At 36.3% G+C, this 243,793-nt stretch overlaps 1 protein-coding gene across 13 annotated transcripts, besides 5 other annotated features; it reads left to right on the top strand.

Annotated features, from left to right (window-relative positions):
- On the top strand, nt 10,329-126,853 carry SCN3A (sodium voltage-gated channel alpha subunit 3). Of its 13 annotated transcripts, XM_011511610.4 has the most exons (29): nt 10,329-10,556; nt 27,632-27,828; nt 34,688-34,827; nt 37,935-38,248; nt 43,831-43,949; nt 45,554-45,643; nt 49,859-49,987; nt 50,670-50,761; nt 51,551-51,823; nt 52,008-52,071; nt 58,476-58,617; nt 59,721-59,927; nt 67,350-67,640; nt 73,381-73,728; nt 74,771-74,903; nt 76,262-76,500; nt 82,962-83,135; nt 84,083-84,439; nt 86,278-86,748; nt 98,804-98,924; nt 100,409-100,563; nt 101,321-101,494; nt 113,955-114,077; nt 116,855-117,127; nt 117,859-117,912; nt 118,731-118,868; nt 119,901-120,005; nt 121,855-122,125; nt 123,034-126,853. In XM_011511610.4, exons 4-29 carry the CDS (start codon nt 37,985-37,987, stop codon nt 124,227-124,229), a joined length of 6,003 nt encoding a protein of 2,000 aa, XP_011509912.1. In that variant the 5' UTR covers nt 10,329-10,556; nt 27,632-27,828; nt 34,688-34,827; nt 37,935-37,984; the 3' UTR covers nt 124,230-126,853. The 13 variants fall into 13 exon arrangements, with proteins under 13 accessions (XP_011509912.1, NP_001075145.1, XP_016860151.1 ...); NM_001081676.2 differs by lacking the exon at nt 34,688-34,827 and having other exon boundaries at nt 73,381-73,581; XM_017004662.3 differs by lacking the exon at nt 34,688-34,827 and having other exon boundaries at nt 73,381-73,590.
- Nucleotides 21,026-21,075: a silencer, noted in NCBI's record as "silent region_12066". NCBI's record gives its function as "represses an Ori minimal core promoter by ATAC-STARR-seq in GM12878 lymphoblastoid cells {active_cell/tissue: GM12878}" and the evidence as "EXISTENCE:reporter gene assay evidence [ECO:0000049][PMID:35858748]".
- Nucleotides 143,539-144,038: an enhancer, noted in NCBI's record as "H3K27ac hESC enhancer chr2:165926851-165927350 (GRCh37/hg19 assembly coordinates)". NCBI's record gives its function as "activates a minimal SCP1, AML or CMV promoter by ChIP-STARR-seq in primed H9 embryonic stem cells {active_cell/tissue: H9 hESC(primed)}" and the evidence as "EXISTENCE:reporter gene assay evidence [ECO:0000049][PMID:30033119]".
- Nucleotides 144,039-144,540: an enhancer, noted in NCBI's record as "H3K27ac hESC enhancer chr2:165926349-165926850 (GRCh37/hg19 assembly coordinates)". NCBI's record gives its function as "activates a minimal SCP1, AML or CMV promoter by ChIP-STARR-seq in primed H9 embryonic stem cells {active_cell/tissue: H9 hESC(primed)}" and the evidence as "EXISTENCE:reporter gene assay evidence [ECO:0000049][PMID:30033119]".
- Nucleotides 218,980-219,480: an enhancer, noted in NCBI's record as "H3K27ac hESC enhancer chr2:165851409-165851909 (GRCh37/hg19 assembly coordinates)". NCBI's record gives its function as "activates a minimal SCP1, AML or CMV promoter by ChIP-STARR-seq in naive H9 embryonic stem cells {active_cell/tissue: H9 hESC(naive)}" and the evidence as "EXISTENCE:reporter gene assay evidence [ECO:0000049][PMID:30033119]".
- Nucleotides 230,135-230,322: a silencer, noted in NCBI's record as "fragment chr2:165840567-165840754 (GRCh37/hg19 assembly coordinates)". NCBI's record gives its function as "represses an EF-1alpha promoter that drives an FKBP-Casp9 reporter gene in an ReSE screen in HepG2 liver carcinoma cells {active_cell/tissue: HepG2}" and the evidence as "EXISTENCE:reporter gene assay evidence [ECO:0000049][PMID:32094911]".

Genomic DNA, 243,793 nt, shown 5'->3' with positions numbered 1-243,793 from the left:
ATTAGAGACTTTGTATGATCACCAGTTGATCAGATAAGAAACATGAGAAAGCAGGAGGAAATGAAGACATCTCTAGGTTTTCCATTGTTGTATAATTAGAGTGCTGTAGTTAAATTAGAAACATATGACCATATGAATATTATGACTAAATATTTGTTGGACACTGTGACTGGCACTGCTAAATGCTTCACATGGATTTTTTTTTCATTTAATGCTCAGAAGTCTACAAGGTAAGAATTGGTGTTGTCTTTATTTTAAAGATGCAGAAATTAAGGTTTCAAGTGGTCAAGTAACTTGACCAAAATCACATAGCTGGTGAATTTGGAATAGGAATGTCAGTGGTTACCGAGTTTCATACTTAGAGAAAGGAATTTGATGGATTGGAGAAAAAACAGTGAGCTACTCCATTTCATAGCATCAAGCCTTCAGTGGAAGAAAAATTTCTTTCAGGCACTGTGAACGTAAAAAAGACATACAACAAGATCACACTAGATAGAAAAACTTCCAATGTCCTTCTTAAGGTAACACCCAAAGTATAAAAGGGTAGATAAATCAATAAAAGTAGTTTATGTTAAGTTCATGGTGAAAAAAATCCATTGGCTCTCAGACATGTTATTGATCAGAAGTGCTTAGTTCTAGGTAATGGAGGTAAGAGAGGATGTCAAACTTGATCTGCACCTTGCAAAAAGATAGATTTCAGGCTGGGCAAAGTCAATGGTGTAAAGGCACAGAGGCAGAAGTGAGCAATGGACCATGGATGATCCAAAGTGGCTGGTGGGAGTCATGAATAAAACCATGCCTGAGCAATGGAATGTATTTAATACTTATTATTAAGAATAAGACAAGGTTGTGTTTTTATTATTTGTCAAGCATGATGACCAGTTCAGCTTAAGATTATGTTGAGTTGGTGGTGGTGGCATGGCAGCCAGACAGATGCTTATTATTTGAAGACCCACTACTGACAATCAGAAGATTAAAATTAAGGCTGGAAAAATATTGAGGAATCATATATTAAAAGTCATCCCTGAAGGCACAAGACTAAACAGAGTGCTGCTGGCGCAAATTGTCAAACGTTAGTGAAGAGCTTCCTTTCCTCTCTCCTGCCGTTCCTCTCTTCCTGCCTCCTTCCTTTCTTCCTACTCTCCTTCCTTCCCTTATTTTGTTTTCTTTTTAATAACGGCTCATAGTCAGAGGCATTATGCCACAATTGAAGATTGAAATAATGATTGAAGGTTGGAAGGAGATACAATAATATAAAATAATAGAAAGGATAAGTTTTGAGCAGAAATTGAAGGAAACAGAATCTGGAGCAATGGTAGGGAGAACAGAAACGGAAAAATGATTTCTTCTCTGATGCAAGCTCTTCACCTGGGATCTCTTTTATAAACTACAAATTGGTCTAAATGTCACTGATCATTTCTATTTGGATGTCCCACAAGTAGTTTAAACACAGAAATCCCTGAACTAAATGACTCATCTTCAAAGACACAAACCTGGTCTAGCTAATGTTTACTTATCTTCATGAGTAGCATACAGAGATACTATTTTCTTCAAGTCAAAAGCCTGAGGGTCACCATTATTCCTCCTTCTCTCTCACTGTTCTATCCAGTTTCAAAATCAGGTTTAATGATACCTCCTCAATATTGTGATGGAATTTGAATTTTCACTCTTTTACTATGAAAATATACTTAGTATGAAAACAACTATTATGTTCTATTCTTTGGTATACTTGCAGAATAGAAGATAAATAATTTCCCCAAGCTCTTGTAAGGGTTTGAAGATACAGACACCCATGACAATGATGAAAGGGATATAGTTTTTTAGTTGCCATAGATTTAAATTAAGGATTTAATGAACTCTCAAAGTCTATTTTAAAAAATGGATTTTGGGGGTAGAAGCTGTGTGTCTTGAAGAAGTGGTTGGAGGCAGGAGGGGATGCTCCAGTTCAGAAAAATCTTCCAAATAATGAAAAAAGAAATAGGCCTGTAGGAATCTGAGTAGCAGAGAGCCTGTTTCCTGGAAGACCTCTAGAGAGATAATACTATCTCACCAAAGGACTGCTTCCTGATGTGCGTAAGTAGAAGGGATTTAGCCACCAGTTTCCAACTTCATGGGGAATCACGGCATATCTTACACGGATGTATGAGAGAGGTAAACATATCAATGAAAAACTGAAAAGTAAATTGTTTGGAGAGAAGACTAATGTCATTAGGTAAGACTTGGGAAACTTAATCACTGGTGATGGGAGAGGGGGTCATAAGTTCTAAAATAAATAATTTGGATTTCTTGCCACTTCGTTCGAATGGGGCACCAAAATCTAAATAAAATATATTTGTAGAATATAAGGAAATGTAGCATCTCCTATAAGCCTAGGTTGTGGACTCTGAACTAGGCTTACTACACTGGTCATAGGCTTAAAGTATTATCATATTAATAAGGCCTTCCGTATGATCAACTAACTTAAATCTCAATCCACCACTCCATCAAACATTCTGATCTCTTCAACCAGATTTTAATTTTTACTTGTTTACTTAGCACTAATCACGTTCTGACATTTAATATCACTTACTAATTCATTAATATTATTGTTTATTGTCCACATTTGTGCCACTCCCAAAGCATGTGCTTCATGAAGGCAGGGATCTTTGTTTTGTTCACTGATACATTACAAGCACCAAGAAGAGTTGCTGGCAAAGAGTAGATGCTCAATAATATTTGTTAAATAAATGAATCCTTGTAACCTATGCAAATATATGACAAAAGATTGAGCCCCTCACCTCTACCTTTATACCTGGGTCCTACACAAGACTCTGGAACTTTGATACATTGAGTGGAGGTGCCCTATAGTAATTACTGAAGTTGAAGTTACTGTTGATCTATTATTTTTCACACACATAGATATAGATTAAAATTCATATCTACAACATAAACCATAATATCTTCTAAATCCATATACTTGTGTCCATTTCCGCTTACATTAACTTTTGCATAAGATCATCTTCTCCCAGGTTTATGACAGTAACATTCCATCTCTCTCCATATTTTTCTTCTTAGCCACTTCCTAATAGATGAAGTTTTTAAATAATGTAGTTCTTTGATTCTTTTCTAGCTTTTTCTTCATTAGCACCTCCCAGTTCCCCTGATTCCCCCATGTTCATACTTATCTTAACAGCCCCTCTTTTTGTTCAGAGCTTATGGGAAAGTTGCATTTGTCAATTTACCTTTGTAAAATTAAAAAAAGAGTAGTTATTTTCTGAAATATGAACGTATAATAATTTCCATCATGATTACTCTGATGTTTTAAAACCCTTGATTTTCTCCACTAATAAAGTGCACTTATAAACTGTGAAGGATTTTTTTAGTTGAAATTATCTTTTAAAATTGATAAACTAAATGAAAATGTATTATACATGAAATAAAGCTTTTCAACATATTACGTCTTCGAAATTTAGAAGACGTGGTCTAAGCATGATTTCCTATTTTATTGTTTTAGTATTAAAGAATGCTAAACAACCAATAAAAATATAATATAAGCTGGAAATATGATGCAAGTAAATATTTTCCAAAATAAAAGAGAGCATATTAAATTAAAATTTTAATTCTTTTCATATTGGCCTAATCATATAAAGATTTGGACATAGTTGGCTACTCACATGTACCAAATTTTAGAAGATAAAATGAGAAATTATATAAGGGAAATGCCTGCGTGCTTGCTTATAATTAGCAAAAGGTGTTAGGAACTCATGAAAAAAAAATACATTTTTCCCTTTAGCTTAGATGATCTGACAGTGTCATACTAACAAAGAATGTATAGGGAAAAAAAAGCCTGTTGCTCAGTCACAAAGCCCTAGAGTAGACAGTGTGTGTGCATATGGGTAAACAGATTATCCAGCCATCATTCCTGAGAGAAGCAGAGAGACGTGTATCTCCCAGTACCTGCCCTTATCTGCTTCACACCTGTCTTTTCTGATGAAACTCCATGGTAAATAATGGGCGTTTACAAGCACCTAAGAATATTCAGTCATTTTAATGGATGAATCATTTTCACCTCCTCCATTAATGATGTGTATAGCAGTATGACAGGGAGTACAGTTAAGTTGATACCTTACACTTGGAAAGATCAGGACAAGCTATCAAGTATATTACCCTAATTGCATTTTCAAGAATAAATAGTAGTTTTCCAGATGTTGGAGGGAAATAGGGGTGAGAATGGCAATAAAGGAAAGTAATTTCTAACCAAAGGAATGGCAACTAAAAAGGCATAGTGACCCAACACCTTTGAAAAATTGCTATTACATAGCTGTGCAACTACAGCACAGAAGGTAATCTATACTGGAAGCCACTTGGAAAGTATGTTTTACTCTATTGTTCTTTTATAATACAGGTTAAAATTTTTTAATATTGCTGAATCAAGCACACCTTCTAAATAATATTTGACAGTTATTATATCTGAAATGAGCCCTTGATATAAAATCATATTGTCTAATGCATATATTTTAAACTGGCAATTATCCTGTTTTATTTGGCCAATTTTTAACCATCATGTAATTTTCACATTTCTGTACCAATTTTTCTCACCTGAAAAATCTGAAAATTATCTACCCTTCTCAACTTGTTTAGATGTTTTAAAGGAAGAAGATGTAACAAAGGTAAAAGTGTTTTATTATCTTTTGTCAGGTCATGTATTTCATTGTGTAATTTATGGCATAATATATTAGGCAGTGGGCAAAAGTGAGTTAGTCTCAGTATTTACAATCAGGAGATACAAATCTAAACTAGACTATAGAGGTGTGAAATTGTAGATGACATGTAAATTTTGTTTATTTAACATACATGCAAACACAGTGGTAGTTAACTTTGTTACTAAGATGACTGAAGACAGAAGCATAGAAGCTGAGTATCAGCTTGAATAGGCCTTCTGGCATAAGAGGAATTCCAGGACAGACTCAATTTAAAATAATGATGAATGCCATCCTAGACTCAACTTAAAAAGAGAATAACTTAGAGGTAAATAAGTACAAATAGTATGAAGGTACATCTTTACTGTACTTTTAATGCCTTAAATTTATTTTTTGAAAATTACACTAATAATGCACTTCTTATTACACTAATAAGCATACAAAGTTCAAACAGAACAGATATATACAGATCAAATCCTGGAAATTCCACTTATTTCACCTTTCATTACTTTTTTCTTCCTCAGAGGTGACAACTGTCAAAAAACTCGCCTGTTACTTTGAAATTTGAAGTACAATCCACATGCAAAAAAGTGCATAAATGTTTGGCTCAATGAATTACCAGGAAGTGAATTCCTATATAACTACTACCCAGATTAAGAAATAGGATCTTACTAGTACCCAGAATAGCCCTTATCTCAACCAATCTTGCCAAAAGCTCTATCTTATCTCAAGAGAAACCAATGCTCTTACTTCCAATATTAGAGTTTATTTAACCTGTTTTTATTTTTATCTTTCAAGAATCTGGCTTTGTTGTCCAGGCTGCAGTGAACTGGTATGATCATAGCTCACTGTGGCCTGGAACTCCCTGGCTCAAGTGATTCTCCCATCTCTGCCTCCTGAGTAGCTGGACAGGTGCACACCACCATACCAAACTAATTTTTATTTTTTTCATTTTTTTTGTAGAGACAGGGTCTTGCCATTTTTCCCAGGCTGGTCTTGAACTCCTGGAGGCTCAAGTGATCCTCCCACTTCAGCCTTCAAAAATGTTGAGATTATAGGTTTGAGCCACCACGCCCAGTCCTGTTTTTAAATTTAATAATGTTTTGCTTACATACCTTCTTCGTCCTCAGCCTCAGATTTGTGAAATCCAGCATATTTCTGTGGGTAGCTGCAGTTTTTCATTTTCATGTTAGTATGATACTATAGATTCAGAATACACCACAATTCTTATATCCATTCTCCTGTTCAAGATATTTCTGTTCTTTCTTGTTTGACCTGTTTTCAATAATGCTTCCACAGGCATTCTTGTACACACACACATTTCTGTCAGGTATATGCCTAAGAGTGGCACTTGCTGGCTCACAGAGTAGACTCACGTTCAGTTGGTAATGCCAAACCATTTTTCTAAGTGGTTATACTAGTTTACATTCCTACCTGAAGTCTCTGACAGCTTCTGTAGCTCTAGATTCTCACAAACAGTATGATAAGCCTTTTTAAGTTGTAGCCATTCTGGTGGATGTGGAGTGGCACTTCATTAGTCCAGCAGAACAGTAGTATTCCTCCAATCACTGTCTGGGAAATAATGGTCTAGGAAACAAGAAAATTGGGCCAGAGTCTGGGAATCTTTTGGTAGATCTATGGATGTTACAAAAAGTATTCTTTGGCTATGAAGCTTATAAAATCAAATAGAAACCAGCATTATAGCTCCTACCCACAAAGGCTCTGAAGACCTTGAGTAATCAGAAACAGTAGACATGCACAGAGCAACCTATGAGTCCCAGCTGGAGGCTATTAGCTCTCTTCTAGTGTGAATTTCTGTGATTTATGCATGATATGTTTACAACATATGGTCAGACACCACTAAGGCTCCAGAGACCTTATGTTGGTAATCAATGACTATTTCACCTTAACCCTCTCAGAATCCACTCACTGAAGATTTGCAAACTACCTGTCGTTCTGTCTACAGAAAAAAAGTACGAAAGTCACAATGAAGTTAGAATCATAGCAAATGATACCACACCTCTGGTCACTCTTCCTTTATATAATTTTCTACTTTTAATGACAAGATAAATTAGTTTCTTCAGCAACAAAGAGTAAAGCTCTCTTTGCTGGCATTTATTTATTTTTCTTTTTTTCTATGAGGAATATCGCCACAATAATTATCATTTACTTTTCTTATTTTGTTCAAACCAGTTCTCATTAAAATGTGGCCCAGTATAACCTAAGAAAAATCAGTTCCTCAGAAGACGTCATCAGAAAACTCTTTGGAGCATCTGGATACCCAAAACTGAGTGATAGAATTAATATTCTATTAAATATTACTAGTAATGGTAAAATGAGTGTGGAGCAGTAGGGACTGGCACTTAATGAACATTTAGTTGAGAGACAGTGAGCAGGGCTAGTTTGTTCATGAGTAGAGAAGAAAAAGTTAAAAGTGCCTAGAAAATAGGAATCTTTCATGACAGAAAGTGTACACAATGAAACAATGAAATGTTATAAATTTACACTAAACGTGTGAGTATCAATGATCTAAATTAGTGGAAGCTGATTTCCTTTGTGTTCTTTCAGCATCTGACAAATGCTTGTATTATGAGTGATCTTACCCGATTACAACTGCTTGTGTTGGGATGAGATGTGAGGTGCTGTATTAGTCCATTTTCACACTGCCATAAAGAAACACCTGAGACTGGGTAATGTATAAAGAAAAAGAGGTTTAATGGACTCACTGTTCCACATGGCTGGGGAGGCCTCACAATCATGGTGGAATGTGAAGGAAGAGCAAAGGCACATCTTACATGGTGGCAGGCAAGAGAACGTGTGCAGGGGACACGTTCCTCTTTATAAAACCATCAGCTCTCATGAGACTTATTCATTATCACTAGAACAGCATGGGCAAAACTCGCCCCCATTATTCAATTACCTCCCACCAGGTGCCCCCCATGACATGTAGGGATTATGGGAGCTACAATTCAAGATGATATCTGACAATTCAAGATGATATCTGGGTGGGGACACAGCCAAACCATATCAGGTACTAACTACGTTTTACTTCCCTCACATTTCATTGCTTCTTCACCTGTAAAGTGTGTATAATAATACCTCATATGGGTGAAGTTTAAATGAACATATGTAAAGTGCTTAGAACAATGTCTGGCACATAGTACCAATAAATGTTAGTTTTGTTATTGTTACTAATATTATTAAATGTCTTCATCATTACCTGAGGCTCTTCCCCTACCCTCCCCAATTCTGGCCAGATAGCCAAGGCTATTATTGCCTAAGTGGAATTGTCGTTGGAGATGGACAGAAGAATTGTCAAATTCTTGTGCTTTATATTTAAATTCTTGTGTTAGGGGTTGAATTGTGCCTCCTCTCAAAAAGTTCTAATTCTGAGTAATTCAGAATATGCCCTTATTTTGAAATAGGGTATTTACAGAGATAATCAGGTTAAAATTAGGTTATGAGGGCGGACCCTAAACCAAAGTGACTGGTGTCCTTATAAAGAGGAGAAAATTTGACACAGAGGCATGCACAGAGGGAGGAGTACGTAAAGACAGTGATGCAGGGAGTGCACCATGTAAAGACAGAGACAGAGACTGGAGTTATGCTGCCACAAACCAAGGAACATCTGGGGCTACTAAAAGCTAAGAGAAGCAAGAAAGTATCCTTCCCCTGCAGGTTTCAGAGGAAGCATGATCATGCTGACAACTTGATTCTGGCCTCTGAGTAGCCAGAATTGTGAAAAAAATGATTTCTGTGTCTAAGCCCCTCAGGATGGCAGTTTGTTACAGCAGCCCTAGTAAACTGATACATTAGACATAAGACAAAAAGATTTCAAGGGAAAACAAGTGGCTCCAGCTTACCTTTGGTACAGAAAGAAGAGACCCAAGCAAAAACTCTTTTGAGTCTGTGAAGGAAGTTATGAAGAAGGAAAGGAGTCTCTGATAAGGGCTCCTTACATAGTTTGCCAATCTAGGATTAGCTAAAAAGATGAAAAGATGAGAAGTTTCCATCTATTTACACTATTCTAGTGTGGCAGAGATTGTGCCTCGCTTGCCTGAAGCCTGCAGAGTGCATTACATCCCATGGTTTACAAACAGCAGAACAGAGATGGCTGTGTGAGGCGCCTGGGGCAGGGAGGAAGGCTTAAGTCAGCCAATTACAGCCAAGAGTGACCCTGGGAACATGCTGCTTTTTCTTCTCTCCTCCTAAAGGACAGGAACAAAAGTTTCCTTAGAGGAAGAAGTGACAAAGAGGGGATGCTGCCATGCAAAGCTGGAGGGATGCTATTCCCGGGGCCCAGTGGGCCTGTGGGTACGTTAGTAGATATGAGGGATAATGATGGTCATGGATCATGCAGGACTCCTGGCCTCAGTGGATGCCCATGTGGAGAAAGGGGGAACGGGATCATACTCTGCTTTCTCTATATATGTACACAATCCTGAACTTAGATCAGTCTCCATGAGAAGGAGAGATAGAAGAGGAAAATCATGTATTGGTTGAATGCAAACCCAAAATCATTGGGAAAAGCCTCAAGTAATTTAGTTTACCTGGAACTGACTAGATTTATTTTTCTGCCATTAGACAAAATGGGGGCCACAATTGAAAACGAAGTATGTAATTAACAGTTCTTGAACACATGGCTGGGAAATATGGTATCAGCTATATTTGTTTTTCTTCTTTGTATGAGCTCCTTTATGGCAGGCACTGTGTGTTTCTCTCTGTGTCTTTTCAAGTCTAATATAATACTTGACATCATTTTTGTCCATCCATACAGTTGGTTTGTCAATATGAATGTATTTATTTAATTGATGATAAACTGTAATAAAATCATAGTTGTTTGCTCTAAAGTAGATATGAAAGGTCAGATGAAACAATAACATACATCTGGATTGAGAAATATCTTAATAACTGATGGATTATTTTTATTTTCTTTATGTATTGTGTGCTTCAATATCCTAATAAATAATATTAGCTAGGTTCACTGATGTATAGAATCTTTTTCTACATTTAGATATTTCTTGCAAATGTTTTACCAGAAAGCAACACAAAAATACTATCAGTGAGTATGTGTTTACACTGTTCTCTAAGGAGTCAAATTCCTCACCTTGAAAATAATTCATCCCAGGAAGAGAAAAGGTTTTCAAAAGACTAGAGCAGGCCACAAGGGAGCTTTCGCAAAACTCTACACGTAAAGGGTAATGTAAACTTAAAACCTATTTTTCAAACAGTAATTTATATATCTTTTAATTTTAGTAGTTTATGTGTGAAACAATCATGCAAAACAACAAAGTGATAAAATTTTTTAAAAAAATTAGTGAGATGCAAATAACTGAATATGTAAAAGGTCTCATACATATTTATATGTAGTAGATAAGTTACATTTTTTTAGTGTGTTGGGAAATTTTAGCTCACATCACCTCTCTACTGTCATCTTGGGGCACTTTCATGACTACCCATGCTTCATGCAGGTTTACTTTCCTCCCTGTGACAGAGGATAATGGGAATGTTTTTTCTTTGGCTCAATTTTGTGTGTGTCCGCCAGTAGATGGCGGTACCACTTTGAGTGCGATCGGCCTTTTTTTCTTTCTTTTTTTTTTTCCTCAAAGCTGTTTTCTGATATATGTTGGGTACCATAGAGTGAATCTCAGAACAGGAAGCGGAGGCATAAGCAGAGAGGATTCTGGAAAGGTCTCTTTGTTTTCTTATCCACAGAGAAAGAAAGAAAAAAAATTGTAACTAATTTGTAAACCTCTGTGGTCAAAAAAAAAAAAAAAAAAAAAAGCTGAACAGCTGCAGAGGAAGACACGTTATACCCTAACCATCTTGGATGCTGGGCTTTGTTATGCTGTAATTCATAAGGCTCTGTTTTATCAGGTAAGCTGACAAAACATTTCATTATCTGCACCATAGAACCTAGCTACCAGGTCATTTTCCTTACTTTAAAATCATCTTCATGCTGCTATTTTTAACCCAGTGTTGTTTAAATGTAAATTACAGGAACCAAAGGCATCGTTTGATGTGTAAACTGCTTACTATTTCTTTATCTTTCAAAGAAAATAGAGCCTGTCTGGAAATGGTGATTTATGGTACATACTAGGCATCAATGGTCTTGTGTTTTTGTAGATGCTTATGATTAATTGTATTCAGAAAAAATATTTTTTATTATACTTAAAGCTAGTCTAATGAGTTTCCTGGCTGTATGTCATCTATTTAAATGCCCAGTGTGTCCAGTATTTTTTAAACATAAATGTATAGTGAAATTGGAACTATCATTCTTGTGCTTTAGTTTTTTATTTAACAGCTTTAGAGAGGCCATGCATATAGGGAGTGATAACAATATAGAGGTGTTTGGCTTTGTGAAATACACTATCATTTTTCTCTAAAATCTGTTTTCATAGAGAAAAGAACACCAATACTAACCATTTAAAAGAGGTTGAACCTTCAAAAAATAAAATAATCTCTATATGTTCCATAATATGCTACTTCTTTATCCTTTAATATATTCATTTTATATTAAATGTTTACCTTTTAATTTATTGATTTAAAGATTATTATATATTCTTAATTGTTCTATAAGCTTGATAGATTGCTGTTTTTCTGTATATATTTAATAACTGTTTATTTTTATTAATTACCAGGAAGAACCACTGGAGCCATAAAACAATAATTTACTTTATCTATGATCCATATTGTCTGTAGTTGTATTTAGAATATTCTATATCATAACCATAAATGTTTCATTCAGTTAGCCACCACATAATTAGAATAAGAAATTATTGACAGAAAATCTATACATATTAATTGAAAGATAAGTTTTAAAAATCATACAGGGTTTTAAAATACACAACAGGTAGTATAATGTGGCTTATGAGGACAAAGATAAAGGCATAAGTGCTTGTAGGAATTTGCATGGAAACATTTCATCACATTCACTCCAAATAGAGTGTGCCCTATATGAAATGAAGACTTCTGATTTCAACAGGGCTTCCAGTCAGTACTGGCTAAAAGGGCTTCAAAAATAGAACTTAAGGCCTCCAAACTGTAATTCCTAATGATATGTTGAAAAATATTGACATCTCACTTAATATTTTACATTGAGTAGCAATAATAGTCCCCCCAAAAACATTTCAAAATAGTGGTTGCCTGAGAGGAGAGCCCTGGGTCTTGTCTATTTCAGAAGAATTCCTACCATAGGAGATAAAGAAAACTATTTCTTTGGACAGGGTTCCCAGAAATGGCTGTTAATTAACTTGAGTGTATTGTACACACCATGCTTCTCTACAGGTGACTAAATGTGAGTAACTTTGTTCTGAGTAAGCATCAGAGCTGGTCTTGATTGAACTGGTTTACATTTATGAATGAATGCTTAATTTTGGCCCCAAATGTTAGCTTTTATTTTTCTTGGTATAGTTGCAACAGTCTCTTAGTTATTCATCTATACATGTGGTCGCCATGTGAAAAAGCAAATACACTCAGAGTTCTTCACTTCACAAAATGCGCTCTTTCAAAAATTTCGGAAATTAAACCTGCTTTGATTAAATGATATATCAAACACATTTGAATAACTTACTCTTTAAAAGAATGTAGTGGTGATTTCATTTGTAAAGTTGAGAAAAATGCTGTGATTTATTTGAGTACTGAAGATAAAAAGGTTGAACCCTGAGCTGAAAGTCTTGGGATCTGGTTCATGTTCTGCTACTAGTGAGTTTTGTTGTCTCAGAAAAGACCCCAAGTATCACTGAAGAGCATTTTCCTTGCCTACAAAGGAAGGAAATTAGAATCAAAGCTGTATAAGAATACTTTGTTTTTAAAATTTTCTGATCCTCATTTATTTGGATTTTTCTTCAGTTGGTTTCTCAGCTTAATTAAGATACAACTTTGACTCTCACTGAGTTGTAAATTATGATTGATGTGCTAAACATGAAAGTGGTAAAATAGAGAAATAGGGGCGTTTCTTGGCCAGTTCCTTCTGTAGTGGAAACAAGCAGGAAACAACATGGAGAAGTGGTTAAGAGCAAGAGCTTGGCAGGTTACATTTTATGGCCACTATTACCTGACAAGTTATTTAAACTCTCTGAGCCTTTATTACATCATCTTTAAAATAGGAATAATAATGCCTGTGTTACAGGATTGTGTAACTAAAATAATGTCTGTTCAGTGCTTGGTATAGATCCTGGAACATGATTACGAACCTCCTTCCTCTCTCTCCCTGCCATCCTAACTCACATCAAAAGGAACAGGACAAACATAAAGGCATAAATTTTCATCATTGTTATTATTGTTATCGTTAGTGCTGGTGATATAATATCTTCCACCACAACAGGAAGGATAGAATAAAACTGCCAAATAATTATGTACCTGAAAAGTGAATAATTCTCATCCTGGAAGGATGCCCTTGCTGAAACAACAACAATTGTGTACCTATAATAGTATCACTTAGTGTTAACATTCCAGGCAATTCCTGGAGAGTTTATAGAACTCATAATGCCTTCCAGAAGACAGTTATTTATGCCCAATATGTTATCACGGACTTCAAAACTTTCTTCTTCTTATGAAAATAGAGGCAAAGGGCCTTATTTCACGTTGCCTTAAGAGGATATACCTGTTAGACGAAGTTTCTGTAAAGATTCACAAAGGGAATCTAGGTTTCACCAAAACCACATTTAAACGCCAAGTAATTTCTACTAAGACCACCAGATAACTGAACCTAAATCTCAGGAAAGTCTTTGCTATGTGATCAACTCACAAACTCTCTAATGCTTCAATTCTATTAACGGTACAATAAGATGTGGAAAGGCAAATTGTGCTTGATGAATGGTTGATGGACTGCAAAATCCCTGCTTTCCTCCAAAGGTTGTTTCTAAGTGTAGCTTCGTGCTCCTGACAGCTGTGTGCTACTGGGGTCTTTGGGAGCTAGAACTTGGATGACCTTTCAGCACCCCAGGCCTCCTAATCCTTCCCTTCAACCACCCTAGGCCTCTTTAAACTGACTCAAGTAACTGCGCTGTCAGCTTCATCTTCATGGCAGCCAAGATGACTTAATGGACTCTTGATTAGGCAGATCTGAGAGGGCTAAGAGCTTGGGAGGCTTAAAAATATGAGGGTAGTGTTTCTCAACTAGACAAATGCGGTGCTTGGAATTTGTTGCTCATCTGTCTCTCAGTTCTAGGTCACTCCCAGCTCTTACGAGTTCTTATCTTTAGGGTTGATGATAACTAAAAGCATCCATAAGAATAAGCATTTAAAGATTTTTTTTCACCAAGAAATTAACACTTGATTATATAGTGATATTTCTTTACATAGGTAGCTGTGAAGATTACTTTTTTCTGATTTTCATTTATGTATAGAAACATGAACTCACTGAAGGTTGGGAATTCATGTTTCATTTGTCACCTAAAAATATATTATTCATTCGCACCTTAATATTAATGGTTGTTTTACCAGTTTTCCAAAACTGTGAGGATTAATTACCCACCTACCAGTGAAATATAATTACTTAACTCTATTTCTGTACTTTTAGGTTCGTTTTAAATTTTCGATTAATTTTAATTCTAACTGCTTTCATTTTCAAAATGTCATGCTTACGTTTTACCTTATAAACAACTTTCATGGCAAATCCATATAGAACCTGACATCTGAATTACTTCTTGAGGTAGACTGAACAATTGTAACTTGAGGTAGTTAGAAAATTTGGAAGAAAGAAAATCATATTCTTGCTTTATATTGTCGGTTCACACATTTATCTTTGATTGAGAAGCTACTGTTTTAGTTCAGCTTTACCTGAAAATATTTTTCCCTCTGGGATGAAATTAACACATTCTTTGTTTATATTTTAATGGGATGTAACAAGTGCAGACACCTATTTCGGAGCAGAATAGTGTTTCCTCTTAATAATACAGCAATAAATAAAATCTTGCTCTTTTACTAAGCACAGACATACTTTGTTTTATTAACTTCCTGATAGGCACCAGCTCTTTGGATACCTAAAATCTGAATCTACATCAGAAATATAATTTGTTAAAGTAGAATAATTCTTTAAAATTTATATGAATACCTACTTAACTGGATACCACAAGTTTCAATGTGCCAAGTATTTTTTTTTTTTATTACTTTTTTTAATATCCCACTTCTTTCCTGTAAGGATTTGAAATGATAAAGGACATTCTGGAAAGAACTTTAAAGAAGGTTTTACCCAAGATCTATGAATAAAGAACAACTGAAAAGTAACTTGCAAGCAAGTTTACAATATTAAAATACAGCACATGTAAACATATGCTGGGTGTGGTTGTATAAATGAATTTTCAGGGGTTTTAGTTCAGAGAAACCTTATGAAATCTGGAGTTATTTCTGTAAGAATTGAATTAGGTTTTCATTTTTTTGGAGACTGCATATAGGGAGCCCTTCATGTGATTAAACTCTGTGCTGGAGCAAAGTTAGAGAAATGATGGTCCCTTAATTATTAAATAGTGGTTTAATATTGTTTTATTCAATGGGTGAATTCAAAGTCACTCTTTAAATAACTTTGACCATTTTCTGCCAAGAAGCTCCCTTTTGGGAATTTTAATCTCCTGATTTTCAGAATATACTTTATTCTTACTTTGGTTGTACAGAACATTTTGTCCTTTTCCTTTCCCAAGAAAGAGCTTGAACTGGAATAATTCACTAAATTCCAATTCATATTTCTAACAAGTGACATTGCGCTTCTGGTCTAGAGTCCAACATATTCTTGCATAAGGTTTAATAGGACACGTTTTGTGGGCTTAAGCCTCTATTTGAGGACTAGTCACCTGTTTGTTAGTTTCTCTGTCTCCTTGGTGTTTCTGCTTGTGACATTTATTTTTCTCCATATAAGTTGTTTTTATTATGCCTAACTAAACATGTTCCCAAGTACTCTGAGCATTTTCTTTTCATGGAATTTATATAATGGTTGGTCATGACCTTAAATAATAAATTCTAGAAGAAACGAACATAAATTCCTGCATGGGCAAAGTAGGTAAGAGAAAGCAGTAAAGCCATTCATGTTGGGCCTGAGGAACTAGAAAGTGAATGCATGCCCTTTTTAAAATGGAAAACGCCTTCTCACTGCTAGGAGACTGTTACATCAAATGACTTCCCTGAAGAAGCTGAAAAATCCAAATTGTTAGTAAATATTTCCCTCTGTTGTTAAATGGAATCATCTATTTCAAATTATTTATAATACCAGATAGATTCAATAAAACACATGTGTAGGCAGGATCTGGCCAAGGAATTGCAAGGTTTCTTTTTCTCCTTTTGCCAATCTAACCAGTATTTTCGCCAGTTGGGGAAAATAAACCGCATGGAGAGGAAACCTCTTGACCATATTTAGAAGCACAGCTACATTGGCACTCAGATTCCTTTTCTCCTAGTCTAGGCTCAGTCTGTTTCATTTCAAATCCTTGAATCTATGCATTACCTTCTTGATTTCTAGTTTTCTTCCCAATATTAACATCATCACAATACTTAGCAGCATTGATTCTTTTTTTTTCTTTTTTTTCTATTGCTATTTTCTGTTGCTAGTGATATCTTGTTTCTGCTATGTTATTTGTTGCAATATGTAATATTCCCACTTCCACTCTGTTCTTTAAATACTATTGAAATTTGTTTTTAAAGTTTAAAATTTAGGGCAAACACATTGCCGTCCTTTACCTCTGAAAGGGAAAAATACTGTTGATATGATATATACATGTCCTTGAGACCTGTATGGTCTCAAAATTCTAAACTGTTTTATTGTCTTTTGTCATAGCCAATAATAACTACATTTAAAATAAATCCTTCCTTAATATCCGTTTTTGACAATGGCCTTAGTTTCTACTATTGATCTTTTTATATTTATACCAAAAATTAATGTAAACTATTAAATTAGCTTTGGAAGAACAGGCAAAAATATAATTCACCATCATATTGTGTTCTCTTACACTGACATAAAGCATGAATAGTATGGGATAAGAATATAAATCAAATATATATACCTGGAATGAGAACTTCTTGGCCAGTAAATAGGAGGTAAAAAAGAAAAAAGCAAAATGAGAAAAGAAAAAAATAGATTTATAGGACCTCACCAATAAAAATGTCAGGAGAAAAAAAAAAAACACAGCTAAAGAGAAAGAGATATGCAAACATACTGAAAGAAAACAAAAAGGGGTAGAACATTAACAGCTTATTCACAGAGTGGCCCACAGCTGTGGATGCACATTAGAATCATTTGGAAAACTTAAAAAAGAGCAATGCTTGGCTCCACCTTCAACCAATTCAATCAGATTCTCTGAGGCGGAATCTGGGTATCAATATTTGCTTAAAAGCTCTGCAATTGTAGTTCAAATGTGTAGCCAGGTTTGAAAACCAATTGACTAGAGAAAGACAAAGAAAAATAACAGAAGCCAATGAAAACTTGGCTAGGGAAGTGAAAGATAGTTGACAAACGCTTTTCAAAATAATTTCAAAGTGCTAACCAGCGGGCATGTGTTAAGTAAAGATATTATGCAAATACTTAAGGAAGCAACAAAAAATACACTTGTGTCCATTTCTCCCTTGGTTGAACACACTGGCATTTATTTATGTGTTTAAATAATTTTACATTTGAAATTGTTAATTTATTATCCCAATGATATTTGAAAGTTGATTCAGCTACTGGTTATGGTATATTTTGCAAGCTAACCATACAAACAATGTACACATTTGGAGCTGAGCATCCATAACTTTAAGTTTGTACAACTATACATTCACTCACTGATTTATTTCTTACTTACAAATTGCTATCTGGAGAACTAAATCTTGAATAATCGAATAAGAGTAGGTCTACTGAAAGATATTCTTTGAATCTCCAAATCACCAGTTGGAAGCAAAACACTTTGATTTTTAATTTTTTAAAAGTGCAATTTAGGCAGATCTGGAGGAAAGGCAGATTCTGTAAACGAACATATTTTTTAAAGCCAAAATGCATTTTAAAAGATATTTTCAGAAAATGGCATATCTGAGAAAGAAGTGAATTAATCTAATAGTGGAGCGAAATTAATAATTAATTGCATTTCTTAAAAAGAATCTCATTCCTAAGATGAGTCAGCTTTTAAGGAGACATTTCCTGGGTTAACACCCCAGTTGCTGTTCCGGATTGGTTTCCCACAGCTGGGTAGGAGACATAGAGGGCAATCCTCTACAGGTCCTTCAGAGAAGATTATATCCTAAAGTCTTTTCCCTAGAGGATCATCATTTAGTATTAGTATTTAACTATGCTTTCTTCACCCATCTCTAACATTCTGCCAACGTGGTCAGTAAAATGATTATCATAACAGAAAATATCTGTTAAATCTCAAGATGAGAATATCCACATTTTGAGGCAGGTCGCTGGTGCTTCTGTAATAAACAGAAGAAATACTGGCCAAGGAATTGCAAAGTTATCATGTTCGAGGCCAGGGTTATGATGAATGTGTGTGACACAGTGCTTGTGTCCTCCCATTGGGATTGGATCATTTATTTAAAAAAAAAAATCCAACCTTTATACACAAAGGATTTGGGAAGTCTGCAATGAAAATATAAATAAGAAACCAATGAGATATTGATAAGAATGAAAGCCTGAACCAGGGGAGGAATGCTTTTATGAAGAAGGGTCACCTTAAATAACACAATCAGTGCAGAGGGGGAATAATTTATGGTTGATATAACCATTCCCCTCTACCAACATGATGACAATTGTAAGAACTAGCTAGATTCTTTTGAGGAAACATTCCAACTCCTTATTCAAAAGCACTTTGAACATTTTGAAAAGGAAAGGGTAAAGCATGAAGGTAAATGAAAAGTGGCAGAGCACATCCAAATCAAGATGCAGATTTTCATGCAAATAAACACTAGAGTTAAGATACACCATGAAAACAATAGTCAGCTCCCTCTTATGCATTGGTAAGGAATGGTTTTCTACTCAGTATCTTAAAATTATCCTGTCATTGTAAGACACCTTTCTTTTAAATATCCCATTAAATCTATGATAGTGGTGCCAGTTCAGAAAACACTGTGAGATCAATTTAATCAGAAAATAATACACTTCCTCCTCTCCCCCAACAATACACATCCCTCAAGAAAGCTAAATTTGGGAAGTTTCACACTTAACAAAATAGTTTCTATTTATTCTCTCAATTTATTTCTCAATAAAAATTTTGAAGACAGATATTTAAGACATTCAATAGGGCACTCGATGTGGGAACTCAATACTTTCTGATAGACTTTTCTGTAAACCTAAAATTGTTCTAAAAAAAGTCTGTTAATTTTTAAAGAGGAGTGACACTTGAAGAATGAGTGAACTCAATGTCTGATTTTGCACTGGCAATTTTATCAGGATCCTGAATCCTCCATGTCCTTGAGGAGACAGCTCAGGTGGCACACCTGGCACACGGCAGGGCATCTCTCCCTCCTGGCATCTTCCCTCTCACCTCTTCTTAGGTTTCTCCTCAGGATTACTGCCCTCACTAGTCAGTTTCTTACTTACCAGGTCCTCTATCCTCTGGAGGGTGAAGACAGACAGACCACGCCAGTCTTCAGCAGTTTGGTTGCTACAATCCCTGTTTAAAACAAAATTTTTTATCATATATAATTTTCTCTTACCTGTGGAATTCTGGATCTCCTTTAGCCTCAAAAGAATTGAGCACTGAACAGCATCCCCTTCCTGTCCTTATGTGCAGAGACCTTTTACTCTGCATTCCCCGCTGCAGTAAGTGGCATCATCCACACCTAAATCAGGGCAGTGCACACAGTCCTTTGCTCTATTTTGGTGCCAATGATGTGCTCGGAGCCTGAAGGAAAAACACAGATTCTCTGGGTCCTGAATTCAGATCCCAGGAAAGACTTTTTTTTTTCATCTTTTCTTTATTTCAAAGGGCCCTTTTTGGGGGAGATATGGTCAAGTGACTGGTCATATTTCACTGAAAACCAGACTTAAAGTTTTCTAGGTTTTTCTTTTAACTGCAATTTGTATGGAATTTCTCAGTAGGAGATTTTTTATATTACCATTTCATGAAGATGTCATGTGTACAAAATTGAATATCTAGAGTTAGAAAGGATTCAAGGGATAGTTCTTTTCAGCAACTGATCTTCAAGTTATATTCTACTCAAGGCATTTATATTATTTATCAAGAAACAGTTTAAATTTGGGCTGCAGAGGACCTATGCAAGCATCTAGTTCACTAAAGTCTTCTAAAAATGAATATATCCTCTAATAGATGTGACACACCTACCTCAGGAACATGATTTATATAAGGTTTAGTGACCCACGTTCAGGGTATAAGGGTATTGCTATACCCTCAGAAGTTTCTCTCAGAAGGGACAAACATTTGGAGTAAGCCTAGTACAGAGTCCCAAAGTCTGGACACTGAACTAGAGTTTTAGTGATAAAAGAGGTACTACAAATTAACTGGTCAATTTCCCACCTCTCCCTTCTTTTTTACTCACATAAACACGAAACATCTGAGATCTCATGTGTTCAATATATCACACAAGTGACAGCAGAGACAAGTCTAGAATAGTTTGTCTGATTTGCAACTTGTATATCTCTCCTTCTGTTTTCCTCTCTCTTATCTTTTCATTAAATCTCATTTCTAATAAAGATAGGGCAGGGGCATGTTTTTCTAGTATATTGCATTATCTTCTGAGGCACCATCTTGGAGTGATCCACTGTGTAACATTATAACTGTGTATCTAAGGGGCCTGCTTAGTGGGGAAGGCCTCTTTATGTGATTGGTTTTTTGCTGATGAAGAATCAAATGGCAGCTGAACTTCAGACACACCTAAATCATCCTGTGCTCCAGTGTGGTTTACCATTTGCACCCATCTGAAAGCAGTGATTAAAACCTCTTTGCTCTGAGCTAGACAAATCCCAATCCTCTGTATTTTAAATCTCAAAGGAGCGCAGATAACATGTGGAGTAGTCAACACCGCCATCTTGAAGTAATGTAAGTCATACCTCAAGTTCCCAGTTCTCAATTTTCCTCAGGTTGCCAAGTGAAAAAGGCAATCGACTCTCAACACTCAGTTGTGAAAACAGTGGGCTGTCATTTTGATTACAGTCAGTAAACAGTCTGTGTTTGCCTGGAAAGAAACTGCCTAAAGCACATGGTACCAGCAAGCAGTAGGAGACATGTGGCTGAGGGCAACACATAGGGCTGTCTATTATGGCTGATGTTGGGGTAGGAAAGGGATCAAGGATTGTTCAGAGAATGCTGTTTGCTTTATATTTGTCATGTTGCCAATGTACTTCAAAATAGAAAGCTTCCTGTAATGCTGTTATATTCTGATTTGCATGTGGTTTCTGCTCCACTGCGCACACAGAGAGAGAATGTTCACTTATGGACCAAGTAGCTTTTTCACTATGGTGTTTCTTAGACCAAAAGACAAAAGCAGCAACCTGACTACATAAAATAGAAAAACTATTGATCCAGAGACAGCCCCCTCCCCCATGTAGAACATCTCAGAATAAGGGATTCGCCTCTTGCTTAATTCATGCATTTGTTCATGGGTTTGATCCCTTGGAGGAGAGTGATGGAGTAGGGAACAGGTATATCTGAAAAAAGCACAGTGCGTTAGAAATATAATGAGTCCCATGTATGTAATTTTAAATGTTCTAGATTTTAATATCAAAAAAAGAAAACAATAAGATTGATTTTATTAATGATATATTTTGTTTAAGATGATATGTCCTAAATATCATTTTGAAATTTGGCACCTACCCACATTTCAAATGCTCAGTTCCTCATGTGGTCAATGGCTACCACGTTGAACAGAATGTTTGCAAGATTTGTTTGGGCAATTGTATCCACCATATATCTGATAATGCCCTGCTTACTGTGGTAGGTAGTCAATACATCCTTCTCCTCAAGGAATTTAATAATAAATGTAGAAGCAATAAGGCACATCTTCAATAACAACAGAAGATAGAATATATATAATTACTGTAAAAATTTTAGTAGGATTTTAAGAGGTGACAGTTGGTGGTCAATGATATTTCAGACAGCGTGAACATTTTTGAACGCCAGATGTCAGAGGCTGAGGTCTTTTAAGGAATGGAAATATACAGAGTATGTAAGATGTAGCTGGAGAGGTTCATTGGTAAGATCATTGTAGAGAGGCTTTGATTAATTTTCCCAAAGAAAAAATTATAGAATTTGATGGCAACATTTACTAGTCATGTGACCTTGGGCAAGTTACTTGTCCCCTCTGAACATTATAGTTTTCTTATCTAAAAAATACAAACAACAATCATGTTTATCTTATATATTTGTTATGAATATTAAATGAAGTAATCAGTCCCTGATAAGTGACCAGTGCTTAATCACTGTTCTCTATTATCATTCTTACTTCCTAAGATATTTTAGAGTGGGAAATACTTTAGGTAAAGTATTCAGTCTTCAATTTGCTTTGTTTTCAAGAGAGTCTAGTAAACTTGGCATAGTTATATAATTATTTTTGAGGTAAAGAGGATTGTAATGTATGTATTTTGATTTAGATTAAATAAGGCTACATAATTAATAAATATAGTGCCTATAAAGTTTGACTTTGTTTTTCCTATATTGAGTCCTTTTATGTTTTATCATCTTAATATCTATATAATACAAAACAAAGTTATCTGATTTACTTAATCAATACCCCATTAGTGGATGGTTTCATTTTTTCTAGACATTGCTATTATAAAATATGTTGCCATAAATAGAATATGTGAGTTTCTAAAGATTGGGCTGAATTTCCAAATAATAAATCTAAAAAAAAAAACTACTAAATTTTTCAGAAACCAAAATTAAATAATTCATTGATTTAAAAAAGTATTCATTGAGCACTACTATGTGCGTGTACTGTTCTAGACACATGAGATTCATTGGTGAAAATAGACCCCAAAAAGGCAAATATTCCAGCCCCTGTGCTGTTTCTGTGCTATCCAGGAGAGACATAAAATGAATAATAAACATTATAAGTAAGTTATATAGTACCTAACAAAATGATAAGTGACTTGGAAACATCAGAGCAGGGTAAGAGATTAGAGGAGAAGTGTGAGCAGGTCTCTTTAAGACAGTAAACTTTTGGCCAAGACTTGAAGGAGATAGAAGAGTTAGTCATTCAGCTTCCTAGAGGAAGAGCATACTGGAATAAGGGAATAGTCTGTGTGTGCTTCCAGGTACAGAGGACAGCTGGAAGCCAGTTAGGCTACAGAGAACTGAGGGAGGAGGAGAATAGAAGGAGGTGCCTTCCACTAGATAACCAAAAGGTCAGACAGATTATAAGGCCTTTTAGGCAATTGTAAGGATTTGGGACTTTTTTTCTGGGTAGCTTCTGGGGGCTTCTGAGCAGAGGAATGATATGATTCGATTTCTATGTTCTCAAATCACTCTGACAGGCAAGGTAAAAACAGGCTATATGGGAGTCAGGCTGGCAGCAGGGAGACTGAAAGCAATTGCAGGCTTCTGTGTAATACTGCTGTAAATCATTTCAAGGTTCCAGGTGCAGCGAAATTACACCATAGGGCATCAAATGAATAAATAAATGAGACTGAAGAAGCTATGATTGTCATCTTTAAGAAACTGCAAAAATGAAAGTGATATGCCCAGTATACATGTTTCTAACCTGAAAAAAAAAAAAAAAAAACAACGTAAAATCCTGGATTCAATAAGCTAGGTATTGTCAAAGTGTGGTTCCTGGGCTGGCAACATCAGCATTATCTGTGCATTTGTTAGAAATGCAAAATTGGGTCCCAGCCATATATACCTGGGGTGGAGCCCAGAAAGCTGTGTTTTAACAAGAAGTTAGCCCGGTGATTCTGATGCTAAATTTTGAGAACCACTGCTTTAAACTAGGTTGATGAAACTAGATGGCCTGAAAGATTATTTTCAATGTTAGGATACAGTGCTTCCAAGTTCATTTCTTAATATTTATTTTTATTATAAAATTAAGTATAGTCCTTGAGAAAAAAATGGTTTATAAGAAGTATAGAATCATGCTAAAGAATGAAAAAGCCTTTTAAATCACATAGAGGAACTTGATTTTTATTTATTATATCTCACCTCTTCTAAAAAGTGATGCAAAGTTTTATATATATATATATAAAGTTATATATATATAAAGTTTTATATAAATATAGTTATATATAAAGTTATATATAAATATAAAATGTTATATATATAAAGTTATATATATAAAGTTATATATATATATCTTTGTGCAATAGGAATCTCAAGACAAGGAAAATGGAGAAAATGTATGTGATACATCTGTTAAGGACTGTAGGCTAATGAATTTACTCTTTCAAAATGTACACTTAGCTCTCAGCCTCCTGAGCTCAACATTTTTAAAGGAAGAAATGAATTTTATACAACACAAAGAAAGAAAGAAGTCTCAGACTTTAAGTTAACATGAACCACCACGAAGGTGATCGAAGTTACTACAAGGAGAATCTCTGGAGCTCCCCAAGAACTGAATGGACAACTTGGCTTCCTAGACAACATTTCAATATTTCACCCTCTAATATCTTGGTGATTTGCCCATTTGAAGTTACCTCTTTCATAGGGACCTGAAGTCTTAAAACCAAGTGAGCAGATGGTAATTGAGACTGTTACCTCATCACAGAGGTTGAAAAGCCAACCACATTCCCACCTAGATGGAAAGCTGTCCCTTCCTCATGGCAAAGCTTGTGAGTTCCTCCATGACCACCTTTGGATCTGCTTCTGTTCTTGTGCAAAATGCTGAACAGCCAGAATTTTACAGCCTACTGCATGACACAAATGGTTGTAACCTGAAAAATTCTTAAGCAGGTATATCATGTCATCAGTATAAAGGAAGATAAAAACAATTGAAAGAAAATAAAGTTGCTTCCATGGCCAGAGATAAAGAGTAAAGATGCAAAATGATGCTAAAAAATAATGGAGCCATAGTAAGACAAAAATTTTACAACACTGGGAACTAGAAGATCTTAAAGGATAAATAAATTTTCAGGATAAACTAAAATAACCACAAAAGAGGATACAAACTTGCCTCTAGAATATTCAATTGTTGATATTAGCATAAGCATTAATAACAATACTAAGTAGAAACGGGTTAAGAAAAATAAAATTAAAGATTTAATTTGTCTAAGATTCCTCAGCTGGTGACATCTAGCATTTTTAGGGTAAAATTTCTATCATGCTGTTTGAGCTATCACTTCCTTATTTGAAAACCAAAGAATTTCTCCTAAATTACTAAAATGCTGAAATTTTATTAAGATAATTTCAAATGCAGGCTAACCGTTTTTGGGGGATTTCCAGATCCAATAAATGTATTAGGTCATCTGAAAGCAAAGTTTCTGGACCATCTTATCTCATCACCTTCTAAATGAAATTCACTTAGTTTAACTAATTGCAACCATCAGAGAAAGACTTTTTTGCATCTTGTACACATCTGTGCAAAATAAAATTTAAGATGTCTGTTGAGCATGTTGCCTCATGTCCTTTATACTATATCCTAAACAAAATTTCCACCCTTCAGTTTAGTTCTTGAAAAATGTTTGCTTTTTATATACAACTTTTAGGAAATGTGTTTGTTTTGTTTTTTCCTAAAATAGAACAAAATTCATGTGATCCAATATGCTTCAATTTTTTCTTAGTTACTGGGGACATTACACCAAAATTCCAGGCTTGATTGCCAAAAGCACTCAGATCATATTCTTTACTCATTCCTTTAGTTCATCCTTTCTCAAATAGTCATCCATGCATCGCTTGCACAAAACTCACTTAGGGAGTGTATTAAAAATGCAGATCCCTCGACCCTACCTCAGACCTACTTTTTGCAGAATCTCCAGAAATTGAATCCAGAAATCTGCATCTTTTACAAGTAGCACAAGTGATTCTTTTTTTTTTTTTTTTTTTTTTTGAAGTGGGGCGGATGGAATCTTGCTCTGTCACACAGGCTGGAGTGCAGTGGCGTGATCTCAGCTCACTGCAACCTCTGCCTCCCAGGTTCAAGCACTTCTCCTGTGCGTCAGCCTCCTGAGTACCTGTACCTGGGATTACAGGTGCACACCACCACACCTGGCTAATTTTTGTATTTTTAGTAGAGACGGGGTTTCACCATGTTGGTCAGGCTGGTCTCAAACTCCTGACCTTGTGATCCACCCGCCTCGGCCTCCCAAAGTGCTGGGATTACAGGCGTGAGCCACCGCGCCCTGCTGCACAGGTGATTCTTATGCTCACTGAAGTTCAGAATTGCTTAGAGTCCAATTTTATATAATAGTTAATTTGTAAGCCAGGGCTGCTTTTAAAAATAAGTGAGATGCAACTCTTATTAAGATATAACGCAGTTTGAAGTATGTGGCCTAAAGTGAAGTATTAATCCACATGCAGGAATCACTGCGATTTCCCATGGATACTTGGGATTGAAAAAGAAAAAAAAATACTCTCTCCTCTTTGAAGCCAAGGCCATAAAATATATTTTCTCCAATCTGTAAATCAGTAATTTTCATAAGGGTAGGAAAAAGAAAGATAACTCAAGCAAATCAGAAACTTCTGGGATGCTTTTTCAAACTCCACCCTTCTGCTCCTCCTTATTCCCTCTTCGATATCCAGCCCTCCCTACCTCATCCCCCTCCACATCCCAGCAAAAAGCTCTCAAATATTTTAAAAATGTATTGAAATTGATGTTTTGGTTATTTAACATACTTAACATCATGTTCATTATAGCTCAGGATGAAGGTCAAAGTATTTAAAACTTAGTTACTTGTGTACTATGAAGACAAGGGAAATAACATTTATTAAGCTTGTGGCTGTGAAGTAGAGGGAACTAACATTTATTGAAGAATTATAAATTTATGTAACAATCTATTGCTCAATTTCTGATGCAAGGTGTGTCTTATGGGTATTATTATTAGCATTTGTGTTATTGTTACCACTTGGTGAGAGGTAAGAGAAGAGAGGCAGAGGCCAGATCATGAAGGCACTTCCATACTTTGCTAAAGTGATTCTGAGTCACTGAGAGCCACTGACAGATTTGAACAAGGGTAGGATATGTGTTTTGAAACCATCACTCCGGTAACAGAATAGAGAAAAAAAATGATGGCTTAGGAGAGAGTTCATCTGGAGACAAAGATTGTATAGACCATGTATAAAATTGTAAAAGTGAGATTTAATGTTTTTTTGTTATGGTAAGTGGCCAAGGGAAATTTACTGGTGAGAATTCATGACTAGTTTGGCTTATGAGCATTGTATAAATGAATTGCAGTAAATATTGTTTTAAATGTCAGTTACTGATTTTAGAATTATATATATTGCCCTTTGAAATTATTATTATTGGTTTAACTCTGCTAAGCCATTGCTGTTGGTTATAGCGGAAAGAAGTATGACATCTGGTTATTACATTTAGGTTAATATTTAGCATGCTGGCTTTTTACCTCAGCTTGTCTAAAATATACTCTTAGAAGCTACTAAATAGGTTTATTTATCTTATTTTAGTAAGCCAATCAAACTGGGTTTTAGGTGGAGAGGAGAAGGAACTAGAAAATGACCTACAACACCAATGTGAACCACATGTTCCACTAGTCTACCTCTTTGGTCTTTGAGATGTTTGAGGAAAAGAAGCAAAGGGGAAGATGTAAGGAGGGAAGAGGAGAGAAGGAAGCAAGAGGGAAGAACAGAAGGATGCTCAGGAGTGCCAGCATGCCTTCAGAAAGACTAAATGGATCAAGGCTGCCAAAGAAGGGGGAGCACCCCTGTCCCAACCCTAGGATCCTGGCAGTGGTTCCTGGTCCCATTCTTCCTAAATCATGCTAGGGCATGCTTTTAACAAGGGTCAAATATCTTGCTTTGCATCATCCTTGCTTTCTCGATCCAGGGCCATAAAAAAAAAAGGAATAAAACCCAGACACAGAGCCAGAGCACCCCTATGCCAAATGTCAAAGATTATAGGCTAATTTCACCTGTATTCTCTTTCTACAGAGATTATGGAGCAAGAAAACTGAAGCCAAGCCACATCAAGGTTTGACAGGGATGAGATACCTGTCAAGGATTCATAGTAGAGTGGCTTACTGGGAAAGGAGCAAAGAATCTCTTCTAGGGATATTGTAAGAATAAATGAGATAATTCACAGAAGGGACCTGGAGCTTTTCCGGAAAAAGGTGCTGTGACTATCTAAGGTAACTAAACAACTTCTGGGTATAAGTTTGTTTTTGTGGAAAATAAACTAAAATCTCTACTATTTAACAAGGACAGCTGTATCAGGACCAAAAGAAGGCAGAGGGGTGTTTTCTTCCTTCCTCTACCAGTTTGTTCTTCCAAAGAGGCAAATACATACAGGGAGACATAGCACAGATGACCTTAGGGAATGGAATGATGCCAAAGGCTGTTGATGTAAGAAAGAGAGATTAACTCAGTTTTTTTTTTGTTTTTGTTTTTTTGTTGTTGTTGTTGTTGTTTTGAGACAGAGTCTCTCTCTGTCGCCCAGGCTGGAGTGCAGTGGCATGAACTTCGCTCACCGCAAGCTCTGCCTCCCGGGTTCACGCCATTCTCCTGCCTCAGCCTCCTGAGTAGCTGAGACTACAGGCGCCTGCCACAAGCCCGGCTAGTTTTTTGTATTTTTAGTAGAGACGAGGTTTCATCGTGTTAGCCAGGATGGTCTCGATCTCCTGACCTCGTGATCTGCCTGCCTCGGCCTCCCAAAGTGCTGGGATTACAGGTGTGAGCCATCGCGCCCAGCAACTGAGTTTTTTATATATTTTTCTTTTAAGAGAGACATTCATCCTGTCTATTTAGTAAATTACCCTGGACTGTATTTACTTTAAATTTTATTATATTTATTTGGTAATTGGATCTATGGCTCACCTGACTGTATGGGGTAAAGATCATCCAAATATGTGGTGAGTACTTGGTTGTGAGCTGGCTTCTGAATTGGTCAAGTTTTTGAACTGACCAAAGACTATTTATTTATTTGGTGTATCATCTGCAACTAACTAGAAAAACTGTCTAAAACTGTCTTAGTCAAGAAAGATGTTTATTGAACAGAACAAGCAGTGCAGAGGTTGTTCGGGTCCACAAGCTGAGTGATCCATCAAAGGCCCAGGGGTAAATATGTCTCTGTGACCTGCCACCCTCAGTGTGTCAGCTTTGCTCTCAGATTGGCATCTCTTCTGGTTTTAATTTGGCTGAAGTAGTGCCATGTATTTTATCCCAATAGAAAAGGGTCCAGAGGACAGAGAATGCTATCTTCTCTTTGTTCTCTTTCTTGGGAGTGAAGAAACTTTTTACAGACAATGACTTGACTGAAGTCCCCTCACCTTTCCTTGGCCAGAATTAGATCATATACCTGGTCCTTAAACAAAGATGGGCAAGGGACTTGAAGGAAACATCTGGAATGGAATGAATACTGGGGGGTCAAACACACAGTTTACTTTGCAAGCATTTAATAGAAACATTAAAGAGATAATAAATCCAGTGATGCTGATTTGTCCTTTAAAATGTTGACTTAATTTTTGTTACTAGTTAGCAGTTGTCTCTTCAAGCTAATAACTATCTGATAAGGACGAAGTCACAGAAAATATCAACCCCTAAAAATTAATTAGTTCCAGGATAATTATCTTGAAGATAGAGATGAACCCATGCTTTTTTTACTAAGCTTTTTTTTTTTTTCAGAGCCATGACATTGAGTCCAGGTACAGAAAAACAGAAATAGATCATCTCGTTAAATAGTTAACACATGTTGGCAATCATGTGTTTAGCTAATAGAAACGGAACAATAACATAAAGAAGGTCTAGATTTCATCTGTGTTTGGCTATAACGTAGTGATACCCTTGCTGTAGAGTTACTTTCTCAATAGATTTATTCAGACTAATAGTAATGCTGATTTCCTTGACAACACACTGAGAGCAAGAGGTACCTGACATAGAAGAAGCTAGCCTAGGTTTTTAATTTATCATCAAATAACTCCAAAGTGTGTAGCATACATGTGAAAGTAGACGTGGGTTTTATGTTTGTTATTAATTCATTCCTGTTTGCTTTATCTCCTATGTGGAAATAAAGATAAGGACTATATTGCTACATTTCTTAGATTATACCACTCATTCCTGACACAGGGCTTTATACATAGTAACCTCCCAGTAAGGTAGCTGATTTATCCTAATTTTGTTTCAGCAAACATCAAGAATCTTCTCATTTTGCAGGCTTAGGTACCTAGGCTTTTTTTTTTTTTTCTTTTTTTTTTTTTTTTCTGAACTAGACAGGTTTAAATCTTGGCTCCTTGTCTTATCTAGTCTACCTGCACCTAAGCTTCTTGATCTCTAAAGTGGAAATATTAATGGTATCAACCTCATGAAATTGTAACAGTGATTAAATGGGCTAACATGCATATATGGCATGACAGTGTCTGAGATATAGTAATCATTCAATAGAATTTTGTTTATTGTTATTCAATCTTCACAGCCCCCTGATTAAGGTGTTATTTCAAAACTATTGAAATTATAGAAAATAGTATTTAATTCTGCCTTGGAATGTGTCCAGTGGTTATCATTATAATGTGCTGAGTGCTCTATGTATGCCTTTGATAAATCTTATGCTGTTGGGTGCATATGCTGCCTGAGAATATATGGTAAATAACAGACAATCATTAGCTCTCAGTGAAAATTTCACTGGGAAAAATAACTAATTTTCTTCAACAGGTAATTCATCGGTCAATCTTGTCTTTTACCTTATACCCTTACTATAATAGTCTCTTGTAGATACCAAGAAAATACAGCATCCCTCCTCAGTAATGGACCCAGTCCTTCACAGCAACTCACACTCTCCTTCTCAAAGACGTGAAAATACATTACAGATTTTTTTAATGCTATCTCAAGTTGTATGACATACAGCAACTTTCCATCCATAAAGATGAAAAATTTACAGCCTTCTGACACAATCTTGTTTCCATGGAAACAGACCAGAACTAATCGATTTTGACTGCAACACAATCATAAAAATCCCGACAGAGAGAGGGAAAGAGAGACACTACTAATACTACAGGTTATGGACCAATACAATTTGCCAAACTGTCTGCTGTTCTGGAAAATTAGGCAAGATGAGAACCCATAGGCCATGACTAATGGAAAAAAATAAATTTTTCCTTAGTAACACCACAGCATATCCGAAATGTTTACAATGCTATTTTTCTAGATTCTGATTCATTAACAAATATTAGTCTTGTACTCATTGTATTGGCTGGCTTCAAGTACTTTCATAAGATTATGTTAGCATCATAGTACACTGATAGGTGAGGCTAGAAAACTGAAATGAACTAGTCAAATCTATTTTTCTGTAGTTATTTATATACAGCTTAGATCTTTTAGAGCAAATCATATAATAGTAAGATTCAAGACAAATATGTCAACTATAATAGAAAAGGTCATAATTTGTGTTTGTCAGTAGACATTTTAGAGGAGATTACTTAGCTTCTTTGGGACTGTTCTTCATTTATTTTACAGGCAGAGAGTTGGACTAATTGTTAAATCCCAAGTATGTCTTTTAATTAGCATCTTGGAAATTCCTCTTTGGCATCTAGGTAATTGTTCTAACTTCATTGTCTATCATCCTCTCTGTTCCCTTTACTTAAAAATTGGTAGTTGTGTGAGTCTTGCCTCTTCACTCATCATCCTTTCACTTTTTTTCCTTAGGCAATGCCGTGAATATTCTTAGCTTCAGCTTCAACCAGTGACTGCTCTTTTCTTTCTTTTTTTTTTTTTTTGACAAGGTCTTGTTTTGCAGCTTAGGCTGGAGTGCACTGGCAAGATCATAGCTCACTGCAGCCTTGAATTCCTGGGCTCAAGCAATCCTCCTGCCTCAGCCTCCAAAGTGCTGGGATTACAGTCATGAGCCACCATGCCCAGACTCATCCAGTAACTTCTTAATCAACTTTACCCGAGCCCAGACAGCTTTCTGAGTCTCAGATCCATATTTTAATTCTATATCCAGATGTCTCACAGCTATCTCAAACTGAACAGGTTCCAAACAGAATTTATTATCATGCCTTACAAACCTCCATTTCTCTATTTGGGTTAATGTCGATTTGTGGCTTAAGCTGGAAACCTGGAAGTGAGCTTAACCCTATAACTTTAATTCACATCTCCTATCAAGTCAGTCACAAAATCTCATTGTTTTTCTCTCTCCTATACTTGTGCATTAAATACACTCCTCTGGCTGTGGTTTTTCTCCCTAACTTATTGATGGCCTACTATTAATGTATTCCAGGCACTGTGCTCACCCTTTAGGTTCATTTTCTCATTTAAATGTTATATTAGCTCTATAAAGTATGAACTATGATTATCTCCATTGTACAGCTAGGGAAATTATAAAGAATAAAAAAGCTTCAGGAACACAGCAGAGTCAGGCCTTGAATCCAGTTCTGATTTCTAAGTCCATGCCTTTTGGTACCAGAGCTATAGTCAGATCTTTTACTTCTCTTCTTTTGACTATTGAGTGGTGACTAACTGCTTTCTTCTAGGGCAGTTGTTCTCGAAGTATAGATTTTAGACAACTGGGGATTCCTGGGGCCCTTTGTGTGGGAGCTTTGAGCTCTAAACTACTTTCGTAATAATACCAAAATGGCATTTGTCTTTTTTCACTGTTTTGGCACTTGCACTGATAAAGCAATAGGCATGTGCTAAAACTGCTAATGCTTTAGCAGGAATCAATGCAGTAGCATCAAACTATAGGCATAGTCTGCATTTTCTTCATTGCTGCACACTCTCAGTAAGAAAAATAATGCCAGTTCACATAATACATCTCTGATGAAGCAGTACATATTAATTTCATTCAAGCACAATCCTAAAAATACATATTTTTAACATTCTGTATGATGAAATAGGAGGAATATATAAAGTATTTGACTGCATACTGAAGTGTCCTAGTTGTCTCTAGGAAAAGCACTTGTGTGATTGAGTCAGGAGCTGAATAAGCCACTTTTCTTTTTTTCATGGAACACCACTTTCACTTGAAAGAATAACTGACAAACTATGGTTATTCAGACTTGAGTATTCGGCACACATTTTCTCAAAAATGAACAAAGGGAAAGCCTGTCACTTCAGGAAAAGCAAATGACAGCATTTGTTGTCAATGTCAAAATTCGAGCTTTCAAGAGGAAATTGGAATTTGGGAAAACTTTTACCTGCCACTGGGAGCTTGACAGCCTACCCATACATTACAACTTTTCTCATGACATTAGTGGTGATAGTAACAAATGCGATTTTTGGATATTATATAATAAAATTTGTCAAAATCTGGAAGACCTTCATAACAATGTGCCATTTTCCAAATAATTAGTGCATGATTAGGTAAAAGACTTATTCAAAGGACAAGATAAATCAAAAGTTCATTGATATGGCTTTTGATTTCACACAACTAATTTAATAAACTACCATTTGTAGAGTTTTGACGTGATATTAAAGAAGGATATTCACAGTTACCTGGAAAGGCAATTAAAACACTCCCTTTTCCAGCCACACATATGCGTGAAAATTCTCTTCATATATTTCAATAAAACAACATATTCTATCAGACTGAACACAGAAGCATTTATGAAAATCTAAATGTATTCTCTTAAGTGACATGAAGATATTTGACTAAATGTGAAACAAATTCTTCTCATTAAATTTTTTTCTGTTTTGAATAATATAGTTGTTTTCATTAACCATCTATTGTCTGTATAAACATACAAGTGCTTATTATTAGTTAATAAGAATTTTTACATTTTTTCATTTTAATTTTTAATATGGTAAGTATGGATAGCTAAGTCCCCCGATAAACAAAAGTTCTTTGGGTTCATGAATGATTTTAAGAGTGTAAAGAAATCCTGAAACCACAACATTTGAAAACTACTGCTCTAGGATCACTCCCTGCCTGTCCACGCTTCATACTGCCACCATCTTTCCAATCTTCACATTGATCATAACACTCCCCATCCATGGCATACTTTCGTGTGTAGTACAGGGTCCTCAGTGATCTATCCTGCCTAACTTTAGAGTTTTATGTCATACCACTCCCTTCTGTGCAGGGTGATGTCCACCCATAATGAATTGCTTGTCATTGCTCCCAAACTCTCCATGCTCTTTCTTGTCTCTGCATCTGCACACATGCCACCCCCACCCCACCTGCTCAATGTGTCTCTACTGATGTGTCTTCCTACCAATCCTTTCCCAACCACTACCACCATAAGACCCCAATCAAATTCCAACTAGCCTACAAAACCTACTCCAATATCACTTCCTCAGGGAAATTTCTCCAAACCATACCTCTCTCTCCCTTCCCTGGGATGAACATATTGATACTTTTTATGAACTTCAGACAATAACCAGCCATATATAACTGTGTTATAATTATCTGTATAAAAATCTGCCTCCCACATTGGACTCTCAGCCCCAGGGAAGTGACCATGGGTTCCTGGTTCAAACAGAGTACTGATTCGTAGAATCCCTCCATAAATATTTTCCAAATAAATGATTTCGAGATCCTTTCCAGATTTGGAGTTCCGCAGTTTATTCCTCAAATATGATATACTGAACCATAATCTTTTTACTAGTTAACAAAGGGATGTATTTGCTTTACCTACACACATTCATCCACAGGCTTTTTGGTTTTTAGTTAAAGAGATCATCTCCTAAGATTTTTTTCGTATCTTTTTTGTCCTTGCAAAGATAGCTCTGTAGAAAATTTGATATATTAAATTTTATGTATTTTAATAAATTATAATGTGCATATAATCATTAATAATATATATATTCCACACCAAGGCATCAGTAAGAATTAATTTTTAAAGTCTGCTCTAATGTGAATATAAAATTATGTAAGAACTCTGTATAATAAGCTCACAGAGTACAAGAAAGGAGAGGAAAAAAGTAAAAGAGAACTGCGAAAGAACTATGAGGGATTTCCAAACAGCAAAATTGTCATTGAAGCCATGAGAAACTCTACTCACTAAATTCTTTAATTTCTCAGCCTACCCAAATATTGGGCAAACCCTAATTCTCTTGCAGGGGAAAAGCTGAGAGTCTGGAACTAGCCTATCTTCCGAGGACTTAGAGACAACAGTATGGGAATTTCAACGAGACGTTTTTACTTTCTTTTGACCAAGATTCAAATTCTTTATTCCAGCCCTTGATAAGTAAATAAGAAGGTAAAGGACTATTTATTTGTAAAAAGTTTTTCATGATTTTGTGATGGCACCTTGTTCCATATCATCTCAGATAAATCAGAATAATTTGTGAAAATTACTCGGTGATTTCCACATTAGATATTTTAAACCTAATGTTATTTCTAAAACAAAAACCAACCAGGAGAATCCAATTAAGTAAAATGTATGTATTAATATAAATTAGCTATTCCCATCTGGAAAAGGGCAGCCATTTCTGTGTTGAGGTGCCTCAATGATACTGAGGCTGAGACAGGTTAGATGATACAGGCATACCATTAGCAGCAGACTCAATACTAACCCAGATCTCCCATTTCAATTGCAGTGTGTTTTTCATTCATTGTCAATAAAGACATCAAAATTAGTTCAAAACCAAATCCTCAAATCAACCTTTTTTTTTTTCTCCTCTAAGAAAGCGACCGTGTTTCATAGAATTTCCTTAAGACATGTTTGTCATGCTGTTTCATTTTCATTCAGCACTGGAGAAGAGCCACAGCCATTCAGTTCATGGCAGGTGATATCAGACAGATGGATTACACATCTTTAGGTACTTACGGCTTGCAGAAAATGCTCAAACTCTTTCTGCACTCAAAAGCATAAAAGCTGTGATTATTCCACACAGCTTAGAGTTGGATTGATGATGTGATCATCAAAATTGACATAAGATGGCTAAAAACATTAGTTTTATTTTGTGCTGCCTCCCGTAAATTTAGAAAACACAAAATAAATGATCAACTGACTTTTGAGTAAAACAGAATTTTTCTCAAACCTTTCGATTCATGTACTATACAACCTGATGGAGAAAAAAAAATGTGCTGCCCAACTATAAAACAGAAGTTCTGTTCAAAATTAGTAGAGAAAAATAACATAACTTTTGACAGGCCTGCTATTTTATTTTATAACTTATATAGAATATACCTTCATAGTAGCAAAAGATATAATGACAATGTTATATCATAAATACTAACTCAAAGAAAAGACATATCTTACGTTAAAAACACTTTTTGGGCCCAGTGCATTGGCTCACCGCTGTAATCCTAGCACTTTGGGAGGCCGAGGCGGGCGGATGGCTTGAGCCCAAGCGTTTGAGATCAGCCTGGGCAAAATGGCGACTGAAACCTCATCTCTACAAAGATACAAAAATGATCCAGGCATGGTGGAGGGCACTTGTAGTCCTAGCTACTCAGGAGGCTGAGGTGGGAGGATCACCTGAGCCCGGGAGTTCAAGGCTGCAGTGAGCCGTGATTGTGCCACTGCACTCCAGCCTGGGTGACAGAGTGAGACCCTGTCTCAAAAAAATAATAATATTATAATATAATAAGTAATGTTATAGAAACACTTTTTTGTCATTGGAATAGATCAGGGAACTAGTAATTAAGATATAAGCAAAAAAACCCCCACACACATAATAAGCTATATTGTTTTTCTTATGTTATTAATAGATCCAGAGCTTCTGATTGTAAGCTCAAATATATGTAGTGAGCTGCCAAGAATCAGAGGGCCATTTAGGGATAAACTACTACGGAGCCTAGAATACATGTGGGGGCAAAGGGGAATGGTAGGAATGGGGAAAATGTCACAGATGACTTTGATCATGACTTTGGTGCCATAGTGGTAGGTTCTTTTATAAGATGACTGATGTACTTATTTTATTTGGTTTGTCATTGTTTCTATATTCTATCTATCTTGATTTTTTAAATGTGATTTTTGGCATAATGCAAAATAAAATAACTCATATTTCGAAATTTACATAGCTGATTTCTTGTGGTTTTGATAGTTCTATTATGTATCCTGCAAATAGATTTTTGTTCCCTTCCCTGAGAAATTGAGCAGGGCCACTCCATCAGTCTGCCTTCCCTTCTTTCTCATCCAGGTGATCGGCATGTGTGAGTGTGCCTCTATACACTGCACTTCTCAGTTCATTCCTTTAATTCCGTAGTCACAATTGTGGTTCCAGCACAGCAAGAACTTGTTTAAAGAGTGGTTTGAATTGTGAGGATGCCTGAAACCATAAAAGAGGGAAAATAGCTAGGGAAACTGAAGATAATTTAATTATGATAGTTTACAATAATATAGTGCTTACTAATTCCAAAAACTATTCTAGACACAACATAATCAACTCATTTATTCCTTATGATAACCCAGGAAGTCAGTTTCCCTACTACCCTCATTTTATAGATGAATTCAAGCAATAAGGGGTTACTTTGTCCACAATCACACAGCTCATAAGCGGCAGAGCCAGGGTTTAGAACGGACAGTGTAGCACCTGAGTCCATGCTTTTAACCACTATACTAAATGGAAGATTCAGGGAAAACGTCAAAATTGTCTTGGAATAATTGAAGGGCAGCATATTGAAATAAGGAGTAAACATATTCTCCATTGCCTCAGAAGGAAACAGAGTCTGGCTTAATAAAAGAAAGGAAATACTAAAGATAGGTAGATTTTTCTGGCAGCAGTGGCTTCCATGTCCCTGCTGGTTGGTGATCAGATCTTTTCTGGAGCAGCAGTTGTCAATGATGCTGACAACGAGAACAGTGGTTGGGTTTGGCAAAACTTCATTTTCTATCCTCATTTGTATGAGTCAGGGATGTATTACAATAATTGTATTGTTACCAGTACTTCTTTATTTGGGGAGTTACAAAGTTATGAAAAGGCGGGGGGCAGGATGCAGAATAATTAAGCAATTTTATTGACAAACTTTACTGGCATTACTCTTTTGCTGAAAGTATACTATATTTTGGCTTACAGTGTCAAAACAGAATTTTTTTAAATGCTTTTAAAAAATGGACAAAATTATAGATATTCTTGAGGTAAAATATAATGTTTATATATTATATATACTGTACATTGTAGAATGGCTAAATCAAACTAATTAACATTAAGTACAGACTTTTGATAGATTTATGAACTTGGCTTATTGAGAATGAGGTTGAATGATGATGTTTTCAAGTTCAAATGTGTAGTGCAGTACTAAAAGCATGACTTAATGTTTATAGCTTTAAAAAGTTACTAAAAAATGACATTTTGGTTGATGTTCTTATGCCCAATCGCTTGCTTTCCTAACTCTTGTGCAATTTTTCTTTTATTGCAGGTAATTCGTATGCAAGAAGCTACACGTAATTAAATGTGCAGGATGAAAAGATGGCACAGGCACTGTTGGTACCCCCAGGACCTGAAAGCTTCCGCCTTTTTACTAGAGAATCTCTTGCTGCTATCGAAAAACGTGCTGCAGAAGAGAAAGCCAAGAAGCCCAAAAAGGAACAAGATAATGATGATGAGAACAAACCAAAGCCAAATAGTGACTTGGAAGCTGGAAAGAACCTTCCATTTATTTATGGAGACATTCCTCCAGAGATGGTGTCAGAGCCCCTGGAGGACCTGGATCCCTACTATATCAATAAGAAAGTGAGTATTGATTTTAGACTTCTAATAAATCTTTAATGAAACTCTTAACTGTAATATACTTTTCTGGGCCTTATATACAGCATCACAATTTTTCTTCTGTTAAAGATTTTATAATACTCTTCACTGTCACTTATTTTTATCACAATATAATAAAACAAACATTTATAAGAAATGAAGTCAAGAGTTGGTTACAGTCAGGAAATATGAATAGATGAATGATTTCTACAATTTCACAGTGATAATTCAGATAGTCAAAATTAAAATTAATATCAACAAAGTGAAATATCTGTTATGGCTGACATATTCAAGCACAGGGTAGACTACAGAATAATACCTGTGCAGAAAAGAATTATGAGCATATGTTGTACTTAATTATTTTTTAGTTCATGACTGACTTGATGTACCTTCACAATAATTTATATTCTAGAGGACAATAAATAATCTGCTTAGCATCCTCCTGTAGCCAGACAATACATGAAGAAGCATGTTCACCCAGAGATTCCTTTCCCCCCCAGTAACCTAGAATATGATTAGGATCTTCTCTTAACCTTATATAGTTTGTGGCATGCTAGATTCTGGATCATGTATACCATTAAAACATCACCCTGAAGAAAAAAATGTCAAAATTGGAAGACCAAAAAGAAAGAACTTTCAAATTTTCTCCATCCATACATGATTTAAATTAGTGGTTATGACTGTGCTTTCCTAATGCTAAAATAAATGCATAATTGTATCAGAATTAGCTGGTTTCTATAGTTAAACTAGCTGGGTGATATTTTATAGAAAATATAAAAAATAGGTGGTATACTCTATGCTTTCTAATTGGATATTAAGGCATTTTATAACCACGATTTATATTTTACACTTAAAAGCGTAAAAATAGCTCAATGTAGAAACTAAAGATAAATTAGTATCACCATGAGTTGATGACTTATAGATTATGGAAGATATTAAACACCTTTATTAGTCAAAGCACATCCTTTTAAAAGTTTATAATTTATAAAATCAATGATGGCTAAAGGCAATGACAACCATTCAGACATGGAATTAGTCCTGTTGTTCTAAATAAGTACTTCTCAAACTTGCACATCCATACAGATTACCTCAAGATGTTTTAATTTGCAGATTCTGAATCCATAGGTCTGGGCTAGGGCCAGAGATCCTGAATTTCTTACAAATCATCAGGCTGTTACATGGCCACACTTTGAATAGCAAGCTTTAATGTTTTATTTAAAGTCATAAGACTACATGTAAATAGCTAAACAGAGTCTCCTTTTTCCCCTTTTATAGCTAGTTTCATAAAAGGTGACATTTAATACATTCATGTACTTCTAAAAATAACTTATTTCAACAATTTACTATAGAATTGATAAAGAAAAATTTGAAATGTAGTTATGATGATTACAATAAGTCACCCCCCAAGAAATTGGACAAAATATTATCCGGTGAAAACTGTTGCTCTGAAGGATATGTTTGTAAAGATATCTTTAAGAAAGGAGGCATGATTTACTCTGCTATGATTAAAAGTATTTGCTACTTAAAGAAAGGAAGTGTCCTTAAAAAAGAGAATCAATCAGGCTGGTAAGATTAAGGGGGAAACAAAAGGAGAACAACAGAGGCAAACGTTACTATTTTCCAAGGGAGACAGAACTTTAGTAGTAGCACTGAAAGCATTTTCTTCCCAATGGCCAGGCCACCTCATTGTGGAGGGGCTACACTGAACTACCTAACACATGCTATTAAACATTCCACATCATTTGATTAGGTCAGCTGGCTTGGGCTCCATATTCAGCAAGAAACCTTCTGACTACAATTTGTTTTCCCCTAAACCTGCTTGAAGAAAAGAACGTGCTCATTACATCACTACAATTATCTCAGTCCATATGAAAGTAATGTATCTCATTGTAAATAAATACACTGGAGGCCAGGCATGATGGCCCACACCTGTAATCCTAGGGCTTCGAGAGGCCAAGGCAGGAGGATTGCTTGAGGTCAGGAGTTTGAGGCTGCAGTGAGCTATGATTGTGCTACTGCACTCTAGCCTAGGTGACAGATCGAGGTCCTGTCTAAATAAATAAATAGGTTGGCATTCTTATTTTATATATCAGGTTTTCAAGTTTGGTTAATGTGAGTCTGCCACTAAAAAACAGAATTGTCCTCTGTTTTTGACAAAGTCAATTTTTATTGCCTCCATGGCTGAGAGCCAGACTTAGACCCTGATTTATTCATAGTGGCTGTGAACCATCTTGCGAGACATCTAGATAGTCTTTACGGTTGGCTGCACTGCTTTCGTTTATGAAGTATCCATAAAGATGAAGATTGAGGTGCTATTAAACAAGGAGGTAATTTGTCATTCTTAGCATAGAAGGAGTAAAGTAAGAAGCTAATGGAGGAAGTTTTAGAATTTAAAAATATGTTATGAAGCTGTGTTAATTATATGGAAAAATACAAGTAAAAGGCATTTAAAAGCTTTAAAGCATTATGTAACTCTTTACCATCATTAATTAGTGATACATTTTGAATACCTAATTTAATTAAATGAGTAATATCACAATGTATTTTAATGGCATTTAATTTGACCAGGGTGCTATTAATAATAGTGACAGTGATAATCATAACTAACTTTTCTTGTGCTCATACTGTGTCAAGCACTGCTAAGTTCTTGAACTCATTTACTATATAGTGAACCAGTGAGGCAGGTCCTATTGTTAGCTCAGTTTGTAAATGGGGAAGTGAAGCACAGAGAGATGAGGTAACTTGCTCAAGGCCACACTCCTTAAGTGGTGAATCCAGGATCTGAGTCCAGGCATTCGACTCCAGAGCCAGAGCTCTTAACCACTAAGTGAAATTATATACTATGCTTATTAACATAATAAAATAAAAGGGAAAGTTAAAAAATTGGCTGCATCATTTTTTGAGTTCTCTGATTGATGTGGTCCTAATCATTGAGATGTAAATCTTATTCTTGCCACAAAGTAGTAAAACTTTTAGTAAACTTATAAGATGTGCATCTAAGTAACATTCTAGGAAAAAGAAGCAAGTAACATTCCAGAGTACAAAATAGCTGGTTTAACATACTTCCAGCTGTAGCAATGACGATCTATCTCTCCCCTATTCATCTGTCATTTTCTCAAGTAATTTTCAGTTTAGGTATATCTCTTCATATCATCAGAGCCCCATAATTTCAAATTCTTGCAATTCTTTCACTATGCAGGACATTAGTATTTTATTCTGCATTTCTCAGAACTCAGGGTTCTCTTTGTGTCAGGTATTGTTCCTGAGACATAAACTGGGATTGTAGTCTTAAGGCCTGCTCTGTTTTAGAACCTATAAATTCAACGAAGATGCTCTTAGCATGTCAGCTGTAATTCCGCTAGTACTACGAAGGCTAATCTTGCAGGAGGAGCAAAGGGTTCCATGTTCAAAGGGATAATTTATTGCTGTTCACTCTGTTTTTGGAGATAGTTCAAAATGAAACTCTCTCCTAATGTCGCAAGCAGAAATTGCTTTTTCAGGGAAATTGTTTCAAAAGAGCATGAGTACCTGAACCTTAAATTACGGTGAGCTTTTTCAAGTTATGCTGTTGTGTTGCTGAATGCCTAAATGGATCTTGACTGTTCAACTGTAATATTAAATAATCTAATCTTGTGACTCCAAGGCAACCCTTTAATGCTTCTGTGCTTCAACAACAGTCTTTCCAAGGTCCACTGTCCTTTACACACAGTCCTACTGCTAGTAAAGAATAGTTTGCTTGCCCGCTTCATAAAACTATTCACATTTATAGTGTGCAGTTTCTGGAAAATTGTTAGTTAAGTAATGGTTGGCTCTATGGTCTTAAATACAAAAAGGCAATGAACAGAGAAACTGTGTAGTTTCTGAAAAATGGTTAGTTAAATAATGGTTGGCTTGATGGTCTTAAACACAAAGGGATAATGAACAGAAAAACTGTTCAGTTTCTGGAAAATGGTTAGTTAAGTAATGGTTGGCACCATGGTCTTAAATACAAAAGAGCAATGAACAGAGAAATTGTTTTCCCTGCCCTTTATACTGACAATATAAATATTTTTGTCTACCTACTCAAACAAAGCATGTTGTCAGTGAACATAAATGTATGGCATATAGCCCCTAGTTAAAGGAGAGAAACATATTATTAAGTAAATGGATATACAGAATAGATGTCTTAAAGGTAAATAGTATCTTTAAGGTAAACCCACATTTAATTAAAACAAGTGTTTATTTGCAAACCAGGCTATTAAATACTGTGAAAAAAATGGAGAAAAAGTAGATTACAAGCTCTTTATGCTCAATGGTTTATAACAATTTCTAACCTAGTTCTCACTGGAATGAACACTGTGTAAATTGCTACTTGACTATAATTACAAGCAACATGTAAAAGAGTACAAATTAATGTACTAAGACTTACTGGTAAAGAGAAACAATTAGGGAGTGATCAGGAGGTAGTGTGATTTATTTGGAAGGACATGATTAAGGAGGTGATTGATAGCTGAGAAAATTCCCAGACAGAAGGGATTTTCAACCTTGATTGCATATTGGAATCGCCTCAGGAAAGTTTTAAAAATACCCAAATCTGTGCCCATCCCTCAGAAATTTTCATTCAATTGGCAATTTTAAAATCTTTACAGGACAGCCTAATATTCAGGCAGGATTAAGAACCTCTGACATAATAGGGGGTCACTGTAGGTGGAACTATATTGTAATGTGTTGTGGAGACATTTCCCTGAAATGAAGGGAGTTTGCATTAAATGACCTTTCAGTTGCCACCTTCTTCTAGGAGTCTATGACATTCATATTCAGAGTCATAGGGAGAGTTTGACTAGTTGTGAGTGAGGCTGACAACTGAATTGAATTGGCCATAGCAAAGATGACTCTAGTGGGAAAAAAATAAAAGATGATTCTATAGGAACATGGTAAATAATCACTTGTAGCATAGCTAATACTAAGTGGATGATTGTAGCTTTCAGATCATAGAATTTTAATTGTGGAATGCCCTTTGAAATGGTGTATTTCAGACTAAATTTCAATGCATCCATCTCTCTTCAGTATTAGCTGAGAAGTTGAACCCTTCTCACACATCTATAGTCAGCAAAACCAGATTATTCAACCTGTTTGAACATTTTAAATCTACAGGGACAATCAGAAGCCATCATAAACTTTGAAGTTAAAAGATTTGATATGATTAAAATACTTATAAAAGATTATTTTAGTAGCAATGTGTACAGAGTAATCTGAAAAGTTACCAAAGCTGAAGACAGATGGTAAGCTTTAAATAGAGTTGGAATCTGTAACGCTACAATTCCATAAAAAAATTTGTGTAGAATTGTCAGTTTGTATCAGCAAGTTGGAACCTTAGAGATAGATTAGGTAATAGTAAATAGTATCTTTATTTGTAACTATATGTTAATTTAAACATCTAACATGTTTGTAGTTATGATATATCAACTGGTTTAAACAAACAAGTTTGAACAAACAAATTCTATTTTTTAAAAAGTTCTTCATGTATGTAAGCTCTTTAAATAAGCCCATGTCTAATTTAGTAATTTTACTCGTATTTTCTTTTTCAGACTTTTATAGTAATGAATAAAGGAAAGGCAATTTTCCGATTCAGTGCCACCTCTGCCTTGTATATTTTAACTCCACTAAACCCTGTTAGGAAAATTGCTATCAAGATTTTGGTACATTCATATCCTTTTAATGTGAATTGCCTAAATGCTATTTCTAACAGTTGATTTTAAAGAAAATGTCAGTTATATTTTCAAGTATCTGTAAAATTTCTTTGAGATTAATGGTAACATTGTTAGTTTAATTCATTTATTTGCATTGGTTTTCCACTATTTATAATGAGAGTATTATAGAATGACTACAGCATTATAGAAGAAAATATGTAACCAACCATGATAGTGAATGTGCAAAGGAAACACATAGTAGGAAAAAGAGCAAATCTCCTTACACCTTTATCAGCTTCAATGAGGTCATATATAACCATTGCTAAAGATTAGATTATGGTTAGTATTACTATTTGCATTACCAAGTGTTCAAACTTTTACGCCTTAATTGTTTCTGTATCTTCAGCGCCTGGATTTATCCTTCTTTGTGTCCTTCCTTCCTTCTTTCTGTCCTTCCTGTCTTCTTCCCTTCCTTCATTCTTCCCTTTTCCCTTCCGTCTTATTCCCTTCTTTTTTTCAGTAAATATTTATCAGACTCTTACTATGTGCTCATGTACCTGGTTGAGAATATGTATCAAAAAGTCGAACTTGAAATTATTTACAATGTTAGTCAAAAAGCATATGTAAAAGGGCAGAATATGTTTGGATTTCAAGAAAATTCTCAAGTAATGATAAAATAGAATGGTGATTTTCTGAGGCAGTGTTCAAGAATGGGAATTTTGTATAGGCAGATTCAAAGCAGGCTTCTATATAAACTTAAAGACTGATTCACCTAGAGACAGGGCAAATGAAACTGATAACCTTTTGAGGTATGAATTCTCTCATTCTATGGCTTGATGTTGGAAAGTATTTATATTCTAAAATAAAATATTTATCTCAAAATAATCATAAACTTTCTTACAGGGAAGTCTGGACTTAGATCCCAAGAGAACGTACTACAGCTAATTCTCAGAAGAGCATCAGAATAGTGCTATCTGTTTAGGTATAATGTGGACTAGATACAAGAGTATAGCCAGATGGTCTGTTGGGGTCCGCCACAATCTAAAGTGTAAATAAAAAGCTAGAAAATAACATTACCTTATCAGCACAAAATTGGATCTCCCTCTTTTATGCTATAAATTGTAAAGGAGTAAGTTACATCACTACAAACCTACTATTTATGATAGAATTCTCAATCAATGTAATCTTTGATTATACTGGGCTCTACATTCTCACACTTTTTACATTGCATTCGTTAACGTTTTATAAGTCAGTGAGGATGAATATATCTGAAGTACACCTTTTACACTTATGGCATACTATAAACTTACTAAGGGATGGTGAGTTCTTCTTCCAGGGCAATTTCACACAACTGATTGGAATGCAAAATAACTTGCATTTGCTTCAAATAGAGATCATTTTTCTATTAAATTCAGTTTTGTGAGTATATGGTATAAAATGAAAAAAAGAGTGCACCAAGGCCATATCACAGGCTTTGAAGTTTCTTATTATTTTATCATTGTTTTAAAACAAATAATATTAATTTCACAGTTTTTGCATCGATAAACTTTTTTGTGTGTTTTGGATCATTTATAAATGGCCATGGTAACCTACTAACATTTATTCCTTAACTATAATCTACTTTATTCAGCATGCTTATCATGTGCACTATTTTGACCAACTGTGTATTTATGACCTTGAGCAACCCTCCTGACTGGACAAAGAATGTAGAGTAAGTAGGAATAACTTCTGGGAATGAGAAATGCACACTCAAATTCTCTAGCAATCTCCTTGTGGGTATAGCCTGACTTATGGTTTCCACTTCTGTCTAAGAAAAAGTTATTTTCATAATATGAAAGAAGATAAGGGAAGTTCTTTGGGGGAGCTATTCTTCTACGAGGTAAGTATTTTTCCAACAAAATCATGACAATATCTGTTAAAGAGAGGTTATAAATTAGTATATGCTTTCTGGTAAACTAAACCAATCACCTAGCCTAAAATTAGGTCTCAATCATGGTTAATCATTTGAGATAAAATACAGTGATCAGTTCAGTAATTTGATGAATTAAATTATTTTATTCCAGTATATAGTGATTATTGTTATATTCGAATAGAATAGATTTAGGTTTTTAGCTCTAAATTAAGTAGATGTCTTAATTATACATCTAAGATGTCTAAGTTATATTTAGATATGTAAGTTTTTTATACACAACATGTGTGCTGAAACAGCTTAGATGTGTTCTGTAAAAGAAATAAAATGTCTTCCATAAAACTGTGTTCATAAAATAACAGGGCTTAGGGGAAACATGATTGGGGGAGAGTAAAACTTATGGAACTTTGTAACTAGAATACAACATAGAAACCATAATAATCCCAATAAAAAGACACTTGCCCAGTTGATTCTTTTCTAATGTTTGTACCTAAAATCATAGCCATTGAGTTCTTTGTGGCCTCATATCCCAGGCCTCATCCTTTCTCCCTTGAAATGGAGACTGGGGATATTTGTATGATTTCATCAAAATAAAATGCTTCATTCTGTATTTTAATACATGGAGAAAGGTCTAAGCACATTAGTTGTTCAGGATGTTAAACCAGGCCCTTGTTGCACTAAAAGAAAACACTTCTGTGGATGTTGTGTATTAGTATCAAGATCTTTTTATTATTATTATTGCAAGGGATTTTCCATTTAAGTGTGAGAAAAAATGCCCTTCATTGTTTCAAAACATCAATATGCTGGGGAAAACTGTGCATGAACTAACACAATTTCTTTATCGTAACAACATTATTTCATTTTCTTATTTTTCAGTCACATATGAGGTTATTTGCATCAAAGAAACATAGTTTTTAGTGAAACAAAGTGGTTATATAGGCTACTTATATATAGTATAATACAATAATCAGGTATCTGACTGGTTAAGTAAAAAATGCAGTATGCTCTTTTTATTGTTATATTTTTAAAAGTAATGTACAATCGGAGATAAGATAGTGTAACAAATACTGCCACTTTTAGTTCCGTTTTTATAGATTTCTCTGAGGATTTACTGTACCACTCTAAGCCATTATTTGTCAGTTATTTAACATGTTATTTAAAAAAAAATAGTAGCTTCAAAATGCTGCCTAGAAATTATTGTAATAGAGAATCCAGCTCCCATATTGAGGAAAGCCATTTAACTTAGAACTCTCATTTACTATACATGATTTTGGAGTTAACAAAATGGACACTCCTATGTAAGACTACTCTGTATGTGGTTTTCCCAGCAGAAATTATTGAAGCATTTAAACATGTATCAATTTCATTTATTTGTATAACATTATTAAAAGATAGTTAAAGAAGGCAGTTGGAGTTTGTGACCAGCCTGGCCAACATGGTGAAACCCCATCTCTACTAAAAATACAAACAATGAGCCAGGTGTGGTGGCAAGCACCTGTAGTCCCAGCTACTCAGGAGGCTGAGACAAGAGAATCGCTTGAACCCAGGAGGTGGAGGTTGCAGTGAGCCAAGATCCCACCACTGCATTCCAGCCTGGACGACAGAGCGAAACTCTGTTTCAAAACAAAAAAAAAAGGCAATTGAATATACAGGCCTCTCTTTCTAAAGAAGCAGTAATAACTTAGAGATGATTATACCCATTATGAAGGCAGTCTTAGCTTTAGAAAGTTTTTGATTTGCATCATTCAGCTGGAAAACTTTGCTCAGGTTTTCTGATCAATTGTCTTCAGTAGCTTGAAAGCAAGCCAGCAGGAAAAAAGCAAAGTAGTAGTGGTTACTACCCCAAACCCTGGGTTCAGTGAAACAGAAGATAACTTAGTTCTGAGATGAAAACTGAAGTCACCGATATTTGAAACAGTCCCTGTACAAAGATGTGGCATACACAAAACCATATTATATAGTGAGGGGAATGTTATATAAGGCAAGGCACTTCTATAGACTGCATTTTATTTAATTTTATTTATACTGCATTTTATTTAAACCAATATACTTAAAATATGAAAATTCAACAATTAAGATTAGCCAAATTTCAAGGTTTTAAAACACCAAAGTTACAGGAACATAGACAGAATTGACAGCTTGATTATGAGCCTAGTGTGGGCATAGCCACGAAAGATAAAGGTCCCCTGACTCCCACTTACCTGCCCAACCTAGTTACTAATAACCATTTTTGAATACCTATTCTGTGTAGAGCTCTGTCTCAGTAGGCTCTAGGACTCTCTTCCATGGACAGCCATGAACACTTCCCATACATTCCAAATGTACCCACATATTTTCTTAATTTCCCCAAATCAAGAACAAAAGTAGGGACTTTAATCTTATTCCTAGTAACTCTATAGATAAGACAGAATTGCCTCAGCATAAACCACAGGGCACTAACCACTAATACAAGAAACAGAACATACATGTGTGGTGTTTCTAGGCCTTTAAAAGGCCAGCTATCTCTACAGACAGAAATATCACGGTGATTATGTGTGTCACACAACGATCCAAACTACAACACAGTAAACATAAGCTTGATATTGTAAAATATATCTCTTCCTAATAGTCAGCTACTTCATATAAGTAAAGATAGGAATTATTGCTTATGAGATCAATTGAATTGTTGGGGGAGAAAAGGAAGGGAATGTACTTAAGAAAACTAGACTTGAAGATATCTGCATAAATTATTCTTGATGTCTTTGTTCCCTCATATGAAAGAAACTTGTGCAGAAAACATTTCAAAATAATGATCCTAACATTTTTCATATATAAATACTGGTAGGCTGAAAAATCTAATGAATTTAATATGAGTAAATCAAATCTTTGTGGCTTGGGTGAAGTGCTCTGAAAAATAAACTTAAATTGTGCTTTTAAAGAACACAATGTTGAAAAACAAGTACTCTCAACTATTTTGGGAAAAAAACGAAAACAGCAATAACTTATATTGTCAAGACTCAAAGAAAAGAGGGCTAGAAATACATGACATTAAACAGCAAATAGAAAAGTCTTCCACCATTTTGGAGGCTGAAAATTGAATTTAAGCAAGGTTTGAATGATTTAGCCCAATTGCATAGAGATAGTAGCTGATGCAAGGTTTGATTTAAGAATTTTGTGTATCCGTGTATTTTGGCATTTGTGCAAACACACACATATAAAATACTAGTGAACTGGAACATTTCATATGATAATATATACACACACACACACATCTCTATACAGCATGCTCATGCACACACACACACATACACTCAGGGTGGGAGGAAGGAGGGCAGAGAGAGAGAAAGAAGAGAGAGAAATGGGGGGCAGTTTATAACTCTACATGATTCTTAAAAATTGAAAAAAAAGAAATATATTTTCTATGGTAGACATGTAAACTAGCCCTCAAAATGAGTCTACTCATTAAGAAATTTGAATAAAATATTTTATTATTTAAGTAAATGAATCCAAGCTATGTTGCCTCTAAAGTTGTACTGTCTGATGAGGAAGCCACTAGCCACATATGGCTATGGAACCTTGAAATTTGGCTAATATTAATTGTTGAATTTTCATATTTTAGATATATTGGTTTAAATAAAATGCAGTATAAAAAATACGTTGACTTGCTTCTTCTCATCTTTTCGCTTGCTACTAGGAATTTGAAAATTACATTTGTGGCTTCCATTACATTTCTATCAGATACTGCTGCGCTAGAAGGTCAAACTAGATGATTATCCATAAGATACATGAAACTATTATTCTAAAACCCAAATAGTTAAACCAGATTAGATTCCTAAAGAATATATTTTCTCTTCAGTTTAACTCTTTGCTCAGGCTTGTAAAACTAACTAAATGAATAGATTATTTGGTAAATAGAAGTAAGGAACAATATTTTAATGAATTGAAAAACCACAAAAGGATAGGATTTGCTATGATTGAAAACATTTATTTTAACAGTTCAAGCAAAATTGTTAATTTTGGCTTGGATGTTTTTCCTAGGTACACATTCACTGGAATCTATACCTTTGAGTCACTTATAAAAATCTTGGCAAGAGGGTTTTGCTTAGAAGATTTTACGTTTCTTCGTGATCCATGGAACTGGCTGGATTTCAGTGTCATTGTGATGGCGTGAGTAACTTTGAAAATTTGATAAGCGCAAAGGAGTGAAAATAGTCATAGTACAAACAAGGTCTTTGTGTCATATATTAAATGTAGAGCTTTCTTGTTAGTCAAGTTAACTATATGGATTGTGTATTTTAAGAATACATATTAGAATACATATTGCAATGTAAATATATCCAGTAAATGATCAATAAATGGGGTTATCTTCATGTCATATAGTCTTTCTCTTCATCAAAATGAAGTTATTCATTGACTACAATTTAATAGCAACAACTGTACTTGGATTAGTTTTGCAAACAAATGTGTTCATATTAGTGAAAATTACATTGAAATAAAGCAACACGATTTTGTTTCTTAAAAGCAACCTTTAGCATATGGCAGCCTGAGGTCTATAGCAATTCCATTTGTTAAACTCACAGGGCTCTATGTGCCAAACCCAGCATTAAGTCCTTATTTAGTATAAACTTTGCCAAAACTATCAGTAACTCTGATTTAATTCTGCAGGTATGTAACAGAATTTGTAAGCCTAGGCAATGTTTCAGCCCTTCGAACTTTCAGAGTCTTGAGAGCTCTGAAAACTATTTCTGTAATTCCAGGTAAGAAGAAACTGGTGTAAGGTAGTAGGCCCCTTATATCTCCAACTTTTCTTGTGTGTTATTGTGTTTGTGTGTGAACTCCCCTATTACAGATATGTGACAGAGTTTGTGGACCTGGGCAATGTCTCAGCGTTGAGAACATTCAGAGTTCTCCGAGCACTGAAAACAATTTCAGTCATTCCAGGTGAGAGCTAGGTTAAACACCGAGGTTGACTTTAATTATTGAGTTTGAAATCAATTTATATGACTTACAGCATTAGCCTTGTTGCTTATTATTACAGTTCATCCCGTTAAATAATGCCAAATGATGTTTCAATGTCAGTTTAGCTCCTAAAATTTTATAAATTACATGCGTATTTATAAAGTCAGCCTTTGAGTTTAACAGAAAATTGCATGAGACATCTTCAAAAAATGCTAATTTGGGCCTCTTGCGCTCTCTCTCTCTCTTTTTCACTACCATGGCTTTACTAACAGATTTGGATTTTACCATTCGCTGCAGATGTAGTTCAAAAATGGATCTCCTTTTACAAAGGAGAAAATATTATTGTTGAAGAGCATGTATATGGCATGAGACATGAGACTTACATTATTTTAAAATTCTTTTCTCCTCTAAATTACTACTGCTTGGAGGCTAGAGTAAAGAATGGATTGGTGGAAAATGGCTGCATGAAACACAAAATCTGAAATGAAAAATAACTCCAAGTTTTTTTGTATGTTTGTTCAGCATGTAAAACCACACAAACAAAACTTCCTGACTAGATATTTAAACCTTCATATTGAATTTCCAGCAAGCACACTGTTCATGTGTAAAATCTGCTGTTCATCTATTTCCCAAATCATCAGGCTATCCATACAGCTTTGGTGTCTAAATAGTCAAGCAATCATTTATGGGGGAAAGAGAATGTGTGTGACTATTAAGAAATCATGATTTCTGGCACTCTTCCTCAGGTAACCTATAGTTCTCTCTCTGCAGGTTTAAAGACCATTGTGGGGGCCCTGATCCAGTCGGTAAAGAAGCTTTCTGATGTGATGATCCTGACTGTGTTCTGTCTGAGCGTGTTTGCTCTCATTGGGCTGCAGCTGTTCATGGGCAATCTGAGGAATAAATGTTTGCAGTGGCCCCCAAGCGATTCTGCTTTTGAAACCAACACCACTTCCTACTTTAATGGCACAATGGATTCAAATGGGACATTTGTTAATGTAACAATGAGCACATTTAACTGGAAGGATTACATTGGAGATGACAGTAAGAAGTATTACATTATGTTAACCTTAGTGTTGCTGAATGAATTTTCAACTATAAATAGTTGAGACTGTGGGTGTACAGCCACCTTTGTAAATAACTGAAATAGTCCAACTCTGATTTATTACTAATACTAATGTGAATAGGATTAATATGAAATAAAATGGGTTTTTTTTTGTATTAACAGGTCACTTTTATGTTTTGGATGGGCAAAAAGACCCTTTACTCTGTGGAAATGGCTCAGATGCAGGGTAAGAAACATAATATATTTTTTAAGATATAGAACTCTTTGCGAAAAAAAAAAGTAGGTAGGAAAACAACTACATGGTTATATGTGTAGCCTTACCATGTATGCAATAAAGAGCAGTGCTGCTCCCCTAGGAAGTGCCTTGTCTGCCTTACCGGATTGCCACTGGTCCTAAACTCACAGCAATTAAAAATTATCCCTTTGTGAAGACCTTTCCCCAAAATTTCACAGTTAAGATGTTCTTAAATTGATGCTCCAATGTGTGAAGGCCCAGAGTCTGTCTTTGCTGTACATCTATCAGAGCTGTTAGGAAACACAGGAACACAAGATGGGCCCCTTTTTATTGGTGTACATATGTATCAATGGGATGAGTTTTGTCGTGACTGGAAAAGACCCAGACTATAATGTGGTCTTCAGGGTGGAAGCACACTTGGGGAAGTGCTTTGAAATATTTAAGTATTCTTGAAGGAGCATGTATTTCTGTATACAAAGAAGCCAAGGGTGCATGTGTGCCAAAGGCATGTCCAAGTATCAGTTGACATAATGAATAGTTCTTTTAGGCCACACGTTACAACAAAAGATGCCATAATATCTTAGTCATGCTGTTATTCTCTAACCCTTAAATATTTTCCTAAGAGTATTGTAAGTTAATTTTAAATCAAAATAGGGAATTTTTTAAGAGCTGAGAGATAGCAATAGTAAGTGACTCTTAGGACACGGAACTTAAATATATTTTGAGTCATCCTTTAAAAAGGGAAACTGGTGTAGCCATAAAAATCTAAGAGAGTTAATGAAAATGTATACTAGTCATATAAATAGAGCTTTGGGGAATTTTTTTTCCTGACAGTTTTCCTAGCCTTATTATGAATGTAGGGGGTAAGAGCATAGGTTGTAGAGTTCATGTATACCAGGGTTCAAATCCTAACTTCACCACTTGTAAGCTCTTTGACCTTGGAAAAGTGTCCTAAGCTCTCTGTACCTTAGTTTACTCATCGTTAAAATGGAGAGAGTAATATTCTGTCCCTTTAATAGTTGTGATGATTAATGATTTAATACACATAAAGTATTTGAACTATCACATGGACAATTGTAAGAATTTATTGTATGTACCAGCCTAAGCAACAAAGCAAGACCCTACCTCTACAAAACAAAAAAAAAAAAAAAAAAAAAAAAAGAAAGAAAGAAAAAAAAGAAAAGAAAAGAAGAAGAAAAAAAGAAAAACTTAGCCAGGCATTGTGATGCACACGTGTAGTCCTAACTTCTCAGGGGGCTAAAGTAGAAGGATTGCTTGAGCCTAGGAATTCCAAGCCACAGTGAGCTATGATCATGCCACTGCACTCCAGCCTAGGTGATAGGCTGTCTCTGAAAAATGGCTGGGAGCGGTGGCTCACACCTGTAATCCCAGCACTTTGGGAAGCAGAGGCAGGGGGATTACTTGAGGCCAGGAGATCTAGACCAGCCTGGCCAACATGGCGAAACCTTGTCTCTACTACAAAATGCAAAAATTAGCTGGGTGTGGTGGGGCACACCTGTATCTCAGCTACTCTGGAGGCTGAGGCACAATAATCTCTTAAACGTGAAAGATGGAGGTAGCAGTGAGCTGAGATGGCACCACTACACTCCAGCCTGGATGACAAAGCGAGACCCTGTCCCCCCAAAAAATTTTTTTAATAAATTTAAAAAAAAAGCACACTCTAAAAAAAGAAAAGAATTTATTGCCTATTAACTATTATTTATTATGATGATGATTAACATAAAAGCCCAGATAAAATTTTGGATAAATTTGGTTAATACATACTTTATTCCTATTAAACCATAATAATCTATTCCCCTTAATGAATTCCTATTATGGCTTAAGTAATTTACATCAACAGTCCCCAGCCTTTTTGGCACCAGGGACTGTTTTGTGGAAGACAATTTTTCCACCGACCAAGGGTGGTGGTGGGAAATGATTTCAGGATGATTCAAGCACGTTACATTTATTGTGTACATTATTTATATTATTAGCATACTGTAATATATAATGAAATAATTGTACAAGTCACCATAATGTAGAATCAGTGGGAGCCTGATCTCAAATGATTCACCTGCCTCGGCCTCCCAAAGTGCTGGGGATTACAGGCATGAGCCACTGCGCCTGGCCATTGGTGATGAGATTTTTGTTTTTGTTTTTGTTTTTTTTTGAGACGGAGTTTAGCTCTGTCGCCCAGGCTGGAGTGCAGTGGCGCGATCTCGGCTCACTGCAAGTTCCGCCTCCCGGGTTCAAGCTATTCTCCTGCCTCAGCCTCCCGAGTAGCTGGGACCACAGGCGCCCGCCACCACGCCCGGCTAATTTTGTATTCTTAATAGATACCAGGTTTCACCATGTTAGCCAGGATGGTCTCAATCTCCTGACCTCGTGATCCGCCCGCCTCGGCCTCCCAAAGTGCTGGGATTACAGGAGTGAGCCAGGTGATGAGTTTTAAATACAAAACCATTTTGTATTTAAGCGGCACATTCCATTAAAGAAATAAATGATTTGTATTTTATTAAAATTAAAAGCTGCTGTTTTACAAAGATATTCTTAAGAGAATGAAAAGACAAACCAGCAACTGGAAGACAATATTTGCAAAGCACATATCTGATTTAAAAAAAAAAAAAAAAAGACTGGGGCTAGGTGAAGTAGCTCATTCCTGTAATCCAGCACTTTGGGAAGCTGAGAGGGGAAGATCATTTGAGCCCAAGAGTTTGAGACTGGCCTGGGCAGCATAGGGAGACACTGTTTCTCCAAAAAATAAAAATAAAAAAATTAGCCAGGCATGGTGTAGTGTATCTGTGGTACCAGCTACTCAGGAGGCTGAGGCAGAAGGATTACTTGAGCCTGGGAGGTCGAGGCTGCAGTGAGCCATGATCAGACCACTGCACTATAGCCTGGGCAACAGAATTATACCCTGTCTCAAAAGAAAACAAAACAAAACAAAACAACAAACCAGTGTCCAGAATATCTAAAGAACTCTTAAAACTCAACAATAAGAAAACAAATGACCCAATTTAAAACTGGCAAAAGATCTGAACAGATACCCCACACGAGTATATAGTACAGGTGGTTATTAAGGAGGTAAAAAGGCACTCGACATCATTTGTCATTAGGGAATTGCAAACTAAAACAACAAGGAGTTACCACTGCACATCTGTTAGAATGACTGAAAAATGTATCTGGCAATACCAACTTCTGATGAGGATGCAGAATAACAGGAACTCTTGCTTATTGCTGGTGGGAATGCAAAACTAGACAACCGCCTTGGAAGACAGTTTGGCGGTTTCTTACAAAATAAACATAGTCTTACCATATGATCCAACAACTGCACTTCTAGGTATTTAGCTGATCAATTTGAAAACTTATGTCTTCACAAAAAACCTGCATGTGAATATTTATAGCAGCTGTATTCATAATGACCCCAAACTGGAAGTAACCAAGATGCCCTTCAATGACCCCAAACTGGAAGCAACCAAGATGTCCTTCAATAGTTGTATAGATAAATAAATTGTTATGCCCATACAATAAAATATTACTGAGTGATTAAAAAGAAATGAGCTATCAAGATACAAACAAATATTAATGAATATTAAATGCACATTTCTAAGTGAGAAAAAGCCAACCTCAAAAAGCTACATACTGTATGATTTCAATTACCTGACATTCTAGAAAACACAAAGCAACAGAGATGATAAGAAAATAGTGTTTTCCAGGGGTTCATGGTGAGGGATTATCTAGGTAAAGCAAAGGGGATTTTTTTTTAGGGTGAGAACCTGTTCTCTAAGATTCTATAATGGTGAATATGAAACTTAATGCATTTGTTAAAACTCATAGACCTTTATAACACAAAGAGTGAATCTTAATATATACAAATTAAAAAAAAAATCTTTTGTGAGGTTTGGGGATCCCAGGAAGAAATGGAATATGTGACAAAAATATATACATGTATTGCAAAATATGAAATGACCTCACTGTAGGTGGTGGGGTAATAACATGCTAACCTAAGTAACTTTGGAAATGAGTGGAGTCTGTAAGACTAAAGGTAAAAGGAACAATACCCTAGTTGATAAAGTTGTTTCCAATGGTAGTATAGATTAACAATCCTGAAACCACTGTGCATGTGTACCAGTACTGAGCAATTACAAACATGTGTATCTCCTTGTTCTGTCAGCTGAGAGGGCCTAGAAGCAATGACACCCCAGTAGCAACAAACACAGCTAGCACTCAGATCTTGGTTTCTAATACCATTTTCCAATAAAAAGAACTAGGGCTCCTTGGAGAAATGGTTGATTCTAGGACTGCGGCAGAAATTATAAAAGATGAGCCTGGAGCATCTGATAGTACCTAAAACTAAGAAAGTGTTAAAAAACAAAAAAAAATGCAACCCACAACCATGGTGTATGTCAAACTGTTACAGGTGTCAACTGAAAGAGCTTCCAGTGGCCAAAGATGAAGCCATTTGAACAAATAAATGAAATATCATTGAATTGTAATCCAAAATATAAAATGACTATCCATGACTACATGTTAATTGAAATGATTGAATAATTAAATAAAATATGAATGGACAAATATCCTATGCAGAATAATTTCAAATAATTTTGGTATATACTTAAGATCATAACTGCGGGTTCCTTAAATGTGGTCTGTACACAGTGACTTTATTTCAAAGAGCACATATGGAAAAGGAAGAAAAGGGAGTAAATTTACAGTAGAGAAACCTAACACTACCTCAAGACAGGTGGTGAAAGTTAACATCAAGAGTGATAAGTCATAGTGAGTGATAAGTATGTACCCTTGGCATGATGTGATGTGATGACAGTGACATTTTACCTCTGTAGTCTTCCACCCAAAAATCCATAACCTAAATATAATCATGAGACAAACATTAGACAAATCCCAATTGAAGGGTATTCTATAAAATATCTGACCAGTAATCCTCAAAACTGTTGTGGTCATCAAAAACAAGGGAAGTCTGAGAGATTGTCACAGCCAAGAGGAGCCTAAAAAGACATAACTACTAAATGCGATGTGTATCCTGAATGGGATCCTGGAACAAAAAAAGGACATTAAGAAAAAAACTGAGGGCTGGGCACGGTGGCTCTCGCCTGTAATCCCAGCACTTTGGGAGGCCGAGGCAGGCGGATCACGAGGTCAGGAGATGGAGACCATCCTGGCTAACACTGTGAAACCCTGTCTCCACTAAAAATACAAAAAATTAGCTGGGCGTGATGGCAGGCACCTGTAGTCCCAGCTATTTGGGAGGCTGAGGCAGGAGAATGGTGTGAACCTGGGAGGCGGAGCTTGCATTGAGCCGAGATTGCACCACTGCACTCCAGCTTGGGCGACAGAACGAGACTACATCTCAAAACAAAACAAAAAAAAAGAAAAAAACTGATGAAATCTGAATAAAATAGTAACTTTAGGTAATAATAATGTATTAAGGCTGGGTGCGGTGGCTCGCACCTGTAATCCCAGTACTTCAGGAGGCCAAGGCAGGAGATTGCTTGAGCCCAGAAGTTTCAGACCAGCCTGGGCAGCGTAGCAAGATCCCATCTCAATTAAATAATAACAATATATCAATATTGAAAATGGCATGGAATGTATGAAGCCTGTACTATCCTCATACTTTTTCTGTAAATAAAAAATTGTTATAAATATTAACTTTATTTTAGAAAATTCTACAAAACCAGCTAATGAAATGGTTGATTCCCCACTCTTTGTCTGTTTTCTGGCTTTTAATTTTTTTTTTTTTTTTTTTTTTTTTTTTTTTTTTTTTTTTTGAGTCAGAGTCTCGCTCTGTCACCCAGGCTGGAGTGCAATGGCACAATATCGGCTCACTGCAAGCTCCACCTCCCGGGTTCACGCCATTCTCCTGCCTCAGCCTCCCGAGTAGCTGGGACTACAGGCACCCACCACAACGCCCAGCTAATTGTTTTTTTTTTGTATTTTTAGTAGAGATGGAGTTTCACTGTGTTAGCCAGGATAGTCTCGATCTCCTGACCTTATGATCCGCCCGCCTTGGCCTCCCAAAGTGCTGGGATTACAGGCGTGAGCCACTGCACCCGGCCTTAATTTTTAACTATTGATTCTTGCCACTTTGTAAAGAGTAGAAATATGGTAATGTCAGAGCCAAAAGTGTGTGGTTGCTAGCTTTCTGCCATTCTAAATGTCCGTAAATATTTATTTGCATCTAAATTTTCTATCGGTCTTCCTAGTGAATTTCATCTGATAAGTTTCACGGTGGGCAATCACCTAAAGTGTTCTGGAAATTAAAGCAAGATAATTCGTCACAGATAGCAGCTTTGGGTTTTGAAAATTCCTATAAGTCAAATAAATTGAAATTGCTGTAATTTCTAAACTGACCCTACCTCCATTTCTCTCTCTTATAGCCAGTGTCCAGAAGGATACATCTGTGTGAAGGCTGGTCGAAACCCCAACTATGGCTACACAAGCTTTGACACCTTTAGCTGGGCTTTCCTGTCTCTATTTCGACTCATGACTCAAGACTACTGGGAAAATCTTTACCAGTTGGTAAGGTCCAAATGAGCATGCATAACATTTATTTTTATAGACATGTATGAAATGAAAAGCATAGGCTGGGTGTGGTGGCTCATGCCTGTAACCCTAGCACTTTGGGAGGCAGAGGCGGATGGATCACTTGAGTCCAGGAATTCGAGACCAGCCTGAACAACATGGCAAAACCCCATCTCTACCAAAATACAAAAATTAGCCCAGCATGGTGGCGCCCATCTGTAGCCCTAGCTACAAGGGAGTCTGAGGTGGGAGGATCACCCAAGCCCAGGAGGTGGAGGTTGCAGTGAGTCGAGATCATATCATTGCACTCCAGCCTAGATGACAGAGTAAGACCCCATCTCAAAAAAAGAAAGGGAAAGGGAAAGGGAATGGGAAAAGGAAAGGGAAAGGGAAAGGGAGAGAAGGGAATGGAAGGGAAGGGAAGGGAAAGGACCTGCTTATAACACTCTGGAACACAGAGGAAGGTCCAACATAAAGCAAGTGTGCCAGGAATCCTAATTGCTCACTGAGTCAGTACCTATATATGTACACTGAGGACTTTTTTATGTGAAAGGCATTCTGCTAGGAACTTGGAGATGCTCATGACTCTTAGAAGTTGATAATCCAGTTGTTGGTATATAAACAGCACGTTAAAAGATTTTAAAAATCAGTGATGTTGATGTGAAAATTTCAAATTAAAGCTCTAGCTATTAACTGAGACTAGAAGGGGAGGGGAGCAAAAGTCATCTATAGATGGTATGGAGAATAGCTGCAGTGCAAATGGAATCCCACTGAAAGGATTTAAAGGTTCAGTGCTCTTACTTGTCATATTATTGCTCTGCATATGAACTCTAATAAAAGCATTATAGTGGGGCTCACATATATATCCACTATATATGAGTTTAAAATGTATTTATATCCAACAAGACTGCAGTCAAGCCTCAAATAATCTGATTCTTAATTTTGTGTGTTGAGCATATCAATACCAAAAAATTCTTGGTGAAAATAAACTGGATACTAAAAAGCTAATTAGTCTACTGACTATCTAACTGTGGTAATCAGATATTTATTTGGGGACATTATACTAAAATACTGATGGAATTATCCCCCATTTCCCCTAGACATTACGTGCTGCTGGGAAAACATACATGATATTTTTTGTCCTGGTCATTTTCTTGGGCTCATTTTATTTGGTGAATTTGATCCTGGCTGTGGTGGCCATGGCCTATGAGGAGCAGAATCAGGCCACCTTGGAAGAAGCAGAACAAAAAGAGGCCGAATTTCAGCAGATGCTCGAACAGCTTAAAAAGCAACAGGAAGAAGCTCAGGTACTGAGTGATAAAAGCAAAGATTTATCATTATTATTATTAGTTTCTAAGTAGAAATAGTGTTATACTATAGAGGGTAGATTGGAACTGCTTTTTCATTTTATATATAGGCATTGTCATTAGAAAAAAAAGTATTCAAATATGAACTTGTTTCTGAAGTTAGAGTCTAACAAACTTTTTAGCCACTGTATATAAAGAAATCAGCTAGCGGATAGAAAATACATTAGAGATAAGGTTTACTATGGAATTGTCTCATAGAACCTAAGAGAGGAATTTAATTTTTTATTTAATTTAGAAAAGAAATAAAACTGATATTTCCAATTATTAGTGATTCACCCCTAATTATGACATTTGAGATTTTGTTCTGAAGTTAATTGATTTTAAAGGTTGACAAGAGACTTTATATATACCTATGCTTAACAATTCTTTGGGATTTCTGTAGCAAAAAAAAAAAAAAAAAAAAATGTTTGCTATAGCCCACATCAGGATATCAGGAAGGTATCTAAAGTTAGATGCCAACTTGAGATTTTTATTAATATTAAAGGCTGTGTGAGCTAGGGGTATAGTGAATGGGACATTAATGTGTTGAGGAGAAGAGACGGAAACACAGTACTGTATTAAAAGACAGAAAAAAAAATCCATATACTGAAAGGTGAAGACTCACGAATATATAGTAAAAATCTGATTCATGCCAGTTAGAATTATAATTTCTCAATATTTTTGCCAACATTTGGTATGGCCAGTCTTTTTAATTTTAGCCATTCTAATAAGTATCTCATTTCTGTTTTGATTTTCATTTTCCTAATTACTAATGTTGAGCACCTTTTTCTGTTCTTATTTTCCATCTGTATAGCTTCTTTTATGAAGTGGTTGTTCAAATCTTTAATCCCCTCCTTTTTTTTTAGTTAGGTTGTTTGATTTCATATTATTGAGTTTTGAGCATTCTTTGACTCTTTGGGATGTAAGTCCTATATCACATATATGCTTCTCAAATATTTAAAGTGCAGTTTATCCAGAGTATTATTTCTTAGCTTTTTTGTTTAAATCATTCTTTTGGATCTAAGAAATTTTTGCCAAGTCAACACCATGAGTATTTTCTTCTAAATTTTCTTCTTAAGTTAGTTTTATGCTTTATATTTAGGTAAATAACCCATTTTAGTTAATTTTTGTATAACATATGAGTGATATGTTGAGATTCACTTTTTTAAAATGAGTATCTAATTATTCCAACTGCATAAAAACAAAATATTCATTCTCCACTGCATTGCCTTTGAACTTTTGTCAATTATTAGTTGTCCATAGGTGAGTTTGTCTATTTCTGAACTCTATTCTGTTTAGTTTATTTGTCATTTTTATACCAGTACCACACTCTCTTAATTCCTGTACCTTTTATGACGAGTCTTGAAATAACATAGTGCAGGTCCCCAACTTTTTGTTCTTTTTTTTTTTTTTCAAAGCTGTTTTGGCTGTTTTATGTCCCTTGTAGTTCTGTATGAGTTTTTTTTCTAAGTTTCATATATATATATTTTTTATTATACTTTAAGTTCTAGGGTACATGTGCACAACATGCAGGTTTGTTACATATGCATACATGTGCCATGTTGGTGTGCTGCACCCATTAACTCGTCATTTACATTAGGTATACCTCCTAATGCTATCCTTCCCACCTCCCCCACCCACCAGTTAGAATGGCGATCATTAAAAAGTCAGGAAACAACAGGTGCTGGAGAGGATGTGGAGAAATAAGAACACTTTTACACTGTTGGTGGGACTGTAAACTAGTTCAACCATTGTGGAAGACAGTGTGGCGATTCCTCAGGTATCTAGAACTAGAAATACCATTTAACCCAGCCATCCCATTACTGGATATATACTCAAAGGAATATAAATCATGCTGCTATAAAGACACATGCACACGTATGTTTATTGCGGCACTATTCACAATAGCAAAGACTCTATATGAGTTTTAAACTCCATTTGTCAATTGCAATTTGAATGATTTCTATTGCTGTCTTCAAGTCAATTATCTTTTCTTTTGAACATTTAATCTGCCGCTAATTTCATCCAGTGTATTTGTCATCTGAAACATTGTAGTTTTCACCTCTGCAAGCTTGATCTGTGTCTTTTTTATATTTCATATATCTCTAATTAACATTGTGAACATACACAATACAGTTATAACAACTGTTTAAGTTCCCTGTCTGCTAATTTGAACATCTGTGTCACTTCTTGGTCAGTTTTGATTAATTTTTCTCTTTATTATGGGTCACATATTCCTGCAGTTTTATGTTCCTGACAATCTTCAATTGAATTCCAGACACTGTCAATTTTACTTTTTTTAAGTGCTGGATATTTTTGTATTCCCATAAAAATTATTGATCTTTGTTTCGGGACATAGTTATGTTGTTTACACAGTTTGATCCTTTTGTATCTTTAAACATTTGAAAATTTGTTAGGCAGGACCAGCATACCATTTATTCTAAGACTAATTATTCCTCACTAGTGAATCAAGACCCTTCCTAATACTCTACCCAATGCGCATTTAAAACGAAGTGTTTGCCAGTGTAGGAACAGACACTGTTCTGGCACAGTGTGATTGCCAGGTGGTGTTCTCTCTTATCCTCAGCCTCAGGTAGTTTTCTAAGACACATGCTTGGTGAATAATCTTCTCAGTACTCAAGGGGAACCTGAGAAGATCCCTAGAGTTCTCTCTCTGCTCAACTCTCTCCTCTGTGGTACCCTGTTTTGTGAACTATACAACCACCCTGATTTTCCTAAACTCAGCTTCATCTCATCCATTCATGGAGTCTGCAGAGATACTTCCTCTCTACATCATAGTCTGGAAGTTCCAGGCCATAAGCTAACAAAAGCATAGAACTGACTTGCTTGCTTTTCCATTTTCCAATATCTTAAAACATCCTGATCTGATGTCCAGTGCCTTCAAAACTACTGTAACATGTATTTTGTCTGTTTTATTGGTTGCTTCAGGAGAGAGCAAATCTGGTCTCTGTTACTCAATTTTGGCCAGAAGCAGAAATCCAAATAATATTTTTATGCACTGACTTTTTTGAGGATTTTTTTCAGATGAATGGCTCCACATATTTGAAGTATTCTTTGGATGACAGTATATAACAGAAATTGGTATATTCAAAATTTAAGTTTTTAACAATTCTGAGTTACTTTGAAGATGCACAACAAATAGCATTAGGTCCTTTCTCAAGGCATTTTTTGGGGTAATGGAGATACAGCAATGAGTTGTTTAGTGAATTATTGAGCTCAACTCTAGGCATAGCTTTTGCTGAACATGCTAGCTTGACCACTTTCATCTTACCATTGGATACAGAGTAGTAATGTGGATATACCTTATTGATTTTATACAGAAAACTATAAACAAATTTGGTGAAACTTGAAAATATTTTAAAATATACCTCATGCTTGCCAGAAAGTTCTACATTTGAATTATTTAAGAGTTTTATTCTATGTCACCATAAATAAAACACATTTATAATATAATAAAATAAAAATAGCTATTTACAGGGCAAATACTTTATTTCAAGGTTTTAAATAAGTGTTATAGGAAATAATGTTCATAAATTGCATATGATTGTATTTTAAAGCACTGGGTTTTTCTATTATCATTAATAAAAGAAGACAAATTAATGTGCTTGAAAATCCTACACAGATAATGAGTTTATTCTAAAATGCAGCCATTTTAGGGTAAAATATGACATCAATTAAAAAGAGTATAGTCTTTTTGAACTTAGAAATAAACATGCACTATTTCTAGTAGAAGTTTAAAGAACCTATGATTATGATGAGTTCGGCTAAAAAACATCAGTTCTATTACCTTAGTAGTCAGTTACTGAATCTTAGTGACCAAATCATCACAATTTGATTCAGCTTTAGCTTCATACATATAAAATTTAAATTTATCCAAGGTAAAGTATAATACTGATTGGAGTAGCACAGTGCCAAATCCATTTTAGTTCCTTATTGACAACACAAGTAATGATGACTAGTAAATTATCAATGTTGAAGCCAGGAGGAAGTGGAGGCAAAGACAGAATTAGTGCACCTATAAGATCATTTATGCTGCAGTGTAGCTTAAGTCTCCCTAACCACCTACGACTCTTCAAAAGTTACTATCTAGCCAATGACTTCATGAAGGCTAGCATCACTTCCATCTTTGTTTATTATTGGTTGAGGGGCCACCTAGGGCTAGTCACGGTGTAGGCATGAGAAAATAATGTGGAGAAACACAAACCCTGCAAAGAAATCAATGTTTTGTCCTAGATCATTCTAATTGTGTTTGACATTTAAATTGTGATATTTAAGTGCCTAATGTTGCCCAGCTTAGTATATCCCATAGCAGTCTATATTGCTCTGATAGGAAAAAATTTGGGAGTAAGCTCTAGAACAAAATTCGAAATAGTAGCTCTTAAGAAATCTAATATAATTGGGGTAGAACAGAAATAGGTATAATGTCTTGTAGCTTTGAATGGGATTTTAACTGGATTATATACATAAAATGAACAAAGTATTAGTTATGTGGTTATATTTTTACGGACACACAGATACAGTGAGTTACAGAGCCTACTTTGAATCACACAAAAATGTTATAAGAAAATGTAATTTCCTGAGTAAATATTAAGTGAAATTTCTTATTTGTTAAAAGAGGAATTCAGCAAGTTGGCTGTGAAAGTAACACAGTTATTCTCATACGCAGGACATTGGTAGTGTCACAGAGTTGGGTATAAACAGGTACACAGACATGAGAGATGACAGGAAACATCTGCCTTTGAGGGAACTGGCAAATCACTGGAAGTGGAACAAATGACAGATTTGAGTTGATGAGTGACACAGAAAATGTGTCTGAGGTTACCTTTGTTGCCTTAGAAATCTGTTTTGGTTTTGAGTTATTTGAACTGTTACCCAGAATAGGTTTGGAAATAATGTCTTATGCAAAACAAAGTTTGTGGCCGGGTGCGGTGGCTCGCGCCTGTAATCCCAGCACTTTGGGAGGCTGAGGTGGGTGGGTCACTTGAGGCCAGGAGTTTGAGATCAGCCTGGCCAACATAGTGAAACCCTGTCTCTACTAAAAATACAAAAATTAGCCAGGTGTGGTGGCTCACGCCTGTAATCCTAGCTACTCAGGGGGCTGAGGCAGGAGAATCACTTGAACCCGGGGGTGGAGGTTGCAGTGAGCCGAGATCATGCCATTGCACTCCAGCCTGGGCGACAGAGTGAGACCCCATCTAAAAAAAAAAAAAAAGTTTGGAAGTGATTTAAATGGACATAAGTTGTAGGATTATGGTAAGGGACTATTACCACCACTTCCTTTGTTTGCAGGGACAAACAAGTCAATAAATGATTAACACTGTGTGTTGTGTGTTTGTGTCTATATAAAATAGAAAAGAGAATTAAGGACTTTATTTGGATAAGAAAGGGTATATATATATTCACTGTTTCAACAAATGGTGTATATTATGTACCTCATATGTATCCAGAACTCTGTAACTATATTTAACTTGCTATAGATAAGTGATTCATTTATTCACTTTATTTTGCATATATAGTCAGAGTTATAAAATGTACTTAATATTTCTCATTTTACATCATGAATTATATTAAAAGTGATACTGATGATCAATAATTCCATTAAAAACCTGGCTATATGACTCTATAAAATTTTATAAATATCTAAATTCTGAATTACTGTTTTATTTAAATGCTGGGTATTGTCTTATATCAAGTCTTAGATTTGAGCTTCCATTATGAATATAGTGCTTAATATAAATAAATATGTTACATTTTATGTGTTGCTTGGTCAAACACATAAATTTAAAATCATATTTAGTACTAAGTTTCCCTCCCTGAGATCATTGTAATCCTAGAGAATTTGCAGCATAGTAATTTTAGATTTAAAATCTTTTTTAAATTTTTAAACATGAAGTTTAAAAATGAAAACTACTTAGGAGAGTTTGCTTCTTCTCAAGAAAGATGAAACATAAAGCACAAAGTGTTGTCAAAGCATTATAAATAGGTTTTATCTCCATTTCTTCCTAAAATATGTTGTTATATAGACTGTTATGACAGTCTTTTATGATGTCTTGAAAAGTCAAGTCTTTTATGATGTCTTGAAAAGTCAACTTGCTATCTGTAGCAAGTTAAATATAAGTTCTATAAAGTTCTTCAGAAGCATCAAAGTCAAGGTTAAGTATGTCTTGTTCTTCCCCCACCCCCACCCCAGTGTCTGAGACAATTGATAGCAAAGTACATTTTTAAATCTTTATTCACCAATTATTTACTGAGCCTTATTTATGTCAGGTGACATACTAGTCACTGAGCATACAATGATACAATTTCTATCTAGCTTACAGTTAATGGGAAAGATAATATATTAGATAAGTTAGATTTGTTTGTATTTAGTGATGACATATGTAAAAAGTTTAACTGATATTGTCATAATTTAATTATTTTCACTTCTGTGGTTACATTTACAAATAGTAATATACTTAATGAGAACTCAGCTTTGATGCACACCATATTGTTTCATATCCTCTGTATGTCATTGTTAGATCATTTCCAGTCTAAAAATACTATTTGCCATGTTTCACCTCAGAGCTGACTGTGTTTCATTTGTAGGTACAGAAATTCAAAGTGCTTAAGAATACTTAGTGCTGCAATATAGAAAGAAAATATTTGAAGCAGTTCTCATAATCCTTTGAATGAATTTATGTAATGCTATGTTAATCATTTGTTATTTATAATATTAAATAATCTATGAACGTTTAACATTTTTTAAGTGATATGTAATAAATTCTCTGGGAGTAACATGATCACAGAGATGTGAACTACAGTCCTAAATGTAATTCAAAGGAAGGAAGAGGATAAGCTATCTAATACATTTCCCTACTTCCATCTGGAGGTAAAATAGTAGACACTTGAAATGTTTTATGTTCACAAAAAATAAAAGAAACAGTCTTTTGTACTGGATTTAGAGGGGAAAAAATACGACTCAGCTGCTCAGAAGTGCACACAGGAGGAAACGTTTTACAGATGGAATCAGAATGGTAGTTAGATAAGCAACCACCACGAAGAAAACATTTGCTTTTTAAAGTATAGAAGACACTTTGAAGAGAACAGTTGTCACCAACCCCCCCCCCCCAAAAAAAAGACAATCCAGAAGATAGGCAAAACCAGATTTTTCTTGCTTTAATGCATACACTAGCATATTGCTTTATATGATTTAAAACATAAGGGTCATTGTTAAGTAAACTCTTGTGGTGAGACAAAATAAAAGGACTAGAGGATAGACTTTTCACTTGTAGTTAATGAGTCTTAAATGGCAATATTTTAACCATACTCAACTGTTTTCAAAGCTCTGTGTTCTAAATAGTGCCTGGCTTTGTTTTATGACAGGCAGTTGCGGCAGCATCAGCTGCTTCAAGAGATTTCAGTGGAATAGGTGGGTTAGGAGAGCTGTTGGAAAGTTCTTCAGAAGCATCAAAGTTGAGTTCCAAAAGTGCTAAAGAATGGAGGAACCGAAGGAAGAAAAGAAGACAGAGAGAGCACCTTGAAGGAAACAACAAAGGAGAGAGAGACAGCTTTCCCAAATCCGAATCTGAAGACAGCGTCAAAAGAAGCAGCTTCCTTTTCTCCATGGATGGAAACAGACTGACCAGTGACAAAAAATTCTGCTCCCCTCATCAGGTATGATTTTCTACTAAGTGCTCTGGTTTCTTTGTCATTGCTATTGCTTTTTAGTTTTTGTATTTTGTTTTGGTACACTTTTGTACTATCTGACTTCAGTGAGGGACAGGGAACTAACATTTAATATAGTTGTTTAAATTCTTATAATAGATTGTCTTCAAAGGGATTTTTATTAAACCATTAATAAAATGTTCACCATTTTGAGACTGATTATATATACAGATAGATATATTGATATAATATATAGATATATATAATATATATTGATATAACCTATATATCAACCTGTATATATATATGTGTGTATATATGTGTCTATACACACACACACACACACACACACACACACACACACATATATATATATATAACCTACACTAGCAGACTTTTCAATGAGAGTTTTGGAATCTCTTGTTTACATTTTCCATTTTGAGACCCCAGATAAACTTATTTTCTTTGAGAATGGGTTTCTGCCTTTGTTATCCAAAGTTGTGATCGTAACATACATATAAATTTTGAAAAGAAGTGTTCTTTGGGTTTTGTCTTTATCCTTTGATTAAGAGAACTGGACTATGGTGAGTCTCCATTTTGCTTGCATAGGGTCATGCCGTGATACATTAGAATGAAATTATGACCTAAATGTTCTTGAAGAGAACAGCATCAAAGGTAGTCTATTTTTGCTCTGATTTAATGCCAACTACCTGGTTCTTCAGCATAGTTTTAAGTAAAAGAGTAAAAACTAGTTTCAATTATTTGATGTTTAGTAAGTTTTATGGATTAGTAAGTTAATGTATTGTTTACATATGTCTGATGTAAAGAATAATTAGTTACAAAATCTGTGATAAGTACAATTTTGGCTTTGAACACTATTTGGCACCATTAGAATTTCATGTGCTATGAATTGCAAATGCTTCTAATCATAACAATCTTGAGTCAGAATTATACCCTAAAAATAATGCTTTGAGAGATAATATATAAGATTAATTTAATCAAAAACTGCAAATCAACCAAGGGGTATGATATATTTTTCATAAAGAAAGAAACTTCTAAAAAAAACCAGAAGTAATAAACACAAAATTCAACATAGTATTTACTTTTGGTTGGGAGAAAAGGTAATATGCAAGTTCTCAGTGAATGTTTTATAATCTATCTTTAATATGTAAACAAATATTTTTAAAGAAAAAAGTAGACTATATTAATAACTTAAAACTTGTATTCTCATATTAGAACAAAATGGACATGAATACACAAAGAGTTTTAAGATAAAGCCATTTTTCTGCAGATAACATCAATATCAAGAAATTCAACTATTACTATCTTGTGTAATACAAATATAAAATATATTATCAAATCAGTATAACATATTTGGAATTAACTTGAAGCTCTGAAGGGCAACTTGGTTCCTCAGATCAGATTTTTTTTTCTTAAACAGTCACCTTTGATATTTTGGAATTCTTAAAACTATTAGGAGTTATTAGAATTAAGAGTATATGAAACTATAGCATAATGATGCTACAGTGAACACAAACTTTTGTGTTCATATCTCAACTCCAAACTAGTTCTGTGACGTTGGTCAAGTCACTTGTACTTTGTAAAATTTCTGTAAAATAAAGTAAGAATACCTACATTAAAGAGATTTAGGGGACTAAGCAATATATAGAAAATCTGTGTGACAAAGAGTAAGTCTCTTATTAAGTTAAAATCGGTGAATGAATTTCAAGTGAGGGAAAGCAAACTTCTGAGTAGTTTCAATTACTAACAAATGTATATACATAATTTGATAGCAGTATTAGTTCCTTTATTGTTTCATCATTTTGCTCAAATAAATTTTGTAGATCAGTTCATTCAGTCCAATCAACAAATATTTATTGATCGCCAACTATGTAGCAAGCATAGTTCAAGATGCTGAAAATACCTCAAAGAATAAAAGAGACTCAATCCACTGACCTCATGGAAATTTTTTCCAAAGGAGACGGACAATGAATAAAATAAATAAGTTATAGACTGTGTTAGAAGGTAACAAATGTTAAGGGAAAAAAAAGTAAGCAGGAAAAGAGGAACAGGAGCCATAATTGGAGGTAAAATTTTAAATAGGGTGGTTTACAATGACCTCACTATTAAGACATTTTGGGAAAGATTTGGAGGAGGCAAAGAAAGAGGCTCTCTTAAGGAACAGCATTCTAAACTGATGAAAGAGGAAGTGCAAAACCCTGACATGGTAGCATGCCTGGAGTGCTTAAGAAGCAACTGGTAGACTTGGTTTGCTGGAGCTGAGTGAACCACAGACAGGCAAGAGCAGAGAGCTTAGCTGATGGCCAGTGTTTTAATACTAAAAGCAGAATCAGTACATACATGTGGTAGATGTCGCTCATTTTATATTTGTAAATAGACAGAAGATAGATGGATAATTTCAAAAGTGAAGGAAATAATCTATTAGTTTTAAATTTGCATATCCCAGTAAAGACAGACTAAGAGCATTAACAAAACTAACAAGCAGAAATGTACCATAAACGGTTTACAATTTCTGCTTCTGTAAACAAAAAAGGAATCTGGTAGAAAGAGAATCAGTGAAGGTGGTGGGGACAGGAAGCGTAAGATAGACAGTAAATACTGCTCAAATCAAATGTATCTTCTGAAAATGTCAAAGCAGAGAGGGCATAAATTGTGGGTGCCCTGCCTTCTATTCACATAAATTACAAATGTTATTTTATGTTTATTACATTATTTTATTTTTAAACAGATAATGTTAGTTGTACAAAATAAAGAAATACTTAAAAGTATAAAATGAAACCTCAAAATGCTAAGTACTTCTGACAAATATTCACTTTCCTTGTTCCCACTAGAACATCTTAAAATTCCCAGCATCTTTTTCCATCTTGACTTTTCCCAACCCACTTTGAATCCAAACCCTACATGCATGACTGTGTCTTATAGACCTAATTTCTTCTATTTTCCCTTTTGTTACTGAAAATTAAGAAACAGTCTACATTTATCTTCTGGGAACAAGATGAAAAAGATACCTGGGAAATATGTTTTGACATGCCTGAGGTAAAGAAAGATGGCCTTTCACTCCTTAAAACATTAAAGCTGGTTTTCCCTAGAGAAAGTGTTGCCACAGCTGTGGGTATTCCCTCCACTCTGCTGCATCTTCTAGTGTGTTATTTTTGGTTTATTTTCTCTGAATGCTATTTCTGTTATCTTCTTTTTCCGTCTCTGTTGCCTTGAAAGCTGCGCTCACACCCATTATTATACATTCCAAAGAGTGAATAGAAATTTCAAATAAACTCAGAGATCTGGAACGCCTTTGAAAATACCTGACATAAAAATATCCAAATTAAAGGCATGTCCCAGATACATAGTGGATGTACACACGTACCACATACTCCCAACCAATACTGTGTAGACCGATTTTCAGTTTCCAGAGACAGTTTCAGAACATAGGTGTATTGAGGTGATTATACTCAGCCATCCTAGGGATTAATGTAAGACCAAGTTAGTATTTCTCTGAGTGTAGGATGAGGTCCACCCTGTGTTAGGGTCACCTGGAATGTGTCAGGAAAATTCAGATTCCAGAGTCCTATCTGCTACTTCCTGAATCCATATTCCAAAATCTGGGACCTAAAAATATATATTTTTAACTCTCAGAGTGATTCACATACACTCAAATGTTTCAAAACACTAGTTCTGGGCTGGGCATGGTGGCTCATGCCTGTAATCTCAGGGCTTTGGGAGGCCAGGGCGGGCAGATCACCTGAGGTTGGGAGTTCGAGGCCAGCTTGACCATCATGGTGAAACCCTGTCTCTATTAAAAATGCAAAACTTAGCCAGGTGTGGTGGCGGGCACCTCTAGTCCCAGCCAACTCAGGAGGGTAAGGCAGGAGAATAGCTTGAACTTGGGAGGTGGAGATTGCAGTGAGCCGAGATTGTACCACTGCACTCCAGCCTGGGCGACAGAGCGAAACTCTGCCTCAAAACAACAACAACAACAACAACAACAACAACAACAACAACAACACGAGTTCTGGATATAACTGTTATTATATTGATCATTTAAATGGAGTCTGAGGAAATGAAAAACATTAGCATTCTTTATTAATGGGGGGATGAATTGATGTCTTCACATGATCTAATCTCTTGATCACTTTGCTGTAAAATCACTCTATTGTCTGCCCTTCGGTAGACAAACCTGCTACAGGAATTGAGTGTCACATAGACACAGCCTCCGATGGACAAGCTGGACAGCCAATAGTTCCTGTGGAGAATCTAACCAAATCCAAAGGAACAGAGCACTTCTTAGTGAATAATATCCTTCCAGAATATCACTGAGACAGAGGACAACAAAGATTATTCTGGTGCTTTGCAGTCTGGGAAAAGCCATGAAAATAAAGCTAAAAATTGGGGCCTAAGAAAATCAGCATGACCTAATTAGGCAGAGGAACCAAGAATACATTTGACAGAGTCTGCCTTTTCTGTTTTTTCCACTAAAATCATTTTATTTGGTTTTACACTAAAGCTTAGAAGAAAGAGAAGATCCAGGAATGTTTGCTGCTGACATATGTATATGTATATGTATGTATGTATATTACCCTGGGTGTGAAGAGAAGTAGGAAAGGGAATGAGAGAGCAAGGAGGAATGCCATTGTTCATGATGAGGGGAGAAAACAAATATTCTGCAGACTGAATAGAGATGTTTTTGAAAACTATCTGCAAGACAAGAATACACACAGAATTATTTGGGGTTGCTAGTTTAAAATCCTTTCAAAATGTGAAAGAAGGAACTTCAAGCTAAATCCTCATTTTCTGGTACTAGGAAATAGTTTGCTTAATTTATCTGGGAATAGCTGTAATGAAAAAGGTTTTGAATTGTCTCTTTCTTTTTAATATAATTAAAATAAAACAGAAGTATATGTTGTTTTTCACACCACCTGCTGGTGAAGTCATGTTATATGTCTTGCTTTTACAAGCCAGTGTTATATTTTACACAAGAAGAGTAATTTGTGTAGCAGTTTAGGAATCCTCTGTGTTGTGTTTGCTATGACATATAGTCTCTCAAATAAGGTGAATCATTGGTTGCCATTTGGGAAACTGTTAGCAAATTTGGAAGACAACATCGTAGGTAAGTTTTGTGACTTCTGTTCCCATGTGGGTAGAGACAAACAGTTTCAGAGAAAGAGTAAACTACTTTTCTTTCAGAATTCAAAAGAAGAGAATGGAAAAATAGTAGTTTTTTAAAAAAGTAATTATCCTGAAGTGAAATATTGGCTACAATGCAACATTTGAAACAAATATTTTAAATTTGAGCTAACATTCTCACTTGAGCCAAAACTTATTCTCCAGGCTACATTCCCTTCAGATTATAGCATTAAGAAGTAGAAGCTACTTACTATTTGTTTAACCACCATTCCCATCAAAAGAAATCATTTATCCTTTTCAGCATCTGGTCCCTAACCTATAGCATTATGATAACCCAATCCACCTAAAGTGAAGACTAAATGAAGTGGTTGTATACTTAGTAAATTGCAAATCAGTATTGTTAGTCAGAAAAACACTCTTTGTACTTAAATTTGCTTTAATAAAAATATCAAAATATATGTGTCCTCTATAAATTTGATTATCCATGTTTAAGAGCAAGAGTATACTAACTCCAAAGAAAACAGATCCTTTAATATTAATATTTATTAAATAATTGCGTTCTTCCCCTACCCCCATCCCATTCCTTTCCTTTTTGCTTTCTCTGCAGTCTCTCTTGAGTATCCGTGGCTCCCTGTTTTCCCCAAGACGCAATAGCAAAACAAGCATTTTCAGTTTCAGAGGTCGGGCAAAGGATGTTGGATCTGAAAATGACTTTGCTGATGATGAACACAGCACATTTGAAGACAGCGAAAGCAGGAGAGACTCACTGTTTGTGCCGCACAGACATGGAGAGCGACGCAACAGTAACGTTAGTCAGGCCAGTATGTCATCCAGGATGGTGCCAGGGCTTCCAGCAAATGGGAAGATGCACAGCACTGTGGATTGCAATGGTGTGGTTTCCTTGGTGGGTGGACCTTCAGCTCTAACGTCACCTACTGGACAACTTCCCCCAGAGGTGATAATAGATGACCTAGCTGCTACTGACATTATTCACCAATTTGAAATAATCAAAGCCTGGACAGTTTAGGCTGTCATACCGTCCTGCTTCCTCAAAATGAAAGTTGGTAAAAATAATACATGATTAATCAAAGGGAAAACAATAGAATATTGAGAATCAATTGAATTGTATGGGACCATTAGCTTTTGTTGTATGGGAATTACTTGTAAGGGACCATGGCTTTAGGTTAAAAGGGCCCCGTTTTTAGAGTCTGCTATGAAATACATATCTGCAAATTTGGTAGACCTACCGAGACAAATAATGGACATTTTCACCATCAAATCTATAAGATGTATATTCACCAAGAATTGTATAATTATCTATTCATATTCTGGAAAATTCATATTCTTAAAATTAAATATTATAACCAATTTGTTGATAATGGGCAATTTCATACAACTGTCAATATTTACAGTGCTATTTTAAAATGACTCTAAAATGTGTTGTTTTTTAATAGGATAAGATATAGAAATAATTAAAGAAATTTCAGGAAAGCACACACATTTCATCGTACATCTGTGTTTGTGCATGGAAAAAATTGGCCCACATATGTCAATATTGTCAATATAGCCTCAAAGAAAATAATTCAGCCTTGAGACTATATAATCATAATATTTATTGGGGGGAGATTGATCTGATTATTAATCATTGATAGAAGATAAAAATAATTTTCACCTGAATGAAATAAAATAATAAATGACTTTAGCATGTTTACAACAAATTTCCTTGAAAATTGTGACAGGTTAATTAAAATAGTTCTGTAATATAATTGTGTTATAAAACTGCATCCCACTGGTGAATTCCTCTTAAAGAGTACTACCTGTGATAACTTTTTTTTAAAAAAAAAACTGTTTATAACTTAGCAATAATTCAATATTTTATTCCTTGAAAATTCTTACCTGGAAAAATTGCATGTAGCATGATTTGCCAAAGAAATGCTATGTGGTGTTGTATTACTTATTGGGAAGAGTGGTTTGAGCCATCAGTATTTGGTTTGCAGGGCACCACCACAGAAACGGAAGTCAGAAAGAGAAGGTTAAGCTCTTACCAGATTTCAATGGAGATGCTGGAGGATTCCTCTGGAAGGCAAAGAGCCGTGAGCATAGCCAGCATTCTGACCAACACAATGGAAGGTAAGAAGCAGGTCATGGAACAGCCAACTTTCTGTGATTATGTGCTTTGTGAACTATTCCTTCTTTTCATAGAATTACTGAAGTCTGTTACCCAGATCGAAACTATATATTAGACCTAAGAATGTGATATATGGAGTACATTATCACATTGATTACAAAAACTAATATTGGCCTTATTTCTTTTTGACTTGGGTCCTTACCTTACTTGCAGAGTGATATTTCAACACTTGATATTATATCAATGAGGATTTATTCTTATGTTATGTTACTCATATGCAAATAGAGTAAACTCTTCCCCTTTTCTAAGTCTTGGTATATAGAAGCATAAGGAAACATTTCTTTCAGGCTTTAGTCTGTTCTTCAGGCATGGAAGTGTTGATGGGGTTGCGGGAGCACTTAAATGAGTTGGGCAAATCAAAACCTGTCCTCCACTGCAAGAGAGATCCTACAAAAGGGTCTCTCTTCCATCTTCTACATACACAGCAACCATTACATTCCTCCAAAGGACCACGGAAAGAAATGTTTGTTGATTTTGACACAGAGGAATAGGCAGCAACTATTTATACACTAAACTTGTTCATACATCACACAGCCCTCACTCCTTGAAGTCTGGAGAGAGAATATATTAGTACTGCCCTTTTTAGATCAATTATATGTCAATTCTAACATATGTTCTTTAGAAAACATCAATTACATTTTATATCATGTCTTCTTGGTGTATTAGATATACAGTCACATAATAATTATTTTGTAACAGGCCTCATCCATTAAAATTTCAAGCAATATTTTAAATACATGATGCTAAAATTCTAAAAGATATGTACAAACCACAAAAGTAGATTTGAGTCTGAATTTATACTAAAAAGAAAGGCATACTACGTTCTCACTGTGTGCAAGATTAATGTTGATATGGAAACTATGAGAGGAGAGAATAGTTCATAAATGTTATCACACACATAAGGGATCACAACTTTAGACAATGTTTTTAAAAAGGTACTTTCAGAAGAAACAATAATTATTTAAAATTTTAATAGTTGTGTAATGTTTATTTAAAATTCTGTTTTGACAAAGAGAATACAGCACTTTAATCAATCATAACCTAGTCATTTTAAAAGCAAAATATTAAATTCAAAGTGCTTATTTTCTGTATTCAAAAGAGAAAAAAGTCGATCTATATGACATTTTAATTAACATTTTCTGAAAATATTTAATGGGATTGTCTTCTCAAGTTTCTTAAGTAATATGAACTTCTATTTTCAAATATAAGCATCAATTTTGTTAAATAATGTAAAATCTACTAGCAATAATAACTCATTTTTGTTGTTATTTACTACTCTTCCTTGTTATTGTCCCTCCAGAACTTGAAGAATCTAGACAGAAATGTCCGCCATGCTGGTATAGATTTGCCAATGTGTTCTTGATCTGGGACTGCTGTGATGCATGGTTAAAAGTAAAACATCTTGTGAATTTAATTGTTATGGATCCATTTGTTGATCTTGCCATCACTATTTGCATTGTCTTAAATACCCTCTTTATGGCCATGGAGCACTACCCCATGACTGAGCAATTCAGTAGTGTGTTGACTGTAGGAAACCTGGTAAGTACATTTGAAGTTTACTTATTTACTTTGGTAGATGTGGGAGAGATAGACCAAAGGGAAAGATGTATTTGTGCTGTGTTGAACCCAAAAATTATATCCTCTTTCCTCATAGAAAGAAATATCTAAGGAATATTACAGGGAATCTCAGAGATACAGCCTAAAACTCAACTGGTATGAATGCTGATTGTTTAGGCCAATGTCTGTGCTGATTGATCATGGTGTCTTACCAGTTGTAAACGTCTCAAAATCTTTACAGTTGTTCTTGCTGGAAATGTGGGTCCAGATAAACCAGGAGATCTAATACTGGCTCCACAATCATGTGGTTTTAACCCACACAGCCTCTAAAACAATCATGTCCATTGAAGGGATGACCCAAAGATTGATGTATATGAAAAAAAGAACATCATTGTTTCAAGTTAACTACCTAATAAAAAGCTTCAGTGATAATCATACAAGAAAAAAAATAGTTGCTAAATTTGCATTTGTGATTTAGCCATACCTCTGGTTCAAATTACTGAGCATTCATCTGTGTCTATGTGTGCTAATCAAAATGGGTGAACAAGTAAGAAAAGGGTTTACATATATTATTAATCAAGAGCTTTCTCTGTACTAAAACAAACTTGGGGCAAGGGGTAGTGGGGAAACTGGAATGGAGGGAAAAGGTAGACTAACAAACTAAGTAAAGGGCAGTATTGCAGTCTGACTTTAGGAACAGTTTTCATCAAGGGCTTAGATATGGCCCACAAGTTCACTGCATCATTTGTCTTTAGGTCAGCAAATGTTCAGCAAGAGCTCACTGATTTTCCATCCTACAACCTCTACACTGAAAAGCATGAATCTCCTTTTGAGTCTCATTCCAAAGACTCTCCTGGTAGAACTTAGGCATAATTTAGGTCACATGCTCACCTCTGATTTAATCAGCCTTGGCAGAGGGTGGGATCATGTTGAAAACATGGCAGTCCTGAGGAATCATGCGTGAAGGAGCAATTGCCAACAGAAGGGGGAAAGGAAATGCTGGTGGACAATTGGATAATTGTGTGCCCTAATAAGTGACCTCAAATTATCTGCATTATTTGACTCAGTAGAACACCCACCATATTCTTGAGATTTTCTTCATCTTTGGCAAAGGCCGTGTCCCATTTTTCTGTTGCCTCTCTCAGTGTTTACATGCTAGTCACTCAATAAATAACCCACTGGTTGATAACTACCCAAAAAGGCTGCTTCAAGTAGCATGATTTTGCAAAAGAGCACAGACTTTGCAGTGGAGTGGAATTGAGTTTGACCTTAGTTGCCTAGTGCTTACTAGTGATATGGCCTCTGGACAATTCTGATAAACAATCTGAATCTTTGTTTTCTATTATTGAAATGAGTGTAATAATACCCTTCGTGCAGAGTTGTTGTGAAGGTCACATGAGGTAATGTGAAAGCACCTAGACTGTGCCTGGCATCTAGCATGTGCTCAATAAACAGTTTCCTTCCTCATATATATGCTATTAACCTTTTAGACCTTTCTTTGAAATAATGATGGAAAATATTTCTGGTGTAGTTCTTGTATTTTTCCCAGGATATTGGACAGTTAGGGAAGTTGAACAGGTGAAGGAAATTTGCCAGAGTGAAGCAGGAAATATAGAATTCCAATGCTGAAGCAGTTGAGTATGGAAACACAGGATAAGAGAGGCTGGATTATAAGATGATTGAATGAAAAAGCACTAGACAAAAGCATCAAATCTAGGTCCTAGTCAAAGTGTTCATGGTAAATATCTGTGTGGTTTTGAAAAGTCACTTAGATCCTTGAGTCTATTTTCTCAACACACATATAAACAATGAGTGTGTTGGACTAAATGACTTTTTATGTATGTCCCAGTTCTACAATTCTATGACTTTATGGGTAGTAACTGAAATAATGAGGTGGGAAAGTGGAATGGGAGACTGATGCCTGGTAGATTGTTTGTGATAGAACCATCTATAAGTTCAGGTTAGTGTTGGGGAAACAAAACTTGCCAAGATAGAGAGCATAAATTATAGGGAACAGACTTGAGTTATTTATTTCTATCCATAAAAATAGGAGAATATGTAAACTGACTGTCTCTATTGGTTGATACCTCCTTACTATAATGATTAACATATCAATAATGCATTGCATAATTTACAAAGCATTTGTTCATAGAATATCTACCCATAGAATTTCCTACCCATAACAACCTTTATCATAAATATCCATATGAAAGTAATACATATGTTTAATATATATGCAGAGAAAGAGCATGTGAGAGAGAAAGAAAGAATTTCTATCATTGGTGCTAAGCTGACTTAGGACTATATTATAGATCATAGATGATTACACAGAATGTTTTGTGGAGAGCTTATAATTTGCTCATTAAAATAAATTTAGAATATCTACAGACTAGTTTATTACTGCTCAAATTATTGCATACTGCTTTATGTTCTACATGAGGACACTGAATTGTGGAATTTTCCATCTTAACTTAGATCAATATGCCCCATTTTGCATTCTGTTTCTGCAGTACATAAAAATTACATCACTTCCTTGTTGATGAGATTAATCAAATTTGAGTATCAAGAGACCTTGAATCTCAATTAAGTTTTGCTAAGGTGCTCCGTATTTTTGTGGAGTATTTTGTTTTGTTTTGTTTTTTAATCATTATAAAATGCTTGCTCCCATCATAGGGATTCAATCAGCAAAAAATAGCCTATCAATCATAGTAGGTTAGACAACATCATAACAAACATTTCCAACTTACCTGACAATGCTGAAACTAGATTAAAATGTACCAAAAACAATCCCATTGATTTTTAGGGCCTTAACTGAAAACAGTTACAGAGATATAGCTGTCATTTTGGATTGCTAGTTGTAATAAAAATATTATTTTTAATGAAAAGTTTTATGGCGGGATTACATTTTTAGATAAGCGTAAATTTAGGGTATATGTTTTTAAAGGTATGAGATCTAGTCATTTTAGAAGAGCTGAAAAGATCACCTTATGATTTTCTATAGAAAGAGATATTTGTAGATTATTTACCTGGATGGTTCTAGCTCACCTTAAATAATATATTTCTATCATCAGAGTGCCTATTTCAAATAATAGCTGCTTCTAAAAGTTTTATACATGAAATAAAATTTGTATAGTTACAACTTATTTTACATTTACCAGGCAAACTCACTATTTGAAAAAAAAATCTTTGATGTGTTATTCTATAAAATGAAAAATATATTTTTCAATGGGCATTTCACCATATACTTGGATTTTCATGTACTAGGCTTGCTTAAAATACATTTTATTTCTATTTGAGTGAATGGATGACTACCATTAGGCTGTTTTTTTCTGTGATGGGTATTTCCCATCTGTGATTGGAAAAAATGAAGTGTTAGCTGCATTTATATATTCGTAAGGGTGGATCAAGATTTCTTTTAAGTGGAACCAAATAATTGTTATACTGTTATTTTGACAGAATTCCTTCAAGATAAAGGCTGATTTATCTTCGTAAATGCTAAACTTGACTTTACAGTCATAAACTGCAACTTGTAACTATAGCAAATTAAGAGAATTGCTTTAAAAGATTTTCTGCAAGAGTAATTTCATAATTCTTCATGTCCTGTATCTCTCAGCCTATCGTTTTGAGTTAAAAAATAAATGTTGTGTTTGTTTCATTGTTTTTCTTTCTATTGTCAAATACACATTTATCTAGCCACTCAAGTGACTTATTAATCTCAATTACATGTATATGCATACTGAGTATTTTCTCCTGCTGGTTTCAATTAAATCTGCAGCTTCTTGCTCTATTAATCCATTAACCTTAATTCTGAGGCATACATCCAGAGATCATTATAATAAACAATTTGTGGCAAACTTACTTTTGTTTCAGGAATGTTTATAAAATTATAGAAATAAGATGGTGTCCCTTAAAAAACACAAAATCAAAAACAAAATATGGTTTTTACGAAATCAATTTTTAATAACTTTCAGTAATATGTGGATTTGTTCCTGATGCGATACTACCCAGAAATAAATTTGGTTGTGATTATGTTAGAAATGTAGTGTACCAACAAGGGCAATAATTCAGTAGCTATTATTCAATACCAGAGTTAAAATGTAGACCATGAAATGTTTTAAAATTAGTGTTTTTCTTGGAAATCCAGAAGATTCATTAAATAATACCACTCTACTTAATAAAATACTCTCCTAGAGGAAAAAAAAAAAAAAGCTAGACATGGCTGGGTGTGTTGGCTCATGCTTGTAATCCCAGTACTTTGGGAGGCTGAGGCGGGCAGATCACTTGAGGTCAGGAGTTCGAAACTGGCCTGGCCAACGTGATGTGAAACCCTGTCTCTACAGAAATTAGAAAAATTAGCTGGGCATGGTAGGTAGCCCATGCCTGTAATCCCAGCTACCTGGGAGGCTGAGACTGGAGAATCACTTGAAGCAGTGAGCCAAGATCGCGCCACTCTACTCCAATCTGGGCAACAGAGGGAGACTCTGTCTCAAAAAAAAATAATAAAAATAAAAAATGAAAATAAACATACGTGTGCATGTGTCTTTATAGCAGCATGATTTATAGTCCTTTGGGTATATACCCAGTAATGGGATGGCTGGGTCAAATGGTATTTCTAGTTCTAGATCCCTGAGGAATCGCCACACTGACTTCCACATTGGTTGAACTAGTTTACAGTCCCACAAACAGTGTAAAAGTGTTCCTATTTCTCCACATCCTCTCCAGCACCTGTTGTTTCCTAACTTTTTAATGATTGCCATTCTAACTGGTGTGAGATGGTATCTCATTGTGGTTTTGATTTGCATTTCTCTGATGGCCAGTGATGGTGAGCATTTTTTCATGTGTTTTTTGGCTGCATAAATGTCTTCTTTTGAGAAGTGTCTGTTCATGTCTTTCACCCACTTGTTGATGGGGTTGTTTGTTTTTTTCTTGTAAATTTGTTTGAGTTCATTGTAGATTCTGGATATTAGCCCTTTGTCAGATGAGTAGGTTGCGAAAATTTCCTCCCATTTTGTAGGTTGCCTGTTCACTCTGACGGTAGTATCTTTTGCTGTGCAGAAGCTCTTTAGTTTAATTAGATCCCATTTGTCAATTTTGGCTTTTGTCGCCATTGCTTTTGGTGTTTTAGACGTGAAGTCCTTGCCCATGCCTATGTCCTGAATGGTAATGCCTAGGTTTTCTTCTAGGGTTTTTATGGCTTTAGGTCTAACTTTTAAGTCTTTAATCCATCTTGAATTAATTTTTGTATAAGGTGTAAGGAAGGGATCCAGTTTCAGCTTTCTACATATGGCTAGCCAGTTTTCCCAGCACCATTTATTAAATAGGGAATCCTTTTCCCATTGCTTGTTTTTCTCAGATTTGTCAAAGATTAGACAGTTGTAGATACGTGGCATTATTTCTGAGGGCTCTGTTCTGTTCCATTGATCTATATCTCTGTTTTGGTACAAGTACCATGCTGTTTTGGTTACTGTAGCCTTGTAGTATAGTTTGAAGTCAGGTAGTGTGATGCCTCCAGCTTTGTTCTTTTGGCTTAGGATTGACTGGGCGATGCAGGCTCTTTTTTGGTTCCATATGAACTTTAAAGTAGTTTTTTCCAATTCTGTGAAGAAAGTCATTGGTAGCTTGATGGGGATGCCATTGAATCTATAAATTACCTTGGGCAGTATGGCCATTTTCACGATATTGATTCTTCCTACCCATGAACATCGAATGTTCTTCCATTTGTTTGTATCCTCTTTTATTTCATTGAGCAGTGGTTTGTAGTTCTCCTTGAAGAGGTCCTTCACGTCCCTTGTAAGTTGGACTCCTAGGTATTTTATTCTCTTTGAAGCAATTACTTGGAACCAACCCAAATGTCCAACAATGATAGACTGGATTAAGAAAATGTGGCACATATACACCATGGAATACTATGCAGCCATAAAAAATGATGAGTTCATGTCCTTTGGAGGAACATGGATGAAATTGGAAATCATCATTCTCAGTAAACTATCACAAAGACAAAAAACCAAACACCACATGTTCTCACTCATAAGTGGGAATTGAATAATGAGAACACATGGACACAGGAAGGGGAACATCACACTCTGGGGACTGTTGTGGGGTCGGGGGAGGGGGGAGGGATAGCATTAGGAGATATACCTAATGCTAAATGACGAGTTAATGGGTGCAGCACACCAGCATGGCACAGGTATACATATGTAACTAACCTGCACATTGTACACATGTACCCTCAAACTTAAAGTATAATAATAATAAAATAAAATAAATAAAAATAAATAAAAATAAAAAATGAAAATAAAAAAACTAAGACTTGAATTGATTTGTCACATTCTCTCACTTTAAATTTTAGATATTTTTATTCCTGTTAATGTTCTTCTTTATAAATTCGTGTAGCATCAGTGTTTTTCAGTGCTCTTGAAGTAGTGCTGATCTCTATTTTTTAGGTCTTTACTGGGATTTTCACAGCAGAAATGGTTCTCAAGATCATTGCCATGGATCCTTATTACTATTTCCAAGAAGGCTGGAATATCTTTGATGGAATTATTGTCAGCCTCAGTTTAATGGAGCTTGGTCTGTCAAATGTGGAGGGATTGTCTGTACTGCGATCATTCAGACTGGTATCTATTTATATATATCCCTGTCGCTCATTGGCACAACATTTATTTTGAAATTGAATCAATGTATATTTATATAATTATTAATTTTAATTTTAAATTTACATCAATATGTGACATTCTAAGAAAACATGTAAACATCCTCTTTAAAGCTAAACCATTTTCTAAGAATGATGAAAGCATTCAAAATACTCTATAATGATTAGGTATGTAGGGCACATTAGAAAACCTACAAGTACTTTCTAAAACTGTGTTTTAAGTTTATGAAGCTTTTTTGGCCTTACAGTCTGTAAAGATACGCAAATAAAAATTTAGACCCCAGTTAATTTTAGCTTTTTATTAACCCTACTTCTAGGAATGGGGACTGTTTTAAAGCAACATGTGGGAAAATATTTGATGTTATTAGTATCTTAAATAATTGTATAAAAAACTTTTTGAATTATCACAAAATTTTATTGAGAAATATGTAAAATTTATTGAAAATTAAGCAAAATGTGTATTTTTTCAATTTTTTTCCTGTACATTTTTATCACATTATTTAGGTTATTTTACTTTTATATTGGCCTATAAAAATCTATGATTTATACTTTTAATATTTCTTTTTACTGTCTAAAATAGAATCTGAAGATAACATTTATTTGCTAATTTAAAAAGTCTCTAATCAAAATACCATTTGTTTACATGGGCATATCTTTGGATGAATCAGAAATGTTTTATTTATTATTTCTGAAATGTTTTATTTTTATTTTTGCACTTAAATGATATTATGACCAGATTTACAATTCTAATATTGTTAACACTATTTTTTCTGGATTTGAAATTGAATCAGTTCAGTATATTTTGAGTTTTTACATCTACCACGTGTGGTTCTATGATACCACATACTAATAAAATAATGTCTAAAATTATATTATGATTACTACTAACAGCATCTTTTCACTTGATTACAGCTTAGAGTTTTCAAGTTGGCAAAATCCTGGCCCACACTAAATATGCTAATTAAGATCATTGGCAATTCTGTGGGGGCTCTAGGAAACCTCACCTTGGTGTTGGCCATCATCGTCTTCATTTTTGCTGTGGTCGGCATGCAGCTCTTTGGTAAGAGCTACAAAGAATGTGTCTGCAAGATCAATGATGACTGTACGCTCCCACGGTGGCACATGAACGACTTCTTCCACTCCTTCCTGATTGTGTTCCGCGTGCTGTGTGGAGAGTGGATAGAGACCATGTGGGACTGTATGGAGGTCGCTGGCCAAACCATGTGCCTTATTGTTTTCATGTTGGTCATGGTCATTGGAAACCTTGTGGTATGTATGTAGTACAAATGCTCATAAATTAGAACAAGAGCAGACAGTAGCTAGGAACGTGGCCAGATGTAGTAAACATATCTCTGGTTTATAGTAAGTGGCCTAGACTGAAATCCCCCTATTAGCACTCAGAGAATAAGCAAGTTATTTAACTTCTCCTGGGCTCTGGTTTCCCATTTTTTATGACATTGGAATAATAAAACTGAAATCATATCTTTAATGCAAAGATTAAATCAGATGTATTTATGAATGCCTGGGGGCATAAATATTAGATTTTCCTTTCTTCTTCAAAGAAAGTAAATTTTTATCACTAAGAAGAATTGTATCCTAATATTGTTTTGATAAGAAAATGACCTCTACTAAATCTAAAAAGACAACTATCTATTCTATAATCAAATTGCTCTTTGCATGTTCATAGTTCATGTAGTTTGCTTACTTAGAGACATAGGTTGCATAGTACCAAATTTTGAAGACACATTTCAATGAAGTAGACCATTATATTTTAGCTATGCATTGTAATTATCCAAGTAACTTGGAAGAGGACAAAATGTTTTCTTCCCTGAATTTGCATTACTATAGGAAAACCAATTATTACAGTTTAAATTATTCATATGTATGGACATTGTCCAGACTCAAAGGAGTTACTTTTAACTGTGACTTAAAATCACTAATGCAAAAGCATAGTTTATATATTTATATGTTTAATGCTTAAATTTCTCAGTCATGCGTGGGCAAAGCATTTCTTTATGCCATCATATTGGGCCTTTCCTTTGAGGGATACATTTCAGATAAACTTGTTCAAAAGAATGCTACTGGGATACCTACGAACATGTAATTTTTTTCTCCAGAATAGTAAATTAGGGAGCTCTAGATTCTGAAAAAATCTGATACAGAAGTAAGGAAGCAAACTGGGGCTTTTGCCTTGCATGTCTTCCTATAGTGTAACATATTCTGAAACTCAATAACTAACTACATTTCAGGCTAAAAATATTATTATAAATTTTCTTTTACATCAGAAATAATGAATTATTCCTGCATTAACCATAACTTATCAGTTGGCTGAGTAACTTTTTCACATATCCCATGATATTCTGAAAGTTAAAATCGCCTCATACTTTCTACACACACACACACACATACACACAAAGAAAGAAAGAAAAAGAAAAGTAACTTATGTGGGTCTAGCCTAAACCCTGGTATACTTTTAGATTTCTCTCCATCTGTTGAGCTATTTGAACATATAAATTTCAAAGTGTATTTGATGGGAAACGTGTTAAATCGTATATAATTTGCACTTAGAAATTTCTGCTGTTATAAAAGTTTGTGGCCATTGGGCCAAAGGAATTTGTATTTCAAGTATATCATTTGGAACATATCATCAGGCTATTAAATAAATAAGTTCATTCTTTATATACACGAAGCTAGAAATTCCCTAGGAAAAAAAATGGTAAGATGAAGTAAGATAAAATGATTAAGAAGAAAGTATCTTTCTCTCTCTCTCTCTCTCTCTCTCGTTGGCAGAATCCTTGAGGGTAGGATTTTGTCTTTGCACTGGCAAACCTGAGTAGACACCATTTAAATCTTAGAAGCTCTGCTTTCCTATTGTCCCTCCCAATAGGAAAAAAAGAAGAGGTGCTTGTTTTATCATTTTGCCCTTAGAGCAGGATATTAGGTCCTTTAAAGAGTGTGTGACTTAGACATGGCATCTGAAATATAGTAAGCATTCAATAAACATTTGTTGAAATAATTTTAGCAAAGATCTATGAGTTCCCTTTTTAGGCTGTTATTTAAATGCATATTTCAATATTAAAATAGACATTTTTCTTTTTTTCTTTTAGGTTCTGAACCTCTTTCTGGCCTTATTGTTGAGTTCATTTAGCTCAGACAACCTTGCTGCTACTGATGATGACAATGAAATGAATAATCTGCAGATTGCAGTAGGAAGAATGCAAAAGGGAATTGATTATGTGAAAAATAAGATGCGGGAGTGTTTCCAAAAAGCCTTTTTTAGAAAGCCAAAAGTTATAGAAATCCATGAAGGCAATAAGATAGACAGCTGCATGTCCAATAATACTGGAATTGAAATAAGCAAAGAGCTTAATTATCTTAGAGATGGGAATGGAACCACCAGTGGTGTAGGTACTGGAAGCAGTGTTGAAAAATACGTAATCGATGAAAATGATTATATGTCATTCATAAACAACCCCAGCCTCACCGTCACAGTGCCAATTGCTGTTGGAGAGTCTGACTTTGAAAACTTAAATACTGAAGAGTTCAGCAGTGAGTCAGAACTAGAAGAAAGCAAAGAGGTAAGAATGCTTTTAAATTTTTTGTTCCATTTCCTATGATAACCATGTACTACAGTTATTTACTATTTTCATTGTGCTTATATGCATTATCAAAAAGCAATATTGAAAGTCATATGTCTATAGTGATGTTGGAAAATCACAAGATACTCTTTATTGGGAAATGGATTTCTAAAAATTCCAATTTTTCACAGGAAATTAAACCATTCTGAGTCTTTAGTATATTCATTTTCTTGATCATTTGAAAATGTGGTTAAAAAATGTGGCCTTTTAGGCTGGGCATGGTGGCTCATGCCTGTAATCCCAGCACTTTGGGAGGCCAAGGAGGCAGATCACTTGAGCCCAGGAGTTCGAGGCCAGCCTGGGCAAGATGGCAAAATCTCCTCTCTACAAAAAAAAATACGAAAATTCACTGGGCATGGTGGCACATGCCTGTAGTCCCAGCTACAAAGGAGGCTGAGGTGGGAGGATTGCTTAAGCCCAGTAGGTAGAGGCTGCAGTGAGCCACGATCACATCATTCTACTCAACCCTGAGTGACAAAGCAAGACCCTATCTCAAAAAAAAGTAGCCTTCCAAAAAAGAGATGTTATTTAGTACATTACACTCTCAACTACATTATGTTCTTTAAAAAATAACTTATTTTCGTCATCTCCTTACTCTCTATATTAGGTTTTGCTATGATTTTTATGTGAAAACTTTATGTACTTTTGTTAACCTCTGAAAGTCTTATTCACTATGATAGTGTTTCATTTATGAAAGTGTTATACACATTAGGAAAGTACAAGTAGTACTTATTATATTTTGCCCAGTCAAGGATGAGCAGATCTATAGTCTTCCAGAGTAACTTGAAAATACTAAGAACTACTTTTAAAAGCTTCACTTGAGGGCTATAGTTATTTTGTAGGTTAATAAACCTACTCTTACTGTTGTGTTACTAGGAAAGAGAAAAAAGAAGGAAGGAAGGGAGGGAGGGAGGAAGGGAGGGAAAGGAGAAGAGGGAGGAAGGACGGAAGGAATGAAGGAAGGAAGGAACGAAGGGAGGGAGGGAGGGAGGGAGGAAGGAAGGGGAAAGAAAGGGAAAGAGAAAGAAAGAAGGAAATAAAGAAAAAAGGGAAAGAGAAAAAAAGAAGGAAAGAAAGAAAGAAAAGAAGGAAGAAATAAAGAAAGAGAAAGAAAAGAAAAAGAGAAAGAAAGGAAGGAAGGGAAGAAAGAAAGAAGAAAGGGAAGGAGGGAAGGAAAGAAGGAAGGAAGCAAGGAAGGAAGGAAATTGTTCCTACTGCATGATTAGTATTCTTAAGTTTCTATCATAGTAGTAATGTTATTAATTCTTCAATCCTGTGTTGTGGAAAAGAGGATTAAAATTCTTTACTATTATTTATTTATAGACGTTTAATACATATGAGTACAAAGTAAGTCTAGCACAGATGGAGTTATCAAAGACAGGTTTTGGCTTGAGGGTATAATGTTGACACAGTGGGAACCAAACCAACAATGTCTGATTTCGTGAGCATATTTTGGAACTCTTTTTTTTAAATAAGTGTATCAACAAAACTTGATCTGAAATCCCTATAATAGGTAGCTGACAATCTTACAACTCATAGCTTCCTGACTATTTTCAGGTATTTTAGAGTTGCTGAAAGATAGTATAATAATAAGTTGGAAAATATTTTGAAAAAGGTAAAATACATACAAAATTAAGTAGTGATATTTTTTCTCTGAATTCCATTTAAAGTCTGCTAAGTGAGTTCAACTCTAATTTATGTTGCTCATTCTGACAAACTAAGAATTCAACTCTAATTTTATTTCCCATCACCTGGCATGAATTTATGTAAGAAGAAATACCAGTCAATTAACAAGAACTTACTGAGCACTTTTTGTGAATTCAGCAATCTGCTGGATACTAGGGGTGAAGGAGAGCTCTATAACAAAACTCTCCTTCAAGGAAATCTTGACATATTTGAGTAAGCTAACATGAACTCATGAAATTATTAAAGACCTATTAAAAACTTTAATCCTGGCTGGGTGCGGTAGCTCACGTCTGTAATCCCAGCACTTTGGGAGGCCGAGGCGAGTGGATCACGAGGTCAGGAGATCGAGACCATCCTAGCTAGTACGGTGAAACCCTGTCTCTACTAAAAAATAAATAAATAAATACAAAAAAATTCGCTGGGTGCGGTGGCGGGCACCTGTAGTCCCAGCTACTCGGGAGGCTGAGGCGGGAGAATGGTGTGAACCCGGTAGGCGGAGCTTGCAGTGAGCGGAGATTGCGCCACTGCACTCCAGCCTGAGCAACAGAGCAAGACTCCATCTCAAAAAAAAAAAAAGTTTAATCCTGTCAGGTTGCATGTGAGGCTATAGGTATTGAGGAGAGCAAGAATAATTGCTAAATGGAAGAGATAAAATTGAAATAGACCTCAAAGTTTGGGTCAAATATACATTATCAGAAAGCAAAATGCTGAAGCTTACTAAAGGAAAGGTGGAGCTGACAGTGAGCTTGGTATTAAAGACAGTTTAGGGTTATCATTGCAGATTATCATGCAGTGATAATCTACATGAGGTAAGTGTTGGTTGAATATATAGTGGAAAATATGTTTGAATGTGTGAGGTAGTTTCAGATTATAAAGTTTTAAAGTAAGCCAAAGAGTTTGGAGTTAATAGGGAGCTATTTTCTGTTCTGAAGCAGGGGAAGGCAATTGGAAAGTGGTATTTTAAGAACATTTATTTGATATCAAAGAGTAAAACAGTTTAGAGTGAAAGATAAGAAAGGTTATCTTGGGGAATATGGTGATAATCATTCGGTAGCAATGAGGTGATAAAATTCTCAGCTAGGGCAATAAGTAATGAGAATTGAGACTCATTGGCAACTTGACAAACCTACTAAAGAACCTGGGAAAATGGAAAAACAGCAATGCCACTTTCTGAAATGGTCTTTAAAAAGGGCTACCCAGTTTATGTTGGAAAAGGAGTTCAATTGGGATATACTGAATTAGAAGTGTCAGTGTTGGGAAACAGAGTCTGAGTTAGAGGTCAGGGTTTAAAAATAAGGTATAATGTTTGATAATGCAGATTTTATAATTACCTGATTCCCTGAAAATGGAGGAGCTCATCAAATAAGTAATTATAAAGTGAAAGAAAAAAGAGAAAACTAGAGACAAAGTAGCATAAAAACTTAGGGTCAAAAGAGGTAGAAAAGCTAAAAGATAGAAAAACTTTTTCTAGATTAATACGATAGAATTTTTTGACATCAGATTTATGGAAAGTAAATATCTTAATTTCCTCCTACCGAACAGTTGGTTTCCAAAGTATTTTTAAAATTTCATAATGACCACCGATATTTCAAATGACTGCTAATTATCATGCCTTTTTAATGGCTTAAACATAATAAATTTAGAGTAACAAGATATAAATCTCTCCTTTGTTATGTACCTGGAAAACATTTCTTACCTGAACAAAAATGTCTTATGGGGTGATTTAAATAACTACTTTATCCTCCTCTTTCAAGCTAAATTTTGAATACATAGATTTCAATTACAAAATGTAAAGAAATTATTTAAAATATATAAATATGTTAGTGGGAAAATCACTAAACAAATATAAAGGTATATATTTTTATAAAGCTAGAATAAAATTTCAAATTATCTTGCACAGTAATATTAAATTCAACAATAAATTTTATATGAATGATTTGGTAAAATGAATACTTTAAAAACCCACCAAAAAAGTAATAGGGAACTCTCATATATGCTCACACACAAGATAAAATGCAGACAGTTTTTAAAATAAAAAGCCAATACCAGCATGTTCTAATATCATAGAGCAGATTAAATGAGTTCTAGCAAAGTGCATTTTTGATTTGAAATTTCCAAAAGCTGCTAGCATACTTCAGGTGCACACTTATATTGGCTGGGTTATTCCCTTTTAATAGCTATCACACACACGAACACATTTAAAATAACATATCCATAAAGTGACATTTTGGTTCATGTTTCTTAGGTTTTTGACACAAGTAGCAAGAGAACATTGAACTCTACTTTGCAGAGCACAGAATATCCTTCCTCTTTGCTAATAAAGTGAGCACTCACATAAGTTAAACCCACCAGAGTTATACATTTTTCACTAAAAAACTTGCATGAAATGTCTGCTTGAAGAGGAGACAGTAAATTAATCATTAATTTAGATGGTATTTGGAAACTCTAGTTACTGTATTTCCTCTGTTCATTTTCATAATAAAGGATACCTGACTATCGCAGCTAAAGAGAAATGATCCCTAGAAGTTTTTAGAGATAAACATGGGAATTGCTGTTATATATGTTATATATGTGTGTATATATATTACATCTGTATATATGAATACCACTAACATAAATAGGCTGGTATGGAAGCAAATATAAACTTTTGCATGAAAAAAGTTCAGGAAATTGAAGGCATGGATTTCAAAATAGTGATTTTTTTAATCTTGCAAAAACTTGGAATTATGCGAATCTTTTTGAGGAGCTCTAATGTAGAATTTGTTTGTTTTTATATTTTTTAAGTTCTCATAATCATAATTTCTTGAAATACTTATATAACTATGAATTTTTGCAATTTAATTCTTAAAAGATTATTGGTTTGTCTTCCTAAGTGAAGGATATAGAATAAATGCTTTTAACAATCATATTTGAAGTTGAATTCCAAACACAATCTAGCAATATCATACTGTGACCTTCACTGCTTACCATTCTTACTTCTCACAGGAGTAAAATCAAGCTGGAGCCATCAAGAATGCAGCTCTGGTGTTTTTTAACCAGCCAGAGGCTCGTGCCACCACTTTTACCCAGGTTATCCAAGCAAGTTGTACATGTACAATCACGTTCTAAATGAATTTTGACTGGCCTGCATGCTACTCAGCTATGTTCCTTCCCCTGCCATGGCAAGGAAGTGCTAGACTTGCCCAGCTGCTCTCTGCTGAATCGTGTGACACATCACAGCATGGTCAGGCGAGATGGGCAATCCCAACATCATATTTAATTCTGCTAATGAGTTTTCTAATTTAGTCTTTAGCCTTTTAAAACCAATTGCATGCTCTATAGGATTTGTAATATCTATTTTAAAACATGATAGGAATGTTTATGGTTCAATATAGTCAGGGATGTAGGAGGGCATGCATTTTTTTGTTTCTCTGCTTTTATTTCATTAAAATAAGACCACAACTTTTTATTGTTGATTCAGCCTTTATAAGTAAATTGTATTACCAAAATAAGCCTCACAGGGTTTTTTTCTGATAGTACTGCCACTTTCAGATCATTATATTCAGATCTATGAATATAATTTTCAGCCTATCCAATTCATGTGCTCCAGATGAAAATGTTTGCTTTCATGTTTTGGGGGAAAGGTTCTGTAAAAAAAAAAAAAAAGAAAAAAAAGAAAGAAAGAAAAAAGAAAAAAAAAAGAATAGGGTGATCCTGAGGTTTGGAGATGAAGGGCCATAGTCTGTATGCATTTGGGCAACACATATCTTGGATTTTCATGTAGGTTGGGAAAAGTTATGTCTGCAAAACCATAGTGATCATTGTAACTTAAAAAAGGAAACATCATGATATATGGGATGAAAATTCATTATATCTTGATCATTAAGTAATTGGCCTAGTGTACCCATTTGTTATTTGAAATGTCAATGATTTATGTTAATTTCTCCCTAAATGTTCTATCCAAAACTGACCAGGCAAAAAAGAGACTTGGAAAATTTACTATTTTCAGTTATTAATTATTAATTTTAGTTTTGTGAGGAGTAAAGGGAATCTCCCAAGATTATTGTAGATTTGTGGCGTAATGAGCTTTTATTTTATTCTGTTCACTCAACTTTCTCCATTGCTTACTGGAATCTCAGCCAGAGTGCGGGTTCTGGGAGGGAAATTTTGAAGGAAATGTAAAGAGTTCATAAATATTGGGCAGTTTTCAAGGCTTCTGGTGACAAGGAATATCTAATTAGTTTGGGGTTGTCTCTAGGTTTAATTTATGCATAGTCTTATTTTCCTTAGGGATAACTGAGAATTAGTTGCAGAATGCAAAAAAAATGAGAAATAAAATTATCAATGGAAAATAGTAACAAAGATACAGTCCATGGTGATTTATGCAATTTTTATTCAGCACCAAATTTTTAGATTTAGAATAAAACAACATTATTAGTCATTGAAGAAAATCTGATTTCTTTTTCTTTTTTCTTCACCAGCAGAATAGAATTAAATGGTACTGCCATATTATTATTTACACTGTGTTTATAACAGGATTCCCTCCTTTTCAGAGTCTTTATGGAAACTTTGAAAGTAGATGTTTGACTAAGGTCCGGAGCACATGCCCTTCTGGACATGACTTTGTGCTATTTTTGGAATTTGGAAAGCAATGGAATAATGACTCTAGCTTTCAGTTTCTCTGTTACATGGCCAGTGTCTTCCAAATGCTCTTTGTGAAATTGAATGTGAGATAATTTTTGAGAGGAGCAGATGGGTGTGTGAATAGCCATTTTAAACCCATCTCAACCTTTAAAGATGGTCTTGGTGCTTTAGTGTACTTCTGCTGAAAAAAAAAAAAATTAAAGCTGGTTCAGACGAATACTTTTGTATCCTTTCTGAAAACAAATGGCCTTTTTCTTTTTCCTTTTTGATGCTCTTTTACCCTACTCTTCAACTACAACGTAATTATTTTCAGTTTCACATACCATGTTCTTATTCAGGCTATTTTAAAAATAAAAGAAGCTCCGGGGATGTTGTACATTTAATATATGTCCAGGCAAACCAGATGGTGGTGGTTCATATTTTTAATCTTTCGATAAGTGATCGTGAAAAAAAAAAAAAAAAGAGCTACTGGCCTTTTCCTTCCCGCCTAGGACAAGCAACCCAATGGCTTCACTGTGTGGCTGTCTTGTTTTTCAGGTGAAATATCATAAGTCAAGATATGGTTATGCATATCCAAAAGATCAGACTAAGGCCCTGATAGTGTGTATGACCAAAACTTTCCTCTTCTACTAGCAAGACAAAAATCCACAACTTTTTAGAGAAATGGCTAGATTTTAAAGGCAATCTGTAATGGCTGAATCTTTTATTTTGCCTCTTGAATCATACAGCAGTTTGTGAGAGTCAAATATTTGATAGCTGATTGAAAATAAATGAAATGTGAGCGCATTTCAGTGGAAGTAGGCCAGTTGCTAACATTCTCTTCTATCTCTGAAAGTTAAATTTCATTATTTAATTGGATAAAAATCAAGAGCAATATTTGTCATATGGGGGAATTTCTATATAAGGTCACTCTATTGGGCGGCGGGGAATGGTCTCGTGGCCTTTTTTGGGTGTTAACTCTATTGTTTCTTATGTTGAAATAACCCATTCCTGTGAGTGGTATTTGTAGTTAACCTTCTTGAAAACTTCATATTCAGGTACCATGTCTTTGAGGACATGGTTCTTGGATCAGCGTGCGGCTTCCACAGCATTGCGCCGGGCTTCTGCTACAGCCAGGCATGTTTTCTGCGGCTGAATTAGGCCTGGAGAATGTTGCATCTTAAAACCTGCTTTTCAGCGTGCATTTGTAGAGCATAAGCCATCATCCCTCTGTAGACCCACTCGTTTCTACAAGGGATGGAAAAATTTAACCTTTAAGTGCCATAAAATATTGGAGGAGTAGGGAGAAAATAGTACAAGAAAACAAGTTTGAACTTGTACTATGTGGTTTTATATGGAAGCTTTCTATTATTATGCCTATATTCCCAATTATATTTTTCTAACTACTTCAGGACAAGTATGAATTTAGTTATTTAGTATAGTCATCTAGTTTCTTAATATGGTAAATTTAATTTCAGGTTTCTTTGCTTTTTTATATCATTGTAGTATCACAGCTATGGCAATATAAAGAAAGTAAGTTATTCTTTATATTTATTGGTCACTTGCTTTTAAATCAGTTATATGCTTTTAAATAAATTTGAAGGTCATTTTGGTTATGGCTATAATAAGATGTATCACAAACCACCCTTGACTAGAATGTGAATGCCAAAGTGTTGAACTTATTTAGAAAATGTTTAGATTATTTAGATTATATCAGTGTATAGAATTATGCATATAGTATAGATATGTATCATATAAATGTATACAATTTAAAATGCTTATATAGTTTTTCAGGGTGTACATTAGTGATTTAAAAAATACAGCAGTAAAGTTCTTTATGTATCCAGTGACTAAAGCATATCAGGTAGTAGATCATAATTCGTAAGCTGATGTAATTTAATAAGAAGGTGATTCACAATTTAATTTATAAATGTAGGTAAATGCATAACTTTAGAAATTTGATACAATATTTTCATAACTTCATACAATTAAAACATAGGTACTTTCCTATGATAAATATGTGACCTAGGGCATTAAAAAATAATGTAGTAGCATTTCTGACTAAGAAGATTAAATTGGCCAGATGCAGTGGCTCATGCCTATAATCCCAACACTTTGGGAGGCCAAGGTGGATGAATCACTTGAGCCCAGGAGTTTGAGACCAGCCTGGGCAATATGGCAAAACCCTATCTCTACAAAAAATTTAAAAATCATCCAGGTGGGCCAGGCACGGTGGCTCACGCCTGTAATCCCAGCACTTTGGGAGGCCGAGGCAGGCTGATCACGAAGTCAGGAGATCAAGACCATCCTGGCTAACATGGTGAAACCCCGTCTCTACTAAAAATACAAAAAATTAGCCAATCATGGTGGCGGGCGCCTGTAGTCCCAGCTACTAGAGAGGCTGAGGCAGGAGAATTGTGTGAACCCAGGAAGCGGAGCTTGCAGTGAGCCGAGACTGCGCCACTGCACTCCAGCCTGGGTGACAGAGCGAGACTCCGTCTCAAAAAAATAAATAAATAAATATAAAAGTTAGCCAGGCACGGTGGCATGCACCTACAGCCCCAGCTACTTGGGAGGCTGAGATGGGAGAATCAGTTGCGTCTGGGATGTTGAGGATACAGTGAGCCATGATCATGCCACAGCACTCCAGTCTGGGCCACAGAATGAGACCCTGTCCCAAGGGGGAAAAAAAAAAGATTAAATCATGACTGAGGCAGATTCTTCAACTTGGGAAAACTGACTTTATGTCAACCTTCATAGATAAGGAAGCCTCCCATAAAACACTTTTTAGTGAAATGCAAACTAATCTACCGTCTTCTAAGCTTTGGTTCATAAGAGTCCTGGGAGCTTGCAAAAGCTTTGCCAAGATTCCCTCTGAGCATTCCTTGAGGGGCTTTCTAGAGCCTGGAAGATTATCTTTATAATCAGAAAATCTCTGTAATAACTGTAAAGCAATTCTCCATGAAATGGGTTCTACTCCTTGGACAATAGCAGAATGGTGGCAGGGTTTTTTCCTTGTCCATTGTCAAAAGATATGTTGTGCCTCATAATGCCAGGAGGAGAGAGGTGAACTGTGATCACTGTCCCTCTCTATCTTAAGATGTATAAATACATAACCTCCAGAGCTATTAGAGATTATTTATGTCCAAACAAGTTAATCACATTCACAAATATATGTAATCTAATGACCTTCCCAATAACAAAAAAATACAACCAGAGGTCCATATGTGTAAACGATTGATTCCGTTGTCATTCAGGTTAGTGGTTATTAGGACTTGTGCTGTAAAGGATTTGCTTTAAATATGTATGTATTTGTATTAAACATAAGACACCTGCAGAATACATGGAAGAATTATAATGTGAAAAATTAAACATCTCACAATTATATTAGCAGTGGTAACATGGGAAGTGAAGGGTGAGTATATTTTCTAAAGTTTTCAAATGGAAAAGTACCTGTGTGTGTATACATGTATAATTACTTTTTTATTATTAACATATTATTTTTTATTAAATCATTCCTATTTAATAAGACAATGCATTTTCTAATATAATTACATAGACTCTTTCAGGACCAGACTTGACTTATATATCAAAATGGAGAGATAGAATTATCTAAAGACTATAATTCTCTCTATAAAGTGACATTAAAAGGTATTCAAACATTCATCGATTCACTCTTCATGAACTCAACTTAACTATTCAGTGTCTATTCTATACTTGGTGATACACTGGATCTTTTGGTATATATATGTGTCTATATGTATGTAGTTGGTATACGTGTGTGTATATATAGATGTATGTAAATATGTACATATATTTATGAGAATATTTAGTCAAAGGAAACAAGTATAATAGATTAAATGCTCTATAAAATTTAGCATGAAGAAAATCATGCAAGAAAGAATGGCTTCATACAGGAAGTTGAGGTTTACTATGATAAGGCTCAGAAGTTATTAAGTTTGGATTAGCCAAGAGGACAAAAAAGCATGAAACTTTCTATAACTAACCTCAAATACTTTGGTTTCTTATTGTTATTACTTATAAAGTGGATATTAATAGCTGTCACTCATCAAAAGCCATAGTAATTAACCCATAAACTACCAGTGAAATTGGAAGAAAAAGTGGCTGAGACCAAACAATTATCCAGTATTTTCTTAGTTACACCAGAAGCTGCTACAATTCTACCCAGCAGTAATTTTCCTAGGTCTTTCTTAAATGAATAAAAATATCCTGGCTATAAGAAGCAGAAAAATCCTAGGAGAGGAGAAGATGTCTTGGCTTTCCCACCTCTCCATAATGTAGAGGAAATTAATGGTAAAAAAAAAAAAAAAAAAAAAAATTGTGCTATCATGACCCTAAGAACTATCAGCCAAAAGTGATGGCCTAGCTTCTCTATTTACCATACTCCAACCTAGGAGGTACTCTACTAAAAAACTGTATTTTGACTTAAAGTAATTTTCATAATATATATATTTGGACATGGCTAATGTCAGGTTAATATCAACTTTAAAGTAACACCACAGAAAGTATCATCTGGATACTACCCTTTAATTAGTTCACATTGTAAAATATTAAACTACATTTGCATTACGTCTTCATTAAATCAGGAATTTTGAGCCAAATTTCCCCAACATGAACTGTGTTTATGGCCTTTTTAAAAATAACACAGTAACTCTTTCAGAAGGCTTTGGCAGAGTGACCCTAACACTCAGCTACCAAAGTTAATGGGGGCTTTGAAATCATTAACATGTCCATGCACTATTGTTTCATCTTAAAAGCTTTACATTATCTAGGTTGTGCTGTGCGTCATGTCTTTGCAACTGTTTTCATAAAACTTTGCACAATCCTGTCTTCCCAAGTGATCTCAGAGTACTTATTATTTATTCTTGTAATATTACAGTGGCTCTTCTAGCCATGTGGCATGTCACAATGATTTAGTTAAAGGAAGTATTCACAGCCGGATCACACATTGAATTCAGAATGTGCTCCTAATGAAAGTCTATAGAGATTCTGGACAATGCCATTTATGAGGAAATTTCCATTTCATTTAGAATTCTTTGACAAGTATTGAATTCAGTTATGCAGTTCAAAAAAAGAGAGAGATCCATCATTTTTCTTCTAGTAAAATAAGAAGAAAATTATGTAAGCCAGAGAAAAATAGAGCTCAAAGTTGAAATATGACTGTGACTAATGTTAATGTGCTGCTCTTTCTTTCTAAAATTATAGAAACATGGACAATACTTAGAAACAACTGGTAATATTCTTTGCCCTTTGAAAATTTCCATCTGAAGAGGTGGAAATTAAAAATTTGATTTGATGTATTTTAATTAACATAATCATGGCTAGATGTCAGCATACCACTTTATCCAACTATTCTTGGTTTGGCCTCAATGTATTAAGTTATATTCATATGGCATTCATATACAAATGCAGATCATTAAACAAGTTAATCAGTATAATCCATCCATTCCAGACCACCCACATTGAATGTTGTCTAAACTTTTTTTGTCTGATTCAGGTCAGTAGTCACGTTATTTTGAATAGTACAACTTGATTTATGTTAAATTATTAGTACATAATGATCAGTAATGCTAATAGAGTTAAATGCTATCACTACTATTTTTTTTTCACACAATGACACAGTATTTCCCAGTTAGTTAAATAAAAGGGGGAAAATCACATCTTTGAAATGGGATTTTGTTTCCAGAAATTAAATGCAACCAGCTCATCTGAAGGAAGCACAGTTGATGTTGTTCTACCCCGAGAAGGTGAACAAGCTGAAACTGAACCCGAAGAAGACCTTAAACCGGAAGCTTGTTTTACTGAAGGTAAACAAGCTCTGATGTGATTAAATACAATCTCCCCTTGTTCTTTACGGAGACTGAATATGCCTCATTTAAAAAAAAAAATTTATGAAACGAGGTGTGGTGGCTTATGCCTGTAACCCCAAAATTTTGGGAGGCTACGGTAGGAGGATTGCTTGACCCCAGGAGTTTGAGACCACCCTGGGAAATGTAGTAAGGCTTTGCCTCTACAAAAAAAAAAATAAAGAAAGAAAAAATAAATTAGCTCAACATGGTGGTACATGCCTGTAGTCGCTGCTACCTCAGCCACAGCTGTATCTTAGAGCTTTTGCAGGGAGTCGAGGCTACAGTGAGCCATGATTATGCCACTGCACTTCAGCCTGGGCAATAGAGCAAGACCCTGTCTCAAAATAAATACATAAATTAAATTAAATAAGAAAAATATTTAAAATAAATAGTGAAGGCATGTTTATCTTTATTTTCCTTTTTTGTCTTTTAAAAAGTTAATCTCTCTAGATTTCTGGATTATACTTATGGCAGTGACTATTCCTGGACAGTTAAAATGATCTGATAGGTCTTTTTGTTTTCTCATTCTCCATAATGTGAGGAAGCTGACCCTATGAGATAAATGGCATTCTAGAATGTCATGTCATTGATATTGTAATCCCTTCAGAACTCCTTGGCAATGGTGTGATTTGATTTATAGATGCTACAGTAATTACATTCCCTCCCTTACAGTTCCAATGTGGTTAATGTGCTTTGGCTAGAGCTGTTTTGAGATGTAACTGTATTGTGAAGCTTTGGCAGGGAAAGCAATAGCTGTTCTCACAGAAAGCAGCACAATGTCTTGAACACAAATCAATGAATATCTATTATTCAATGTGACTGGACTTAATCAGATGAGTAGTAGCTCAGAGACTTACAGCAGAAGAGTGGATGGGAGTTAGAAATAATGCGAAAGCTAGGAGGGGGAGGACAAAGGGAAAGAGATACTGACTGACGAGCTGAGTCATAGGTGTGACTAAGAGAAGCACTGAGGCTGAAAAATAAATTAGCTTCGGAAAATTGACAGTGGCTGATGCCTGGGAAGACAGCGAGATTTTCTGTGCATGTGTGCATGAAAAGAATTAAAAACCCAGGATCACATCAAAATATGAATAAACAAATCGAACATGTAGTTTTTGCCTCAAACCTGAGAGATGCACCTGGACTATTTTCATCAATGGCCTTGAGGCAAAATAATCCTGACTGGTGGTGAAGAATGAAACCATTGTTACTTAAGCAAATCTAGATAAAATATTTCCTTGAATTCTAAGTAGCTGGCTGAGTATATAAGTCTGAGAATAATTCATTATACAGGAGGGATGCTGACGATAACTAGGAAATGAAGGAGATGGTTACCCTATGAAATGATTACCTGGAAGTGGAGTGGGGAAGGGGCAAGAAAGTTTATTTTTTCCTATTTAAGATTAAAATATATTTTTTAATTAACTATATTTGATTTTTAGGATGTATTAAAAAGTTTCCATTCTGTCAAGTAAGTACAGAAGAAGGCAAAGGGAAGATCTGGTGGAATCTTCGAAAAACCTGCTACAGTATTGTTGAGCACAACTGGTTTGAGACTTTCATTGTGTTCATGATCCTTCTCAGTAGTGGTGCATTGGTAAGTGAAATGCATATTGGCAAGAATCAGATTCTGGTGAAATAGTTTATTCTCCAAAATTACCAGATGCAAACACTGAGCTTCAGAATCAAAAGAAAAGGCATATCTGTGTCTTGCAGAGCTTGGCACCCAAGGTTTAACGATGCAAAATTCAGTTCTGAACAAATCAGCACCATGAAACAGCCAGATGGAATTTCTCATCTGGTGTTTATCTAACAGATGTTTTCCTCACTGAGACAACCATTTGCAGAGACATTCTGTAACCACGTTACTTTCCCTGTCAAATACTATCCAGTTCTCCCTAATAATTGTATTAACATTTATGGACTAAAAGTGTATTTTAGGTTTTTTTTTCATGTATAATCAACTTATTCTCTCAAAATAAGCCAGATCATTCAGGAAATTGTAGAAAGTAATGTTTGAATAGGCCAATTCTGTCCCTCATTAACAGAACTTCTAGTTATTTCTGAGTTCATATTACTTCATTAAAAGCATGTCTTTGTAACAGTAATTGAGATAGAGACTTAGGGGTGAGAAGTAGGAAAGAAAGCACATTCTAAATCACTAAAGGCATGACGTTTCCCTGCCAGCATTTTCACACTTAGTTTAGTCTTTAGATTTTGTCTGATGTTCAATGTTTATGTAAAATATCAATAATCAAATTATTGTTTTGTACTCACTATTATACTAAGCAATTTTTTCAAATATTTAGAAGAAGCAAGCCATTTAAGTAAAATAAAATATTTTTGATTCATAGGCCTTTGAAGATATATACATTGAACAGCGAAAGACTATCAAAACCATGCTAGAATATGCTGACAAAGTCTTTACCTATATATTCATTCTGGAAATGCTTCTCAAATGGGTTGCTTATGGATTTCAAACATATTTCACTAATGCCTGGTGCTGGCTAGATTTCTTGATCGTTGATGTAAGTATTTTAAGTGATTTTTATAAAATTGTTTTTAAAAGAGGCAAGTTTGACATTTCATATGTTTCTGTTATTAAAACTTTCACTAATAATGACATAATTATGCAGTTATTTAAACAAAACTGTAACATATGCAACAATGAGGAATATCTCATGGGAAAGAGTAGAGGAGGTCCTAAAAACATGGGCAGTGGTAAGAGCAAACACAGGGAGAATTGTTCTTTACCATAGATAGACAGCTTTTATTTTTCTGAAAGTTAAGTGCCTCAAGGTAAGTAATAGATAAGTAATATGTTAATTGACAGATGTAAGCACTTAGCTTATTAACAGTTCAGTTTAAAAAAACAAACAAACATCTCCAAGAAGCAAAATAAAAAATGACTGAAGGTCAGAAAGTGTGTAAACTGCACTTTAATCCCTTCCTAGAGTACGTGTGACTAAATACTGTGAAATTAACCCATGTACTGACTTCATTCAGCCACAGCCACATACCCACAGACACAACAAAATGCATTTCCATTTTTAAATCAGTAGTTAGATCCCAATAGCTAATCAGGTATTTACCATGCAAAGAGTTAGGTGTAGGTCTGTTCTGAATCTGATTACCCTGGGGTGAGTAGTCATAGGAACATTGCCAATTATGGAATCTATCTGACGTGCAGCCTGTTTTTTTATTGCAAGTGACGGAGAGGCACTGGGACAACATGACAGTCCTCTGATTCCTTGTAGTCTGTGATATTCCGTTGCACAAGGCTTCACAGCCTCCTAACAAAACAAGGTGCTTCAAATACTATCTCTAGCCATTTCCTAGCAATCACAAAGCTCCTTATTTTTAGCTCTAACACTTGTCAATATGAATCAATGATTGCCATATGTGTGCCTCGTTCTTTTTCTCATTTTTGACGAGTCTGGGTCTATCCAGATTCTACTCTTCTTCCTCCCACAAACACATATTCACAATTATATAACCAAAATGTGTTTAACCCTTTAAGTTGATAAGAAATCTGCTGTCAAGTCACTTTTAATAGACCAGAAATGACTTTCAATTTCCTTGGCTGGCCTTTCATTAATAATAGAGATGAATTTCAACATAACTCTGAAAAGCTATGCACAAATGGAAACTTAGTATTTTCACATTCCGCAGCTAGAGTGGACCTTAAGGAATATCTAGGGTTTATTCAAGACATGAGAAAACTAAAGCCTCAGTTTAAATATTTTTTGGAGATAACACAGCTTCTTAATAATAAAGTTGATACGTGTCCAAATTTACTAATTCTCAATTCAGTGCTCCTTTCCCTCATAGATTTTCTGCCTAACTGATCCATTATAAATATATTAGTTGTAATAGGTAAATGTGTGTGTGTGTGTGTGTGTGTGTGTGTGTGTGTGTGTGTGTGTGTATCAGACTGGCATCAGACTGGCTTTGAGATTTAGCATTTAAAATCTCCACCTTCTCTGTCAAAGATGGAACACTAAATACATTCAATGATCCTTTCTGGTTCAAAAAGATTTTTATCATGTATGAAGATTATGATCTTTTTTTATTTTTGAGACGGAGTTTCGCTCTTCTTGCCTAGGCTGGAGTGCAATGGTGCGATCTTGGCTCACTGCAACCTCCGTCTCTGGGGTTCAAGTGATTCTCCTGCCTCAGCCTCTCGAGTAGCTGGGATTACAGGTGCCCGCACCATGCCTGGCTAATTTTTTGTATTTTTAGTAGAGACAGGGTTTTGCCATGTTGGCCAGGCTGGTCTCAAACTCCTGACCTCAGGTGATCCACCCACCTTGGCCTCCCAAAGTGCTGGGATTACAGGCATGAGCCACCGTGCCCAGCAAGGTTATTTTAAAATGTGATAGAAGTTTTCTAGAAAATTCTGACTTACAGTTACTGAACTACTGCATTGTACTTCGAGTATTTCTATGTACTCCCCTTATATAGAAAACATGATTATCATGTAAAAATCTCTTGAGGTTGGAGGTTTTCCATCATGTTTTTATCCTTGTACACCTAACACAGACATTTAGACATCTATTGAGTAATGTTTCAATGAATGACAAACGAATGGTGCCCCAAAATTACTTTGCTTTTAGTGAGTCAAAATTAGCAGATTGGAACTGGGTACTGAAAGCCTCCTCCTTTGGGCAAGTTACTGTATCTTAAATGGGTCTATTTTCTTAATTTTCCCAAAGCAGGGGTTAAATACATGAATTAATGCAACCTCAGATAACAGCTTGTCCTCAGAGTACTGGGGATTCACTAAGCTAAAGTAAATATAAGGTTAAAACAGTGTTTGAAAGTACAAATAAAATGGACTTAAAGAGTTTAAAGTTCATAGGGTATATCACTGTAACAAAATTAAAGTCACAGAAAGGTAAAGAAAGGAAGCAATCAATGAAGCAAGAAAATAAACAGAACACCAAATAAACTTCCTTTCAAATGTATCTTTCGAAAACTACATTCACATACTTGAGAAATAGGTCTGTGTAAAAAATGTAACCTCTTCAATTCTCTGTCTAAAAGTAAAATTAGATTTATAGTGACATATCTTTGTAATTTCCTAAAATTCATTCATTTATTCAATAAATATTTTTGAGTACCTTATAAAGGATCATATGCCATTCAAGACAAAGGAGAAATGAACAAAACAGACCTAGCCTTGTTAAGCTTACACTCTATTGGAGGAGAGGAACAGACAGGAAACGTGTAAACAAGTAAAATCTAAAGATAAGATAAAGGCAGATCACTGCTATGAAATAAAACAGAGTACTAGGCTGGTAAATTACTGCGTGTTTGGGGAAGCGGAGGGAGGGCAGGAGCAGTGTGTCAGCTAGTGTCCAGGAGGGTGTCTAAGGGAGTGCATGGGGGAGGGTGCCAGTCATTTGAAGACCTGGGAGAAGAGAGGAGAAGAAGCAGAAGCGCTTGAAGTGGGAATGAGCCAAGGAGATAAAAGAGATAGAAAGAAACTGGCGTACTTGTATGTGATGAAACATGAGTGAGAGTGGTAGAAACCGAACTCAAAAAGTACACAGTGGCCATGGCAAGAAGTTCGTATTTTATTGTAATTTACTATACATCATATATGTTAACATTATGTAATCTATCATATATTAGTTATAATGACCATGAGAAGCCCCAGCAGCAGGATAAGCAGGGATCTGACCTACTGTTACAAAATGATCATATCTGGCTATGGAGAGGGGGAGGCAAAGAGTAAAAGCAGAAAGATCAATTAGGAGGTTGTTTTAATAATGCAAGAAAGTGGAGATTTTAGACCAAGGTGATGAGACTTACTGATAGGCTTGATATGTGGAGTGAAGAAAAGAGAGGATTCAACAAATGGATTTTCTTTCACCGTGAACAAATGGGTAGAGGATAGAACCATTAACTGGGATGGGGAATATCAGAAAAAGATTTGGCAGGGTAGGTAGATGATGGGTGGGAGAGAGATGTATTCATTTGATATATATTCATTTGAGATGTTTATTAGACATTCAAAACAAGGTACTGAACTTTATATAGATCTAGAGCTCAGGAGAGAATCCAGAATCTTATGTATATAAATTTAAGGTTCATCGAGATGTATATGGCATTTGAAGCTACAAACCTGTTTTAGCTCACCTAGGCAGAGACTGCAAATAAACAAGGCAACCCAGAACCAAACTCTGGGGACACTATAACATTTAGAAGTTGGGCAAAGGAGAACCAGCCAGTAAATTAGACTGAGAAGTAGTAATTAAAAGGAAAACAAAATATGCATGGTGTCATAGAAACCCAGAGAAGATAGTTGGGTTTTTCCAAAGGAGAGGTGATCAATTTTATCAAAGGCTACAGTGAAAAAAAGTCAAAAATCAAGCAATATTGGTATATAAAATTGACATTTGGATTTGGCAAAATGAAGGTCATTGGTGTTGTGGATGACAGAAAATAATGAAGATGAAGAAATGGAGACAGCAAGTATGATACTTCAGGATGGAATCAAGGGCAACTTAACTCATGCCTCTGCCTTCCAGAATACTGCACTAGAAGGAGCACTTTTTCAGATTCTGTACAATTCTTTTCTTCTCAGGTGAAGGTCAAAAAGATACTATGTTCATTTTAAAAAACAAAATATACCTTACTATACCATCCTATAACTACACAAACTATACTATAGATGCTGCTATTGACCACACAATGAAGTAAATACATAATTTAATTAATATTTATTTAAAACGTATTGAAAACATCAGATTTCTTGAGGTCCTTATCAATTTTTGCAGTCATCTCTGAGAAAATGCATCTGAGCATCTCTCATAAAAACTTCGTTTGATTCTAAAACATCCTAACATGCTAATGTGTGAAAAACAAACTCTAGTAAAAGATTCAACCATCATGAAGTATTTATTGCTCACAGGTAATTTTCACTAACAGCACAGGTTAAAAGGAGATGCTTGATATTATGGCTTTGGAATGCTTTTCCTGCTTAATCACATGCTCCTTAGAATCCCATAAGCTGCTCTGTTGAGGTGAACAAAACCACCATAGGGACACTTTCTGATCCTAATATGTATTTCCATTTGCCAGCAACCCCTAGGATCTAGTATTTCCTGCCTTAGTTCTTGACATTTATTATTGACATATTGGCAACCTCAATAATGGAGCTAGATTGTTATTAGTAGTAATAGTAGTAGAAAGATATTATGCCTAGTACTTTGTAAGCACTTATTGTGGGAATGGCACTAATTAAGAGCCTTACATAATAATAGTGAAAATTACTACCCTGATTTAATGCACACTGTGTACAGGTGCCACCAAAAGCACTTCACATGTGTTAACTCATCTAATCTTCAAAATTCTATGAGTTAGAAACAACTATTCTCAATTTGCAGGTAGGGAAGCTAAGACAAAGAGAGGTTAAGTTACTTTCCCATGTTAACGGAACTAATAAGTGGCCAAGCTGGATTTGGTACCCAAGTTGTCTGGCTCTAATGACTGTGTTTCTAACCCCTACATTACAAACCTCATTATAAATGTCTCTTTTACTTACAAAGTATTTATTAATCTTTTTAACAAGCTTTTGATTTTTTGTATTATTATTTCTATTTTGCTACAGATGTTATCTCTATTTCACAGGTTTAGAAATGTCATACAGCTAGTAGGTGGTAGAGCTACCTTTACCCAACACTGGGTTCTTTGATCCATATTTTACAATAGGGCACAGATCTATTTGGCATATTGTGCTGAACTAGTCAAAGAGTTCCCACATGACACCGAAGGTGATTGCGTATAAGTGGTGGTGAATGAAAGCAATGAGATGGTGCCTTGCTAATATGCAGACACCTGCCTTGAATTTTATCTAGCACCCTTGTGCAGAGAATTAGAATAAATTAAAAGAGCTTTGGGGTAAAGGAACTAAATAATTATAAATTATTGTCATTTCATATTAATTTCTGATCTCTCTCTCTAGATATATTTCCGTGTAAACAGTCTAGTATGTGATTTGACTTTTTCTATAAATGTCTTCTGATAGAAATGATTCATTTTGTCCATTTCTTGGAAGAATTTAATTCTCCTTTAGCATTATTAATTAATTAATAAGAAAAATTTCTCACAGGCAAGGTTTAAAAAGATAATCCTACTAATGTAGCTATAAATTTCTATAGCCCATTCTTTGAAAGAGTATGGCTTTTAATAGAGACTTTTAATCTCTAATTCTGGTCTTTTGTTAAACTCCAACCCATACTTCTAACTGCTTCCTAGATAATACATGTTAATACACCTGTTATCTGCACATGTTCATCATGTTTCCCCTCTAAGTCATGCATTTCTTCCAAATTCCCTACTTAGTCTGATGGTAATGTTTGTATAAATCCAGGCCAGATGTCATCTTCAGCCTTTCTGCCTTTCACCCCTCACAACCAATCAATCAGCAAGTTCTTCTCCATTTTATTGACTAATAAATGAGTGGACAGTCTCGCCCCTCCTCTTCAGCACATCAACACCACTGCAATCAACTGGACCAAGCAATAGCTTACTAAATGTTCCTGCCTCCAGTCACAACCTCTGCAAATAAATGTTTTCGGAAGACCTACATCACTCTTTTTCTTCTTAAAGGCCTCCCCGTGGGATGCAATTCATCAGCCAGCATTCTAAATGGTGACAGTAAAGGCAAACAAGCGTTATCATTTGTAATACTAATAACAACCAACCTTAACTGAGCTATAAATTGTCCTTTGTCTTCAATGCTTAATTTGTTTAATCTTCACAACAACTTATGCAGCATCTACTGTTACTTTCCTAGTGTGTAGATGGGAAAATTGAGGCACAGAGTAGTTATCTAGTTAAGTAACATATAACATACATTCATTATGTAAAATGTCAAAAACAATTCATATCTTTCCAAAAAGAAATAATTACACCTGAAGATACAGTCATAATTACACACTTCATAAACAGAAGTAATTATGCTCACAATGAATCAAAATTGCACTTTAAAATTTTTTCTAGGAGTGTGCTTGAAGATGATGCATCTATTAACAAAGATACTTTGATTTGTTCTTTTTCAACATAAAGAACATATAGTGTTATTTTGATTTAATCATCTTTAAATTGCCAAATTAAGAATTCCAGACAAAGAAATAAACTTAGAGAGATCACCTGATTCAAAGTCTTCATTTTAAAGACCCCTCCCCCACTGCACATAGTGTTTGGAATGTTTAAGTGAAATTCCTGTGAAACTCATGGCTTCTCTGTACCATATTGTAGTCACCAGTGATGAGTGCACCAGATTTTACTCATCCTTTTCCCAGGGATGAACGCTTAGATCGTCTGCTTCCTGCTATTATAAACAATACCACAATGACCACGGTATTTGCTTTTATATAGCATGTGAGCATTGTGAATTTTCTAATCATGTATAAAGTTAAAGACCAATAAATAAACCATAAAGATAAAAGTAGAAGAGAAAGCAAAGAGGCGGCCCTTGAGTTACAAACTTACAAACTCCCCTTACATAAAAATAAATTATCCTTTTTTTTTCTTTAGGAGACAAAGTCTCTCTCTGTCACCCAGGATGGAGTGCAGTGGTGCAATCATAGCTCGCTGTAACCTCAAACTCCTAGGCTCAAGCAACCCTCCTGCTTCAGTCTCCCAAAGTGCTGGGATTACATGCATGAGCCACCACTCCCAGTCTGGACTTCCATTTCTGACTGAGATTGCATAGAGACTGCACTTCCCACAGCCTCTGGAAGCCTGCGCTCTATTCCTGCTGTACACCTTACCCACCCCAGCTGGCCAAATCCCTCTGTCACAAATATCCCCAACCTCCCATCTTCACTAGAGCTCTCTGCTACCATTCCCATGGCAGCTTTGTACCTGCCCCTCACCACTACCTGAGCCCTTTTCTAGGAACTACTCAGCAGATAGGAAATAGGGCTCCTCTGTGGTGGAAGCAGGAAGGTGTGCAGCTAGCAATCTGAAATTCCGGGTGCCCTTGTCCTAAGAAATACTGAGCTTAAATACCATGTGCTATTTAAGCCCCTCAGTACTATTAATGGGAAAAACTCAACTTCAGGATATACTGGAAGAGACATCTGTGGTGTTGCAGGGAAACCCAACAACAATGTAGATAACTGTTTAGATGTTCTGATGTCTGTAGCAAGTACAGATTTTACTCCAGAAGTTGTGAAGTTGTATTTTATTCTGCTCTCTGAAGGGTTGGAGAGCGTTGGGTGAAGGGACTCAAGAGTGTCTAGCTTTCCTGTATACAAAATTTTAATCAGTTCTGTTTTCAGCTCCATCAATTGCCCCTCTGTTTTTGAGCAACCAAATGCCTCCAGTTCCAGAGCCTTCTGATCATTTTTTGAAACAATTTGAGTTGCTTTTGCAGGCACCTGGGTTTCTGCTGCTCTTTCTCTGATGAGAAAGTAATTATTCCTGTGCTTTCCACAGTCCAGAATGTTTTAAAACTCTTCTTGTTGTATCTTCTCCTATTATCTTTGTCTGTATTCCTTTGCTTTTCTTCTAGTTGAACTTCAGTAGGGGGTATAAATAAATATGTTGTTCAAACAGATATAGTAAAAGTTTAGAAAGAATCTGTGTGTTTTACTATTTGGTTAATGAGCTTTTACTGGATGAGTTGTAGGAGCTCTTTTTATATTAAGGAAATTTAGTATTTTGTCACATGTGGTATGAATATTTTTCTAATTTGAGCTTTTGTCTCTTGAATTCTTTTGTCATGTATAAATTTTTCATATTGATTTAGTCAAATTTATCAGAATTTTTTTTCTTCTTGGTTTTCTCATGTTTATGAAGACCCATTTCAAGACTATTAAAAATATTCCGGGCTTTTTTTTTTCAGTTTTTTAGTTGGAGAATTTTGTTTGTTTCTTTGTCCATTAGTTTATATTTTATGTTTCAATTTTTGACCAACCTGAAATTTAATTTGGTGTAAGGTGTGAGGTAAGGCTCTAGTATTATTTTTTTCTATCTGGCTTCTCATTTAATGAATAATCAGTTGTTCTATTTCTCCTCTCATTTAAAATTATCTCCTTATCCATGTGCTAAATCTCAGTATCCACATGCTAATTTGAGCTTTATTTTATTTCATTCATTCTTTGTCTGCTAATATAACAGCTTTAATTACTGTATATTTATAATCAATATCTGGTGAAATTTGTCCTCTCTGCTTTTCTTCTTCACAAAATTTTAAATTATTATTATACTTTTACTTTTTCTGAATTATATTTTTAAAGTTTTTGTAATTCAAAAAGACTCCTACACAAACTTTTTTAAAAGTTAAGATGAAAAATGTATTTATCAACCGCCTAAAATAATTAGATTATTGTTTATAATAGTTTTTCACTTGATTCTCTTATGGGATTTTTTAAGATAACAACAATATATCTGCAAACAATGATTTCTCCCACTTCTCTAATTCTTATAACTCTTCTTTTTCCAGAAAGTGTTAAATAATAATGTTGTTGATGGGCATACTCTTTTATTCTGATTTTAATGAGAATGCTTATGGATCTCATCATCAAAAATTATACAAGCTTTTAGATTGAAATATATCATCAGAATGTATGGAGGTGATATAGAGTTTTTATCTTTTATTTGTTCATGTTGAACTTTAAACATTGTCTTTAGCCATTTTCAAGGAAAAAAAATTCCTGTTGTTTGGTTCCTTAACCAATCACAGGATTTCCAGAATCTTCTTTGGAACCATCAACTCCATCCTGCATTATTCTTTTCTTTCTCAGTCTCAGCTGCCATAAGAATGTGGAAAGGTGTGGATGACAACTGAACCAACCCCTGACACCTCTATCACAGACATTTCCATTTATTTACTGTGTAGTGTGATATGGTACCTAGGGTCATATAAATTCATATTAAAAATTTAGTTTTTGGAAATGGGTATCTCATACTTTGCACACATTGGCAAGAGTGCCTTTTGTGTTTAGCACAAAAGAGATAATATTAAAACACTATGTATTGAAAGGTTGGGGACAAATTTGCTAAGGTGAAAAACACATTAGACATAAAAACAGATGACCTAAATTCTAGTTATATGTTTACCTGTGGCCATCTTTCCTTGGAGTGGTCATTTCACTATTCTGAGACACAAAGATAATGAGTGAAAGAGGTCACTGTGAATTGTAAAGCACCCTACCAATGTAGTCATTATCTTCAAACTTTATGTATGTTGCAAATCTTTAAAATTCTTGCAAGGAGCTATCTCCACTTATAATAGAGATTTGAAAGATCTCATTTCAAAATAGCTTTTAAACCATATTTTTTCACATCAGTTAAACCACTAAAATAAGGTTTTGCCTTATACAAAATGACATTGTAGCTTAAGTCATGCAAACCAGAAAAAAATATTTATGTATGTGATTGATCAGATTGTGATAATCTTATCGTAATTTGCGTGGAAAAATCATTTTAAGTTATTTGATTAAACCAATCTGCAGTGAGTATTCTCAAAGTCCTAAAAATATTTTAAATTCCCTTTATTTTCCTATATAAGTCAAATACGCAACAGATCCCAGCACAGATTTGTCAGAAAATCCAGTGTCAGGTAGTTTTTTATGATCTCTCCTTGGGAACTTCTAGAAATTCTAGGACATATGTAGCCTAGAAATGTGGTGCTAATTTCCTCTGATCCTCACATATTGTGGCTGCAACTCTGGCACTATGTCCTCTGGGCCATGAGGTCCATTAAAATAAGTGTAGCTTCATTAAGCCCAGCTTCTCTAACAACACACAATTCCATGCCATGTAGGGTGGTTAGATGCAGGTGGTGCCTTTCAACCTTTAAACTCATGACTTCCTATCTTTCCTGAACCCACTGTTCTGGATATTACCTTACTATTTTCTTTTTTTTTTTAAAGAGAAAAGAGGCTCTCACTCTATAGCCCAGGCTGGAGTGCAATGGTGTGATCATAGCCACTGTAACCTGGAACTCCTGGGCTTAAGCAATCATCCTGCCTAAGCCTCCCAAATAGCTAAGGCTACAAGTGCGAGCCACCATCCCTGGCTAATCATTTTTTAAATTTTTTTGTTGAGATAAGGTCTCACTCTATTGCGCAGGCTGGTCTTGAACTCATGGCCTTAAGTGATCCTCCCACCTCAGCCTCCCAAAGCACTGGTATTACAGGCATAGGCCATCACACCCAGTTTTACTTTTCTTTTCAAAGCATAAGCTTCCTTACTTCAAGGTCTTGAGAAATTTGCAGCCACGTCCCTTTAAAATCCCATGTCTCAAATAAAGGATTTTGTTGGGAGGTTGAGAAAAATCTTCAGATAGTAACTCTAGAAACATAAAGAAGCTGTTAATTCCTCCTGAGGAAAAGGAGCATAGAACATAGAAGCCTGTGTGTTCTCTAATAACCTTTCCAATCTTTCCAGTCTTCTATAACAGCAAACCTAAGACAGAAATGAATAGCTCAATCAATTATCCTGCCACTAATCAAGTTTAGCAGTCAAGTCATGTATTATTCTGTTCAATTCTTAAAATGTATGCTAAATTAAACAATGAGAGGACAGTGGCTTCATATGTTGTTAAAGCCTAGGTTCTGGTTTTGGTATCACTCTTTATATCCTGTGTTCTTGGGCACATTATTGATTTCATCATATTTCACAAGATTGTTGGGAGGATTCACTTAAATCCATTTTCAACAGCCTTTTTTCATAGGAAATTAAGCCCTAATGCTCTTAAGCCATTGTGGATATAATGAATTAATTTCTCTCTTATGAATTAAGGAAAGCACTAGTTATGTACCATCTTTGAAAGAACTGAGAAGATGGTCATTCAAATCATTTTCAGTGCCCTATGATTCAGATGAAGAAGAAACATTTTTAATGGATGCAAAAGGTTAAGATATGCTTTTGACGTCAGATTATTTGGGTTCAAATCGCCAATTCTACTCTTATTAGCTGTGCATCCTTTTGTTGTTGTGGGTGGGGGTGGCGCTCTAACTTCCTCACACATAAAGAGGTGATGGTAATGGTAGCTATATCTTTGGATTTATACATGAAGACATGTTATTATATTGAAAGAAAATTAAAGCAAATAAACTTCCTCCCCCAAAAAAGGACATGTCTTCTTTGATCTTTCATATATTTAAGTAAAATTTAGTATAAATACAAGTTAAGTCTTATCAAAAACCAGAAGTGTTTTGGATTTTGGAATATTCGTTCTATGTCAGTTGAGCATCTCTAATCGAAAAATCCAAAATCCAAAATGCTCCAATGGGCATTTCTTTTGAGTGTCATGTTAGCATTCAAAGCGTTTTAGATTTCAGATTTTTAGATTAGGGATGCTCAGCCTGTATCAGGAAGCTGTACCATCTCTCTGAATGACGAGGACTATATTCTAAATCTTAAGTCCAGCAGTTTGGATAAAAATTTTCCCTGGAATAATTATTTATCCAACATATTTTGGCTAAAGTATATCTGACCAGACAGCGTTAGACATGTTAAGAGAACAATGTTTCATCCCAGCTGATAAAAAAACGTATACGATCTGGAAAGGGAGATAAGATATCTAATCAGTGAACGCTATTACATGGTGAATGCTTCCAGAATGCATAACTAAGATATTACATAAACTCAAGAGAGAAACATTATTTCTAATCAATAATTTTAAGCACACATCCATGAAGGATCTGGCATTGAACTCAATCCTGAATTATCAGTGGTATATGCACAAGTTGAAAAGGGGTCCATGGTATAAAATATCTAACTGGAGATATTGACACGTGTTGATAAATATGGGCAAGTATTCTGGTTTCATTGGTTAAAAAAAAGCAATAGTATGAGATGAGACTGGCAATATAAGATGACCCCACTATGTGGAAGATGAAAGTTGCCAAGGTATGTCCAAATTAGTATTTAGTCTGCATTAAATAGATACCACACCCTATACCTTCAGTCAACAGTTTATTTCTTGGTGAACTAATTAATTTTTTTTTCCTTTTGTAGGTTTCTTTGGTTAGCCTGGTAGCCAATGCTCTTGGCTACTCAGAACTCGGTGCCATCAAATCATTACGGACATTAAGAGCTTTAAGACCTCTAAGAGCCTTATCCCGGTTTGAAGGCATGAGGGTAAGAAGAATAGACACTCTAATTATTCATGTCAAAATTACATGTAGGTAATGATTTAGATAGAAAAGGGTGCCATACTCTTCTGATATTTATTTCATAGAATTACAGAATTAGAGCAAAAATCTTAGATATCACAAAGCCTAGCCTTCTGAAACTGGAGTTTATTTAAACAGGCTCTCAGAATTTTGGGAGGACAGAACTGAGACTAGCATCCAGGTCTTCTTGTCACAGTTCAAATATGTTTCTACAACACTCAAAAACCTTGGACTGCCAGTTGTTTCTTTTCATTGCTTACACCCCTTGAAATGACTACTGACTACTGACATTCATCCGTGGTGGGGAGTTTCTTTCTCTCAATAGTTTGATTCCTTCAAAATTACTGGCAATGAATGAAAGGTAAAATGGGTTTTGTGTGCTTTGCTTCTTGAATTAATATCAGTAATAAAAATTATTGCATAAGGAAACAACATTGAATTTTAGCCTCTAACAAATTGCTAAATAACATCCAAAGTGAAGGGTTAAGGTAATTAAGCATTTCAGGCAACCTCCAGAGTTTTTTGGTTTTTTTGTTTGTTTGTTTGTTTTTAGACGGAGTCTCGCTCTGTCGCCCAGGCTGGAGTGCAGTGGTGCGATCTCAGCTCACTGCAACTTCCGCCTCCCGGGTTCACGCCATTCTCCTGCCTCAGCCTCCTGAGTAGCTGGGACTACAGGTGCCCGCCACCACGCCCGCTAATTTTTTGTATTTTTAGTAGAGACGGGGTTTCACTGTGTTAGCCAGGATGGTCTCGATCCCCTGACCTCATGATCCGCCCGCCTCGGCCTCCCAAAGTGCTGGGATTACGGGCATGAACCACTGCGCCCAGCCCAGAGTTTGTTTTATAGATCTTTTTTTCTAATTGAGCATTCTGAATAAGGTTCACTTTTTCTATAGCAGTTGTATTTTCCTCCCCAGCTCTCTTCCTTAATATGTATATTATGCATCTAAACATAAAATCACACTTTATTATAGATACCACCCATTTGCCATGCCCCTCGGTAGAATTCAGCACAAAGGCCAGTTTTGTTTAATCTGGCTTGTGAGTGCATGTGGATATTTAATTTAGTCTAGGTGATAGGGCTTTCATGTTAGGATGTTAGGAGATGGTTGGTTTGGGGCAATAAAAATATTTCAACCTTGACTTTAAAGTTCACCCATCAGGGAGAATTAAGCCACTCTCCAGACTCTCCAGAATCATTGTAATCAAAGAAATATTTGGTTTTTACATTGTAATTTCATTTCCTTGCTAATGCTAAAGAAAGTTAGACAAGATAAAATTCATAAAAATTACTATACAATTTCAAGTTCTTTTCAAACCAAACTTTTACCATTACTCATAATACTTAAGCTCTCATTTGGTTCCATGTTTCCTATTAACAGTTCATTTATGAGGGGAGATAGCAACTGAGCAAAATTTAAAACTTATAAATTTTCTCTAATCTGAAAAATATTCAAAGTTTAGAATTTTTAATTCAGTCATATAGCACAATTAATATTCCAGATGCAAATTATGATAATGTATTATGCATTTACTTGAAAACAGGAGAACCTGTGGTGGTGTGTACCAAACTTGTCCAACCCGCCTTATTTTGTTATTGTTGTTGTTCTATATTGTTTTAGGCTACTAACAGCCTGAAGCCATGGTTTTTAGTTTCTATCTCTAGTGATAAGTGGAAAAGAGGGATGAGGAAGGGACTTTACGGGCCCAGCCAGAAACAGAAACTAAGAACCCAGTGAATGCATTCTCTCCCTGGCAAGTATAATGCATATGGCTTAACTTCCAAAAGAAACAAAATTCAAGTAGCATAGGAAATGTTTACAATTTTGGATTTCTGGTTTTGATGTCAATTTAAGATTCCTTGGTATTGATTTCTAAAATAATGTTTGCAGTATTTTAAAATAAAACAATACTTTTATTTAACATAAATGATTAACAGAATGGTCCAATATGAACTAGATTAGACAAGAAAAATTACTGTTGACTTTCATAAAGATTTCAAAATACATCTTAATATCTTCTGAATTTAATGAGAAGTGAATGAATTTTCCTCTCATGAAATAGGTCAGCCTGGGTTGATGAAGTAGCATGTGCTCCAAAGTGAACATTTAAGAGATTGTGAAGTAATAATAATGGGAACTTATCCAGTACTGTTACGACCAGATATAAATTCCACTTTTTCCCCTAACTTAATAAACCTTTTTATTGAGATTTACTAACAGGGGGAAAAAGGGACCCAGTAAATTCCTAATCCTGTTCTTCGTAGTCATAAAAAGTTAACTTGATCTGAGAATATAGATTTAAGGCATTTTTAATACTTTGTTTATTTGCAAAGGGTTTGTTTACTGGCTTTTTCAAATTATCATTCATTCATTAACACTCTTGAAAATTAAAATGTATTACTGAAAGATGATTATTTTTTCTGTTGGCATTTAATGCATCTTTCTATTCTTTTTTCCCCAGCATACAAACATTTTCTGACTCCATCTTACTATACCAGGTTTTTAATGATTTCTTTTCATACTGTAGCATATTTTGCTTTCCTTAAAACCTTAGCTCTTTAGTTGTGTCATTGTTTGTTTTCCTTCAAATATGTGCTAGAAAAATTAGAAGAAACAACTTGTCCACCTAGATTTTTATTTAACTCTTTTCAAGCACATATTAATACTAAACAAATACATTGAAGGAATGGTTTCCATTCAAAAGGTTTGTAAGCTATGTTCCCCTCGCTGTCTCTTCTAGGTGGTTGTGAATGCTCTTGTTGGAGCAATTCCCTCTATCATGAATGTGCTGTTGGTCTGTCTCATCTTCTGGTTGATCTTTAGCATCATGGGTGTGAATTTGTTTGCTGGCAAGTTCTACCACTGTGTTAACATGACAACGGGTAACATGTTTGACATTAGTGATGTTAACAATTTGAGTGACTGTCAGGCTCTTGGCAAGCAAGCTCGGTGGAAAAACGTGAAAGTAAACTTTGATAATGTTGGCGCTGGCTATCTTGCACTGCTTCAAGTGGTAAGTGGCTACTGTACGAGTTTTGAAAAAGTTTTCAAGATGTTTCAAGGAAGATTATTTCCCTGATGTTCTTCGTTTGAATGACTAACATTTGACAGCATGAAAAAAAGTTAATGATAACACCTATAATATCAGCTTGAATTGATCATAAAAAAGATGTTACAATTATTTTATAATGTATTTTCCTTAGTGTTAAGCTTTTAGTATGTTTTAATGTGATTTTATATTTCTGCTTTCTTTTTTGTTATATTTTTGGGTACTGGTATCATTTTTAGTTTTCTGTATCAATTATTGCCAAAGGAGCAACTTTAGGTACTAAAATAACAATGCATATTTGTAGTGATGAATTAAATGTATAAATTATTAGCCAGATAATTTATTATAACAATGTCTAAGAAATATGATTCTACTATGTGTCAAAATGCAAATCATAGAGCTTACACTTTAACATATAAGGGAATTGGGACTGAGATGGCAGTTTCATGAATAAAGTCTTTCACTAAATTTTAGTGTAGGAAGAAAATAGAATACTTTCAAGAAAAAAAAGGAAACAAGTTCCAGACTTTAAATACAAATGTTTTTCTATTTCAATTTTATTTCAATCTCTTGATATGAAATTTCACAATATTGTACAAAAAGTTATTTGTTATAATACTGTCAGATTTTCATCTGGTTAAATGTCATTGTTAGGTGAAATTTTTATGAACAATTCAAATATATGTTATTTACAGGCCACATTTAAAGGCTGGATGGATATTATGTATGCAGCTGTTGATTCACGAGATGTAAGTATCACTCAAATATTATTTATAGGTTCTAGATTTCTTATGGTGAATATTGGTGGTAATTTAAACACTGATACATCCAAAATTCTATATTAGAACATTTAATATTGCATATAAAAAATGAACAGTCTGCTTCAATATAGATGATGCTTGATTAATGTGTGCCTAATATACAATATGTAGCTAATATGAAACGATATCTAGCTGCATGGATCCTAAGACATTAGATTGGTCCAGTAAATGAGACTATTCTGAGTGGAAAAGTTGTTCAGTGGGGAAGTAACTTGTCTCTCCCTATCCCTGGAGAGTATGATAAACCAGACTCTGTGAAGCAGCTTCCAAGAATATCATGATACAGAAAAGCAAGCAAGTTTCAGGGACACTCAATTTAGAAAATAAAAATAAAAATAACTCCACAGAATATATCTGTGCTGAATTTTCCTCTTAGAAGTTGATGTTCTGCTCTTAAAGCCGTATTTCCAAAATTCAGCATTTCCAAAACCAAACAGAAAATACTGCAAAAAATTATGACTAATAATAGGCTCAAAATGTTTTCCCTGCTTATATCACCGTATTTATGTTAAAGAATATGTTAAATGTAAGGCACAATGGGAAAAGAGAATCAAGAACAATCATAAAACTTGCAAACCTTCATTTTACTAGATCATACTAGTTTTAAAAAATTGTTTTTGTAGAACAATATCTCAGGGTAAGGCAAAAGTAGCACTGTATTAAGTAACAGCACTCAATAAATTACTGATTTAGTGTAAGTATTTATAGTATTTTTCATATTATTTAATATTTTCAATATCATTTAGGTTAAACTTCAGCCTGTATATGAAGAAAATCTGTACATGTATTTATACTTTGTCATCTTTATCATCTTTGGGTCATTCTTCACTCTGAATCTATTCATTGGTGTCATCATAGATAACTTCAACCAGCAGAAAAAGAAGATAAGTATTCTTTAGCTTTTACCTTTCTTCATTCTGGGGTTCTGTCTGTTAATACAGCCAAATAACCAGAATACCTGTGGTCATGACAGACTTAAATCATGTTTATATTATTTTCAGTTGCCCATGTGGTTATTTAAGCTGCAGGGATTCCAGCCTCTAGTCAGTGGCTCCTCTCAAAGTTTATCTATTGGATAGCTTTCTGACCCAAAAATGTGTCCACTCCTTCGGACCCATCCAACGGGTCTCCAGTGCTTTAGCTTGGCTTACAGAGCCTTTCAGGAATTACCTCCACCCAGTTTTCCATCTTCATTTTTTCCTACACTTCACTCTATACATGTGTATTTCCCTACTACATAGTCACCACCCATACATCTATATGAGCTTTCTGCCCTTTTCTGAACAAGCATTCTCTTGTACCTCCATGGCTTTTTGTGATTTTTTTTTATCCTGGAATGTTCCTAGAAAACCCATAATCATCTTTTAAGGCCTAGCTTAAGGGTAAGCTATGTAACAGCTTGTCTCTGAGTCTCTGAATTCATTGTTGCCTCTGCAGTACATTTAATTTTTTTGTCATATCAACATACACTGTCCACCTACGTTTTCAGTTTCCTGCTCCATTTAGAAGCAGAATACTGTATCTTATATATTTATGTAATTCTGACACCCAGCACATTGTCTAGCACACAGAAAGTGTTAAAAACTGTTGAATGAAGAAGTAAAATTATCGGCAGTGAAATGGACTAAGAAAATGTTTTCTGTTTTGCAAAAATATATTTGAGACCCTTGTGCCTACTTTTAAACATAGTATAATCAAATTAGGATCCTGTAGCGATCAGAGTTTTATGTACGTAAGGATTTTGCATAATATTAAGATATTCAGAATTTCACATAAATGGGAAAAGCAGGATAAATGTATATGTAGGAGGATAATATCCACTTAAAAATTAGAAAAGATTAAAGGAAAGACAAATATTTTTTGTGAAAGTACTATTGGAACACAGAATTGTAACCAGTTTTATACTATGTCTTTACTTTGGAGGTCAAGACATCTTTATGACAGAGGAACAGAAAAAATATTACAATGCAATGAAGAAACTTGGATCCAAGAAACCTCAGAAACCCATACCTCGCCCAGCAGTAAGAATTACTTGTCTCCTTTAATGTTCCAAAGCCATGCGTCCATATGGTCAAATTGAGCAATGCTCTGGAGCAGAACATATTAGGTGATATCACCAATATTGAGCCCTAATTATAAAGTTCATATTTTGCATCATAATTCACAACTTCTGCACTCATTAGGAGTTACCACATTCCAAAAAAAGGAGGTAATGTTCTTTATAATTTGTGAGTTGAAAACTTCTAGCTCAGGGTTCCTAATAAATACTTCCAAAGCAAGGTTCACTTTCCTGCTACCAACAGCACACCTGGTTCCTCCTCCTCTAGCCTTCCCATCCCACTCTCCAAGGCCTCCCTCTATACTCTCTGCTCCCTCCATTCTTAAGACTAGAAAATATTCCAAACCTGTTTAGAAAGGGAAAAGGTGTCATCAAAATTGTTTGTTTCACCAAATACACCAAAACAGAATAAGGCATATTCAGAATGCATACTCTGTAGAGCCTCATGATGATGGAATGATGTAATAATGACAGATTATGTTCACAGAGCTGGACTCTAACTCAGCTATTTTCTGAGATTGGTAAGGAGTAAGGAAACTGAGGCCCAAAGAACATACGAATCATGCCCCAAGTCACAAATCTTGTAATTGCCAGAACTGGGACTTGACAAGGCCCCATAAATTCTCTAAGTGACTTGACTTTACCATATTTATAAGAGTAGTTGGAGCTGGAATGTGAGGGAGCAGGGTAAGAGGGGAAAGGATTGAACTGACTTTACTAGAGTTCTTTAAAAATTAAAACATGGTCACTTCATGACCTTTGATTTTTGGTAAGCCATGAAGTTTTAAGTTTTTACTCTAAATGATTAATAATATATTTCTTTAATAAAACTGTATTTACTAGCCATATTAATATAAGAATCTTTGAAAGCATGTTGTTCCTGAGATGATTGTTAATAAGACAAAGAAAAAAAGTGTTTAAAGTCATGCATTTTTGTTAAAGCACAGGGCATAGGTAAAGAAGGACAGATGGAAAGAAATACAGATAAATTAACAAGCCCATACATAGATTCACAGAGCTAGAGAGGTAGAATTCAATAGAAATATGACTGATGTATTTCAGGGGAGGGAAATAAGGTATAAACCAAAATTTCTAAAATATTGATAAATGAATTGGTGTATTCTCTATCTAAATATCTGTTGATATTAACCTGCTTTGTAAATCTTTGTTATTAGTAGTCACTATTTTTTATAAAAATTATCATACTTATTCAAATCAAGCAAAGACTACATATATTATCAGCCAATTGTCACAAATTTATGTGTTTGTTTTTGTTTTGTTTTTTAAGAGACAGGGTCTCACTCTGTCTCTCAGGCTGGAGTACAGTGGCAAGACCATAGCTCACTGCAAGTTCAAACACCTGGGGTCAAGTGATTCACCTCAGCCTCCCTCGTAGCTGGGACTGCAAGCCTGTGCCACCATACCAGGCTAATTTTTTTTTAATAGAAATGAGGTCTCACTATGTTGCCCAGGCTGGTCTGGAACTCTTGGCCTCAAGAGAGCCTCCAGTCTCAGCCTCCTAAAGTGCTGGAATTACAGGCATGAGTTGCCACGCCCAGCCTTAATTTATGTCTCATCCAGCTTTGTCTTTCCATAGGACCTATATAAACCAAATATGCTTTGTTTAGCTATATAAATTTTTTTTCCATTTTTTTTAACATGAAGAGAAAAAAAGCACACAAAATTGTTTGGGGTAATATGAGGAGGGTGCACATCCATCCCGTATGTGGAAGGGCTTTATCTACAATTTTACTGCATTATTCTTTATGAAATATATATAGTAACCTTATTTCTCTTCTCTCACTTTCTAGAACAAATTCCAAGGAATGGTCTTTGATTTTGTAACCAGACAAGTCTTTGATATCAGCATCATGATCCTCATCTGCCTCAACATGGTCACCATGATGGTGGAAACGGATGACCAGGGCAAATACATGACCCTAGTTTTGTCCCGGATCAACCTAGTGTTCATTGTTCTGTTCACTGGAGAATTTGTGCTGAAGCTCGTCTCCCTCAGACACTACTACTTCACTATAGGCTGGAACATCTTTGACTTTGTGGTGGTGATTCTCTCCATTGTAGGTAAGAACAGCTTAATTACCAAGAGGTATAGTTACAGAGAAACAGTTGCCCCAGGACCTTCTAGCTGATTAACATGGAAATTAGGTCTGAGAATAATAATGCATATAGATGTAAAGTTCAACACTAGCATATTTGAATAAAAACTCTGAAACCTGGGTTTATTCACAAAGCTAACTAGTTAGAAACCATGTTAGGAATACCAGATTTGGGAAAGAGGTGAAGAAGACAGGAAATAAACATTATCAGGTACTCTCCTAATCTTAAACCAAGGTCACAGGCTAAAAGAGGCAGATGGCTTAAAAAACAAATCATTGTAATGCAATAAAGTTGGTATTGTAAGAAGCACTGAAGAGGAAGTAGCCATCTCTGCTGGAATGAGTTAACACAGGCTTCCAGAGATAAAGGTGATGCATCCTAGGTGGGTCTTCAAAGAAGAGTTGAGATTTAGTAGGAGAAAAAGAGAGATGGGGAATTATAGAACCCCAAATTTAGAAACTTCAACTTTAACCTCATGTCAAATATGGCCCATTTCTCTCTAACTGAAGAGTATCATTAAAAAATAGAAAACAATATATTCAGAGATTTCAGAAATATTTTTGTTTGTAATTGCCACAATTCATGTGTAGGGATAACAATTCATATAAATTGGGTCTATATAATCTTAAATTGCCATGCTACCATTGGAGATTATTTGGATTTTGCAAAAATTCATATTGGTTTATGACATTACAGAATCACTGAATAAAACTCTGTAATCTGTAATTGCTAATGTCAGGGAGTGGATCCAAATATTTAATAAAGGCTCATATTCATAACAAGTTTGTTGTGTTCATAGACCTTAAAAAAGATAAAGCCATCATGTAAGTGAAAGATATTATCTGTTTAGCTGTGTTCTATGTTTTCCATAGGTATGTTTCTGGCTGAGATGATAGAAAAGTATTTTGTGTCCCCTACCTTGTTCCGAGTGATCCGTCTTGCCAGGATTGGCCGAATCCTACGTCTGATCAAAGGAGCAAAGGGGATCCGCACGCTGCTCTTTGCTTTGATGATGTCCCTTCCTGCGTTGTTTAACATCGGCCTCCTGCTCTTCCTGGTCATGTTTATCTATGCCATCTTTGGGATGTCCAACTTTGCCTATGTTAAAAAGGAAGCTGGAATTGATGACATGTTCAACTTTGAGACCTTTGGCAACAGCATGATCTGCTTGTTCCAAATTACAACCTCTGCTGGCTGGGATGGATTGCTAGCACCTATTCTTAATAGTGCACCACCCGACTGTGACCCTGACACAATTCACCCTGGCAGCTCAGTTAAGGGAGACTGTGGGAACCCATCTGTTGGGATTTTCTTTTTTGTCAGTTACATCATCATATCCTTCCTGGTTGTGGTGAACATGTACATCGCGGTCATCCTGGAGAACTTCAGTGTTGCTACTGAAGAAAGTGCAGAGCCCCTGAGTGAGGATGACTTTGAGATGTTCTATGAGGTTTGGGAAAAGTTTGATCCCGATGCGACCCAGTTTATAGAGTTCTCTAAACTCTCTGATTTTGCAGCTGCCCTGGATCCTCCTCTTCTCATAGCAAAACCCAACAAAGTCCAGCTTATTGCCATGGATCTGCCCATGGTCAGTGGTGACCGGATCCACTGTCTTGATATTTTATTTGCCTTTACAAAGCGTGTTTTGGGTGAGAGTGGAGAGATGGATGCCCTTCGAATACAGATGGAAGACAGGTTTATGGCATCAAACCCCTCCAAAGTCTCTTATGAGCCTATTACAACCACTTTGAAACGTAAACAAGAGGAGGTGTCTGCCGCTATCATTCAGCGTAATTTCAGATGTTATCTTTTAAAGCAAAGGTTAAAAAATATATCAAGTAACTATAACAAAGAGGCAATTAAAGGGAGGATTGACTTACCTATAAAACAAGACATGATTATTGACAAACTAAATGGGAACTCCACTCCAGAAAAAACAGATGGGAGTTCCTCTACCACCTCTCCTCCTTCCTATGATAGTGTAACAAAACCAGACAAGGAAAAGTTTGAGAAAGACAAACCAGAAAAAGAAAGCAAAGGAAAAGAGGTCAGAGAAAATCAAAAGTAAAAAGAAACAAAGAATTATCTTTGTGATCAATTGTTTACAGCCTATGAAGGTAAAGTATATGTGTCAACTGGACTTCAAGAGGAGGTCCATGCCAAACTGACTGTTTTAACAAATACTCATAGTCAGTGCCTATACAAGACAGTGAAGTGACCTCTCTGTCACTGCAACTCTGTGAAGCAGGGTATCAACATTGACAAGAGGTTGCTGTTTTTATTACCAGCTGACACTGCTGAGGAGAAACCCAATGGCTACCTAGACTATAGGGATAGTTGTGCAAAGTGAACATTGTAACTACACCAAACACCTTTAGTACAGTCCTTGCATCCATTCTATTTTTAACTTCCATATCTGCCATATTTTTACAAAATTTGTTCTAGTGCATTTCCATGGTCCCCAATTCATAGTTTATTCATAATGCTATGTCACTATTTTTGTAAATGAGGTTTACGTTGAAGAAACAGTATACAAGAACCCTGTCTCTCAAATGATCAGACAAAGGTGTTTTGCCAGAGAGATAAAATTTTTGCTCAAAACCAGAAAAAGAATTGTAATGGCTACAGTTTCAGTTACTTCCATTTTCTAGATGGCTTTAATTTTGAAAGTATTTTAGTCTGTTATGTTTGTTTCTATCTGAACAGTTATGTGCCTGTAAAGTCTCCTCTAATATTTAAAGGATTATTTTTATGCAAAGTATTCTGTTTCAGCAAGTGCAAATTTTATTCTAAGTTTCAGAGCTCTATATTTAATTTAGGTCAAATGCTTTCCAAAAAGTAATCTAATAAATCCATTCTAGAAAAATATATCTAAAGTATTGCTTTAGAATAGTTGTTCCACTTTCTGCTGCAGTATTGCTTTGCCATCTTCTGCTCTCAGCAAAGCTGATAGTCTATGTCAATTAAATACCCTATGTTATGTAAATAGTTATTTTATCCTGTGGTGCATGTTTGGGCAAATATATATATAGCCTGATAAACAACTTCTATTAAATCAAATATGTACCACAGTGTATGTGTCTTTTGCAAGCTTCCAACAGGGATGTATCCTGTATCATTCATTAAACATAGTTTAAAGGCTATCACTAATGCATGTTAATATTGCCTATGCTGCTCTATTTTACTCAATCCATTCTTCACAAGTCTTGGTTAAAGAATGTCACATATTGGTGATAGAATGAATTCAACCTGCTCTGTCCATTATGTCAAGCAGAATAATTTGAAGCTATTTACAAACACCTTTACTTTTGCACTTTTAATTCAACATGAGTATCATATGGTATCTCTCTAGATTTCAAGGAAACACACTGGATACTGCCTACTGACAAAACCTATTCTTCATATTTTGCTAAAAATATGTCTAAAACTTGTTTAAATATAAATAATGTAAAAATATAATCAACTTTATTTGTCAGCATTTTGTACATAAGAAAATTATTTTCAGGTTGATGACATCACAATTTATTTTACTTTATGCTTTTGCTTTTGATTTTTAATCACAATTCCAAACTTTTGAATCCATAAGATTTTTCAATGGATAATTTCCTAAAATAAAAGTTAGATAATGGGTTTTATGGATTTCTTTGTTATAATATATTTTCTACCATTCCAATAGGAGATACATTGGTCAAACACTCAAACCTAGATCATTTTCTACCAACTATGGTTGCCTCAATATAACCTTTTATTCATAGATGTTTTTTTTTATTCAACTTTTGTAGTATTTACGTATGCAGACTAGTCTTATTTTTTTAATTCCTGCTGCACTAAAGCTATTACAAATATAACATGGACTTTGTTCTTTTTAGCCATGAACAAAGTGGCAAAGTTGTGCAATTACCTAACATGATATAAATTTTTGTTTTTTGCACAAACCAAAAGTTTAATGTTAATTCTTTTTACAAAACTATTTACTGTAGTGTATTGAAGAACTGCATGCAGGGAATTGCTATTGCTAAAAAGAATGGTGAGCTACGTCATTATTGAGCCAAAAGAATAAATTTCATTTTTTATTGCATTTCACTTATTGGCCTCTGGGGTTTTTTGTTTTTGTTTTTTGCTGTTGGCAGTTTAAAATATATATAATTAATAAAACCTGTGCTTGATCTGACATTTGTATACATAAAAGTTTACATGAATTTTACAACAAACTAGTGCATGATTCACCAAGCAGTACTACAGAACAAAGGCAAATTAAAAGCAGCTTTGTGAACTTTTATGTGTGCAAAGGATCAAGTTCACATGTTCCAACTTTCAGGTTTGATAATAATAGTAGTAACCACCTACAATAGCTTTCAATTTCAATTAACTCCCTTGGCTATAAGCATCTAAACTCATCTTCTTTCAATATAATTGATGCTATCTCCTAATTACTTGGTGGCTAATAAATGTTACATTCTTTGTTACTTAAATGCATTATATAAACTCCTATGTATACATAAGGTATTAATGATATAGTTATTGAGAATTTATATTAACTTTTTTTTCAAGAACCCTTGGATTTATGTGAGGTCAAAACCAAACTCTTATTCTCAGTGGAAAACTCCAGTTGTAATGCATATTTTTAAAGACAATTTGGATCTAAATATGTATTTCATAATTCTCCCATAATAAATTATATAAGGTGGCTAATTGGAATTCATTGGCTTCTTTCTGCTCAAGTCAATTTACACATCTACATCTCACTGACACCACAGAGATGCCAAATATTGCTTTGCAAAACCTTTGTAATCATTATCCAAGTGATCTATAAGGAATCTATTAATTGGTATGCATTATACCTAAATGACCATCTTCCAGAATCATCAGAAGAGACTTTAGTTGAAAAGGGAGAATACTTTTAAAAATATACCTACCTAGCTAAAGGATATTCTGAAAATACTGTCCAGAATATAGAGTTGCTAATATAATTTGACATATTTTTGAAATAACTACTTCCATAATGCAACTTCATGATAGGATTCTATCTTGAAAACGCAGGTAGAATTGGCTGGGCGCGGTGGCTCACGCCTGTAATCCCAGCACTTTGGGAGGCCAAGATGGACAGATCACAAGGTTGGGAGTTCAAGACCAGCCTGGCCTACATAGTGAAACCCCATCTCTACTAAAAATACAAAAAAATTAGCTGGGCGTGGTGGTGCATGCCTGTAATCCTAGATACTCAGGAGGCTGAGGCAGGAGAATTGCTTGAACCTGGGAGGCAGAGGTTGCAGTGAGCTGAGATCGCACCACTGCACTCCAGCCTGGGCAACAGAGTGAGACTCTGCCTCACAAAAAAAAAAAAAAAAAAAAAAAAGAAGGTAGAATCAATCAAGTTGCCATAGAAATGACAATACTATGAAATAAAACTTGAAAACTTGAATTCACTAAGTGAAACTAAATGGTTGCTTTCTAATAAAGAGAAAACACTTGTATGAAGAGAAAAATGGGTGTTCTGGTTTTCAAATATTGTAGCCAAAAGATAATGGCTATATAAATTTATATATCTTAATAATTTTCAAAAAACTAGTATATGGTAAAATAACAAGAAAACCATTTTTGTGTATTTCAAACAACTTAATAATCATACAGAAAGTCAGTTGACCTTTTTTGCGGAAATGAAAAAGGTAAAAAGAACGGAACCAATAGTCCTTACATTTGGCTTTTAGTTTCAATTTTGGCATCAAATTAGCTGTGTAATGTAGGCAAATCAAATTCTAGCCCTCAGATTTTTCCATCATTAATAGGGATGTTGAATTTAGAATATTATCTCTGGTATGCCTTTAATTCTAAAATGCAATGTTCAAAATCAAAGTGATCACTCACTGCCTATTCAAAGTGAGTAATTTCCTCTATATGGGAAATACTTAATGAGAAAAAAATGTATATTGTCAATAGACTTTTAGAAACATTACTAAGATAACATTAAACAGAAACACAACATTTGGCTTTGACTTTAGCCTCATTAAAAAAAAAAGAAAACTCTTCTTATCCCCAAAAAGTTTTATACAATAAAGTTGAAGGATGCTTTAAATAACTGAAATTATGGCTATTATTTCTTCTCTGTGAAGTTACAGATTTCTAAAAGACAATATCTGATATATGTAGAAGATATTAAAATCAAGAAATCACTAGTCATTTGTAAAATTGCCTCAAACCACGAGTGTAGTAAGTTCTTTGTCATTAATGACATTTACCACAACACTTCAACATACTGGGCTTAAATCTTATAATCTCTAGAGCTAAGTTTGTATTACAAAAGGATAAAATATGCATATCATTCTCTTATAATAACATCTATAATTCTGTTGCAGAGAAAATAATTGATAATTCTTAATTCTTCTTTTCTTCTTCTTCTTTGAGATTGAGCCAGTGCACGCCAGCCTGAGTGACAGAGCAAGACTCTGTCTCAAAATAGAAAAAAAAATAACAAAAAAAGAAAAGAAATTGTTACATGAAAGTAACATAATACTGAAAGGTAAATTTATAGTAAAAAATTATTTTATTAAAAAATAAATATTGCCAAAATTCAGTGAGCTGAGGAATAATTTAAAAACAAGGAAATAATCCCTAAGAAACAAGAAGCAGTGAGATGATGAGGAAGAGGATAGATAGATAGATAGGTAGATAGATAGATAGATAGATAGATAGATAGAGATATAGATAGAAAGGTAGTTTATGAAATATAAAAAGTAATAGAATAAATACAGACAAATGTTGGTTCTTAGAAAAAAAACTAGTATTTTTATACCTCTGGCAAGATGAATCAAAAAGAGTAAACAATAGGAGGAAGGAAAAAGGGAGAAAACTATAGGTAGAATGCTATAAACTTACATTTCAAAAGCTATGTGAAATAAACAAAATGAATATATTCTAATAAAAATAGCACACCAATACTGGAGGAAAAATAACAACTAATATTTTTTGAAAAATTTATAACCTTTGAAAACTGTGATCAATGGTTAAAATCATGCCCCAACACAAAGAAAGACAAAACACACATGGTTTTGTAGGCAAGGAAAAGATAATCACATACAAATTCCTCCAAAAATTAGGAAGGGAAGAAACATTTCCATACCCGTCCTAGAAGCTAGAATAAACATTGATACCAAACCTAGGCAAGAAATAATAGAAAGAAAAATTACTGACAATTTTACTCTTAACACCAATGGAAAAAAAAATTTAACGCAATATAAGAAAACCAAACCCAGCAATATATGAAAAATATAAATTAGATAGGTCTTCTAGAATAGCAGAGTTAGAAATTCAGAGGACATTCTTACCAGCGAAACAACAATTTAAGAGGTAAAAATTAGAGCAATTATTTAAGTTCTCTGGAAATTTTCCTAAGGGTATACAGCAAACGAAGAAACACTCATTCAAGAAAATCGACTGAATATCAGTAAAAAGAGTGAGAGTCTGTGGCATTTAAGCCACAACTCGCTCCCCTCCACCCCACCCTCAGTTCCAACTTACAGAACCTTTATCCTGGGTACTCTAAGAGTGAGGGACTCCTTCTGACCCTAGCATCCAGCCTCAGGAGAAACAAGATAACTTCATTCCCACCATCATCTCCTCCTCCGCCAGCCACATATTACAAGAGTTATATTCCACGTAGGCATGGCCAAGAGGACTGGTTGTCCCTTGCCCTATCTATCCCCTATTTGTAGGGTAAAACTGCTACCCCAAGCATGGTAGAAGAAGAATCCTGGGGCTCCAATCACCCCACCACAAGACACTCACAGGACAGAGTTTTCACACCAGCAATGTCTTGCAAGTCTACCCCAGGGCTGCCACCCACCATCTAGTGCCTACACTTAAAGAGGGAGTGTCATTGTGGGAAAAGCAAGACCATGTCCCCAGTACTGTTGTGGCAGTGTCAGAGTTCTGCCCAGGGGAGAAGTCAAGCCATAAAGACAAAGAGCTTCACAAAAGTTCTTGAGGAGACTGACTTTATTTGAAATAGAAAGTGGAGAATTCCATGGCTAAGCCTGTTTTCACAAACAATAGAGATCATAATGAACATTAAGTTAGAGGAGGCTGGGAGCTCCATGACGCAAGCAAAACTTCAGAGCAACCAAAAGTTTAACAGAGTGAACCAGGGAAAGACACAACTAAAAAGAGCCTTCTTGTGGGTCAGGAAGACAGTATCTATGCAATAGGCTGCATCCACTCAGGAGAAATCAGAAGACATGACAGCAATCCCAAGTGAAAAACAAACCCATCAACATAGGATGAAAGGTTAACTTGCATACGGGACTTAAACACAACTTCTGATAAAACATTGACTGAACAACAAACTATTCTGACCCAGGGGTGACTCCTGGGAGACCAGAATTAAAAATAAATGTAAACTTATCCTTACCAGTCTGAAAGACTGTGTGCTTGTCCCAGGTTGTGCCCCCTCTGGAGCTATCAGAAAGGAAAGTTCCCAGCTAAAGTCTGAGAACCCAAAATATGAAACAAATCTCAAAGAATTTAGAAAGTTTATTTTGCCAAGTTTAAGGACGCCACCTCAGGAGGTTTGATGACATGTGCCTAAGGAGGTTGGGGCACAACTTGCTTTTATATATTTTTGGGAGACATGAGACATCCATTAATATATGTATGATGTACATTGGTTCAGTCCCGAAAGGCAGGACAACTCGAAGCAGGAGCTTCCGGGTCATAGTTAGATAAGAGACAAAGATTGCATTCTTTTGAGTACTTTATCAGCCTTTCACTGAGCCTTTTTGTGAATTGTGAATACACAATTTAGTCTGGCTCACTGAATCTGCATTTTTACATAAGTAATAAGGCAGATGAAGCAATTAGATATGCATATGTCTCAGGTGAGCAGAGGAATGACTTTTTGCCCTCTACCTGTGAAGATAAGCTATTAGTTTTCATTGCCAGGGTAAAATTCAATAGAATTGTTATAGGGTAAAGATCTTGAGGCCCACAAGGAATTTCCTCCTGGGCAAATTGTGAGGGAGGTATGTAGCTTCTTAATCTTTGTAATAATCTTACTTAGGAATAAAATGGGAGGCAGGTTTGCCTGACATAGTTCCCAGCTTGACTTTTCCCTTGGCTTAGTGATTTTGGGGTCCTGAGATATAACCTTCTTGCACAAGTCTCTAGCTGAACATGAGGCCAAAAACCCAACCTTTCTGATCTGATATGGTGGCCTCCAAGCCACATGCATATTCAATGGTAAAGGGTAAAAACCTGTCTAAAAGGGCTTACGCACATCTTTTGACCAATAAGTGACTTATGCTGCTCCAAGGGCTACACCAAGGTATTCAAGATAAAAGATACAAACAAGGAAAAGCAATCTGAGCAGGGACATTAGAGGCTCTACACTGTAAGATAAATTAACTTTACAGAATTAGTTCAGCTGAATCATTGAACAACTTTTTTTAAAAAGCAAACAATAACATCAACAATCTTGTGGAGTAGGTGGGTTCAGAAATTCTAGAGTTGAAAAGCACAATAACTGAAGTAAAAAATCTACTAGAAAGTTTCAAATGGGAGATGGCAGAAGAAATAATTTGCAAACTTGAAGATAGATTAATGTAGATTATGTGGTCTGAAAAAGAGAAAAAATTACAAAACAAAAACACAGAGCCTTAGAAAAACATGTGACATCATTAAGCACACCACCATAAGTATAATGGGAGTGCCAGAAAGAGAGAAAAGAAAGACAAAGAAAAAATATTTGATGAAATAATTACTGAAAACTTCCCAATTTGATTTTAAAAAATCACCTGCACATCCAAGAAGCTTAATGAATTCCAAGTAAGATAAATGCAAAGAGATAGAAACCCAGACACACCATAATCAAAATGTTGAAAGCCAAAAAGCAAAATCTGGAATACAGTAAAATTAAAAAAACAACCCATTACGTTCAACAGAACCCAAATAAAGTTAACAGTTGCTTTCTTACCTGAAAAAATGGGGGTCAGAAGACAGTAGGGTAGCATATTCAAAGTATAGAAAGTAAAAATTGTTAAAACAATGATCTCTCCAGCAAAATCATATTTCAAAAATGAAGGTAATATAAGGACAGTCTCAGATAAAAACTGAAATTTTTGCAAGCAGAAATGCTGTTGAAGAAATACTAAAAGAAGTTCTTTAGAATGAAAGCAAATTATACCAGAGAGAAATTCAAATTATTTATATCAACTACTAATTTAATTATTTATTTCTTTTTTTGAGTTTGTGAAAAATAGGTATTCTTTTTAAATGTTTTATTTGGTTTTCTCTTAATTAAAAAACATATTTATTATTGTGTACAATACGGTGTTCTGAAATAGATATACATTGTGCAATGGCTAAATAAAGCTAATCGACATTTGCATTACCATACATAGTTATCATTTTTGTGGTGAATACACTTAAAATCTACTCTCTTAGCATTTTTCAAGAATGTAATATATTGTTATCAACTACATAGTCACCAGGTTGCATAACAGATCTCTTGAACTTAGTCCTCTTATCTAATGAAAATTTTGTATCCTTTGACCAACATCTCTCTACCCTCCTCCCACCACCTTCAGTTATTCATGTCTAAAACAAAATTGTAGTTTGTTGAATTGATAATTTTCCTAAGCACTTGAATAAATACATATTAATTTCTTTTCTAAGTTAGTTGGACAGAACAGCTGAAGTTTATCTTAGTAGACAATGTCAAATGTACATTAAAGAAACCACAAAAAATGCTTACTTAGCATACAATCAAAATTGTCTAGTCATAAATTTAACAGTAAATTATCATTTGTGCTACATCCACTCAAGCAAAGAAAATACCATATAATGGTGTGTAATACCATTATATGTATGTATATAATACCATATAACTGTATCTCAGTGATTAGGGACATTACACATATTTATTGCCTCACTATAATTTATATGGAAAAATACATCCAAAACAATACGTAAATGGTTCTTTCCTAAAATATTTTACAATTTCCATGTTTTAAGTTTAGATACTTGTACTTCTTTTACAGTTTAAAGAATGAATAAAAGTAAAAAATAAAGATTCAAAAAGACCTGGGCTTGAATTTCCCAGTTGGTTACTGTGTAACGCTAAAGTAGTTACTTCATCTCCCTGAATCTTACTTTTCTCATCAGTAAAATAAGAATACTATTTTAGCAGGATTTGTAGCAGAATTAAATTAGATAATGTGTTTTTGGCCTACTGTGGTATTAAAGTTAGCGTATTTGCATTGCTATAAAGTAACATCTGAGGCTGGGTAATTTATAAAGAAAGCAGGTTTATTTGGCTCACAAATTAGGCTGTACAAGCATGGCACCAGCATCTGCTCCTGTGGAGGCCTCAGGAAGCTTCCAGTGATGGCAAAAGGTAAAGAGGGAGCCGATATATCACATGGGAACAGAGAGAGCAAGAGAGAGAGGGAGGAGGTACCATGCTCTTTTAAACAACCAGATCTCCCATGAACTCATAGTGGAACTCACTCATTATCAGGAAGACAACCAAGCCATTCATGAGAGATCCTGCCCCATGACCCAAACACCTCCCACTAGGCCCATCTCTAACATTGGTGGTCACATTTCAACATGAGATTTGGAGGGGACAAAACATCCAAACTGTATCAAGTAGGTATTACAAAAAGGCAACTAACTTTCATTACTAACATTGTTATTTGTAAAGTAGAAAGAAAGCATGCATATCTAGCATTTAACATTTTAAAAGTTGTGGCAGAAGGCTTGCGATTTCAAAACATTCTCTTTTGTAAAGTGGAAAGATCAAACAGCAGCCTGCAGTAAGCAAAAATTGTAAAGAAGATCTCCTTGATTAAAAGTATCTTTGTTTCCCACTATCCCAGTAGATTATCTCTCAGACTATCATCTCAAAAACTTGAGCTGACTTGCAGTAAGGAAACAGTTTAGTGGCCAGGTGAAGAGATGGATAATTTTTGCGGGCAGGTCATTGTGGAGGAGAGAGAGCTTGGGTACCACTCCTGGTAAAACCAATTGTCAACGCATTCCATTACTTATGGTTGCAGTAAGCAACGTGCAATGAGATGAGAGTATACCTATGTTAACAGTAAGATGCCACCACCTTTATATCAGTGTTTGTCAACCATTGTCTACTTTTAATTGACCAAATTGGAGCGAGGGAGATTCTTCATGTTAGATTTTTCTGTGGTAAATTTTGAGTTCTGTGTTGCCTTTCCACCACACTCCCAACTACACTGCCTGCTGTCTCCTTTGCTGACTATCCAGTGTGTGCTAAGGGAATAACAAATGCTAAACTTCCCAAAATGCAATTACAAAAATGAATCTGCCTCAGGAGAAGGTACTCACATACAATGAATTTTGCATTTTGCCCTATTTCTTTTTCATCTTTTATGTATTTCTCCCTTTATATCATTACAAATGCTTTTATTTAAAATGCAACCTTGATTATGGTATTCTTGTGTCACTTCACAACTATTAAAATGCAACTTTTTTTTTCCTGAGATAGAGTCTCTCTATCGCCTCAGGATGGAGTGCAGTGATGCAATCTTGGCTCACTGCAGCCTCAACATCCTGGACTCAAACAATCCTCCCACCGCAGCCTGCCAAGTAGCTAGGACTAGTGGTGCATGCCACCTCACCCAGCCGATTTTTGTATTTTTTGTAGAGATGGGTTCTCACTTTGTTGCCCAGTCTGGTCTTGACATCCTGGGCTCAAGCTATCTTCCTGCCTTGGCCTCCCAAAGTGCTGGGATTACAAGCGTGGGCCACCACATCCTGCCAAAAGCCAACTATTGATTACTTTTTACTCTTACAACAACTAGTTGATCTTAGAACAAGTAGTTAATATAAGACATATAAACTACATGCACCAGTTATCCTAATCTACTGGGCACAAATGTTCAATGTTCTTATCATGTTTCCTCAATTGTATTTGATTTACAAACATGACCAAATCAACTGAAGATATCAGTCTGATCTAAAGTAATGTAGAAAGTCAAAGTGTTGACAAAATCATGTGTTATTGTGGAATGCAGATATCTTTATATCTAAGCAGAAAAAAATTGTAAACACTTCAGTTTTGGTTTTCAGTGGTGTCAGTCCTAATTTAGGATCAAAACTGAAAGAACTCAAATATAGACTGTGCAATGGCCTTAAATTGTTTTGGATTGTCCAGCATTTGTTCCCCTTTATGTGGTAAGGTCACATGGATTTTCTCTTGTGGAAAATCATCAACAATCTATACAGTTCAGCCACAATCACCTTACTTTCTAGAGCTTCATGAATGGGCACAGTAACAAGGCCTGACTTGTCAATATATTCCATTTACCTCACCACAGAGATTGGTTCAATATGGGCACATGGCCCATGGTCAAATTAGGCTAAAACAAAAACACCGTCCAAACTATCAGGGGAAATAAAATAGTCATTTATGTTTGTTTTTTCCTGCTGGGTATATTATTTGTATTTTTTATTTTCTATATATTATGATGTTTTGGCACCTTAATAATCTTTCTGGCTAGAGAGAGACTGCATCTCCCAAGGCTATTCAATTCCAGAGAGAGCAAAGGTTCAGCCAAGAGCATGTCTTTGATATGCAAACCAACCAATCCAGAGTCATGCCTCCTCTGTCTGGCCCATACCTGTCAGGAGAGCAATATTCCTCTGCCTTAATCATTCCAGGGCTAGGTACCAGGAAACTAGGAAACACCCCTTTAGCTTAAAGCCCACTGACATTATTCAAACTAACCAATCCTAAACTCTTTACTGGGACCTATCTTGCCTCCTGCAGAAACTCCCCTAAAGGCTGTGGCCTGGGCACCCTCCTATCTCCTGCAAGCTCTGCCTCCGGACCCACCATGGTGCTTTCCCATCTGGCCCTATTTGGTGCACTGTGCCTCCTGTTTCTAGGACCTGTGATCTTAAGCTTTGTTTTCCTGATCCTCTCTTGTTTCTGCCCTTGTGACTACATCTGACTGTCTCATAAAAGAACACAGAGCACTGGTTTGCTGAAACAATACAACAGTGTGAAAATTTGGGTGGTCATATTGGCTCCTAGTTCCCAGCAATAAAGGAAAAAAGGCAATTTCTAGAGTTGGAGAGGGAGTCTTTAGCTTTTGATCAAGTTGAACCTGAAGTTTGGTGCCTATATTTGAATAATTGGCTCCAATTAACAGAGCCAATAAATTTACTTTTTACTTAAGCCAGTTTGAGTTGAGTGTTTGAAGACTTAATTATTAAGATTTATGAGTTGCACAGGTTGATAAAAAAGAAGCTAAATGGAATGAAACAGAGAGCATTTTCAAAATAAAGATCTTGAAGTTTAAAAAGAGAAGATAATAAGAGAAGAATAGTATAAAAAGAGAAGAAATAGTATAATACAATAATGTATAACATATTGGTGGCAATACAAATCTTAGGAAAAATATTTACCTCTGAAGACTGATTTTTTTTTAGAAGGCCACCAGAGAAATCTTTTTCTCTCTGCACATACACAGATGAAGAGCCATCTGAGGACACAGCAAGCCAGGAAGAAAGGCCTCACAAGAAATCAATCCTGATGGCACCTTGATCTTGGACTTCTAACCTCCAGAACTGTGAGAATAAATTGTGTTGGTTAATCCAGCTAGGCTGTGGTATTTTGTTATGGCAATCTGAGTTGTCTAATACAACCACCAATGGTAAAATGATAATTTCTACTCATAGAAACATGGATACCAAAATCACGTTCAAAATTGTCATTCCTTTTGCATGTATTTTTACAGCAAAATATGTAATTTAAATTTATGTAATAGCTCTGTAATGTAATAAAGAAGGCTATCAAGTAGTTATTAAGGGAAAAGATTTTAAAAGCTTATAAACATTTCATTGACTAGAATTTCTTCAAAATTTTCTTTTTATTCTATTGTTCATAAATATATATTTACTAAATAGAATTGTATATCTTTATATAGTTCACATTTTCATTTTATTCATATTGGCTCTGTTAGTTTTTGATTGATTCATTCATTTATTCTCTCAGCACATATTTATTATAAATACGAGAAATAGCGTGGTGGCGTTATAGTCATTAGAGCTGTTCATTGAGTTTTTCTAGTACTCTGCCCTTCTGGGCACATATATTGACTATATTTCCTGGCCTGCCTTTTGCTTAAGAGGAAACCCATGATACTTCTTCCCTTAAGTAGCCAGTTTTTGTGATATGATCATTTTCTGGAAAGATCACTTAACTGCCTTTCTGAGACCTTCAACAGTTCTATTTTCCTTTTGCCAGACCACTGGCAAAGATTGAAACAGTAGCTGCTCCTTCAGCTTAGTTCCAAAATGAGAAGACACAGAGCATCCCCAGCTGACAGTGATGAACATGAAGCATGAATGAGAAATAAACATTTGTTATAACTCATTAATATTGGGGGCCTATTGTTTCCAGGGCAAAATTTAAACTACCCTAACTAATCAGCTGAATGCAGTGGAATGCACAGATGGATAAAGTTAACCCCTGCAATTAAGAACTTGTAGTTTGGTGGAATGACTAAAGAGCAACATACGCAAAACAAACTACATTAAATGAAAGTAAAATAGAAACTCTGTGATGAGGGAGAGTGTAAGGGGAAATAATACCTTCATTCAGACTGGGAATATTAGGCAGCACTCTACAGATACATGGAATTTAACCTGAATCTGTAAGAAAAGGACAGGGTTTTCATAGGCTGAGAAAGTATAGAAAAGATATTCTTATGAGTTCCAAACCAAAGAAAAATTAATAGTAAAAGCAGGAAGACAAGAAAGTATATGAGTGGCATGTCACAAATTATCATAGGAGACGTGTAACTACATATAAAGACCCTTGATGTGGGAACTAGATATCATCAAAGAATCTGGTCATTATTACAACTGAGTTTCCCAAAGTGTGGTTTCTTTCTCATTTCATTTTAATTGTTTTTACATTTAGCTCTATGACTAATTTGAAATTAATTCTTTGTCTGGTGGGAAATGGGATCTAAGTTCCATTTTTTTATTACTAAAAATGTCTAGTTGAACCAGAACCATTTCAAGAGTTCTCCCTTAATGCTTCAAAGTGCTAATTTTTTGTCATGTCAAGTGTCCATAAAAAAAGGAATACAATTCTGGACTTTCTATTCTGTTTATTTTTGTTTGTTCATCAATAGTATACCATATTAACTATTGCAACTTTATAAGTATTGATACATATAGTAGAGTAAACCCTCTCAATATTGAAACCACCTTTGCAAAAGTGATAACAGTGAGAAAATTATTTCAGTGAAAAATATCTGACCTAACTGGCTCCATCTTGCCTTTAACCTCCAAGCTTCCCATGTTCATTTCTGGGTGTAGGCTGAGTTAACTATGGAGGAATTTAGTTCATAGTTTAACTTTGAAACAAAGTTGGAAATGTCTTGGGATCCTTAGGGTGTCACTTTTCTGGCCAGAAACCTCTGTGGCTGGTGGCACCTTTGCCTGAGTTTTGCTTGGGCCCACTGGGTTCATTCCACCCACTGGGCCTGGCAGGCTGCACTTGGCTTGCACTACTGGCACCAGATCCCACACCTGCTAAGGGCAAGCCAAGCGCAGAGCAGTGAGGGGTGTGTGAGCAACCATGGGGTCCAGCCACTTCTCACAACCATACGTGCCAGCTGCAGCAGGGCAGGCAGTTCCAGGCACCAGCACGGGCACTGGTTTCTTGCCAGGCTGTATCTAGACCAGGTATACCACAAATCACTTCCACTACAAGCACCAGGGAATGCAGTGGTGCCTGGAAACTTGGAGATACCAGGAACCACAGAGCCTCAAAGAGGGTGTCACAGCCCTGGTTTGAGGAGCCCCTAGGTCTGGGCTCCCTGAAGGGCCACAGCTCTTCTCTCCATCTTGTTGTTCCCAACATGGACAGTAGGGGAGGTGGAAGCATTTCAGCCCTGTTTGTGTTATAGCTCTTTCAGTCCCACCATTCATCAGGTCCCAAGTTCTTGTCCCACATCCAGGAAGAATGAGGTACACAGACAACTAGAGCATGAGCAAGGCAAAGAGGAGCTTTACTGAGCAACAGAACAGCTCTTGGGAGAACCTAAGTGGGTAGCTCCTTTCTCCAGGCAGGTAGTCCCAACAAGTGTCCAGCTCTCAGCAGAGAGGAGACCCAGAGTGGGTAGCTCTTCCCACAGCTAGTAGTCCCCACATCTGTATGAGTCTGGCTGGGTCTGGGGTTTTTATGGGCTCAGAAGGGAGGAAGTGTGTGCTGATTGGCCCATGGGCAGTCATGGGCAGGCCCAGAAAAAGCACCATAAGTTTTCACCCCAGGCAGTGGACTCCACCCAGAACTGAGCCCAGCCCTCAGGCTTCAGGTCATCCCTGGCTTGAAGGTGGGGCTTCACGAGGGACCCGCCCCTTTCCACACAGGAGCCTGTCTGTCTGCCTCCAGCTGCCATCAACATGTGGTCCACAGCACACAGGCTGTTCAGGCCAAAGGGCTCCTGTGAGACTGTGCTAAGCCACCCTCAATACCCCTTGGCCTCGCTCCCATGCTCTTGGGCACCCAAAGTCCAGAGAGGGCTAAAGAAGCAGGAAGCTGGTGTGTCAGCACCACCTAGAGTATATGCACACCTGGCCAGGTCACCACAGTGCCCAGGCTCAGCTGCAACTTTGCTCCACCCTGGAGTGGGCACCAGGAGTGGGGAGAGGCCAGACAACAGGAGCAGGCACTTTCAAGCCTGCAGGGACCAGGGGCTTCCTGGGCCCCCAGGAGTGCAGGGATGCCTGGGTCTAGAGCCAGGACTGGGTGGCTGCAGCTGTGCCCAGGAACGTGGGACTCCTGCTCCATCAACTCAGTAGGTGGTAGGGCTCCTGCCTGTTACCACCCCCCACCAGCTCTCCCGGAGTGCACAGCCCCAGCCCCTCCTACACAGCTGCTGCCAGTGTCTTCACATCAGTGACTCCAGACTGACAAGCGCTGCCTTTTCCTGAAACAATACCTGTCCTGCCTGGCCCTCAGACTACCTTTGTAAGACTAACAAATTAACCACAAGATTAGAAATTATGGTTTAGGAGTCATGCAGCCAGAGTCCCAAGGTTCTTAACCTTCCCAATTGCTCCTAGGAATAACATCACTATTGTAAAACCTAAGATTGTTGTTTGAGATATTTTTTAGCCCCTGCATTCTGATGGACCAGCTGGCACCACCCAGACTGGTTATCAGGCTCAACAAAGTCTGCAATCCCAGCCAGGAACAGAAGACAGCAAAAAAACTTGCTTCTTGCTTCAACTCCCTGTGATTTAATCTCCAACCCAACCAGTCAACACTTCCCACTCCCTAGCCCCATACCTGCCAAATTATCCTGAAAAAACTCCAGTCTCTGAATTATCAGGGAGACAGATTTGAGTAATAAAACTCCAGTCTCCCATTTAGCCCACTCTGAGTGCATTAATCTCTTTCTCTATTGTAATTTCCCTGTCTTAATAGATTGGCTCTTCTGGGCAGTGGGCAAGGAAAGCTCATTGGGTGGCTACAATATATTGTTATTTAAGATCATCTTAGCTTTCTTGGTACTTGAACTTCTAAAAACATTTTAGAGTGAGCTGGTCCATTAGCAAAATGAAACCAACTGGAGTCTTGATCAGGAGTGCACTGAACCAATACATCAATTTGGTGATAATTGAGATTATTAGGTTTCCAATCCATAACATGTCTTTCCATTTACTCAAGTCTTCATTCATCTCTCTTAGTGAGGTTTTATTATATATAGGAGTCTTATACTTCATTAATTAGATTATTAATAATTTGATGTTTTTAATTCTTTATCAAAGGTATTTTTTTACATTTCATTTTTGTTTGTTGCCAGTATATAAAAATACATTTGTTTATATTGACCAGGAATCTAGAAACTTGTTCATCTCTCTCATATACTGTATAAATTTATTTCTAAATCATTTGAGATTTCTTTGTTTGGATTTTTAATATTTTTTTAATTACAGTTTTGTTTTTTCTCTTCTAATCCACGTTAGTTCTGTTTCTACCTTCATTTTACTGACTACCACCTCTAGTATAATGTTGGATAGAAGTGGTGAGGGTCTCATTTCCGAATTCAGAAAAAACTTTCAATATTTTGCTTTTAATTATAATGTTTACTACAGTTTTGGCTAGATACTTTTTTCAGATTAAAAAACTTAATTTTATGATGTTTGCTAACTTTATACCAAGCAAGAATTATTACAGTATAGGCAAGATTTTTTATGTGAATGGAGATTAAATTTTAATTTTTTTCTTTATCAAAATGACCATAAGATTGTTCTCCTTTAAACTATAATGTGGTAAATTATAGAAATTAATTTTTAAATAAGCCAATTTGCATTTTCTTTTTAAATCCAATTTGATTGTGCTTTTTTTTAATAACTCAATGTGTTTGCTAATATTTTATTTAAGAATATACATCTATGTTTTATAATTTCCCTTTAATTTTTGCAATAACCAAATAAAATTTGGGTACCATTATTACAACAGTCTCAAAAACAAGATGAGAAATATTTTCTTTTTCTATTTTTTTGAAAAAGTTTTGCAAGATTAATGTTATTGCTTTCATAAATATTCCTTTAAATTCATTAGTGCAGCCATCTAAGTCTGGCATTTTGTATGTGGAAATGTGTTAAATTACAGATTCAATTTTTTATATAGTTATAGTACTATTCAGACTATCTATTTCTTTATGGATTTAGTTGTGTTTTTCTGAAAATATGTCCATATTATTTAAATTTATAAATTTATTGACATAAGCTTGATCATAATGTCTCCTTATCGTCTTATCACTCCCTATAGGAAGTGTGATTATCCAAGCTTTTTCCCTTCAATATAGTTATTTGTTCCTCATTTTCCTTGTGTTTTGATTAGTCTTGAGAGGAGTTTATCGATTTTATACATGTTTCTTTTTTTCAAAAGAATCAACTTTCAGCTTTGTTGAGTTTCTCTATTGCATATTTGTTTTTCCAGTTCATTAAATTTTGCTCGTTTATTTCTTTCTCCTTTCTATTTGCTTTGGGTTTGTAGTTTTTTTAATGTAATCTCTGATATAGAAACTTAGATCACGTTTATAGCCTCTAATGTATGCATTTATGAACACAAATTTCTCTCAGAACACTGTTTTAGCCGCATCTCACAAGTTTTACATGCAGTATTTCATATTCTCATTCTTTCCAAATATTTGATTTAATTGCAACTTCTTCTTTGACTTATCGATTGTTTTAAAATGTGTATCCTTGTAGGCTGCGCACAGTGGCTCATGCCTATAATCCCAGCACTGTGAGAGGCTGAAGCAGGAGGGAATAATCACAGGATTTCTTGAGGCCAGGAGTTCGAGACCAGCCTGCGCAACGCAGCAAGCTCCTGTCTCTACTTTTTTTTTTTTTAAATTGGCCAGGCACATAGTAGCATGCATCTGTAGTACCAGATACTCAGGAGGCTGAGACAGGAGGACCACTTGAATTCAGAAGTTCAGGGCTGCAATGAGCAATGATTTTCCTACTACATTCCAGCCTGGGCGACAGAGTAAGACCCTGTTTCAAGAAAAAAAAATGTACATCTTTGGTTTTGAGAAATAAAAAATGAAATTCTAAGCTCCCAAGAGAGAAGACTTGGGACCCTAGAGAAATCTTGAAAACTGAGTTATCAGCCATGGCAGGAAAGGAGGTCAGACATGCCTCGTGATACCCTCTCCCTGGATAACCACAATGAGGCTTTCTTCCCAAACGGCTAAACAGAAACCAGCCCTTTCAAAAGACCCCACCATTGTTATCAACCAACCACCTGATGCTTCCCACTCCTTTTTGTGGTTTCAGCATAACTAGCCAGGATTTCTTCTTAATATGAGACCACCAACCATGGAGGGGTCAGGTCAGTCTACTGATGATGTACAGGAAGGGTTTTCACATCTTCTGCCTCAACTTGGGTGTCAGAGGGCTAAAATCTCCACTTTGGATGATACTAACACAGCTGTTTTTTGGTATCTGGGATCCATGAAGGAGCATGAAGCTCAATTACACACGACCATGGTTCTCTTCTCAATTGCACATGTTCTTCTCATAGAAGAACCATGGACATGTGCAATTGAGCTTCATGCTCCTACATGGGTTCCAGGTACTCCTCTCATGACTCTTTCTATAACTTATTAAATATGTATATTTGGCCACTCTGCTTAGCATAAACTCCTTTTCCCTTTGTCCCTCCCTCTAAGTGTCTGTTTTTGGCTCTGGCCAGAGGCTATCCTTTCCAGCTTGTCAGAATAGCCACCCTGCAGGCTCCAACCCTTTATGAGAAATAAAGCTCTCCTTTCCAAATCTATGAACCTTGTCATTCGTGAGTTGCCACTTTCAACTCAAGATCCATAAGGATATTTTAGTAAATTTGTCATTAACTTCTAGTTTAATTCCATTGCAGCATTCCATTGCAGCAAAGAATATACCCTGTTTAATTTCATGTCTTTAAAATCTTGTTAGGACTTACTTTACAGATGGCAGATAGTCTTTTTTAGTAAATGTTCTGTATGTATTTGAAAAGAATGTCTGCTTGGGAATTGTGAGGCACAGTGATCTACATATTTAATGTTTAATCATCTCTGTATTTACTGAGTTTTTGTCTGCTTATTCTAATAATGAGAAAAGTATGTTAAAAACTCCTATATAAGTGTAGATTTGTCCGTTTCTCCTTTAAATGTAGTCGAGTTTCTCCTGCACATGCAACTGCCCAGGATTCAGAGACGCCAAAAGAGAAGATACAGAGGGTGGGTCACCAGCAGAAGAAGCCGAACCCCGGCAGCGTGGAGCTGCACAGTGGCCTGGGCCAGGACTCAGAGAAGGTGAAGGAGCTAAGAAGTCAAAAGGCTGCACTGCGGTCTCTGCAGCAACAGAGGCAATTTAGCATGTTGCCTGGGGCCATGAGCCACCCTCACAAGGTAAAAAAATACGGCGGCTGCTTCCATTCAGCCTGCGGACAAGGCCAAGACAAAGCCAGACCAGAAACGGAATTCTGGGAAATGTAGTTCCACTTTATGTAAGCTCACTCTGCACAAAGCCACTACACTAGGCTAGGGAAGCTCTCAAGACACCTTTGAAATAAATTGATATTCATTTAATTCAAGGAGCTATCTGAAGCCACAAGATTGAAAGAAACTGCCATGAGAGAAATTATAGAGAACAGAGCAAAAGTAATTGCTCCAGCCCACTACTGCTACCTGGTATAGCCACAGGTCAAAATAAAAAATACGTATTTTCTGGGAGTGAAACCACCTTTGCAAAAATTATGACAATGACAGTGAAAAAAATCTGACCTAACCAACTCCATTTCGCTTTTTTTTTTTTTTTTTTCTCTGAGACGAAATCTGGCTCTGTCACCCAGGCTAGAGTACAGTGGCACAATCTCAGCTCACTGCAAACTCCGCCTCCCGGGATCAAGCGATTCTCCGGCCTCAGCTTCCTGAGTAGCTGGGACTACAGGCACCCTCCATCACACCTGGCTAATTTTTGTATTTTCAGTACAGACGAGGTTTCACCATGTTGGCCAGGCTGGCCTCGAATTCCTGACCTCAGGTTATCCACCTACCTCGGCCTCCCAAAGTGCTGGGATTACAGGCATGAGCCACTGTGCTGGGATTACAGGCATGAGCCACTGTGCCTGGCTTCCATTTCCCATCTAACCTCTAAGCTACTTTTGTTCATTCCTGGGCTTAGACTGAACTAACTTTAGGAGGAATTTACTGTTTAACTTTGAAACAAAGATGATGACAGCTGCTACCGGAAACAAGCCCCCTCCTTGCCTGGGGACCAGTCTGCCTTTGTAAAACTAACAAATTAGCCACAAGATTGTAAATTATGGCTTGGGAGTCATGCAACCAGAGGCCATCAGCTTCCTAACCTCCCCAACTTCTCCTAGGGGTAACATCACTATTGTAAAACCTAAGAGGTTTGAGGTATTTTTCAGACCCTGCATTCCAGTGGATCAGCTGATGCCACCCAGAATGGTAAACTGGTTCATCTGTTCTTGTGGCCCCTGCCCAGGAACACACTCAGTGCAAGAGGACAGCTTAAACTCTCTATGATTTCATCTCGGACCCAACCAATGAGCTCTCCCATTCCCTGGCCTCTGCCTGCCAAACTATCCTTAAAAAACCCTACCCTCAGAATTGTAGGGGAAACTGATTTGAGTAATAATAAAACTCCTGCCTCCCATTTAGCCAGCTCGACTTGCAGTAAACCCTTTCTCTATTGCTATTCCCCTGTCTGGAAAACTCAGCTTTCTCTCTGCAGCAAGCAAAATGAACCCATTGGGTGGCTATAGGAGCAGAGATTATTTTTCAAAAGTATGTATATGTGTGAAATATTGTTAAGAATTTGTGACAATTATAAATCAATTGCTCACCCCCTAGTGAATTAACTTGGTAAATTTAATTTTTTAATAATATATATGACATACATCTAATGTTGTCTAATGGTAAAATATTTTTAATGCTACAATTTTAAACTATGCTTGTAAATTTGTTTAAGCAAAAAGCAAAGGAAAAACTGTTTCCTTTCAAATATTTATAATGTATGCTAACAATATTGCCAGGCTAAGGGAGTGTTTGGCTTTTGAATGTTCATTAATATTTAAATCTTTCCAAGGAACTGGAGAACTAGAGACAAAGTTAAAGTTAACACAAAGGGGGGAGGGGTGTGTGAAATTATGTGCCAGATGCTAGAAAAATCCTTGTGATGTGGCTTTTGTGTTCATGAAATAAGGTTTGGGGTGTGTGGCTTTTGAGTAACAGTCTTAAATAAAAACATAATAAAAGAGACACAATTTAGCAAATTGCGCTGGAAAGAGGAGAAACGAGGTGAGATTTTGCTCAGAAACGGCCCCTCCCCCGCCTCTCAGAAGGTTTTTAGCTCTGAGCAGCTTCCCGGAGGACACACGGTTGTCATGGAGACAGGCAGGGCCTCCTCCTCTCTGCTTGGAGCCGAAACAGCAGGGCTGGTTGGGAGCGAGCACCGAAACACAATGGTGAGCCCTTCTGCTGCAGGCAGTGGACACCAAGCAATGACCTAGTGCACTGAAAAAGAGAAAATGTAAAAATACAAACAGCCCCATGCACGCTCTCCGCCACACACAAACCCCAACATAATGTTATTGGAGACAATAAGGAAACTCTTCAGTCACCGATGTACTTAGCTAACATTTAAGTGGATCAAATAGCTGTTTACAGAAAAGCCATTTATTTCTTTCAAGAGCCAATAAAAGCAAAGCTACTACTCCTCCAATATAATTCAATCTTTTGATATAACAAATATTAGTAATAAGAATAAACAACATTATTACAAGAATGCTTGTTGAATTCCTTAAGGTAGTTATGTACTGTAGTTACTGGAATCTTTCAGTCATTAAATGCCAGTAATGTGTACAGAAAGATAAGACCCAGCTATCAGATTTCTTAAAATTAAGAATGACTAAGACAAACACAAATAGAAATAGGTAATCTATTGGTGCTTACAGAGAACATTTCCTATTTATAAATATGCCCCATTTATAGTATAAAAGAGAACAAATTAATTCAATTAGAATTTGGAAAGTAATTAAAAGTGAAAATGCGAGCCAGATATATTTAACACTATTCTATATATAATATTTTGTCTGGATGAGTATAAATAATATTTCTTCCTTTATTGTGTAGTCTTATTAAATTCAAAGCACAGCTACTTTGTCTAGAAAATCTGTGGTGACATCTTCGATTTATGTTGACATCTTGTATCCTTCAGCAGAGAATGAAAACAAGAAAAGGAGTATGTAAATGCAAAAGGTTTGTATAATTAATCAAATAGTAAATTTGCATCTAAACTCCTTTTATTATTTAATTACTGTGGGCTACCACCCTTAAAAAATTCCAAAAGAAAATTAACATAATCACACTCAAGGATATATTTTTAAGTCCTTATACAAAAATGCCATTTGAATTTCATTCAGTAAACATAAACTATATACAACACTAAAGTTACCAATGTTTTTTTAAAAAATAGATGATGGATAAATATAGATGAAATTTTTGCCCTTTAAATACCAAAACAGGTATGTATTCACAGAAGACATTTATTCCCCTACTTTCTGAGACCACAGTTAAGCATATAAATAAAGGAATTTATAACATAATGTCATCCCAATTCTTTCTGAGAAAACATGGATTGCAAACCAGAAATGAATAAATGTTACATAAAAATGGATCTTAAGCTATGTGAAAAGGCAATATGTACTCTTAGGGAATACCTAACATTCTAAAAATTGATGTTATGAAACAATAAGTTATTTACGACTTTGGTAACATAAGAGTATGGTTAATCCTAGCAATAAAATACCAAAGATAAATAGGAATGAAGACAATTTATCATCAGTACATTAGCTGATGTTCTTTTACACTGGTTTCCATCACATTGGACTCTATGATTACTCTTTTTACCTTTAAGCTTTTTATTCTCTCTCTCCCTTCCTTTTTCTGTTTTCTCTAGTCTTTCTCTTTTTCTCTCACAAGGAGTGTGTATGTGGGTGTGTATACATATAAGACAAATCATTGTATATATAGACATTAAAGAGAAAATATGTGTGTATGTATACACCCTCCCACATACACACACACAGTTAGTAAAAAAAAAAAAAATTACAGAATAGTAACAGGCAGTAGCACACACACACACACACACATACACACACACACACACACACACACTCTCCCTCTCTCTCTCTCTTCATGTTTTCATAGAGGATATTTCCAACCCAGTTTCCCGGAGAGAACACTATGGAAAGAATCTTTCTCTCTTCATCTTCTTAGTCTTCTCAGGGGAGGGGAAGTGATGTCTCTGATAGGGGTTTTGGTAAAAGGAGCCAGGAATACTTGGCTTCCACCTTCCAGGCTCAAATTCTGGGTCTGAGGCCTGCAAAGAGACATTTGGACTTTCTGTGAGCCGCAGTAACCTTTGTTGGCCAGAATTGCTCCAGCGAAAGGCTGTAATGGTATAGTTATGTCTGTGACTGAAGGGAATAAATTTGGCCTCCCCCAAATCTGAAATACATATATATAAACTTCTTGGAGTAAAATTTGAAAATGAGAGAGGGAAATAATTGTACACACACATACATACATGCAAACTTATAGGTGCAATTTTTCCCTCTCTCATTTTCAAATTTTACTCCAAGAAATTAATCCAGCTTCAAATATTCAATTATTTCCTAATTTGTAGTTCTCATATGGGGAATAAAATGGTAGAACTTAACACTCTCAGATACTATTTTAAGTAATTCTAAATCAGAGAATGCCATGGAAATCGGAACACTGGAATGAGGCTACATTTTTTGTGTATGCTATGGACAAAATTATTTTTAGCTATAATTCCCTCATTTGCATGGAGATGTAGTGATAGAGTTCAAGAAACAGAATTCAGGGCAATTCCTTCCCAACTCTAGACTCCACTCTGAATAACATAATTTCAATATTGCTTTTTATAAAAATAAAAATGTATTTTAAAATATTTCATTTTCAGCTTAAAACACTGTGCTTTGAAAAGCATATAATAGAAGCAGACATTTCCTATACAATAAAACGGTGCACTCTGCATTTCAGTTTAAAGTGGCCAACTCTCCTGAACTTAAACACTACTTTCTACAATTCATTGTGGAACTAAACTTTTTTGTGACCAGCCAACTGAAAGCAGTATACATGCAGAGTTATATTCTCCTGATGCTCTGGTCCAATTTTCAAATTTCTTCATCTCTGGAAGCTGCAATATGAACTTAGTTTATTGCATGCACTTCTACTTGTCCAGAATTATAAAGACCCAGAGGCTTTTATATTATTTAACAAAATATTGTTTTTGTAAGAAAATAAGCCAATAAACATGCAGGCATACTGTACAAGTGTAAGGAATCTCCTATTTTATCTTGATGATGACTGTAAGTTGGTCAGAAATAAAATAATAAAACAATTATTAAAGACCACTATATTATATGCCTAGTGTTTATAAAATTTTATGCTATTTATCCCTTATAAGACCTCAATGAGATAGGTTTTATTAACTCCATTTTAAAATGAAGAAACTGAGGCTCAAAACTACAGAGTTAACAGTCAAATTCAGGTCTGGTGGGTGTCAAAACATGCTAAAATTTAAACCCAGTTTAGTATAATGCTTCTTTAAAACTATCAGACACCACTGGGCATGGTGACTCACACCTGTAATCCCAGCTTTAGAAAGCTGAGTTGAGTGTATTGCTTGAGCCCAGGTGTTGAGACCAGGCTGGGCAACATGGCAAAACTGCATCTGCACAAGATATACAAAAATTATGTGGGCATGGTGCCATGTGCCAGTAGTCGCAGCCTCTCCAGAGGCTGAGGTGGAAGGATTGCTTGAACCCAGGGAGGTCGAGACTTCAGTGAGCCGTGATTGCACCACTGCCCTCCAGCTTGGGTGACAAAGTGAGACTGTCTCAAATAAATAGTTCAAAATCTATCAGACACATTAGCTACTCCACTGGTATCTTTAGTCAATATTTTCTGTGAAGTCACATTTTATATTACTTAATATTTATTGAATGTCTTTTTATATAAAAATTCAAAAAGAGTAAGATAATATAAAAGAAAATTCTATCATCTCTGCCCTTGAGCTTAAAATAATTTAATTTCAGACAATTTATTCAGAGTTTAAAGGCCTGATCACACCCGACTATTCCGTTCTGGTTATGGAAAGATTGATGAAATAGACAATGTCTTACCCAATTAGGGTCAGGCAGTGCTGACGCACACACAGAAGAAATAATTAAACACATGCACTAAAAAATAAAGTATATGAATAGAGACAGTGGAGAAGTCAAAGCAAAATGCAGGCAAGATAATCCATAGATTCACAGTTCATACATTTATTGAGCACTGACTGTGCCTGGCATTGTGCTAAATGCTGAAAAAATACCAATCAAGAATATACCCACTCTCTGCCCTCATGGGGAATGAATAGAGAGTACAGAGAAGCAAACAAGCAATGTCAGTGCTGTGTGATGAGGCCGTAAAGGTGCAGAGTGCTCAGGGAATAGACTACCTAAGGCTGCAGGGACTGGCACAGAGCCCTGCCAAAGAGTAGGTAATATTTTATGATTTGTCAAACTGACCAAATGAATGAAGAGAAAGTTACTCTTGAATCCAACCAAGGCAAGAATGATAAGCTAGCATGGGTTTACATTTGAGGACAGCTTGCTAAATGGTTATTTTCAACTCTCCTTTTGACATTTAAAATCTTAGAATAATTAGCTACCTTTCTCCGACTACTATCAATGTTACAATGTTAATCTTATATATATATATGTCATGTTATTTTACAGGATATTCACAGTATAAATTCCTGGCAGCATGTATTGTTCAGTAAGAAAATACAGTATGTACAATAATATTATTTTATGATAAGTATCTTTACATTATGTTTATATACATAAACACAAATACACATGTATGTGAGGGTATTTATGTGTAGAGCAGGGGTCCCCAACCCCTGGGCCACAGACTGATACCAGTCAGTGACCTGTTAGGAACCGGGCCACACAGCAGGAGGTGAGTGGTAGGCAAGCAAGCATTACCCCCTGAGCTCCACCTCCTGTCCCATCAGCAGCAGCATTAGATTCTCATAGAAGCATGAACCCTATTGTGAACTGTGCATGCAAGGGATCTAGGTTGTGTGCTACTTATGAGAATCCAGTGCCTGATGATCTGATGATCCTAGGTGGAACAGTTTCATCCTGAAATTGTCTGGGAAAAAACTGCCTTCCATGAAACCAGTCCCTGTTGCCAAAAAGGCTGGTGACTGCTGGGGTAGGGGTGTAAAACAAATTGATGCTATTAGCATCACAGGTTCACAATGGTTACTTCGCTATTTTTTCATGTTTATTCTATGTTTCTGATTTTCAAAAATTCCTATAATACACACAGAACATGTATTCAAATATGCATGCTAATTTTGATGAATCATTATGCACCACTTGCTGATACAGAAATATATTCAAGGTACTTAGTTTATGATTTTAGTTAAATTGTATAATAAAATGCCTCCTGTTCTGACAGTGATTATTTTTATAGTATATAAGAAAGAAAAACAATCCCTGACAATTGTGCTAAGTAGAGAAATTACATTTTCAACCTCAAAATATCTTAGTGTTTTAATTTTTGTTAAGTACAAATAGCAAACATTTATAGGCTTAAAATCCATATACTTGGTGTTTTGTATGACTTATGTCAGCTAATTCTCACAACAACTCTATGAAGGAGGCACTGTTTTTATCCCCACTTCATAGATATGGAGACTGAGGCTTAGGTTTAGAAAATGAACAGGGGTCATGTAACTACTAGCAGGCAGAACAGGTACTGTATTTTAACCCAGGTAACTCCTGAGCTCACAGTTTTAATCACAGACTATACTGTATCTTTCAGCTTTCTCATAATACTATAAAATTAACTTGAAAAAATACAAAGTGGCCAGGCATGGTGGCTCACACCTGTAATCCCAGCACTTTGGGAGGCCGAGGCCAGAGGATCACGAGGTCAGGAATTCGAGACAAGCCTGGCCAATATGGTGAAACCCAGTCTCTACTAAAAATACAAAAATTAGCCAGGTGTGATGGCGCACCCCTATAGTCCCAGCTACTCAGGAGGCTGAGACAGAAGAATCACTTGAACCCGGGAGGTGGAGGTTTCAGTGAGCCAAGATCATGCCACTGCACTCCAGCCTGGGTGACAGAATGAGACTCCATCAAAAAAAAAAAAAAAAGTACAAAGTAACACAAATTATGCTTTGAAACACTAGTTTATGCCTTCTAAAAGAATGTCTGCCTTTTATCTCTACATCTTAATGAATGTACATTAAGATAATACTAATTATACAATTTTTGAAGGGAAAAATAAGATTAAATGATCTTTTAAAATTGAGACTTAAATTTCAATTTAGGTCAACTTGTTTTAATCAGATTCACCCTGCTGTATACAGTGAATACATGAGGTTACTATGCCAATCAAACAAGAATTATTCCCAGGTTGTTTGCAAATACCCAGTCTCAGAAGATAAAGTTATATAAGGTCTGTTATATTTTAAATGGAGACAAAACCATATTCTTAGAAGATAGAAGAGTCCATCCCAAGCTGCTACGGAAGTATTAGTCCAAACTGCACCATTTTGTAAGCTCCCTGCTATTTTGCAGAGCTTGGTCAAAGTGAAACATTTCAGGGGGGTTTGGGCCATGAGAGACATCCTCCCCAACCACCTGGCCACAAGACTGACAAAAGCCCAACTGAAGAAACATCCCTATCATATCTTGCTGGAAAAAGGCCCAAAGAACACCAGGATGAGAACCCACCAGAACAAGGGCCAGAACCGCCTCATCATGGGAACATTTTGTCAATATCCTGCCAGAAAGCAAGCCATACTGCCCAGACCCCTCCTGCTCATAACTGTAAGTACCCCCAGCCTGCAAGCAATGGGGGGCTCTGGCATTAGGCTGGTTCCCCTCTTCTGAAGGTTTTATGGTGCACATAAAGCCTGCATTTGCTGTTGACCCGCCTTCTTTCTGTGTGTGTGTGTGTGTGTGTGTGTGTGTGTGTGTGTGTGTGTGTGTGTTTCTTTAACGCTTCCCTTCCCTTCAAAACCTAACCAGAGGTAGAACACTTCTTCTTCTTTTTCTTCTTCTTCTCCTTCTGCTTCTGCTTTTTCTTCTTCTTCTTCTTCTCCTTCTCCTTCTTCTTCTTCCTCCTCCTTCTCCTCCTCCTTCTTCTTCTCCTTCTTTTCCTTCTTCTCCTTCTTCTTCTTTTTTTTTTAAATGGAGTTTCACTCTTGTTGCCCAGGCTGGAGTGCAATGGCATGACCTTTGCTCACTGCAACCTCTGCCTCCTTGGTTCAAGCAATTCTCCTGCCTCAGCCTCCCAAATAGCTGGGGTTACAGGCGCCCGCCACCACGCCTGGCTAATTTTTGTATTTTTAGTAGAGATGGGGTTTCACCATATTGGCTAGGCTGGTCTCCAATTCCTGACTTCAGGTGATCCACCCGCCTCTGCCTCCCAAAGTACTGGGATAACAGGCGTAAGCCACTGTGCCCCGCCCCAATCTTCTAAGAGAACGCTTTCATTTGCTCAAATTCATTACCCCTGTTATCCTAACAACTTCCTGAGTGTGAGTGATCTCTTTGTAAGAGACTTAACCGTCCAAGAGTGTGAGATGACAACAGAAGTGGGATGCATGCCTACAGATGGTTTCTGGCTAATTGTGACTATCACAAGGTTGGCATCTAAATAGAAGATCTATTAGCTACTTTTCAAATAGTAGAAGATGATATTATAATGGATGAGACTGTTAAGATTATGTATTCTAAAAACATTTTTACATATTTTTAAAAGGTGACTTTTTTTGAACAACTGTGGTTATCTTTCACTACCTAAATAAAGGCAAATTTGAAAATTACAACTACTGTTACTACTAATATATACAAATGATATTTCCATTTAAATTCTATTTCTTGAAAGGAAATTCTGCAGTAGAGGCCGGTACGTCCTTGCCAATTGGCAAGAAGTCAAAGAGTTTAGCCTTGGAAGTAAGTGTTGAACAAGCCTAGAGGGATGCTGCTTGCTAACCCAGGCTCATCTCTACCATTTAAAGAAAAAATATATACTGAAGCATACTTTTAAGGGTAGCAATATACTTTTATTCTACAGAGGTTCCTAATTACTTATAACCCAATTGCAAATTTAGTTTTGAACATTTTGTCAGTGACTCTTTATGAAAGAAAAGATGCAAATTTTCTGTACGTAGAGATGAAGTACTCAAATTTACCAACTAGAGTGATACAAGTGACTTGTCTAGGAGAGTGAAGTTGAAATGAGTTATCTCCTACATTTGTCAGTTTGGGGAAGATATTTCATTATTTCTGCTGTCATTCACATAGGGAGCAGGACTTTTTTCTTCCACATTTGATTGTGGGGCTTCATAGTAAAATTAAAGAGTAGAAAGGGCTGCTGAGTTGTGCTCTGTTAGCATCACACTGTCAGATAGTACACTAATAAATAAAGTGGTAATTAGGATATTTAAAAATAATGACAAGGGTATTCTTGGGAGGGTTGTCCCAGGAGGGCAGAAGCCATCATACACAAGATCTAGTCATCATTGCAAGTCTACCAATACATATCAGAGTTAATGATTTGGGACCTGACCCAGGTGTCACATCCATCTCCTTGAGCAATATCTGGATTCAGACCCACTTGCTATTAAATATTAATACAAGGTCACTGACAGTGAAGTATAGCCTGGAAATAAGCCTGTTTTCCAGCATCACAGCACTCTTCTCTGTATTTCCAGTGGAATAATTGGTATCAAAAACTGATATGAATATGATAACCAAGCAAAGGAACAAAAACTTTAATTCTAATAATCTGAAACTGGTGAAATTCTAAAAGGATAAGCTGAATTAAAACCATAAGAAATGTTGGCTAAGTTTTTGACCACTGCTAAACAATTGTGTAAAATAATAAAAGTATGAATGAATATATTTAACACAATGAATTCTACTCTTTAGGAGGCACAGTGTTAGGGATTGTATAATTAGGTCTTTAATCTTTGTGGAGCCCCTATAAAGTAGGATCTATTATTATCCCTACTTTATAAACAAGAAAAATACTCTTTAACATCTGGGGAAGTCCAAGGAGTAACTTGTCCAAGGTCACACTATTTGTGGCAGATAGAAGATGGTCACAAACTCCTTCAACTCTTACTGTTGAGAAGCGGGTCTATGTTCCCTCGCCTTGAGTCTGGATGAACTCTGTAACCGCTTTGACCAGTTTATTACATAGAAGGGATATTAGGTCAATTTCTGAACCTGGGCTCTCCTCTCCTTTCCTATCTCTGGGAACACTCTCTCTGAAGAAAGCCAGCCTACTAGCCTGTGTGTATAAAAAACACCTCCTGAAAGACCACCATGTTATTAGAAAACCCAAGCTAGCCAAGTAAAAAGGCCACGTTGAGAGAAGAGATTCTCAGTCATCCCTCAGCCATTCCAATCCTGCCTCAGCAGGCAGACATGACAGTGAAAGAGCCATTATATGACTCTAATTAGAGTTGGCCCCAGCTGCTGACTACACCTGCATTAGAAACCACAATGAAAGCTTCTCTTCTGAACTGAAACAATTCAGAATTATGAGAGGTAATAATAATGTTGTTTAAACCACTAATGTTTTCATCTACTTGGTTTTTTAGCAAAAACATAATAATACAAATTTTTAAAATAAAAAAATTGTTGGCATCTAACTTTGGGTCATATTAAAACATGTAAAAAAAATAATAAATAAACCACTAATTTTTTTTCTTTCAACTTTTATGTTAAGTTCAGGGGTACATGTCCAGGATGTGCCAGTTTGTTACACAGGTAAACATGTGCCATGATAAACCACTTTTTTTTTATGTGGTTTGTTACTCAGCGATAGATAACCCAAAACTGTTTATTGAGTGGCAGAGCTAGGATCTGGGTAGTAGCAGATAAAACCTTTGATCCATTTATTGCAGCTGTGGTGACATGAATAAAGCAGCAGTTCTCAAATTTTGGTCTACAGATTCCTGGGGACTTATGAGACCTCTGCACAGGGTCTACAAGGTCAAAACAATTTCATAATGACACTAAGGTATTATTTTTCTGTATCACTATGTTGACATTGGCACTAATGGTGCAGAAGCACTGGTGGGGAAAACTGCCAACGCCTTAGCCTGAATCAAGGCAGTGACACCAAGCTGTGTGAGTAGGCATCATATTCTGATGGCCACACATTTAAATTTTCAACCATTTTCATTTTATTTAAAAATATGCTAGATGAAGCAGTAAACATTGTTAATTTTATAAAATCTTGACCCTTGAGTCCACATATTTTGAATTGTGTGACGAAATGGGAAGTAGACAAAAAAAATCCACCTTTATACCTGCCATCTGAAGAAAAGCAATTGAGGATTGAACTGTGAGATAAACTACCTGCATTTCACGCAGAACAGCATTTTTCTTTAAAAGAAAAACTGACAGACAAGCTATGCTTATTCAGACTTGGGTATCTGACAGGCGTTTTCTTGAAAATAAGCAAAATAAGCCTGTCACTTCAAGGAAAACAATCAACACTACTTTTGCCAGTGATAAAATTTGAGTTTTCAAGCAAAAATAAACATTTTGGAAAGTTGTATCTTTCACCATGAGCTTGATAGCTCCCCAGTACCTAAAAACTTTTCTGGCTGGGCACCATCGCTCATGCCTGTAATTCCAGCACCTTGAGAGACTGAGGCAGGAGGATCACCTGAGTCCAGGAGTTCGAGACCAGCCTGGGCAACATTGCAAATCCTGTCTCTAGAAAAAAAACAAAAATGAGTTGGGTGTAGTTCCAGCTACTCGGGAAGCTGAGGTGGGAGGATCACCTGAGCCCGGGGAAGTCGAGGCTACAGTGAGCCATGATTGTGCCACTGCACTCCAGCCTGGGTGACAGAGTGGTAGAGATTCTGTCTCAAAGAAAACAAAACAAAGCAAAACAAAAACAACTTTTCTGAGGAAGTTAGCAATGATATTAACAAATAATTGTTGAAGTTGCATAATGTAATGTATTGACATTTGGAAGGTCTACATAAATCAGTGAAGCAATATTTCCCAATTGACTAATCCATGATGGTAAAAAATTACTCACAAGGTAAGATCCATTCAAAGTGCAAAATAAAGCAACAGAATTTATATGCAACACAGTATCCAAAGTTTGTTGATATGGTTTCAGATTCCACATTGCAACTTTTAAAAACTCCTACTTGTCGAGTTTTACCATAATATCTAAGAGCAGTATCCACAATTATCTAAAAAGCTATTAAAATACTCCTCATTTTTCTGACTGCAGTTTTGTGAGGCCATATTTTCTTCATACGCTTCAACCAAAACAACATACTACTATAGATTGAATGTAGAAGTAGATATGGGACTCCAATTGTCCTTTATTAAGCCAGGCATTAAAGAGATCTGCAAAAATGTAAAACAGTGCCACCCTTCTCACCAAATTGTTTTTGTTTTGGAAAATAGAGGGTATTTTTACAAACACACAAGTGTGTTATTTATGTTACAATGTAATTGTTTTACTGTTGTTATTTTAAAGTAACAATACATATTTAAAAATTTATTAGTTATAATTTCTAATATGATAAATACCAATAAATATAACCCACATAAAAACACATTGGGTTTCCCAACAACATTTAAGAGTCTAGAGGAGTCCTGATATTAAAAAGTTTCAGAGCCACTGCTCTAAAATAAAACATCAGTTCACATGCCACATATACAAACATTGCCTGTTTGGACATTCATTATGAGATGAGATCATATGGCCCAGGCAGCAAAGAAGTAGGCCAAGAATCAGAAATGTGTAATTGCCCAACGGGTTCTTCCTGCCCACTGCACAGACAAAATCAATCCACTGAGATGGCAGCATTGCAGTAGAGAGAGTTTAATTGATATGAGGCTGGCCCATGAAGGAGAACTGGAATTATCACTCAAATCAGTCTCTCCGAAGGCTTGAAGCTCAGGGTTTTTATGGACAATTTGGTGGGCAGGGGGCTAGGAAATGGGTGCTATCAATTCGTTGGGGACGAAATCATAGGAATTGTGGAAAACGATCCTCGTGCATTGAGTATGTCTCTGGATGGGTCCACAGGACCAGCTGATTCATGGGTCATGGGTCCAAGTGGGGTCAATCTGAAACATATCTCAAAAATCCCCAATCTTACATTCTTCAATAGTGATGTTATCTGTAGGAGCAATTGGGAAGGTCATAAATCTTGTGACCTCTGGCCATATTACTCCCAAGCAGTAAGGAATTATAGAAACTACACATATCTTGTGACTTGTCATTAGTCTTATAAAGCTGGTTTCAGCCTCAAACAGGGAGGGGATTCATTTGAGGGGAGGGAGGGACTTTTATCATTCTTGCTTCAAAGTTAAACGATACACTAAATTCCTCCCAAAGTTAGCTTGGCCTATGCCCAGAAGTGACCAAGGACAGCTTGGAGGTCAGAAGCAAGATGGGGTTAACTATGTCAGATTTCTCTTACTGTCAAAATTTTTCAAGGGCAATTTCAATTAGGCCTGTCAAAAATCATCTGCAGATAGCATCATAAGAGAAATTATGAGTGTACTCAATGTAGAATGGTCTGATGGTCATATATCAGAGACACACCTGTAGTAGTGCTTTTTGTTGTTGCATTTAACAATACTAATTAGAAATGACAACCTCTTTATACTAATTATATAGACTTCACAATTTATATTTACACACAGAAACACACAGAGTGTTATGTCATAAAGTTGTTACCGGTTGTTAACACAGAACTTTTACCTTTAACCGTGTTCTATTTTCACTAAGCAAGAAAGCTAAATAATAAACCCCTGTTTCACATTTACAGCAATGTCCTTCCTGGGTTGACAGCATGTCTGCTAAGAGTGTCATTATTAGTTCCCAGCTGGAGAGTGGATTTTATTCCCTAGGTTCAGACACTTAATGCTCTGTAACAATATCCTTAGGCAATTTTTACAATCTTATTATTACATGAGGGGGAAGAATAAGTCCAAAAGTGGCAGACTGTAAGGGGGAAAAAAACCCTTAAGTAATTAGGGAAAGATATTAGAAAAGGTGCACGTCTGTGTTATGCTTGAATTCTTCTTTAGAAAAATTTCAAACACAAATTTTTATCTGAAGCTTTTCTGGAGCAGGGCCTTAGTGAGAATGCTGTTGCTAACTCTGCAATTTATTTTTAGTCTGAATTGCTGATAACCCCTTTGTTCTGTTTACAACCCACACACTCATGAAACATTCCCTCTCTTCCTAGCACAAGAATCAGTTGCTGCTGTGCTCTGGGAAGACAGTCATATTGTCACTACCAGAAGTATGACTCATTTTGATAAGAAGCCCGCATTTCATCAAGATAGTGTTGCCATGGCAAATAGATACAGTATCGAGTTCTGTGTGAATCCAAGGGAATAGAATTAACACTGCAAGTGCAGATGCAGTTATATTAATCTAAGTGCATACACGTATACTGTTGATTCAAAAGCTACTGGAGTTATGTCTTACTTCTCTTAAGTATTTCAGGTTGCATAAAGAGTAGCAACTTGTTACCAGAAAAATTCAAAGGTTTTTGAAATTAATAAGTTTTCTTTTATTTAAGCAGTTTTAGGTTCAAAGAAAATTGAACAGAAAGTACAGAGAGATCCCTTATACCCACTGCCACCACCACGCCACAACCCCACCACACAACCTCCCTCACTATGAATTTCCCACCAGAGTGGTACATTTGTTGCTATCGCTGAACCCACATTGACATGTCATTATCACGCAGAGTCTACAGTTAACATTAGAATTCATTCTTGGTATTGTAAGTTTTATGCATTTTAACAAACATATAATGACACATACCCTCCTTTGTAGTATCCTACAGAATAGTTTCACTGCCCTAAAAATCCTCTGTGCTTTGCCTATTCATGCTTCCCATCCCCCTGACCCTTAACAGCCACTGATCTTTTCACTGTCTTCATAGTTTGTCGTCTCCAGAATGTCATATGGATCTAAGCAGACAATATGCAGCCTTTTCAGGTTGGCTTCTTTCACTTAGTAATATGCATTTATGGTTTCTCCATGCTTTTCCATGGCTTGATTATTCATTTCTTTCTAGCACTGAATAATATTATTTTGTCTGTGTGTACCACAGCTTATTTACTCATGCACCTACAGAAAGACATCTTGATTGTTTCTACATTTTGGCAAATATGAATAAAGCTCCTATAAACATTTGTTTTCAGGATTTTGAGTGAGCATAAGTTTTCAATTCACTTGGGTAAACACCAAGAAGCAAGATTACTGGATCACACAGTAAGAATATGTTTAGTTTTACAAGAAAGTGCCAAACCATCTTCTATATTGTACCATTTCGCATTCCGACCATCCATAAATGATGGTTCCGGTTGCTCCACATCCTCACCAGCATTTGGTACTGTCAGTGTTTTGGATTTTGGTGATTCTAATACGTGCGTAGTGGTATCTCATTGTTACTTTAATATGCAGTTCCCAAAGGATATATAATGTTGAATATCGGTTCATATGCTTACTCACCACCTATATATCTTCTTTAGTAAGATTTCTGTTCAGATCTTTTGCCCATTTTTTAAATTGGGTTGTTCATTTTCTTATTGTTTAGTTTTAAGAGTTTTTGGCATATTTAGGATAATAATCCTATATCAGATGTGTGTTTTGCAAATATTTTCTCCTAGTGGGCGGTTTGTCTTCAGTCTCTTGATACTGTCTTATACAAAGCAGAAGTTTTAAATTTAATAAAGTCCAGCTTATTAATAATTTATTCCTTGAATCATGCCCTTCTTGTTGTATCTAAAGAGTTATTACTATACCCAAGGTCATCTAGGTCGTCTTTGTTATATTCTAGGAATTTCATAGTTTTGCATTTTACATTTAGGTCCATGAACCATTTTGAGTTAATTTCCCTGAAGGGTGTAAGGTCTGTGTGTAAATTCTTTTTTTTTTTTTTTTTTTTTTTATATATGTATGTCCTGTTCTTCCAGTACCATTTGTTTAAAAGACTATCTTTGTTCCATTGCATTTCTTTCACCCTTTTATCAAAGATCAGTTGACTATATTCATGTAGGGCTATTTCTGGGCTCTCTTTTTCTGTTCCATTGATCTATTTGTCTATTATTTTTCTAATACCATGATGTCTTAATTACTATAGCTTTAAAGCAAGCTTATTCAACCCATGGCCCACAGGCTGCATGTGGCCTAGGACGGCTTTGATTGAGGCCCAACACAAATTCGTAAACATTCTTAAAACATTATAGGATCTTTTTGCAATTTTTTAAAGCTCATCAGCTGTCATTAGTATTAGTGTATTTTATGTGTAGCCCAAGACAATTATTCTTCTTCCAGTGTGGCCCAAGGAAGCCAAAAGATTGAACATCCCTGCTTTAGGGTAAGTCTTGAAGTCAGATAGTGGCAGTCCTCTGGTTTTGTTCTTCTACATCAATATTCTATTGGCTATTCTGGATATTTTGCCTCTCTATATAAACTTCAGAATTAGTTTGTCTGTACCCACAAAATAACTCGCAGGGATTTTGACTGAGATTGTGTTGAATCTATACATCAAGCTGGGAAGAACTGAAATCTTGTCACTATTGAGTCTTCCTGTACATAACCATGGAATATCTATCCAATTATTTAGTTCTTTTTGGATATCTTTCATCAAAGTTTAACTCATATAGATTTTATAACTATATTGTTAGATTTATACTAAGTATTTCATCTTGGGTGGGTGTTAATGTAAGGTAACACATTTTAAATTTCAGAATTCACTTTTTCATGGCTGGTATAAAGGAAACTAATTGACTTTTGTGTATTTGCCTTTTATCCTTCAACCTTGCTATAATTATTTAATTCAAGGATAATTTTTTGTTGATTATTTCAGATTTTCCACATTGGCAGTTATGTCATTTGCAGACAAAGACAGTTTTATTTCTTCTTTCCCAATCTGTGTATCTTTTATTTTCTTCTCTCCTTGCCTAATTGCATTAGCCAGAATTTCCAGTATGATGTTGCAAATCAGTAGTGAGAGGAGGACTTTTTGCCTTTTTTCTTGATCTTGTGGGGGAAGCATTGAGGTTCTCACCATTAAGTATGATGGTAGCTGTAGGGTTTGTTTGTTTGTTGTTGTTTTTTAAGGTGTTCTTTACAAAGTTGAGGAAGTTTCTCCCTTTTTCTGGTCTACTAAGAGTAACATGAATGGGTACTGAATTTTGTCTTCATCTATTGATATGATTGTGTGATATTTCTTCTTTTGCCTGACATGCTAAGATACAATAATTGATTTTTAAATGTTCAACTAGCCTTGCATACCTGGGATAAATCCCACTTGATCATGGTGTATACTTTTTTTCTAGATTGTTGGATTCAATATGCTAACATTTTGCTGAGGATTTTTTGCATTTATGTTCATGAAAGATATTTGTCTATAGGGTTTTTTTTCTGTAATGTTTTTGTCTTGTTTTAGTATTACAATAATGCTGGTCTCTTGGAATAAGTTAGAAAGTCTTCCTTTCTGCTTCTATCTTCTGGAAGATATTGTAGAAAATTAGTGTAACATCTTTCTTAAATGTTTGGTAGAATTCATGAGTAAACCCATCTGGACCTGGTTCTTTCTATTTTGAAAGGTTATTAATTATTGATTCAATTTATTTAATAGGTATCAGTCTATTTAGATTGTCTATTTCTTCTTATTTGAGTTTTAACGGATTGTGCTTTTCAAGGAACTGGTCCATTTCATCTAGGTTATTATTTTTATGGGCATAGCATTCTTCACAATGTTCCTTTATTGTCTTTTCAATATCCATGGAATCTGTGGTAATGTCCCCTCTTTGATTTTTGATATTAGTAATTTGTGTTCTCTCTCTCTCTCTCTCTTTTTTTCTTAGCCTGGCTGGAGGCATATTAGTTTTATTGATAATTTCAGAGAACAAGCTTTTGGTTTCGTTGATTTTCTCTGTTGATTTCCTGTTTTAAATTTCATTGATCTCTGCTTTATTTTTTATTATCTTTTTTCATCTACTTACTTTGAATTTAATTTGCTCTTCCATTGCTAGTTTCTTAAAGTAGAAACTAAGATTCTTAATTTTAAATCTTTCTTATTTTTTAATATATGCATTGAATGCTAAAAAATTTCCTCTAAGCACTACTTTCACTGCTGCATCCCCAAAATTTTGTTGTGCTTTTATTTTTATTTTATTAAATTTTTTTTTGTCATCTCTTGAAATTTCTCCTTTGATCCACATGTTACTTAGTGATGTTTTGCTTAATCTGCAAGTATTTTGGGATTTTTCCAGTTATCTTTTTGTTATTGATTTCTAGTTTAATTCCACTGTGTTCTGAGAGCAAACATTGTATGATTTCTATTCTTTAAAATTTATTAAAGTAGGTATTATCACCCAAAATGTGGCTTTTCTTGGTAAATATTCCATGTGAGCTTGAGAAGAATGTGTATTCTGCTATTGTTAGATGAAGTAGACTATAGATGTCAATTATATCCAGTTGATTAATAGTGTTGTTGAGTTCAACTACATTCTTACTGATTTTCTGTCTGTTGAATCTGTTCATTTCTAATAGAGAGGTGTTGAAGCCTCCAACTACATAGTGGATTCGTTTAGTTCTTCTCTCAGTTCTATCTGTTTTTGCCTCACTTGTTTTGATGCTCCTTTTTTAGGCACATGCAAGTTAAGCATTGTTATGTCTTCATGAGGAATTGACCCTTTATCATTATGCAATGCCTATTTTTATCCAATAAAGTTACTTGCTCTAAAGTCTATTTTGTCTGAAATTAATATAGGTATTACTGCTTTCCTTTGATTAATGTTAGCATGGTATAGGTTTTCTATTTCTTTACCTTTAATGTATATATGTCTTTATGTGTAATGTGAGTTTCTTGTAGACAACATAGAGCTGGAGATTATTTTTCCATCCACTCTGACAATTTATGGCTTTTGATTGTTATATTTGGAAAATGGACATTTAAAGTAATAAATGATATAGTTAAATTAATATCTACCATGTTTGTTACCATTTTCTATTTGTTGCCTTTGTTCTTCATTCCCTTTTTGTCTTTCATACTTTTTCTGCCTCTTTGCAGTTTTAATTGAGCCTTTTATATAATTCCATTTTCTCTCCTTTCTTAGCATACCAATTATACTTTATTTTTTACTTTTTTTTAGTTGTTGCCTTGGAGTTTGAATTATACATTTACAATTAATCCAAGTCTACTTTCAAATGCCACTGTATAGCTTCACAGGTGGTACAAGTATCTTATAGTAACAGAATAATCTCAATTCCTTTCTTCCATCCCTTGTATCATTATTGACATTCATTTCACTTATACATAAGTATACATAAGCATATCTAGATAGATAGTTGGATATAAGCATACACAGTTGAATTAATTGTTGTTATTATTTTGAACAAACTGTTATCTGTAAGGTCAATTAAAAATAAGAAAAATAGAAGTTTTTACTTTACCTTAACTTTTGCCTCCTCTGATGTTCTTTCTTTCTTTATATAGAACTAAGTATCTGACCTATATTATTTTCCTTCTTTCTAAAAAATGTCTTTTGACATTTCTTGCAAGGCAAGTCTACTGGCAACACATTTTCTCAGTTTTTGTTTGTCTAATATTTTTTCTTCACTTTTGAAGGAAAATTTTATAAGGTACTGACACCTAGGTTAGTGTTTTCTTTCTTTTAACCCTTGAATTTATTTCACTCCACTGTCTTCTTGCTTGCATGGTTTCTGAGGAGATGTTCGATGTAATCCTTATCTTTGGTTTTCTATAGATAAGATGTTCTTTTCTTCTGGCTTCTACCAAGATTTTTAATTTACCCTTGAATGTTTTTCTAGTTTGAATATGATATGCCTAGGCATAGCTCTTTTGGCATTTATCCTGCTCTGTGTTCTCTGAGTTTCCTGGATCTGTGGCTTGGTGTATGACATTAATTTAGGGAAATTTGCAATCACTTTAGGAGGCCAAGGATGGAGAATTGCTTGAGGCCAGGAAAGACCAACCTGGGCAACATAGTGAGACCCCATCTCTACAATTTTTTTTTTTTAATTAACTGGGCATGGTTGTGAGTGTTTGAAGTCCCAGTTACTCAGGCAACTAAGGTGGGATGATTGTTCGAGCCCAAGAAATGAAGGCTGCCATAAGCTATGATTGAACTACTGTACTCCAGCCTGAGAATCAGAATGAGACTCTGTCTCAGAAAATAATAATAATAATTTTTAATGTAAATACAATGGGCAGCTTTTAAACTTGAAGTTTTTCTGAAACTACAAAAATAATAGCTCTTGATTTGCTAGTGAATAGGTGATAAAGGGTGGTGTAGGAAGGTATGGACAAGATTTAAAGCAAAAATAAAAATAGATTTAATGGAAGTGTATTTGGTTAAAATGATACACTTCAGAATGTTTTTACTGCTCTATAAATGTCGGACCAAAAAGTAAAAATAACATAGTAGTTTAAGAATACTCAATATCACATAAATTGCTTCTAAAAATGGCCAAAAGTTTATCTGTTAAAAGCATTCACGGGCTGGGCGCAGTGGCTCATGCCTGTAATCCCAGCACTTTGGGAGGCCGAGGCGGGTGGATCGCGAGGTCAGGAGATCGAGACCATCCTGGCTAGCATGGTGAAACCCCATCTCTACTAAAAATACAAAAAATTAGCCAGGCGTTGTGGCCGGCGCCTGTAGTCCCAGCTACTTGGGAGGCTGAGGCAGGAGAATGGCGTGAACCCGGGAGGCGGAGCTTGCGTTGAGCCCAGATTGTGCCACTGCACTCCAGCCTGGGCAACAGAGCAAGACTCTGTCTCAAAAAAAAAAAAAAAAAAGCATTCACTATTCCTCACATTTTAGCTGTTTTTAAAATATTGAATGGTTCTTCTTTATCACAGACAAATTATATTTTTCCATTACCTTTCTCCAGAGCCTAATTCCTCCACCCTTACTCTGCAGTGTTTGTATCCACTATAGCTTTACCTCTCCTTCACCTTCACCATGCAATCCAAAACGCTCTCAGAAAGGATATTGGCAGAGGAGAGGAACTACTCAGGTGCTGCTAATTTGACTGGACAGGGTATAACAAGTCCATGTTGCAGTAGACATAATATGGCATGTGTAGTATAACTTTTCTGTAGTTTCAAGTAATAGATACATCTTAATTTATTGGTGATTTTGGTTGATTAATTTTAAATTATGTGTTCCCAGATAATTGGGAGTTAAACCCAACATAGTGCATAGTGCATAGTTCACTCATTTCTCCTTGCATTCATTCAACATTTATTGAGGGCCCATTACATACTACTCATTGACATCAGTGAATTCATAGGTAAATAAGGGATCCATACAAGAAAATCAATTATTTTAGACAATGTTATTTGAATGGCATATTTAAAGGTCTTTTGGTTGCAGGTAATGGAAACTATATTCAAGTAACTTAAGCAAAAAGGAGATATTGACTAGAAGCAAAATGAAACAGCTCATAAAAATCTGTGTTAAACAAGCTCCAGAAAGCAGAAAAAAAAAAAAAAATCTTAGTGATCACTTCAAGATAAATTTGTAGACCTTCCTCTGAGTGGGTTGCCTATGTCACTCAAAGTTCAAGATATACTATTTTTAGAAAGGAGGTGCTGATTATTCTTATTCGAGTGGGCAGAGTCAAGTTGTACAAGCACAGTTGTTGGAGGCTCACCTGTTGGACCTGGATGTATCAGCATGACACCTGGATCTGAAGTAGCCACTTCAAGATCATCAAGCTAGCCCTAGGACAAAAATCAATGCACGTAGAAAAGATAAAAACGGCCGGGCGCGGTGGCTCACGCCTGTAATCCCAGCACTTTGGGAGGCCGAGGCGGGCGGATCACGAGGTCAGGAGATCGAGACCATCCTGGCTAACACGGTGAAACCCCGTCTCTACTAAAAATACAAAAAATTAGCCGGGCGTGGTAGCGGGCGCCTGTAGTCCCAGCTACTCGGGAGGCTGAGGCTGGAGAATGGCGTGAACCCGGGAGGCGGAGCTTGCAGTGAGCCGAGATCGCGCCACTGCACTCCAGCCTGGGCGACAGAGCGAGACTCCGTCTCAAAAAAAAAAAAAAAAAAAAAAAAAAAGATAAAAACAACTCAGCCTAGAAATAGGGGTTGCAGGGAGAGAAAGTGGTTAGGAAAATGACTGAATTTAGAAATACCACTGGTTGAGTAGTAGTTAAATGATTTAAAATATAGAAAAAGGGCACTGAGAAAATGAAAAACTACAGCATGTTTGGAAAAACTTGGTTCATTCTGTAGGGACAACCATTTATTGAATAAGACAGGGGATCATTAAAAGTAGGGATTCGGAATGCTATGAAGGGAGTCTAAATTTTATTTGTACATTCTAGTTGTATTTTCCTGGGACATATTTGAAAGATCCTCTTTACCTCATCGTCTTGACGAATTCAAGCTGATCTTTGAAGACTCAACTCAAAACCCTCAAACAGTGTAATGTCTTCACAGAAAAACAACATACTACCCACAAATGTTAGTCATACCTTTTGTTGTACTTAAATATTATATTGATATAATTTGGTTTATGTGTCTAGGGATATATGAATAGCCCAGAATGTAATTTAATATCTGATATACAGAAGCACTCACCTAAAGTTTCCTATAATTGAACTGAAAGTAAAGGGGAAATTAAAGAATTTTGAGTTGGGTCTGACATGATAAGATTTGTGAGATGGTTTCATAGTCATATATTGCACCAAGACAAGACTGAAGACCAGAGAAAAGATTGGTACAATAGTCCACATAAAAATGCTGACAGCCACAATGAGTGCAATGACACTGGGATTGAAAGAGAGGAAAGGATTGATTTCTAATACGTAGGATTAGAAATTAGGAGATAAAGAAATGGAGGCTTGAAGATAACTTTCAGCTGTCAGATTTGGCGACTGGATGATTTTGGTACCAATGTTTAAGGTAGCAAATTCAGGTAAGGGACATGTTAGTCATCAGCAGCAATAGGTTTCATTTAGGAAATGTTGCATTTGGTATATAACAGGGGCGTCCTGGTATATTCAACTCCAGATCAACTAGTTCAAGAAGGCAAGATATTCTTCTTATATTGTCCCAAACCCCCTAGGGCTGCTGTGAGGATTAAATGTGCTAATGGTTGTAAAAGATTTAGCATAGGGTCAAGGAAGGGTTCACTGAAACATCTGTCATTGTTTTTATGAGTGGAAAGCTAAAAGTCTTCACTAATAATATCAAGATTGCACTTCCACTGCTCTAAGCTAGCTTCTGATAACTTTGTTCAACAAAAGGTATAATGGGTTTTCTTAATCTGGCCCTAGAATATAGTTCAATGCTTTCTATTCTGCCTTAAGGTATCTATACTAGTCAGACCACTTTTAAGGACCATGAAAGTATCTCAATAGGTGTGGCCAGAAAAAAAAAATCTAGAAATAACAAAGTTAGTTTTACAGAACTTTACCTTACATGATGTTCCCATTATTTCCTACAAAGAAGGGTACCAGGGAAACATAAACATTTAAACATAAGATCTAGGAATGTGGATCTTAAATTTTCAAACATTTACAATCATGGGGTTCTATTGAGTTCATATTTCACATTTATAAAATCAAATTACTAAAACTAAAATTAACAACTCAATCTTTTATTGGAATCAAGGCTCATGTGTTATTTATGTAGGTAATTCCAGTTGTGACACATAGCTGTCAGATAGCAGTTGCTCAATAAAGTATTTCTGTAAAAATAGCTATAGGAAACAGGACCAACTTGCAGCTCTCACTTGGACAGACAGAACAGTGTGTACAGACTCATATTGTGAACTTCTGCTCCAAGAACTACTGCAGGGACACACCAGGAAAAGCGAAAGAATTCACATACCCTTTGAAAGAAGCGGTTTGCCACTGCAAACTCGATGAGACAGCCAAAAAATCTCAAAGTGTGAAAGAGGATGTCAGTCTCTGAACATACATCCTCACTGGGGAATCTGAAAATCCATATTGTGGGAGAAGAATCTAACCTTACCTAGAGCTGAAATATAAATATATAAATTTATATAAATATAAATTTAGAGAGCTGAGTGAAATAGACAAGTAGAAGCAGCAGCTGGAAGAGCCCTGTAGGCATTCCCGGCCCACAAGGAAGGCCAGGGAAGCCATTTCTGACTTTCTCTCACAGGGGTCCTTGGGGAGGGCTGCCAGTGGAATTGCAGAAAGACCACTAGGAGAAGGAAACTTCTAGCTGAACATTGTAATATGTTTACTTGAATGCAAATTTACTTGGATAGAATCTGGGTGGGGGGTGAGGGGGTGAATGGGAAATGCAGATACCAGCACAGAATCCACCGCAGACTGGGAGGGGTGAAGCCTGAAAGCGCTGTTTGTTTCCTCAGTGGGGAAGTTTGTAGCCTAGGGCAAGTTCTCAGCCCTGCTCACTGGCTGCCTAGATGTAAACCTGGTGCTGTTGGGGTAGTACAAAGGAGTGAAATCGGCCTTTCTGGCTGCATGGGAACTGGGTGAGGCCTGTCATTGCTGGTTTTTCCCCACTTCCCTGCAGACCTGTATGATGCAGCAGAGGCAGCCATAATCCCCCTGGGAACATGACTCCATTGGCCTAAGAACCACACCCCCATCCCCCACAGCTGCCACAGCAAGCCCTGACCAATGAAAGTCTGAGCTGAGACATGCCTAACCCTGCCCCCACCTCATGGTCTTTCTCTACCCACCCTGGTAGCCAAAGACAAAAGACATAATCTCTTGGGAGCTCTATGGCCCTGCTCACCACCTGAGAAACCCAAATACTTACCCAAGCGACCCTAGGGCAAGCTTATATCCTCCCTATACTACTGAAAGTGATGCTCTTTTGAAAGTGCTACCTCCTGGCTGGAGGCCAACCAATTCAAACCATTACAGTAACTCATAATAGAACAACCCCGTCCTAAGAAAGGAGAAATCAACAGCTAACTCCACCGCCTGTAATATCCTGGCTAACCAGAGGTCCAGAGTCTGTCCACATGACAACTTTACTGCCAGCACAACCAACATTTGAGAAAACCAGTGCATTAAACAAAACTACAACTAAGGTCCCACAGAGAAACCACTTCACTCCCTTGCTACCTCCATGGGAGCAGATGCTGGTATCTATAGTTGAGAGACCTGAACACAGATCACTCCACAAGAGTCTTTGCAGACATTGCACAGTACCAGCTGAGAGCCTGGTAGCTCTGCTGGTTGGCTAGACCCAGAAGATAAATAACAATCATTGCAGTTCACCTCTCAGGAATCCTCATCCCTAGGGGAAGGAGGAGAGAATTATTACATCAAAGGATCACCACATGGGACAAAAGAATCTAAACAACAGCCCTTGAGCCCCAAATCTTTCCTTTGATATAGTTTATCCTAATGAGAAGGAACCAGTAAATCAATTCTGGTAATATGACAAAACAAGGTTCTTTTTTACCCCCAAAAGATCACACCAGTTCACCAGCAATGGATCCAATCCAGAAGAAGTCTCTGATTTGCCAGAAAAAGAATTCAGAAGGTCAATTATTAAGCTATGCAAGGAGGCACCAGAGAAAGGTATACACAAACTTAAAGAAAGTTTAAAAATGATACAGGATATAGATGGAAAATCTCAATAGAAATAGATAGCATAAATACAAAAACAATCACAACTTCTGGAAATGAAGGACACACTTAACAAAATGCAAGATACACTGGAAAGTTTCAATAACAGAATAGAACAAGTAGAAGAAAGAACTCCAGAGCTCAAAGACAAGGCTTCTGAATTACCCAGTCTGACAAAGACAAAGAAGAAAGAATGAAAAAAAAAAAAAAAATGAACAAAGCCTCCAAGAAGTTTGGCATTATATTAAATGACCAAAACTAAGAATAACTGATATTCCCAAAAAAGAAGATAAATCTGAAAGTTTGGAAAACATATTTGAGAGAATAATCAATGAAAACTTCCTGGTCTTGCTAGAGATCTAGACATCCAAATACAAGAAGCTCAAAGAACACCCAGGAAATTCATTACAAAAAGATCATCATTTAGGCACATAGTCATCAAGTTATCTAAAGGCAAGACAAAGGAAAGAACCTAAAGAGCTGTGAGGCAAAAGCATAAGGTAAACCTATCAAATTAACAGCAGATTTTTCAGCAGAAACCCCACAAGCTAGGAAGGATTGGGGTCCTATCATTTGCCTTCTTAAACAAAACAATTATCAGCCAAGAATTTTATATACAGTGAAACTAAGCTTAATAAATGAAGGAAAAATACAGTCTTTTTCAAACAAACAAATGCTGAGAAAATTCACCACTACCAAGCCAGCACTATAAAAAATGCTAAAAGCAGCTCTAAATCTTGAAACAAAACCCCAAAATACACCAAAATAGAACCTCCTCAAAGCATAAACCTCACAGGATAGCACAATGAAAAAACAACAACAAGGTATTCAGGCAATGACTAGCAAATTGTATAGAATAGTGCCACGCAACTCAAAACTAACACTGAATGTAAATTGCCTAAATGCTGCACTTAAAAGGTACAGAACGGTAGAATGGATAAGAATTCACTAACGAAGTATCTGCTATCTTCAGTAGACTCACTTAACACATAAGGACTCACATAAACTTAAGGTAAATGAGTGGAAAAAGATATTCAATGCAAATGGACACCAAAAGTGAGCAGGAGTAGCTATTCTTATATCAAACAAAACAGATTTTAAAGCAACAACAGTTAAAAAAGACACAACATACCAGAACAAAGACACAACATACCAGAATCTCTGGGACACATTCAAAGCAGTGTGTAGAGGGAAATTTACAGCACTAAATGCCCACAAGAGAAAGCAGGAAAGATCCAAAATTGACACCCTAACATCACAATTAAAAGAACTAGAAAAGCAAGAGCAAACACATTCAAAAGCTAGCAGAAGGCAAGAAATAACTAAAATCAGAGCAGAACTGAAGGAAATGGAGACACAAAAAACCCTTCAAAAAATTAATGAATCCAGGAGCTGACTTTTTGAAAGGATCAACAAAATTGATAGACCGCTAGCAAGACTAATAAAGAAAAAAAGAGAGAAGAATCAAATAGACGCAATAAAAAATGATAAAGGGGATATCACCACCGATCCCACAGAAATACAAACTACCATCAGAGAATACTACAAACCCCTCTACGCAAATAAACTAGAAAATCTAGAAGAAATGGATAAATTCCTCGACATATACACTCTCCCAAGACTAAACCAGGAAGAAGTTGAATCCCTGAATAGACCAATAACAGGATCTGAAATTGTGGCAATAATCAATAGCTTACCAACCAAAAAGAGTCCAGGACCAGATGGATTCACAGCAGAATTCTACCAGAGGTACAAGGAGGAACTGGTACCATTCCTTCTGAAACTATTCGAATCAACAGAAAAAGAGGGAATCCTCCCTAACTCATTTTATGAGGCCGGCATCATCCTGATACCAAAGCCAGGCAGAGACACAACCAAAAAAGAGAATTTTAGACCAATATTCTTGATGAATATTGATGCAAAACTCCTCAATAAAATACTGGCAAACCAAATCCAGCAGCACATCAAAAAGCTTATCCACCATGATCAAGTGGGCTTCATCCCTGGGATGCAAGGCTGGTTCAATATACGCAAACCAATAAATGTAATCCAGCATATAAACAGAACCAAAGACAAAAACCACATGATTATCTCAATAGATGCAGAAAAGGCCTTTGACAAAATTCAACAACCCTCCATGCTAAAAACTCTCAATAAATTAAGTACTGATGGGACGTATCTCAAAATAATAAGAGCTATCTATGACAAACCCACAGCCAATATCATACTGAATGGGCAAAAACTGGAAGCATTCCCTTTGAAAACTGGCACAAGACAAGGATGCCCTCTCTCACCACTCCTATTCAACATAGCGTTGGAAGTTCTGGCCAGGGCAATTAGGCAGGAGAAGGAAATAAAGGGTATTCAATTAGGAAAAGAGGAAGTCAAATTGTCCCTGTTTGCAGACGACATGATTGTATATCTAGAAAACCCCATTGTCTCAGCCCAAAATCTCCTTAAGCTGATAAGCAACTTCAGCAAAGTCTCAGGATACAAAATCAATGTACAAAAATCACAAGCATTCTTATACACCAATAACAGACAAACAGAGAGCCAAATCATGAGTGAACTCCCATTCACAATTGCTTCAAAGAGAATAAAATACCTAGGAATCCAACTTACAAGGGACGTGAAGGACCTCTTCAAGGAGAACTACAAACCACTGCTCAATGAAATAAAAGAGGATACAAACAAATGGAAGAACATTCCATGCTCATGGGTAGGAAGAATCAATATCATGAAAATGGCAATACTGCCCAAGGTAATTTATAGATTCAATGCCATCCCCATCAAGCTACCAATGACTTTCTTCACAGAATTGGAAAAAACTACTTTAAAAATCATATGGAACCAAAAAAGAGCCCGCATCGCCAAGTCAATCCTAAGCCAAAAGAACAAAGCTGGAGGCATCATGCTACCTGACTTCAAACTATACTACAAGGCTACAGTAACCAAAACAGCATGGTACTGGTACCAAAACAAAGATATAGATCAATGGAACAGAACCGAGCCCTCAGAAATAATGCCGCATATCTACAACTATCTGATATTTGATAAACCAGAGAAAAACAAGCAATGGGGAAAGGATTCCCTATTTAATAAATGGTGCTGGGAAAACTGGCTAGCCATATGTAGAAAGCTGAAACTGGATCCCTTCCTTACACCTTATACAAAAATTAATTCAAGATGGATTAAAGACTTAAATGTTAGACCTAAAACCATAAAAACCCTAGAAGAAAACCTAGGCATTACCATTCAGGACATAGGCATGGGCAAGGACTTCATGTCTAAAACACCAAAAGCAATGGCAACAGAAGCCAAAATTGACAAATGGGATCTAATTAAACTAAAGAGCTTCTGCACAGCAAAAGAAACTACCATCAGAGTGAACAGGCAACCTACAAAATGGGAGAAAACTTTCGCAACCTACTCATCTGACAAAGGGCTAATATCCAGAATCTACAATGAACTCAAACAAATTTACAAGAAAAAAACAAACAACCCCATCAACAAGTGGGCGAAGGATATGAACAGACACTTCTCAAAAGAAGACATTTATGCAGCCAAAAGACACATGAAAAAATGCTCATCATCGCTGGCCATCAGAGAAATGCAAATCAAAACCACAATGAGATACTATCTCACACCAGTTAGAATGGCGATCATTAAAAAGTCAGGAAACAACAGGTGCTGGAGAGGATGTGGAGAAATAGGAACACTTTTACACTGCTGGTGGGACTGTAAACTAGTTCAACCATTGTGGAAGTTAGTGTGGCGATTCCTCAGGGATCTAGAACTAGAAATACCATTTGACCCAGCCATCCCATTACTGGGTATATACCCAAAGGACTATAAATCATGCTGCTATAAAGACACATGCACACGTATGTTTATTGTGGCACTATTCACAATAGCAAAGACTTGGAACCAACCCAAATGTCCAACAATGATAGACTGGATTAAGAAAATGTGGTACATATACACCATGGAATACTATGTAGCCATAAAAAATGATGAGTTCATGTCCTTTGTAGGGACATGGATGAAATTGGAAATCATCACTCTCAGTAAACTATCGCAAGGACAAAAAACCAAACACCGCATGTTCTCACTCATAGGTAGGAATTGAACAATGAGAATACATGGACACAGGAAGGGGAACATCACACTCTGGGGACTGTTGTGGGGTGGGGGGAGGGGGGAGGGTTAGCATTAGGAAATATACCTAATGCTAAATGACGAGCTAATGGGTGCAGCACACCAGGATGGCACATGTATACATATGTAACTAACCTGCACATTGTGCACATGTACCCTAAAACTTAAAGTATAAAAAAAAAAAAAGACAAAGAAGGACATTACGTAATGATAAAAGGATTAGTCCAACAGGAAATTATCACAATCCTAAATATATATGCACTTAACAGTGGAGCTCCCAAATTTATAAAACAATTACTACTAGACCTAAGAAATGAGATGGACAGCAACACAATAATAGTGGGGGACTTCAATACTCCACTGACAGCACTATACAGGTCATGAAGACAGAAAGTCAAAAAAGAAACAATGGATTTAAACTATACCCCAGAACAAAAGGACTTTACAGATATTAACAGAGCATTCTACCCAACAACTACAGAATGTACATTCTATTCATCAGCACATGGAACATTCTCCAAGATAGACCATATGACACACCACAAAACAAGTCTCAATAAATTTAAGAAAATCGAAATTATGTTAAGTACTCTCAGACCACAGTGAAATAAAATTGGAAATCAACTCCAAAAGGAAATCTCAAAACTGTGAAAATACATATAAATTAAATAAGCTGTACCTGAATGATTGTTGCCTCAACAATGAAATCAATATGGAAATTAAAACATTATTTGAATTGAATGATAACAGTGACACAACATATCAAAACCTCTGAATATAGCAAAAGTCATGCTAAGAGGAAAGTTCATTGCATTAAATACCTACATCAAAAAGTCTCAAAGAGCACAAAGAGACAATATAAGGTCACACTTCAAGGAAGTAGAGGAATAAGAACAAACCAAACCCAAACTCAGCAGAAGAAAAGGAATAACAAAGATCAGAGCAGAATTAAATTAAATATCTCCCGTTTTGTTCCTAATCGAGCTTATTTGGGTCTTTTATCATTCTTCACAGAACTTGAAAAAGCAATCTGAAATTTCATATGGAACAAAACAGAGCCCACATAGCCAAAGCAAGACTAAGCAAAAGAACAAATCTGGAGGCATCACATTACCCAACTTCAAACTATACTGTAAGGCTATACTCACCAAAACAGCATGTACTGTTTTACAGTATGCAGTATGCAAAACACAGAAATAAAGCCAAATACTTACAGCCAACTGACCTTCGACAAAGCAAACAAAAACATAAAGTGGAGAAAGGACACCCTATTCAACAAATGGTGCTGGGATAATTGGCAAGCCACATGTGGAAGAATGAAACTGGATCGTCATCGCTCACCTTATACAAACTCAACTCAAGATGGAGCAAATACTTAAATTTAAGCCCTGAAGCCACAAAAATTCTAGAAGATAACATTGGAAAAAACCTTTCTAGACATTGCCTTAGGCAAAAACTTCATGACCAAGAACCCAAAAGTAAATGCGACAAAAACAAAGATAAACAGATGAGACTTAATTAAACTAAAAAGCTTCCGCACAGCAAAATAAATTATCAGCAGAGTAAACAGACAACCCACAGAGTGGGAGAAAATATTCACAAACTATGCATCTGACAAAGGACAAATATCCAGAATCTATAAGGAACTCAAACAGATCAGCAAGAAAAAAGCAAATAATCCCATCAAAAACTGAGCTAAGAACATGAATGGACAGTTCTCAAAAGAAGATATATAAATGGCCAACAAACATATAAAAATGCTCAATATCACTAATTATCAGGAAAATGCAAATCAAAACCACAATGAGATACCACGTTACTCCTAAAAGAATGACCATGATAAAAAAAAAAAATAGATGTTGGCATAGATCTGGTGAAAAACGTACATTTTTACAATGTTGGTGGGAATGTAAACTAGTACAACCACTATGGTAAACTGTCTGAAGATTCCTTAAAAAATTAAAAGTAGAACTACCTTTTGATCCAGTGATCCCACTACTAGGTATCTACCCAGAGGAAAAGACGTCATTATATGAAAAAGACACTTGCACATGTATGTTTATAGCAGCACAATTCACAATTGCAAAAATATGGAACCAGACCAAATTCCCATCAATCAATGAGTGGATAAAGGAAATGTGATTTATATACCCATGGAATACTACTCAGCCATTAAAAGGAAGGAAACAATGGCATTTGCAGCAACCTGGATGCTATGAGGAGGTAAAGTCATAAGAATTATACAATGGACTCTGGGAACTTGGCGGGGAAGGGTGGGGTAAAGTATAAAAGACTACATACTGGGTATAGGGTACACTGCTCGAGTGATGGGTGCGTCAAAATCTCGGAAATCACTGTTAAAGAACTTATGCATGTAACCAAACACCACCTGTTCCCCTAAAACCTACTGAAATAAAAAAGAAGAAATCTATAATGAAAAAATTATTTTTATATTAAATTACTCTTATACAATAGAAAGGTTTTTGAAAATCCTTTAAAAAATGTATTTAGCAATATATTGTGCCCTGCTTACTGAAGTTCTCTCAAAAAAGAAATATAAAAGTTCAAATAATGTAAACAAGTAATAAATAACCTTGCAAAATTATTATTTTTAGCTACATGCTAAAAATGTTGACCAGTAAACAGGGAACTCTGCAAAATTCACACCCTCTGTCTTTGCTGTGACACTCACATGAGACTACATAAGAAAAAGAAAAAAAATATTAAAAACAAATAAGTAATTAAAAATAGGCCATGTTCAGTTTGATTTAATATAGATCAGAGAAAAAGAAACTTTGATTTTTTTCCCTTTTTACTCCATAGATATTTATATTTTTAAAAAATGGTAGTCAGTCAAATTGGGTTGACTTGATATAAAGCCAGAAACTGGAAATGTTAGCCTTCCACAGGGTAATAGGAAGGAAATGAGTTCAAAATCTACATTTTCAATTAATAGCTCTAGCAATTATTAATGAATCATGCTTTTTAAACCATCTGCACACAAGTAGGCACCAAAAAGAAATAATCCACAGAATGTGATGAATAAGACTAATCCATCTTCTTACCTAGCATAGTAATTCTCTGAAATATTTTTGCTGACATGCCAAACAATAAAAATTCATTTAAATCATTTTTTTTGTAAGTCACTGTTGTATAGTCCTAGAGATAAAATTTGTGCACTAGTATAATGACCTACATTCTAATATCTTCAAATCTTGGCTCCAAGCTTCTGGGTTTCTTCAAAATGCAATTAAAATTGAAACAAACTTGTGGGAATAAGCCCTTTTGCTTTTCAGTTTCTGCAAAAGACTGTGGTATGAACAGTCTAATATTCAAGGTGCATTCATTTTACAACTTACAATAGCTAAATGCAATTAACTCTAGTAAGCTTGGTGAAGTGTTCTCCCACGAGAAACAAATCTCATCCTACAGATCAAGGGATGTAAAATGAACACCAACACTACACAGAAATGTGCTGATTCGATTTTTAAAAAGTTTAATGGCATTTTATTACAATACTAATGCTTACTTCTTTTATTGCCTTTAAATATTTAACTGTCTCCCATCATCATCTTTCCAAGTTCATTGAGCTTGGCCTCAGCACAGGTGGCCCACTCTGTTAGCTCCCAGTTGAATAACTAATGAATAAAGACCATAGGAACAATGATCTGATGAGTATGTTGAGTTGCTGAATAACCAAAGTGCAATCAGGAGCCAGTCTCAGCCTCTCTAAGTGCCTATTTCACTCCTGATTCTTTCTGAGCTATTACATAAGGAAGAAATGTGCATTTAGAACACAGTGTTCAGAGCAATCCAGGCCAGGCCACTGTCTTCAAAAACTGCACATCATATCTCTCTGTCTGCTGGCCTATCAATCATTATGTTATCTATCTATCCATCTAACATAGCTACCATCAGGGTTTCAATATTTCACACAATTTCCTAGAATGCCTATTATATGTCAGGCATTAGAGATACTGAGGTAAATAAAATAGTCTCTGCCATACATGACCACTGTGTAATGTGGAAAATCCATGTTAAAAAAAAGCTATGATACAATACGATGTAGTATGTATTCAGAAGGTGTAAATATAAATAGTCTTTATTGTCTAGAAAGTATCTTTCTTCTCATCCTAAAAAAAAAAAATCATCTATGAAGTCATCTTTATAAAATAAAAAAGAAAAGTTCTCTCATCTAATGACCCATTCGCCTCTCAGCAAGATTTTAATCACTAAACTAAATACATTTATATTCATGGCTTTATTAATTCTGCTCTTGGTTGTTTCATTCTATGTGTATTTGAATTATCTAGGTTTTTTAAAAATTATCTAGGTTTTTTGTTTTATTTGGTAGTCTCTTACTACGTATATGTAAAGTATAATATGACAGTTAAGAACTGAGTCTTGAAGCCATATTATCTGGTTTGAATACCAGCTTGACCACTTACTACTTCTGTTATTTTGGGAAAGTTATGGAGCCTTTCTCTGACTCCATGCTCATCTGAAAGTTTGAATAATAATAATTCCTAGCTCATGAGGGTGGGTATTAATCATGTTTTTAAATAGGGTGGGTATTAATCATGTTTTTAAATTTTTCTGTACTTGATGATGCTTTGATATCCTCAGCCTTGTATACCTGAGAAGGGACTGCCTCTCCCAGACTTGGCTAATTCTTAGGGATGGCAAACAACCTGCCTGTGAGTACATCCTTGATGTGCAAACCAACTAATCTGAGTCCATACCCCCACCCACTTCCTTTTATCAGGCTCCTGCAGTCCTGGACACTCTTCCCTTGCCCTAAGTCACCTAGGGCCAGGTACCAAACAACTAGGGACTACCACTATAGGCCAGAGCCCAAGGAAATTATTCAAACTATCTAATCCTAAACATGCTCAGCTGGCTTACCCCACCTTGCCCATTTCTTCCCATGAAGACCATAATAAAAGCTGTTCCTTTTGTCTCTTCTTCCTCCTGACTGACCTTGGTGCTTTCCCCTGCATCCTTGAATAGTGTACCTAGCATATTCGCCCTCCTCTTGGAACTGGGAGTAAAACACTAACTTGTTAGTGGCAGTCATTTCCTGGTCTATTGGCCTCACTATACTTGGATAGTAATAGAATCGACATTTTCAAATGTGTTGTAAATATTCAATTAGTTTTTTGTTTTGTTTTGTTTTTTTCTGAGACAGAGTCTCACTCTGTCATCCTGGCTGGAGTGCAGTGGCATGATCTTGGCTCACTGCAACCTCTGCCTCCCAGATTCAAGTGATTCTCTTGCCTCAGCCTCCCGAGGAGGCACGCACCACCACGCCTGGCTGGGAATACAGGCACGCACCACCACGCCTGGCTAATTTGTTTGTTTGTTTGTTTGTTTGTTTGTTTGTTTTAGTGGAGACGGGGTTTCTCCACGTAAGCTAGGCTGGTCTCAAACTCCTAACCTCAGGTGATCCGCCCATCTCGGCCTCCCAAACCAAAGTGCTGGGATTACAGGTGTGAGCCACTGTGCCCGGCCTATATTCAATGAGTTTTACATAAGAATGTCTTAGAAGAGTGCCTCACATTACAAACACTCAAATATCATCTATTTTGTTTGATATTATTTCTATAGAAGTACATGCATATGGGGACTAAATAACCAACACTTTCATTCATTTATTCAGCTTACATTAATTGAACAGTACCTATTGCCAAGCCCTGTGTCGGGCATTGGGACAGTATTGGTGAACGCACAACAAACGTCCTTACCTGCATGCTTATAATCTTGTTGATAATTGTAACAATTTAACCCTGCTTCCTCTTGTTTCATGGTAGTGACAAAAACTTTTTTATTAATATTCCGTGTATACTAACTATTTCTAAATCAAAGAGGGATCACATCTTTCCTCAATATTCTTCTCTTTGGACTCTCTGGGTTATTCTGTTACATTTACTTTTCAAAGTATTAATTTCTGTTATTCACTGTTACATCAATCATTATCTCTTCCACCATTTGAAGATAAAGAAGCCTAGAAGATATATATTATGGTGAATGATGACTATTAGAAATGGTTACATAATATCTTCTTATTAACATAGTCTAGTCACTGAAATTTCAAATGGCAGCATTATAATGTTGACTCACAAGGACACAGTGAGTATACTCCAAACAATTTGGGGCCTATATTTGTTCCTGGTCAGTCCTTCTCCCTTGCTATTGTTTGCTTTTCATTCTTAAATGCCCTCTGCAGATCTATCTATGAATTTCTTATCTCTGCTTATCTGGTTATTAACATGTTAAGTCTACTTTGAGGAATCTGTCACGTCCACGCCCAGTGTCACTAAATCTGTCAATGTCCACAGTTCTTGCTGAATGATCATCACACCCAATATTCCTGACACCTTTAGCCTCAAATAAAAAAATATGATGACCAAATGGTGACCAAACCAATTAGAACTTTTCTCTTCTCTCTCCCTCTCTCTCTTCTCCATCTCACAGATGTAACAACTGCAGCTAGTTGGTGCTGGGCAATAATGCTGTGTAGCTATTACACTGCTAGGTACGTTCATTTATTCAAAAATATTTACTGAGCACATAAAGCAATAAGCAACACAAGCACAATCCAAATCTTTTCTGGTGAGGGAGAGTGGCAACAAGCAAACAATCGCATGAGTATCTATTTCAAAAGTCTAGGCTAGGCTTTTTTTTTTTTTCTTTTTTTTAATCACCTCATAGCAAAGGAGGACTGTGAAGGAACATGAAAAGACTGGCGATAGTATATGCTTGTGCATGCATGAGTGTTTTGAGGAAAGAAAATATAGAGAAGGAATCCCTCAAGGAAGTAACACTAACCTGCAACTTAATAAATAGTTGGCCATGCAAAAGGGGAGGAAATAAACAGTTCAGACAGGAGACCCAGTTCAAACAGGAGACCCTGCCTCCCTGAGGCAGAGAGGAGTTTGCAACGTAGGTGTAATGGAAGGAGAAACAGCATGCTGGAGCTTGGGGGTGATTGGAAAGAGTGAGGCTGGTTCCCGCTCAATTGGCAGGCAGGTGGCAGATCTGCTCTGTAAGCTCTGTTAAGGAATTGGGATAATGTATAGGTAAAGAGAACCAGTAGGAAAAGAAAAAAAAAAAAGTGAAGCAAATATAAGGGATCATGGGACCCTGAACAATGCCTTGTTCCTTAAATCTTTCAACTCCAGTTCCCTGCTATCTGTGAGCTCTTTCCTCTCCAAACTATCCTCCATGTTGCCACTAGTATTATCTTTGTAAATAAAGATCTCACTATACTACTTCCTTGTTTAAAAAATTGTGATGACTATCCATGTCTTAAGGGTACAGTCCTAGCACACAATATACTTTTCTAGGACCATTCTCTGACACCCTGTCCCTTACACACTGTACTTCAGTGATACCAGGCTATTATTTTCCTGAAAAATGACACACTGCATCATGTCTCCTTGCTTTTGCCTGTGCCCCTTCACTGTTATGTCTTGTCCTCCTTGGGAATTCTCTACAGACCTCAAAATTCACCTCATCCATGAGGTCTTCCTGAACTACATTGTCTGTACTCAAATGGCTCATTGTCCATGTTATTTATATAAAATATATCATTTTTAGCTGTATTTATATATTTATACCAACCAAATTAGGAGCATTTTGTAAGCATTCCATGCTCAATTCTTAACTGTGCCTAGTTCATATTGTAGGTTTTCAAAAATGTTTAGTGAATGAAAAAAATATATAAACTCTTGGCTAAAATCAAAACATTTGAAAGTGCTCCCAAAATTGATTAAGTTTTACATATAATCATGATTAATGTTTGTTTTTCCCAAAATTGTTTAAGTTTTACATACAATTATGATTAATGTTTGTTTTTTTTTCCACTGAGTCATCCAGCCACTAGACTTTAAGATGCAATAGAATAAAGAGAGGGCTAGGCCGGGCGCAGTGGCTCACGCCTGTAATCCCAGTACTTTGGGAGGCCAAGGCAGGTGGATCATGAGGTCAGGAGATCGAGACCAACCTGGCTAACACACGGTGAAACCCCGTCTCTACTAAAAATACAAAAAATTAGCCAGGCGTTGTGGTGGGTGCCTGTAGTCCCAGCTACTCCGGAGGCTGAGGCAGGAGAATGGCATGAACCTGGGAGGCGGAGCTTGCAGTGAGCCGAGATCGTACCACTGCACTCCAGCCTGGGTGACAGAGCGAGACTCCGTCTCAAAAAAAAAAAAAAAAGAAAGAAAAAGAAAAAAGAGAGAGAGAGAGGGCTAAATTATGTCTGACAAATAGGAAACTTTTATTAGTTATGGATTTTTCTTACCAAAAATATGACTGTATAAATTCTTTGTATATCAAAAAAAAGGTAATATATGAAATATGTTAATGGATTTCCTCCCAAAAAAGGAGGTTCCAGGAAAGGAGTTAAGTGGAAGAACAGCAAAAGATAAAGAATACAATTATTCTCCTTTTACATTTATTTAATAGAAGCAACAGAAAGTTACAGAGCTTTTTAAAGATGATGAAAAGCTACCTGCCCAAAATAGTTTTAGGAAAGTTCTACCCATAGGAAGTAAAATGAAATAAATAGCCTCTACTGGGTCCAGAAGGCCTCTGATGTTCAGATTCTGATCCCTGTTAGAACTGAGAGGCCTTACCTCTGGACACTGTTCTGATCCACATGAAACTCTTAGACATTGAATTTCAGCCGTCTTCCTTGGATTGTTTGTCTATTTGTTAAATGATGGGGTTAAACTAGCAAAATCACTTATATTTCTTATAGTCTATAATTATGCATTTCAAATATTATCTTTTTATAAGAAGATCCAAATATAACCTTCTCCCACTGAAATGTTGATAAAACTGACTTTAGAATATTTTGATACTGTCTTTGATGTAACTATGATATTGTATTAGTCCATTCTCACACTGCTATAAAAAACTTCCTGAGACTGGGTAATTTATAAAGGAAAGAGGTTTAATTGACTCACAGTTCCACATGGCTGGGGAGGCCTCAGGAAACTTACAATCATGGCAGAAGGGGAAGCAAGCATGTCCATCTTATGCGGCGGCAGGCAAGAGAGAGAGAGAGAAAGTGTGTGTGTGCAAACGTAGGAGAAACTACCATTTATAAAACCATCAGATCTCATGAGAATTCTCTCACTATCATGAGAACAGCGTGTGGGAAACCGCCCCCATAATCCAATCACCTCCCACCAGGTCTTTCCTACATCACCTGGGGATTACAATTCAAGATGAGATTTGGGTGGGGACACAAAGCCTAACCGTATCAGATATTTTATGAGATTTCCACTTTTTAACATTGGTCTTCTTTGTCATCATCATTCCACACTCTGCTAGTGTCCACTGGTTATAATAAAAACAGATACACTGGCACCTACAGTATGCTCAAGCAAGCTGCTTCCTTAAGGTTGGCACCTGTGAGCCTATGGGCCAGAATTCTACATCTTTTTGGAGAATTCCAAAGGCAACATTTCCTTTAGGCTTAGCAACTGACTGACCCCGTTTTTCTCAATGCTGCTTACTGCTCCAGACAGTCTGCTGAAATAATGATTTCTGTTTCATCTTTGTGAAGTTTACTGTTAATGAGAGGTTGGGATGTGCATATGTGCCTCCACTTCCCACAGCCCTTGCAGATATCTTTAGATGATTTTTCACAGAGAATTGCACCAGACCTCACAGTTCTCCTTAGCAGAGCCTTCTTACAGCTGCTAATAATCAATTATGGTTGGCATTTGTGATATAACTTGCCACCCTTTGCCAGATGGTCTGCCTCCTTTTACTTTTAGTTAAAACAATCAAAAATAATCAGAGAATAGACTTTTTTTGGATCATCATATAACAATGATTTTCACTGAACATGTCCAGAAATACTATGTAGGAAAAACTAAATCTAGTTTGAACTAGCTCTCCTGGTTTCATTCAGTGGGCATAATTGGAGGCTATGGGATATTAAGAAAGAAAAAAAGAAAAAGGCTATCTTCTTTTTGTTTTCTAATCAGGACTCAGTACTAGAGGAAGACAAGACCCAATTGCCTGCATTATTTAATTTTGTTATTATTGACTATATAATCTATGTGGAGCCCATAAACCAAAGGCAGAGTGTCTAATATTTCGTAACGGCTTAGAAAAAGTTTTACAAGTCACTGATATCCATTAAGATCACAAAGCAAGTATCTCTATGACCTACTCATAATATTCTAGGGTGTCAGCAACTGATAGAGATATTTGGAAGCATTAAACTTTAACTACCAAAGTTTTGTATTTCATATTGTGTTTAATAATATCTTGGGCAAACATTCTTTTCAGACAAAACAAAGAGTGATCAGAAATTCAAAGTAGCTCTCTAGCACAGGAGAATGTGAATATAGGCTAAGTTTCAACCATTTAAAAATAAGTGAGCAATAAAACGGCATAAGCCATAGGCTTTCCTACCACTATGCATTTTGTCCTGATTTCCCTGAGGAAAATGGTTGAATAAAACTTTACATACATATAAGTTTTTATTAATGTAGATAATTCCAAATATGAGATAAAGTAACAGCTCTTTATTTCATCGCCTAACTGCAATATTTTACTTGACAAAAGAATTTATAAATTTGGAAATTGTGAGCGAGTATGAAATAAGAGAGAAAAAATAATCATCATCTTCTTAGAAAACAGAAAATAACAATTTTGTGGCAATACCCTTCTCTTCTTCAACTTATTCCAGCATCTGTCTAGAACTGTGCTGTCCAACATGGTACCCACTGGCCATGTGTGGCCATTGAGTACTTGTAATGTGGCTAGTCTAAACTGATATGTGCTGTAAGTTTAAGAAAAATACTGGATTTTGAAAACTTGTTCCTTCGAAAAATAAATAACATAACATTTCTTGAACATTTATGTTTTCAGGTCATATGCTAAGCACTTTTGAGATTTTTAACAATCCTATAAGAGAGTGACCAATGGTCCCAGTTTGTCTGGGACTGAGAACACAGGAGTTTCAGTGTAAAAACTGAAAATGTCCAGAACAAACCAGGACCTGTTGGTCACTCTATCTGTACATTAAATATTTTCCCCCATTTCACAAATGAAAACAGTTGAGGTTCACAGATATTCAGTAACTTATCCAAATACACACTATAAAAAAGTGACAGAGAAGGGATTCATGCTGTGTCTGGTTGTTCCTTAAACAGTATACTATATTCTTTCCATCAGAATCAACAAGAAGATTAGTTGTTTTGCAAATTCATTTCTCTAATTTACACACATAGAAATATATAATAATATGAGTGTTATTTTAAAATCTGGAAATAAGAATAGCTAACATCAATGTGCCTTGACTTATTTAATTTTTATGATTCCTCAAAACAGATACTAATGTTATGCCCATTTTACATATAAAGAAACTAATGCATAGATAGGTTAAGTGTCTTTCCCTTGGAAACAAATTTTCAGCACCCAGATTTAACCAAGACAGTCTAACTTCAGAACCTGTGTTGCTAAGAAAGCCCTTTTGAACTAGATGTTGATGAATGCTGCAAATTTCACGGAATTACTGAATTTGGATTTCACAAAAGATAAAGGGAGATGTCTAAATACTTTTTTATATTCCACTGTCATTTTTGAAGTCTTAATTTTGATTTGTCTTTTGGTTTGCTGATATACATTTTCATGTTACATCTCAAAATATATGGATGATATATTTTCTGATATTTGCTACCTTTATTCATGATAGAATACCTTGGTTTTATGTAAGATCCTTGGGCTACAATCTTTCTCCCTCCATATTTTATAGAAAATTAGTATAAGTTGATGGTTTCATTACCTTCCTGCATGTATAGCAGGGGATTCATCAAGTATCATCATAATTTTTTTTCTGTTACAAATAAGCTGCTTTAATGACTTCAATGCTTTTGAAATATAATGCTACTCTATAGGAATTTTTTTTTAATTGCCAAGATGTCCCTAGCTATAGGTTTTTCAGTACTATTTTTTGCCTGGAACACAGCAAACTCTTTCAACCAGCATTGTAAATCCAGGAAATTTTTCATCAATTGTATCTTTGGTGCTTCTGATTCAATCATTCTAGTATGTTCCTCAGAGCATGTGTAATTTTGAGATTGGCTTTCCATTTTTGGCATCTCGTATCTATGATCTTCCTCCACATCTTTTTTATTATTGTGCTTTTTTCTCTACATTCTGAGAGAACTAATCATTGTTCACATTACCAGTTCAATTTTCTGCAGTGTCAAATCTGTCTTTTACTGTCCTCAACGTGAATTTTAATCTAGATATTGAATTTTTAGCTCTTTTTAATTACTTTTTACTTCAGAAATCTCACTTTTTATCTTATCCTTTCATCTCAGCTCCTAACAAAAATGTCATTGGCATCATACGAGGGATGTTAATCATTTTTCTAAAATTTAATTCTTAGGACTACTTTTTGAGCCCAGGTCTTTCTTTCCCAGGTAATTTCTTATAGTATCCATCGTGAATTTTTTTTCTTTTCAGATCCTCAACATTGAGTAAGTCATCTCTATCCAGATTCTCAACATTTATTATAGTAAACATTTAGTGATAGCAAAGACTAAATTAAACTTTTCCCACCTTAATATGGCTTGGCTCTGTGTTCCCTCCCAAATCTCGCCTTGCATTGTAATAATCCCCACGTATCAAGGATGGGACCAGGTGGAGATAATTGAATTATAGGAGCAGTTTCTCCCATGCTGTTCTCATGATAGTGAGTTCTCACGAGATCTGATGGTTTTATAAGAGGCTTCCCCCTTCGCTCTGCACTCATTTCTCTCCTGCCGCCCTGTGAGGAGGTGCCTTCTGCCATGATTGTAAGTTTCCTAGGCCTCCCTAGCCATGTGGATCTGTGAGTCAATTAAACTTCTTTTCTTATAAATTACCCAGTCCCAGGTATTTCTTCATAGCAGAGTGAGAACAGACTAACAGACACCTTGTCCTGATACTATCTTCCTCTATGATCTACAATGTTATCACAAGTAAATAAACACATTTTTCGCAGCCAGGTGCGGTGGCTCACACCTGTAATCCCAGCACTTTGGGAGGCCAAGGCGGGCAGATCACGAGGTCAGAAGATCGAGACCATCCTGGCTAACACGGTGAAACCCCGTCTCTACTAAAAATACAAGAAATTAGCTGGGCGTGGTGGCAGGCGCCTGTGGTCCCAGCTACTTGGGAGGCTGAGGCAGGAGAATGGCGTGAACCCAGGAGGCGGAGCTTGCAGTGAGCCGAGATCGCGCCTCTGCACTCCAGCCTGGGCAACAGAGCGAGACTCCGTCTCAATAACTAAATAAATAAAATAAACACATTTTTCACCCCACTGTCAATGCTAGCATCTTTTCAATCTAGTGAGCTTCCTTTCTTCTGAAGTGAGACTTCTATTGCCTCCCACTCACTGGCTCTCTAATAGTCTTCACAGTGCAGTCAGGAACACAAGTCACAGAAAGAACTGATGCCATGACTCTAGGCATCTCTTCCATGGCACTTGACTTGTGCTGACCACATTTTCCCATGCTACTGCCAGTATATACACCACCACCCTTCTTCTGCCTAATAACCCTTCAACCTCCTTTACAGTGGGTATGTGGGCTGGGAAGCAGGTGTGGATGGTGAAATAGGGGGATCAAGGCTGGGTCATTGAGGAAGAGACACCAAAATCATAATTTAGTCTTGCCTCCGGGTTTTTGTTGTTGTTGTTTTGGCTCAATCTCTCTGAACTGTGTGTGTCTGGTGGGAAAGGGTGACAAGGAGATCTGAAGGAGAAAAAAAAATCATTTTTCTACTCCTTTGAAGTAGACAAAATCAAAATAAAACAGCATAAGATTAGGAGTCTATTTCCTGCACTTTAAAATCCCTTTTCATAGTTCTTGCAGTTACTGAAAATTCCTCCCAGATTTTGGCAATGGGTTAAATGTCAGTTTCATATTGCAACTGCACTGTCAGAATTCCTCTTGATCTGTATCTTCATGGGTACTGAGAAGTCATGAGGGGCTGCAGTGTAAACTAGCTAGAGACATTGTAAACCCACTAGAATGTCTTCAGTTGAACCAGGATTGTATGCCTTATATTTTTAAAGGATTTCTTGTATTAAATATAAAATACTTTTCACTTAACTTTCTTCATTTTTTATTAGTCTTTGAAGTTGAATAGACTAAGAGCTGACATTGCTTTTGATCTTTGGTGTTGCTGCACAGTGACTCTGTACATGCTGGGCTAGATAATTTACATATCAACCTAAATAGCATCAAAGATTCATAAAGCACTTTGAGTGTTATACAGACAGTTTATCAGACATAACAGGATTGCTTTTGGTTTTGACACCTCTACTGAGTCTCCTCATACGTAATTGGGTTATCTGAAAATCATAATAATGACATTTGACTCTACTGGTATTTTTAATAGGACAGTCAAATCAAAGTAACTTCTACATTAAAATAGACTTTTCTTAATACTATTCCATTTGATGCAGCAATGTTAAACCAGTATGAACAAAGTCATTATAAGCAGACTTCAGGAGTCTGTTTTGCATTGGCAGGAGATGATCTAACATGACATTTCCATCTCTGTCATTACAAATAAAACATTTGCATTAACAATATTATACATTCAGATTTGAAACAAATTCAATTTAAAAATTCATCATAATTGGAGGTATTGTGCTATGAACGCCTGTAATTTCCTTGACATTCTCTACAATTCAGCCTAAATGGTACTTCTAAAATATTGTGCCTTTTTCTAAGTCAACTGCATCTACAACACTGCCATTCTTATGATCATCTGATAAAATCTCACCTTCTTGGGAATCACATTCAAACATCTAACTTTGAATATCATGAATATCATGATATATGTCTAAAAGATCCTAAATTCTTAATACCATTCTTAGATGATTCTCTCCCTGGTGAGACCGGACAACATTTTCTCCAACTTTCCATTTCACGAACACGAAGTTTCTATTAATTGAGTTCCCAGTACTTCAACTAAGAACATAACATAAATTGTGTCTATGATAATGGATTAATTATCTTTTCCATAAATTAAATTGATTGGTATAAAGGTACATTTTTTTAAAAGAACTTGGAGAAAGGCACATAAATTAATTGTGGTCAGAAGGGCTATATCTTTCTAACAAATAAATGAAATGAAAATTCAAACAGTTTTTGTAATACACTTAGTGGTGCATATCTGTTGCCAGTAAAAATATTATGAGCATTATAAATCCAGAATTTTTCTAGCTACACTTTAGAAAACTGAAAATTTTTATATGCATACTACAACACTAAACAGCCTAGGAGACTGAATAAATGAATTTTAAGCAGCATATTCAATGCAAATGTCTGGGTTTAGTTCAAAGAACTATTTGTTCGCAGCATTTCTCTGACTACATCTCTAGTTGATATGTGGCATGTGTGTACTATTTAGAAAATCTGAGGAATAAAAAATAATCACAAAATGAAAAATAAAATCATTGCAGAAGTTAATTACGGGACATAGTTAAACGAAGAATTAGAAAAGGTAAGACTATATATGTAAACATAATTCCCATTACAATAATACCTTTGTATTATTAACTTACTTTATATGTATATTGATGGATCTGCAGAAAATTTTACATTTTCCAATTTTTTTGCAATGTTTTAAAGTTCTTCATATGGTGAAGTAATAATTGGTATGGAGATGAAATGAAAAACTCCTGTTCATTTGTAAGTTTCAGACAAGCTTCCCCCTTTTACCCAATATGCTTTTTACTTATTTACCTCTGCTACCCAGCTGTTGGGTACTCAGGAAATAAAAGTTAATTTTAAAACTTACCTAAGCAAAACATATTAGAAAAAAAGACCATCAAAATCATAAAGTATGTCCAAAGTGTTTTAGAATTATCTGTCACTATTTTGAATTATGTATTTCAATATTTCTCAGAATAAGTATTGTTTCTACCATAAGACAATGGATAGCATATCAAGGTTTCAAACACTAATTCCATGCAATGTTTTCTGTTTTAGTGGCTCATTTTATCAGCAAATCAGGACTATTTTCACCATTAAACAATAAAAAAGAAGATTTTTATGGTTTGTAGAGTTTTTATCATTACTTTATAAACACATTTTTATTAAGGTTTTATTCATACTTTCTTTCCAACGTCTGTCATCTAAAATATGACTGAGTTCTCAGTTTTTTCCTTCATTCCACTTGGAAAATTCAGTAATTTATATGTTATAATGTTGAATATAGTAAAAGAGTATTACTTTTTACATTAATCATGGCTTTTTGTTTTCTGTATTTATGATGCTTTCACATTGTGAAGCCTTGCTGACACTGGAAGAGACTGTGCCTGGAGATGGCAAACAACTTGCCAGGGACATGCTTTTCTTTTTTTTTTTTTTTTTTTTTTTGAGATGGAGTTTTGCTCTTGTTCCCCAGGCTGGAGTGCAGTGTAATGGTGTGATCTTGGCTCACCACAACCTCTGCCTCCTGGGTTCAAGAGATTTTCCTCCCTCAGCCTCCTGAGTAGACTGGGATTACAGGCATGCGCCACCATGCCTGGCTAGTTTTGTATTTTTAGTAGAGACGGGGTTTCTCCATGTTGGTCAGGCTGGTCTTGAACTCCTGACCTCAGGTAATCTGCCCGCCTCGGCCTCTCAAAGTGCTGGGATTACACGGGTGAGCCACCGCACCCAGCCGGGACATGCCTTTCATATGCAACCAATCCAGAGTTCACACCCCAGCCACCTCATTATTGGTCTCTCACTGTCTGGGCCACTACCCCCTGTCTTGATCATCCCAGGGCTAGGCAATAGACAACTAGAGACAGCCTCTGCACTTCAGAGCCCATTGAAGTTATTCAAACTAGCCAATCCTGAACCTGCTTACCCTGCCCTACCTGTTCCTTCCTACAGAAACTACAATAATGGCTCTTGCTTTCATTTTTCCCTCATTCCCTCTGCCTCCTGACCAACCCTGGTGCTTCCCTGCATGGTCCTACATAGCATATGCCCCCTCTCTGGAACTGTGCGTAACAAACTATCTTTTCAATGTCAATTGTCTTCTGATGTGTTGGCCTCACCACACTTGAGTAACAATAAGACATACATTTTAAAACACATTTCATTCCAGTGGAAGAAGTATTTTTTTAAATAAAAATTCTCTAGTTTTTGAGAGGAACATAATGTGAAATCTTGAAAGATCTTTTAGGGGTCATTCACTGCCATTAAAAACGTTAGCATTGTTGGTACTACCTGTCAAAACAAGTGATTCCTATTCTGTGGAAAGACATATCATGTCCCCACTCTAATTCAGTTCTCTAAACTACAATTTCTCAACTAGTGTGCAGCAAATGGTTATAGCCTGAGGAGACAGGATATATTCTTCAGCCCTCATGGCAAATAGATGAGACCTAGAGTGGCCAGGACTCCTGTGCTGGGCACATCTGGCAACAAATATCCTCCTCAGGCAGTCTCTGCTTGCTGTGTAAATATTATTTGTTATGTGCACAGCATCTGGAAAAGATTGAAAGCACTACTTTAAGCCATTAATTCTTAGAGCGTTTAGATCTTGGGGTTACTACTTTCAGGTGATTCCCCAGGCAGGTATAAAATGCAAGTAACGCCAGAGAATCCCATGCATTTCCCATTTTCATTTTAAATATTACTCCACAATAATGTTTACTTACCAACACAAATGCTCAGCCAGATTTTTTACATACAACTTAAAATCTCCCAAGACTCCTTGAAACTCTTTATCATGGCCAAAGAGCCCTCATGATATGGCTCCTGGTTATCTTTGCAGCTGTCTCCTGGCAAGTCCCAGCATTTACCGTTCACTTGACCTATGTTAAACCTCTAACATTTCATAAACCACGTTATTTTTGTCTTTGCCGTCCCATTTGCCAAAATGAACTGCTTCATTTGTTGACCTCGCATAATCCTACATATTATTGAAGATTCATTGTAAACATAACTATCAAAGCAAACACGTTATTGACAACACCATCCCCATATCCCATTATATACATTCCTGTCACTTCTCATCTCCGTGTGTGATGGGTCATATTAGGTGTCAACTTGACTAGATCAAGGAATGCCTAGCTGGTTGATGAAGCATTGTTTCTGGGTGTGTCTGCAAGGGTGTTGACAGAGGAGATTATCATTTGAGTCAGTGGGCTGGAACAGAAAGACCCACCCTCAATGTGGATGGGCACCATCCAGTTGGCTGCCAGTACAGCTAGAACAAAACACGTGGAAGAAGGGGGATACGTAGCTTGCTTGCTGAGTCTGCTCCCTCTCTCTTCCCATGCTGGGCAGCTGGGCAGAACTCTTGGCTTCCTCTCCTGCTGCCCTTGGATATCAGACTACATGTTTTAGGGCCTTTGGACTCTGGGGCTTGCACCAGCAACCTTCCAGGGGCTCAAGGGTCTTCAACCTCAGACTGAGGGCTACACTGACAGCTTCCCTGGTTTTGAGGCTTTTAGACTTGGATTGAGCCACTCTACCAGCTTCTCTCTTTCCCCAGCTTTCAGAGGGCCTATTGAGGTTACTCTGCTTTACAATCATGTGAGCCAATTCTTCCTAATAAACTCCCCTTATATATATATGAAATATATATGAATACACATATATATGTTAAAATATACATATATATTATATATATGTGATACACACACATACACAGGGAACACTGACTAATTCATCATTTTCCTAACAAAGATGGTTTGCCCTTCCCTAAGATCCCAGAGAATCATGTGCAACTTTTATTATTGCATGAGTAACATTGTATTAAAGGTACTCATTTATAAATCTGTTGTCCTTTTCAGAAAGTGTGTTCCTTTATGGACAGGGACTACATCTAACTTGTCATTTTTCTTAAAGTACTTTGCAAATGATGAGGTAGCAGTTATTTTTAGTTTTATCTGCTTAGTACTCCTTGCAGTCAATACCACTGCCATTCTTGTTCCACTGCTCTTCCCTTTTGAACATGTGAAACTGCCATTTCTTTCCTTTCTCTGCTTTCATGGCCACAGGATTTAGTATTTCAGTAGGTATGTGACTCAAGATTACCTTCTGGGTCCTTTTCTGTAATATAAATATTGGTAAATTAGAAGTCCTTCCTTTCTTTTTAACTAGGAAGATATGATCCAGGAAGCTGCTAGAAGTTCTGGGTACGGACACAGAGATAAAGATAGTTTAAGAGGATGAAGCATAATGAGAGAAGTACAAATGAGAGTGTAAGACAAAGTGTGCTGCTGGCTTTCCAGACCCTGGTTTGGGGTGTTCAGCTCTACCATGAACAATTCCTTTTTTGCTTAAGCTGGTTCAAGTTAGAATTCTATCACTATCAAAATGGGCTAACTAATAGAGATGGAAATCCACAAATGTAAGTTGAATGACAGAAGAAAGAACGAGAGAGAGAGAAAGAAAGAGAGAGAGAGAGAAAGAAAGAAAGGAGGGAGGGAGGGAGGGAGGGAGGGCAGGAAGGGAAGGAAGGAAGGTTAAAACTTAAGTGTGTCAGGAAATTCTTTCAACCTCATTAAACCCACTCAAGATCCAAAGTTTGTGGACTTCTTTTTTTTTTTTTTTTTTTTTGAGATGGAGTCTCCCTCTGTTGCCCAGGCTGGAGTGCAGTGGCGAGATCTCAGTTCACTACAAGCTCCGCCTCCCAGGTTCACGCCATTCTCCTGCCTGGGCCTCCCATGTAACTGGGACTACAGGCACCCGCCACCACACCTGGTTAATTTTTTTTTTTTTTTTTTTTTTTTTTTTTGGCGACAGAGTCTCGCTCTGTCGCCCAGGCTGGAGTGCAGTGGCATGATCTTGGCTCACTACGTGATCCTCCTGGGCTCAAGTGATATTTTCACCTCAGTCTCCCAAACTGCTGGGACTATAGGCGTGAGCCACTGCACCTGGCCTATTTTGGATATTTGTCCCCTCTAAATCTCATGTTGAAATGTAATCTCCAATGTTGGAGGTGAGGCCTAGTGGGAGGTGTTTCGATCCTGGGGGTGGAACCCTCATAAATGGTGTGGTGCCCTGCCCACATTAATGAGTGAGTTCTCCTCTATTACTTCACACAAGAGCTGGCCATTTAAAAGTGTGGCACTCCTCTTCTCTCTCTCTTGCTCCCTCTCTTGCCATGTGACATGCCTGCTCCACTTCGCCTTCCACCATGACTGGAAGCTTCCTGAGACCTTATCAGAAGCAGATGCTGGTGCCATGCTTCTTGTACAGTCTGAAGAACCATGAGCCAAAATAAAGCTCTTTGATTTATAAGTTACTCAGCCTCAGATATTCCTTTACAGCAACACAACATGGACTAATAGAAGTGGCAATCATGTGTCAGACCTTCTCCAGAATTAAATTTGAAAAAAAAAAAAAACACATTGTTATAAATTCAGGGATCTACTATGTAAATCATACAATAATAATTAGAACAGAATTTTTAAACTCCATAGTAAGGTATCTGTACATTTCTCAAGTTATTTATACATTCAAGACTTTCAGAATTAAAAAGAGACTGATACAACATGGCTATATGAATTTAGTCACTAGCTTCCAAAAATCTGTGACATTATTACAAGATGAGAAAATAAAAGTGAATTGCCAATTTTGCTGTCTAAATTGACCAACAATTTAAAAGGTTAAAAGATTAAATACACAAAGCTCTTAGTGTCTAAAGGACATTTTGCAGTTCTGAGAAAGATAATTATTCTATATTGGTTTTTGAAAGCTTAGAGTCTAGCAAATTATGTATAGGTTTTTCAGATATATACAAACAGTATGACCTATCTACACTTTGTTTAAAAAAAACTATATTCATTAAATATTGGCCCTTCTTACTGACCACTCATTATATTTTATCATTATGTAAAATGCAGTAAGAGCAATACGCTAGGTGCCGGACAGAGCTGCAGATCCAAAGTAATTTTTTAAATGGAAATTAATTCAGCAGTCTAGGGAAATACTATTACAAGCAATGCCCTGCTGAATCTCATTAAATCAATTTGGAAAGACATATAGTTGGAAAGGTAAAAATAAATCAATAAGATTAAAAAGGAAGTCTATGCTTTACAGAAAAGAGAGAGAAAGAGAGGAGTTATATTATCTGGTTGTTAAGTGACAGGATTTAAGTAGGACTGATTTGTCTCCCTTATAGGGAAAAGCAGTTTTCAGGACTAGAGCAAAATACTGTTTGCACATGGCCCAGTTTGTACAAACTGCATTTCCCTCGGCAAGACTTCACTCCATCTTTAAAAATGGAGATGAGCTTCCACCAGAGGAGCTATTGCCTAGCAACAAGATGCTAAGAAGGCGAAGGCGAGCTGAGTCCTCTCTATAAAGAGCTCCCTCTCCCTCTCTCTACCACACTGCAATGATTTCCAGTGCAGACTGATGCCCTTGAGGGAGTCACCTTAACGACCAGAAAGCTATAGGAAAAGAATTTTGCTAAGATCACGATAAAGTCTAAGCTTCTTTTGTTTTTCAGCAGACATTCGATGCTCACTCCTCTCTGTGCTTAGCCCTACACAAAGCATTTTCACAAACGTGTTTTTATTTCCTTTAAGCCCCTAGCTGTCACCAGTATTGAGTCATATGACTGACTAGCTGACTAGCTATAGACCTAAGATCTATCTGGTCTTACCTGAGATTGTCAAATGTTTGCTGAGAAGCACTGATGTCCATCATCTTTGCTATTGCCTCAAATGTTAAACTCCTACCCCTACGCTAAAATAGGCAGGGTGGCAAATCCTCTTTTAACCTCTTTTTCACAGTTTGAATAGTTCTCTGCTCCTCCTATTCCCCACTCCCACCATCTTGATAAAGATTCTAAGTATTTATTGTTTGTTTTTTAACGGGCTTCTACTAAGCACATAGTACTAAGTACTAGAGACAAAATTAGGAACAAGACATAGTTCCCATAGGAGCCTACAGAGGACCATAGGAGTAAACAGGAGAAGCACAGAATGGCCAAGAAAATCGAGAAGCAGTGGAGAAGGCTGCCCAGAGATGGCACCTGTACCCTGAGACCTGCAGTACCCACAGAAGTCAGTCTTGCAAAAGGATGGGCGTGGCTGGAAAGTGGCCTGGGATGATGGTAGGGAAAATAACATTCTGGGCAGAGAGAACAAAGGCAGTGCTAAGTGACAGGGAGCCTGAAGCCTAGGGAATATGTTACTTTCTATGCTGTAATTCAATAGTAATAATTTTTTCACAATATCCAAATTGACTCACTACCTTTTTATTGCCACCTAGGATACAGCCAAAGACCGTTCACAAATATGATACAAAAGCTATTGTTATTTCATCAGTGTTTTATTCAAACTGCATTTAATCAAAATGTGCTTCCGTATGTTTCAAAATGGCATCAGGGCTTGGACTACGCTCAAAACAATAATTCTTAAGTATATAGGACAATATAATAACGTGATTACTAAACAAATCTGTTGTCAAATTGTAACGACCGAAGAAAAATTAGAAAACGTATTCTGGGCAAACCAGATACAACTCTTGCAAAAGTCTGTATTCACATGTTCTTACCTATTTTTAGATACAGGTCTGATTCTTTTTTTAAAAGAACAGAGTAGGCAAATCAATAGACTAGGATTGTTTAAGGAGATACAAACAACGTGTGATTTAATTTTTGAAGAGGTGTTCTGAAAACACTACGCCCAAAATTTGAGCTTCGGGCTCTTCTGATTTGCTATTCAGGGGCTTCTACGCTGCCTCTCTGCTGCCCTCACGTGAAATGACAGTGTGTAGCAGCGCAGAAAATACCTTAAAAACAAACTCAGGACGACCTCAACGTAGAACTATGAAAAGGGAGAGATGGCGTGATGAGCACAAGCCTTTCTCACAGATTCCAGGAATCTGGATTTGTTGTGACTCAATCACTGTGCAGATGGGTTTCTACTGAATAATATTTTCAGGACTTGTTTCAAAGACAGGAGAGTTTTTTCAACATCAGAAGAGAGCTCAAAATGTATATTTAGAAAGAGGAAGGATGGAGAAGCAGGATTTAATTGGCTAATTAAGTCTCCAACTTGTACAATTACAGAACAATATTGCTCAGCCAAGAACTAAACCTTGCTACATTTTTTTCACCTTAGAAGTGTTACACCATTCTCTTGCTAGTGGAATGATGCACATCAGGGACTTCATCTAACCTTCCTTGTTTACTGAAGCTAAATATACCTACTTCCTTTAAAAGTAAGCTTAAAAAACCAACTTGTATTTCATACAAAATATAGAAGAAAATTTCCATTTTTGAGCTAACTTTTCCAGACTGCCCTTCAAATATGCCAATCCTTTCTTTTTTAAAAAATTCTTTTCCATGCCTTCGAGATTGTAGTCACTAAGTAGTCTCACAGCTTCATACTCACACTTCTATAGACAATTTGCAAATGGCTTCTCAGCCTCTTATACATTCAACAAACTTTGAATGTCTCCTCACAATTTGAAAATAAAAAGATATTTCCTTCTGTCCTGAAACCTGCTTCCATCCTGATTTTCCTATATTCTCTATAGTCTCATCATTTTTCCAGGCTTACCACTCAAAAGTTATTTTCTAATCTTTTTTTCTCTTTCCTCCATATTCACTTTCCAGCTAGTCAATGCTGGGAACCTTGCCATGAATTTACAATACATTGGAGGTTCCTGGAAAAGTAGAGGCTTAATACAGATTTACAGCATGTGTGACTTGATGGATGAATGCAAAGGAACAGAGAGATATTTCATAAGTAATCATAACTTTGAACAAAGGCTAAGAGGGTAAGTGTGCTATAACAGCGAAATGGAATCTAATTCAGGGCAAGAGTACAAAAAGGATAGGCTTCCATGATGAAGTGATTTTAGACCAATGTCTATAAGACAAGAAATTGGTAACTAATAAAAAGGAAGAGGAAAGCATTCCAGGCAGAGGGAATGGTCTGTTCTAAAATGCTGAGGTAAGAAGGAACTTGACATTATCATAAAACTGCCATATGGGCAGGGAGCATAAAGAATTGGCCAGAGTGGAGTGCTAGACAAAGTTTTTCTTTCCCTTGTTAAAATATTTATAATTTGTTCTGTTTCATTCTTAATTGAATTTGAATGTCTTGTAACAGGAAATACATATACCACAGGCCTCATCATATTCTATAGTTTTATGAGCAGGTGGATCATTCGTTCATGCAAACTGCCTGTTTCCATAAGTATTCAAGGTTAAAATTATGTCTTAGGGTCCAAGTGATGAGATTTTATCCTAACAGCAAAGAAAGCCATGGAAGAGTTTTAACAGGGAAGTGACACATTCTGATTTGAGTTTATAAAATACAGTAAAATTCTTTCCGAACACAGTAGGTGTAGTCCAGAATTTTTCACTACCATTAAATGTAGTGTTTGGTTATGGTGAGGTTAACTAAGTGACCTGGATGAGCCTACAAGAACAACAGGTTGTGAGTTATGGGAGTCCAGAAGAGCTGTCCAAATTCCTGCCAGTCAGGGTCTGCGTGCTGGCTTCAGCCTGGCGCCACCTAGTGGCAACTGTTCATTCCAGGTTAAATATTGGTAGATTGGTAGGGATGATTCTGGGCTCTGTGGCTGGGATTTCCAAGATCATAGTAGCAATACTGGGGATCTCTTGTTTTGTTGGTACTATGTAGGGAAATTGGACTGGAAGAACACTGGTGGAATAGAACTTCCTCATCCATTTCCCAAGACAGAAATTTCTGAAGTTTCCTCAATGGGGCTTGCCTTCCCCTCTTTGCCCCCCTACCCTCAATCTCCCAGCAAAGCATAAGAACTTTAGTTCACTCCTATCTGGAAATGGGAAAAGGATGGGAAATAGCAACTAGTCACAAATCAAATTATATCCAAGTTATCTTAATTACTGGTGGTGTTATGGTCTTTTAAGGTAACAGTGCAGCTGTCATGAAGAACATGGATTGTAGGTGGAAGAGAGGCTGTTTAGTTAGCAAAGCATTAGGAAGCAATCGCAATAGCTCAAATGAGAAATGGAAGTCTTTTTAGACTAAGGTGGTAGCAGCAGAAATGAGTTTAAGATCCAGTTTTAAGATATTTAGGAAGCAAACCCAGCTTCATTCTGTGATTGATTGGAAATTGGGGAATAGAGAAGGAAAGTGTTGAGGAAGATCCGTGATTGCCCAGGTTTCTAACATGAAAAAATAGGCAGGTGGTGGTTTTGTTGGTTGAAATAGTTGAGAGGAAGAAACTTTGAGGAAAAAAATCATGAGCTCAGTTGTTTTGAGCATGTTGCATGTGAAGTCCTATAAGATGTTGTATATTCATTGGTTAAACAAATGGATGTGCATATCTAGAGCTGAAACACAGTGATGTGGCTGGAGATGCAAATTTGTTACCTATGGCTAAAGAGATGGTAGCTAAAGTGGTTATATAAAGATGGATTTGGGGGAAAATAGGGTTGATTAAGAAAAAAAGCATGACTAGGACTCAAGAATGAGGAAAATGAAGAGAACATAGTATTATAGAAGTCAGAAGAAGAAAGTTTCTAAACAGAATGGGTAGCAAACTGTACTGAAAGCCATTCAAAGGTCAGGCAAGTCAGGATAGAACCATCTGACTTATTGATCTGGACAGCATTGGTGACCTTAGCAGGCATAGTTGTGTGGAGGAAGTGAAAGTAAAAACCAGAACAGAGTAATTTTCTGATTTATTTAAAAAACCATCATTCTCAGCAAACTAACACAAGAAGAGAAAACCAAACACTGCATGTTCTCACTCATAAGTGGGAGTTGAACAGTGAGAACACATGGACACAGGAAGGGGAACATCACACACTGGGGCCTGTCAGGGGGTGGGGGGGTTAGGGGAGGGATAGCATTAGGAGAAGTAATACCTAATGCAGATGACAGGTTGATGGATGCAGCAAACCACCATGGCACATGTATACCTATGTAACAAGCCTGCACATTCTGCACATGTATCCCAGAACCTAAAGTATAATTAAAAAAAGGTAAAAAAAATCATGAAATGCAAAATGTTTGATTGTATATAACTGAAGAGCTGTAAGCAGCAAGCCTAGATACTTCTTTCAAAAAGCTTAACTTTTGTTTTTAAAATGGCAGAGATTTCAGAATATTTAAAGGGTCCACAATGAGGGAGAAAGTCAGCATAGAGGTTAGAGAAAAGATTCAAAGTGTAATAATATTCTTGAGCAAGTGAGAAAGGATGACATTCAGAACATAGGAGAGATAAGTCTTTGATTGGAGTAGGAAGAGTCTACTATTGCAGTCAGAGGAAAAAAGGGGTACAGATGACCAGAGTCTCAGAGATGCTGTGCTTGGCAGTCCAGAGCATTCCTGTGTGATGGCGTCTATTGATTCTTTACAATGTCTTCATTCCCACTGCCCTGAATATTTTGGGTTTAGACTATTTTCTTCACCTCTTATCTGCTCACCTTCCATCTGGACTCTCTTCCAAATCAAATCAAATCCACAACATTCAGCACAGTTTGATAAATAAAACATCATCAAGAATTAATTTAATAATGTCATATCTCCACTTAAACATCTTCAGTGACTACAGAGAAGGATACTGAAGAAGAAGCACTGAATAATGAGTTAGAAACAGGCCAAAATGGAATATGTGGACTTAGCTGAGGTTTGGAGTCATCTAAATTCCTTCATCTTCTGTTCCTGTTTAGGCAAACTTTTTTTTCTTTATACATCCTTACTTCCCTGAGCTGATGACACGTATGTCATGACATATCATCAATCTTCAAGATTCACTTATTTTCTTATTTCTTTTATAAGTTACACTGATGACTCCTCATACATAGAGAAGTCCTGAACCACCCATTTGGTTCATTTCATGTATTAATTTATATTGGAATTGAATTTCCCATGGCTTTGCCCAAAGCCTTCAAAGACAGTCACCACATTTCTATTGTTTGTTATATATAAGAGAACCTAGAAGAATACCTTTTTTTATTTTTATTTTTTATTTTATTTATTTTTTTTGAGACAGAGTCTCGCTCTCTTGCCGAGGCTGGAGTGCAGTGGCATGAGCTCGGCTCACTGCAAGCTCCGCCTCCCGGGTTCACACCATTCTCCTGCCTCAGCCTCCCGAGTAGCTGGGACTACAGGCGCCCGCCATCACGCCCGGCTAATTTTTTGTATTTTTAGTAGAGACAGGGTTTCACCATGTTAGCCAAGATGGTCTCGATCTCCTGACCTCGTGATCCGCCTGCCTCGGTCTCCCAAAGTGCTGGGATTACAGGCATAAGCCACCACGCCCAGCCAGAAGAGCACCTTTTGTATTACACATGCATAAGAATACATGTAATATTTTGCAATAGTCACAAAGATAGGAAAACAGAAAACAAAACAAGAAGTCTACAAGAAATTACTTCTGCAACATCATTGTTTTAAACCTCACAGCCATATTTCTATAGGAATGTTCAATGCATATTGCCTAATTCACTCCATGCATCTTTTGAGTATGTTTCCTCTTTGAGAGTCAGAAGAATTAAATTGAGTTTAGTCGTAGTTTGGTTCTAATAAATTGTTTGACCTTAGGCAAGTCACTTCCCCTCTGGGCCCCAGGGTTTTCACTTGCACTAGAAGGGGAATTGTCTATGAAACTCTCATTTTTCCTCTAGTTTCTGATTCCATATTTTTTTAATGATTCTGATTGAATAGGCATTTTATATTGTAGAGATGGTTTCCATAGGGTAATGGTCCTAGAATTTAGCATTTTTTTCTTTGCATTGACTATAAAAGTAAAAAAAAAAAAAAAGTGCTGAGTGATGCTTTCATTTTGGCCCTGAGCCATTTTGTCCTTATTGAGGAAATCCTATTTCCACCTTTAGACTATTGGACATGACATGGTGAAACCACAATACTCTCAACTCCTTGCTAAGGAGTGATGTTTGATGGTGATTATACAGATAGTCCCACAGTATTACCTAACAGGAAAGAAATCTGCTTTTAGATTAGGCTCTAAGGAAAAAGCAATTCTTCCCACACAATCATAATAATGATAATGATAATATCCCTATCATTGGATAGCAAATAATGACTAAAAATGAAATAAATTATTTCATTCCTCCAACTTGTAACAATTTATATTTGTATAAGATAATCAACTAATATTTTATAGAATTTTTTGAAAATAGCACCACTTTCAATAAAATAAATTGATAAGACTCAGTTTAATCATTGAATGAATGAATGAAATCATGCAGAATTAGAAAGAGCTAAGCCCTATTCATCAATAAATATTGAAACAAAGACCAGGATTAGTAATTCTGTGGTCAGAAATTAAAGCCCTCAACCAAGGCAGCAACGTCCCAGCTGAGAGTGAGTAACACACAGAGCAGCTCAGAAGCACCTGAAGGAAGAAAGTCAGTCTCAGAGTGACAAACATAACAATGGCCCCCTCAAAGATGTCCACAGCCTAATTCCTGGAAACTGAGACTGTGTTACCTTACATGACAAAAGAGACGTAACCTTTTACTGCTTCAGATTTTTACTCTCTAAAACAGGACTAATGATTATTTCCTTATGCCCTATATTATTCAGAAGACAGAATAAATACACAGACGTCACTCATTTCCCTCTCTCTGATTACATGCCAGCGCCCCCCATCAGCTAAACCTAACTGTAAGCCAACATGCAAGGTTCCCTGTTGATGTAGTCCATACAACCCATTTCCTGTGGCAGAAAAAAAGGGTGGAGAAGGATGGAGGATGAAGAATGGATCCTGGGGGCTGAGGGCTAGTGGGTAAAAGAATTTATCTGGTACACGCCTTCAAGTAGGAAGTTCTTAAAGCAAAATGTATTAAAATGTGGTCTTTATACTTGCTCTTCCACCTGCCTAGCTCACTCTTTCACCTCCTTCAGGTCCTTTGGGTCACCTCTTTGGTAAACCTTCTCTCATCACCCTATTTGAAATAGCAACCTGCCTTACTCCTGCCCTTGACTCTCCATCCATCCCCATCCCTCGCTTTGAGTCAGATGGTAACACTATCACCATTAGACAAGCCTGTACACTTCACTTACTTGCTTTACTTGCCTCTCTTCCATATTCCACATGCTCTAAGAGAACAGGAAATAGTTTTTCTCTTCTGGAACTTTACCATATCTTCATTGCCTGTATTAGCAATATCTAATATTTCCTTCATTCATTCAATAAGCCTATATTGAGAATCCCCAGATGCTCATCAGATCATGGGGAAACTGATGCAAATGTCAACGTTGGGAAGAAAATGCCTGTATTAACTGTGTTTTTAAAATGGAAACCAGCTTATGCATGACACAACTGTAGTGATTTCTTTTTTTTTTTTTTTTTTTTTTTGAGACGGAGTCTTGCTCTGTCGCCCAGGCTGGAGTGAAGCAGCACGATCTTGGCTCACTGCAACTTCCGCCTCTCGGGTTCAAGCGATTTTTTTTCCCCTTTCAAATTTCTCTTGGTAGTTTTCACTACCTGAATGTTATCTCCTAAATCTCTCCTTTTCCAAACGTCACTTTCTTTTAGGCTCAAATATCCTTTTCTATTAGGTTTCTCCTGTTTTGTCCAAAGTAATTCCTCTCTCTGACCAATATCATGTTATTGGTACCACTAGGAGTATTAAACTCCTCCCATACATGTCAGAGTTATTTGTGTACATATCTTAACAGCAAAAGTAAAACCCATGTTCTTTGAAAAAAAGTTATGCGATTTATGCTATTTCCATGCTCTACAGCACTGAGTGCACAGTTCCTTGCTTGTCATGTGTTGAGAGCATCAGGACTGGAGTTGGAATCCCTGCCTTCAACTCCTGCCTCCACAGTCACTTGCTGTGAGACACTGGCAGGTCATTTAAGTTCTCTAAGCTACTAAGCTATTTCATGAGTTTGCTATAAGGGTTAAATAAGAAGATATATTTAAATCATTAGCTAATATATACTCAATAAAATGATTTGTGATTAATATAGTGTGTGTTCAGTGTTTGTTAAACAAATGAGTTTATAGTAAGTTTTGGAAGAATGAAACAGTGCACAATGAAATCGTTCAATGTTCTTGCTTAATGATGTATGATGTGAACCAGAAAATGACTCAGTGTTAAGAGAATAGCCTCTTGAGTCAGACTTCTAGGGATCAAATCCATCCCTTACTACCTGTGTGAGCTTAACCAAGTATTGAACCTTTCTAGTCCTGAGTTTTCTCATCTACTTAACTTAGAGAGAACAGAGGCTGGGCATAGTAAGTGATCAATAAACTAATTATAGACACTAAAAACCAAACTGAAAAAAATTAATCTGACAGGCTGCCAGACATTTACAAATTTTAAGAATTTAGTTTGCACACCAATGAAGAGATATAATTAATCTTTTCAAAGATTCTTATTGCCAGGTTCTTTTCTTTTCAAGATAGGACTAAACCATAGACATTTAGGGAAAAACATATTTCAAAACAAGCAACATTCCAAAAAGAAAAAACATAACTTTAAAATTCCTTTTATGTGTTTGTTAAAAGTCTCAAAGCAGCTGTTATTAAAACTTTCAACTTTCTGTCATCCAACAGTGTTATTTCACAATCATTAATAATTAATCATAGGTCTCTGATTCATTCTTGTATACTCTAAAAATAGGACACCATGAATAGGCTTAGATCCTTAGCAACGGAATAATGAACATTCCACCAGCCTAACCTGGGTACCTAGTTACATTTTGCAAACAGGTTTGTCTCAGGATTGCTAAGTTGGAAGGTATTTAATGGCAAAGTCAGACATGTTTTTTCTATTTGCCGTAAGTCAAACTGATCTCAATAAAGACCTCACCATTTCTTCTCTCTCTTTGCCTAGTGGTGGAAAGCAAAAAGGCTTATGCAACCATCTTGAGCCCTGGAGATGAAGGCTATCAGGCATAAAGCCTACTAAACCACCAGCAACCTGGTTGGTTACTTGATGGTGCTTGTTTGTTTGACAGAATCTTGCTCTGTCACCCAGGCTGGAGTGCAGTGGCATGATATCACCTCCTCCGCCTTCTGGGTTCAAGTGATTCTCCTACCTCAGCCTACCGAGTAGGTGGAGTTACAGGTGTGCACCACCATGCCCAGCTAATTGTTTTGTATTTTTAGTAGAGACAGGGTTCACAATGTTTGCCAAGCTGGTCTTGAACTCCTGGACTCAAATGATCCACTCGCCTTAGCCTCCCAAAGTGCTAGGATTACAGGTGTGAGCCACTGCACCCGGCCTGATGGGTGTTTTTGATGTCCACCATGTGACAGGTATTTGCATATGTTCTGATGAATGAGGAAATGGCATAGATAAAGGTAGCATCTAATCTCTTAAAAAATTTTAAGGTTAATGTGTTCAATAAATAGTGTAAGACACTGTTATATACACTTTACAAATATAAGTTCACTTAATCTTCACTGTAGCACCATGGGGTAACTGATGCAAGCGTTAAGTATCTATCCAAGAATTACACACCCAATAAGGGGAGGCTCCAGTATTCAAACTGAGGAAGTCTGGGTCCTATATCCTAGCCTAAGCCCTAGGCAACCCAGCAGATTGGTAAACCACAGATGTGGTTAACAAGTCTGTATATACCTCCTGGATTAACAGCAGGACACATATGAGGATGGACAAATGTGGATTTAGTATGAATGTGTATGTGTGTGTGTTCCTTAGCTTAGCATTCAAAATATCCAATTCACCAAGTAATATCCTATCCATGGGTTTCACTAATACGAAGTAATAATAAGAATAGTAGAGATGTGCATAAATGTATATATTGGAGCCTAATACAAAACAGCAGAGGCAACAAGTGAAGGTCTTTGACACTTTGTACAAGTAGTCCTGGACTTACCCAAGAGTAAGAAAGCACATTCCCCTTTTCTCCCCCCATCAAAAACCAGTCCCTCTCTTCCTTTCTCAAATGGATAGATGGATATTGATAGATAGCCCTACTTCCTCATTCCCCTCAAATTCCTCTTTTATTCTTTGTCTCTCACCCAAACTAGATAACTTCAAGCCTGAAACCATGAATGTGTCTCTCTGGACACTTGCAGCATCCAATACAGTAGCCACGGACTACATGTGGCCACTTAATTTAAACATAAACTAATTAAAATAAGCAAGTTTAAAATTTAGTTTCTCAGTCCATTCTCCATATATGACTGGTGGCTAATACTGGACAGCCCAGATATGGAACATGCTCATCATCACAGAAAGTTCTGCTCTGAAGAGTGATAGGAGCCACTGCTGGTTCTGTCCCCTGAAAGTGGCACTGATTCCTCTTTTTGAGTTCCTCTGTTTTTGTGTCATCACAGAACTACACAATTAAGTTTAAGAAAACCATCTACTATAAACATAGAAGTTATTTGGCAACATTTACTTTATCACACACTTCCCTCAGTCTGCCAACAATCTTTGATCAAAATCATTGGCAAGTTTCCATGCATTTTTCAAGTTTTTTTCTTACATGACATCCTTTCAAGTAGCTAAAAGAAGACAGCTTAATATATGTGAATTTTTTAATCAAAGAAATACAACTACATAGCTTATTCCATTCTTTACCTAAAATTTTTTATCTCACCTCATGAATTATTAAGAGACAATCATCTTTACCACATTGTTTTCTATCCTGATATGGGCTCACCTCACTTTATCCTCTCAGAATTGTATCCAAGTGAATTAAAAAATTTCTGTATTCAGTTTCTGTAATATTATATCACTGATAGACTATCAGCAATTAAGCCATTGAGTCAGCAACTAAGGAAGTTTAGACAAGGAAAACATGATTATAATTATTTTGTTCTAAATATTAGAATAGCTCCTCCATAATCTCTTTTGCTAAAGCAAGGTGAATTATAATATCTATTAATTCATTTAGCCATTAGCTACTTAGTTATAATTTACTACAAGCCTGATACTGTAAGAGGTGCCCCCAAAGTTCTTACAATATAATGGGCTCAAACTACTGAAATAAAAAAGTGGTGTTCATTGCCCTTCAACATCCCGCAGGCTGATGGTGACTACCTAAATTTAAATCTGTGTTCACATTCTCCAAAACAAACCACGCTGATCCAAAAAGAGAGCAAATAAAACTACCTATAACCCATGTCTACAGTGTACTTGGGAAATAGACCGTGTGACACACTCCAGTTTACATGTGAGGAGAGACTCAGCAAAGTTGTGGGGCCACACCAGGGCCCATGAGGAGAGGATGGTAGGACTCAACAGCAGCAGAACCCAGAAAAACAAAAAGTGACCCCCAGAAGGAGGAAATTCTGCCTGGAGTGGAGAAATACTGAAAACAGGGATGCAACCTAGTGAATCAGAACCCTGGCTCCTGGAGAAGTAAAAGGAAGGGACAAAAACGTGTGCAGTGCCAGAGGTGGCAGTCTTAGGAAGATATGGCCTGGGAGGGACAGGGAGGTGGAGCCCTTGGAGACTTAGTGGTGAAGAGAAAGTAGAAGGAAGCGTCAGAAATGAAGGAAGATGAAGAAGAAACCAAAGAGAATCAGAACTGGAAGATATACATCAACTTTCCTCTGCAAAATGTCCCATCTATCAAAGAAACTGTACTTCACTGTACAGTAGGATAAGGCATTCTCAAACCAAGAATCCCATTAAACCACCCAAGTCTCTCACTCCTAAACATAGAGAGTCAAGGTGATAGAAGAAAAATTTAAATATGCAACAACCCAAGAATACAGTTCTCGTGAGAGTCCTTCTTTAGGAATCTGCTAGAGAGTTTCATCCCATCATTTACGAATGGGGAAACCAGCAAAAAGAAAGCCATCTGGTAGCACTGAATATATTTAATAAATATATTAAATTGTAGATCTAAGACTAGAAGAAAGTGGGAAAGGAGGTAAAAGAATAATATGTAATGTATATATTCTGACAAAGTAAAAAAAATACACAACTACAAAATGGGAGCATAAAAGAGAAAGAAAGGAAAAGTGAAATATACATACTGAATATCATATAGTGATAAAAGAAAATCATTTTAAACTTACCAACCAAACAGTAGAAGCCTAAATAAGGCATAAAGAGACTAACAGCAATATAAAAGGTATTAGTAGAAAAGTAACCACTAGAAAAATACAAACTTTCCTAAATATCAAATTAAATACTGCACCCTCTCCCCATCTCAAAAAAAAAACAAAAAAAACAAGGAAACAAACCACATGGAGAAACATAGCAACTATAACATATATAGTAAATATAAAAAACAATATGACACATTGAGACCAAACATATTACTCATATTAATATATGTATATGAGCTTAACTTACCTATTACAGAGATTTTCAGATTGGGTCACAAAGTAAAACCCAACTCTATACTACATGCTATAGACACACTTAAAGAGATTCAAGAATGCTAAAAATAAATGTATGGACAAGTTATACTAAGCAAATGTAGGCAGTAAAACGGCAGGGTTGATGATCTTGATATTGAACAAAGTATAAATCATGTTCAAAAGTATTAAATGAGACAAGGGGGGACACGTTAAAATGAAAAAGATCATATTGTTCAAAAAGAAAATTGAGTTTTTTAAATAGCCATGAATACAACCACCACCTTTATAAAGCAGAAACCACAGGAAATTCCAAGAGAAATGGTCAAAAACAAACCAATAATATGAAACTTGAATGTATCATTCCCTGGCCAAGAAAATCAAGTGGACAAAAAACAAGGAAGGGTATAAAATACTTATCACTTAGCCAATAAGGTAGATTTTATGAATATATTTTGAATTTTATCACCAATAATATTTTACATACCTCCTTCTCAAGGTCATATGGAATATTTGCATAAATTGACCGTATATAATATCACATAGAAATCTTCAATAATTTCCATAAAGTAGAAATAATTCAAACCACATTTTCTGATCAGAGTACAATATAAACAGAAATTAATAAGAAAAACAAATGAAAACAAAACAAAATAGCTTTTCCAGCTGAAAAATGCAAAAACTCTTTGCTAAAAAACCCTTTGGTAAAAAGGGAAATACTAAATGAAATTGCAGATTTCTTTATGTAACAATGATAAAAATATTACCTCTCAGAATATATGGGTTATAATCAAAGCCATGATCACAGGGAAATTTATAGTCTTAATACATATGAATAAAAATAAATGAATTAAAATTTCAGCCCAAAATCCTAGGAAAAACAAACAATGTAAACCATAAGAAAGTGCAGGAAAAAAATGGTAATAATGAAAGCAGAAATTAATTATTAGAAAAAATAGAATTAAGAAATTAAAATGTTGGTTCTTTCAGGGGTAAATCACTTGGTAAATTATGTGGGGATAAGAAGGAGAAAAACCTAAATACGCACAATAGAAAATGAACAGAGGAAATTAAAAGAGAGAACATCAAAATGTTTTAAGAAACTTTTGTACAACTCTATGAAAATAATATAGCGATAAAATAGGAATTTCCCAGTAAATACAATTGATCAAAATTGATCCCATTAAATATAAGTAGCATAAGTAGACTAATTTTCTTAGGAAAAAATCTATGAAAAAAAGTCACTTCACTAAAAGGTCAGCAGGCCCAGATAGCTGCACATGGGAATTCTATCAAACCCTCAAATACCAGATAATCCTAATTCTGCTTAGGTTGTTCCAAAACATAGAAAAAGAAAGAACACTTCGAAACGTTAAGTATAACGTTGCTAATTAAACCTAAGGAAGACGATACCAGAGAACCACGGATGGTTTCGGAATGAAACTCTCCCACCTCAGATCATCAGGCATTAAGCAGGGCGCAGCCTAGATCCCTGACATGCGCAGTTCACAATAGGGTTCGTGCTCCTGTGAGAATCTATGCCAAGGCTGATCTGATGGGAGGCATCTGACAGGAGGCGGAGCTCAGGCGGTAAGCTAGCTGGACCCGGCTCACCTCCTGCTGTGCCGCCCAGTTCCTAACAGGCCACGGACCAGTACCGGTACGCAGCCTGGGGATGGAGACCCCTGTTATTGAAAGATCAATCTAGTGATATATAATAATGTAACTGGCTATTTCAGTATCCTAGAGACCCCTGCTACTCAAAGTATGGGCAGCAGAACAACAGCATCAGCATCACCTGAGACCTTGTTAAAACACCATCTCTCGGCCAGGTGCGGTGACTCACTCCTGTAATCCCAACACTTTGGGAGGCCAAGTCCCGCCCCACCCCCCACGTCACTTGAGGTCAGGAGTTCAACGCCAACCTGACCAACATGGTGAAAACCCGTCTCTACTAAAAATACAAAAATTAGCTGGGTGTGGTGGCACGCACCTGTAATCCCAGCTACTCAGGAAGCTGAGGCAGGAGAATCGCTTGAACCCGGGAGGCGGGGGCTGCAGTGAGCAGAAATAGCGTCACTGCACTCCAGCCTGAAGTCTCTGTCTCAAAAACACAAAAACAAAACCTAGCATCTCTCAGGCCCCACCTCAGACCCATGGGATCAGAATCTCCAGTACAACATGATCTTCAGGGGATTCATGTGCACATTAAAATATGAGAAGCAGTAGCCTAGGTATCATAAGATAGCATCTGAAAAATAAAAGGTGGATGCAAGAGAAATTGTGCTTCAAAAAGTGATAAAGATCAGAGAAGACAATAAGGTTTCAAGACCCCTTACTGAGAGTATGTGAAAACTGGCCCCCCAAAAAACCAGATTCATAATGAGTTTGACTATAGTTACTGGCTTACAGCTACCTTGCCGCTTATTTTCAAAATAATTGAAATTGTTAAATCATAGTAATATTTCAATTTGGGAAAAAAATCAATAGAAATCCTGCTATTATTCCTTGAACTCTCAAAAATTCTAGATGGCTTATGTTTTTAATGAAGCCATCCATCTGATTTTCCATTTTCTTTCTTATGGTAGATTTAGAGTCTTTTCCCAAAGTTCCCTTTGTCACTAACCTGGGCATTTCTCCAAGCCCAAAGAGAGTAGTGAAAATTAGAGGCTCTTCCTACATACTTTTCTTTTTTAAGCAACTAGATCTGGTTTCCACATTAGCAAGCCTCAACCTTTCCCTATTTGTAGGTTTTCTTCTGTGTTTTTTTTTTTTAAACACAATTGCCTCTACATCCTGATCAAAACAGAAAGCTTTCACAAGCTAAACTAATTAATGTGCGATTGAAGGTGTTGTTTTAAATAGTTTATTAATTCCTTACCAAATATGCTTGGAGTTTTATAAATATCATGCTGGAATTATAGAGATATGAAAGCATCTTAAACACATCTTAAAAATGCCAGCAATCACTTATGTGGTATTGTCAATCTAGTTAATAATACAGAAATAATATGAAGAATACATAATGAATTAAATAGAAATAGAAACTATATTCATGTTGAAAGTGAGCTCCTCTGTGTAACACAAATGCACAAACATTACTCTCAGAATGCATTACCTTCATAAGAAAGTTAAAACTAAGAATATTTAGTTGATTTTAGTAATATTCCAGTTCACCCCAATAACAACAAAAAATTGATCTCTAATATCTAACAATTAAATATCTAATTAAAAATGAATGTTAAACAAAAATCAATGTTTAGAAGTATCTAAGCATTTTTTAAAATGCCTCTCAGAAGAAGAAAAATACACAGCCTAATAATTTTTTAATTGACATTTCAAAAATTACATAGTCTCTCCCTTTGAGCTCTTAATCTCATAGTTAAAATTTCTAGTCTTTTTCTCTGAAGCTTGCCTATTGCTTCCACACTCACCTCAGGCCTCCCATGTCTATGTTCTTTTCTAATTCTATGTTCATGATCCAGAGAAATATATTTTCATGTGTATCTCTAATTGAAAACTTAATATCCAAATTTTCTAGTTTTAAAACCTCAAATAAAAATAAGAGTGTATAAAATAAAAATCCCTGAGTGCATAGAGAGCATTCAGGGATTTTGCTGGTCTTTGTGATTTTTCTACATAATTTTATTACATATCTGAATAAAATAGGACACATGCTCTTTTCTCCCTGATGAGTTGAAATGCACAGAATCTTTCTTCATCCGATGCTCATAAATTTTTTTTCTCAAAAGTGTATCTGTGCACATTCCTTTAGGATATATTGGTTCAGAGCAATTATGAAGACTACATGGAACATCTCACTTTCCCTTATGCTGATTGTTCAGATTTTAAATTGCTTTTTGGACTATGTTAATGTCTTTGCTTCACAAAAATCTTTGTGGTATGATCTTAGAGATGGAAACTAACAATTCAAACATCTGTATTAGACCTGCAGTCTTCTTACAGAATGACAGAGACTATTCAGGAAATAGCTTTAAAATCACAGACAATTGTTACCAGAATAGACTTTGGTTCCAAATTATGCAAAATAATTAACTACACAATATGAAAATCTCAGTGGATTCCAGAAGTTATAATCGGTCAAGGCAAAGAAAAAAATAAATGAGGCAATATTTCCTGGATAGGAGTCTGGGACTTGCCTGTAAGATAATTAATTTTCAATTAAACAAAGGCAAAGCAGTGCTATTGAAATGAAACTAGGTGAATAAGGAAAGATTTCCAAGGTGTGCATTTATGCTAAAATAGTTTATGGTCTTGAAGAATGGGTCAATTATGAATGGGTCATTTTGTATGGTCCAAGATGTAGATATTTCATAAATAAATAATTTGTTATCAGTCTCAGTGGAATGGATCTATATAGAATTCATTTTCACTCTCTCCTATCAAATGGCATATTAATTTCTACAACTCTGTGCTTACAATGAAATATACATGGTCTTACTCCCATATCAGAACAACATAAAACTTTCCTAGTAGGTTTAATTTCCTTGGTTCCCCCACTTTAAAGATTCTGTTTCAGTAAATTATGGTGATATAAATTCCTCGTTTGGGTTGTTCTTATTTATTTTTCCTACAAAATTGCTTTGTGGAAATTGTCTGATGTAGAGAGACTTTCAGCATGCTTCCTTAGTGGAAATAAGCATGCCCCTTTTCAGTTCTGCCATACATGCTTTTTAGGGCAGAAATGAACTTTGAACAAATTTCATTTCTAGCAAATGTAATATCCCTCAAAATATATTTTAGCACACCAAAAGAGTTATAGTCAAATAAATGGCATTTTAAAATCTTGAAGATCAGATAATCTGCCTACTATTTAAACTATTCCATACAACCGAAAAAGAAAGTTCTCTAATTATTTCCTAAAATTATGACAGTCCAAATTTTAAAATCCTGACAAAACAGTTTGTAAATTTATAGATAAATTATCTTATGAAAACAGATGCAAAATTATAAATGATGCAGTAACAAGTCAATTCAGCAGTTATGTTAAAATAATAATATGATAACAAAATAGAATTTTCATTAGGAATAAAAATATTGTTCATCATTGGAATATACAATATACATATAAATATAAGCAAAAAGTCATATGATTCTATAATTAGGCATCCAAAAGTCCATTGAAAAAATCCAACAGTTAGCCCTGTGTAAGAAACTCTAAGTAAAACATGACTAGAAGGAAAATAAGTATGCTAAAGCATATCTGACATAAACAAACTGGCAGGGCATAGTGGCTGTAATCCCAGCTACTCAGTAGGCTGAGATGGGAGTATCCCTTGAGGTCACGAGTTCAAGACCAAACTGTGCAAAATAACAAGATCCCTATCTCTAACATGATTTTTTTTTTTAATTAGCTGAGTGTGGTGGCATATACCTGTTGTCCCAGCTAATCAGGAGACTGAGGCAGGATGATTGCTTGAGCCCAGAAGTTTGAGGCTGCAGTGAGCTATGTTTGTGCCACTGCACTCCAGCCTGGGCAACAGAGCAAGACCCCTTCTCTAAAAAAATAAAAAGTAGCAAAGGCAGAAAGGTAAAATACTGATATGGTTTGGCTGTGTCCCCACCCAAATCTCATCTTGAATTGTAACTCCCACAATTCTCAGCTGTCATGGGAGGAACCCAGTGGGAGGTGATTGAATTATGGGGGTGGGTCTTTCCTGGGCTGTTGTCCTGCAAGATCTGATGGTTTTAAAAAGAGGAGTTCCCCTGCACAAACTCTATTTTTGTGCCTGCTGCCAACCATGTAGGAGGTGACTTGTTCCTCCTTGCCTTCCACCATGATTGTGAGGCCTCCCCAGCCATGTGGAACTGTAAGTCCATTAAACCTCTTTCTTTTGTAAACTGCCCAGTCTCAAGTATGTCTTCATCAGCAGCATGAAAACGGACTAATATAAATACTGAAGCCATTTTTGTTCAAATCCAGAACAATGTAGGAATATCCACTCAGACAATGGTTATTCAGCATTCTTTTGGAGTTTCTAGCAATTGCAATACCATAAAAAATAAAATATTTGCTATGAATGTTGAAAAAGAAGAAACAAAATCATCTGTATTTGCAGATATAACGTGGCTAGAAAACTGAAGAGACTCTATTGAAAAACTAATAGAATTAATAAGAAAATTTAATAAGGGCTGTCTATGAGATAAATATACCAAAATCAGTAGTTTAACTTTTCATCAATACAGCTAGAAATGGAAATAAAATCAAAACATTCGTATAACAATAAAAGGTTGACATTTCTGGAACATGCAGGGGCTATACAAAGAAAACAATAATATATTATTAAATGGAGAGGCACAAAATGATACTGAATGGGAAGACACCATATTATATTCATATTTTAACCATTCCAAATTAATATACATATTTAATATAATTCTAAAGCCATTAAAACTTGCTATGAAGCTGTCAGAATAGTATAGCACTGGCACATGAATAAGCAAATCTAGAGAACAGAGCAGGGAATCTAGAATTACATCCAAGTACACATGAGAGCTTTATATATGACAAAATGAGCTTTTAATTCAGTACGTCTCCATTAAAAACCCCATGTAAAAATACAAATTTAGACTATTTATACATTTTTTTTTAAAGTCCAGGTGAATTAAATATTTTTAAATAAACCAATAAAAATTCCAGAAGGAAGCCCTTGGTGAAGATCTTCTCACTTAAGAAAGACAGAAAACAAACTACCTATTTTATAAAAAATGGAAGTATATCTGGCTATGTAAACCATAAGCAGAAAGACAAACTAAAGACTGGAAAAAATATTTACAGTATATATAATATCCAAAAGTTGATCATTTTAAAATGGACATATGCAAAGGCTACAAATTGCCAATTCATAGTAGATGGTATGCAGACCCATCATTTGAAAAGATGCAAGTAGAATTCTTTTTTCTTCTTCCAACAAAATCTAGATAATTCAAATTAAACAAAAATGGCATCATTTTTAGCCTTCAGATGAGCAGCAATAGAAAACAAAATATTAACTCAGTGCTGGCAAGAATACAGGGAAATTGGCACTGTTATCATTCTAAATCACCATAAATATTTTAGAAAGAAATTAGCAATTATCTATTAAAATGAAAACTGCATATACCTTTGATCCAGAAATTCCATTTTCAAAAATGTATCTGACAGAAAAAAACCAAAAGCATCAGCATATAGTGATACTTCTACAATGATGTTTACTGAAATACTATTTATAGTGACAAAAATAAAAACTAAAGACATTCAGATGTCTATTAGCAAAGAAACACATCTGAAGAATGTATATTTTTACTTTTTTCAAGCAAGAAAACTTACATACATTTATTTTTGTTTATATATGTTTGTGTGTGCCAAAAAGGATGATAGAGGATGTTCAGTGCATATTAAATTGGTTACTCAGGAGGGTGAGGGGGTAAGGGGATACTACCAGTTTTTCCTATATTTGTCCTGGTAATGTCTCACTTGTTAAAAGGAACATATACTGCAGAATCATGAAAATTCATGCCTAGAATAGACTTTAAAGATATTTTGTCCACTCATCTCATTTTGCAAACCAGTAAACTAAGCCCAATATTAACATACCCAAGGTTATGCATCCATGGCTCAAAATTAAGAGTTTTTGACTCTCAGATCAGCATTCTTCCAATTCAAAACATAAAATCAAATTCTGAAAATAAGTAGCAGCTAACTCTATAGTAAACTCCCACTTGAGCCTAATAATTTATGTACTGAATGCTTCTCTTTCAGTCTGTGTGGTTTACATGCACATATATACATATTCTTTCCCTAAAAGTTTTGTCTAGCATATGATGTGTTTAAATTCAAATGAATTAATTTTTAAAATCAGTACCCCTTTAGGTAAATGAAGCTATCTCTGTTGTCAAAAGATCAAAGACAAACTACATATTTAAACATTATATATTCAAATTATTAACAACTGTTATGATACAGGCACCAAACAATCAGCCCTCAGACACTGGCCCAATCAAAATAGGCAACAGCCATTCTGGTGTAAACATCTGTGGGAAACAAAAATGTCAGCTTAGGCTGGGCTTGATGGCTCAGGCCTGTAATCCCAGCACTTTGGGAGTCCAAGGCGGGCGGATCACCTGAGATTGGGAGTCCAAGACCAGCCTGACCAACATGGAGAAACCCTGTCTCTACTAAAAATACAAAATTAGCCGGGCGTGGTGCCGCATGCCTGTAATCCCAGGTACTCGGGAGGCTGAGTCAGAAGAATTGCTTGATCTCGGGAGGCAGAGGTTGTGGAGAGCCGAGATCGTACCATTGCACTCCAGCCTGGGCAACAAGAGTGAAACTCTGTCTCAAAAAAAAAAAAAAAAAAAACAAGAACAAAAAAACAAAAAAAAAAAAGTCAGCCCTGCCCAAAGCTTAAATATGCTGTCATATCTTCAAAAAGATTAGAATATCTTACCTGAAAATCTCATACTATACTAAACTCAATTTCCTACTAATGAACTGTTTGACAAATACACTTTCATTTTTACTATGGGCCTCGTTGTTAATGAATATGACATTATAATATTAATCTGACATAATACTGACATCACAGTTTAACTGATTTGTATAATAAATGGTTTTTTCACATATAGAAAAAGAAATATATACATTCACTCCACAAGTGTTTACTGAATGCCTTCTACCTCAGGTATTTCCCTAAATGCTGGGTGTGCTTTAAAACAGATTTGATACTTGCTTTCATGGAGTTCACAATCTATGAGTGAGACAGACATTAATCAAGTAAACAGGTGATAATACAATTATAAATTGCGAACAGAACAAGGTGCTATAAAGTAGAATCACGGGGTAAGGGGTGTTCAGTCTATAAATTAGATGGTCAGAAATGGCCTCTCTGCTGAACATGACATTTTCATTTGATCGGATTAAGAAGTCAACCTTGTGAAAGTAGGGAACAAGTTTTCCAGCCAGAGCAAGCTGTTTCTTACTAATGCGACTGGCTTGTTTTATCAAAATGAATCATAATGTTTAATTGGTACTTCATCAGTACTCAATACGTATTTACTTATTGAATCTAATGATCAGATTCTGCATGCTATTCCACCTCTCTTATAAAAGGGCTTCGCGTACAATTAGGCACTTTAAGAAACAACAAAATATTTTGAAAGTAAGTTCCACGTATTTATTTGCCACTAACACACTGACTGTAAAAGATATGAAGCATATATACAAAAATTAACATAACCAAATATACATGCAATTAACCTTTTATATAGCTGTGTCTTTGTGGTTTCCATCTTTTCTCCCCCCACCTCTGAAAATGTTTACAATTTGTAATCTCCCTCTCAGTACTGCCTGTAATTATATGGAATGATACCCATCCAGAGGAAGGGGTTGTAAGGGGTCACAGAGGTTTGCATTAGAAGGAGTAAAGTTTGAAAACCTTCCCCAGACATTCAGTTATGCCCTATTCTAGGGCATATCCTTCCCCTCTTCATTTAGGAATTATTCTGGTCTTTTTAGATGTCATATTTCCATAAATCTGCAGACTATATTCATTCATCTCCACTAGCGAAAAGTTCCACATTTTATATTAATTTTTTTTTTTTTAGAGATAGGGTCTTGTTTTGTCACCCAGTCTGGAGTGCAGTGGTACAATCACAGCTCACTGTAACCTCAAACTCCTGGGGCCAGAAATGATCCTCCCACCTTAGCCTCCCAAGGAGTTGGGACTACAGGTGCACACTAACATGCCCAGCTAATTTTCTAACTTTTTATAGAGACAGGGTCTTCCTGTGTTGCCCAGGCTGGTCTCAAACTTCTCGCCTCGAGGGATCCTCCCACCTTGGACTCCCAAAGCACTGGGATTACAGGTGTGAGCCACCACACCCAGCTTACGTTAATTTCTTCAAATAACACATTTTTATAGGAAAAAATTATCGTGGGGTTTTATTGATATAGGAGTTAAGAAGAAATTAGGCAGATAGTGAGGGTACAGGAGTCCTTGGTAAGGTTTTCCTTTTAATTAAAAGCAGCCCTCAAATCATTTCTTTTCCTAACAAAGAGCAGACTGTAAAATGAAGTTGCAGACATAGGCAAGCAAGGTGGAAGCCTGCACATGCAAATGCCTGAAGTTGTGCCAATAGGAAAACACTACCTGGAACTGAGAGGTGACAGCGTGCTGGCAGTCCTCACAGCCCTCGCTCTCTCTCTGCGCCTCCTCGGCCTGGGCTCCCACTTTGGCGGCACTTGAGGAGCCCTTCAGCCCACCGCTGCACTGTGGGAGCCCCTTTCTGGGCTGGCCAAGGCCCGAGCCGGCTCCCTCAGCTTGCAGGGAGGTGTGGAGGGAGAGGCGCCAGCGGGAACCGGAGCTCCGCGCGGCGCTTGCGCGGGCCAGCTGGAGTTCCTGGTGGGCGTGGGCTTGGCGGGCCCCGCACTCGGAGCAGCCGGCGGGCCCTGCCGGCCCCAGGCAAGGAGGGGCTTAGCACCTGGGCCAGCAGATGCGGAGGGTGTACTGGGTCCCCCAGCAGTGCCAGCCCACCGGCGCTGCGCTCGATTTCTCACCGGGTCTTAGCTGCCTTCCCACGGGGCAGGGCTCGGGACCTGCAGCTTGCCATGCCTGAGCCTCCCACCCCCTCCATGGGCTCATGTGCGGCCCGAGCCTCCCCGACGAACGCCACACCCTGCTCCACGGCGCCCAGTCCCATCGACCACCCAAGGGCTGAGGAGTGCGGGCCCATGGTGCGGGACTGGCAGGCAGCTCCACCTGCAGCCCCCGTGCGGGATCCACTGGGTGAAGCCAGCTGGGCTCCTGAGTCTGGTGGGGACGTGGAGAACCTTTATGTCTAGCTCAGGGATTGTAAATACACCAATCAGCACCCTGTGTCTAGCTCAGGGTTTGTGAATACACGAATCGACACTCTCTATCTAGCTACTCTGGTGGGGCCTTGGAGAAACTTTGTCTAGCTCAGGGATTGTAAACACACCAATCGGCACTCTGTATCTAGCTCAAGGTTTGTAAACACACCAATCAGCACCCTGTGTCTAGCTCAGGGTTTGTGAATGCACCAATCCACACTCTGTATCTAGCTACTCTGGTGGGGCCTTGGAGAACCTTTGTGTCCACACTCTGTATCTAACTAATCTGGTGGGGAGGTGGAGAACCTTTGTGTCTAGCTCAGGGATTGTAAACGCACCAATCAGCGCCCTGTCAAAACAGACCACTCGGCAGTGGCAACCCGTTCGGGTCCCCTTCCACACTGTGGAAGCTTTGTTCTTTCGCTTTTTGCAATAAATCTTGCTACTGCTCACTCTTTGGGTCCACACTGCTTTTATGAGCTGTAACACTCACCGCGAAGGTCTGCAGCTTCACTCCTGAGCCAGCGAGACCACGAACCTACCAGAAGGAAGAAACTCAAGAACACATCCGAACATCAGAAGGAACAAACTCCAGACGCGCCACCTTAAGAGCTGTAACACTCACCGCGAGGGTCCGCAGCTTCATTCTTGAAGTCAGTGAGACCAAGAACCCACCAGTTCCGGACACAGAACTACGTGTTCAAAACGAGAGCTCTATCTTCCCTTCTCTTTGCCAGCCACATGTACAGTAAGGAGTAGACAAGATGGCGCTGAGCAAGTGGAAAGCCCATTTGCATAAGATTAGGGTGGGGCAACCAGCCTTCCCGGCGCCGTGTAAACTTCACACCTGATCAAACCAATTTGTGGCCCCCACGTAAATCAGACAGGGACTCCTCAAGCCTGCCTCCCTGCTGCTGCCCGCTTTTCCCTTTTGATCTCTCTCTGGCTCTGACTCTGTCTCTGTCTCTCTCCCCTCCCCCGTCTCACCTCTCTCTCACAAGAGATTTTATTATCATCCAATGTCGTTCAGGAAGAGGATCATTTATTGCGTACTTTTTACAAGTTCAGCACTGTGCTAGCCTCTGTGGGGATTCCCAAAACAGGAAGTAGACAGGTGCCATAGGATGCGCAGAAGGAAGCGCTGGTGTAGGTGTGGTCCACAGATGACTGGAAGGGAAACGGAGCTTGCATTGGTGTCATTACCAACAGGTTTGTGATATGTATACATTTCTGGATGCAGTATGGTTAAACAGGCGCATTTAAAAGAGCCCCCACCCCAGAGGGTGAAAATATAGACCAAAAAAAAAGTTCATTAAAAAGCAAATTTTCACTAGTGGCTCTGTAACTATGAATTTACATTTTAAATTTCCTGATAACTTTTCAACCACAAAGATTGAGAGCCTGGCCAAATTATTTGGTTCTCTGCCCAAAGATTGGTAATAGAGTCACGTAGAATATTTTTTTCTCCTCTTTAAAGATGAATCAGAGGATGCTGGGTTTCACTGAACATTTCTGAAGATTTTCCACATCACAAAGCCCTCCAGGCACAGCTCAGCATTTTGTAGAACAGCGTTAAATCTTAAAAGAAGTAAAATGCTGCCCTCTCGTGGCGGATATACAAAACTGATGAAAACAGTATTCCTTCCTGTTATTGAAAAGCAGCCAAGTCCAAAGCAGAGAGCAGTATTTAGATTTTAAATGAGTTTGCAAATAAAAAGACTAGAGTACCTTAATATGACGTGAGTAAACCTTTCAGGAAATAAAATTTTAAATCAGATCAGATCAAAGTGTTCCAAAATGGGGCTTAATACTGTAATTACCACCATGACTCTGCATATATGCAGATTTTCCCCCAAGGAGTTCAAACTTTGACTCAAAATCCAGTAATCTTGAATCCTGGTCTAATCCTTACCATCTAAAGAAAGCACACTTAGAGTAATTGTTCAATAGAAAATTTATCAGGTCCTTCCTCATCCTGCCCCCAGCCAGATGTGTTCTCTTCCTGCTCTGAATTCCAATAAGACATAATGCTACATGTATATGGGTCTCTTTTTCTGTCGGCACGTAATAGTTTTAGAACCTTTGTGGCCTCTAAGATAGGCATGACACGTGGTGCATGCTTAAGAAATGTTTGAATAAATGAATGAATAAATAAATAGGAATTAAATGAATAAATGTATAGCTATGATAAATATTCCCTATTTCCCTTATTTAAGCAAAAAAAAATTACTATTTGTTATGCAAATACCAATGCCTGCAAGTCTTGTTGCACTGGCTCAGAGGCCATGCAACATATCTTTGAAAACAGTCAGGAAGGCAAGAGTGGCTCCAAATCAAGCCTGGGTGCATTGCTGTACTTTGTGGACATCAGGAATGGGCACTCTGGCTCTGCCTACTCCTGGATAGGCCCTACAAGGATTATACAGATTCTGACACATAAAAGCAAGGGAGAAGAATACCTGAGAAGCAGATTAAGGCAGGGTTCCTCACCCCACTGCCCACAGGAAATTCTCTTCAGTGGGCCACAGAGCTAAATGTACAAGCCAAATGCTTCCTGAAAGGTTGGTGCAGATGTAGTAAACAATAGCCTATGTAAGCACCACTGAACCACATCAGTCTAGAAGTTTCTGTTTCTGATTCAGGCACTGTTCCCAGGTCAGGTGCTCTGTGAGTGCTAGCTGGGAGTGGTGGTGTTGGTGGTGGTTGAGATATAACAACACATAGCAATATTAGATGCCTATTAAGTTCAGGCTCTGAATGACTCCTGCTTGCCCTTGGACAAGCAAGCTGGGAATGTGTGAATGTCAGCAGTGGGTATTTATACTTGGCTCCAAACTTCTCCAGACAAGTTCTTACTTGTTCCCCTCCACCAGTGGTTGCTTGAGCCTTTCTGCTGTTTAGCCTCATTCCTTTAAGCTGTGAACCCAGACTCCTCTTTTGAGTCCTTTTATGGATAACTTGATTCAGTCACAATGCAACAGACTCCAGGACAACTTTTTTTTTCTCTATCTCTGGCTCCCAGAACCACAGCATAAATTTAAAAAAAAAAAAAAAGGACTCCCTTCTGTGCACTTCTTGGGCACTGTGACAGCTGAAGGACAAGCCTGCCTTTCAGCCAGGATTCCATTTCCCTAGAGAATATTAGGTATTGGATGAGATAGGAGATGAGAGGTAAAAATGAACAGTGGCACACACACACACACACACACACACACACACACATGCTTCTAATTGCCAAACTTCTCTAAAGGATGCTTGAGACCTGTCCCACTTTCTTTAGCATTTACTAATTCCTTGACTTCCTCTGACCACAATACCCAGGCCTCTCTCTTATGGAGCTCTAGTGGCCCCCCTTGCTGAACATCATGGTCTTCTCTCAGTTCTTATTCTCTTTGACATCTTGCCAACATCTGACTTTTCTGACATCCTCAATTGCCTGTTCCTGGAACAGTCTTCTGATTTTCCTCCCAGGACTAATCACAAGTTAGTAAGAATCCAAGCAACTTTTATTTCTTTCATTGATTTATTTATTTTTTGAGACAGAGTCTTGCTCTGTTGCTCAGGCTGCAGTGCAGTGGTGTGATCATGACTCACTGCAGCCTCAAATTCCTGGGCTCCAGCAATCCTGCCATCTCAGCCTCCCAAGTAGCTGGGACTATGGGTATGTGCCACCATACCCAACTTTTTTTTTTCTTTTTTTTTTTTTGGTAGAGGCAGGGTCTTAATATGTTGCCTAGGTTGGTCTCAAACTCCTGGGCTCAATCAGTCCTCCCACCTCAGCTTCCCAAAGCACTGGGATTACAGATGTGACCACCACACACAGCCCATTTCTTTTAAAGCGTCCCAACATTTCCATATGTTTTAAATATTTATTGCTTCTAAATTAAAAGTTTAATACATATTCACAAAATATAGAGACATGATCTCATTTAGAGATCCAAATGTGAAGCTTGTGTGACTGTGAAGGCCCGCTGTGATGGGGCCATTGTAATAGGTTTCTCTTACCTCTCTACCTGGCTTTCACATCTCCTTCAATAACTTGCTTCCTCTTCTTGCTGCAAGACTGGGTCCTCAATCCCAATCTCTCTCCACTTACTTCCCCTTTGCCTACCAATCCTGCCTTCTAGCACCAGATGGTTTTTTGTTGTTGTTGTTTTTTGTTTTTTAAGATAGAGCTTCACTCTTTTGCCCAGGCTGGAGTGAAGTGGTGCGATCTCAGCTCACTGCAACCTCCACCCCCCAGGTTCAAGCAATTCTCCTGCCTCAGTCCCCCGATTAGCTGGGATTACAGGTGCCCACCACCACACCCAGCTAATTTTTTGTGTTTTTAGTAGAGATAGGGTTTCATCATGTTGGCCAGGCTGGTCTCGAACTCCTGACCTCAGGTGATCCACCCGCCTCGGCCTCCCAAAGTGCTAGGATTACGAGCATGAGCCACCACACCCAGCCCAGTTGTCATTTTTATACTAATGACTACTCAATTGATGTACCAAACCAAACCTCTCATCCAAGCCTGGATTCCAATACCTCTAGTTGTCTACAGAACATCTAAATCTTACCATTTGCAAACTGAACACATCATCCTCCCTCTGGTTGGCAAACTAGCTTTTCTCTTTCTCCTATCTCAAATCTTATCTCAGCAGAAGCCAAGGGTTCCATATAGGGCTATCTGTAGAGAAGAGGGTGCTCATCCTATTTCAGCTTTCAGAATTATGATGGGTATGGTGGTCTAAGACAGAGAAATCAATTTGAAGGAATTTGACAGAATATTATAGCTAGTTATAATGGGATGGATAGTAAGCTGTTAGACCTTTCCAGAAAAGAAGTTCTCGAAGTAAAAGGCAGAGTTCTGACCTTTTATATAGAAACTGGTGCAATGGTTATGGGTGGAGGGGCAGCTGTTAAGGATGTCCAGTTTAGACATCTCTTAGCAAACTGGAAAGCTATCTCCTTCATGCTTATACTGAAGACCCATTTGTTAATTACATGCATGTTGTCTTAGTCCATTTGTGCTCCTGTAACAAAATACCACAGACTATTTTATAAAGAAAAAAATGTACTTTCTCACAGTTTCAGTGGCTGGAAAATATAAGGTAAGGCTCTAGGCATTTGATCTAGTGAGGGCCTTCTTGCTGCATCCTCACATGGCATAAGGTGGAAAGGCAACTAGACAAGCACTGTGTGACGCCTCTTTTATAAGGGCCTTTTAACTCCATTAGCCAGGAAGAGACTGTAAGGCCTAATCACCTCTTAAAGACCATCTTAATACCTTAATACCGATCTCAATCACTTCCTAATACCATCATATTGGCAACAACTGAACTTCGGAGGGGACACATTCAAATCATAACATATGTTGTAATAAGCTGCAAAATGTAAGTTTTAATAGAATAAACTTTTGTTTACCTCTATCATTTATTCACTCTATGAGTTTTTTTGTAATAAATTTTTATCCCAATATTATAACGATCTCTCAGGAAATCTCTTTATGGTCTGAGATCATCTGACAGCACCATGTACAATCTGTCCTTCTCATAGGAGCAGATGAAATCAACCAGTGGTATTGATGGTTATCTTTTCTTAAGCCGGTTATTGCAGGCATCTGTCTGTCTCTTTGTGGAAGACTCCATGCACATTACCACAGGAAGGAGATCTTGTGATGTAGGCAACTTCCTGGTTAAAGCTCTTGTCAGTTTAAACATGATTACTTACTTTCTGACGTTTGCACTAAGTAGAAAAATATGGTACTTAGAGTCCTAATGAGTATCAACTTTAACCTACCCCAAATGAGGTAAGATCATTGGATATCAGAATTGGAACACAATTTATGTCCTGAAAAAAATAATGAGAAAGATCAAATAAGAGTTATGTAATCTTACTGCAACAACCTAGCTGTAGGAAATAGACACCCTCTATCATCTGCCCCAAAAGATGGAGTGGTCTGAGCCACTAATCCAATTCTAGGGATCCAGATGATTCAGGTAATTCATGAATCCCATCTTCAGACAGAAGGCAAGAGCAGTGCATGAGATATCTCAGTAGCATGATATTCCATTTTATAGGAGCTAAGGGGAAATTGAAACTCTGTGTAGAGTCTCTGTCTCTTAGTGTACTGAAATTTCTCTTTCATTGTAATAAAAAAGATCTGGCCCAAAGGAAAAAAAATTGTCAAAAATTTTGGTATTTCTCAAGGCACCTGAACAAATATACCATAGCCATCTAGGGTTATATTGTCACCACCAGTTGTGTAATTAAAACAAAAAAAACCTTTAAAATTCAGTATCAGAAAGATATAATTAAGAAGAAGAATATCCTTTTATGTATGACAAATCAGCATGTAAATACTTAAAGACTAAAGCTAAGTTATTTTTAAACTATTCATTTTTAAATGATTTGTACAAACATTCCTCTAGGATATGACATTTAAAAATAAAATGTGATTCTATTTATAAAGTCTGTATTAAACAGAATGCTGTATTAAATAAATATATCTAATATGAATGGAATTAGAACTAAATTTTAGTTTGGACAATAGATATTTGTCCAAAAAACTTAAGATTGCAGAAAAGGCTACAATGGCTGATTTCCTTTGGCAAATGGTGGCATACTGCAAGAAAATTTTATCAGAAAATTTTTGTTTTGTCCTTATTTTAGCCTAAGAAAGTTTATAATTCAATTCCCCTTACAAATATATCATAATAAAGATTAGGTGAATTTACCTTGTAAGAGGAAAATTGGAAAAGAGGAAATATCATATAATTTGTAACAACATTTGCAAGGAAAATTCTATAATTAATATATGCCAAATATATTTAGTGAAACCAGAGTTTATTGTTTACCATGCAGCTAGAAGTCCTAATATATTTTTCTTTGCTCTTTTTTTCCTGTTTTTAATATAATCTGTTCCTAAAAACTGCCCAAGTCTTCACCAGCCAACTTAAGGTGATTCCGTGACACCCCATTAAGTTATCATTTATCCTCATTGATCTCATCACCTGCAAACTTTTCAAAGATACTGATACTCTATCTGTCCTTCCTAAATTACCATAGTTCCCTTCATCCCAGTTTCTACTACTACAAGTCGTTGGAAACTTGCTTATGAAGATTGTTACTAATAACCTAATCCCCAAATCAAACCACCTTTCTCTCTCCCTTTATCTCAGTCAAGTTTAATCAATATTTGGCCCTATTAATGTTCCTCTTTTTCCTTGAAATTTATTCTTTAGGTGTTTTATTCTAGCTTATCCCCCACATTTCTTTTTGACAGCTCATTTTCAATCTGTACCTCTTCTACACACTAAGGGCTTTTCTTTGGTTCTGACTTTTCCTCTTATTCACAATTGACAGTTCACATGACCTCATTCTGTATTTCCCCTCTCTCATTTTCCCAGGCTTAAACACTTGGAGAGATTTTCTCTTAACACTCCCCTAAAAATGTGAGTTTATCTCATGGAGATTTAATAAAGCAAATGCTCTCTCCACAAAGAGATATCGTTGGACTGCTAAAAATTCAACACTGTTCTCAACTAAATTTTCTCCATTTATATTATTAAGACAGACTAATTAAACCCACAGTTCTCCACAATGACAACTGCCCTTACAGATTTGCTTTAAAAAAGTAGTCCATATATTCACTAAAATCTAGGGGATATTTAATAATATGAGTGCACCTCTTTTCTCCTTTAGGATATGGACAGGAACTTTCATTCAAAGTCAAGGCACATGCCTAAAATATTGCAGTAAGACAGTCTTCTCATTGTCTGTAGCATATACAGACACTGCTTACTTCTCCCCTTAATTCACTCTTAGATACTGAACTAACACTATGTTAAAGCAGAAATATGCAAGAATGTACTCTTAATAAATAAGGTCCCTGCTTAGTTGTGGTGGTATAATGTGAGGGGAAACTCAGGCAGTAAACAAGATCAGAGAAAAAAAGGAGGCAAGACAATCATAGTTGACAATAGATCTGTTCTTAGTTTCAGTTCTGTCACCAATATCTCAGAAACCCAGAAACAAAGGATGTATGGCTAATTCTACCTGAGAATTTCAGTGTGGCTCCATTTTGATGCAATCAAAACTTGAACTCATTTTCCAAGATTGAAAGCAATAGTCCCCCTACATACTACATATGGCTGTCATTGTCATTGTCATTTCCCCTTAAAATCATTTCATACCCCATTATATGTTCTATTTATGAATACCTTCCTTGGTCCATGAATCTGCCTTCACTCTCCGTATTCTTCTTCAGACCTAGACAGTATGCTTTTAAGAACTGAGTAACTTCATTCAGGATATGGCCACTACTATGAAGATGACTTTTGGACAAAGGACTGGTTTTAGGAATCCTGAAAGTTTCTGGGAGACTTTACCAGTCTTATTTCTGCAAGTCATGATTACCACATATTTTGTAGCTAAACAATTGCTGTTCCTACACAGTAAGATCATCATCTTGGTAAGTGACATTTTCATCAGTATGGGTTATTCTTTCATTCCATAATATCCTATCACCCAGACTTGGCCTTCGGGTTCTGGTTCACCCTTAGATATTTATGTTTTACGTTCTCCTGTGACAGTTAATTTATCTTGAGCATATCTCAGTCCCCAAAAAAAATGCTCTAATTTTTTTATATTTTTAAATGACTGTCACAGCAGCATTATTCAGAATAGTTAAAAAGTAGAAGCAACCCAAGTATCCATCAGCGAATTCGGATTAAAAAATTCTGCAGGCAACCAAACTTTTATTCAAGTGAGAGGAAATCAGAAAATGCAAGTATCCATTTACCATTCATGGGGGAAATAATTCTTTGATACTTAAGAAAATACCACAGCTGACTAAAAGAATAAATAAAACTATTAAATCTCAAGAGGTAATATGATATTAAAAATTGATTATGTATACTGCACCCATTAAAATTAACATTAATAAATAATTACTAATTTTTAACATAAATATGTTACATAATTCTTGTATCAAATATATTTCTTGGGAAAGAAAATACACAAAATAAAAAAATAATATTTTTTATACCAGGAATGTGACCTAAAAAACTAATTAATTAATACATGTTGAGCAGGAGTAGAGAAGAGGAAAGTAAAAGTGTGATAATTCTCTTACATAGGAGAATCAGTAACAGTCTTCCATTCTTATAATTGGTTGAAAATTACATATATATGCTAATCTCTGTGTATATGTATATTTTATATACATATAATATGCATATGTGAATATAATATATGTATATATAACTGTAGAACAAAAATGTGCATTCTATAAATGGGAATATAGAATAAAATTTGTAGGAAAAAATAACTAATAGGAAAAAAGAAGAGCTACAATGACATATAAAGTATAGGGAAGAAGAAAACGGTAAGTATAAACCACAAAGAATAAAATAAAATGGCAAAATAAGACCATACCTGACTTAGCACAGTGAATATAAATGGCTTAAAAGGTACCAATAAAAGGCAAATACAATCAGATTATATCAAAAGGTAAAAATCTAAATTTACTAATTATAAGAAACACATATATAAACAAATTGACAAAGAAATGTTGAAAATAAAGGGGTTCAAAATCTTCCCTAGTCAAAAGGAATATAGAAAAGTTAGAGGAATAGAGAGGTAGAAATGTTAGAATCAGATACAGCATCATGTATCATGGCAAAAAATATGAAATGGATAAAATTATTATTATACACCTGTAAAAGTTACAATGCACAGTGCAAACATAAGCATCACAAACAATCCATACACTGAGGAAATACATAAAATAAAAACTGTTAGGAAGGAAAGGAAACTTTACCTAAAACTTTAAGATAACTGTAACAGATACATCGAGGAGATAAAACAATTTCAAGAATGACAAAATATCTTTAATAGGCATGACTAAGCTTTACACTATGCAGAGAATATGCCTTTTTCTGGAACATCCACGGAATGAACAGTAAAATTCACTATAATGGTTTTAATAAAGTGTGAGCATTTTGACTCATCCACCCCAAAAGGGCAAACTCTTTCCACACTCATTGTATAGCTCAGGATGTTAGGAATTAACCAATATTCTTTAGTCCTCGAAAGATCTTAACCTTGAAGACACTCAGAGACAACATACAAATAAAACCCACACCAGCCTCTCTGTGTGCTTTATCTGACTGTAGTAGGCTGAATAAAGGCCTCCAAAGATGTCCCCATTCTAAGCCCTGGAACCTGTGAATGTTACTTTACATAGCAAAAGGGACTATGCAGATGTGACTAAGAATCTTGAGATAGGGAGATTATCCTGGGGATTATCCAGGTGGGCCCTAAATGCAATTTCAAGTGTCCTTATAAGAGAGATTGAGAAGGAAACTTCACCACAGAGCAGGAAAAAAATCAGTGTGACCATGGAAGCAGAGATTGAAGTGATGTGGTCACAAGGCAAGGAATGCTGGCAGCCACCAGACACCAGAAGAGGTGAGGAACGGATTCTCCCCCGAACCTCCAGAGGGAAGACAGCCCTACTGTCACCTTGATTTTAGTCCAGTGATGTTGATTTCAGACTCTGGCCTCCAGAACTGTGAGTAAATAAATGTGTGTTGTTTTAATCCACTAAATGTGTGTTTTAAGCCACCTACTACAGGAAACTAATACTCTAATCTCCAGCTGGTTTCTCTCTCTGGGACTCTCCCTGTATCAGCAATGGTACTATCACTTTTCCTTGTCACCCAATCACTATGAACTTCTTCCCCTCTCACACCCATACCCAAAGTAACGGGTAGTGGGAATGGGTGGATGTTCATCCCACCTCTTTTTTTAATGAATACATTAAATAAAAGAGTATCTCCACAAGTTTGCCTACCTATCATTTTAAAGTAAAACCAGTTTAATTTGATTGTTGACCTCTCTGGTGAAATTGCTAGAAATGAAGAAAGTATCTTACCAACCTAAAGGAAATGGAGATAAAAGAGTTGGAGAAGAAGAATGATGCCTAAGGCAAGTCTTTAAAAAAGAGTTTTTCACATATCTTTCTCTTACCAAACTTTAGGTTGCTAATACATTTATCACTATAATTTGATTTTTAATTGATATTCCTGGTGAAAAATTGATACATTTGATAGATTCAGAGGCTGTAATAAAGTCATCTGTCCTAAGAACTAAGAAGTACACAGAGTGATGTAGTTCACTAAAGGTTTCCCCCACCTCAATTTACATGGGCCTTAACTTTCAAGAGATTCAACATGGCAGCTTTAATAATAATAATAATAATAAAAGAGGATCTTGTGTGTCCTTCAATAGTTGATTGAAAGTGTGGCAGGCCAGGTCTCACTAACAGCTAAATAGGCAGGCCTCTGCGACAACTGTTTCAGCACTGACTGAGTGGTTAATATAAATATTAAAAACTGATGGGGCCAGTGTCCTCATACAAAGGCTGGAATGTAACATAGCCCACCAAGAGTTTTGCCTAGGTCTTCCCTGGGCCTTGAAGCATGACAAGATAACGAAGGAATTCTTAACAGGACCCATTTAGGATTAAACAAGTTTTATTGGGGGTCTAAAGGAACTCCCTAGACCTCCACAAGTAAGCTTTATTGGGGACTAAAGGAATCTCCATGATTTAGCAGGAGACAAGATAAGGGTAATCACCATGGCACCTGGACCCATTTGGATTAAGAAAATGTACTGAGGCTCCAGAGGAAGGTCTTCAGTACTCAGATTTTAGTGATAGATTAGAAGTTGATTACTTGGCCGGACGCGGTGGCTCACACCTGTAATCTCAACACTTTGGGAGGCTGAGGCGGGTGGATCACCTGAGGTCGGGAGTTTGAGACCAGCCTGACCAACATGGAGAAACCCCATCTCTACTAAAAATACAAAATTAGCCTGGCATGGTGGTGCATACCTGTAATCCCAGCTACTTGGAAGGCTGAGGCAAGAGAATCACTTGAACACAGGAGGCAGAGGTTACAGTGAGCCGAGATCGTGCCATTGCACTCCAGCCTGGGCAACAAGAGCAAAACTCCATCTCAAGAAAGAAAAACAAAAAGAAATTGATTACTTATGTCTTTAGATGAATGCACACCTACACACTTAGACATATAGCTTAGAAGGTGTATAAGCTCTGGAAAGCTTTGTAATTTTGAGTTGGTCTGGCAATATTTCCCAGCCTTCTCCCTGTACCTAGTTATAGAAATAAACTCTCTTCTATCCCAGTTCATCTGCATCTTGTTATTGGGCCATGAGAATAAGCATAAAACAAACCTTCCTTTGATGCTGGTACCTAAGCACCAAACAATAGATACCAGCATCAAAGGAAGGTTTGGATACAATCTTCTTTCGTTTTGTCTGGATACAAGGAGCTAGTTTGGGTCTGCTCAGTTAATGTATCTATGCTCATATTTTCCTTCCTCAATTATAAAATAAATCAGAGGTGAACACTGTGGTTAGCCATAGATTAACCAAGAAAGCAGAAATCATCTCAAATGTTCACAGTGGAAGGAATGGAAAGCAGAGGTGGGTCCATGAAGAGTGGAGAGGTTGAGAATTAAACAGTGGGCTCTAAAATAATCCTGGGAGATTGAAGATGGCAGGAAGTCTTTATCATTCTTGGGCTGGAGAGACAAAAGGAAAACATGCAATTACTGGCACCAAGAGGACCACTCTAGGAGACTGAATCTCTGGTGGCCTCGATACAATGGGGGCTGGAGTCACAGAGAAGATAAAGCCCCTGGAGTGGCCACCTTAGGCTGAAAACAGGAGGGAGTGTCTTGATCTCCCTCCCCCAAAAACCACTCCTCACCCTGCTCTCTAATTTCCCGTGGTTGATATAATCCTGCTGCCCGTTGACTCAATCTTTTCAGAAATTCTCTGGAGCCTGAGAAAGTCATCCTGCCAAGGATCAACTGCTTCCCCCCAGAACAAAGCAGAGTAGAAGGATAGATCTGAGTGCAAACAGGTCCAGGACCAGCACACCGTATGGTAAAGTGTTTTTATGGTGTTATATAATAGAATATATCATTTAATTCAACTATTTCATTTTACAGAGAGGAGCTAGGGTCCAGAGAGATTAAACTGTTTACCTAAATGCACACACACAGCAAGCTTTTAGGTCTAAACACACAGCATGCTTTTATTAGGATTGTATTAGTTATGACACTGCTTAAGCCCTATTATAAAGTGCTTGGGAGCTGAGTCATTTCATAGTCATCCCTAGTACCTGATACAGCATCTGGTGCTTAGAAAACTCTCAATAAAACATTTATTGAATTCATACAGATTGAAAGAGAAAACATAGCTTATCAACCGATCTAAGGTAGCTTTAGAAAATTTCCAGTCATATAAGAGTGACTGAGCAAGTTAAACAAAGACTGCCAAAATTATGCCTCTTAAATGTTTTAAAAGGAATCATATATTCTCACTGGCCTGCGACGGTTTAAGTTTTCTACGATTCAAAACAAGAACAAAGATATGTTCCTTTTAACTATCATGCTAAACTATCATTTGAAATAATAAAAAGGATGTCAGCAATGAAAAGCTGTACAGGTTGTACAGAACAGATTGATACAAATAAAAAGCTAATAAATATTTATGTGGCCATGTGTGGGAGGTGTTGCCTAGAGTGTTTCCCCCACATCCCTGACTATGGAGTGAAAAAGGAAACTTAGGAAAAAATATACCCAAAGAGGGAGATTTAAATAGCACAGTGGGCAGTGGGGGAAGTGATGACTAATATTGCTGTTAGTAGTGGTTTAGGAACAAAAGAGACAAGTCAGTTGGAAACTTTCTGGTGTCTTCTGCTAGGGCTCCTTGCTAAAGCTGATGCTGGAAAGCAGGAAGGAAGGAAAGATGGAAGGAAAAGAGAGAGAGAGGGAGCGAGGAAGGAAGGAAGGGAAGTCATTAGAATGTAAGCTGAACACCCATTTCGTGCTTTTGGCCAAACAATAATACTCATGTTTAAAAGTTCATTTTGGTGGGAACCCAACTTAAGTAGAATTAATGAAATTCATACAGAACTTGAAATTCACTACCTAAAGTTATTCATTAAAAATGCAACATGCATTGAATTAATGTAGCAGCACCTGAAGGAAGTCAAAGAAACTCCAGTTTGAATTTTGGGAGAAAAGAAAGTATCATTTAATATGAAATAAATGAAGAGAACCTAAAAGAGCGAATGGCTAAATAAGTAGAAGAGGTTTTTTGCAAACTATAATTACTGGGGGATTTTTTACAGGAAGCTTCAGGAAAGAAGCTCTGACCCTCAGATAAGTCATTCGTCACCCAATCACTGGCTGCTAAATTACAGGCCAGGAAAAAGAGATCAAACATGTGCAAGAAGGAAGAAGAAGAAGGAAGAGGAGAAGAAGGAGGAGGTGGGGAAGAAGGAAGAGGAAGGAAAGGAAGGGGAAGCTGCTGTCGCTTTTTGGTTTCAGCAAAACCATACAGGGAAAAATCCCATTAGAGCTTTCTGAGAAGTTATGTCTGGGACAGATCTGATGGTAGGCTTGAAACTTCAAACAGAGTCCAAGAAAAATCCTTTTTTCTAGGTGGCTGAAATAAAATAAAATTTTAAGTAGTTGAAATGTTAAGTAAGTTGTTTTCAACAATTTGCAGATTTATGTCAGAATATATATTATGGGATTAAACAGATAAAATAATAATATTAAACATCAAAGTATTAATAGTGTGAGAGATGAATAATTTAAGGCAATTTCAGTTGCATCAGGTATTTTTTCTTTTTCTTATGAACAAGAATATAATTTTATTACTCTGTAGAGAGGTAAGTAAACTAGGAGAAACTCAAGAGCGGAAATGCAAAACATAATAAAATAGAATACATTCGATTTTAAAAGAATGTCTCTATTTCATTTGAGTGCTGGCCAAAAGATAATGGCATTTCTTGGAAGAAAAGCAGTTATCAGAATTTAAAATTTCAAAAACCTGTTTTAGGAAGACACATCATCACTTATGTAGTATGTAGTATTCTTGTCAACAATATTTTATCTAAATCTAATCATGATGAAACAATCAGAAAAATCCAAACTGAGAACAATCTGTAAAAGGAATGGTCTTTGTTTTGTTACATATATACATATACTATATATGTAAATATATATCCCAAAGCCGACCTTGAGAAAGAAATTCACTGAGCCATTCCTTACGAGTGTTCCCAGGAGAAATAGGAAAGTGAGAAGTCAAGTGGGTCCAAGAAGAATAAAGAGGCCAAGCCCAGTTGCATATCAGCAATCTCACAGAGAGAGCTGCCTCAGTCCCTCGAGGGCAAGTAGATGACCTCAGAGTTGTCCCATCAGTTGCTGCTTGGGAGCCACACTTTCAGCTCATCCTTGCACTTCATGCAATCTATAAGCCCCACAGGCAGAGCAGGTCCTGGCTGCCTGAGGTTATTCCCTATGAGAGAAGCAGATCTAGGTTCCTACAGCACAGTCTCTGCTGTAACTAAATAGAAGCCTTCATTCATGATTGGATTAGGGGGAAGGGCAGGTGGCTATGAAGGTTATTAGTCAGACAACAAGGACAATTTTTAAATGAGCTGTACATTAAATATTTAATTTTATTGTTGTTAAATTTTGAATGTGATAATTATGTCATGCTTATGTAGAAGAATATCCATGTACTTATAAGATACATACTGAAGTATTTAGGACAAAAATGCCGTGTCTAAACTTGTTCTCAAATAGCTTCACAAAAAAAGTAATATTGATGTGTATGTGTGAGTATATGAATGTATATACGCACATACATGTATACATACATTTAGTATTTATATGTATACATGTATGTAGACAGATTAAAATAGAGGAAAATATGGAAAAATGTAAACAAATGGTGACTCTAAGTAAAAAGATATATAGATATTTATTGTACTATTATTTTAACCTGTAAGTTTAAAATTTTTCAAAACAAATAGTAGGAGAAAAAAATTAGCACTTGTCATGCTAACTTTTTTTCAAGAAAAGTTGTATTTAAGATCAAACCAGGTGCGGTGGTTCATGCCTGTAATCCCAGTGCTTTGGGAGGCCAAGACAGGAGGATCACTTGACCCCAGGAATTTGAGACTAGCCCTGATAACATAGTGAAACCTGTCACTACAGGCCTGAGAGGTCGAGGCTGCAGTGAGCCATGGTCATGCCACTGCACTCCAGCCTCAGTGCTTTTATAAGTGTTCTTATATAAGGAATAAGTAAATTGCTTATATAAGATTTATATAGCTTTTTTTTTTTGAGATGGGATAGGCAATACTCTGGTAACAAACCATCCACAAATCTCAGTGAATAAAAACATAAAATCATTGCATATTGCATTAAGTTGCATTGAAAACCCAGTAAGAAAATTGTTGTAAATAAAATGAAATAAAAGTGGGAAAAATGAAGTCCTTAAGATCATTATATTAGGAAAAATTGTCTACTGACTTCTTGACAACAACAGGACTTATTTATTTATTTATTCATTTTACTTATTTATTTATTCATTTTTTGAGACAGCGTCTCTCTCTGCAGCCCATGCTGGAGTGCACTGGCGTGAGCTTGGCTCACTGCAGCCTTTACCTCCAGAGCTCAAGTGATCCTCTGATTTCAGCCTCCCAAGTAGCTGGGACCACAGGTGCGCCACCCGACCTGGTTAATTTTTGTATTTTTTGTAGAGACAGGGTTTTGCCAGGTTGCCCAATCTAGTCTCGAACTCCTGGGCTCAAGCCATCCATCCACCTGGGCCTTACAAAGTGCTGGGATTATAGGTGTGAGCCACTGTGTCCAGCCAGGACTTCTGATTTCTTTACTGTTTATTAGAGGGTGGACCCTATTCCTTCCAATCGTAACTCACTTTTTAAAGCAGTGATTCTCAGCCCTTTTGGTTTCAAATTTTTGGTAGCCTATTTAAAGAAGAGGTTTAAGATTCCCAAAATATCACCAGTCAAGTCTTGAATCATTACAGTGCACATACTTCCACCATATAATTCTGTCCCAGAGTGTCTGAAAAGTATCCATAACAACTGGTCAGCTCCATGTAACTAACTGCTTCAGTGGAAATGATTATTGTCTTGACCTCCTTCCTTTATACTTAAAAAGACAAATTTCTCATATGTTCCAGAAAATATGCCATCTTTACTTAGCACTATGCAGCTCATCTCTTACTTGTAGCAAGTTGTACCCAGTCTACATAATTTCTATAACCTACTACTCCATCCAGCAGTTATTTTTGACCAGCATTGCTGCAATAATACATATACTTGTTTAAGCAGAAGCTAATCTTACACGTTGGTTTTGACAATACCACTGTTTCACAGATATTTCCTGTTCTGTCTCCTTACATCCATATGGTAAGATTGTACATGCTGGTCCCCTTGTGGTGGGGTTAGGTGACCAGTTCTAGCACTTGTCACCCATAAGTGATGAGTAGAAGTGACAAACCACTTCTGGGCCAGAGTATTTACATGTTGATGGCAAACCCACCACATTTCTCTTTTTCTTCCAGCACAGTGACCCATGATTTTCAAGATGGTGGCTGCTTTGTCAGATGAATTCCGGAGTGACCACAAGCAGAGATCTCCTAACGACCCATGATGGGTAGTGTGAGCAAGTATGAGCCATCTAGTGGAGCAAGAAATAGTGCCTATATAAGCACTGAGATTTGAGGATGGTTTGTTACCAGAGAATTGCCTTCCTTATCCTGACCGATAATCAGATTTAATAATATACCTCGGACTGGTGTTGGCTCCATCATACACCAGGGAAACAGCTGTTGCCTAGTACTTATATTGCTTAAACATGTAACTCAAAACCCCTGGTTTAAATGAACTCCTAAGTGCATTATGCATAATATTTGTATAATTGGCTTTCGTAAACAAGACATTGCTATAGTTCTTTACAGAATTATGCTAATATTAGATAGATTATTCTTCATTTATCTTTATCTGTTCTGAGCAACTGAAAGAGGAAATATTTGCTATGAGAACACGTAAATATAGTATCATGAAAGGAAAAGAAAAAGCTCTGTTTTGTGGAAGGCATTAGTCCCCTTTGTTAGTCAAATGAAGAGAGACTATTTATTATACTTTAATCTTAAGGAATCCAAGATTGCTAAACTAATGGATAACATGTGACTAAGGAATGAATTAGTTGAACTTTTATTCTATGAGTTGCCACCATGAACTGTGTAATTATAGCCAGGTCCTTTAAATGCTTTGAATGTTTTTCATGCGCGGATAAGATTATTTCAGACCCACCAGGCCTTGAAGAAGGATCAAAGTCTTGTCAGACCTTTTGCCTAAAATTGAAAATATCATGTTACTTGGATTATTTATTTATCCCTGCACCTTGTTTCAAAAAGGATTTTAAGTAAATGGCATATTATTATTTTATTAACATGTTAAAAAAAAACCCATAAGAGGATTATAGAGTTTTTCCCTATCCTACTTCTCAGTGTGTTTTAAGCATACTGTAGAATTTATTCACTCATGAATTTGATACAAACTAAAGTGAAAATCTCTTCTCTAGAACTTCATAATGCTTAGAAAGCATAGTAACACGTTCAGAGAAAGAGGAAGATCAAATTTAGAGGAAGCTCTTGTTTGAGTTTCTGCTCCAATGAGTTTCCCATTCTAGATATTAAAATAATAGTATGTACCCCAGATAAAATACTCAAGTTTCTGTAAATTAAGGATTATGACTTGATTATATGTATTTTAGATTTAGAGCATGCATAAAAAATGATATCTTTTTCACCAACTAGTAGAAAAAAATTCAAGATAATGTTATGATTTTAATCTTCCATGATATGTATGTAATCTAAAATATCAAAACATCACTGACTCTGCATTATAGTTAAATATAAAAGGTGACTGACTTAAGCCAAATTAAAAAAAAATTGAGACAAGGTCTCATTCTGTCACCCAAGGTGGTAAGCAGTAGTGCAAACACAGCTCACTGCAGCATTGACGTCCTGGGCTCAAACTCTCCTCCCATCTCAGCCTCCCAGGTAGCTGAGATCACAGATACACACCACCACACCCAGGTAATTTTTTTTTTAAGTAAGGACAAAATCTCACTATGTTGTCCGGGTTCCAAATAAATTTTAACAGCTTAATTTTAACTATTCAAAAACTAAGCAAATACCTGAAAATTATTTCTTCTGAAAAACACATGCTAAATAAAAATCTACTATACTTATGGATTTTCAGAGGTCTTCTTAAATATAAACTCATAAATTCTTGTGGCTTTCCCAATTGTCACGTCTTCTTTCATGAAATGTTTTGTAAATTTTTACTATGGTATTGGACAGAGCATGAACCTCAGAATTGCCCAAATCTGAGTTCACTGACTTAATCAAGCACATATTATTAATATATAACCTTGGATAATTTATCAATTTAAACTGAAGAGCTTCATCTTCAACATTTCTAAATTATGGGTGTTATAAACAATAAATCAGGTTATTCCTTTACATTTAATAACTAGCACCCCACACTGTAATAAGTGTCAGTAATGCAACAGTACGGTAATATATAGGCAAAGCACCAACCAGAAATTAAGTATCTGTTGAATTTCTCTCTACTTTCCTTTTCCCTCAACCAATTCCTGAATAAATGTAGGGAGAAACAGGAATGTTTTAAGAAATCTTCTTCAACTAATATGAAATAGGATATCTGAAGACTCACCCTTCTGTCTTCCTAGTCTACAGTTTGTTCCACAGCTATTTTTGTGACTAAAGATACCAAAATTAGACATTACTTTTATCTCTAAATTTCAAGGCAGTTGTTAAGAACTATGATTAAACTACCAAAATAAAGAAACGTAGAGGAATAATGAACATTGACTACAAACTAAATGGATTGTCACATATTCTATCTGGTGATTTGAGAGACTGCCTCTCATACACTGTAATTCAATGGAAAAAATAGCATATACAAAATGATTACTTAGTAAGAAAAATTCAGACTTAAAACGAGTTGTCAATGTGATGTGCCATGTTAGAAATGAATAATAAAATGTGTGCGAAGGTCTAAGTAAGGCATTTTCCCCTTTTTTCTCTTTTAAAAAGTACTACAAAAGAGCAGTTTTTTTGGTTAAAAAAATTAATCAAAATTGCTAAATGAATGATGCTTTCAGAAGTTTCCTGTTTTTGACATCAGAGTTATATTATAATGCTCTATTTCCTGTTTCCTCATCTAAATAGAATTTTGCTTCAGGCAATTTTTTATCTGAACTTCTGTTTGTAGAAACCAGGGATATTTATTGAATTGTTTCTTGCTGGCTGTTTGATCTTAACAAAGTATTTAAATGGTACTGATGCCCTGGCTTGAGCAACGGAGCATCCCAGACTTTCAGTTAGTTGCACACAGCACACACAAAACTCATTTGAGTTACAGCTAAATGCAATTACAGGCCTCAGAGTTAATACATAGATCACTTCTTATTTAAGGCAATTCACCTTTGAATTGGTTAACCTTTAATTGTTTATAAAATAATAAGATGGGAAACAAAGTTGCTACCTAATATGTTAGTTTCCCCAAATAAACACTTATTTAAAGGTTCATTTGTTAATCAAGTATCTGGAACTTGAAATACATTTTTATGAAAGGAAATACATTTTAGGTGATGATTAGGTTTTTATCAAGAGCTGAAGTTTTTAATAATGAACAGGGAGAGATACTGTGGCAAAACAGTAATTGAATAAAACATACATTCAATAAAATGATATGAAAAATCAATGTTTCACATTTATCCTGAGTCAAATATAGAGAGAATTAAATTGAGGACGACAAAGTGTAGTTTCTAATCATTGTTCCACCACTATTTGACCTTGAGCAAATTGCCTGGAGACCATATTTGGTAGACAGATGAGGATGTACACTTTCTTTTAAATACTTGAGAATTAGCTTAAGTGCTCTCATTTGACAACTTGCTCAGTATTTCATAAATGCCAGGAAATTAGCTCAAATCCTCTGATGAGCTGCATTTTCTGTGTTCAATTTGTATAAATTCAATAAATATTTATTGAGGGTCTTCCATATGCTGGGTATGTGTCTTAGCAAAATAGTTTTAAAGTACAATATGAAAGATCTGATGCTCAATAGTATATCATTAGTGAATTGCAAATTAAAATCTAAATGAGATATCACTATATATCCACTGGATTGTCTAATAGTTTAAGTTGTCAGTATTAAATATTGAGAAAAATGTGGAGCAGCTGGAACACTCATACATTGCTAGTGGGAGATTAAAATGGTGCAGCACTTTGTAAAGCTAAACATATATTTACTATACTACCCAATAATACCACTAAGTATTTACCAAGAGAAAACAATTTTCTACACGAAGACTTGTACATGAATGTTCACAGCAGCTTTATTCATCATAGCTAAAAACTGGAAACAACTCAAAAACATGTAAGTAAATTGATGAACAAATTGTGGTATATCAATTTAATGGGATACCATCCAACAATGAAATAAATCAATGAATGATAACACTGATTGACATGAATAATCTCAAAATCATTATCCTATGTTAATGAAGCCAGACACAAATGAGTATTTCGTATATTATTTTATTTGCATAAAAATTTATAACAGGAAAATCTAATCTATAATGGAAAAAAGTAGATTTGTGGTTGTCTGAGCTAAGGGGTAGAGGAAGATTGACGGACTGCAAAGTGCAAAAGGGAACTCCTTGGGGGTGATGGAAATAGTCTATATCCTGATTAGCAAGATGGTTACATGCATGTGTACCTTTCTCAAAACGCATAGAACATACACTTAAAATGTGCAGTGCTGGCTGGGTGCAATGGCTCACACCTGTAATCCCAGCACTTTGGAGGCCGAGGCGGGTGGATCACCTGAGGTCAGGAGTTCAAGACCAGTTTGGCCAACATGGTGAAACCCCATCTCTACAAAAATACAAAACTTAGCCAGGCCTGCTGGTGGGTGCCTGTAATCCCAGCTACTTGGCAGGCTGAGGCGGGAGAATCACTTGAACCCGGGAGGTGGAAGTTGCAGTGAGCAGAGATCGTGCCATTGCACTCCAGCCTGAGCAACAGAGAGAGACTCCATCTCAAAAGTAAACAAATAAATAAATAAATAAAATGTGCAGTGCTTCAGTTTTCTGAAGATTTCCAGGAGCTTCGGAGGAATTAAACAACCTTTGAGGTAATGACAGGAATTTGAGTTGAGAAACCACCAGCGATGTCAGAGGGATTTTCAGAACCCATGAAATCAGTTCACAAGAGAAAGGGAACACTTTCATCTTTTAAGAAGTCTGCTTACAGTAATATCAGTCATGTATGAACTTGAAAGAGAGGCTTTTCCCAGACTTTCAAATGCCAGAGCTGCCAAAATCTGAGTTCGGCAAAAATGAGGAGGGCAGGGGGTCAAGTAAGAGATGCGAAGCCAACCAGCCTTCCCACTGCCTCCCAGACTGCAGGTTCCCACCTGCTTCTCTGCAAAGCTTTAATTACTAAATTGAGACCCTCTGACTCTATTGCCTAGTGGTCATGGGGGCTGTTGGAAATGTCATTCAGTAGCAGGAAAACGTTTCCCCATTGAATAAATTTTAAAGGGAAAAGTGAGAGAGAAAAAAAGTAGTGTCTTAATTACAATATGTTTGCTATGCTAGTGCAACTTCCAGACAAACAAGTAACACCACCAATCACCCTCACTCTCCTCCTCTCTGGTTCCAATTGGATTGCCTAAAAAAAAAACTTGACGCCGCCACCATCTCAGTCAATTAATTTCGTAAAACTGCAGATGCTCGTGCTCCTTGCTTTGAAGGATGTATGTGGGGAGGGGGAGATGTTACAAATTAAAATGGTGAGGAAGGTGTTTTAAGAAGAGCAAATAGAAACTGTGCACATGTAAATACATAAGTAGCAGTTAATAGTGTTAAGAAGCATCAGCCTTTCCTTGTTCCACTGAGCACAGTGATAAGGACCTAAATCTCCTGACATGAAATAGTAAAGACTCAATACCACTCCATCCAAAATGGAATCCAGTCTCTGGGAAGAAAGAGGAAGAAAGGATAGATTGAGGAAATTGATGGATGGAAGGGGTGAAAAAGGAAGCTAGCAAAGAAAGAAAAAGAAATTCCTAGATTTCCATCTGAGACAGGTTCTATTTGGGCTAGCTGGTGACATGATGAAAAAGTTTTTAAATGTTTGCACCATTTTCTGGACCCCAAATGCCACTCTCCAGAGATACTGTGTAGCCCAATTGACCAACCCAGAAGATCTGAGCTCTTCACAATACTGATCCTGGAACCCGGACTTCCTGTTTCGTGAAGGACCAGAACTTGGTATCATGCATATGTATTATTAACCCTTTAACTACTAAAGACCATGTTTCTTGTGAATATTTTTATTATCACTGAAATCACTGAAGGAATTAAGTTGCCTCCTTTGAATCTTATCAGATTCAAATAATGTCAGTTAGTAGCTTAACAGAAAAGTAACTAGAGATAATTTGAACCAAAACAGAACCTATAACAAATGAATAATGGAACAGTAATAATTCCAGAGTTTGCTGTGGAATAGAAAATTATTTCAAAAGGAATTTCTAAGAGGAAAATATTTCTTCTAACTAGGGCATAGAAAAATATACAAATGAAAAGGTTTTTTTTCCGTGTACCTGAATCTAAAAGGAGTTATGGTGCCTTGATAGCCACTGGCTATTTAAGCTAAAGGGAACAGTGTACATGGTTTATTTTCGCTCTTCTCCGGCATTTAAATTCTGTGTGAGTGTGTGTGTGTGCACATATGCGTGTATGCATTAGACTTGTTAGATTGCTCTTATTTTCCCCAAAAGGCACCAATTGGTAAAATGCACAGGCTTTTCAGTAGGACACACCACCTGATTCTTACAACACACACACACACACACACACACACACACACACACACACACTCCACACTGTCTTCTTACGGTTTGGTTTGGATTTTGCTACTTTTAAACATTTCCAATCTTTCAGTCTGTAGCTTCTTTCCTTTAGATAATTTACATTTTATTGGCAATATGTTTTACATTATTTAATCACCATTTTTTAAGTCATTGTAGTAGGG

This window comes from Homo sapiens, chromosome 2 (genome assembly GCF_000001405.40).
Source record: "Homo sapiens chromosome 2, GRCh38.p14 Primary Assembly".
NCBI lineage: Eukaryota > Metazoa > Chordata > Mammalia > Primates > Hominidae > Homo > Homo sapiens.
This window is presented reverse-complemented; position numbering and strand designations above follow the sequence as displayed.

Coding starts and splice junctions, on each gene's coding strand:
- SCN3A (NM_006922.4), top strand. CDS start 37,985: ATGGCACAGGCACTGTTGGTACCCCCAGGACCTGAAAGCTTCCGCCTT. Junction 117,913..118,730: donor CAGCTGTTGATTCACGAGAT/GTAAGTATCACT, acceptor AATATCATTTAG/GTTAAACTTCAGCCTGTATA. Junction 122,126..123,033: donor GGTGATTCTCTCCATTGTAG/GTAAGAACAGCT, acceptor TGTTTTCCATAG/GTATGTTTCTGGCTGAGATG.